The sequence below is a fragment of the Aythya marila genome (assembly GCF_965140915.1).
Source record: "Aythya marila genome assembly, chromosome: 11".
In the NCBI taxonomy this organism is placed as follows: domain Eukaryota; kingdom Metazoa; phylum Chordata; class Aves; order Anseriformes; family Anatidae; genus Aythya; species Aythya marila.
In genome coordinates this window covers 18,263,020-18,513,943 of record NC_139052.1, presented here as the reverse complement: position 1 = coordinate 18,513,943, position 250,924 = coordinate 18,263,020, and the positions used below count along the sequence as shown (strand labels likewise).

At 43.4% G+C, this 250,924-nt stretch overlaps 2 protein-coding genes across 2 annotated transcripts; both read left to right on the top strand.

Annotated features, from left to right (window-relative positions):
- Window positions 1-12,598: 12,598 nt before the first annotated feature.
- Window positions 12,599-46,826, top strand: CERS3 (ceramide synthase 3). Its single transcript, XM_082768659.1, has 10 exons — window positions 12,599-12,786; window positions 14,656-14,773; window positions 16,887-17,005; window positions 20,809-20,866; window positions 21,765-21,815; window positions 23,083-23,175; window positions 23,441-23,569; window positions 25,228-25,334; window positions 26,742-26,898; window positions 45,540-46,826. Exons 1-10 carry the CDS (start codon window positions 12,605-12,607, stop codon window positions 45,669-45,671), a joined length of 1,146 nt encoding a protein of 381 aa, XP_082624785.1. The 5' UTR covers window positions 12,599-12,604; the 3' UTR covers window positions 45,672-46,826.
- A 15,558-nt stretch (window positions 46,827-62,384) lies between these two features.
- ADAMTS17 (ADAM metallopeptidase with thrombospondin type 1 motif 17) lies at window positions 62,385-230,859 on the top strand. The gene is made up of 23 exons (XM_082769551.1): window positions 62,385-62,483; window positions 63,111-63,472; window positions 72,746-72,911; window positions 85,769-85,941; window positions 96,635-96,718; window positions 97,290-97,447; window positions 103,340-103,383; window positions 128,631-128,736; window positions 145,940-146,080; window positions 147,076-147,226; window positions 159,445-159,546; window positions 161,212-161,357; window positions 164,797-164,963; window positions 165,247-165,374; window positions 175,935-176,055; window positions 183,969-184,049; window positions 189,945-190,102; window positions 194,202-194,361; window positions 196,400-196,535; window positions 208,577-208,781; window positions 213,081-213,233; window positions 227,370-227,547; window positions 230,498-230,859. Exons 1-23 carry the CDS (start codon window positions 62,411-62,413, stop codon window positions 230,647-230,649), a joined length of 3,345 nt encoding a protein of 1,114 aa, XP_082625677.1. The 5' UTR covers window positions 62,385-62,410; the 3' UTR covers window positions 230,650-230,859.
- Window positions 230,860-250,924: the final 20,065 nt, after the last annotated feature.

The window sequence follows — 250,924 nt, the reverse complement described above, 5'->3', positions numbered from 1 at the left end:
TGGAGGGGAAAGTGTGAACTATAGAAGTCAAACCTTTACTAGAGTTCTTTTCATTAAGATTTTTAGTAGCAGACATAAGTTTTAACACACTGTTTACTAGAAATGTAAGCAACTGACGTTATATTTTTCTATTTTTTCAAATGTTTTAGAGCATACTTAGCGTAAGTACCTCATAGATATGTGGCTAGATAAGAATTTGCATTGTTTCTGGATATCAGAAGGGTGACTGACAAATAGGGGCAAAGTGATGTTAAATCACAGAGAAAGGAAAAAACAATCTCACCAAGGATTATTTGCAAGCAAAACAATCTAAGGTTTTACATAAGGGAAGTTGTCCAGACTGCAAGCAAATGCTTTGCTAAATCACAGCTCTGTCCCTCTGGATACGGGACGATTCTTAACTGTGCTCCTGGAGGCTTATCAGTATGCTGTGTGTTCAGCATCTAAATGAAATACCGCCCAGAAGTTGTAACAACTTGAGAGATGGAGCATAATTGTGGTATTTATATCCCTCAATTGTTAAATGTGTGAAAGAAATTGTTTAGAAAGCAGTATCCAGGTAATGCTGGTATCACTTCCTGGAGCCTCACTCTCCTTGTTAAGTCTCAGACTCTCAAACATTCTAATTCTTAATGAAGTTCATAGGAATCAAGCTCTGAAGCAACATATAAATATATCTTAAATTAAACATTTTGAGGATTTTGGCCAGTTTATTCAAAGATGTATGTTCCCGATTTAGTCCTGCAATGACAATTGTGTACCGTAAGTATTTATAACCTTGACACTTGCTCTATTTCCAGTCAGATATCTAGTCTTCAATTATGATAATATTATTAATTAATTAATCAGAAATGAACCTTTCCTAACTTGAAACTCTGTATGGATTATGACTCAGGTCATACCTTCCGGTAAGAGAGGTCTTAAGCAGAAAACATTTCAAGAGATCTTAAATGGATTACTTCATCTCTTTTCTGTAGGAGAAGATTGATACATTGGGAGACAGTATGAACCCGTGTGAAGAAGAGGAGCTTAGTTTTTAAGCTACTGATTGCAGGATTGAGTTATGATCCTTGGATGTGTTTCTGTGACTTGAAGTGATTTCCAGATATTTGTTGATTCTGACAAGCAGAAAGGATGAGAATATCAAGATCTTTACCTTCATCTTAAAAGTGTGCAAAACAACAAGCAGATGGGTTTCCATGGTCATGAAAAGAGAATTCAGAATCCAAATTATTATTAGATCAAATAGTTGTGAATTGTGTCAGTTTAAATCTAAGTCTCAGGTGAGAAACTCTTGGTAATCTTAAAACTAGCTTTGAATACCACGTGGCAGTATATAACTACTTTCCTACTTTTCCTTTGCATGTGTGTGAGGCTGAGATTTGATCAACCACACTGAGATGATCAGTTAACAAAAATGACTTGGTACTAATATATTTGGAACATTTATCTGTCAGTTCTGCAGATGATTTTTTACTTTTTCATAAAAGAAAATAAACCCTTGGATTTCCCCTTCCCACTCCCTGCCGGCAGTTGCATCATATACTACAGCTCTGATTCTAGAAGTTGAAGTTTTAATACCATCTCAAGGATTTGCTGAGATGGCTTTCTCTACTGAGAAAGTTAATGAATAATAGATTTTTTTTTTTTTTTATTTATGTAACTGCTTAGAAGCTCAGGTGAAAACTCACATGAATATATTAACTCACAATGAACCCAAAGAAGTGGATTTAGTATTTTTTTTCTCGTTTTATTTTTTTTCCACTGAAATCTTTACATAATTTACGTTTTCCACTGATACATGTAATACTTATTTGGGTCAAATATACGCTCCATCTAGTTAGTCAATCATATGACAATTAAATACAAGCCTTACACTTCAAGTAAGGAGTAGCTACTTATTTTTTTTCCCCTCAAGAATACAAACTAAGTTTTTGTTGTTGTTGTTATCTGGCTTTCTTTTGTTTTTGCAGCATTCAGATTAAAGATACCTGAATTAACAGTTCTGTGAAAGTGCAACAGTAATTGAAAGGTCAGTGGGCAGCTTTGATCCAGAAGGTATGGTTAGCCTGTTACTTACTGTGCAGTATCTTTAATCTTGCAGTAGTCCTATGTAGCTGCTGAGTGCTACCTAAAAAAAAAAAAAAAAAAGTTTCCTCAAAAAGTATGTAAAAATACTTTTTCTCATTGTATTATTTGGAGCAGCCCCAAATCTGCTCCAGTCAAACAAAATGTGTTTTTTTGTTTGTTTGTTTGTTTTTCAATTTAGTGCAACAGTGAAGAAATTATGGATTGAGGCATAAGAAAGAGGTGTTTGTGCCAATTACCTGTTATATTACTGGCATTAGCCAAGTGATATATGAATCAGCTTGCTGTAGGCTCTCCTAATTGGCAAAGTGTTCCTAAATGTTCTGCTTGATTCATACGAGTGGTTCAGATGTGGGAAAGTATGGAGATAATTTAAAGCAACAGCAAAGCCATAATACTACCTGCCTGAAATAATCTTTCATGTTTAATATTTCTCTGGTGCTTCAGTTTATTGAATACCACTCCCAGTTTTAGGGAAGGACTGAAGACTTGCAAAAGCTGCAAAATAAGAATACCTAAAAAACCTAAACACCTGCCATGTGAACAAAGCAAACAGTTCAGCCTGAATTGCTTTGAGGGAAAGCAAATGAACTGGATCCAAATATTGCCTGGATCACCTCCGCTGCTGTCTTATGATGAAAGTTCCCATGTACTCAAAAGGACTAGTGGAAATTAAGGGCAGGGATGGGAGTGCAGGAGGTAGGAATGCTCCATCTCTGTGTGCATAGACACCACCTGTGGTTTAGGAGTCTGAGCCCTAAACTACTGAAGGCTGGAGGCAGCATCAGTTACCATTTTGTTTATCCTGGTCTTGTACTCTCCTGTAACCATCAGCTTCCTTCAGAGACAGTACGCTGGGTGAGGTGGAACTTGGATCCAGCTTCTACCTGTCTGCTCTTACTGTGTGGGTTGCTGTTTGCTGGCTGCAAGCAGAAAGAGAGGGCTAAAAGAGGTTCTCTGCACATTCGAAATGTAGATGCTCTTGGCTTGTCAGTGATACTCTTTCCTTCCTTTCCGACAACGTTAAGATGTCCTACCCATCAGAATATCATGTCATGCCAACACAGCACTGTTAATTTTATTATTTGAAACTGGGGTGACCTGTTGAGGAATGATTTTCAGCTTTATTCCTCGGTCATGGAATTAAATTAATTAAAAGCAAGCCCCCCCCCCCCCCCAAAAAAAAAAAAAAAAAAAAAAAAAGAAGGAAAAGGGTTAAATACAATGAATGTTTGTATGGTATCTCTAACCAAGCATATATTGAGCTAAGTTCCCTCTGCTTTAGGTATTTTGAGAATTCCATTTTCTATCTTCTGAGGAACTGAAACGCTTCCTGTAAAGCATTTAATTGACTGAGGCTGGGAGTATTCCTGAGGCTGGCCAGTAGAAAATGAAACCTTTCTCTGACTTTATTTTAAAACCCTGACTTTATCTAATAATGCATCTAAAAACCTTGGTGTGAAGTGACTAGTTTGAGACTTCCTTTCCTGCACAATCGGCAGGCACGGCATCTTCCTGTGCACGTCTAGAGCCACATAAGTTGAGACAAATTCTCATCGTGCAGCAGAATGCCATGTGATTCAGAACGTTTCTTCACCTGCTGTGTTGAAACAAGCACAAGGGAAGGCGCTCGGCATTACTACTACCGAGTTTCACTGAGTTGGACGTATGACATCAGGATTGCCTTCAGTCAGAAATCTTGAAGCGCAGCTTTGCTGGGTGGGTCTCTGAAGAATTTGAAAGAGTTGTGCAGATAGGGCGTGTTTACCTTTGTCAAAGTAGCGAGCGTAATGCCTCTTCCCAGCTAATGTGCTTATGTTCTCTGACTGCAACATCATAAAGGTAGGAATTTTTTACTTTTTTTTTTTTTTTTTTTTTTTCTGGTGTTGTTTGTGTGTTTTTCTTTTTTTCCTGCCTCCCTGCGTTAGGTTATGGTCCAAATTCTTGGCGTGTGCTGGTCTCTAATGCTGCCTGTTTTATAAAGGAAAATTAGAGCAACCCTTATAATCGTTTTAGGATGGAGAGGGGAATAGGTGTTGAGATCTTATAGGTTACTATCCTATGACAAAGTTTTTATAGGTATTCCAACCTATGACAACTACTTTTCTTTTTAGAGAAAAGAAGTACAAGTTATGGTTGTACTTCTGCATCTTTTATCATCATCCTATTAAGTGCTTTTAAGAGCACTTAATTCTGAACTGGAGGGGAGGAAGATTTATTAACAGGAAAAATGTGTTGGTGAATGATGTAAATGTACTTGCGGAGAAAACTTAAATTCAATTTGCTTGAAAAAGATAGTTCTAATTTTGTCCTTTAAACACCTAAGAAAAAGGTATTCTGTAAAAAAAAATTGGTTTAACAGAGGTTTAAATATGACTTACCTGTTGAAGATCTGAAGTATCTGGTGCTATGAATAACACATTCAAATATGCTGCCAGAAAGGGTTATTTCATAGTAAGGCTAAAAAAACACTCAAACAGAGGAACCCTGCGCATTTTTTCCTCTTACTTTTTGTAATGTATACCTATTTTTAGTTGGCTTCCTAGCTTGGATCAAACCTTCAGCTGGGGTGCCACTGTTGGCAAAGAGGCTGTGCAGGTAGACATTAGCTGATCGCTTGCATTTGTTATGACATGAAGATGCCAAACAGAGGCTGCAATAATGAAATACCAGTTATGTCCTGGCTCCTCCTCTAGTTGGCTTTGTGGGTGGAGAATGCATGGGCAGGTTAAACCACAAAGGAGGGGATAACCAACAGGAGAAATAAGAACAGGGGAGCACAGCAGGCTTAACTTCTGTTTCAGGGTGATGAAGAGATCAATGCACCAAGAGATCAAAGTCACTGTGCATACACAATACATGAAGACCTTGACTGTCTACTGGCCCCTGTTTCAGGAAGCTGTAAATAGGACAGCTGCACCAGCACTGTCCCTTTCCCTAATTACCAAGGGCTAATTTAAAATGTTGAGTCATCCATGGTGCAGGTGAAGAAACCTGCATCCTTTGCTTCTACACCCTCAGGTCCTCTCTCCGGTATCTCATTATTCTGTTACCTTCACATGTTTTGTGGCAGTGCTGTACTTATTACTGCTAATAACTTGCTTATTTTTGATCAAATGATTCTTAACCCTTACCTTAAATATGTGACCAAGAAGGCTCATGCCTCTGGTAAAATCTCCTTTAATCAGTTTGGCATTAAGTTAGACTTGAAGTTTTTATTTCAAATAAAATTCTGGTAAGTTGTAAAAAACAAAACAAAACCACTAATTTTCATGTTTCCCTAGTAATAATAATGTGAGGAAAAAGGTCATTTTTTTCTTTCATTCTGAAAAATTTTACTAAGAATTTCTTGAAGTAAACTCTGCCCCTCTTTGGTCTGCTCAAACTTATGAATTAAGCATCTAAGAACTTGTAGTTCTGACTGGGCTTTATTCATAGAACTGCAATTTCTTTTTGCCCCAAGATAATTGCAGAGATTTATTTTATAGTTCTTTATCCAACTCTATCGATATTAGGGGCTTTAAAGCTTTGAAGCAGGCATAGTTTGCACTGTTAGCTATACTTTGTGAGAACTACTTTTTACTTTCCTAAGCTGCCCAAAATCAAATGAAACAAATTTAGTTGCTCAGAAACATTTTACCTTTAAGTAGAGAGAGCATGGTAACTTTTACTCAAAAATTAATTATTTCAAACCGTTTTGGTTCTCTTCCCCCCAGAGAGCAGGGGAAAATGTAATAAAACTTGCTTGCCACCTTAATTGAGATTTACTCCGTGCTCTTTTGGCCTGCTACAAAATAGAAACCGAGTTACAAGGTAATGCGATAGAATAGTAAAAGAAGTGAAATATTCTAATTGCCATATAACTAGGCACATGTAACTGTTTACAGTTGAGATTTGTCCGTGTTAGGGAGTAAATTTGAAGTTAAAGGTCTCACAGCAGTCTTAATTCAGGTCTTTTATGTGTATAGAGTATTTCAGTGTTTCATCATAATAACCTGATGTTAAGGTCCAACCGCTCTTTTATTTTGTGCTGCCACTGGTTGTATGCGCTCAGGTTGTGTGAAATCTAACATTTGGACAAACGAGATGAGAGGAGTCAATATGCAGAGAGCCTGTAGCATCGACTCAATATCCTTCATCCAATTCTTGCCTCCACAAATGATAGTTCAAACTCTTACATTAGTAAGGCATGAAACAGTTCAGTCAACTGCAAAAAACGTTGCCAAGAAGCAGAAAGGAGCAATGCCTCCAACTGGCACATACCTACAAGTAACAACTGATGACTGAGTGAGTATTTTGTGTGGTCAAGTTTGCAGTTACTGCCCCAGGGACTAAAAATTTTTAGCATAAAACATCACCAGTGCAGAAAGTAATCTGGCATCATATCCAATGATCTCCCAAACTTGCAAGTTGCATTTATGTCCAGAAGATGTATAAAGCAGCTGTTGTACAGTTGAAAGGCTCTGTGGCACGGTATCAGCTGTCAACACTTGCATGAATACTAAGCCATTACAAGTTTGGCTTTGTACATGTGTGGGTTTTTGTTTTTCTTTTTAATTATTTTTTAAATGTTTTGATTTTTTAAATGGTATGTTTTTTTTTTTTTTAAAGGTATCTTTGAGGTGGTTCTGCTATCAGTAGGAAAAACATTGCATAGCTGTTAGAAACAAAGTGTAGGTGCTGTGTATTTTCACCAGTTTCTTGGTGGTGATCACAGCTGGGAATCCGTGGGTGATGTTCTGTCCAGTATTACGGACCGTAATACTGAAACTTGTGTGTTAACTCTCGTGTTTATTGCTTAGTCTGAAACAAAACAAAAAACAGGACCTGTGATACAGTGGATCTGATCTTTATTTACTCTTTTAAACCACTTTGGTTTAATGTTTAAGTTCAACAGCCAGGAACAGCTTTACTCTTTTTGATGTATGGGGCCCTTGATAATTTTTTTCCCCCACATTACTGTACCAACTTAAACAGTTCTTCCAAATGATGAGAGAAGTAGGAGGATTGTGTTATTCTTTTTGCTGATTTATTCTTTCCCTGTAACACCTCCAGAGTCATACTGAGTAGATAGGAAAGATGCCCAGAGAAATTACGCTCTTTTTTCACTTGCATGTTTGTGTTACCCATCTGTTGGGTTTTCTAATTTGTTCAATAAGTAAGGATGGGAAGTTCTCCCAATACATATTCCAAACCTGGATATCTCCTTCTCTTACTTCTTGTAAGTTTCTCTTAGTTTTTGTAAGCAGGAGCTTTTGCATGGAGAACAAAATCAAAGCTTTGCCTGTTTTTTATTTCCCAGGCTGTAGCAGCCAGAAATTGCACTTCAAAGCAGCTCCTGACTTTGCTTTTCAAAATCTAACCACATAGCTTTTGTCAAACCAAAATTTGCCCTTTTTGCTTAACATCATTAAAAATGCAAGTGTGGCTTTTTTTGTTGTTGTTGTTTTGTTTGTTGTTTGTAACTGAGTGTATCAAGGATCCAAGGAGCCCAGTTTGGAAAGAAACTTCACTTTGGTACTTCCCCACTGTGTAGGCTTTCCTTTAATTACAAAGGATGCAGTTCCTAAACTAAGCAGTCCTGATTTTCCTGTTTGGTGCCAGCCCATTAGGCTACAGAAGGGCTCCTTCTTTACCAAGGAGGCGATTAGTTTCTTTATTTGGAGTGTTTAATTTTCATGGTGCAGGCGAACTTTCCATTTTTTTCTAAACTATATTTTATTGTTAGCCCAATGGTAAAAATTCCAGTTTTGTCGATGAGATTAACACTGGCAGTGCTGATGCATGGATGTGAATCTGGGAAGCAGCAGGTTTTTCAGCCTAGGTAGAGCAGAAAATAGGTCACTCAGCTGTTGTCGTTTTCGCACCTGCCGTGCCTGGGTGCTTTCTTGGCACCGTTACAGACCGTAAGGAAAAAAAGTTCTGAGCTCAGCGCTCCTAGCAATGGGAGGCTTATGCTGGGCAGCCTTTCAAGTTTCTTGTTAGAGCTGGTCCCAGATCAGGACAGACTGGGCCTTTGCAGCTGCCACTGCTTCTTTGGAAGTGTGAGGGGAGGATAACCACTTGCAGCAATTCATGCAAACCGAGGAGATCAGCCTGCTGGGGAATCTGGTGGTTGCAGCCTGAGCCTGGTGCTGGAACTGGCTGCCACCACTTGGGCTGCACTGGAACACGTGGCTGTGTTGTCACGAGCTCCTGGCAAAAGTAAGTGTCCTGTAGTTCTTCTACACTGATTACTGAAAAAAACAAACCAGGGTCCTGGCAACTGCAGTTGTAGCATTTCTCAGAGGTGAAAACTTCTTGGCAGCACGAAAGGAGCCTATTGCAAAACGCTTCACTTGCCCAAGTACTGAGAAACTGGTTCTCCTGTTTTCCACCCAGGTGCCAGGCACTGCCTGAAGAGATGCCTGTCCACCTCGCTGCTCCTAGGCCCTGTGCCTGGGTGGCAGAAGGGACGGATGAAAGACTTCTGCCTGGTTATTTGTCCCTTCCACAAGAGGGCTGTGGTGGATGCTTTCTTTCCCACTCATGCTATGGGTGCTTGAATAGGTGTTCTCAGAGATTATATGGCCAAAGGGTTCCTGACCTGTCAACAAGCTGCTGAAAATCACTGGTTTTAAACCAAAAACCTGAACACTACAGACAGCATCCTTTAAATTATATCTAAGTGCTTGAGTCCTGTCTACCTGTAGTATGCCAGAACCATAGCCCTTGTTTTGGGGGTGCGGGTGGGGTGGGAACAGGACCAACAATAATGGGAAAATTTTCTTTCTTATGGCACTGGCAATGCGCCTTTAACTTGGTGTGGCCTGGAAGCAGAGTTTGCTCTCTGCCATTCCTGCTCTTGCCTGGTGAACTGCCAGATGTGGGAATAAGGGGCTCTGAGAAGTCCCTCTGCCACAATTGTCCCAGGAAGCTAACAATCAGGAGGAGACATCTGCATATGCAGATGTGTTTTTTTCTAACAGGCAAAGTTTGTTAGAGACAAATGGCCTGTGTGCCTTCATCACTTACTCTCCATCATCTGGCTTCTCATTTCACGTACCACGCAGCCATTGTTTAGGGTCAAAATGATTCAAAGTAAATAATTTAAATGGAAGCAGTCAAGTCGTAATGTGGAGAGGGCTGATAATGGGGATTAGTGTCTGGGACAGGGATTGCCGTAGGTATGGTGAGTAAGCCAGAGAGCTGAATCACTTCTGTCGGTGATATTGTGGGGACATTAAAATTGCTTCTTGAGCAGAGGGATGGGATAATAGATGGGTTAAGTTTTAAAAATTGTAACTGAGTTCCAATACTAATTTTGTCAAGGTTTCTAGGAAGTAGCAAGTACGTGGAGAAGATGATGATAGATAAAGCTAGCACTGAGCTATTCCCAAGTAATTTGCCTTGAGCGGTGCTTCCTGAGATGGAGGCTTCTGCTGGGCCTCCATTTCCTTTTAATACAGAAAAAATATACAAAACACACATGGGTTTCAGGAGATTTCAGCAAGTTGAAAGGATCATGGCTTGTTTATAATATAGAAGAGACCCTTGCTTGTATATGATGTACGCAACAGAAGAGTATTTATGGAGTCCCCATATGTTTTGTGACCTCCGTGATTTGAGGAAGAATAATCCACTGGCAGCCACTGAGAGCAAAGAGGGCACAAAAGGAAACTGAAATGCACTGGGTGTTGGTGCCTAGGTGTGTTTGGGAGGATTTGCTCACCTTCCAGGTGCTCCAGGAACGTCCTCTTGAGGACTGAGACTGAAGGGAGACAGGGAAACAGCCCAGGTGTTTAAAAGCTGCTATTAGGAAGATGGAAATCTCCAAGACTGCCCAGGGGGATGACCTGGTTTGCTGCAGTGAGAGCAGATTGGATGGAGGGTGAAAGTCCAGTTTATGGTTAATGAAGCATAAGAATAGGCTGCAAACAGGTGTGGAGCCTCATCAACAGCTTTATAGTCTTATAATAATCCCTTGGACGATGGACGACGTTCATCAGGGATGGTCTAATCGCCGGTGTGCCAGGCAAAAACCTGTAGGAAGCACAAGGGGACTGCAGGTGGGGGAGTTTAGAGAACCACCTTTCAGACTATACTTGGTGTCTGTGAGCAAGGATTTCTTCTGAAATCTGTGGACTCTGGATCAGACGCCCACATTCCAACATTCCCTTAGATATTGGGATTAAGCACGTGTAATTGGGAGCTTATTTTAATAGAGATGCATTAGGTAACTGAAGATCTGAAAAGACAGCCATACAGACATATATGTGTGGAAGGGAAACATGTGTTGTAGATCCCAAGAATCTGATTTTAAAATACACACTGCTGAATTTTTCTAGGATTTGAGTATTCTGGGTACATTCAGTCACAACTTATCTCGCTGTAGCCTGACTGGTGATGCTCTTTCCGCTGTGTTTTAATGCACTGGCCCATTATTACCATTGCAGTTGGTGATAACTTGCAATGCACAGTCTGGTTTAAAAATACAGATATATAACGGAGCACAACCGGGTAACGAGCATCTCCCCTGGTCTTCCAGAGCAGTGTGTCTGCAAGCCTTTCTGTCTGACCTAAAATGTCACGTTTCAAAGCCCTGTTTCATTATCATGGCGCCTGCTAGCTGCAGTAAAGGGTCTGTTAGCAGCCCCGTTATAAATCCCAACTTCCAGGAGTTTACAATTCAGCAGTAAAAAAGTGCTCTGGGCTGAAGTTTGGCTTATAAAGTCTCAGGGAAGGAACAATTGTGATTTCTCTGTCCTTTCTTTTTGCATTTGCTTGTGCACACACAATTCATTCAGTAGGTTTTACTATCCCCTTTCAGCACTTAAAAAGATTAAATGGTTATTAATATTTCAGTGCTGACTACTGTTCATGACCAGTCAATCGATTCACGGTGCCTGTTAACCCAGCCGTGTTTGATGGGTCCAAGTTGCTGTTTTACAAACCTGCTGCGAGGCTGCAGAAGGATGGAAACAGCCCTGCGTGGATTGCAGCAATCGCTCATTAGCGGTTGATTAAAGTGAGCTTTGGAGCGAGCCCTCTGAATCGGGGAAGCCCTGTGTGAGTGCACAGGGTGAGAGCCTCCAGTGGCTGCAGGCAACCCTGAGGTTGTGTGGCCCCTGCTCAATATTGGAGGATTAGGAAGGGCCTGAGCCGCTATGTCCTCAGCACGATTTAATTTTGCCACTTGATCCTATGCAAATGTGGCACTGTCACGTCTCCCAGGGGCAAGTCTAGCACTAGGAGGAGACTTCATGAGATTCTCCCAGCTCGACTGTTTCCTCGCTGAAACTATGGTTCCGTGAAATCAATTATTTCCTCATACTTTTTTCTGGTTTACAGGAAAATTTACTATGGAAAGAAGTTATTTCCATTTATTACTCATGGAAATTACAGAAAAACTGCTTATGTTAGCCTTATGGAAAATATAATAGTGAATTCTATTTTAATTCTATTTTAGAACATTTTTATCGGATTTATAACACATTTGTTCTGTAAAGTTCTTACAACTAAATGAGGGATAACAAATATGGTTCTAAATACATAACTAGAATGGAAAGGTTGAAAATGAGACTTTTAAAAGAATAAAGTATTTTGTTTTAAATGAAACATTTTTTTTCCTTTTAGAACAGATTTTTGGTATTTTCTTCTGATCCAGGGTTTGGTCACACTTAAATCACAGTATTTCTTGTAAATCCCCAAATAAACTTGCTGTGCACTGTAACTTTTATACTCGGTCCTGTGCATAGTGGTATTTGCAAAATCAGGACTGAGGGGTGTATTACAACCCACACATGAAGCAGCAGTAGCTCAGCAGCAAAATGTATTCACTAATACAGGACTAAGTCACCCCCTGGACTAAGTCACCCCCTGGACTCTCTCCACATTACTTTCCACTCTCTCACACCTTTATATTTAATTTAGAAAGGCAGTGTAGAGAAGATGAGTTCTCTTTAGTGTCTTTTGTGTATTTGTATGATAATTATAAATGATAATTGTAAAATATTTGACCAGATATTAAAAAATTTAGTTTGAATGACTGAAGTGAGACATCAGATTTTAAACCTACAGTTTGTTTTTTTTTTTTTTTTTTTTTTTTTTTTAATCTGCATTCATTTATGCCAGTTTAAGATTTAGCTCTTCTCTTAGATCTTCTCTTATTTTCTCTTCCACTGGATTATAACCCCACCTGCATGCTCTTAATGATGGGTTTTCAACTTCCAGCTGATTTATGGATTGATTTCTTTCCTCCTCTCTCTCCTGAGAAAACTGACAGAGTTGCAGACCTCACCGGCTAGGGCTGTTTTCTGTGAGAAATCAGTCAGGGAACACCTGAACATATCTCCAGTGCCTGCAGTAGCTCTCTTGAGTGCTTCTTTTGGACCTGCACTACAAGTGCAACCTGTGCAGACCAGGGGAGCGTGGGACCAAGGTCTCCTGTGTTATTTGCTTGTACCACGTTTCCTTTCAGGCATTTTCTTTTTAATATGACACGACTAATTTTTAATTATCATTTTATTTGCTTAGCATGGCGCACATATTAAAGACACTCAACAGCTGGTTCTGGTGGGAGAATATATGGATGCCTATCAACGTCACATGGGCACATTTCGTAGACCGTGAAGGCCTTGTCTTTCCAAAACCACATCAGCTGTATGCCACAATACCATATGCTTTTGTATTGCTGATTATCCGATTCCTCAGTGAAAGGTAAGAAACAGAAATTCCATGTAATACTCTCGTTAGTTGTTGTTAATGCTAAAAATAAAATTGGAAATTAAGATAATGTAAGAATGTTGATCTAAAGATTTCATAACAGAGGGTTAGTTGGGAGTCTGCTAAAAATATCTACTACAGATAATATTGAAGGTGAAATCCTGGGAAATATTTTTCACTATCAGGAACATGTGATTGTGGTCCAATCTAGATGGAAAGCGTTTCTCTACATTTCTCTCATTTCTAGAGCAGCATTTGGATAATTCTCATTATCTCCTTCCATTAGAGAAACAATTCTTTCAGAAACATTTTGGATTCCTTTTGCTTTTTCTCCTTTGGTGGAAGAGTAGAGTTATTTGTCCTCCAAACCAAACCTCTTCTCTTGTTAGATCCTTCCCCAGGACATTAGTGTGAGGCTGATAAATCAAAGGTGTCCAGTTGTAGCAAACCTACGCAGACTGGAGGGATCTCAAAGTTTCATGTGAACATTTTCTGTAGAGCTAGTAATGCTGATGCTTTTTTTCTCACTCTGCTTTAGTGATCATGGAATCATTAAAGTTGGAAAAACCCTCCAAGATCATCTGGTCCAGCCACCCCCCTACCACCACTATCACCCACTAAACCATGTCCTCAAGCACCACGTCCAACCTTTCCTTAAACACCTCAAGGGATGGTGACTCCAGCACCTCCCTGGGCAACCCATCCCAATGCCTGGCAACTCTTTCTGAGAATAAACTTCTAGTTTCCAGCTAAATTTCTCCTAATTTTCAGCCTAAATGGCTTACTTCTGCAACTGGAGTCTTATGAGATGGGCAAAGGCTGGCACCACAGAAGAAAGCTACAAATATATTAAGATTTTCAATGCATTTACTTAATTATTTGTTTCAATTTTATTGGTTTTATTTGATTTTTTTTTCTGCTCTAAAAACGTGATTAGTAGTTTTTGTAATTATTTCAGGATACAATGAGGAAATTTGGAATGTCATAAGTTGAACAGACTTAAGACAGGACCAGATAAGATCATTCATATCAGAGATCAAAAGTAATTTGGTTCATATGTTTATAACCATGCACAGTGTCTCCTGAGTAAATGCTTGCCCAGCTGTCTCACTGCACTGCTGTTGGAAGCTGCTCATGTGAATAATTAGCCCATACATCTGGTGTGCAGTGAATCGGCCCATGAATGAAGAAAACTGACCGCTGCTATGAGTAATAGGGAATCAGTCGCTGATATCAGCAGAGAGGAAGGGGCTTTTGTTGTTGTTGTTGTATTCTCCAGAAAAGCCTGCCCAAGTAGAAGAGCAAAACAGTTGGCTTTGCAGCTCCTAGTAGTGGAAAATGGAAGAGAAGGAGAAGCCTTCAGTTTCTGGGGGAGTTGCTGTGTGCCACTGGCTAGAGGCCACATGCAGAATCCTGTTTCCTGGGCCGTGGTAGCCCAGCGTGACAATGTGCTATGTGACTACCTGTCACCAGGAGAGATTATCCCAGTAGCAATCTTCCAGCATCTGTTCACATTTCATGTTCCCTTAACTATTGCTTAACTCAAATGTGTCTGTGAAAAAGACAAGGACAAAAAATCAGGATTTTTTCTGTAGTTTCAGAGCATTTCAGGACCAGAAAATCAAGTAGTTGTCTACTTTTTTATTTTATTTTATTTTATTTTATTTTTTCCCCTAATTGCTAATATGCTGTGATTCTCTTTTGGGATTAGTTACAGGGAGATTATTTGTTCTCATGGAGCAGTCATATACTATAGCAGATTACAATGCTTCAGATTTACTTTGTTCATATCCTGGTATGAGAATAGCTGAGGTCTTGTAACTGCGTTGTATTTATTAATCTTTTCATTCTGTGTCTTTTCAGATATATTGCTATACCTCTAGCAAAAGCCTTAGGTATAAAGAATGTAAGACGTGTGAAGCCACAGCCTAATCCTGTTTTAGAGAGTTATTTCCGGGAGTGCTCAAAACACCCATCCCAAGTAAGGATTCTCATTCTTTTAAAGTAGTTTTGGCTTTTGGAAAATCCCAAGTTTTACTGTTTCAATAAGCCGTTAGCAATGACATCATGGGATGAGTTCCAGCTGATTGACAGATGACTTAATTTATTTGGGTTTATGTTGCTTTTCTGCTGACAAGGGTATATAGCATCCAAAACAGAAAATACGTTTAAGATGTTTAATTTTCTGGCATGCTGTTCTAGGTTAGACTGTTAGTATTATTTCCAATGAAGATCAGTGCTCCATCTTTAACTCATTCTGCCTGGAGAAAATATCAACTGACATCTGTTGTTGGAAAGTGCTATCATATTTATTGCTAGCAGTAATATTGGAACACTGGTATGGAACCTGTTTGATCTGTTATATTGCTGCATACTTAATCTTGGTTTATGTAAGAAAGAAAAACAATCTTTATATTAACTTGCTGTTGATTTTTAAATTTGAACAAGAAGAAGATAAAAGCCAACACTTAGTATTTCAAAACATGAAGCAACCTGATTGCTGATGGGGAGCAGGAATCTGTCCTTGCTGCGAATGTCCTTGCTGCGAATGCAATCTCAGGAAGTTCACTTAACTACAAATACCAAACAATTGCAGTTTTCCTATGCTGTTTTTTAAAAGAAAGATGTGCCTCATTGACGATTATTGATATGTGGAATTTTGCATTCTATCCCTGACTCTGCTGCTCTCTTATTGTGGTTTTGGCCTGCTGTTGTCAGGAGTAGATGTACATGTATTCATGTTCACATGTGAGCTCTACTCTCTGGCCAAGTACCCTGATCTCGGTTTCATAACTTCCTTCTGCATGAGTGCAATTTGACAATTAATCTCTGAAGGGAAGCACAGAATTCACATTTATTACTTCTTGGTACACAGGAAAGATTCAGACTGCCTCTTCTATGTGTCTGGCCTAGGAACCAGCATGTCTGAGTGCACAGAGGCCTGGCTGGTGACTGAGGGCATCTAGGCTCCATCATCTGTCTAAACAAAGTCAGTATTCCCGTGTGGCAAGTAGGGAGCTCTTCAGCCAGCAGGATGGGCTGAACACAGAGCCTGTTGGCAGTCCTGCCCTCCCCAGCAGCTGAGGTGCCTTTGCTCACATACCAGAGCTTGCTTCCAAGAGAAGACTAACTGAACAGGACTTACCTTGGCCGAGGCAGTGCTGCTGCCACCCACTATTTGCATACCAGCCTCGGAGGGAAAGAACTTCCCCAGGGATGAGTTGAACACTGCCTCTGCTCCTGCAGCTGCCCCAGGGGAGGTCAGCCCACACGTTCTGCCTCTTAGGATGGAGGAGAGGGAGGAAGCCGACAAGCTGCAGGTGGGGCACCGAGCACCCAGAAATGCAAGAGGCACGTGGGTGAAGGAGGAGGCAGCTCATCGCCCCTAATCATTAGAGTAGGAGGTAGTACCTTGTGCTTGGTGCACGCTGGCATGGCTGCACAGCAGAGCCACTTCACCTTTGGAGTACAGATAAAGCACAGACAACGGGCAGCTGCACTTGAAAGGCTAGATGGATTCTTAGGTGACTGCTCTAGCACTAATTTATTTTTAGGTGTTGAAAGGAGGCAGTCTGGATTTTGCTCAGTAAGATTAAGTGACTTGCCCTGCTGCGTGGCAGAATGCTGAATTTGAGAACAGAGCCCAGCTTGCCTTAACGCTGTCTCACCAGAAATACTCATTTAAATACAGTCTAATGATGATGCAAGGTAAAATATTGGATGCAAGGTCTACGTGCATCTATACATGGCACTCCAAAAAGTTACCCACTGCCAAACCTCTTGTTTAGCAGAAAAAGCTGCATCTTTTAAGTTATCAGAAGCCATTAGAGTAGCAATAGCACCATTTGTAGACTCATACATTTCATGCCTGATTTATTAACGTAAGTTAGTGTCTTGAAACCCCAGTATTTCTGTGAATGTCATTCAAAAATTAAACCAGGAAGTCTCAAAGTTAAAACACCATGGACAGTTAATATAAGTAATATTTTTAAATGAAGGTCTTATAATTGTGGGAAGCTGATCTGTGAAGTACAAAATAAATAAAGATGACACTGGTGTAGATCTTGTTGCTAACACTCTTCCATTTTTTGCAGTCAGAGATTCAAGGCCTTGCCAAAAAGTGCAACTGTACCGTCCATTTGGTGGAAAAGTGGTTTAGGAGAAGGCGAAACCTTGAGATCCCAACTGTGCTTCGGAAATTCCAGGAAGCTTTGTAAGAAAAGTCTTTTCTTTATTACGGATTTTTGTTTTGGAAAGTGATTGAGATCCTCAGATGCCTTCTTGGTTGGGGGCTTATTTCCAGAAAGCTGGGTCTGTCTGACTAGGGTTTTGGTTTGTGCGTATGCAAAGAAATTGAAAGGGTCTAGTAGCATTTCTCCAAATCCTATGACTCAAAAATATTAGGCTTACGGATTTCTGGGGGGAGGGGAACACTCCAAAATATTTTAGGTTTCTTCAGTACGTAATAATGGATTTATTTATAGGCTCCTGTTATGTAACACTTGATGAAAACATGTAGAGAATAGGAAAACACTTGTCTGTCTGCCTGTAATCATAAGGCAACCAAAATGCTTATTCACTGTTTAAATATGTATCTATATTTTCATCTTGGGATAATATAATGTGTGTACAGAAGTGAGTTCAAGAGCAGGATTCCTGGCATCCTAATTAAGTGGTAGGTGTTACAGCTTGAGCACGGGGTACCATGTGGAACATGAGTTCAAATCTGCTAATGAGGGTGGGCCATTGAGTAATTCCGAGTGATAACAATGAATATGTAAAAAAGTTTCAAAACCTCCTCCTGCATATGATTGAAAACTGGAAAAGCATTCAAGAGTCTGATTTTCCACAAGCATGTGAGAACTTCCCCATACATAAACATTTTACTAATTAACTATTCCAGTGTTATCCAAAATCTCATACAAATTGGAAATCCCCAAGTAGGCAGCGTGGCTTTGCTTACATAGCTCAACCCTTTTTGCTACTGAAGCTAACTGTACCAGTGTAAAACTCTTTCCTAATGACCTGACTATTTGGGCTTTTGGCTAGCATGATTACCTTGGTAAAATTCACATGATGATATTATTTGACCTCTTTTAGTGTAGATTAGCTTAAAGAACGAGGGTTAAAAGCTCAAAGTTGAGTAGTTTATCAAGATTACTTTGTGTGAATCGATATGATAATAATTTGATCTCCTCTGGGCATAAATGCAGTTGATAGACAGAGGTGTGTTGCTGTGAAGCCTAACTGAGTTGAATAAACTGTCTTGGCAAACTGATGTTCTTTTTTTTTTTTTTTTTTTTTTTTTTTTCCTGCTGTTGTTTTGTGGATCAGTTAACTTTGTTTTGCAAGTGACACTAAGATTTCCTGCTATCGATACAAGAGCTGCCTGCCATGCATCCATGGCTCTAGTTATACACAGCCAAAGACTGAAATTAAAACTTGCTTGGCAGCCTGAGTGAGAATGAAGCAAACAGGTTTTTCTTGTGCAATTTTGTGAACCTTGCTCTGCTCTTTGTCAGTGAATTTAATTGGATATAATTTTCAAGGCAACAAATTGAACAGAGTTATTCCATGCTAGTAGTCAGTGTTACGAGCGTTATGACATTTTTGAAAGCCTGCAATCTACAGGATCATTTTTCTGAATCACAAGGAAAATCTGATGAGCCAGTTCTAAGCCATACTTAAGCTATTAGTGCTCCCTGTTAAGCAACACTGGGGTTTGGAAAGTCCTTTGCATGAAACCTTCCCTGCCTTAAAAGACTCGCCAGCCTTTAACTTCACCTATTAAATTCTCTTTTGTTAGACTCAGTTTTAGAGAAAAGTTTCAAGAGAAGATTCCTAAAGTTAAATCAGAAAGATCCTTTTATACAGTTGTTGTTCTGTGCTGTTCCTGGCGGCCAGAATCCAGAGTTTAAAAGGCACATGTGTAAAGTTTGGTGAATTTGGATGAATTTTACTTTGGGTTTTGTTAACCAAATTCATAAAGAAGCTTGGCTAAATGCAAAATGAGGTAGTGCTCTGGCAGTCTTGTACATACGATGAGTTCATCTGAAGCACTGAGTGCTTACTGCCAAGTGCATTCGTTCCACAGACTTGTAGGGCTGGGGACCAATGGTGCAGTCGTGTTAGGTGCTCTGTGCTTTGGGTCTGAGTCAGGAAGTCACTGAAGCACGCACTTTACCCTGAACACAGAATCAGTCCAGCTATGTCCACTGGACTCCTTACACCTCTGCCTGAAATACGAGGAGAGCTGATGGCAGAATCAGCCCCTGTGTGAAGTCTATCCTGTGCCACAGTGGTGCTTTCCCTAGATCTCTTGGTTAACTCTGAGCAAGGTATTACTTGTGAGTTCCCCTCTCTGCTTCCATTTGCTGTCCTGATTTCTGCCATTTGAATTTCTCTGTCTGTGCAGTGGGTGGTTTTTCATCATCTTAGGAAAGATGCTTCAAAGTAGAAATGTAGAACGATTGCTTATTACCAGTGTATCTGGTGGCAATTCTGTAATTGTTGTCTTGATTTCTTCTGTGGGCATGAGACATATCGTCTTGTCTAGCCTCCACCATCTCATGTCCTCATTTTTTCATTATTTCTTTCTCTTTTAAAATGCTGGCTCAGTCTTTGAACATCTCATTCTTTCACCTGGGATATCAGCCTCCAGGTAATGCAGGGCTCAGAAAGAAGGGGTTGCTCTTACCAGTCTCATCATTGTCTCTCAAATGACACTTCATTACTGTTTGCCAAAGACCACAACCATCATTTTTATAAATCTCTCAATTAGTGCTAGCATAAGCAGTGTTCTTGTCAAGGCTCTTTCTCCTTTTTAGCAAATCGCATTTCTGGGAGGCCGTTTGCTGTTCTCATCTGGGACACTTCTTGTTCCATGAGATGTTCTCACCAAGTCTGGGGCCGCATTTCCCTTTCTCTGTGATGATGACCTTTCTCAGCATGCGATGTCCTGCAGCATTTTCCTACTGATCTTGAAGAGTTGCTCTGGGAAAGGTCAGGCTTGTTCCAGCAGAGGAGAAAAGGGCAGAGGAAGAAGTTTTCCATCACCTGTAGAGGTGGGAGTGGGAACGCTCTGGCTGAGTCTCCAGCCACACCCAGTCCCAGGGACAATACCTCCCACGCAGGTTCCAGAGTCATCACAAGGCTGATTGCTGGCTCCAAATCACAGCATCCTGCTCTCCCATACATAAGCAACAACATAGTTTCGGTTCCCTAAGATACACAGGATTTTTTTTTTTCCCTTTGCTGACTTACCAGATCAGTGATGAAAATCTGTGAGTTTTATCTGCCTTGATGGATATGCATTTAAACCACAAAAAGCTTAGATCAGGCTTAGTTAAATGCTGCCAAACCTAGTCAAAGATTGAGGTTTATGGGTAATCCAGGCCTGAGCAGTAAGATAAAAGCTTACATGGTATCTGTTAAAGCGTCGTGGAGCTCCCCAGTTTTCAACAACTGGTGTTTAAAAAAACACAAAACAAAACAAAAAAATCAAAAGAAATTAGCTCAGTAATTGAAACAAGTCCCTGTTGGTGACAACATTCACAATGTTTAATCTGACTAGAAAGTATATACTATGTGGCTGAAAGGTTTTATGCTGATAGTGAGCTGTGAGATTGAATATTCATGTTGGACTAAACTAGAGGAATTGATACAGTGGGGAAGGTTGCTGTCATCAAATATTTAATTCTTAGGGAATTTATTACAATTTTCTGTAACTATTAGCTTGATCAGCTTGAGCCTGGCTGGAGAACTTCTCCAATAATCACAAGCAAGACATCTGTATTGTGATAATGTAAAATCATTTATTTTTTTTTAGCAATTAGGTAAGTATAAGTATTTGAGTAACAGTCATTTAGATATAGCCCACACATGGCAACCCTTAATATGGAATGTGAGGGCACATTTATGTGGAAATTGTCTGTGATGCATGATGACTTGCTGTAGGTCTGACTCAGGATAATATCAATGGGAAAATAATGTTATTTTTTCCTTTTAATCTTGCAGCTGGCGATTTTCATTCTATCTTACATCTTCCATTGCTGGATTTATATTTCTATATGATGTAAGTTAATTTCATTAAGTTTTGTTATATTTTTAACAGAACAAGGACTGATTTATAGATCTTCACGAAGCCCATCAAAGCCCATACACTCTGATTTCAGTGGCTGCTTGGGTTCAGATCTGTGATGTATGTAATCTGTGTGGTAGGCTGCAATATACACTGAAGTTTTGCGTGGATTTCTAAATTTTCTTCTCAAACTCCTGTAATTAAAAGAAAATAAAAATGTATGAGTTATCAGCCTTTTAAAGAAAGGTTTTAAGTCCCATAGATGGTTTTACAACGTGCCTTGTTAACACCTACAAATGCATCGCATGGCCACGTTTTTCTCAAAGGAAGCAGTAAAAGTTTTCTGGCAGTGCTTTTTGGGGTCACAACAGCAGTGTGTTTCATGGCTATTTATTGAGGTGTTACTCCCAACTTCTGACTCAGCAGCAAGAGAGAGAGTGCTGCTTGTAACTATGTGAGCACTGCCTGGGGTGTCATTAATGCTTCTCCTGAGCAACTGAACCATTTTCAGTGTGTCTACAGTCATTTGGCTCTTCTCCCCAAACGCTGTTTATCATCACAAACCAGTGTGTGTGGCTGGTAAACACAGCAAAATCTAATCATTGTGGCAACATATCTTGAGTAATTGCAGTAATAAAACACACGCCCACTGCTTTGGATGATGAAATGATGAACTGGAATGCTTCAGGTGTCCTGAAGAGAAGCCAAAATGCTGAGACTAATACAATAAATCTGAGATGTAAGATCTCTTCAGAAATTGGTGGAGAGCAGTTATCCAGATCATAGTTTCTCAGCTCGTTCCACACAGAGAATGTTTAAGTATTAAGGATTTTGGAGTTAACATGACTTATTGTGGTTCTGATGATCCATCTGAATCATCTGTCTTTCCCAGAAACCTTGGTTTTACGACATATGGCAGACGTGGGTTGGCTACCCGTTTCAGGTGAGCTTTTTGGCGTCGGTCCGTTGGCCTGAGGGCATTCCAGGTATTTCCCCATTGGAAGGGGTAATCCGCAGACATGCTTCTCCCTCCCAGCGGGCACCACCCGGAGAGGTGTGGCACCAGACTCCTCTTCTGCCTTTCCTTGGTACCTCCTGCTGACTGTTGCAGGACTTCGCAGCCATCTGCCTGTGCTGCAACACGGCCCTCCAGCCAGACCACTGCCATTCCCACCAGCTTACCAGCCGCCCACAGTACTCCTTTTGTGTTAGAGGCTTCAGTGAAGAACCCTGAGGCTTGCACCAGTCCTGGTGTTGCTTTGAGGCACTGCAGAACAGCGTTATATGGCTGTGCCGAGCAGCTCAAGTGCCGCGTGCTCCCTGCACCCTGTTGCTCAGTAGCACAGGCAGAGGGAGGGAGCACTGCAGTGGTTTGACTTGGCAGAATGCAATTCCCTGCTCTGGGAATCTCTGCTCAGGACTGATTTTTTTTTGTGTGTGTGCAGTTTTTTTTAACCTCCAAGGGTCTGGTTTCTTACTCAAATATCATACTAACAATCCCCTAACAGATGGCTCCAAGCAAACTTTCTTCTTGCCCACCTGTCAGAGGTTCTTGTGTGCTACCCCCTCCTTCATATTTCTGTAAATCTGTGGCCCATCATCCTTCTCCTTATTCACCTTCTACTCAAGGGTCAAAAATAAAAAGAATCCTGCCTCCCAGCTGGGTTTGCCAAGCTCCTCTTACTCATGGGACCTGATAACCAAGCTTATTCCCTGCCACCTGGGAAAAGTATTTAAGCAAATGAGCAGCCAAGCTGATGTAAACTCAGCATCCTAGCCCTCTTGTGCCCTAAGCAGAAGCATAGGATTTTAATGTAAGCAGATGACTTTTTGGTCATGAGATGTATGAGTATCTACAATGTTCGCCAAAAAGGAAAGCTTCGTTTATTTGCAGTTGTTTGTAATTAAATGCAGAAGCACTGTGTGTGTAGTTCTCTGACAAAAACATAGAAAAAAAGCATGCTAAAATTTGGGGGTGGGGGAAGAACAGCAGAAACAGAGTTCGGTCTGAGTAAAGGTTAAAATATTTGGCTCCCAGAACATCCTTCTTAATGAAGCCCAGAACATGGATTTAGTTTAGTTTAATTTTTTTAAGCAAGACGCATCAGAGAAGCAAAAGAAGTGAGGAAAGGAAAAAAGAAGTAATTTCACTTGGCATTCAACGTTTGGTATTCTCCAAGTTAACTGTTTTTTTTTTTCTTCATTTACAGACTTTGCTGCCATCCCAATACTGGTACTACATGGCTGAGATCAGTTTTTACTGGTCTCTCCTATTTACACTGGGGATCGATAACAAAAGGAAGGCAAGTGGTCAGGCTGGTTTGTAGCTAGAACCTCTGTTTCTACACGAAAAAAATAAAGGCTTATACAACTGTCCTGCTACGGGATTTGGTGCAGCCACATGAGGGCAGCATCAGGCTACACCTGGCACACATGCAGCCATCCACGTTCTCCTGGCTGCCAAGGGCACCTCTCTGTGACAAGCATTGCCTGTCACTTCACCTGCAAGGAGACCCTCAAGGGCTCTGTGCTTGCTTGGCTCTATCTTTTTTCTTCTCTTCCTCACAGGATTTTATGGCTCATGTCGTTCATCACTTGGCAGCCATTGGGCTAATGAGTGGCTCGTGGTGTGGCAATTATGTGCGTCTTGGAACTTTGGTGATATTTGTGCATGATACTGCAGATTTCTGGCTCGAGGTAACCCCGACTACTTTTTTAAAATATATACATTAATAATTATTATTTTTTATTGTCCAGCTCGTGTTCAATGATGTTTTAATCTCTTTGCCATCAGATTCATATGTTCCCTCCCTATCCTCACAGAGAGGCAGCTTCACACAGTCATAAATTGTAAGCTAAAAGAGAGCTTCCAGATAATTTACAGAATGTTACAGAATCCATTATGAGAAAAGAGTAAAAGAGAAGTTCAGCAGTACTGTACAGGGACTGGAAATACAGCTGCCTCCCTGGATTATTCTTGTTTCACTGTTAAAATTAGACCAAGTTGGCTAGCCTGCGAACAGCTTGTCATGATACCAATTCTCAAGCAAATTTAGCAACTAAAAGCTTGGCTACTTCTCTAAACTGTCTTAATTTTGTCAGCATTCACACCCCTGTGTTGACCCAAGGGGCACGTCTACATCATACAGTTCTGGCTGGAGATACTCAAACTGTCTCTGAACAAGATATCACAGGTACTGGCAGGAGAAAAACATCTCCCTTTTTCTCCATCTCTGGATGAAATATCAGTGTTCAGAAATGCCCTAGGATTAGGAAGTGTTTTTCTCTGCACACAGCTCTGTGGTGACAGAGACCTGCTGCTGGGTTTCTCAAAAGATGAATGCGCTCTGTGGTTCATTCAGTGGCATCATTCTGGTTTTATAGCCCCAGGATTCAGAGTGTAGTTTCATCACCTATTTTGCTGGCAGTACCCACGCAAGCAGATCTTGCAGGCTGTTGCCTCTCATTGGACATTTCTTCTCCAAATATGCTTTCAGTTCTGATGGAACAACTAATAGTGGGGTCATGCAGTTGGGGTTGGTCCAGATTAAAGGCAGTTTCTTTCGCTGGATTACTTTTAATCCTGAACTGTTTTGTGGTCCAACTCACTGTGTGGCCTTTACAAACAGTTGAACCAACAGCTGGTACAACAGCACTTAGATGCAAACTGAAGTTGGATACTGGCATAAATTAATTCAGCCCTGTCACTCAAAAAGAAGTTGATCAAAATGCTTGTTAGACCTAGGTTTGGCACCTGGAGCTTTGTTCACACTTGAGAACAGATGTTTTGTTCACCAGGGTGATTCCTAAATGAAGCATGGGGAGCTGTACTCTTCTGCTACGGGAGGAGCAGTAATAATGATCTTTACTAGTGGGATAGAGACTAAAGCTAGGACCTCCCGCCCTCAAAGAGGAAAAAAAGTTCCAAATTAGGCACAGAGAAGGGTAACATGCGTGCACCAGAATGCCTGTGTATAACGGGCTACTGCTCCTCTGGAGTGTGGAGATAGGGCCAGCGGCTTCTCTTTGATTCAGCCTGCTTTGAATCTGGTACAACGAGAGATGAACTTCTGTTTTCAAGAGCACTTTGTGTTTTCATGACACTTCTACTTTCATATCGGAGAGCTGTTCCTTAGGCCCCTGATACAGAGTTCTTGCCTTTGAGATAAAAGGAGAAATATAAACAAGGAATCTGTTTTGATGCTGCTTTATTAGGTATCAGTAAAATGATTGCTCTGTATGTCAGGCAGGGAGGAAACCTGCTTAGGTGGAAGATGAGTTCTTGTTTATGAAAATGCAGAAAGGAATTTATTTCAGAGAATATTTGTAATATGTTTGAATTTTATTCTATGTAGGCAGCCAAAATGTTTAATTACGCTCGCTGGGAGAAAACCTGCAATGTGCTGTTTATCATCTTTTCTATCGCATTCTTCATCACGAGGATCATCCTGTTTCCCTGCTGGTAAGCGATATTTAATGTCACAGCCTTTTATTTCATTCCCATTTCCATTGAAAGGTTAGTATTGGTTGTGATGGGAAAAGAAAAGAAATGGATTGTATCTTAAAGAGCAGAAGCTGGGCTTTTGTTATTGTTGACTTTAGTGGCCAGCTGGAAGAGTTGATAGAAACCTGTAATTTTCTTTAAAAATTTAAGTAAAAATAGTTTTAAAATGAACCTCCTGAAAATGTATTAACATAAATAAAAACTTTCACTTATTATTTAACTTGTTTTCATAAATTGTAGTTAAATATTATGAGCTCCTGTGTTTTTGAGTGGGTTGAGCTACTTAATTACAAGAAGTCATAGTCCCTTTCATTACATCCCTCCTGCTGTAAAGCAGAGTACAGTCTGTCCTATATGATTGCAGTTATTTATTTATTTTTTTGGAGTGCATACTTTTTGGTATGTAACTCTCAGGTAGCACCTCGCCTCACTTATCTACATGGGGGACAGTCAGAAAAATTAGGGTAAACCAATTAATTTATGAAGTCAATGCACATAAATCATAACTTTGCACTGCAAATTCATGTGAGCATTTACTATGATTTAATCTGCTTTGGAGTATCCACACGGGTGCTTAGTGTGCTTAATGCTTAACATGTTTAGCTTTTAAAAAGCGTTTAATGTGTTTCACATTCACGGTTTCATTGATTTGTTCTAGTTTGCTTTCATGCCCCTCCCTGCATGTGGACAAACCCTTAGAGACCCAAGCTGGTTAAATTAATAGTTCTGAACATTGATCAGCACAAGGTTTTAATTTCCTGTAGTATTCTTTTTCAGAAATGCTGATGTCTTTTACTTTCTTGTTATTTTTTGATTAACTGCACAAACGATCTCCAATCATTTTGCTTCACTGAGTTTCTTGTTCTTGAGCTTGGAAGCAAAACGTGATGAGATTAAAAGGACTCAAAAAGTCCAAAATAATATGGAAGAAGTGAAGTCTCAAGATGGACAAAACACATGTTAATTAACAAAGAGCCCTGTTGCAAAGCTTGCAGGATTTTCTCTGAATGTGGATTTCAGATTAGAGAGAATTTGCATGAAAAAATGGCACAGACAAGCTCTGTGTTGCATATTATCTAGACCACACAGAGCTCAAGATAAAAAAAAAAAAAAAATCTATCCTTTTTTAGCATACTTTCATGCAAGACTCAAATTTCTTATCTTCTGAAGTCTGTACTTCAGTAGAGATAATATAGTTAAGCCACAGCTTGTTAATTAATCTGTCATTTTTGCAGAGCTTTTTAAAATGTTGTGGAAATAGTTAATCAGTTTGGAATGTGAAATAAGAAATCATTATAAATTGGATGGAGAAGGAATCGTGCACCATAACAGTGACCTTTATTTTATTATTTTATTTTTTTTTAGGATTCTGCGTGCCACGTTGTATCAACCTACATACTACTCCACTACTCCTGTCATAGCATATTTCTTATTCAACGGGCAGCTATTGATCCTTCAAGGCTTGCATTTATATTGGGGTTACTTAATCTTCAAGATTTTGAGAAGGTTCATTTTCTTAAAGGTAAGCAGTTCTGTTTCTGTTGAGAGGTGTGTGAAATACCAGCCATATACTAACACTTCCAGTAGAGGTTACTTGGATTCTCTCATTGTTTTCATGAACTTTCATGTCAGCATTTTTTATAGGCACCTACTAAGTATAAACATGTTCCAATGTGCTTTCTACCCCTCGTTCATGTTTAAGGTCATAGATCAGAATATCAAAACTTCAGGTACAGCCTTTTTTTTTTTTTTTTCCCCTGTATTTGATGTTTTGCTCTGATAATAAATGAGAAGTGAACTGTTCCAAAAACTGGAGCCCAAAGATGGCATTGAACTCTTGAAATTCCTGTGTTCAAGGTGAAAGTAATCTTTTTCTCCCTGGAATTTGTAAAAACATTAAAAAAAAAAATAATCATAATGGGGAGAGATGAGTGTTGAGATCTTTTAAAAACTAGAAAAGAAATCTTGTTCTTCAGGTTCCTCTAAATCTGAGGTTGGCTATACTTGAACATTCTGTTTTTGGAGTAAGAAAACCATTCGAAGCTGATTCAGTATTATACTATGACATAATGAAATAGTCACATTCAACTGTGACATATAAATAGATCAGCAAGAAAGCTGAAGAAACAGCTCAAAGGCTTTTTCTTTTATTTTCAAAGAGGCTGTTTAAAAAGACTAGCTTTGCTGAGGATGTCTCAACATATTCACATGTTCAGTAGAGTAACAGTGCAAGTTTGGGGCTGTCATAATCTACTTTTAGCTTGTAGATGAAATTGATGTGGGGAAAAAGCTGTAAAATGTTTGCTGCAATCTAAGTCTTGATTGATTGTCTGAAGTAAATCTTTCACAAGGTCTTTTCTAGCAAAGTATGCCAGCAGCATTTAGAAAAGAACTTGGGAGAATGTCTCAATATTTGACACAACCATTGACAGGGATACTTTGCTAATTAAGGTGAAACTAGTGCTATTGAAAAATGGTATTCCTTGTGAGGATCAAGAGACAAAAATCTTGTGATACTGTCCTTTTATCTGAAGCAGTTAATGCTGTGAAGCATCTTAAGGAAATAGAAATGTTCCTTTCTACCCATATTAACCATCGTTCGACTGCTAACAGAAACCATTCTATAATTTACTTTCTGGAAATAATTAGCAATGAGCGCAGTGCAAATACAATTACACCCAAGTTTGTTGCCCAGGCATGGCCCCTATCACTGCAATAACATCCTGACCCGAGCCTCTTTGAAGTTGATGGAAAGAGTGCTTCAGATTATAATAGTACTGGATGAAACCAGCTGATTATTCTGGCTATCACCATGCAAATGAGAAAGAGACGGGTCAAATATCTTCATTCTCAGTCCAAGCTTGTTCTGTATTCCAAGTATTTTTCTACTCTTCATTTGTTTATTAATTTCAACCAGTATGATGAGACCCTATCAGCAAAGCTTGTCTTTTTAAACAGCTTTTTTAGTAGAAAAAGAAAAAGCCTTTAAATCAACAAGAAAGCTAAAGAAAAAGTTCATTTACATGCCATAACTGTGAACTGCAAACTTGTAGGTTGTGGTACTTTAGGCCCAGTCTTGCTTTGATGGAGAGGCTCAACTAAGAAATGAAATGCCATGATTGACTCAGTGTAGCTTGGCATTGTAATCCGTAATGATTGTTTCTAGTGGTTGGGATTTGCATTAACAGTGTGTAAAGTGGTATTTTTAATTCCTAAAATGATGGTTGCTGGGAGTGTTTGTGCTTCATTATTCCTTCCTTCCATCCCACTGAATTTTCCTGATGACTTTTGACAAGGGTCTGAATAAAAGGTTTCTTGATGAGGTACTTGGGAGGATGATTTTGTTGATATTTTTTGTTTTTGTTTTCTGCTTTATTTAAACCTGGCTTCTCAAGGAAGCTTGTGCAATCAAGCTATGTTTATCTGATCCCAGTGCCAATCTCAGCCTCATTGGATGGCATTCCTGGGTTCCTACAAGTCTTATGCAAATAGCTCGATATCATAGGGAAACCCAATGTCTTCCCTATAAGAAAACTGGTTACAAATTCAACCCTTGTTAGAGAGTAAACAGTTGAACATAAAGGAAAAATCTGTAGAAGAAATGGCTTGCTTTGTGCTGCTTTTAAAACATGTTTTTATGTTTCTTTAGAGACTGAAAGACTTGTGTTTCTTCCATGTAGCTTACCTCTGATTAATTACAGTCTTTCTGGCCAGGCTTACTGAGTGTTAGCGTTTTACTTCTTGTTTTCTTTTTTGATTGTGGCCTTGCCCCTGCACTGAGCTGGAGTTTGTCCTACATATTTCACTGTAATTTGACAGAATTTTTGACATAATTTTAGCACATTGTCAAAATATCTGTCAGGATGTTTCATCAAAATTAGCCAGATTGACTAACATCTCCTATCCATCTTTAACATCCAATCTTATAAAATGTCACTAAAGGCAAATTTTTGTTGAGAAATTGACATCTAATAGGGGAAGGTAATAACAATAAAAAATAATAAAAAAAAAAAAGAAAGAAAAATAAGGTACTTTAGCTATGAGGAATGAAGTTGTTTGACTGTAGTACAGAGATATTTGTGCTTTACGTGAGAGGTATGACCTGGAATTTAGCAACTGCACAACAAGTGCGTACAAGCCTATTGCAAAATCTGCTAATGAAATGAGCATGGCTGAAACAGTTCAGGAAGAGGCAGAAAACAAATTCCATGTGAATCACAAAACTGTAGATGTTTGTAAAGTTTTCTTACCACTCTTGAGAAGTCAAATGTAGAGGTAAGTGGACTGCTAACGTAAGTGAAAGGTAGAAGTGTGTGTTCCGTGTTCAGCAGCCACGTGTGCTTGCTGTATGCAGAGCTTGAAATGAAGGTGGCCCTCACACAACCCCGATGAGATCAAGAGAGAGCTCTCTGCTTGGCAGCTGAAGAGGAGCAGGGCTTTGGCATAGCTTTCCATCCACGCTGGTTGGGTGTTGTGTTTTTTTTTGAGAGTCCACTGGAAAAAAGGTCTTTAGATACAACGGTTAGGAGGAGGTTGCTAGGCCAGCTATATAAGGCCAGCCTGCCCTGCCTGCTTATATGCCTTTGTAGGGGCAGAAATGCTTTATTTTGAGATAAGAGCTTTTTTTTTGTGTTAGTCACTTCTAAAAAATGTAAAAGCACCAAGCCGGCATCTCTACCAGGGATTTTTGATTCCTTATACAGCTCTCGGAGAAGATGGTTTCCAAATAACATTTTTACAGTGGCAGCAGCAGCAGGCCTAGCCCTTTTCAGTCTGCATGACTTCAGCTGGCTTGCATGTGCAGCCTGTTTTCCATAGCGGTGGCAAACTTGGCTGTGAAAGCAGCCAGTGCCTCCAGAACTGCAAAGGCAACTCTGGGAAGAATGGTGTTTGCAAGGCAGCACTTCTCTACCACCAGGTTTGTTACAGACGTGCTCCTCACAAATTGCTGTTGCTATTCTAGTGAAATGCCAGTAAACCGTTGCACTTGCATGAGGAGGGTTTTGTTTCGCCGCCCAAGACTTCTAAGTTTTCATTCAGAAAACGGGCAATTTCTGATGTTTTTCTTGAAGCAAGTTAGCCACTTTAGGTGGAAAAATGAATGATGTAACTGGGGATAGGGATTGATGTGGTGTAAATATACAAGCCTGAAGGAAGCTTGGAGCATATCAAAGGTGTGAAGACTTTTTCTCAGCACCTTCTGTGCCTTGAGCCACCCGGTGTTGGCAGGGTCACCGGTGGAAACGGTGATAGTGCAGCAGGTAAGATCCTCTGTCATCCTTCGAAGGGCAGGTGTCTCCTCTGATCACATCCTTCTGGCTCACGCCATCTCACAGCCTGGCACCCAGGAGCCTTTAATGTATTTATTCTGAGTGGAAGGCGGTGGTGTCCCTTGTCAAAGCCCAGGCTAAGGAACCGGCTTGGGTCAGACATGAACCACGGGGTGTGGTGAGGGCCCGAATCTCCAGGTGGTCACATACCCAAATCCCCGTTGCTGTTTATTCAGAGGCTTGCACAGAGCTGTGCTGCAGCTTGCTAGAGCTGGGGGTGTAGCTTCAGTATCCTCACCATCAGGCTGCGACAGGAGGCTGTGTTAAAGGCAGGAATTAAAGCAAAAATGACATCAGGAGCCCAGCAGCCTTACCAGGTGGTAGCTTTCTTCGATGCTTTACCCTTCCCTCTCATGGAAGGGTGGGTGGCTTTTGTCTGCCACTGGGTGGACAGAAGCTCTTCATCTCAGCTCTCGCCTCCCCTCTGCACTAATTATCCTGTCTCTCTGGGATAATTGCTCGGCTGGCTTGCTTCAGCCAAAAAGAGCTTGGATTAGAAACCCTGCCATCTCCCTCCTCCCAAGTACTGCAGCCAGAGACGAATTAAAATGAGGAAAAAGGAAAGAGGGACGTAGACGATCTTGCTCTGTGCTCGTGTGTCCAATTTTCTCAGTTCTGGGAGTCTCTGGCACCTGAGCTGATGGCACAGAGTGCTGGTCTCGACACGTGTGGGCCTTGTGCTGCCTTTCCCCCAGCTCAGTCCTCCATGAGCATCCTAACAAGGGGGGAAGCGAGGCTATGCTCGGCCACTTGACATTAAGAAGCTGTTTATTTTCTATGGGGTTAAATTTGGAACAGGAATATAATTTTTTTCAAGTCAAAGATTGTTGTTATGCTGGAAAACGTTTATTAAAAAAATAAAAATCCAAACAACTGACCATGAACCCAAATGTCCTTTTCCATAGGACATTTTATGACCCTGTTTACGATTGAAGCACATCCATGTACGAGAAGCCCTTCAAGGTCAGACCTGTGGGCATTTATCTTAGGTCAGTTCTGCAGCGAGAGGACGAAGGACATTTTTCAGTGCAATTTCTTTTCAAGTTAGGTCAGGCAATTGCAATGTGAGCCGCTGGCTGCCATCTTGATGTCCAAGGCCTTTTGTTGCTAGGGAACTCGGTGTGTTTCTGTAATATTGAACAATTACATGGTTAAATTACCCGCTTGTATCAGGTTTCAAGCACCACTGAAACATGTCTAGTCATCATGTCTGCACATATGAGAATATTTTAGGAAAATTGAAAAAACATATAGAGAGGTATGTACACGTGCACTGATTTAAAATATCTCGCCAGGAAAATCCCATGGAGATTAAACATTTTATTTCCAAGGTCAGAAAAAGGGAGCGAATGACAGCAGCTTATAGCCACATTATTATGGCAAATTAAGATGTAAAATACATGTTAAAACCATTACACACAGAGTTAAGGTTTTGAGACTACGGTGTTTTAAATTTTGAAAAATATGTGTAAGTTGTAGGAAATGGGCACGGTGTCCACATGACTCAGATACTTCAGGGCTGATGCGAAGTCCATCAGTGGCAGAAGGTAAAGGCAGGTTTTTAATGGGCCGTAATGTTACCAGCAATATATTTTTTGCTTCTTTTTATTGCTTTGTTGCCATCAGACTGTCCTTGACTAAGGCAACGAGCTTCCTACTAATAGCTGGTGTTCTTTAGAAGTCATCAAGTACTGTTTGGATTCACCTTGGTTCTTTCTTCCTATTTTTTTAAACTACTTACTGAAACGAAAGCAGTACTCAAGTATTTCTTAAGCATTTTTGGTTGGACATACTCTTGTCCATGGTTTATTCATTCCTTACTCAGTCTAAATTCCCAAGAGAACAGTGAGAGTTAACTCTCAAAGAATGACTAATGGCAGTGTAAGATAGCTGAAAATGATAAGAAAATGCTATTTTGGGCTTGACATAAGAGCTGTGAAATACTTGTTATGACACTTGTGCTACGTCCAGCGCTCCTTCCTCTACTGAAGCATTTTGCTCTGCCGGAGGACTGCTCTCGTGCTAAGGTTCCCTCTGCCAGTTCAAGTTAAACTTTCTTCCCTTTTCTTATGTACTCATCCTGGGATGCCAGTACAGTCCTTGCTCTGAAAGTGGTTAGCCACATAAAGACTGCTTATATTGGTTATTTCCTTTTCTGCGTCAAAATAACACGTACTAGTAATGCTGCATCCCTAAAAGTTTAACTCAAATACTTCAGTGTTTGAACAGTAATGCACAGATGAGGCCTGAAAGCCCTTTGGGACACAGACGTAACCTGCTCTTGTAACACACGCCCTCACTGCTTGTACTGAGGAGTAATGCAGCTTTACACCTGCACAGGTGCTGACCTGTGCTCCTTTCTAGCTTTCTTGTTGTGAATTTACCTCTTTAGAGACCTGCTATAACCCTCTGTGGAAGCTTTTAAATTAGGTTATACAGTTCCCAGAGGCCATGCTACCTGCGTGCAGGCGGAGGCTGTTCAGAGGCACCTCTGCTTCTGCTGAGCTTTCTTTCCTTGGGCCCTGTGTGGAATTCTTTTGTTAGTTATTCCTCCTACCTTTTTTTTGTTTGGTGTCTTTGTATCAAGAGTAACTTATAAGATTCAAATGAATTACTAAAAATAAATGCTCTAACCACGTGGGACCTGGGAGTATGAAATTTCAATTGTGAATTTGGGTGAGAACTTGTTTGTTTATCATAGCCCCACAGCACATTCTTTAAAGAAATGTTTTTTCCAATTTTCCTGTTTGCAGGTAACATTTATCCATGAAAGTACAGACTTCCATATGACAAATTTAAGCCTCCCTGGCTCTTGCATTGTTTTCCTTGGTTACCTTTAGAACCAGGTCTCCATCCATCACACTCAGACCATGGAGCTGTAGTGGTTAAAGCCTTACTGACTTACCTTTGATGTGGGAGTCGCTCTTCAGCCTCTGTTCACCCGGGAGCACTGCGACTGCGAGCGCTTGGCTGCCCTTGCAGCTGGGGCAGCATTGCTGCCCTCGCTGAGCTGTGCAATAACCTGAGATATGTAACTCTAAATACAAATCGTAATTTTAAAGCTATGGGGGGAGGAAACCTTATGTAACACCTAAGTAGAAAGGCCTTTAGAGAAATTACATTTTAAATCTCTTCGGTGGCAAATAATGCTGGAAGCAGTGCTCACGCATTGGAGCTGTGCACTGTTCGGTGTGCACCAGGGACACCGAAGGTGAACTTGGCCTGGTTGCTGCCGGCTAATAAACGCTGACTTCTGGCTTCAGCTGCAAAGGGTCACGGTGTGACCCTGGTCATACGCAACAGCGCTGCGCTTCCACGCACCGTGCAATTACTGGGATGTGAAAAGGAACTCTCCAATGTATGTTGAGTTTTGGCATGCACAGCAGTTTACCTGGCTCCTAAAAAGTCATTTTTATTTTTTTTTTTTAGCAATGGAAAACTTTTTCAGGACATTTGTAATCAAAAAATGAAAATTGAAGAGAATTAACACGGGGAGAAGTTATTCATTTCAGCAAAGTGTCATTTGACAGGAGTTTAACAGGGAATGGGGTTTAGTTCCCTAAACCATAGGCACTGAAGTTTTTGTTCTGTTTTCTTTTTCTTACGTGCTTTGTTAAGCCTGTACTGTGCCGATGGCAGCCAGGGTGTTGATAAAGCAGAGTGCAGAGATTTGCTTGCTTTAGTTCCAAGTAGCCCTTATAAAAGGGGTAACAGATTATTGTTATCCTCTAAAATAGTAAATTACAATTTCATGCCAGCATAGGATTGGGAAATTGGTAAAAAGCTTTTAGTGGAGATTTTGTTTACTTTCTAGACTGGGAAGGGCTAGTACGTGTTAACGTCCTGCTTCGGAGTTCTCTGAATGGAGGTTTAGCACACACGTAAGTCAGACTGAACTTGATTAGGAGGGGTTGCCTCTCCTCCATTTTAAAGGAAAATGGGTTGCGGAGAAGTTGAATTTGTTGTTTCTCGATGGATAAATGTTTACAGCAGTTTTTCTCATGAGGATGGCTTATTAGGGGAATGAAGCAGGACAAATGGAAGTTTTCCCTCTTAGAGATGAAAACCAGTCTATCTGGGAGCCTTCCCAGTTGATTCAAATTATTGCCTTTGAGACATGGGTTTTTTAATAGCCTGGAGATGGGAGCTAGCCAGCCAGGTCAGCAGCATGAAGGCTCATGCCCTAGTAAAATGAAATTACTTCCTGTTATGACTTTCTTTCATCTGCATATTTCCCATTCTGTTACAGCAATCTAGTTAAGCCCAAAGCCTGGCTACATGTCGCACTTCGTGCTGCCAAATTCATCTGGGGAGGCGGGTTGAGAGGAAGGCAGAAGTGTAAAAGAGTAAGAGGTTTGCTGGCTGCCTTTACAACGGTAGGCAAAACGGAGAAGGCCACGGTTTGCGTGCCTGTGAGCTCCGGGCTCCTGCATTTGCTGGGGATTTGAGGTCAGGGCTGCCCTTGGTACCAGTAATGCATATTGTCAAAATCGGCAGCTGAACAATGGCTGGGGAACAATGACATTGTACTACTGAATTGTGCTCCTCACATTTCAGAACAGCAGCCATGTTCTTTGTTGGAATTTTGATTGATTGATTGATTCTTATTTTTTTTTTTTATAAACCCACTCTGTTCAGAATGCCCATAATCCCACACCACCTTTCCCTTGAGCATTATATAAAAATCAGGTGAAGGTTAGAAAATGTAAGTCAGGGACTGTTATTACCATTATGGAGGGATGAAGTAATGAGAAACTGCAGAAAATAATGTCCAAGCATTTGATTGGAATAGATGGGCTTGTGAACGTATGCTGGGGTGGACAGAGTCCCCTTCCACAGCCCTGTTATGCACACGCAAAGCTTTGCAAGAGCAGACTCGGTCCTCTGGCCATACTCCAACAAACTGGGTGTGTGGATGCTCCCTCTGCCTCTCGTCTATTAGCCGTGCCATAAACAGGGCTGTGCTGGTGTCCTGTGTGCCGTGTAAAAATCCTTCAGCTGCTTTATTGTTTCCAAATTGCCGTGCTTTACTTCAGTAGGAGCTGCAGATGACCACTGCCTCTAAGAATAGCAAATCAAAACTGTATGTAATTCTGAAAGCAAAGCTTCCTGCCCTGGCCAGTTCAGTAGAAGTCTGCAGCGTTGATTCGGGGCCAGGCTCTCAGCTGGTATAAATGAGCACGGCTCTACTTGAAGTCAAGGGGACTGCATTAGTTTTCAGCAGCAAAGGATCTGGCCAAACAACCGCCCCCTCCCCTCTCCCTGTATGTATGTGTCTGGCACAGGACAACTCTGCTTTTTGTAAATCTGTGATCTAAATGACTTTTTTTTTTTTTCATGTGAAAGTTCCTAATTCAGATAAATGACAGTCAAATTTTTGCTTTACGATTCCTTGATTTGCCCTGCTGTTCATCGAAAGGCATTTGCTGACAGTTTTTCTGGCGTCTCTTGTTAACTGCTCATATCTTTTAATTTTAGAGCAGAATATTTATGAAATGTTCCATTTGTTGCTAGTTTTTATATATGCTCCTATATAAAAACTATATATATATAATAGTGTGCATATGTATTTATTTTTTCAATTGCCAAAAATCAATTCACAGAGCAAGCCCTAGATCTTCTATGGAACTTTTGATCCCTTCATTTATTATTGTTAATATATGCTGCAGTGTTTTGAGTTGTGTCTTTCTTGTAAGTTGAGTCATTCTCAGACTTTCAGAGGGGTTTACAGTACTGCAGTCTGCTGAATCAATTTTTTAAAAACACTTCTGAAATAAAGCTAGCTAATGATAGATTAGTATCAATTGAGAAAGAAAATTTGTCCTATCTTGTACATGTATTTAAAGAAAACGTTTCCCTAGGTAGGTCTGGAAGTGCTCCATAATCCTTATTCCATGCAAAGAAGGCAGGAAATCTTAAAAGGAGCAGTCTGTGCTCTGCAACACAAGTCTAATAACTTCTGAGTAGGCACAGCATGTGGCGGAGTTCAGCTCATCAGAAAACAAACCAACAAACCCCATCAGTCGCTCAGTCCAGTCGCGTGGAGATGCAGATGGACCTGAAGCCTATAAGGGTAGGATGTGTCTCACCTCACTTTGGCCATATAAAAGCTGTTTATGGCTCAAGTTAAAGGTCCTGCTGCAGCCATGGAGGAGGAGAGGTGACTCCAGAGAGCAATTTGCTGTGTCCAGTGGGGTCACCTGCAGAGTGCTGGGGCAGCTCTCCCTCAGGGGAACCAGTTTCTCTTTTTTTTTTGGTTAGAGAGCAGTCCTAGATGACAAGTAGGTACCTGACTTTCAGAATGCTGAACTTCAGTGAAATAAATCTCCCTTCAGGTGAATTAATTCGTACAAGGCTCAGGGACTTCTACTGCTACTTAAGAAACTTTGTTCATTAGGTACTACTGGAAGAATTTTATATCCAGCCTTGATGTCAGGGTGTTTAGAAAGACTGCATTGAAATTATTTTAGGTATCCTGCATACTGCTATGAATGTGAAATGAAAAGACATTACGTGTTGGGTATGTGACTTGAAAATTGGTTCGGTAACTTTTAGTACTGGGGCAACATTCGGATACATCACACAAGGAACAGAACGCCTCCTAACAAAGAAAATAGAGAAGTGCACGCCTTCATGGGCACGTTAGATAGGAGAGAAGTGCCTGGTGTTTACAGAGTTACATTCTTTGCAGTTTCAGGTCATGTTCATAGTGCCGTAAGGCTTCTGTAAGAATACTCTTTAGCAGCTGTGTTGTTTCAAAGCATTCGCCTTAAGTGCAGTATCCTACCTCACTAAGTGAGAAAAGTACGAGTGTCTGATCATCTGTCCTTCAGCCAAAAACACACTTCTAAGGAATAAAAGTGCGTGTTCTGATAAAGGTTCAGAACACTGAACTCCTTGGCTTAATGCAAGTTCTGTGCTAGGGTAAAAAAAAGTTCACTATGCAGAACAGCATCAAATGCCTATTATATTGTTCTTTGTTTCGTTGCCAACTGTGGATTTAAAATTGGAATAATTCAAAAAGCAGTGGGACATTATGACTCACTCAGTACCTCCTGGGCTTTTGACATTATCGTAAAGCCACATACACTTGAGTGCAAGGTTTAGTTAGTGGATTTCAATAACACAGCAAGCAGACTTTATTGAAACCACAGAGTACCTGATTAACTGTAAACAATGATTTATTTCTTCTGAACAGTCACGGTATTATAGCTCCAGTTACAGGTGTGGTATGCTGAGTGTCAATGCAAGTGATATTTTTCAAGGTTAAATGTACTCCGTCAGTCAAAATCAGGGAGATATTTTAATAATAACGTTGAGCTGTATGCAGCTATTCTTTTCAGTATTTGTGGAATTAGTGTAACTTTTAGTTTTGTTTTTATTTTTTCACACATCTTTGAGTTCCTTCTGAAAACGTGCAGTGGAAAACTTGGGGAATGGGTATTTCATAGGAGAGGGATTCAGTAAGACAAGTTTTGGCCACAAGATGTCCAGTGTAATTCATCTAAAGGGTCTGTATCTTTTAAAAACTGTGGAGAGTGGAGCCCAACAGTGCATCTCCCACTGAAAATGAACATTATTTATGTTGCCTAGTGTGCATAAGCTGAAAAGGGAAATAAGTTTTCTAATAAAATCTTCCAGGCTGGAAGTTTAGAATACTTTGCATGAATCCACATGTATATTCCTTAGTCTCCGCAGGAAAGCAAAGTCATATTAAGTCATATGTCAGCTCAGTTGAATTACGGATGTTGAATTAAACATGTAGAACTTGGAGGTTCATCAACTTTGTAGTATTATTTATTAGAAAATTACCCCCCCTCTGTTTGGACTCACTTTTAATTCTCTCTCTTGTTTATTATCTTTTGTTTGAGTCAGTGGTTGCTGTGCTGACTAGTAGCTTTCATCTCTGTACTGTGAGCTGTTCCCATATGTGCAGGTGCTGTGGAATTTATTGTCTTTACATTGAAAAGTTGAGATCTAGTCAATACGGTTGTAGGTATTTAAATGAAAATATTCTTAAGGTAGAGTTAGGGTATAAGATGTAGGATATTCTGATTTTAATGAAATAAACATTTACAAATCATGCTGGAGGATGAAATTAAATATTTGAAAATCCAAAAATCTAAACTTCACCAAATCAGAAAACACAAAAATCCCAGAGTCAGCTGTGAATTGCTTTTTATGTGTCTGTATCTTGCAGAAGAAATCCATTTAATTGGGTGGAAGTAAGTTACTCCCAACCTAAAAGGCCCGAATGTATATCCTTGGACTTGTGTATCTTGGGACTTTAGTCCCTGCTTGTTATCTATTTGTAGGTATTTTAACGAACATTTCTGTCCAGGTACACAAACCTCGCAGGAGTTGTAATTTATACATTTTTACTCTGAGTTGGCTTTTATTTGGTGGCAGATCTCACTATGCACAGAACGATGTGGTTCAGAGTGTGTCAGCAGATACAACGGGCTTCTTCAGTTGTCACTCCTGCGTGACTTCAGCTATAGCCAGTGAGGGCTTAAAACAAAGCAGGTAAATAGCCAGCCATGTCTGAGACAGCAGGCTCTTGGGAAGAGTAAGGTATTTGCAGTGAGGGAGATCACACTACAGCTGTGCTGGCCCCATCAGTGCCGCGTAGTCACCGTCAGTGTCCTGGGGAGTCCGGCTTGCCCTGCTGCCACTGCAGGGGTCAGGGATGTTGGTCTGCTGCAGCAACAGGGAACAGGTAAGCTGCTTGGCAGCCTGCACTGCTGCTTTCCTACTGGCAGCGGGAGCAGAGAGCTTAGCTTCCAGGATTAATTAGTTTTAGTCTCGCTCAGGCAGCGGCAAAATTGAAATCCCCTTGTGCTGCTGAGAAGCCTGAAGTCAGCGTTGTACCTGGCCGAACTCAGCTGGTCTGATCATCTGCCACCCCCTGTACAGACAGCACCAAGGAGGAGCCTGAACTAATAGCAGCTGTTTTTGCTTACTTCTGCCTGTGGTAAGGCGCAGCAGGCGTGTATCATGCAATTGAAAAGTGACTGCAGTACTGGGAAGAACGGCATTAGAGCTGAATTTGAGTAGCCTCCTAACGCAAAGGAAAGGAAAACAGCTTTGTGATGAAATTTGCAGATGCTTACGTAGTTGAAGTTGAGAATATTAAGAGATCCAGAGGAAGATTCACAACGTCTGTAAACAATGCACGAAACAATCCAGTACATGTAATTTGTTTTGTTAACAAGAGATTTTAACCCTTGGAGATGTGAAGAAAAATGGGTTGAGGCAGGATTGCACGGGGCAGCCTTTCTGTCTGGCAAACCAAATGGCCTGGGGGAGCCAGCCCCAGAAAAGGGGCCCTCAGCCTCCCTAGCCCTCCTCCTTCTCCACGTGAGGGCATCTTCCAGGCTGCTCCCAGCACAGCCGCCTTTGGGCCGCTCGCGTTGGGCATCACAGAGGCTGGCTGGGGTCACAGTGGCCACCGCTGCCCTGCCTTTGCCCCGGGCCCTCTAAAAGCTGCCCCCCTGCTGCTGGCCCACCACTTGCTCAGCTACTTGGTCCTCTGAGAGCCTCTGAGGCAGGAAGAAGGCGAGAGAAGGAGCAAGGTGAGCGGCAGCCCCCCTTGGTGAGAGGACAGAGAAGTGGTCTGGGGAAACACCGAGCGGGATGGCAGCCATGGAGAGGAGGAGCCATGGAGCCACCAAACACCCAGCAATAAAAACTCTTGCCGATTCTCAGGGGTTGTGTGAGCGCTTCTTTCCCATCCCCTGGTGTGAGAGGTGGCAGCCCTTCTGCACAGAGCCTCGAGGAAGAGCACAAGAGAGGACCCAGCTCCCTTCGGGCTGCTGTATTGGGGTGACAGGAGGAGTCCCCAGGGGCCACCATGATGAATGTCTGAACCCACAGATGGAGGCTGGGGGATCAAAGTCCCACCCACTGTAAGTGAAGAGCACATTCGAGACCACCCGATGAATCTAAACAGGTACAGGTCTGTGGGACCTGATGACGTGAATCCCAGGGTCCTGAGGGAACTGGCTGATGGAGTTGCCAAGCCTCTCGCCATCGTAGCTGAAAAGTCCTGGCAGTCGGGCGATGTTTGTGGTGAGTGGAGAAATGGAAACGTCATGCCCCTACTCTACAACAATTAAAACAAAGAGTTGGACAAAGAGCACTACTCTGCAACAGTTAAAACAATTAGGACACATTCCTTCTTAGAAAGAGCGGTCAGGCATTGGGACAGGGTTGCCCAGGGAAGTGGTGGAGTCCCCGTCCCTGGGGGTGTTCAAGGAAGGGCTGGACGTGGTGCTTAGAGACATGGTGCTTAGGGACATGGTTTGGTGGTGACATTGGTGGTAGGGGAATGGTTGGACCAGATGATCTTGAAGGTCTCTTCCAACCTTAATTTTTCTATGATTCTGTGATCCTCTCTTCTGTTTAGCTGGAAGAGGAGATGCACAAACATCCCCCCACCACTGTACTCCCAAACTGACACCATGAATATGTAAAGCAGAGACTAGGCTACTGCCTTCGTAATGCCAAATGAAGTCACTGCATGTCTCAAAGTGTGTGCTTTTGTCAACGACAAGCTGGATTGGAAGCTGAATGATCAAACAAATGTAGCAATCAAGCTTCCCTGCAGAAACCTCTTCTGCTCAGGTCTGAATTTGCCTTGAAAGGGTGAAGGTCAGCCAGATGCTTTTTCTCCATGATGCCTCAGTGGGTATTTCTGGTTTGGAGCATGTCATTACAGTAACAGCTTATGTTTTGAGATCTCAGCTTGACAATCTGCACTCTAACAATATATTTCACTTGCAAGTGCCCTTCCCCTCCTGAGTATGTAGAAGGCATGTTGCTAAGGCTTCCTCAGTGTTTATAGGATCCATCTACATTGCTACAAGATATTTTTGCCTGTTTTTAATACTGTTTGGCACTGCTTTCCCTCTGCTCTTGTACTTTCCACTTTAACTACTGAGAAGAAGATAAAAAGCTACCGCAGCATCCCTCTGGATAACGGTGCCACGTGCCCCAGTGAAGCAGAGCAGGAGAGAAGGGCGGGTGGTGTCTGCCCAGTGCATTTCTCCACCAGTGAGTGTCAGGATGAGATGTTGCCACCAGCATGCAGGAACAGGAAGCTAGCACTTGTCTGCCTTCCAGCACAGCCATGTCTTTCTTCCAATGTTCTCATCAGCTGAAGTAGAAAGAGTGCAGCCCAAAGGCTTGTCAAGAGGGAAGTGATTTCCGAGTGCTTTATTGAGACAAACTTGCACAGTTAGGAGAAATGTGCAGTTAGTTTAGATGGATATTTGTCCAGTGTTTGTCTTCCTACAGAAGGCTGGGAAGTGGTCTCTGAAGTTTGCTTCTCTCATAATTTCAAGAAGTCTTTTTCCTTGGTGAAGTCTCTTGGAAGGTCTTTGTCTGTTCATGTAATAAGATGCAGTGCTAATGACTCGAATGATAAAAATTCAAACAGTAGTGAAATGCAAGAAGCCAAAGCTACCTTAACATATATGGTTCATTTAACTAAAAGAGGCAGACTGAGCAGCAGGTGGAAGGGTTAAACAAAAGGAAAAAAGATTATAAAAGTTTGCGGCTTTGGCTTCACTACAAATGGCTCTCTTGCAGACTTTATAGCATTAGTGTTGCTTCTCATAAACCTTGAAACCATTCATCCATTTAGAAAGATTAAATTGGTTAGTCATCCAGAACATAAAATCTCCATTTTGTCTGTTACCCCCAAACCGTCAAAAGTGTAATAAATTCAGCTGATGCCATTAAACCAAAGCGTTGAGTATTGATGATGGCCTCAGTTACATTTACAGTTTGCCAGTGCTTGTGTTTCTGATAGTATATTCATCTGTTGTTGCTCGGGGACAGTAAGCACAGAGTCTTTGAGTTGGAAAACACAACTATAACTTATGATGTGAGAATGTCAGAGAAAACATCTTGATATTGAAGCAGGAACAAATCCTAGAAATGTTATATATTTTGTCATTCTTGGAAAGTGAAAGTTATCAGAGGCACTAACTTCATTTTCTATTTCTTAATATGCCTGTAATGGTATATTAAACAGTTTGCAAAGGCAGGTTTATTTGGTTTTTCAGTTACAGATGAAACTGTAGCTATTCAAAGTTCTGTTGTAACTTCTGTTGCATTCCTGTTGCTTAAAAAAGCTAGAAAAAAAAAAAAAAAAAGGTCAGATTCTTCTAAAGCACAAATTTTTAGAGGCAAGTGGTCAGGAAGTAGGTTCATGATTAAACAGATAGTAAAAACTTAGATTTGATTTAGCAGCATTTCTTCTTGATCCGTATCAGGATTCAGAAGTAGCACTTTGTCCCAGATAAAAGAAAATTTGTTCTATAACGATTGTTTCAGCCTACAAAAAAAATGTAACTTCTGCTTCTTCAAAATACGTAAGATGTTACCTCAAATACAAGGATTTCCCGTGTGCTGGAGGGTAACACAAGTTTTTCAATTACTACTCATTGTACCTTTTACCAGACCATCCAATTTTGCGCCATTAAAACTGGGAAGCGAATCCTGTCTGAGCTTCCCGTTCTGTGCTGGAATTGCCAGCTCCTTCCCGGAGAAACCAGGAGCTGATATCGTTATCAGCATATTCAGAGTAACGCAGATTGCCAGCTGTTGTCAAGCATATGCTTGAGGACCATCAGTGTCTGAGGTCCATAAACAAGGGTCATGAAATATACACTCATGCATGTCACCGACTCCGAGGCTCGTTCCCAGTGAGCACAACAGCACTCCTCCCCCTTTGTTCCCCATATTTTCAGCCTCACTGCTCGAGGAGATGAGTACTTCCCGTGGGTGCAGCGGATCCTACATCACAGGCTGTGTTGTGGTTTGATTTGCACTTTTTTCGGAAACATTTCTGGTGGCAGAACTGTAACACCTACTCCTCTTCACCCTCCCCGCCCAAGCATTTGTCTTTAACTGCAAATACAAATTACAAAACCACCAGGAGCAATAGAGGTGATCTGAAAGAGGCAGAACCTCATAAATTGTGTGGGAAAGGCTGTCTTTCCTTTTCTCTAACTGATGGCATGCCAAGTTTATTTTACAGTATTTACAATAAGATTTGCTTGTTTTGATACCCTTTGTACATTGTTAGGGAAAAAGCAAAAGAAAAGCTCCAGGAGGTTTATATTTTCTGATGAGACAGAGTTTAATCCTTAATTTTCTTTCTAGTCCTATATGTTGTACCAGAAATGTAATATATAAAGGGATATGAGGTTGAAACTGGATGAGTTAGTACTGAGCTGTCCTTTAATTTATCTGTATGAATTTTGTGCTTAAGAAGGACCCCCAGACCAGCAGGCTAAGAGCTGTTGGTTCATTCAGAGAGCAGATACAGGACGAGCAGGAACAATGCTGGTTTCTCCTTTCTGCATCTCATCCCTGACCTTGTCATGTTGCTCCAGGCACCAGAAGAGCATGCTGTCTGTGCCTGTTTAGTTGAGGTCCAGGCAGATGACACGGAAAACAAATTTATCCATGGAAGAGTGGTCCCCAGTGTGGCTGTACAGGCAGCCTGCAGATTGTCTGCACAAGGGCTGACGTACCTGTCAGATCCAGCACACGGCTCTGGGGCAGCTTGCCCTGCTATGAAGAAAAGCCTCCTGTCCCTCTGCAGACAGCCCTGAAGGACAAACACCCTCGTGTTACAAAAAGACACCACGATGGCTGCAGTCCTCAATGTGTGAACGTTGTTGTTCTGTACCGTGCCAAACAGCACACAATTATCTCATCTCTCCCAAACCTTTGCTGTGCAATACCTGGGTAGACACAATGTCTTTTCTCTGTGTTGTGGAAACATTGATTAGAAAGAGACGTTTGATTTTCTGGGAAGGAAATACGATTGTCAAATGTTAGAAACTGTTCCTGTAGAGGTGGGAAGGATTTTCTCACAGGCAGACCATGTTTGGATCCCCATTTCATCTCTGCTAATGAAGCAACCATCCCCTCCTCAACTGGCAATTCCCTCAGCAGGATGATGTATCCTAGATGTGCACCATAGGTGTATAGAGATGTAGCCTTCTCTTTGCAAATGTTGATGTGATTTACACAACTTTGGACAAGAAATAGTATTTTGGAGTTGGTACATCTCTCTGAGTGATGTTAATGTGGGGACATGCTAGCAAAATCGGTCATTGTTTAGTTTATACCTGTCTCAGCTACTGTGTCTGAGTGCACGTATTCATCATATTTAGCTTTTATACAATATTCTTTTAAGTCTTCCCTGCACTTTGCAATTGTTAATTAATCCCACAGCACACAGGGATTACTAGTAACGCTTTCCAAGGGAAAGCAGAAACAAGCAAGAAGAGGTCAAATGACTGGGCCAAGGTTGTGCGTGCAATTTTGTCTAAAGAACATTAGGTTCTGCAAGATTAAAGTGGTGTTAACTGGCCTTTCCTTGGATGTCAGCCTCCATCTTCCTGGGAGGTGGCTTTGGGGGGCAGTTCTGACAGTCTCGTGTTCAGAGCTCCCCTTTCATTTGCTTCCTTTCTCACACTATTTCCTGAGGGAAACAGAGGACAGAGTTTTGTCTTCAGAGAACAATGGGGAATTTCCAAGGAGGCAGAATGTCTCATTATCTGAAACTTTTATGTACCATCTTTTCATCTTGCAGTTACAAGTGAAAGCATCTGACTAATTAACTGGCTGTTTCTTCAAAGTCATTGTAAAGATCCGGATACCCAGTTCATATTAAAAATAAATAACTTGCTCGTCTGGCAGCCATAGCCCAGAGAAGGTCTGCACTGCGCTGATAACAGCAATCTGGTAACTTACCTGACAGTAAGTGCTGCAAGTATAGAGTGTGCTCACGGTGCTTTCTTCTCCACAGGACTTGAAAGACGACCGGAGCGATGAAGAAGAAGAAGATTCAGTTACGGATAATGAAGAGGAGTCCACAAAGAATGGCAGTAAGAACGGCTGTGGGTCAAGCAAACATCTCCTAAACAGCAGTCACCAGTAGCCCCCTCCTGCCCCACCTCCTGCAGCGATTTCCACTCCGTTTTTAACCCAACCTACAGGATAGAACTTAAGTCAAAAGGCTTATGAGAGACTGTGATTGATTTATTGTTGGCTACTGGACCTGGAAAAAAGCCCAGCTTACAGGAGAGGCAAAAATTGCATAACATGACAAAATGTGTTAATGGCCCACTTTCTGAATAGTCGCTTAATGTTTGAAAAGGTGTTTGGACACACTGACTGTGCCACTTACAGTGCTTAACAAGGTGAAAGTGTCAGGTCGTTTAGTGTCCCGTTGATTCTAACATGGCTTTTCGATCAGATATAAGACATATTTCATCGAGCAGTTTCATTCATTGGTGTTTCATGGTAGGTAGTGTGAACTCCATTAGGAAACAAAACTACTCAAAATGGGAAAAATTGACAGTGGTGTACAATGACTAGCATTGTAGTCTCTACTCTTTGACTTAAAACCTCAACAAAATGGCTATTTTTTGCAAGTTAGATCTCGTGTTCTGGAGGCCGGTGGAAGCTAACATGAAGGAAATCGAGCTATTTGCTTCTGAAGAGCTTGCCTCACAGCAGAAGTATGGTTTTATCTGAAGTATGCTGTATGATAGTTCAAATACTGTGTTTGGAGATTTACCAGTCAAGAGATTTACCAGTTTTGAGATTTACCAGTCAAGAAAATCACAAAAATCTGCCCCAATTCTCCCCCTGAGCTCCAGGTTTCAAAAATGTCTTTCATCTCGGTCATTTTGGCTGTAGGCCCACTGTTAGAGCAGAAGGTGGAGTGCAGAGAGAAAATAGTGAATGAAAATTGGGTCCTCTCACATTCTTTTGTACTTCTTATTTGCCTTTAACACTGCTGAACCCCCTGGATCCTGACACTTCTACAGCCCAGAAGATTAAGAATGAAAGAGCAGAGATGGAAATACAGGTCCTGATATCAAATGAACGCACAGCACTTTTTGAAAACAGTGAATGACAGCAGCTAGAGCCAAATGTGGAGCATGGGGCTGAGACCACACAGTGTTGTTAGTGCCATAAGAAGTGGAAGAACCTCCTCTTACCAAATGTGCTTCATGAGCTGGCACTCTTGTTCTAATGCTAGTGCAGCAGCGTTTTTAGTCCTGGGGCTTTCTGAGGAGAGCCTGGATCTTTTAAACAGAGCAGCGCCCATCTCAATTCCAGATGCATTTATCTCTCAAGGTCCTAAATGATTTGTCCTAAGTTGTACAGGTTGGAAGCTCTCTGTGTGGTTCTGTGGTAGCTGAGACCATCTGGTGAACTAAATCCAGCAGCTTGATAAAGACCAGGGGGACCACTGCTCAAACATCCAAGTGCAGAGCTGTTGGTTCGGAAAGGCTCCTTTTCCCTTAAGGCTGCCCAGGCAGGAACTCGGTGACCTTCAGGAAGCACTATATGGCTGACTTGTTTTCTCAAGATTTCCTTGGCAAAGTGGGACGTAATTCAGTGACCGAAGCATTTGAAAGACTGGGAAGTGTTTGGAACCTCAGATATGAAGAAAAAAGTGTTTTCTGCACCATTACAAAAAGGTGTAGGAGTACTTTGTAAGGGAGGCTAGCGGCATTAAAATATCGGCGTCCGGTCTCTCCAGCTGTTGATCTAGGCTGTGTTTAATTTTTTACTTATATTTTGGACCGTAATAGCCCAGATCTTTGTGTTTGCCACAAAGACAATTACACCGAGAGGATTACGGTGTGCACTTCTGAGAAGGCTGGGAACTGTGCAGTGGCAGGAGGGGACTCGTGTGCCAGTGCTTGTAGTCAGTGGTGCTGCTTGTGCTGAGCAGGCAGAATTCCCTCAGTAGTTGTTGTGTGTGTTTCCATACTGCTGTAGAGGATACCTTAAGTACTGCAGTGGGGATTTATTGGAAGTGTAAGTACTTATTACATCATCTAAAGGAACTGGCAAGTTTGGCAGGGTCACAGCTGCTTATCGGGCCCTGTTTATTGCATACATGAAAAGAAGAACTGCCTTTCCCTGAGAAAATGGAGAACCATCGCGGAGGCTTTACGCTCCCTTTAAAAGCAGTGGAGACAACAACGCTTTCTACAAGGCCTAATGGGACTTTGGGAGATGGCCAGGGTATTATCATTTGATTTTGATGCCAGTAAGTTTTTCTGCTGTGAATAGGAAAGGAATTCATGAAAGGAAACACGAAGAATGACGCTGTCACAGGAGCAAGCCTCTGAACAACTACTGAGTTTTAAACTGGAATTTACAGTCTCATTGAGGCCAAATCCTGCCCTTCCTACTTGGACGAGTCTCCCGCTGAAGCCAATTATCTCTGCTGGAGTTTTGCCTAGGTAAAATTTTGGATTGCGGATATCCAACGTAATTACAAGACCCGTTGTTTTAAATCATTGTGAAAGTAGGGTCTTAAAGGAAGAGTAAAAGACAGATAAACACCTTCAAACATAAAATGGTGAGGCATGTATTGGGTTAGTACAGAAGAATATGGAAGAAAATGTCCTGAAGATGAAGATTATGAGTAAGTTCAGTAGACAAGTAACTACGTGATGTCACAGTTAGGGGGTACGGAAGGTAGGGAGGTCAGGGGAGGCCATTCCAGGGGGTTAAGCAAGTGGCCAAGCAAAGCTAAACCTAAAAATTCTTAACATAAACCACCAGGTACTGGGGATAAACACACACAGCACAGAAAGAAGTGGGAACAGATTGTCACAGCTGGACTGGACACGTGTCCTGTGTTAACATCACATTTGTCATTCCCAAAGTTCCGCGTTTCATTTTCCACTACAAACTTACAGAAACTCAGGAACAAGAAGCTGGGGTTGTAGGGAACACAGCTCATGCTAACGCAGCTAATGCCACAGTGCTCTGAGGTTTTCAGTCTATTCAGTGCCTTTAAGATTTTTAAAAAATCATTTAAAAAAAAACGATTAGTGTCTCAACGTGCAAGTGCAAAATGACTGGAGGTAACGTGCATGTGAGCACAAGGTGATAGACTAATGCATCATGTTGACTGCTTCACAAAATGGGTCCTGCTTTAATGCTTTGATGCTGTGTACTTGATTTTGCTGTCACTTCAACCATGCCAAAATATTTATGATAGAATTATAGACTGAAAATGAAGTTCTAGCCCATTAGAAACAGCAGAAACTCTTCTGTTCCATGTAATTCCTCTGAATTTTGTTCAGATATTCCTGTCGGTGTTTACTCTGCCGCCTCTGTGCCTGTTTACCACACAGATTTACCAATCTGCTCTGGATTTGATTTGCAGACCTCCTTTACTCCATGGAACTCATTTTGTCAATTTGTCTCATTCCGTATAGTTATCTTTTTTTTGTTCTTAATGCCACTGAATTCGTCCAGTCAGATATGCTACACACTATAAATAAAGTCTTTTTTTTTAAATAATGTCTGTGTAAGGATTTCCTTGGTTTCAGTGCTGGGCAGTGTTCTCCTCTCTGCTTTCCATTCCCTCCTAGCATTCCAGTGAGGGCCCGTTCAGGAATTCTCTTCCAAGTTTTTCCATAGCCTGGGAAAGGCTTTCTAGCCACTTTTCTGGAAGAGTTTGCTCCTGAGCTGATCCGGCTGACAACTGGACAATGCAGCCCCTTCTCAAAGGGTAACAGCGAGTGCTGGTAAATGGCCTTTCTGTCTTGGCAGGTTGGAGATTAAGAACAAGTTTGCAGGATGCACAGCAAGTCAAGCATCACCACCACAGAGCAAACAGTGTGTGTTAACTCTTATAGCACAGAAAGAGACATTTGCCAAATGATGTTTTAATTACAGGTAAATTTGATTATTAATTTTTTTTCTGGAAAATTCACGAATGGAGAGAAAGCAAATTTAATGGCTCTGTCATCCATCATTTGGATTATTCAAGATTTATGCTTTCACTGAAGCACTCAAAAGTGATCCTGTGAACATTAGGAGTTACTCTAAATTGCCAACACATTTTTGTATTCTCTCTCATTTGTTTTTGTTCTGCATAATAAGACTGATTTTGAAGTTGTGTATTTGCGAAGTACTAGAATAATATCCAAAGAAAGAGATAATCAGAGATGATTCCTTTTTTTCCCCAGGAGTGCTTATGGCCATGCATAGTGTGAGGTGCTACCACCTGGTTAGATTAGGCTGTGGGATTACAACCTAAATGCATGGTTGTAAGCACAATCAGATAGCTCAGACATAAAACTTAAGCTGATGAAGTAGGAAAGCTCTAGTGAAGGTGAGGGAGCTGTGATGATTTGTATCAGCTGAAAAGCTGTTCCGTATTTCTTACTCTTTCCACTTCTGTCCACCAGGTTGGGAAGAGCACAGAGATTCTGACTTCTCTTCCCAGGCCTCTGTTTCCAGACAAACGTGAGGGAAGGTGTTTAAACACAAATAATGGACTGCAGCAAAATACTTTGGTTTTATGATTATCTGAATTCATTTTTTAAGCTTGTGAGTAAGAAGAGAGTAGATAGAAAACAAATCGAACAGGGATCTGTGAGTTTTGGCTACAAGCAACTTGCAAACTGTGAAGAAAAATAATAAAAAAAAAAAATCTTGCTGATTTAGAAAGAAAAACACCATCTCCACAGGCACTTCCCCCAGCTGTGGGTTAGAAGAACAACAGATAATCAGCGGGCAAAAATGAAAGTCCATGCTGAGAATCAGAACACAGCCTGGTTGTAAAAAAGCCGAAGAGAGTTGGTGTGATGGCTTTGGCTGCCCAGGAGCTGGGAGCCTTCAATGTGGAGCAGCAAATGAGCCAAGAATGCAGCTCTGAGCTGACTCCATTGGTCATGCTCAAAATCACTGAAAGTGCCTGTGCTCATTTTCCAGTAAGTTTTATGGGCTCCCTCCTGCTCTATCTGTGCTCTGTGGAGCCAGGCTTTTGTTTCCTGCCCAGAGGGTTCCAGCTTCGGCTGCCCGAGGTGAGGACCCAGTGTTCAGAAAGATAAACACCTCTGACTTGCTGAAGGCCGCATGGGACATCTGTATTCCCACTGAGAACATCATTTCTGCTCACGAAAATTACAAAATCTACCTGATGTCCATGCTGTAGGGGACAGAGAGTAACTAATGTGTGTCAGACAGCAAAGTGGCACGCGAGTGACTGGCACCATAGCCAGAGCTGACCTTTCCTTCACAAATAAGGAGAAGAAAAGTCAGCAGAAGCTTTGGCCAGCTCATCGCATAGGCTTCTGCTGTGGTAGGTAGGAAAAAGTCATTTAAAGGCTTTCTCCAGCTCTTTGGGGGGAGCATTTTCTCTCTCTGTCTCCACATTTCTGCATGATGCTGCTTGTGGTTTACAGAAGTTAACATAAGCAGAACGTAAGCAGCAGGCAGAAGGTGAAATCCCTGATGTCAATCCCTTGTCAAAGAATGGGAGTCCCAGTCAAGGAAATGGAGGTGATCAAAGCAATGTAATGTTCACCATGGCTGAGTGCAGAGGCTCTGGGAGTTTATATAACTGAAGTAGCCTCTGTAGGATTATTTGAAGTTTCTAGCTTAACAGAAGACAAGGCTGAAGGCACAGGTCTAAGCTTCAACATATGATTCTGCAAATACAAAGTCATAACAATCCATGTAGGATAATGTTGTTGATGTTCCAATAGTCTGAAGATTTATGAAAATATCTTCTATTTACTCAGCTGGAAAGAGCCCTGTTCTTCTGGAGTTTTGTTACCCCATAAAGCATTCAGAGGAGACCCCATAATCATTTCAAAGTCAGAAACATTAAGTGGAATAACAAGTATAAACCCTATCCACAGTGACTTTGAAATGCACGAAGCATGCCACTGCAGCCATAGAATATTGCTGTGCTTTCAGCTGGGGTGGGAAGAAACAGCTCCCAGGCAGTTGTTTCAGGTGCTGGAAAGTCCATATTTTTCCTAACAGAAAAGAAACGGGTTTTAAAAAAAGTTAAAATTGCGCAGTGAAATAGATTATTAAATTCCCACCGAAGTTCACTGGAGCTTTTCCCACGATGCTGATGAGAACTGGGTCCAGACTTCAAGTGACTGGATGAAGGGATAACGGTGTGGCACTGCCATGCATTATACCTGCGTTCTCCAGCCATCAGGGGGCACAATCCCAGCGTTTCCTCCTTCTGTAGCCCAGGGCAAAATCCTCCCTGGGAGGTAAGATCTCCTGTCTGCACGTCACCCCCCTAACACAGCTCTGCCTTTGCCTCTGCCCATAGGGGGCACGTATCTCTGGGCTACACCAGTCAAAATCTCAGCAAAGGCTGCCACTGCAGGTAAACCTGTGATCCGAGGCCTGGTTTTCGAGGAAGAGGCAAATGAGTTGTGGTTATCACAATGTCTTAGTGTGCAAGCGAGAGATGGCTGCTGAGCCCGAAGAGAAAAGGGAGCAGAGACAGACAAGACAGAGAAACTGAAGCAAAAAGGCTGTGGCAACACAGAAGGAATTTAAACACAGAACTGATGTCACCGAGAATCACAAAGTGAAGCAGTAACAGGGAGAAAAAAGCCCCAAGAGAAGGAGGAACAAGGCAGTAGTTCAGTAATGCTGAAGACCAGCCCTTTCCAGGCAGCCCAGACCAGCTTTGCCTGGATGCTGTGATGAAGTTTCTGTAGCCAGGACAAATCCTTCTCCCTGAGCAGTGGTGGTTTCAGATTGAGCCCAGGCAAGGAGTTACCACACAGCAGCAAAGGCAGCACGATTTGGGAAACCTGGGCAGAAAGCCCGCCTGCTCTCACACTCCTTTAGAAAGTTCCTGAAGTGAGGGTCCACTGAGGGGTTCAGCTGTTAGGGTGCTTTTCCTGGCTGACCAGGACTCCCCTGGGGTCCTAGACGAACTCCCAGAAGAGTTCTGTGTTTGCTTTCTATAACGAAGAGCTGCTATAGGAGAAAGCTGCTAAAAGGCCTTTCTAGTGCTAACTTATCTGGGCAAGTCTCTTGGTTATGTCGCAGGCTACGTGTAATGCATGAAAAGTCCCAGTATTTTAGGAGAAGAATCCATGGGAAGCAGGAGTGAAATCTTATCAGGTTGTGCTAAATCTTATCAGGCTGTGCAAATCCTACCTAGTTCCTTTGTTATTTCAAAGGAGGAATTATTCAGCAACCAAAGAATGTTTCACACGTTTCCCCATTGCAGGAGGCAGTGAGGTCAGACAGCAGTTGTGTGTTTGGAGCTTTTTTTTTTTTCTTTTTTCCCTTCAAACTTTTTGTATCTCACAAGGATGGCACCTGAGCTGAGAAAGGGACAGTAAAGGTACAGTCCCTTCGCCTGAAGGACTACCCTATAACCCATACTATGTTCCAGGGCATGCATGGCCTTTACTGGATTTGGAAATCCTCCTCCCCCAGCCCCAACCACTTTTGTGCTGCAATTTCCCCTCCTGCACCGAGCTGTGATTCTGCTCTGGCACGAAATGGCAGTAAGAAGCTGAATGCTTACCTCTTCCCTGCCCTGCTGCTGCTGCTTGACGTGAGGGAAACCATAAAGCAGCAGCACTGAGTCTCTGTGCTGGGGATTGCAAATACGGCTGCTCTGTCTCTTGTGGGCAATGATTTTTTTATTATTATTATTTTTTAAATTTCTTTTAACATTTAGGGACCGATCCAAAGCAAATGTCAGAGCTCAGCTGTGCCTTGTGAGGTTAGCCCCATATCCTGAGAGCCGCAGAGTGCCAGCAGCCAGCGCGTGGCTGACTCCTTGTTCTGTGTCACGGGAGGGCCACGCTCCTTTCCCTGAATGTCAGCGAGGGAAGGACAAATTCCTGCTCCCTAACACAATGCAGAGCACAGGGAAACCTCCAAGTTTCTTCGGTTAACACATCAGAGCAGTTTTTGCTTCCTGTCATGGGAACGGATGCCTCTCCGTGCTGCTGCATGATAGAAGTGGAGATGGAAGTGCAAAACACAGCGAACAGCATAGTTGGGCGCCAGGGCATGGCAAACAGCACAGGGAACAGGAGAAAACGCCTCGTGTATGGGAAGTAAACACACCTCGGGCCTTCCTCCTGGTTCCCAGCTCCCTTTGAAAAGCCCCGAGCAGCACTGCTGGTGTGTGCACGCTGCAGGGGGGTCAAGGAAAGCTCCTGGGTGAGTGCTCATGCCACTAAAAACGCGTGCAGTGGGTTACCTGGTTATTGCTGCAAGGGCCCACGAGGTGGCAATAGCAGGACACTGCTCCCTGCTCCGACACGGCTCCCGTGGAACATTTTTGTCCATCTTTTTGCCCTTAGAACAGATAAAAGATATTGTCAAAGCTTGGGGTGTGAAAGCGGTTCTTGCAACCGGCAGTTTCCATGTGGGCAGCCTCACGCTGTGAAACAAGTGGCTGGAGCGGGTTGAAGGACTTTTAATCTTCTCTGGCTTTACTGCTTGTGCTATTTTTATTATTATTTTTTTTTTTTTACTTTTATTTTTATTGTTTATTTAAACCACGAATTTTTCAAGCCACAGAGTTTGCAGGTGCTAGTGATTGGAGCCCCAGTCTCACCTGGGTCTCTAACACCTGCAGTGCAAATAAGGATGATGAAGCTCTCAGGTGCTGAGGGTTACTCTGATGTCCCCCTTTTGGATTCGCTCTGCTCTGAGTATAAAGGTTGCACCTGAGAAAGGAGCTCCTTTGGGAGGTGTTTGGTGGTTTGTATCTCTACCAGCAATAAAACAAAGCTCTAAGGGAAGAGGGGTTTGGGTTTGGTTCAGCATGGACACGTATGAGGTGGGGATGGGTGGGATATCACCTCCCAAACACAGAAGGGGATGGAGGCTGAGGAGCTGTTATTGAATCCCTTAAATCCAAAAAGGCCGGAGCAATCCAAGGATTTGGGAATGCCAGGAAGCAGCCTTGTGTAAGAAAATCCACCCAACAACAATCTCTGTGAGGGCAGGAGGACAAATTACTTGGCTGCTGGCTGTGTGCTGGAGAAGATGAGGTATGTGGCAAGCTGCTGGGTGAATGGGGGCTGCGTTGTCCTGACAAGTGCGATGGGCAGGGACTGAGCTATGGGGTTTGTGCTCCAAGAACCGTGCCCTAAAACACTTCCAAAACCACTGCAGCGTGCTGGCAGGAGGAACCACTGAAAAGCGTTGCCTGTAGAAAGTTGTTCCCAGACTCAATGTAAATAAGCAGTGGTCACTGCCATGCCAGCTTGAAGCAGTCCCAAAGCAGTGCTAAATGCTGCACTGAAACTGGGCTCTTTATAAATACAGATCAGAGAGAAAAGATGAATCAGACCCAAATCGAGGTGTTTCACCCCAAGGACGGAGCACATCTTGGGGCTTGGTGGCAGCACGCTGCATCTCTTCCCCTACCACTGCTGTGGGGGTAGTTTTGCTCCACCACCAGGATGAAGTTTTGGGTTTGGGCTCTGTGAGAGGTGGGAACCCAGTGGCTCTGAGCTGCCCTAAGCCCTGGCTGAGCTGACCACCCAGCCGAGCAAACAGCCTGTGCGTGCCCACGCTCCCCTCGAGTGTCAGCAGAAAAATGGGGGCTGCTGGCACAAACAAGCTTCTTTAATCCCCTTCAACACAACCTTCGTGGCCAGGCTGTGCTCAGCCATAGCTGTGAGCTGATGTGCTTTGATGGAAACAGGGCATTTCCTGAAGCTCTCTCCATGCCGCGTTGTGCTCAAACACTGCAGGCCACAGACGGAGGCCTCCTGGGTTCCTATCTCCAGATTTCTCTGTCAGAGCCAGGAGGTGGCTGGGTTTGCCTTCGTCCCAGCAGGGGCAGGAGCTGGAGGTTGGCTGCCCGGTGCTGGCACGTTTTGCTCCATCCATAGCTCACAGATGGTGCTGGGACCCTTTGCTGCCAACAGGTTGCCCAACACGCATCTCCTCTCGTTCCTTGTGGGGGTCTGGCCCAGAACGCCAGGAAGGAGGCAGCTGTACTAGTCCTGGAGTGACGCTAATATTTTGCTTTTATGAACAAATACTTGCAACCGAGCCAAAGTCAATTGCCAGCTCTGCTGGGAGAGAGGATCTAGCATCAGAGAAGGATCTCGATTTTGTTCTTGGTTCGCTGTATGACCTTGCAAATAATGACAATATTGGCCCCAAATGGACCGAGATGAGGTATTGGTGGCTGTTGTTGATTAAAGAGCAGGATGTTTCGGTCTGCAGAGGGGTTGCTCCCTCCAGACCTCACACTGGCCCTCCATCTGCCTGGTTCTTCCCCAAGGGACTCCGAGCAGACTCTGCTGATGCGGGCAGCCGGGTTTCCTTGCTGGCTGTGGATGAAACGAGAGCTCTTGCTGGCACGGAAACGGACCCAGCACATCACCCCCACCCTGCTCCCTCAGCATAAAGATGCTTCTGCTGTGTCAGGTCAGCTCAGGGGCCCAAAATGTGGGACTTTTCCCAAGTAGGTAGGTGCTCCATGCGACCCCTAGGGTGGGCAGCTCTCAGATATATGACAATAGTTGACCAAATGTCCCAGTTTGTGTCTCCAGGCTGTGGAGCACATGCTAAAGGCTGTGGGATGGCACAGTGGAGGCTGTCTGGCCACAACTCCCTCCCTGTTGGCAGCGTTTGTGCTCCTGGGATGGTGCTGGGGAATCTGCGGATGCATTTGAGGGTGGTGGGGAGGGAGCACGAAGGCTGAGTGGTCTGGAGCGGGAAGCAGCAGAGGAGCCAAGGCTGGGGAGAGCGCTGGCAGAATCGTGTTGTTGGTTTTGATTTTTAAAGCTCGGCTCCAGGCAGCTGGAGGTTTCAGGCTGCGGACTCTGCGCTGCTTCTGAGAGTGGTGTTACGGTGATGCTTGTGCACCCCTCTGCACCCAAAAAGGGAGCAGCCAGGAAGGTTTGCACCACCTGGGGTGAAGGATTGCTCCAGCAGGGGAAGGGAATGCTGAGTGCTGGTGCGTTGCTGGTCCTCTCACTGCTCGTGGGTAAAAAGCAGAGGTTTTTTGATTGATTTTTGACTGAGAAGGGGTTTTCTACAAGTCCAGGGCAGGGGGTCAGTGGGGCTTGGCACGGGGCACGGTCCTTCCTCAGCTCGGTGCCACCGTGCAGTAGCACTTTGTGCCTGAAGGATGTCACCTTCTGCCTTGTCACCTTCAGCTCGTGGCCCTGCCAGTGCTCCTGCAGCCCTGGTGGGCTGCAAAGTGGGGGGAGAGTGCCTCACCAGCTGGAGGAGAGCAGGCTTCTGTGCTGTGACCCACCTCGGAGCCTCTGCCGCGGTGCTTGGCGAGGGGCCCTGACCCCTGGTAATCCCTGCTCCGTGGGGATATTGAGTTTTCTGTTTGCTTTGTGAGTGAAATTGGCCAAGACGCTGTGAAGGGAGGAGAGAGAGCTCTAGGGAGAGGTGTTAAAGAAATAGGAAAACATTATTAAGAGTGTTTTAGGCCGGCAGTTTCCCTTATTAGTGCTTTCATGATGGAAAGAAGCCACTTGAAGCCTGTGCAGTTGCATGAGGCCACCACGTACAGGCCCCTCGCATCGACGCAGATGGCTGCGCCCAGCCCCTGGCATCACCTTTCTCTTCCAAGCCGTGCCCTGCACGCGCTGCCTCCTTGCCTTACAGATCTCCTCCTCTGGCTGCTTGCCCCTGCTGCAAGGGATATGCAGGGAATAAGGAGCTGTATGTGAAATGTTCCTTTTGAGGGGCAATCCTTGTCCAAGGCAGGTGTTGGATAGAAAGAGAAGTCTTAGAAGGAGAAGGGGGACACCAGGTGAAGGACAGCACCAGGAAAAGAAAGGAGTTGGCATCTGCATGAAGGTCTCTGCTCTTGGCAGCCCCAGGCATTCAGTAAATCTCCCTCCACACCAAAAAAAAAGAAATCACTTTTTGAGAAAGGATTGCTTTAAACAGTCCTATGGTTGGGAATATCTTCCAGGCTTCTCGCAGCTCACATTTCCCAGCCTGTCATGGGGTCAGGCACGGAGTGGTGGAGTTAAATGAGAAATAAGAGTCTCACGACTGTGGGAGCCAAGGTTTGGAGAGGAACAACCCAAACAAACCATAAAACGGAACAAAAGAAAGTGCCAGCTATTCCCAGGTTCCTGATAACATCATCAGAGGTGGCAACACTGGACTTCATAAAAAGCCTCGCTGAACTTTAGGGTCAGGCTCAAACAACGACAGCTCTTTCCTTTGTCCATTTGTGCCTGCATGCCTGGGGAGTGACGTGTGGCTGATTGTTACTGCCTGGGTGATGGCTATCTGTGCGCCGATCTCAGATACCAAACAGACCCTGGACTGGCCTTGTCTGTGTAAAAATCCCAGTGTGGTCGGCGTGGAAGTGGTGGTGCTGTTGTGTTTTCAACCTCTGTGTTGGAGGGTGCAGATTTTCCAGCGTCCTGCAGCTGTGTTACACAACTGGAGCACGTTCTTTTGTTTTTCCTGGCTTTTCTCACCTGCAATGGCAGTGTGCTTGTCTGCTCCTCACAGCGTTGTACTGTGATTTAATGTCTGCACCAAGGCAGCGAGATGCCACAGGAAGGCTGCTTTCTGCAAGCAGTAGCGCATCGGTGTGGGAATGTATCTGGATCTCTGCTCTCACAGGGGCAGGTGTGAAGCAACCTGGGATTTTTGGAGTCTGTTCCTCCTGAAGTCATTCAGTCCCAATCCCACAGGGATATTTTTCTTCTGTTCTCCATAGCCTATAAAAACAGGATGCTTTCTCCCATTGCAGCTGAGTGAAAGTGACGCTCCTGGAGAGGGGTGACAGGAGGTGTTTGGGGGGAAGATCTCCAGGGAAGGAGCTCAGGACTGGGCTGTCCGTTTTCAGCCAGTCTGGACAGAAGAGTCCCAGAAGGAGTTTTTCTTGCACCAGTTCAGGAGAATTGATGCAGTTGGAAGGAGACACATCACAAGAGCCTCTGCAGAAGGCTACCCGAGTGGTATCACACACTGGAGAATCCACGTGAGGGAGCACGCCCTCAGACACACTCTGTCCAGGGAAGAAGCTTTAACCAAACCTCTGGCCGACTGAAAGACTGCTCCGTAGGAAACCCATTTTGACAGGAACCTACAGAACTGCTTGTATTTATTTGATTGATCACTTTAAGTGGCAAAAGAGCTTTCCTCAGCTATCATTAAACCCCCAGGTGTACCTGGGGGGTGTGTAGAAGGATAATGGCACTCGGGCAGGTGCAGCCTGCGGCAGGGAAGGGAATCACCTTTGCCCCTAAAGGAGCTGCAGGGGCAGCAGGATGTCATCGGAGGGTGCTGGGCAGGAAAGCCTTGCCCAGGCCCAGGACAGGAAGGGTTTGGAGAGGGGTGCCTGGAGGGAGGAGAGGAGGCTGAGCAGGGGCCAAGTTAACCCCTCACGTGCTGGCATTTTCCAGGCGGCGAGCCAAATGACTGCTCGGGCAGATGTATATAACACATGTCTGCAGTCTCCAAAGGGTTATTAACTGCGCAGTAATGGCCATGAAACTTGGCTTCCTCGACGTACATTTAAAATTGTAAAAAAAAAATAATAAATAAGTAAATATAAAACATTTAGCTTCAGAAGGGGAGAGGGCTTGTTCCCTAGAAACTGTGGGGCTAAATCCACTCTCTGATGGTGAGGACTCCCCCCTGCGAGGGCTGGGGAAAGAGGAGAAATGCAGTCACTGCAGCAGGACCACAGCCCCCTCCAGCCACGTGCGTTATCCTTATTGATAACAATTTCAAGACTTTTCTGAAAAGCCCACGGTGTTAAATTAATAAAGTCTGTGTCTCAGTGGAGCTCTGGGACTCGCTTTCAATAAAACCACTGCTGCTCCTAACACGGTTTCCTCTTTTTATTGCATGGGTACCTCCACAGGGCCTTCTCCTTGCCTGGCTCCAGCCTTTGCCAAGAGCAGGGCCTGCCTGTGACACTGCCCTTGATGCAGGGTGTTGCAGCTTCTCGGGCCACTGCCTTGAGGCTCTGCATCTCTGTGATGCTCAGAAAGTCCAGCCCTACCCCATCGTGCTCTGTGCCGGCCAGCCCAGCCACGGAGTGACTCCTTCCATGCAGAAAGTTACAGACTTCTCTTTATTAGCACCCCTTTTCCCCCACACTATTAAATTTAGTCTTTCTTTGTGCTGTTATTTTGGCAGAGGACTTCGGAAGGTGGGAGAAAGGCTCTACTAAATACTCACGTAAATCCACGACCCCCAGTCAAACCCTTTTGTTTGAGGGAAGAGCCGAGGCACCAGCTTTGGTCCCTCAGCAAATGAAGACGGCTGGTGGTCTGGGTTTAAACACGACTGTGTGGGGCTCAGGCCAGATCTGGCAGCTCACAAATCAGATTCCTCTTGGCTGTAGGAGTGGAGGAGGATTGCCATGGGTGGGAGAGCTGTGGGGAAGCTGCTGTGCCAGCCTGGGCTCTGGCCTCAGAGGGAGGTGCTGAAGGCACTGGCTCGCTGCAGGTCAGGTGAGAAATTGAGTTTCTGAGGTTTTGCTTTACCCTTACCCATGTTATGCCACAATTGACATAACGCAAGACAGTCCCAAATGGAGATTTTGTCTTATTTGCATGGGTTCTGAGCCAGTCCTTTGGCTTTGGTAACTTATTTCTTGTTAGAGCACAGACCAAGCCTTAAAAGGGACTGGAAAATGCAGAGCTTTTAAATCTCACCTGATCTCATGTTAAAAAAAGTGAATTTGCAACACGGGTCCTGGCTTTGCTCAGATTTTGTCTGCTGGGAACTGGTTGGATCCCCAGTTTCAATCTTGCTGCTGGTGGCTGGTAATGTCTTCCCAGTGCTGCCACGCTGGGGAGACAAGTTTCCTTGTGGTTCTTGGTGCTTTGGGCTGCCACAATGCCTGGAAGAGAGAAAATGGGGTTAACTTGCCCATCACAGCATGCAGCCAAGTATCTGGTAACGTGATTTATACGCTACAATCGCTGCTCATGCAAGGCAACACAAGAAATCCTGAACAGAACTGGAAAACAAAACCTCTTCCACAGAAATGGAAAAGGTAAAACTGACAAGCAAGGGGCTGTCAGTGTGGGCTGCAACAGCACTTCTTAGCCTGAAGTCTCCAGACCATCACCCTTTCTGAACAGGCAAAGGCATGCTCTTGAATGTCTGAGGTCCTACCTGGTGCTCTCTGTAGCAGATGGGGCACCAGCCATAAGGCTATGAGAGATCTGTGCGAGTTGGGAAAAGAGGCAGGTTTGGTTCAAGGAAGAGGGAGGCCAAACCCTCATGATGGCGTGTGCTTTGTTTCCTCTTTCTGTTTGTCTTGCTGCAGTCTGGTTCTACCCCAGTGAAAGGAGGGGACCACGCCGGGTGAAATTTCTTGAGTGGAAATCTTTGACGATACTGCTGAAATAATTCTAAATTGAAGTTTCTTTGTTCTTCCCTCCATTTTGTGTTAACCTGGTTGTCTGCAAAGCTTCTTGCCAGCCTTTTTCTTGGTTTCAAATGGCCCTTTTCTTAGCACTACCCCAGCTGCCTGCCTGCAGGGATGAGTATCCAAATCTGGTTCCCTTTGCTTGCATCTCAGAGCCATTACCCCTGTCAGTACAACTTTGGACAATCCTTGTGTAAGTGCTGTGCTGAGATCTGCCAGAGTCATTCGCACTCTTTTATGGGTCTTCCTTTGAATTCTTCAACGATTTCAGTAAAAAAAAAAAAAAAAGAGTTGCAGATTTCTGCACGAGTTTAAAATCCAAGACGCTGCTCTGCTTGGCCGCAGCAGTTTAAAGCTGCAAACGCGTTGGGTCCTTACTGCTGTCTATAACCCAGCCATGCCGGCAGCACAGGACCTGATCCAGAGCCCACCAAATGCAGTGGAAATCTTTTTTCCTGGTGGAAATCACCTCCTGCTTTCCACAGCCCCCGGGCCAGGCTGGCTTCTGATCTCCATGAAGCTGAGGACACGCAGGGCTTGGCCAAGCCATCAGGTAAGGAGGAGCTCTTGGGGCTGTAGGGTCTCGGTGAGGATGGAAGTGGTTGTGTGTGGTGAGGATGTGAGTGTGCAAGGATGTATGTGTGTGAGGACGTGTGTGTGAGGATGTGTGTGTCACACACCTGGAGCAGTGAGAGGAATGGGAGCTGGAGGCTGAATTCCTCATCTTCTCCCAAAGTGTCTTCTTGACCAGCACCAACAGCCTGTCCTGCCTGCTTTAAATCACTCTCTTCTTCATTACTTTAAAGACCAGTCTTTGGATCTCAAGAGATTTTTGCACTTGGTTTTTGCCTTTTTTTTTTTTTTTTTCCTTCTTCCAGCATAACAAATGTTTGTGGGAGCATACAAGATTGTCTAACATCTTCGTGCACCCAGATATTCCCAACCTCAGTTTTCCTGCTCTTTTGAGAAATAATGGAGGGGATCAAGCCTTGAGATGCTGCTGGTGGAGAAGGCTAAAGGGAATGATGGAACGGATGGATTTATCATGAGAACTCATCAAACTTCTCATCAAACATCTTTCAGCAGTAGCAAAAGGTGCTGTGGTGGAGCTCTGCGGCCAGCTGGGCCGTGCCAGAGGCTTTGTGCCCCTCAGCGAACACCCATCCCTGGCTCAGGGGCTGCTGAGGGCCCTAAGATGGCCCCGGGCCAGCCCTAAAACGGCCCCAAGATGGCGCCCCAGCCCCTGAGGGGCAGCGAAGGGCGCCCCCCGCCGGCCGCCCCCACCCACGTGCCACCTCCCCCCTCCGCGCCCGCCTCCTTCGCAGACAACCAATCAGCGAGCGGTGGGCGGGGAGAATCGGACTTCTCAACCAATGGCGGCGCGGGGCCGCGGGCGGGGGGCGTGGCCGGGCGCCCAGCACGCCGCGGCTGCCGGCGGCGCCGCGTACTGCTGCCGAGGGCGGGCAGCGCGCACACGGCTCCGCTCCGCGCCCCGCCGCTGCCGGAAAATGTTCGACGGCTGCCTCCTGCCCCTCGTCTTCCCCTGCCTGCTGCTGCTGGGCGGGACGGACGCCGCCACAGGTAGCGCTGCGCTCCCCCGGCGGTGGCGGCGGTGCCGGTGCGGACCGCAGGGCACGGCTCCGTGCGGCTCCGTGGTCCCCGTTCCGCTGTTTGCCCGCCCGCTGCCGCGGGGCTCCGTGCGGGGACGCTGCTGGCTGGGCTCGGCTGCGGCTCGCGCTGCTTTTCCCCCTTCTCCCTGCAGCTTTTTATTGGGGCTGGTGAAACGCGATGCTCGCGGCTCCGCTCTCTTTATTTATTTATTTATTTTTATTTCATATATATATTTTTTTTTATAACGAGTGGCTTCAGCCTGCGCTTCGCTCGTCTCCTCCCCGCGCGGCTTTGCCTCTCTCATCCGTGTGTGCACGGCGAGCGCAATAAATCCCCTTTTTCCCCCACCGCTGGCTCCATTGTCTCCGCTGCCTGCTCGCAGCTTCCAGCGCACGGAGCCGCCGAGCTGCAACCCGAGCTCGGGGCTGGCCCCGCGGGGAGGGACAGGGGGGGAAAACGGCACGGGACCGGCCCCGGCTGGGGGAAAGGCTGCGAGCCCCCGGTCCTCCCCGTCGTGCCCGTGGTGGTGGTGGTGGTTAGGGTTGGGGGGGTGGGGGGCTACGTGCTCCTGAGCCCCTCTCCCCTTCTCGCCTGCAGCTGGCGGCGCGGAGCTGGAAGTGGTGATCCCGGAGCGAGTGGCGCTGGAGAAGATCCACCTGCTGCCGCCCGCCGGCCGAGGGGATCGCGGCGGCGGCGGCCCCCGGCGCCGCCGGGCGCTGCGGAGGGCGGCGGAGGCTCTGCTGCTGCTTCGCCTGCCCGCCGGAGGCAGCGAGCTCTACCTGCAGCTCCGCCGCGACCTCCGCTTCCTCGCCCGGGACTTCGTGGTGGAGCAGCGGCGCGGGGAAGGGCGGCGGGCGGCCGGCCCTCGGCGGCCGTCGGAGGAGCGGCTCTGCTTCTACACGGGACACGTGCTGAACCGCAGCGACTCCTTCGCCTCCCTCAGCACCTGCGCCGGGCTGGTACTGGCAGCGCGCCCCGATGGGTGTCTCCCCCTCACCCCCGCGTCCCCTCGGGCTCACGGTGCTGTGGGGAGCTTCCCCGCTGTCCCCTGCCTCAGGGGGTGCCGCTCAGCTCCCGGCTCTGTGCTAGGGGAGATGCCCCACGGAGGCAAAAAGAGGCTATGGGGTTGTGCAGGCGCCTCAGCGCCTCCCCTCAGCATTTCACTTCAGCACCTCACCTCAGCGCCTCCCCTCAGCACCTTGCCTCAGTATTTCACCTCAGTACTTCCCCTCAGCACCTCGTCTCAGTGCCTCTCCTCAACATTTCCCCTCAGCACCTCCCCTCAGCCCCCTGTCCCACGCTGTGTCTCCAGTGTCCCCCCCATGAGGGCTTTCTGTCAGCCCCTGGGAGCTGCCCCTGTACCTCAATGTCTGAGGGGCCAAGGCTCGCCCCCACAGCGGGCACTCATCTGTAGGGCTTGGAGAGCGCCACTGGGGCTGGTGAGTGCTCCTGTGGTGGTGCTGCCCGCCATTTGGGTGGTTGGTGGGCTCTGCCTGCCCTGGTCCCCTTTCCAGCAGGTGTAGGGGACACCATGGTACAGCCTGGGACAGCGGCGCCTCAGCAGGGCACTGCTCCTTCAGCCTGCCCCTGCCACTTGGTGCTGGTGCGTGAGGGACTTGTGTGGGGACGCCTGTGGCACTGATGGGAGCCCAGGACCAGCCCTTTCAGGGTGTTTTTCCCAGCCAGGTGTCTGGGTTTCTCTATGTAGTGTTTTCAGGTGGCCCCACAGGGGCTGGGATCTGTGAGTATATTGGTGAGAAGAGGTGAGATTACATGGGACGGCCTGCGTGATTCTCAGTGGAGGTTTAGAAGGTCAAGACAAGGGAAAGCTTGTAATAATTGCTGAAAGTGCTTCAGAAAGTCACTGGGGCATTAAGCGTGACTCCCGGTTAGTAGTCCTGGGATGCGTGCCTAACTTCTTGGTGCAGGACTGTTGAGGGATATTTCACCTTAAACTCTTTGCCGTGTTAAACACTCCGTGTGCTCTGCACTTTGGGCTTCCAGCCCTCCTTCCTGAACCATATGAGGGCGCTGTGCCTCAGGTTTAAAAAAAAACACACCACAAAGTGGCTTCAAGATGCTGAGGATTTGAGTGGCACTGTAAACCGAGCTGTGTGCCACCGAGGGCTTGCTGAGTTTTAAGTCGATACCTGTTTCAAGCTTTCAGTCACTAACAGCTCTGTGCTTTTGTCACCAGGCACGTTTCGGTCTTCCCATTCATGAAGTGCTGGGCTTCCAATGCTACCAACTCCAGCAGAGCTAAAAAGCACACAAGACAGAGAAGGAATGTTTTAAAGAAAGAAGAATGTAGTTGTAGGCACGGTATTAACTGCTGGAGATCAGGGAATGGAGGAGGGGGAGAGAAAAAGATTGGCGATGCTCCCAGTAGAAAAGTTGGAAAAGAGACAAGACTAGTTAGCCTTTGTTCATTACTCTGCAAATATGAGCCGCAATATTGCAGGATCTGTTTATGTCATGAATTCTGAGCAATGACTAAATTGACATAACTGAGCTAGCTGGCATAATTTGGGATGAAAAAGTGACTTCTGTCAAAGCTGCTGGTTTGTGGCACTTTGGGGGACCAAAATCAATACTGCCACATGTGTCAGTGGCAGTGTTGGTAAAGCTCTGCTCAGTTTGCCTGTGAGTCTGGTCCTGGGAGTGCTGAGAGTGGTGTGGGCAGATGTGTTGAGAGAGATGAGTTTCTGCATGTTAGGAGACTTCTTTCCTTTTAGAGGAATCCATTCATTTACTTTTCATTCAGATAATCACCGGGAATGGGGAAAGGGCTCAAAGCAGAGGCATGGTACGTAAGAGTGAGTGAGGCTTATAACACCTTCATGAATGAAAAATAGAGAGCAGAAAGCTGAGTGTCTCTAGGCTGAACCCAAACTTCAGATAAGCCTCATTCTATCAAAATGGGTTCACTAAGTTGACCCACGTCACCATGTAGACTATATTCCGGCTAAATTGACCTTTTGGCTTCTTAAGCCTATTTGTAAACATGAAGCACAGCAGATTTTAGCCTCCTGTCACAGTGTTTACTCAGCCTTTTGCAGTGGCTGCACTAAATCCACATACCTGCGATGAAAGCTATATGATTTAGTGGGAAGATGCTTCCAGGGATCAGAGGAATGAAGAGTTCGCCTCGGATTATCTAGGAGTGCCTTGAATCTAGAGCAGAACTGAAGTCAGGTGACTTCAGAGCCCAAATTGTTTGTCTTCTGGTTGGCAATTACAATACCCAAACCATTGCTGCAGCACTCTTTGTGTTTTCCAGTTGCTTCCTTAGATGCTGTTGGCAGCAGAAAGCATAGAGCTTTGCCCTCAGCAGCAGCACAGCTTCACAGGTGGGAAAACAGTCAAGGTTTGCGTGCTGGGCTAAAAGGAGGAGCTTGGTTGTGGAAACCTTGCCGCCTGTGTATCCTGTTGGTCGTGTCTTGAGCAATGCTAGCGCTGCAGTGGGATGTTTCCTGAAAAATTCACTGTGGGAGTGCTAATGGGGCTGGAAACGGATGCTCGAGGCATCTCGTTGAGAAAAGCTGGTTGATCAGAGGTAACGATACTGGATCCTGATCTCCACCTGGCTCAGACTTTGTTGTAATTGTATTCCTCAACCATGCCATAAATCACACAGAAAGTGATGTACAATGACCGAGGCAGGTGGAGTTCTAAGGAAAACAAAATCCCTGATGCAGTGGCATGAAAACTGAGCCAACACCGGACTGAGCAATTGCTTCCTGGTGGTTTTATCAGGTTCCCAGCGTGACATCTGAAGGTTACGTTTTATTTTTTAAACTCTGCTTGCAGATGCTGCTGTTAACCGCTGTTGTCTGGTGTAGTTTCCTGCCGCAGCTTGCAATTGCATCGAGCAGGGTGGCTTGTAGCTGTACCAGGCCGTGATGCGTTTAGAGATGGTTTACCTAAGGTCCTGTCTACGTGGTTAAAAGTACCACTTGTGAGGACACTGCAGCTTTCCCATCCTCCTTGACAACGTGGGAATTGCCGTGTAGATTAGAGTTACCGAGTTCCCCAAAAGCGCTACTGCCTTCAACTTGGCAGCGCTGCGCCTTGTCTGGGGAATTCAGTTGTGTAAACACTTGGCTTCTGACCACACCGCAGGACTGAGCTGACCTTTCCTGGTGTTGCAGGGACACGGGCAGGAGCACAGTTCTGCAGCTCGTTTGACCGATGCTACAAGACAGTGTGCAGCACAGGAGATCGCCGCTTTTTTGGGAAGTTCCAGCTCTGTAAGGCCATGACGTGGGTTGTCTGGAGGTGAATTGTGTAGGGGATTAAGGCTTCTGCTTCCAGCCGTCTGAGGTCAGGTCGTAGATGAGGTATGGCTCTTCCCAGTGTGGAAATTCCAGTTTGCTTGAGACTTCGCAGAACTGCTTTCAGGTGAAATTTCAGTGATGTTTTGCCTGTTGCTGTCTGTGTGCTGCCCTTACCCTCTCTAGCAAAGTTCGGCGGGGCAGCGTTACGTTTTGCAGCACTTCTTTGACTGAAGTGCAGGGAGCAGAGCAGAGGAGGCCCTTTCAGCACGATCTACTTGTGCTGTGACTGCAGTGGTGCTTTCTTTGAGTCCTGCTGTGACTTGACTTGTCTTGTGGACCAAGAGAGAGGAAACAGGAAGGGTCATTTGGCCTCTGGGGAGGCTTCTTCCCCAGCTGCATGGTGCTGCTTCATGCTGCCTCCAAAATGTGGGATTCCCAAAGACTTTGATGTATTTCATTTTTTATTTTTTTTTATACTTCTTGCTAGAGTCATTTGGACATGCTGAAGTGCAGTCTGTTGGACTGCGGTGTCAGTGCATTGCAGCTGGTGTAGGTTATTCTTATACCTAAAGTTTTGAAAGTTAAAGTTTTCAGAGGGCGATGGGTACATCCAAATGAGCATTAGGTTTTGATTTAAACAGACTTCAGGTTCATCTCTAGGAGCCTTGTGTAGTCTTGTCTGATCAACACCGAGAAGAAAAGGAGTTCTTTACTTCCAAGCGTGTATGGTGACCTTTGGCAAACCTCATGCAGCTCCCAGTGGACAGATTTCCAACCTCTTGAGATATTTCTGAACAGTGACTCTTCATTTGCATCCCCTGCACCTCCCAGTTTGGCACCATCCGCAGACTTCCTGAGGGTGTAGCTGTTGGTAAGTTTGGGAAGTGTGGGCAAAGAGAGCTGACAGAGCGTCCCTCTGGACCTTGCTGCGTCAGCCAGCTGTTCCCTTTTTTCAGGAAGGTTGGGCAGAGATTCTGGAGGTGATGAGGCGAAATGATTATCATAGGGTCGTGATGGTCGTTTGGGTACTAAACAGGGTTAAATGCAAAACGTGCATTTGCCAGTTAGCTGGAAGAAGATGGGTGCTTCAAGTAAGTGCCTCCCTGATGCTTTGTCCTGTTTCTTAGCTAGCCTAGGTTGGTGAATTGTCCCTTTGGCTGTGTTTGCCTTTCTTCACTGACTGCTGGGGAGATGATGCCTGGTTTAAGGCAGATGTCTGAAGCTCAGTGAACCCAATCCCTGTCCAGTGGTAGCAGGTGCTTCGTGTGTGCAACAGGGCAGTGCTGCCCTTCAGGTGACTGCAAGAGCCTCTGCTGGGATGGAAAGCAAGGGCAGTGCAGGCATGCTAGGATTATAAGAAGATACGATTTCCCCTCAGGAAACCTTCAGCTCTGTCAAATCCTCTTGTCCAGGAGACGAGCTGCTTGGCATTCATCCATATCTGGTCCATAAGCCATGAAGTTAAACCTCTCAAAATTGCTGTGCTGGGTTTCTTTGTGCTGGGATTTTCTTTCTTCCTCCACAGTGAACAAAAGGGAGTTTCCTCACTCAGTAGTCTCAGAGGCAGGGGCAGGTCGAGGTGGAGGTGCAGGCAGATACTTGCGGGTATGTCCAGCTGAAATGATGCTGGAGCAAGGCCTGGCTTAAAGCTTTTGTTTTAAATTCGCTTGATTTGCACTTGTAAATAATAATTGACTTAAAGCTGAGGCATAGCTGAGAAGGACAGGTCTAAAAGCCACATGAAGTTTATTAAATCCAATCTGTGTAGGTTTTTTTCCTTCATTTTAGGTATTGACTTCATGTTAACTTTGAGGAAATGGTTAAATTAAGATTTACATGTAACACTTGAGAAATTGAGAAGGGGATGGGATTTTTCAGATGGTTATAACTGTTCTCTTTTCTGCGTGTTCATATGTTTGTAACTAATGAACACTTAGGAGAGAAAGAAAAATCTGTTAAAGATCCGGCATTGCACGGATCTTCAAAGATGTTGTGAAAATCAAAAGGGCTGGAAAAACAGTGTAACTGCTGGAGGCTGTTAACACGTGGGAAGGCACAGAGACCGCTGAAGACTTTGGGTTCCTGTCCTGAGTTCACCCTCAAGCTGCTGCATCTCCCCCGGCACTACTGGGGATGGGGTAGTGGAGCCAGGACGGTGTGGTTAAAAACACCGAGTGCCAGCCCTAGTGGTCCCTTTGCTGCTGTTGTGATTTTGGGGGGGACGGGGTGAGGACCTGCCTCCTTCCCTGCTGTCTTTTATTTAGGCTGGGAAAAGGCGCAGTGACCGGGGAGATGTGTAGAGGAAGGCTGAGCCAGGGGTAGCAGGAGAATAGGTTGGAGAGGATGCAGCCACTGTCAAGCACTGCGGTCCTTGGGGCTGTACTGGGCAGCATATCTTATCCTTTTAATTGACTTGCTGGTTTGGTTGCCTGCCTTCTGAGGCTGAAATTATTCCATCCTGTCCTATTAACTAAGCTGAGTGATTGTCAGCTATATGGTGCTGTCATGCTAGCTGTGATGTCCAGATTAGATTAATAATACAGATGATGATGAATTTAGAATCACAGAATCATTCAGGTTGGAAAAGAGCTTCAAGACCATCTGGTCCAACCACCCTGCTACCACCAATGTCACCACCAAACCATGTCCCCAAGCACCACATCCAACCTCTCCTTGAACACCCCCAGGGACGGTGACTCCACCACCTCCCTGGGCAACCCCTCCCAACGCCTGACTGCTCCTTCTGAGCAGAAATGTCTCCTCATTTCCAACCTGAACCTCCCCTGGCACAACTTGAGGCCGTTCCCTCTGGTTCTATCACAGTTATCTGTGAGAAGAGGCTGACCCCCAGCTCCCCACACCTTCCTTTCAGGGAGTTGCAGGAGCAATAAAGTAAGAGGGAGAATAAGGTCTCCCCTGAGAGAGTGAGCTGAACTTCTAAACCCCTCTGAATTTTTGTGTTCTGATGACTCCTGTGTCTCAGGTGCTCTGGGATGGCCGGGCTGGGCAACCGCTGCCTGTTTTCCAGGACGCTGAGCAGCACTAGCATCCAGTGCAGTGCCTGGTCCTGCTCCTATGTGCTCTCAGGACGAGAGGGAGTATGCCAGCTTTTGAGGTGCATCACCCCAGGCAGACACAGATTAGCAGCTCCAAAGCATTTCATTTAACTGGAATGATTTCCAGAGACATGGGAAAATAGCGCTGATAGTTACGTAGCTTTCTGTTGTTGTTCTTTATCTTCAAATCTGGCTCTTTGCAGTCCGTGAAGATCGCACAGACTAGAGAAGAACTCGGAGCATTTGCAGTGTTGATGGCCGGTATCTGCTGCTGAGCCTAGCACAGCGTGTGGTGCTTGGAGTAGTCTGGAGTTGACAGAGGCAATACGAGGAATGCATTTCATATGGAAAAAGCAAAATAATGACCAGAGGATTCGGGTTACTAGGTCAAAACTTCTCATCTGGGCCAGCAGGTTTGAGGACTCTCTAGAACCCAACTGGCAAGGTTGGGGAGAATTGTAACTCCCAAGGAACACTTTACAGGCCCAATCCTGCAAATCTTTCCTGCCTGAAACTCTAGTTGGCTTGTCAGATTGAACTTGAGATTGCTTCTTAACCTATTCCAGGGTGAAGACGCATGGCTCTTTCCCTCCGTAGGTTTCACAATTCCAAAGCAAATGTGAACCATAAGTCCTTTCCAATGGTTTAAATTATTTTCACACTTGATGCCAGAAAAGTTGGGATATTGTCGGGTGGTGATGAAACTGACTTCTTCTTACATATTTTTGGCACCAACAAAAATGGTTGGCAGGTTTTCAGGAGCTCTGGTGTGGCTTTTAGTACCATGGCACCAGATTTACAACCCTTCTTCTAAATAATTAAAACCTATATTAAATACGGGGGCTGGGGCTACCTCCCAGCTGGAAGATTGGAACGAGGAGGGGAAGTAGCGGAGAGCATCGTAAAGGAGGCTGGAGGAATAAGGCACAGGAGTTTTCGCTGTCTGTGCAACAAGTCTGACAAAGCCCAACCTGTAATGTAAGTGAAGAGGAATTCCCTTTGGAAACTCCAGGGCAGAGTGGGTCTTGTAAATCAGTGTGTATTCTGTAGGGGCAAGGAAAAAAAAGTCTGTTTTTCTTCGTAAATGGGAGCCCTTCTGGCACATTTTAGGTAATCGGACCTCAGAAGAGGTCTCTCTTGTCTCTTTTGAGACACAGGACTAATTGTTATCAGCGCGCTTTGCAGCCCTGGCAAACAGAAACAGTGATTTCTTCAAGTGCTCTTTGAAAAGGAGTGACCCTTTGCGAGAGATCCTGCTTTTCCCCTGAATGCTGTTCGGTTTGTACGGCTGTCAGAAGATGAGAGCTCTCATTTCTCTCAGCAGAAATTCCTCTTGCTGGAAATACTAGGCCAAAGGGATTTCCTGGGTGTACGTGAGGACTGAATTTGGCAGGGAGGTGTGGAAATGTACAATTTACAGTACGTATGTAATGTATATTATAAATCATATTAGTACAGTCAGCTGTTGAATATATAGAATTTGCATGTACGTGCAGAGCATTTCTTTGGACGGCTGCCTGGCTGGCACAGAGCTCGGTGACGGCTGGGGGGGAGTCTAGTCTGCCTTTCTGTGTTTGGGATGGGTGTTAGAGTCAGGCAACCTCCAGGAGCCCTCTGGAAGCCCCTTTACCCACCAGGTGTACCAGAGGCACAGTCGGATGCCTCCTGGCAGGCCACGTGAAGCCCTCCTTTGCTAGCAGAAGTTGGATCAGACCTAGAGAGTTCTTCCAAGGGACTGCGTTACAGAGAGCTGTATTTCAAGACTTTTCATTGCCATACAAATAACGTTGGATCAGTACAATGAAAAGGAAGTTTAAAAAAAAAATCACCCTCATTGTACATGTTCATTTTCTCCAGTGTGCTATAAGCTCGGCGTTGATTACTGAACCTAGAAGCTTTGTTAAGTTTTAAGGTGATATCTTTGCTTTCACTCTCTCCCTTCTATGCCAGAAAAGGACTGGGAAAGGCATAAAAGATCCTTAAAAACTATCGGTTAGAGGCAGAGGAGGGCTCTCCAGGGGCAGAAGCTGCCTTCCAAAGATGTTCTTGCCAGCCCTGGTGTAAGGTCTGGAGCTGGTGCAAGAAAGGCAGGGTTTAGTGCTCTGACCTGTGCAGTCTACTGTTATTTAGACAGGGCCTTTGTCTTCCTCGTGTTACTTATTCCAGGAACGGTGGAAAAACCTTGTCACTGGGAAGCTACAACAGTCCATGCCCAGCTTGACCCCCGAAACCCAACCTATGGCTTGCAGGGAGAGCAGCAATTGTATATGGCCCCTACTGCAATCAGCAAAAGCAGTTTGGTCCCCGTACCAAAAAATGCGGGTGGGTCTGCAAGTCATGCTTGTGACTTCACTTCAACGCTTGTTGTCTGCAGGAATGACGTGTGTAGCTGGTCTGCTGTTTGCAGGCAGCCTTGCTCTGCTGAGATACTAAATGCCATTTGATAGCAATGCAATTCTAGCTGTCAGAAAGGTGTTTACGAAAGCATTTCTTTAATAGGGTTTGTTCGTTCTCATGTGAGCTGAGCATCTTGTAAGGTGTACGTATCTATGGCTCCAGACCGCGGTGTTCTAGCTGCAGGGAGAGGAAGAACTCAAAGGCAAGGCGTTGACAAGAACCCCTCCTCCTTTATTTTTATTTTTTGGACGTGTATAACACCTTGCGTAATGATGTTTTTGAACAGTGCTCTGTAAAATAAAATATATATATATAAATGAGAAGCAGATGAAGATCTCTGTTCTGTACTATGCAGATTGAACATGACCATAATCACTCTTCCTCACACTGTAGATAATGATTGCAGGGAAATGGTCTAGCTTAAGACTGGGTTGATAAAATGGTAAGGATACCAAACTGTCTGATACCCTTTTTTTCCTTTTTTTTTTTCTTTTGTGGACAGGTTGGCTATATTCAAATTGGATCAGAGCAAATGTTAATACAACCAGTGAATACATCAGAGACCTCATTTAGTGGAAAAGAACACTTCATCAGACATAGGCGCTCCACAAAACCAAGCCATCCCATGAAGTCGCACATTCCTGATGAGCACTGCAAGGTTGTAGCAGGTGAGCTTGAAGTGGCTCAAGAGAACAGCCATGAGTATGCAGTTGTAATTGTGACTGTGGTCCTGCCAGATATGTCTGTGTTTTGTAATTCAAGTGTTTGGGCAGCTGGAGGTGGTGAAAAATGGCATGTGCTAATGAATTCTTCTGCTACTTCAGGCAGAAAGAGCCACATCACAAGGACAGAAATAGTTAGGACACGTGCTATAACCTTCAATTTGGGAGGAGATAAACTTTGACTTCTGCTTTAACCATGCAACGTGATTGCTGCTCAGGAAGGTATTCACACCATTTTTTAGCAAAGACCCAAGTTTTGAAACTGAGGTCAATTGCAAGAGGTGCTCCTGTCTCATTTGGAGCAAATGAGTTTTATCTTTTCTGGAAATCCATCTGAGTGGGTTGCATACAGGGGGTATTTATTAGGAACTCTGCCAAATCTCTTCTTCAGGTTTCAGGGTGCCTTTATATTCTTTTTTTTTTTTTTTTTTTTTTTTTATTTATTCCTCTGTTGCCCTATTGCCCCACCAATATTTCAGGTTCTGTCTTGTACTGGATGGGCTGGATACCATACAGAGGCAGCAGGTGAAGATGCCTATGCTATCCTTTACGTGGCTGTTAAAGGGACAAAATGGGAAGCAGAAATAGCAAGTGTAACGGGTACAGGACTGAGATTCACAAGTATGGGAACTGTACTTGGGAACAGAGTGATCAAGAACAACCCCTGTTTGTAGACCTACAGGGAAATGGCAGCACAAAAGGCTTCTTTCTTGGCAAAAGTGGTCAAAGTGGAGGTCTGAAGGAACTGGCTGGAATAGGCAGCCATGAGCAGAAGAAAGTTTGCGTGTATACTTTAAGTTTTTGTATTTAACCAAGCCTGTGTACCTCCAGAGATGACCTGTGCCTGCTCATTCACAAGGTTGCCTTCTAGCTGGTGTTGCTTGTCGGTAAGTCCTGTGGGCAGGGCCTTTATTTTCTCTTGTGTGGAGCTGAACTTTTGGTAGGTCAGCAGATATGTCGTGGACTGAGGAACTAAAACTCTCTTCTGGAAGCAAAGTGGTTGAATTTCATCATGTTTGTTGGGCTCAGAGCACATGTGCACATGCACGAACCTGCACACAGTACTGCTGTAGCTCAGCTCATGCCGAGGAGGTGGCAAGGTCCATGTAGTGAGTGTGGATCTGAGGCGGAGGGAAATTGATAGCCTGATGCAAAGCTTTCTTGAAGCTAAGGGTCTAGCTCTGTGACTGGATTTTTTCCTATTTGATGCTGATTGAGGGGCTAAACTAGGATGGAGTTGGGGACAGCATGTGCTTCTCTGGTTCTTGTGTGAGACCAAGATGGCTTTAGTCCTTCCCTCAGCAGTTAGGTGAGGAAAATCAGAAAATCTGGAACCGTGTGGTTTACAAACACGCACGCAGGAGTTTGCAAAAGAGCTGGGAACAGAGTTTGGCTGCCCTGGGTGCTGGTTCTTTGCCTTGCCCACGGGCTGGCTGTGCTAGAAGGGGAACAAAGCACCCGGCTGCAGCCCAGTGGGGAGTACTGCTTGCTTGTGCAAACAGCCACTGCTTCAAGTAGCTGTGTCATAAAATAATGAAATTGCTCATGGGCTTTGCCACTTAAAGGCAGACTTCTGAATGTTTTTCATTGTTGTGGGAAAGAAATGTAAGTCATGGCTGTTAATAGGCTTAGCACGTTAACGACCTAATTGACTCCTGTCTGGTTTGGATTAACTTTTGTGCACAAGGCATTTCGAAACAAAAAAAAAATTAATCCTTTCTGACACACAAAAGGTCTATTCCCAATGAAATTGTGTGGAAATGGTGGCCCAGGGGCTTACTTACAGAGTTTTTCCTGGAAAAAGGTGACTCTACTGTGGTACTCAGCAACATCAGCAGAGCGAAGGACTGATTAGATTTGTACTAGAGAACCCTTCTCTCACTGGCTTGTAATTTGGCTCACCCAGGCTCAAACTTGTCAGAAAAGAATGGAAGTTGGAAATACATAGGAAGTATTCATGTCCTAGACATTTTAGATGCACATCCTTTATTATTGAAGATCATAATGTCTGTGCAAATACAACAGAAAAAAAAAAGCCACAGAGTTGCCACATTCATTTTCCAGTCCTTAGGTGTTTTTCCTTGATTTTTCAAAACAGATGAGAATCACCTTGGAAGTTTTTCTTTTTGAAATTTTGCCATTCAGCAGTATGTGACATGATGCTGGCTTATTTGCGATTCAAACAAAATGCAAAGCATCAGAAGCTGCTCTTTAAATATGAGGTATTGATCGTGTCCCAGGAATTTAAATAGCTAGCGGAGTTCAGTGGCAAACTTAGTGTCAGCAGTGCCCTGTGATATCTGAGCTTAGTTGACTTAAAAAAAAAAAAAATAAAAAAAAATATTAAAGATGCCTGGTGTACAGTGACTTGTATGAGTATTTGTAGGGGCAGGGGGAGGAAAGCAGTTTAAGAAAGCAAAATGAGCTTAATCAGGTAGTGCCATGTGCCAGCACTGCTGGGTGGATGCAGAGCACAGCTTTCCAGCAGCATTCTCCTTGTGGTGCTTTCCTTGTAGATCCCAGCCCTGGGAGAGGGAAGCTGAACTGAACAGTTCTTTGGGGCCATGTAGTGCTAGCAGTCTGTTTTGATAAGTGGTTGTTAAAATCTCTAAAACAACTCCTTTAGCTTAAGTAGTTTAATGTCCTACAGCAGCAGAAATTTTTAGAGCTGCGGGAGAGCTTTGTGGGAGCCAAACGTCTCCTGGAATAATCTGTACGGGAGGATTAATCTGGCTGCAGGCAGGAGTGGGAAAGCACTTAAGGTTTTATGTGAGTGGATCTTTGAGATCTGAAGCTGAAAGTGCCTATGAAAGGGTTAAAACATCCCAGGTCTGTTGGTTCAGGACTGATATTTTAATTCCTTTGTTTAAATTCTGAAGTGCTCCAGCGGCAAAGGACGGATCTAGTCATCACGGGCCAGGTGCTATTGTTAGTCATATGATACGTGTATCTGTAGGATTTTTATCACCTGTCATCCAGCAGGAGAAAGAGTTCAAGTCACAATGCACGTTTCTGCTCAGGCACGAACATGAGCCCCTGTGAGGCAAACAGAAAACCCATTAAAAGGTTTCCAGGTGCATGTGCTGTGAGGGGGAAGGAAGGGAAGGTTGGGTTTCATTTGCTCTGAAGCACGGCGTCATTAAAAACATGGGAAATAGCTTCACACCAGCGATGTGAAACATCTCTTTGGTTCTCATCTCTAGAACGTGGGCCGAATCTGGGGTACAAATCTGTTGCCACACTGTTCTGATTTTAAAGAACAAGCTTGGCAACATTTTTGTCAAAGGTCTTGAGGTCTTGTAGTAGGGGGTCTTTCTGGAGAGAGGATGGAGTCACAGAGTTTTGTCTGTGGGTTTTAATACCTATAGATAAGGATTTCTCTACAGGTGAGCCAAGCGAGGAGAGAAGGAGGTCACTGTTTTAATGCATCGTACATGATTGTTGCCGTGCCCTCAGGCTCGGCCTGGACCTCCATGCGTAAAGTTCTCAACTTATTCCTGGGGCCCAGAAGTAGCTGCAGGGCATTTTTGTCTTTCAGCAGCATCTGCCCTTCCCCCTAAACTCGGATGTCGTAGAAAGAGTCCTTGGCAGTGAAGGAATCGGTAGACCAGGGAGAGGACTAGTGGGGAACTGTACAATCTCCTTTGTTAACCCCCCTAAAGCTTACAGTTGGGGCTGGGAAATACCTGAGATAGGGCTTTTTGCATTGCCGTGTCTCTCTGCAACCATACAGGATAAAAAATAAAGTTGTTTCCACGCAACGATATCCACCACCTCAGCTGCAATAAATGGATATGGCTGTGGTAACTGATGGAACAAGGGTAGTTTAACATCCGCTGTTATCTCAGGATCCCAGAATGGTTGAGGTTGGGAGGCACCTCTGGGTCCATCTGCTCCAAACCCCTGCCCAAGCCTGCACCGGAACAGGTTGCCCAGGACCCTGTCCAGGCAGCTTGTGAGGGAAACTCGCAACCTCTTCCAATCTGGTCGTATATTTTGCATGTTTCCTGTGCCATCAAAGTCTTAGGATGGGAAAAGTTTTCTGTTATTTTTTCCCTAACTTTTCTTGCTGAGAGAAAATACCAGCGTTAAAGACGGAGTCAAACCATGTTGTGAAAGCTTAGGATTCTCTGCTAACCATGTCATAAAATTTTCTGTTTCTTTGGGAAAAGTAAGTTCTGTTGTAACTTTTCCAGAGGTCTCCAGTGATGTATTAAAGTCCCCTTGCATAGAAGGGATTTGATATAAAATGCAGCCCACAAGCATGGGAGTGAGCAGCTTGTCTTTGGAGGGAAGGTTGTTATTTCATGTTTATGATGCAGGCCTCATAAATTACTCTTCAATGCAAGCTTGTTTTAAACCCCCCTTTGTCATCTTGAATGAAACAGTTTTCACTTAATGCAAATGTGCTGCATGGACAGAAGTAAGAGGGAAAAAAACACAAGAGGGTCAACATTTTAATTCACAAAATAGCAATGCATGGCTTCTTTGTCTAGTTAGTTTGCCACCTGTTTTAACAATTGATCAAAGCTGGTAATAATTTAAATAAGTGCTAGTATGCAGGTATCAAATGTAGGGAACGCTTTCCCTGAACAGGTATAAATCCCAAACACATGTTCTTGCTATGTTGCATTTCCCCATCTTTAATCATTGTCTCTTAGATGTGTTTTCTCTGCAGGTTTGACTTGGCCTGAAACAGCAGCTGTTATGGCCAAAAAGCATGTGCACTAAAAATAGAGAGATGTAATGCAACCTGTATTAGTCCATATTAGGAAGCATCTGTTGGAGAATTAAAGCAAGGATTTCAGCATGGGCTATGTAGAAGATGTAATGTGATTAAGTGTTTGCAAGTATGGAAGTATTCCCTGTATCAGAAATTAGGTCTTTCAGCACTTTACCCATGGGAGTATGTTTTGTGTGGATAAATCCTGTGGTTTCTCCAGGTCCCTGGTCTTCCAAACAGAGAGTCTGGATTTTCCCTGCAAGCGTGTGATTGTTTCCTTATGGCTGACAAACAGCAGCCCTTTGGAGCAGCCTGCCATTCTGAAGTGTCCTTTTCCATCACATGTGGCGAGCAAAGTTTTATTGCTGGTTTGTTCTGGATGAAGCCCTGAGCATGAGGGCAGCACGGGTAATACGGAGCAGGAGGGACTTCAGTGTCTTCTTTCTCTACTGCCAAGGTGCAAAAAAGACATCAAAAAAAAGAGACATGCAAATATTTGTAGTTTGTGGATTTCTTCCCATTCCAGAGCAGCTGCAGACAGTAGAACTGTACTGCTCCTTCACTTGGTTCTTGATAAAAGTTAATGCTCGTTTCCACTGGAACTTAATGAAATCTGAACTGACAGGTGCTAATGAGCTAGTGTCTGGTGTCCACCGTCCTTCTCTCGGGATGTTCATGGCTATTCCAGTGGTCATTCTGGCTAGGAAGGCGGACAGGTGGCTCCAGGCAGACTAAGATACATTACTTACCTTTTAGCTGTCTTCATTTTTTCCATATTGTCATAAATCATAGCTCAGGTTTAGAGCCGTGAGTTGGGAGTTGGGATTCTCCTGGCTTTGCTTCCTAGTGTTTGACTTGTGACCTTTAGCAGATCACTTGGGATCTTCAGTGTGAAAACTGCCACGTGTTGAGCACCTACGTGTTTGTATGGCCAAGATGGGAACACTTTTGGCAGGTTTTGTCCCTGTTCAAAAGCTCTAAGCTTCCTTGGGGTAGTTCATGAATCATCATCCATATACGTCCCACTCTGAGCATCCATGACTGAAGGCACTGAAAGTTTAAGGTTGCTGGGACCTCTAATTCTTAAACAGTTTCTTTATTTACAGATTAGGCCTAGTAACAGAGCTGGCAGTGGTACTGTAAGGCTTTGGCTCTGAGAAGTTGCTCCATAAACTGGTGGTTTCTTTCTGTGATCTGCTCCCTGTGTAGTTTGACATACATGTATACATAATGGATTAGAAATAACTACTGCACTTTTTTTACCTCAGTTTGACCCACGGAACCAACACAGTTATGGGAGATGAAGTGAATTCTTTACTGGATTTTGCAAATCACCAGAAACAAATTGCCTGGCTTCCAAGGAGGTCTGTGCTACCTCTCTGAAGGTGTAGGTGTAGTGGTGAGGCCAGACTGTAAGTGGGGAACTCCTGGTTTGGTAAAGTCTCCGTGGGTTCTTCCAACCTCAGCAGAAGTGGTTGGCATTGGCTGCCAGAGCTCAGGATGGGCTGGTATGGCTGGAAGTTGTGAAAACATTCTTTGCAAACCAAGCACGTTTGCTAAAGACTCATTAAAACAAAATAAACCTGGAGGCCAACGATGCCATTTTTCACAGCAAAGCTGCAGCCAAGTGTTTCGTAGTCTCTAAAGCCCTGGAATGGATTAGGATTGTGCGTTATGATTGGTCTCAGATCTGCTACGTTTAAGTGATCAGAACTGAGGACTCTGAGTTCAGTCCTACATACATCACTCCTTGTCACTTGGATCTTAATTGTATTTGTGTTACAGGATCTTCCCCATGGCCCCAGGCAAGTTGGGACCTTTGTGTCAGTCACAAGCAAAGGAAATCAGTTCTGCTTCAGAGAATTTACAACTAGTAACGCAACAGATCAAATAGGAAGAGAAACCAAGGCACAGAGGCTAAGAGGGAGTGACAGAGCAGGTATTTCCATTCCCACTTCAATGGTCCTAGGATGAGACAGTGCTCATTGTGCCTGCTTTGTGTAACAGTAAATTATCTTCTGTCTGACATGAGTGAGTCCTTGTGTCTAGTTGAGTGGAAAGCCTACAGTGAGGGTGTGCTTTTAAAAGGAGATGAGTGCATGTAGTTGAGGAGGTGGCAATCTCAGAAACCCTGCTGACAAATTGATCCAGTGAGCTGGTGGAGGTCATAGGGCTGTCCTGTGCTGTAGTACAGGGCTGTCAAGGAAGCAACTGTGTGGAGCTTGGCCCTTGCAGCTGAAGTGTGATTTCTTTTTTTTTTTTTTTTTTTTTTTCCTTCAGGAGATCAGTTTTGAAAAGAACCTCTCTGTTGTTGTATGGATGAAAACTGCAGCTGCAAGGTAACCAATGCACAGAGCCCCCAGGAGCCAGTGGAGGAATGTTTGTGGTGATGCTATGAGTTTTGAATTGACCCCTCATGGGCTGGGAAGCCCATGGTGATCTCACAGCTCTGAGCTGTCCTGTGATCTGAGGTTGCTCCTTTAGCGTAGGCTGGGTTAGCGCATATCTTTTGTTGGGCTGACTTCTGCAGCAAATGTTTTGCCATGCTGGAAGCCTCAGTGCTCTGATGCTCTTCAAATTTGTCTTACTTCTAACCATGAGCAGCTTGATCCCCAAGCTGAGCAAACCAGGGCATTGAGTGTTACAGCTTTTGGGCATCCCCTGTGGTGATGCTGTGCTGTTCGTCTTCTGAAGAAGCTGTTCAGTAAAGGGTTCAAAAGCAGCTCTGCTGTCAGATCCAAATGTGAGGAATAGATTCATTTTTTTAATCTTTAGCATGTTTCTGTTGGTGTGTCTTTAACTAATAAACATTCGTGTCTGTATTTCACCCCCCCATCCTGATCTTAATTCAAAGTAAGAAGGAAGCCTGCTTATATTTTCTTCAGATTTTGGTTTTGCTCTTCTCCTGGGATGTAAGTGCCACTGATAACTTCCACTTCTTGTTTCACTTGCTTCTTGTTCAATTTTATACATTTCGTTTTTGACTTTAAATGAAATCAAGTCGTTGTGATACATCTGAAAAGTTATTTGAAATCAGTGCAGTGTCTAGATTGAATAGCAGTGTCCAAGAGGTGTACGTGCAGTACGCTAATCTTTTAAACACAGAATTGATAGCCTTTTGAGAGGAGCTTGTATTTTACTAGTGGTCCCAGAGGAACTTTGTGGTGTCCTGTCCCTGTGATAATACAGCAAACTTGTTCTTCTTCAGACTGAGTTATGGTTAGTATATACCTTAGCAAGAACTTCCTGTAATTTCTAGCCTTGGTTTGTGTACAGTGACGCTCAGTCTCTCCTTTGCTCCAGACAGGTGATGATTTTTGTTTTTACATGAAAGTAATAAAACATGCCTGATGTGAGTACCAGAAGAGGATTCTCTAGAAGCTCCTGAGGCATAGGGACAGTCAATGTGGCCAGGTGGGACAAAGAGCTCTCTCCTTTTTATGTTACTGAAGTAACAGCATAGAGGAAAACAGAGCTAGCCCTCCAGGTGAGGACATAGAGATGTTACAAGGGTCATCAGTGGAGGGAGCTAGCAGAGGGCTGCCTGAGGAAGAGGTGGAGAGGATTTTTAAGGCAGCAATAGAAAAGGGCTTTTAGGGAGAAGTCTGGCCTTGTACAAAGAATTCTGCAGTTTGGCTTGTATTTGTGGCTGTCGTTGAACTGCATCCAGAAACTTTCTGTAGGTTTAACTAGAGTGAGGTAGCTAAAATTACAAAGGGGAAGATTAGGGAGAAATAAAGTTTGAGGGCTAGGAATGAAGGTCGGTCTTGAGATGAATCTGGGAAATACTGTTGGAAGGGAGGTAGGAGGAGCAGGAAGGGACTCTGCAGTTACAGCAGGAACATGCCAAGAACCAGACAGTGCTAGACAGGGCTTTCGGTGTGTAATAGGAAAAGGTCATTTGGGGCGGTTGCTTTGGAATTATACATCTGTTGGGTTGCCATAAAAAGCACTCGAACATAAGGAGTTTTCTACTGAGGCTTCAGAATAGCTCTGTTGTGCTATATATGTAATATTTTTTGCCATTCTGAGGGAGATTTTGAAGACTGTTGGACTGCAGAAGGTGATAGGATCATGTTGCTCTGCCTACAGCTAGCCATGGAAAGGTAAGAGCCTGTAACGAAAGCCAGCTATTGAGCTTCTGCAGCATTAGGTGCACTTTATGTTGAGGATCCAGTGCTGTACTGCTCTTCTGCCATCATGTAACAGCCCTGCATTTTGTGGGATTTTGGGCCAGATAGGCTGTGTAACACACTGTCAAAGTAACTGGCAAAAGAGTAATGTCCCTTGTGCCTAGTCACCCACAGCATATACGTGCTGTGCTGTAGATTGCCTGTTTCAGCTCATATTTCACATGTATTTCTGACCTCTTAAGCGGGGAACACCTGACTCCTAAAATAGTGTGCAATTTGGTTATGTATGCTCCCCGCTATGTAAACTCCTCTGACAGCCTCCTGCCCATGTTTTATGGCCTCTCATGCCTTCACACTAACACTTAACATCTGCACCACAAAATTTGTAACATCAGTTTGTTCAAATAAAGAATCCACCAAGCATTTAATCCTTGTTTTAATGGCTGATGTTTATTTTAGTTTGGGGTTTCATGTACTCATGGAGGGTTTCTCTGCCCATAGTCCATAAATCACATAGGGTAGGAATGAGACTTCTCTGTGCTGATTTGTTTCTGAAGTGAGGCTCTAGAGATTTTTATTTTTTATTTTTGGTACTTCCATAAAGCTGATTTAGCTCAGGTATGAGTTGCAGATGCATTTAGTGAGTTATTTTTAGTATTGGTTTCTGATCTTTGGCTCCTCTTCATGAATTGTCTCTGATACAGAATACGCGTATTTCTTTTGTTCTGTTTGTTGTTGTTCATCCATGCAAATGAGGAGTTTTGTGTTTTCTCCATGTGCCTGATTAGGCTGGAAAATTGTTTGCATATGTGGGAGGCAGGAAGATGCAAATAGGGACTGCTCTGAAAGCAGCCCTCTGCAAGTGCAGAAAGGACAAAAAGGCTAAAGAAAAGGTACCTAGAGAGGATCTGCAAACCTAAGAAGGGAAAGAAAAAAGAAAGGAAACAAAGAGGGGACTTCCATTCAAGCAGTTTGCTTTGCTTTGCCTTACCTCTTGAGCAGTGACCACCTGAGCTCTCTGTTGGCTCCCTTGGGACCATTACACATCACCTGTTTTAGGCACTTGGTAAGCTTGCAGTTGGAGATTGTTAGAAAGCAGATGAGGGCGAGAGCTCAGATTCTCAATGTTAGGTCACTTTGGCTGTGTTTCTAGGTGAGCCTGTGGGGTGGGAGTTTTCCACACATGGTTTCTAGTCCCTGCCACCCAGTGGAAAGCAGCCAATCCACAAATTCAAATAAAACTCACGGAGGGTTCGGTCCAGAGGCTTTGTGTGAAGCAAGACTACCCAGAAATTTGTCAGGGGTCCCTTTGCTGCTGCTCTCCAGAAATCACACCTTTTGGAGTTCTGTACAGCTGCCTGCTCCAAAGAGGTGCTGAGTGGAACGGGCAAGGCCTTGCCAATTCTTTCACCTGCCTCGCGAGGCAGGACCGTGCCAGGCAGTTGCATGGCAAATGCAAGCTACAGTCTGGCATAGTGGCTTCCTTCTTTGACAACAGTGGCTTCTTTTCCACCAAGAAGAGATTTTTGAAGTGGAATCCTAAGTGCTCTGAATTTACTTTCCTCCACTTAGGGATTTTTCACAGCTTTTTCAATGCCAGGCCCAGACTTACTTGAGTTGAGGCTTAGACCCCCTAAGAGGTTTATACCAGCTGAAAACCTTGAATTTATCAGGGAGTTACCAATGCAATAATTTGCTGGAGGATTGCTGCTGCTTCCGAGAAGGTTTGGTTGCCAGCAGCAAGACCCAAAAGATCAGTGTTCACACTGGAATAATCTTCTCTGACTTCTCTCCTGATATTTAAATGATAACCTTGATAGTCCTGCAGCTGAAGATGTGTGGCTTTGCAGAGTGAGTGGCTGAATGGAATGGAACAAAATGAACTGAGAAACAAACGTGAGAGCTATTTCACAGAAATTAGGTGAAATCATCTCCATTTCATAGTTGGCAAACCAAAGGTGTGCTCATCTGTCCTTTCTGCTATAGTTGCTCCATTTTATCTTCTTGCTTTTCTCTAGCACCTAGAAACATATGCATCCCCTATTCTGAGGCAGATTGTCACGATTACACCCTTTTCTGTAGCTGTCCTGAAGACCATGTGAAAAGAAGCCTTGAAACTTGGTAATTTTCTACTTTGCTTCTAGCATGTAGCTCCCATTATTTATGAGCACCCCAGGATTTTGTTTTTTTGCTTGTCAAGGGGCTCCCGTCTGTCTTGTCAGACCCAGGGGGATATTTCCAAACCCTTTTTGAAAAGATTCAAATCAAATTTCATGGTTGTTTTCTTAGTTTAAAATATATACCAAGTGTTGACAGTTGATGCCTTGGGCACAAAAGCATGTACAGAGCGATACTGGAATGACTGCTAGACAACTGAGAACAGGGATGGGATGGATGTGTGCAAATGTGCACATTGACAAGACAGAAAATGGGATAAGAAGAAGACAGAGCCCTTTTCAGTTGGGCTTTGGGGGGCTTACAACTGATGAAGTTGGTCACTGTGATTACAAAAAGTTGGGGAAACTGTGCACCTGGATGTTAGTGCCTTTACCAGCCTGGAACACAAGGGAATTTCAAGCTTGAAATATGTAAAGAGCTGATAAACAGAATGTGGGGATAAAAAAAAAAATCAAAAGGGATTGACTGCTTTGGGAAACTAGCAGCATGTGTAGTGGGACATGAAAGTTATCTGTCTGATCATCCAGCATGTTTTATCCCATGTCACTTTTCCGTTGACTGTTGTCTTTACACTCTACGCTGTTTAAGGACCTGTTGTGTGTTCTACTCCCTTCCTCACTAAAAGAAATTGGCACTGATATTGGTGTCAATACCTTATCCATAGGCTATTGCAGGCTGAGCAGTAAGCAGATATCTCAGTGAATCTTGGCAGTTCGTATCTTTCTGCAAAATACATTTGTCTTAATGACTTCATTTGCTTTTCTTTCATTTTACAATTGAAAACATGAATACATTTCTTGTGATTGAAATAAAGCAAGTAGATTCAGTTTCAGATCTGAACTTAATTTCTCCTTTGTTCATGCCTCAGCTGCTTTGCACATCTGCCTTTGAGCCGTGAAACACGTTTCACCTTCCAGTTTAGAAGGGGACAAATAGTAATGCATTAGCTTCTCGGTTTGGAGGAAGCAAAGTTTAACTTCCGTGCTTTAATTTTTGTGTTAGCAGTAGTTTACTACTTCTTTACTTTGCAGTCTGTAGCATGGGTCACTTTTACAGGTTCCAATAACTTACGACCATGAAGGATCAGCTGGTCTAGGGGTTCCCTGCTTTTGGTGTACATACCACAATAGAGAGGCGTGTGAGCGCTCTTCACGTAGGTGGCCAGTGACTGCAGCTGCTGGTGTGTGTGCTCATGCCAATAGCAATAAATGAGCAAAGAAAGCTTGAGAAGGTCTTATCTAGCCTGACCTTCTGCACTTCTGGGTTTTATCCAGAGACTTCTGCAGTTGGCCAGTAATGCATGTTCCAAAACAATCTGACTTAATTTAAAATTTTTAAGTGATTAAGACTCTATCTGTTTGGTATTTTGTGTTCTTTTAAATTGCTATAGTAATGCTTGGTAGCAAGTTAAAATGAAACTGATTGAAATACTGACTCCAGGAATATCTTACAACTTCCTTGGCTAACAAGAACCTACAGAGTCTAGTATGTGTTGCATCCCACAACACAGTCTCTTGTCCTAAAATTTTTCCCAATTTTTGTCCTGAATTGCAGCTTGTTCCATTGTAGTGGAATGTTGCTTTTCTCACAAGCAGGATTTCCATTCCATACTTGCAGTGGAACCTCTAAGTTGTTTCTTCATCAAAGAACATTTTAATGAGAAGTCGTTGCAGCCTGAATTTGCACAAGCATATGTGATAAAAAGAATATAAATGTTTTACTATGATCTGCCAGCTACAAGGTGCCCTAATAAATATTTTGACTTTTAGAAAAGAAGAGGCAAAAGAAGATGAAATCAACCAGTGACTGGAGGGAGAGAAGAAATGCTATTCGGCTTACCAACGAGTACACAGTAGAAACACTGGTGGTGGCAGATGCTGATATGGTCCAATACCATGGTGCAGAGGCTGCCCAAAGATTCATCCTCACAGTTATGAATATGGTGAGTATTTACTTCACTCTCAAAAGAAGCAGCAGGAGTAAGCAGTTCATAGCTAAGGGTAGATAAAAGCTGGCTGCCTTGACAGCTGAACTGGGTAACTGTTTTGGCCTTGAGGTATGAGGAAAGATTTTGTTTTTCTTGTGTAATGGGCCTCTTCTCCCCCATCTATGTGATTCACTGTATTTGCCTAACACAGTCACAATTAAAAAGAAAAAAAAACCACACAGCTATTTTGAAAGTAACATTGCAATTTTTCAGTTGGGTAGCATTTTGGAGTTGTTCGGGAGTAGCGTTTTCTACCGTGTTTTCTGTACTGCTGTGCTTTACCTTGGAAGAGAGGTTTCAAGAGTGGATAAGTGGTCTCATCTGACATAGTGTTTCTTGTTTTCATTTTTGTTTGTTTTTATTTTTTATTTTTATTTTTATTTGTTTTTTAAGAATACATTTCCCTGTGGGTCATTGTCATAGGAGGCAGTTAAATTGTTACAGCACAAAGCCTGGCTTTGTCAGTTAGGAACACTTCTTATTTCTGATTTGCATATAATGAAAATGTCTGCTTCCCTTGCTGTAGAAAGCCTGTCAAACTCATCACTGCCAGCTGATAGGAATTTCAGATGATGCTGTTCTCTACCCCTAGACCTCTTGTGCTGTGTGGAGTGGTGCTGCTCATACCTGTGAATAGCCAGGGGAGCTTTGGAAGCATTCTATAAATTCTGCAGGGAGTCTGCCAGGAGTGGGGAGAGCCTTGTGAAGCTGTGAGCTCATCTGAAGTGTGCTTGTTAATTTGTTAGCTGTCTAGTAGTATTCAGCCTCAGTTGATAAGGGAGCACAATGGGTGCTCACTCGGTTGTTGGCAGAGGAAATAAAAAGACAATGGCTCAACTGGATGTGGACACTGAAAACTCTGCTTGGAGTCAGCAGGGGTCCTTCCAGAGGCACTTGCTCAAGGAGGTCTTGAAGGAAGCTTGTGTTTCTGTGTAACTTCCAGGAACGGTTCATTCTCCTGAGGACAGCTCTGTTTTTGCTCATGAGCAGCAAATTGGATTGGGAAAAAAAAACAGTAATTAACAGTAATTGACTGGTCATGCTTCCCAGTGAAGACCTGAGTGGCAGATGTTCAGTGCATAACCCAGCAATGGGACAACGGAGCTTTATAAGAGGTCTTGTATTCCTTTACCAAGTGCTGGTGTGAAGGAGCCCTCCTGTAGTGAAGTATTTTGCTGATTAAGTAGGTATTTTAACTAGTCTTTTCCTTTAACGAGGTGCTTCCCTCTGTCCCTTCTTCTACCTTTTATTTTGCCATCTAGCATGCTGTGACAATAGTCCCTTAATAGGGCATCATTGTGTCTCTCTCTTTATTTGGATTGGTTTGTAGGAAATGTCTTCTTTCAACAAATCCATTCTTGTGACCATCCCTTCAGGCTCTACTGGCTTTCTTGCATTTAAGGATGTTTGCTGGGGTCTCAAGTGCCTTATTTTTCTCAGAGCCATGGTCCCCCCACCTTTAAATTCACGTACCATCTTTGCAGTGCAGCAGAACACAAGTTCGGCTCTGAACAACTCTGCTACTCAAGTCACTTTTTAATCCAACCTGATGCACATTTATGAATGTAACATGTGCCAGGGCTGAGTTTTGGCCATGTGTCAGATTCTTGGGACCTTGTGAGGGGCGATGGATACAGTTTGTTTGCACTGGCAAGCCAGGGCTTCTCCTGAAATCTGCTCTGAAATATTTTGTCAGTGTGATAGTAAAGCTCTACCACTGTGCCTGTCTGATTTGCAGGGGCTGGGACAGACCATTATTTATGGCTGTGAGATCTGTTAAAGCTTGTGTATAGTCACGTCTTGATGGTCTTCTTGCCAAACAGTCTCTTCTTTCACCGTAGACATCAGTACATCTCTATCTTGTGTAGCTTTATCAGACTGTTAAATATCATTTGGGTTGAATACACTAAACAAAAGCTGGCCATGAATGCTGTTGTTTGTCCAGGCTGAGAAGTCCTGCAGAAAATCTCAGCAACATCAGCTTGCTAGGTGTGTTTGTATGTGAGGAGGTGATGATGGATTGGGTCCTGCAAACCCATGTTCTAAACAGATATTGGAGCTTAATTTCGAATGGGTTTGCCTGATGGTCTTTTAAGCTCGATTTTGATGCTGTAGTATGAGCTCAGCCCTTTAGTAGACACTAGAGAGTGCACATGGAAGAGGAGTCTTGGCTGAGGAGCACATTTACTTGACATCTCCTAAGGTGTAAAATCCAGCTGAAATGCTTCCCACTGTTAAGTCATTGCTCCTGGGGACTCACCCATGTGGTTTTTCTGCTGTCTGATAGGGTTTGAATTTATGTTTTAGCTTTTCTGCCTTCAGAGGAGCACTGAGAGTGTCCCTCACCTTAGTCTGGCCACCTACTTTCCCATGCTTGTAGAAGCATAGTACCTTTCAGGCTTCTGCCTCCCTGAGGAAAGTGGTTGTGAAAGGCCAGCAAACTCAGAGGATACTGGGGAATAATAATAGGCAAACACATAGATCGCATTATTGCATAAATCTTTTAGTGATGAGGCTATAAAACGAGGTGAAATTCAAGAAAATCAAAGGGAATTTCAGCATTCCATTTGCCGTAACAAAAGCAGCTCCTCACCCTACCAAAAGAGGATGAAGAATAATTCAGAAAATATATTTCAGGAAAAGAGATGTGGTCAAGGTATGCCTTAGCTGAACCCTTCACCCAGCCACATTCCTTTGGTAGTGCCTGCACCAAACACGATGAATCCTTGTGTGTTAGTTTCTCATCTTTAAATTTGTGGTACGTGGAGCAGAACAACCATAACTCCTTCAGAAAATAACTGCGACACCTTCTTCTGGTGCAGGATCAGTTGTGCTCTGTATACCCATGCCATGAAGCAGCCTCCTGGCTGCTTGGGGTCTTTGTTTCCTGCCTGCCTCAGTGTGACTCCTGTCAGCCTTCTGTGGCTGTTTAGCTGGGGGACAGGATTTGCCCCATGATATTAGGCAGTGCTTATTCAGCTACGCTGCAGGATGGCGGGCTGCCTCTAAAAGAAACCAGAATGTTAATTTTGGCTTGGATACTTGCATTTAAGCAAATAGAACATTACTGGTCAGGGGTATATTAAGTTAACTCCTCTCTGTAAGCCATTACGTTTACTGTCAAACCACAAAACAAGCATTAAGAGGTCTTATTAATGCATTTTATATTTATAGACATTTTAAATAAAGTGATCTGCCTTCAAGTATTTAATATCTATTTATGTTACAAGAATTTCTGAAGGGGAAAAAAGTCAGCATTACAAAATACAGTTTTATTGCTCCCTTGGTAAATGAGAATCCTGGGAGGGGGAACTACTCTAGAATAACAGCTAAGAAATAAAGCAAAACCCTTTTGCAACCCAGAAATACCAGGTAGAGCTTCATGTAGGAAATGATGTGTTTTTAATAATATTCTGTGTTTCTGACCACCCCCCTGAACAGAAAGAAGATTCACATTAAGGTTCCCTGTTACTTCTGAATGTCACTGTAGAGATGCAAGCTCTTCCATTTAATAATCTAATACTTGAAGTTGTATGACACCTTTTTCCAAGATTACGGAATAATTTTCCTCTCAGGTACTCTGTAATGTATGAGTGGGAACAAGCATGGCTCCAAGGCTTTGAGTTAATTTTTTTTTTTAAATGTCACCACCTCTAAAATGAAATATTTTCTTGATTTCTCACATGGAGTTTGATTCAGAACAATTGCACCCATGGGAGATTTGTGATGGCTTTGTGACTGTTAAAAAAAAAAAAAAAAAAGCTGACGAAGTTGTCAAATGCCACCATGTACATCTGCAGCCTTAGCAAGGCAACAAATTTATGGGCATGCTGGATGCAAGGGCATGGATGTGGAGAGATGTCAGCAGAATTACATAAATGCAAAACCAGCTGCTTAAGTAGATGTGCTAATCTTTTTGTAAGTTAAACTCCCTTGGAATTGATCTTTTGTACAATGTGATGCAGTGTTAACATTTTACTTTGTCATCTCTGTACATCCTTTGGCATGAGGGCATCTCCAGTTTCCTGCCTTCGTTCCTGCTCTCCTTCAGTAACCACCAGCATTTAGAACTGCATTTAAACCCCAAAGCAAAGTGTCTTTATGGTAAAACATACTTATTTTGCTCACCCATTCTGTTGGTCTGCTTCTGGCAGCTGTAATTTCTTACTTCATTTCATCCATTTGGAGGCTATTTGGATGGATATTCTATTTCCTGTGAGGTCCTGTGTTGCTCCTGCAAGGTAGGCTTCATCTAAACTCAACTTCAGGCTTCTCTGCCTGAAACTAGGAGAGCAGCACATTGGTCTCTCCTTTCCTTTCCCCAGTGTTTCTTTCAATATGCTCACAGTAGCTGCTGTTTTGGGATCAGTTCAGGAGCAGGTTTTGAAGGATGGGACATACACTGCGTTCTGCAGTTTTATGCTTTTGTTTTTCCTTGTTTAATTTTCAGCAGTTACACAGAAAGGAGATTATCTGTCCTCAGAGGCAGATAAGCTGGCCTCTGGTGCACCTGGTCTTCACAACTCCAGCCTTCAGCTTCCTGGACAAAAGTCTGTGATTCAAGTCATTGGTCATATCAGTGTTCCTAATGATGAGGAATAACTAGCTTCAGCTAGTACCTGAACAACAAATTGTGAATGTTGGCTCCTTACAATTATGCAGAGCTTTCTTTGCAAGTGAAATCCTGTTGAGACAGACGCTCTGCACATTTAGGGACAAAGATTTCTGAATTGCCAGGACCACAACACAGGAATTTAAAAGCTGCTTTCTATGTGTTTAAAAACTTTAAGTAAATAAAAGTGCATTTTTGGAGCTTTGGAATAAGTGAAATTTGTAGCTTGGTTTTGAGCTTGACTTTTTCTGAAAGAATACAGCAAGCACACAGGGACGCAGGGGTAAGTTTCTGTAGTGTGTGTTAGTTCTGCAGCTGTTCCTAAGCCATGTGATTAGTGTGAAAGCCCTATGCAATAGCAAGCAGTAACTTGAAGTTAGTGATCTTTTGGATATCATTAAGAGGGAAAAATTTTATGTTGTTCTTTAGGAATAATACTGCTTTACTCTCTGAAGCCTTTTTTAACACTCTGCAGATCATTTTTCATTTTGGATTTCCCCTCTGAGAGCTTTCTCTGCGTTGAAGTAGCAGATAAAATCACTTTTATCATGCACGTATTGATGGATTTACATCTCTGTTCTCTTGGGTGCTGGCACATAAAGTCTCCAGAGCTGTTGCTGATAATCAGCTCCCTTGCCCTGATCTGGAATTTTCATGATGGGAATGTAAGGGAATAGGATATAAATATTTGATCACGGTCTACAGAGTTCTTTCCAGCAGTCCCAAGAGAAAGAGTTATGTCAACTGTATCGTATAAAGAACATTAATATGTTCTTTTTCATAATGTTTAAAGGGGAAATCTGAAAGCTTGGCTTCAGGTGGGTGTTAGAAATCCTATAGCACTTTTCAAAACAAGTAAAAGACAACCTCAGTAACCTGACTAATGCTTCTGCTGCCCAAACATCTTCCAGCAGCCAAAGCCATGGGGAGGCTGTAGCTTGAATGCTAAGCTGGGAGGGTGGGGAGGGGGGTGAGAAGGAAGGGGGAAAAAAAAAGCCATTCACCCTCAGGGTTGCTGTGCTGAACTCCAGAACATCTGAAACACACACGTCTCCCTCCCACCATCCACCTGCAGAGGAAGCTCTTGAGAATTTAAAAAAAAATAAACAAACTGATGTACTTTAGTTCTTCTCTTATCCCAATTCCTCATGTCTGGGTTGTACTTTATGCATGCTGGGGCAGGCTTGGACAGCTTATGCCAAAACTGCATTTATTCTGTCCCTTCCATGTCAATGGTATGAGGAGAAAGAAGGGCAGGAGGAATGCAAACGGGAGGAGGAGAAAGATGGTTCAGGCTTCACACTTCTGTCATTTCTTGAGGGCATTCTGAGCAGTAAGGCTCTGTCAGGAAAATGTGTACAAGGGAAGGAGATGTCAGAGAAATTGACTTTATTTTTTTCATTTTTCTCCTGCAACTTCTCTTCCATTATTCTGTCTTGTTTTGTGAGGCTTATTATTATACCTCTTTCTGTTCCCAAAGCACTCTTTGTGCTTTTGATGACTCCTCATAGGATGGAAGTTAAGATAACATAGTTCACGTTCAGCAGGGTTACCAGTGCCTATGACTGCGTTTCAGACACATTGACAATTTTTCACACCCCTTCCCTTCAGTCCAGTGATCGAGAACGTCCCTCGCTCTTCCAGCCAAGCTGCTTTCTGGAGCTGTGGTGACACCCTAAAACAGCAGCCTTTGCATTTTGTTCCATGGCAGAGCTTAGCAAAGCATTAGTAGGTTTCATGCAGCTGGCTCTTCTGTTCCCAGCTGCTTCACTTTATTAAAAAGTTCTAAAATACCCCAAATATTCTTTCTTTCCTCATGTTAGGAGGCCACAGCAACCTCAAGGGTCTGATGCAATTGCAGGCTTGAGGGAGGGTGGCCCACAGCATGGCGAGTGGGAGGGGAGGTGTCTGTGAGTCAGTCTGCCTAAAAATGCACGCTGTCCATGCAGCAGTAAATCTTGAGAACATCTGCACTGGGAAATCCCAATCCTCCTCCCGTGGTACCAATTATCTCAGCCATTTTACAGGGTACTGTTAGCTCATGCGCTGATGATAACCTGTTGGGCACAGCGAACAGCTTTTGACACGCAAAGTGGATGACGTTTCCCTGTAGGCTAGGGGAGAAGGGCAGAAGGTGGTCACGGCCACAGTGGAGCCTGACTTTAAGCAGGAATAACTTACTGTTTTGAATTCTTTTTATTTTAAATAGACACCTGGGCTCCGTGATAATACTCACTTTGGGCACAACCTGCCTTGTACAATCTAGTTTAATTCTGGCCATGTGCTGCCAAAATGGCTCTGAACGGCCTGTGTGGAATTCAGTCTCTTGTTTCCTTGTCAGGTCATTTAAGGGCTGGTTGTCTTACTGAGGCTCTTTCTAGCCTTAAACACTGTTATTTGAGACAGTTTGGGTGTTCATTTAAAAGGCTGTGTACTGGGTGTTAGCATCGAGGCTTTGGCAGGAGCGGCTCCTGTGAGGAGACCGAGGGCTGCCCTGCACCACACGCAGCCGGTTCCAGTCAGCTCCACAGCGGTGCCACCACAGGGCGCTAGCTGGTGGCACCTCTGTAAAGATGGGTTTTAAGAAAGCACAAAACTCCACTCAGGCAGTGAGAAGTGAGGAAAAAAGTGTGAGAAACAGCCTGGAGCAGGCTGGGATTCCCTGGAAGAAGTGGGGCTGGGATGAGGAGGCCGCGCTGGAGCCGGCCTTCCTGACAGGAATTGGCCTCCATCGAGAAGGACCCACGCTGGAGCAGGGAAATCGGTGAGGAAGGAGCCCTGAGGGGAATTGTTACAGGCTGTTATTGGTCTGATTTGTGGTTAATTGAGGTGGTCCTGTCAGTACAGGGATAATAGTATCCATCCTGTACTTACTTCATTAATGAGTGAGAGCTGTTTGGAAGATGGTGTTTGCTTGTGCAAACCAACGTGCAGGCAAACTTTTAGGTCAGTTTTCTTGCTAATTTACCTGTAGATTTTAATCATTTTGAATGACAGGGTTTTTTGCAGGTGGAGCTGTACAGATCCTTGCTGAATCTTTGTAGAACTTTCTGTATAAAATTTTATTGCGGGGTTTGCTAAGAAGAAATAGAGGAATCGGTGAAGGCAAATGAAGCTGGAGTGTCCTCTCCTGCTTGGTTCATGAAAGAAGATTGGAAATTGTAAACATATTTTGACATTGTTCTGCAGTTCTGCTGCAGGACCATCTTAAATCATAGTGCTGCTGTCTTCTTCACCTGAGCTTATGATCACACTTCAAATCCTGAGAAGCAGTGCAGAGTTGTGAGAAAAATACAACAGAAAATATTGGATTACCGTTTTCTGGCAACGGGCTGTCCCTCTCTGAGGAAAAATTCTTGAAACTTCAATAAGAAATGATTTACCCCAACATGTAGGTATTGTGAGCTATTGCACTTTCCTGCCTTTTGCCAGGAATACATCATCTACTTAAAGATTGGTCCTTCTAGTTAACTGATAGGCATGGCCCGAATATGCACTGCCACTTTTGGTTGCACCACATCTTCAAAATTCAGCTGTCTGTCCTAAAGCATCAGGAAAAACTCTTCTTGCTAATATAATACACTGGAATTTATTCCCCCATGATTCTGAGCAGTCTGCCGTAATCAGTTTGTTAGCTCAGCGCTGTGGTGTTAGGCAATTTACAGTATGTTTATCTGTACACACATTAAAGTGCTGGTTATGAGTGCATAGGAGCCAGTCTGACAGAACAGAAACAAATGTCTCCCTCTTAATCCAGTCAGAGCTCATGGACTGAAAGGTCTGGTTCAGCCTCAGAGGCATTTGGAGTAAGGGGCAGAAGCAGAACTAGCTGGGAGATGGCTGATAAGAGGGGGTCTGTCTCTTCTCTAGGTGGCATTGTGTTTGAACGCTTTAGTTGTACTGAAGTAGAACAGCCACTTGCACCGGTCAAACTTATTTAGTAGAGGGAAAGAGGTTATTGTTCTTACTAGACAGCAGAAATCACCACAAGCCTGGGGTTTCTTTGGGCTCCATTTAAGAAAGTAAACAAACAAAGGTTGAATAAACATGCAAAGTAAAGCCTTTTTTGCATACAGGGTGTCTTTTTGGCTTAGTATCCAATTGTTGCTACTGCCTACAAGGTCCAGCACTTCTCTGATTGCTGATGGATGCAGATACAAATAGAATCAAATTATCCTTTGGATGGAGGAAGCACAAGAGAAGAGAAAATGAAGAGGGTCTGACAGCTTTGAAAAGGAGAAGCTAAACTTTCCAGTAACTGGCTTGTGTTCTGCAGATTTTGTCACTGAAAACTGCCTTTTGAAGTCGGTGGTGTTTGGATCTGTTGTTGCAGTATCTAGACAGGCAGCTTTTCTGCTCAGATGGAAAGATCATCATACATGAGGCCTAATGATAAGAACTTACTTGCCGTTCTGCCATTTTTATGAGTAGAAGCTTTACAGGACGCTAGCAGTGGTCTAGGCAAATCAAAGGCATCCTTCACGGGATCATGGCAAATATTCATTAGCCTGTCCAGCGGTGCATGAGAGACTGACTTGATCAGTGTGGTGCTCCCATTGACCCTTTCAACTGAATGTCCAGGTCTCCGTTTACAGATAGGTGAACTGTCAGAGCCCTTGTCTGCAAGTTTTGAGCTTACACCCCCCTACCCAGCCCCCTCCCAGGCTCTGTAGCAAGGGGCCTTAGCTGCTCTACCAACATACCCCCGAGGTAAGTAAATAGTACCAGCACTTGTGTGCATTTGTATGCCAACCGCAGGGCAGATAAATGGCTCATTGTGCTCATACTGAAGGTCAGTGGGTCAAATACTGAGCAGTGTCTGTCTTGCAGTCTGTGCCTAAATTATAGGAAACATTTAAATGTATGATTAAATCCAACCCCAAACACTAGCGTGCTTAAGAAAGCTCTTACACTGAGCACATTCCTGAGTATTTGCACAAATAGGAAAAATACCAAGTGTTGAAAACAATATCCGAAATATGTTCATGTCTTGAGTTTCTTGTAGGAAGTTAGCTGAGCCTGTGTGATATTTCTAGCCAAGTGAGACATGGATAAGGAATATAGCTTACTCAGGACCAAGTCCTGCAGCCACTAGTCAAGTGTCTCTCTTCAGTGGTCTTGTTTTTTTCTGTTGTTTTGACTGAACAGAGAATGCAGTATTGATCCAGAAGTTATTATGGGGGCATTTTAAACCCTTTTCAAATGACCCCCTGCCTCACCTTTTTCTTTATACATTCTAGTTAAATGATTTGTACACAGAGAAATGGTGGAGTAAAATTCTGCCATCAATTAAGATCTTATATTCTAATCTATAAGAATGACGTGAAGTATCTGAGCTGGAATGCAAAATCTGGAGAAACTAGTAAGGTAGTTTCCGGTGCTATTTTTGTATTTCCTGAGGCTTGTGTCATTATGTGCTGCCTTATTACTATTCTCTTATATAAGATATGAAAATAACAGAGGGAAATTGCTTTTCCATTCTATTTCCTGAAGTCTAAAACACACCATTATTTCATCTTGCATTCAGATATCTCTGATATTTAAATGCTGAAGATCCATATTAGTTGGATGCTTCGTAATGTATGTCCTTGTTCCTAAGGCTTTGGAGTTCCTTTGGAATATTGCTTTTCTTTCCTTCATTGCTCAGCAACCTTTTCTCTCATTTATTCCACTTAAAAGTATTTTTCTTTCTGTAGCTAGATTATGGTTTTGTCTGTTTTTTATTGTTTCTGTCCCCAAATGCTGGATCTTACTCAAATTGGTCAGTTGGTGAAGCCAAATGCTATATAGTAGGAGCAAATGTATTGTATTTTTGTGTCTTAGCTATGCTGTAGTATATGGAACTGTTAGAGTGGTAATACAATAGCTCATAAGATTGTTTATTTTGACCAGAGTAGCACAGCCCATTTGGTTTTGGTTTGGGTCTGTTTTCTGAAGGAGAAATGTCTAACTTTAGTCACAGTTAGTTCCTTCAACCTTACTATGTCTTGGCATTCTTACTGATGGACTGTGGATGTTTTCTGTGCATTTTAACAGGTGTACAACATGTTTCAACATCAAAGTCTTGGAATTAAAGTCAGCATTCGAGTGACAAAACTGGTCCTGCTTCGCAATCGACCTGTAAGTTCTAACTCATTTTTGCCCTTCTGCTGTAATGGTGCCACTGTATTCTCACAGGCAGAGCAGGATCCCTGTGCTGCGTGGGTGGGAAACGTGGGCTGTCTGGCCATAGGATCAGAAAATGTAACTGGTGCCTGCCTGCCACACTACGCTGGGTAGTGTTACAGGTGAGAAGTACAAGGGGCCACAGGAGTGAAAGGAGCTACAGTCCTTTTATTTAGCCTGTCTGGTAAATCTCTGCCTGCTTATAGTTGTGAACCAGACTTGGGAATTAACTGTTAGAAAAAAGAAAAATTATATGGCTTTGGTATCAAAAATACAACTTCCAGATTTAGGAGACTTTTGAAGCTTGTGACTGCTGCCAGCTGATGGATTTTGTTCTGTAGATCAAATGGCAGAGAGCAGTGTGGGTTCCAAAGTCCCTGCTTCACCCACTCAGATGAAGCTGGTTTTGCACTTTTCTTTCCCTCATAGCTGTACCTTGGACCCTCTGTTTTTTGTCAGAGATACAATGTGTTGTGTAAATGCTGTGACTGATATTTCTTATTTTGTGTCCTTTTCTATCCAAAAGGCAAAGTTGTCTATCGGGCATCATGGAGAGAGGTCTCTGGAGAGCTTTTGTCACTGGCAAAATGAAGAATATGGTGGAGCGAAGTACCTTGGTAACAACCAGGTTCCTGGTGCAAGGGATGACACCCCCCCTGTGGATGCTGCTGTTTTTGTAACCAGGTATAGTGAGGTCAGCTTTATCAGTTTACTTAACCAGTACTGGCCGGTGGTCAATTATGAGGTTATCTGGTCCAGCAGTAATAGAAGAAAAAGATCCATTGATGATGCATTTGCTGCCTGGGTGCTGTTTGGAGGGCTCAAATTTGCCTTGTTTTTTTTTGGTGTATGTTTAATGATGTTGTGCAAAAGCATTGTCAGTCACCATAGCATGTCATAGTCAGGATACAGGCAAGATACTTTTTTCTCGGACCAGCCAGTTTAAGTGGAAAAGAAATGGGTGAGGTTTTGGAGGACAAGACCTTCATCATAGAAGAAAGCTGCTGCCAAGTTGAGAACACGGGTAAGAACAAGTGCTCCGAGTGTAATTAGGTAGATATGCATATTGAACAGTCTGAGAGGAGAGATAGTTGGTACCTGTGGAGCATACTGGGTGTCAGTAGGAGGGAGGTGGTGAGGGAGTTCTCTCTTAAGAAAGTGAGAGATGAATACCAGAAACTAAATTAATTTTCTTGCTCTTTGCCTCAGGAGATAACCACTTCAACATCCCTCCTCTATCATAGCTCAGATCAGTAGTTCTTAATTTGTATGTTTGAAACCTACTGCATTTATTTCAGACGTGAAATAATCTGTGTATGCATATTACAGCAAATTTCCTTGCACCCTGCAGCCCTGCCTATTGATACATGTATATCAAACACATCAGGGTATGGCCCAGATACAGTAAATGAAAGGAATGTTTTCTATGTTAACCTGCAATCTTTTTCCTGCAACTTCGCTACTTGAGCTCAACCTCAGAATAGAATTCAAGTCCTGTGTTCCTCATAGTCACTGTAAATTTTGAGTATCAAATCTGTGGTCTTCTAAGTTGATTGCATACTTTAAGGTTTACACTAAGAATGCTTTGTTACAGAAAGGATCACTGAATAATTAAAGTGAGCACAAAAATATGGTGTAAAATGGGTGCTGTGTGTGCTACAAAGACACTGCTTCCTACTGCTGTCTTTCCTAGTTAGAGACAGGAAATGTCTGTACTGTACTGCAGCTTAATATTATTCACCTCTGCTACCTTTTTTCCTTGCCAACAATGCAACTAGAAATGCATGGTTTTGCTTAAACTGCTATTCTGATTGCAATTGTCTCTTGTGTTAACCATCGCATTGCGAATTCTCCGTGGGATTTTGGTGAGTGTTCAGTAAAATAGCTGGTGAGCGGGGCATGGAGCCAGCAAAGTTCCTAAGAGTGCACCTTCACAGACATGTGCAGTTCCCCCAAATCCTTCTTTCTCTCCTGTATTCAGTGTAGTCCAACCAAGCACTTAAGCGGATACTTAACATTTTAGACAGGGTGAATAGTTCCTTTGAAGTCAATGGGCTGAACATCCTGGTTATAGTTGAGCATGTGCTTTATTGGATCAGGGCCTAAATAAATAACCAACATTTTTGTTAAACTCATCTGGACATCCAGTTGTCCTGCATGACAAGTGAGGCAGACAGAATCTTTTCTGATGTGCTCTAAGCACAGGGTGGAAGGAATGAGCAGTGCATTTCGTCTGTGCATTCTCTCTGCAGCTTATAAAATTGAGTGCGTAATGTCAGGCTAAATGAGTTGGACTCAGGCATTTGAGAAAGAATTGTGGAGATGTTCGCAGGGCTCAGTAAATTCACAGGCTTTTGTGATCAGAATATTTGGAGAAGTATAGGTTCAATTGGGTTAGAAACTAGGTTCACGTTTTGTGAGAAAGTTCAGGCCAGTGAGCCTGCAGCTGTGTAAAAGCATCATTTTTTCTGTTTCATAGGCCAACAGTGTTTACTTATATCCTTCCTTATTGCTGCGCCTTGTTATTGAACCCATGCTGCCTCTGCTGTGTAGAGGATGCCATGTTGCTTGGAAGACTTCTGGCCCAGCAGCCTGATTCCTTTGTCAGGGAAATAAGGTTTTCCACTCTAGGCTTTGGAAGTGTGTGTGTTTCTGTCCATCCCTTGACCACCCTCCTCAGGACTGTGCAGAAGGACCAGCAGCAGGGGATATGGGAGCAACAACATGTCCAGTACAAGCAATAGTGCCAGAAGAAGCAGAAGCTGAATTTTTCAGCAACTACTTTAGCAGTAGGAAAAGATTATTTGGGGTCAACCTCTAAAGAAATCCCCCTGGTTCCAATCTGGCTGTGTTCGTTTGAAATAACAAGGCACACTTGCCTTTTGGAACTTCACCTGAAAATGGTATTCCCCATATACTCAGTTGGATGTAAACGTGGGTGATCTAGGTGGCAGGTATATCCCTCCTGTGGGATAGTAGTAGTATGTCTACCTAATTGACTTTCAGGTAAGAGGTATACTATGTCTGTGAAATAAGATGTACCACTGCCCAGTTCAGTAAATAAAGGAGCAGTGGTAAAAAAAATCTCGTACAGTCCTGAAGGTTTGAGTATAGTGCAGTGGTTTGTATAATCTTCACACTTTTCCTTGCCCAAATTCTGCTTTTGAACTCATAGAAATTCAGATCTTTGGCACCTACCAGTAATACGTTTCATATTTTGGTGAGCAGCTGACCAGAATAGCTTCCTTCTGCAGAGTCTGCATCTTAGACATTTGTCCAGCCCTCCACCTTCCCATTAAGTGGGCAAGTGAAGCAATTCCTTATGCATTCAGAAAGCTGGGCTCACAGGGCTACTAAATGTATACATGGATGGACCAAGCTTTCTTTGGCAAGCTTATACCTGTACATGTTTTCCTCTGTCCTTTAGCTTTGTGACCCTGAAAGGTTAAACTGGTCAAAAGATGTCATTTGAAGGATGCTAGTAAGTAGTCACTAAACAGAGTATTTCTTGTTCATGTTGCACAGTTCAACAACTGTCTTTTCTTACAGGAAGGACTTGAATTGCAGAATTCAGCTTAGCACAGTTAGGTATTTTTTTCCAGTTCGTGTGAGCCAGATGGAAGAGTGACTTTAGGAGGAGTTCTGAGCTCTTCTTTTCTGGCTCTTTTTATTGAACAAAACAACTGACTTATTGTCATTTTTTCAGAAGAATTGTTGAATTCTGCTAATGAAAACAGTCCACAATACAACAAGTGATAATGACTGAGAATTTCACAGATCTCTAAAAGATCACAACACATGTGCTGCTTGATTCAGCCAGTGACTAAAAGTGAAGAGGAAATTTGCTTCACTGCTATAGTGTGAGATTTCAATACATTATCCAAAACTTGGTGTGATAAGGTCAGGTCTGGCCTTAGATTTGAATTGTAGGTCTCAGAGTAACAGTTTTATTCCAATATATCTCTGTAAAACATCCCACTAACAAAGCTGTAGTCTGTGATAAGAGATCTCAACGCATGCAGTGAATATGAAGGTATCTTTTTTATATCCTTAGAGTATCATTATGGAATTATTCATGTCAGGCTCTTATTTCAAAAACGTAGATGCAGTAAAGCTCAAAAATGCTCCAGAGAGACCTGTGATTGAAACCTTTTTAAAAGCAGATCAGTTCCTGTACCATGATGGGGCCATTTTACCTCACTGGTGTGACTTATCCACAGGTGAGACAGATCTTTCTTAATGCCTTTGTGATCTTTGGTCTCTCTGATGATTTTGCAACAACAGACTGTAGGAGTTTCAGTGTATAGGTTTTTGTTTAGGCAGCTTGCATTTGGAAGGGGCAGGAGACTCACTGAGCTCATTTGTGACTGTAGGTTTGGATGTGCTTTTCTGCTTTTTCTACAGAGTTTTGGAGTAAAACTTATACAGTAGGTCTGGAGAATTTAAATCCTAGCATTTTGATACAAGGTCTTTGAATAGAAGCATGGTATCACTTAGGCTTGTGTTTTTGACACTCTTAAAGGATGGGCTGGGGAAGTTTCATATTTGCAACCCCACAGGCAGTGAATCGGGCAGCTGTGTTCAGCTCTTCTTGCTGACCTGTCTTGAGTCCTATCCTGACCAGACGGCATCGCAGCACTCTTTACAGACAAAGATGGTTACACATCTGTAGGAGAGTCTGCAAGTTGTGCTGGATTGCTTACAGGACCCTTCTTTTTATGGCATGGTGGGTAATTTCTGCAGGGAGCTACCTGAAAGTGCCAGACACCTTTCAGTGTGCAACACAGAGCGCAAGGAGCAAAACTTGCTGTGCTTTATTTGCAGAGCTGGCCAGCCCCTGAGGAGAGAGATGCTTTTCTAGCAATGGCCTTTTGCCATCTACTAATAGTTGAACTATCTGTTGTCACAAGAAAAGCATCTGTTTGATTTACCAGTTTATATAACGTAATAAGTCCTTAAATAAACCTCTGTCAAGTTGGCTCTGGGAATTCAAGCAGGCGTGCTTGTGCCAGCTCTGTCAGGAGACTGTCATTAGTCTTCTTTGGAAAGGCTGGAATGCCAAGGTGTCGAGACACAGTAAGGCTGTGGTGAAAAATGAAAGCTGGGGCTGGTGTGTGGTCGTAGCTTCCATTTTTGTTTTGTTCCTAACTGATTTTTTTACACTTTGCTTGTTATGTTTTTTTCTGCATTGAAGCATGGTGAGATTTCAGTATCTGCTTAGCAAGAGCTGGTGATAACTTTTGTTTCCCTCCTTCCAAGTCCTTGGCCACCTGATTTGTGATTTCCAAAGAGTGAAGGGTTTGCATTTGTAAGCCACAGACCTCGGCCTTAAGTCCCTTTTCTTACAAATCCTAATTTCATTATTTCTTTTCTTCAGGAAAGAAGTATTTTTAATCTCTTTATTCTTCCTCCTGCCAAACTCTTAAAATTCCGCACAGGACTCAGGCATTTCAGACAACACACAAAATGTTATCATGTAATTCTCTCAGGGTAAGGACACATGACAGAGATTATGGTTTCTCAGCTTCCCTTTAGCCATGCAATGCTTTTCTCCAGCTCTTCTTCGTAGCAGGTGGTACTGCAAAGCAGGACTGAAGATAGCTCCTAAATGCTTAGGCCTAAGTGCTTATTGAAGTATATTCAAACTATTAATTTAATTAAAAAATACTTCTCACACTTCTCTGTCATGAGGAAAGTCGTTTACAAAATCTTCTCACGTGCAGTGGTATTACCTGGACGCTGAGCTTTCAAGGCTTTTCTTCCTGTTTCTGTTTAACACAGCTCCATGGATCCCTGGCAGGATCCGTGGATGCCAGTGGCATATGTAGTATCTTTTCCTGCCTTGATGAAATTTAGGGAGACTGGATGAGATGTGGAGGGATAACAGAGACCAAATGAAGTCTATTAAATGTGTGTGTATTGGCTTCGAATCACAAAATGAGAAACTTGACTATAACATGTTTAGCTGAAGCCAACTCACCTAGCTGTTTCCTGGCAAATTCTGAAATTCTCGTATTTGTTTTTGTGCAAACATCTGTCTTTCTCTGTTTAGTTCTGCTTGTTTCTTTTCCTTTTCTATTCCAGTGGAAGGAGAAAAAACCTGAAGAACTGAGACTTTCTGAGTAGACATGATCAGTTGTGTGTCTCCAGGCAGTGTCCCCACATGTCCCTTTCTCCCACTTTTGATAGTGCTATTGCATCACAGGGTGTGTGTTCCTTTCTGTTACAATTCTCCTCTCAAAATAAGAGATTCATTTTTAATCCAATTGCTGATGAAGTCTGACATCCTAGAGTGAGACAGTTCTCTTACATGATGTGGCAGTACTCTTCTGCATACAAAATCTGAAGTATTAAATTGGACAGTAATATGGAGCTGATTCACATAATTGCTTGTAATCTTGCAGTAGCAATCAACGTTGCTATCTGTGTTGTCATCATGTAGACTCCACAGCAGTTAAATAAATAAAAAAAATCCCTCAACACCCATGATATGTGAGTCATGCACCACTGCTTTTTCCTAGCCTGAAGTCTGGAGGCACAGGATACATTTGACTTCTGTTCTGTTTTGCTTTCTAGGACAGATTTCTGCGTACACAAAGACGAGCCTTGTGACACTGTGGGTAAGTCAAAGAAGTAGGGGCGAGTATTTTGATAGCCACCTCTGTGCTGAGAGGAGCTTTCTGGGCAATCTTTCATTCTTTGGTTTACTGTAACGCTGCTTTTGCTGTTCTGAATACCTCTGTGATGCAAATATGGATTAGTTGAGCAGGGTATGAACTATAAATAATCCATTAAATTCTAACCCCTCCTAAGCATTGGAGGTCTCTGAGTTCAGGAAGTAATCTTAAATGATTCAACTTCTTTGGAACAGATGTAGAATTTAGATAATTGGAGATTAAGAAATTGTCTTTTGGTTTGTCTGTGTAATGTACCTTTCAGTGCTTCCTCACCTAAAACAACTTGCTAACTAAAGAATGTATTGCAGTTGTACGGATCTGTGTAACACTCCCAGTTCAAACTGGCACTCAGAGAAGAATACCTCATTGTGGGAATGCCAAGTTAAATCTTCTTTTCCGCCTCCGACTTCCGAACTGCCTTTAATCTTACCCAACCCCTGGATACACAGGGTCCTTACATCCTACTCTATTTCTCTCTTTCTTTCTTTCTTTCTTTATTTTACTTAGGTAGCAGTAACCTTCACTGTATCTGTTCTGGTGGTTTTTATTTAGTCATCACAGTAGCAGCAGTGTTTGGAGGCATAACTCAACGTCCTCTCTGTGATGATTGTATGATTTTTTTAGACTTGTCTCAAAGTCAAGATGCCCCTTATCCTACATTCTGTGTAAACTTGGAGTGGGTCCTGAATTTCAGCTGATCTTAAACTTCAGTGCTTGCGGAGACACTTGGAGACTAGGGCTTGCTCTGCTGACAGTAGTGGGTGACAAGGAGCATGGGGGAAAGTCTTCAGCAGAAGCTCTGAGGCTGCCTGTAGAAGTCTTATCTCAGATTGCGGATCCTTCCCCCTCTGTGCTGTGGAGACTGATCAGGTGAAAGAAGTAAATACAGAGCTGAAAAATGAATACATTTTCTTTTCAAACACAATCAAGGCCTGGCCTTTATGTCCAAGTTTACCAGAGGGAATCCCTCACAATACATTTATTCTTTGTCCAGTGGGAAGCATACTTCCACTGAGCAAGGTTTTTGTCCTGTGTACCTGCATGTGGAGATGACTGTGGTAAGATACAATAAAGAAGTAAAGAAAAAGAAGAGAAGCTGACGGGAGACACGTGCTGACTAAGGTCAGAGCTTTTCCCATTTTTAAAGACAGTATAGCTTAAGATCTCTATTCAGGGAATGATATTACCATAGACAACATGACTAAGGAAATGTTTTTATGACTTATTTTCTGTTCTTAAAATACCCAAATACTTTCTGTGCTGTGACTTGCTGCAGACTCCGGGCTCCCATGGTGAAACTGGAAGATCAGAGCGATAAAGATTAAACTCATTTGTTACTATTTCCAGCATAGTTTTTCTAAGATACTGAGAAGTTGAATGTTCCTGTGAGAAAACCAGTCTGGCCTCTTCCTGAGCCTACTTCTCTTTCCTTCTCTCCTGACAGTTTCACTGTGTACACTAGCATCTTCACTTGCACATTTTCTATGCCATACTTTTCCGCTGTTTGAATGCAGAGGCAGTGTGGCATATCCCTGAGTACAAGGAAACCCTCTATCGTATGGTACCATCTTACTTGTCTTAAATCCTGTTGAAATAAGTAAATATTTTGATAACATCAATTTTCAAGCATTATTGCCTGTGTCCTAATTGTTGAGTTACTACAGTTGTGTCAGATCATCTACAAATTTAGGCCGTTATCTCTGTGTTGCGTGTATTGGCAGCGTATTTTGAAAGGTTTCTTCAAAACCTGAAAACCAGGAGTTACTCTGGAGGAGCTGCAGTCTGAATGAAGTCCAGCCAGGTTACACTGCTCATGGATACTTATTCGTCCCTACCTTGAGAAATGGTGCTTGGGCTTAGTGGCTGAATGTAGATCCTGAAAGAAGAAAACCAATGGTCATATATACTGTTGGAAGTTAGCTTATATGTAATTTTTTCATATTACAGATGTTAGACTAGAAGGGAATTCAGCCTTGTAGTGTTTGGATGTGTCACAGCAAAGGAAGAATAAATTAAGGAATATATTCTGTGGCATGCCATCAGTTTGAGAAAGGGGCTACTGTTGGTAATAATGAATTTTAACTGTGTGAAAGATTTTCCAGTTTTCCTCTGTGGTCAAAGTAGGGAAAAATAGTTGTCAGTCACAGAGAAACAGGCTTTAATAGCCACTGTTCTGTGCACTGTATATATATAGGTTATATTAGTGGCAACGTAGCATGGCATGGAGTTTTGTACAAATGCAGTGATCAAAGGAGGCTGATACCTGTTGGTACGACATACTGGCTTTTGAAGAATTGTGTTGATGCTTCAGCTATCTCTGTTGTTCCTCACTCCAGCTTCTGTAGACAGTCCCCTCCAAATCAGTAAGAGTACCTGTGAGAGCAAGAAGCGAGTCCAGAGAGTGACACTGCATTTGGTCTTGAAGGTGATGCTAAGGCTGTAGCGCTACCCAAAGTTCTCTAGAACAGCAACTTGCTTTGATTCTTGCCTTATGCTTCACTTTTCTATATGAAGAACTGATCTCACCAGATGCATATGTGTTTTTATACCCTCTGAAGGTGGCCATTGCAGTGTGGTACACTGCCATCCTGTAAAGGAAGAATCATCTTCTTGGTGAGCAGGCAGTCTCCTAAACAAGGAAACTGAGGCTGCTGCTCTATATAAGGCACAGAATCTGGACTCTAGACTCCTGATTCCTATTCCCAGCTTTGGCACTGAATCATTGTGTGACATTTGGCAAGTCACTTATGTTTGGAATACTTCTGTCTACCTCTATGAAATGGGGATTTTGAGTGCAAAGCTACAGGAGATTGTATGGCTTAAATAATTCACATACAAAGCGGTGCAGTGTCCTTGAGCATATGATGCAAATATAAGTCCAGAATCTAATGTTGCTTAGTCATGTTTAAGAGCATATACAGACTCCGTTAGATTATGTGCACTAAAATTAGGGGATTTAGAGCACTGCAAGTAAAGTTGTTATTTTTTTTGGTGTCGTTTCCTTGATTTTCTTTACAGTATGAAAAATACGCAAGCAAAACTTTCTTTGGTGGAAATGCTGAGGCTTAGCTGTTGTTCGGAAGTGGGATTATGAAGTTTAAATGGTTTATAAGAGGTGTTCATTTGTGCTCAAAAAGATCCATATTGAAAAACCTGTCTGGAATCTTTGCCTGCCATGCAGACACAGAGAGAAAACAGCAGCAGGAGGTTTGTATTTGTATTCTGGCAGGGGCCCCTCACTGAAACCAGTTGCTCTGGGGACTTCGTTCAAATTTTCTTGGCCCCGCTGCCAAGGTAGTGTGGAAGGTTACATAATGGCTGAAACAAGCTCAAAAATGGTGAAAATATGTAGGTATGTCTTTGTGGGGTGATACCCCACTGGCTGTGTCAAGAAACAGAACCACGTTTGTTTAAGAAATAGTTTGGTAATGCTCATCCCCCCCCATGGCTGTGTAAGCAAGCCCTAGGAATGAACGAATTCAAAAAGGAGAGGGAGAGAAGGAAAAAAAATATGCCTGCGTGCAACGCGTTTGCAGCAGTTGTGTTTCAGTTGTCTCAGTTGCTGGGACCTCTGCTCAGCTCTGCTGTTTGAGCAGGGAGGGTTTGCTTTGTGCAACATAGCCTCGACACGCAGCAGTCAAAAGGTTTGCAGTCTGCTTCTGCTTCAGACTCATCTCTCGTGATGTGACTCTAACCAGGTCTGCCGTTTCCTGCAGCAAAATCTTTGTTCCAATTGAGCCGCCTCTAAGCCAGCCAAATTGAGAGTTTAATGTCTAGCTATTAATATCAGGCTGCAGTTTGGAGCCTTGCGCCTTGTGAGGATCCAACCTTTCTGTGACATAAGCAGATTGAGAATGCCCCTTTCGTTCAATATTTCCACTGCTAGTGCCAAATAAGCAGCTTTACGGTTAGTTAGGAATGATCCTGCATATTTCAAGGCAAAGCTTGGCCCTGATTCCTCAGTGTACATGTTACCCCAGATCCAAGCTGAAGCTTCCCTGTATTCAGCTAATAATAAAAGTGGGGGCAGTGTGGAATTGGGAAATGGAAAATGAGAATGTGTCTTAAATATCCTTAAATTGCCCTGGTTAAAAATGTCTTTACCTCTGCTGCAGTCACATGTGCTTTTCTGTGGCTTGATGTCGGGGAAAAGAAAGCAGAATACAGTGTATATGCTGCAGATGGGCAGGTTTAGTTGGAGAAATAGCTGCCTGGAGAAAACCGAGCATCAGAGCAGAGGTGACTGAGAAACAGTTTTCCAGACTGTTTCCACAAGTGAATCAATGTTTTGCGAAAAACAGTCCCATCTCCTGGCTGGCTTTAATTAAAGGGCTCAAAGATAACTTACAAAGAGGGTCCTGAAGGTTATAAATCCTTCTATAATTTGTGACTTTTTTTTTTTCCTGAGTCTTCCGAACACAGACCGATACGTGGCTGGGGGAAGGCAGGGCTCTGGTTTTGATTTTGCCACTGTGCCGCTTGGGGACTGTGCAGACGACATCCTTTGGTGCCAGTGTGTTTGTACCATCGTCCCTCCCTCCTTTCATCAGGGTGTAAAGTGCCATCCCAGAGAGCTGCATCTTACAGGGCTGTTAATTAGTTTTCTCTCCCCTGATAGTTGCATCCTGGTTTCTCCTGGTGAGTTTATTGTAGCAAAGGGTTTTGAAATATGCCCAGCTTTTCCAAGTGTGACATTGGGTCTGTGCCTCCACATAGATTTGATCCTTCTGTATTCCACGTAAAACACCTGAATGATGGACTATGCATTTTTACCTTTTCCTTGCTGATTTGCTTGTGCAGTCAGGTGGCTTCCAGTCCACAGCAAGTGACAGCTCTTACCAGTCCTGCCTGCGCCATGTACTGTTCATTTAAATCTTCCTCCCTATGTAATATCGATTCCAGTCCCCTAACAGTGTCACAGCTGAGAATTAATCCCTAAGGAAAGGGAAAAGACTAGCTGGTTTGCTGCGAGTGGAAAAGAAAAGGAATTCTCACATTAAAAACATTTTCCATAGTGGTTCGTGTTGAATGTTTCTGTATATTCCAGGGCGGGTTTTTATTTGATGCCAGAATAAATAGAAATACCTGCTGCTTAAAACAATTCATTAGAGAAGCAGTGCCTGGCTTTAGCAAAAGCTTTGCTGGGACTGTCCTCCAGACCAAAATCAAACCCACTTCAGTGCCTTAAAATAAGCAACGCCACAGGTTAAAATGTCCCTTAAAGGGACACCCTTCAGTTGATTTGCTGTTTGTGAAAGAAAGGGACCCCACAGCGCTGCGAATTTTTCTGTCAGCTGTGGCTGTGCAGGGCGATGGAGAGTCAGGCTGCCGGCTTTATGAAGCCAAAGGGAGCCATGGTGCAGTGCAGTGGAAGACTTTTTCTCTTGCCTTCTGGTTGCTAGGGAATAAATACTCGGCTGCACAACCCAGACAGTGCAGAACTGTGCTATTGGGCATATTCATCACTACCATCTCTCATGCCCCACCCTACCCACAGCGGCCTTCCAATTTCTTTTCACCAGCTAGCAATCTCTCCTCCTCTGAATTCTCACTAAGAATTCTTGTGCCAAGAAAGTGTAATATAAGATTGCATAAATTTTAATAGAAGCACTGGGATGAACACAGCCACTCAAGTAATCATGAATTCCTGCTGCCGTAACCCTTGCTCTTCCTCACTTAAGTGTCCTGCGTGTGTTTTTCCTTCTTGCTTGTTTCAGAGACGTGGTTTCAGCCAGGTTGCTTCATATGTGCACAGCTGTTCACAGGCTCCCAGCTAAAGACTGGAGGAAAATCCTGCTTCCATCAGGCTCAGTGAGAGTTTTGTTACAGATTTCAGCGGGGTCAGGGTCCCAGGCCTGCTCTTTGGCCTCCTATGGGCCTCTGTCAAAAAAACTGGATTGAGTTTTTCCTAGAGAGGTTAGTGGTTGAGGGTACCTCAGACATCTTTTGGAAAGCCTCATATCCTGAGGCTGATGCTTTTTACTTTCTGAAAATCAGTTGTCATCTCAGTTGAGCTGTCTCTATTTGAGCACTCAGAAGCACTGAAAGCTTTAAAATGTTGCAAAGAAACAATAGTCTGTGAGAGACAAAAAACAAAACCTGGTAAAAATGAGTTAAGCTGACCAGTCTGCTTTTGGAAAGGCAAGTGAAATGGAAAATACAAACAAAGGCTGTATATAAGCAGTCTATTTCCTGCCATCCAGTCTCTAAAAAAAATACATATTAAAAGTTGGGCATGCCAGTTTAAAGAGATTACATATTTATTGTCACATACATCAGCTTTCTCATTGATTAATATGAAAACTTACAATGTGTGCAGCGCAGTTGGTTGAGTGAAGTGCTGATACTGTTTTATAGAGACTTATTTTCTCTTTCATTGTTATGGAGCATTTGAATTTCATTTGCCTTTGGGTTTGTTTTGCAGCTCAGTAGTCTTGTTTAGGTTTGTCTTTATTCGTTCCATGTACTAACAGCAAGGGTGGATTTTTGGTCTCCTTAGATGAAAAATGACTGTCTTTCTGGCAGAGATGCAGTAGCCAAGCACTAGATGCTGTGCTTAGTTCGGAACTTATGCGGTCCCATTACATGTAGAAAATAGATGATTGATCAGTCATTCTTCAAATTAATTAATCTGAGTGCTGTTGGCTGAGTTTCTGGCTATCTCAACGGTTTTCTTCATCTTCTCTCCGTTGTTTCATGTCTTGCGAGGGGAACAATTAACTTGTGTAATTAAAATAAATGAAAGCTTTAATGGAGGGAGGGTTAGTGACAGATTTTCTGTTGTTGTTTTTTTGTCATTGTTCCCCTTTCTGTGTGTCCCTAGCTCTGAGATATCACAGACCCTCAGTTGCTCTCATGGTTAACCCCTTTCCCTTGCCGTTTTGCCAAAGGTCTGTTTTGCTTTGGTGGTGGCTCAGAGCTCTTAGAAGCTCTTGGTCAATTTTGTTCCTTCATCTTCTCCTTTGTTCAGCCGGGGCTGGACACCAAGAAGCTGCTCTCCCCGGGGAGGCCTGGATGGTCTGTCTTCCATCACGCTAACCGCACGGCTTGCCCACTGAGGTCATGGAATTTCCCTATGTTTACTACACTTTGTTCTTCATAAACCTCCAGCAGTTCCTTATTAGTTCTCCTCCATACATCATTCTCCTTTTGTAGCCCCAAAATGTGTTTCGAGCACTTTATTTTCCAATTATTTATCTGTCTGTCTGTCTGCCTGGTAAGCACCCATCCCACAAGATAAAACAATAGGCCTCACGCTGGTGGTGTATGTTTGAAATTAGCTTGTTCTCGGTAATTTGGAACTAAACACTGTCAGTGGGGAGGAATAACACACTTCCTGCTCTGTACCTGGCCTTTCATTTCTTCCACCATCACACTGCTATTGGTAATTAATGCTTGGAGATATCTAAGCTGTCCGACTTGCTGAGGTACATGCAGCCTTTGCCATCTGTAAGGCAGCACGGTGAAAGTCTTCTCATCAGCTTACCGCCCCGCTTTTGTTTCTTAGCACATCTTTGCTAATCCGAAAGTTTGCTTTTCTTGTTGCTCACGCAAATCCTCAACGCAGGCTTTATACCAGAGCTTTTGTCTTCCTTATTGTGACACCCCCGAAGTTCATACAGGACACTTCAGCTTATCTTAGCTTGAAAACTTTCCCTTCTCCCATGGTGTTATTAATGGTTCATGGCAATGTGTTTTGATAAATGCGAGACAGCTGTCCAAAATGCTGTGGAAAGGAATCTTATTATTCCTTTACCAGGCAACATATTTATGAGTAAAAATCCTTCAGGCCATCCACATCTCATTGTTGTGCAAGGTGAATGCTGATTACCCTTCTAATATCTTCAGAAAACTGACTAGCTACAGGAATTGTGTTAAGGTACTTTCCCATCAGGAATCCAGGACTCCAAATCCTAGCCTAATGCCAAATTGCTGTGTAACTAAGCTCCTTTATGTTGCCTTTATTAAAAGGAGCATGTCATGAAGGAAAATATTTGCTATGACTTTGTTGATATTTATTCTGACTTTATCCTTTCATTTCAGCTCCATGTCATAACTCACTTTCTGTGCTAAATCATTGTGCAGTTCCCTGGTACGGGTACAAACATGCACTGCATTCCACTCTAGGGCCATTTATGTCTGTGTGAAATTATATAGACATGTACACAAAGCACCTGGGAATTTGAGTCTCCTAGCTGAAAGGGTAGATATTGCTGTAAGATGTTCCCTTACCCCCTTCCTACACTGGGGGCTTTGGCATGCAGTCACTGTGGGAAAAAGCACCCTTGTTATTACTGTTGTAATTAACAGTTCCCAAGGAATATACGTGACAGTGTCCCTCAGAAGCAGTATAGTCGATTTTCCTGCTAGCATGGAGTAAAAAATAACCCCAAACTTACTGTTTTTTCTATTGTTTCTTTTGTGCAACAGGCAGTTTTTATGTTTTGGGTTCATGGGAATATACTACGCTCGAACTTCTGAATTATTTTTTATCTCCTACACGGTCTTCTGCCTTAATTATTTTATAAATCAGAGATGATTTCAAGGACACTGCCTAAGAACCACAGCTTTACTTATGACTGAATTCCTTTTAATGGTGATTTAAAGAAATCTCTGCTGTTTATCTCTGAAGGCAGTCATTGTGTTTGCAAACAGGCCGAAGGCAGAAGTCTAATTGATGTCCAGCTAAGCACACACTGCCAAACAAATGTCAAGACAAGCTCTGGAACTGCTCCTTGCTACTGTGTGTGAAGCTGAGAAGTCTTTGAGGCAGACGTGAGCAGAACAACCTCAGTATATTAGGTCTGAGACAGACGACTTCTGTCTTTTGGGGTTTATAGTATTCCTGATGTCATCTGTCACCTCTTCCATGGAAATGGAGATTTGCATATTGCAAGCTTTACGTGCTCTCTGCACCGCTTCACACCCCAGCTCTATCACTGCCATTGCTGAGGATTTGTTCCTTTGGGGAATTCTTGCAAGAATGAACATTAAGCAAATAAAATATCTCTTCTGCTTTCCTAGCTCATCCTGCTTTCTTCTTTCTCTTTTATAATAGAAGGCTGTGGAATGAAAAATAATGTTCGTTTTCTACAGTGCCAAACCTGCTGTTCAGTACTTTATCAATAACCCATCACTTGCTATTGTTACCTGTACTGGAAATGCCAACACAGGCTTCTCTGTAGCAGATAAAGGGGTTTTCTGCCATGACAACCTTCCAGAGTAGGTGGCAGAGAGAACGTGGGAGTCATGAGAGTGTTACCCCGTTGGTGCTTAGTCAAGGGCCGGGAACAAACAGATCGTGCACATTGTGACTTTCAACCCAGTGCCTTACCTGTTAATTCATGGTGCCTCCCTGGTACACCTGTGATATTAAACATACCCAGTCGTTGTTGATGGTGGTTTTTGTTTGTTTTTTAAAAACTTAAAAGCTCCTTAGTAAAGAGATCAGAACTGCTGTCCCCATTGCACAGAGGAAGTGAAGCCTGCAGATGCGAAGGCTCATTCTGAAGGACAGAGCTGGCTGGAGGTAACCCACAGCTTGAGTCTCAGTCGAGGCCCCTCAGCTGGAGGCAATGCTAGCTCTTCTCAGGCTTTCCCAGTGGAAGCTCAGGTTCCTTGGGCAGCACCCAGTTCTTGAGGTCAGTAAAATAATGATTCAGCCCTTCTACAGGCCAGAGGTTTGTGTGTCTTCGTTCCACTGCCTTTGTCTGTTTTTACCTCTGTTCACACATTCCAGCCTGGTCATTCAGCTGCAGACTGTGGCCGCATATTGTTTAAGAAAGCTGGTGCATTTATAATTGGAAAACCTCTGAGGTTTTTCTTCTCCTCCTGTCAGACAGAGATGGCTTTTATCCAACTGACTGCTTTTCAGTGCCTTTATCCTTTGCTGGCTTGAAAACATTTCAGATAGTTTCTATTGTTTTATAGACCCTGTAGCTAGAAAACCAAGCTGTGTAAAAACATCTGCACATAGCTGTGCAGTAGGCTACAGACACGTAGGGTAATAAGGCATGATTACATTCATTGTAGCATTTGCTCCACTGGATAATCAAATAGAAGCATTCCAGTTGCACACAGGATATGTAAGAGTAGAGGAAGGAAATGAAGGACAGTTGCCTACTGTACTTTTACATTTCTTTTGTTTTGCAGCTGCCAAGACTAAATGCAATTTTGAGAGCAGATTTTAAGTAATGCGGAGATGAGATTTTACTAGTGATAACCAAGAATGCAGCACTGGGAAGTTTGCATAAAACACAAGCAAAATTTAGCAATATAATATAAAATAACCTCTCCCACAGAAGGAAGCTTGACCTACACTGATTTTCATTTGTTTTTTTCAAAACAGACCTGGTATAGTACAGTATCACACCCAGCCTGTTTTGTGGGTTGTCCGATCATGTATGATCATCTGATTTTGCTACTGTGAGAGAACTCCGTAGGTTGAAAGTCTGTTTTAAGTCCTTGAATCTTTTATTTATTTATTTATTTATTATTCTCCTGGGCCTTTCTAATGCCCCAGCACAAGCTCCAAGTCTTTCAGTTGTGATTGTGCTACACCTAATGCATAATGCAAATAGGAATTGGTCATGTAACAGGACTTTGCACCACGGAAAACCTTTTGTCTTGACCAGCATTGTGAAAATGTAGTAGGAACTGTGCTCCAGCTATGCTCCGGTACAAGCTCACTAAATGTTTTCTGAATATTAATGGCAGGTGCTCTGGGAGAGGTGATTAAATTTGGAGCTGACCCAAGGATTCATAGGCAATGTTTTGCCAGTGTGTGTTAGAAAATAGCAACTCTGCTGACAAAATCAGTATTTTACAGGGGCATCACACCTCAAGTTAGATTTGTGCTGCATTCACGGCTCAGCAAAACTGAGGGGCTGAAGAAAATGACTGCTTCATGATCTGTGATCACAGCTGTATTTAATCACCTAAAAATAGTCTTATTTTAGAGGTTCTCCTCCACACTTTGAGTAATGGTTACAGTGCAGCAAAGTGTAAGCAATATAATTGTATTTAGTAGTTTCCTGACCCCATGCTGATAAGCTGTGAATGGTTTGTGCTAAATAAAATTCCAATGATTTAAAGGACAGATTGTATATACATGAATATATTTATTTGGACACAAAGGTTCTCCTTTACATATGTACACTTTAAAATTTTACATTCAGTGTCCTACAGCCAATAAGGTGTTTGAATTAGTGACAAGTTTTTTTTTCTTTACCTTTTCAATCAGTTGATAGAAATGATTAAACCTTTAAAATAAATTAAAATAAAAAATATCAAATATCTTTCCATCAAATATCTTTCTCCTCCTGTATTCTTTCAGCATGATTTGTAGAATGCTAAGGATTTCTGTGTTTGCTTAGCTTGAAATTAGCTTTGTATTTCTACCTTAATTAGTGGTCATGAGCAGTCAGCAGGTTAAAGATATTTGTTGGCTTTGTGTAGTTGTGTCATACATTTTTGTGTAGCCATTTTGACTGATCTGTTTGCATTAAGGCTCTGTCTGGCCATAATTAGACTGCTGGGTACACACTTATGTTCTGCTGAGCGTTTGCTTGTTGGTTTTACTAATGTCATCCATCAAGCTCTAGCATGTGCAGCAATATTTGTTCTGTAGTAGACAAACAGAGTAAACACTGCAGCTATTTATAAGTAAACAGTAGCGAGTAAGTGAGGAAATTCTGAATGGATGTTTTTATTTATTGGAAGGTTAAACTGTTGCTCTAAAATGAGGCCATCAGTCTAACCAGACTTAATCATTCTTAAAATGATGCGAAAGTAGAAGACTGAAATTAGATTTCTATTTATAACTTATATTTTTTATCTCTGTTTAGGAAACTTCCAGACGGAATTCACATTTTCTATCTTGTCTAAGTTGCCTAAATTTGTCTGCTTTTCTAGCAATGCCAGAGGGAGAAGGTCAGAGGGAGGTACTGTCTCTGCATTGCTCTTGCAGGGTTCCAAGTAAGGATGAAAATTCCTGACCGTGCCTGTCTTGCCCTGTGGCTCGACTCCTGATCAGTTCTGTGGAAACACTGTTGACTTGGATTTCAACAAAGCAGCACTGGTGACTGTTTTTACCAACTGAATTGCTGTGAACCAAACTGAATGCTTGCCTTAAATATAAGAAATTAGTTATTTTTTACTTTCACGTAGGTCAGACACTTAAGAAAGTTGCATCAGCTAGCATGCTGTGGGAAATCAGGATTTTAATATCTTTCCTGTGCATTTGTCTTTACTAAGAAATGCTATCTACCAACCAGAAGCGTGTAATAGTGCTTGGGGTGCCTCGTGTCTTTGGAGCCGCCATTCAATACAGTAGGTTTTAGAAATGATGACCTTTGACTGAATACCTCAGAATAACTCATCTTTTCTATTTTTATCTTTTCTGCTTGTTGCATTTTTAACTCTGGGAAAGCTGTAGTCCATATTTGTTCAGTGAACGGGTATGTTTACAGAGATGCAGAATGCTCAGTCATGCACTGGTGTCTTTGAGCCATAACGTGGTCGAAACAATGAAGTAAAAAGGCTTTCTGGCTTTACGCTGAAGTAAAAGAAGACAAAGACCAGCCTTCTGCAGATGGGAATTAAGTAAAGGAAGCCAAAAAGTGGCTTAATGCTCCCTCTCCACAACCAGGGGTAATAGTCCTGTTGGTTTCAGTAGGATTTTGATCAGGTCCGTGGTGGTTACGATAGCTGGTACGATTCCATCGGAAGTAATACATATTCAGCGTGTTATTTTGTGCATGCCATGAAGCTGTTTACGCTGTCATTAATCTGGTGGCTTTGTTGGGAAATTAATCTCATTACATGGCAGCTGACAGAGGCCGCTGCCACTGGGCACCAACGCAGGCTTGTACAACAATGCAGGATCTGCTTGGCTGCAAAGCACAGCTGTTACCACACAAATTCTCCCCACAAGCTACTCACCGAATGAAGCTTGACAGCTGAGAACCCCCCTGCGAGCCACGGTTTCAGCACATAGTTTCCAAACAGGAGCACACCAATTTGATTCCGGAGTGGAAACATTACCCACGTAGTGTAGAAGAATACGGGAGCTTCTGCACTTCCCAAGGGTGTTTTATTTAGAAGCACGTGAGGCTAGAAGAGGCGGTTCTCCCTTTGTCATTCCTGATAGTTTAGCACAGACACCGAGAGTAATAACCCAAGCACGCAGGTGCAGTCTCCCTCTGAGCCCCATGTATCTGAATTCAGACTGTGAAGGCCTCAGGACTGTGCCTGTGCCTTGACTCGTGTCTGGGAGGCACCAGGGACCCTCCTGGCTGCTGTCAGTCATTGCAAGTTGCTCAGCAGAATTCGTCCAGATTTGTGTTTTCTTTCACAAGGAGTTTGAGTTTGAACAAGAGAGATCTTTTGTTAAGTGTGAGAAAAGCCCATGCTGGTCTTTTTCTTGGTGAAAATTTCTCTCTAGCTTGTGTTACTGAGTTTGTAAAAGGTGACATTTTATTTTTGAGTAATTCAGAGAAAGAGGCACTAAAGAAACTAGATGAAGGATATGCTATAAATACCCCCAGCTACATTACCTCTGAAGTTAGCTGCTGCTTCCCCTCTGTCAGGAGGGCACTGTGGTGTGTTTGCAGCTGCCTGAAGCACCTGTGGGTGCTTCTTCTGTGGAGTGGAAGTCACAACAGACAGCTCTGGGAATCTAGAGGAGGGCGCTTCAGGTTGAATCACTGTAATAGATTTGGTGAGTTGCATGCAGCCTGTGCACTTGGTGCTGCGTCTGCCTGTCCCCCTGACAGTCTCTCCCCAATAGCTTTTTGATCCATTGGCCAGTTTGAGCTGGATTTGAAGATCTGCATCTCAGAAATATTAGGATTTTTGAAGATTTCTGAGAGGAAGCTGAGTAGAGGAGAAAGCCCCCTCCCTTCACTGCTACTGAAGGAAAGACTGCGTCATCTAACACATACATCAGAATCCCCAAGTGCAAATGTGTGGGAAATTGTCATTAATTTTGCAGCGAGGGTTTGTTTTTGTCACCTCCCCTTGCTCTTCCAGAATAAATACGCTGACCGTGGTACTGCGTGGGGAGAGAAGCAGAGCCGGAGCGCTCATTTAGTCTCTTCCTGTCCACTGGTGTGAAGGGATCGTGTTCTCTCCCTCGTCCTGGCAGCAGAACAAATAGCCAGTGCTGGGATATTACAGACAGGCTTCGTTCTCCTGTGTGGGACAAGCTTTTCAGCCCAAGTTCTGACTTCAGCAAAGTAACTCAACCCTATTACCATTATCAGGCGCAAACCATGGATTTGTCAGTTTTCGCAGGTCAAGCAGGCTGTGAGGTTCAATCAGCACTCAGCAAAGAATTAAAACAGAAGGGCTGAACCATGAACCGAGAACTGCTAAATAAGTTTATCAATGCTTGTGTTGGCTGGCAGCTTGACAAAGCGAAGCCAGGAGCTTAGACAACTCTGTAAGTCAGGATGTAGGAGCTGTAATTGAGAAGTATCACAGAAGCAATTTGGAAAAGCATCTGTTCAAAGTTTGATTACTGTGAATCATCCCATTCTGCTGGCCAGCTCTGCTAGTTGCCTGAGCTGCTCTTATTTTGCCAAGAGAACAGCTTGACACGCATACAGTGCCTAAAAATAAAATGCACTTTAAATATTAACATGTTTCAAAGTATAGATTCATTCACTTTTTGGGAGTAACAATTGCTTAGTCATTCTTTAAGAACATGGAAAGAATTTAATTGAGCGCCGTGGAAGAATGCCATTCATCAGCAGCACAGGTGTTCAGCCATCCCCAGAACTGCCCGGTTCAGCAGGCTGTGCTGAAGCTCTCCAGACACGGAAAGATTGCTCGTCGTGCATTGCTGAGTGTTGCTTAATGTGACTGCAGGACCCGTCCTTGCTCACGAGCCTGTCCCCTCACCAACATGACGGCAAGCTGAGGCGGCTGCATGGACAGTAGAGCTTTTGAAACTGCTAAAAGCTGTCTTTTGATTTATTTGCATAGCTTCACGAGTTTCTTGGTGTTTGCAATTACAAGAAAGAACAACTGGAACCGAACGCTGGACCCTGACTGTTAGCTCTTAAAGCAGATGCTGTTTGGTACAGAGACTCCAAATATTTTTTCTGACTTAGTGCCAAGTCTGACCTTGTCTCTTCATTCTGGAAGGGAGATACTGAGGAATTTGAAGGCTCCAGGATCCCTGCTGCTGAATTCCATGTTCTTTGTTAAGCAGTCTCATTACAAACTCTGATTTGGTCTTCGTTTCCCTTCGTTCTGTCTGAATTCAGGCCCTGCGTTGAAGCAGATGGCTCAGATGAGTTACAGGAACAAACTGACAGATTTAAAACTGGAGGTTGCAGAAATAAAAATAGTCTGAAAGCTGGGTTTGGAACCCTACACAATTTGCAAAGCTGCAGCTATTGCAGCCAATGCCAGGGTTGGTGTTTTTTGTGTGTTTTTTTGTTTGTTTTTTTTTGATTTCCTGGAAGAATCTAACCTTCAGATGGGACGTTATTTGAGAAACGGGATGGATGTTGATGAAGTAACACTGATAACACATGTGGCGGTGTGGTGAGCATGTGCTGTGGTAACCCTGGAGCACTTTCCCTTCTGCTGGGGAAGTTGTGTTGTTGTTGTTTTTTTTTCTTGCAGTGAGTTATTTATTTCCTGAAAGATGCAGCTTTGGGGAGAATGAAGAATTCTTGAATTCAGGCTTATTCCACCAAATAGGAAAGGTCAAACTGAAAATACCGAAATGCTGAAAATATTCTGGGTTTTAATAACATCTAGGAAAGTGAAGGGTGAGATCTGTAACGGCTGGTGAGAAGATGAGCAGGTGCAGCTTTTTCGTTTTGTCAAGCAATCCAGCAGGTGGGAGACATGGCTCAGTTCTCTGCACAAATCCTGAACCCAGTCCTGAGTCCTCCTGTTGCTTTGACAGGTTGCCTGTCTTTCATATATTGGATTTGGGAAGGGAAGATCCTGCTGTATTCTGTCCACAACAGGTTGTAGAAAAGACCTGCAGGCTCAGCTCTGCACTGCAGCCTACATCCTTTTAACAAAATAAGGCCAACAGAAGACAATCAAATCCAAATCCCTGTGAGCCCCAGGCAGGGCTGAATTTCAAGGGCCAGAATCCAAATCCTGATTTAGAGTTTGGTTTCACAATTGTTGGGAAGCTTTTTTTTTTTTTTTTTTTTTTTTTTTTAAGGGGTCACAGTCAGTTGCCCCCATAGTTTTTCAAAAACATCAGTTCTCTTCTGAATTCTGGATCTCATTCTTTTTTAGTGCAAGAAAACCCTTGTACCATCCTGTCCCTGTCTTTCAATAGCTTATATCCCATAGATTTCCATTACTTATTTCCTTACCAGTTCTAACAAATGTCCTTTTGTAATTCTAAATGCCATTTTTTTGGCCACAGTAAGGCAAAGGCCTCCTTCCTTGGATTCTTCCATGTCTTCATCAGGCTTTGTTGCAGTCTGGCTCCTGCCTTTCCTCAAGGGAACCCCACGATGCCAGAAATGTAGGGCCAGGGCTGCAGATTCATTTCTCTCCAGCATTAACTATCCACAGAAGTCCTCAGAGAGCTTATCTTCCCTTCTGATCTTATCTCCTGCCCTCCTTGACCCCCAAGCCTTCCACAGAAGTGACTCACGGCTGTTAATGAGATCAGAATCATGTTTCTTGAAGACTTCTGGAAAGCCCTTATTACCTCCATTTGGTACATTTCTGTTGTCTCCTTTCATCCCCTGATCTCTTTCCATCTATCTTTTCCCCTTGCTCACCTAACATGAATCACGCCAAGCTCTGCATACTTGCCCGCACTCCTTGTTGACTCATTCAGCTGACCAGTTCCCCCCCCAAGCAGGGTCCTTTCAGACCCACCTAGCCAGCTCTTCTCCTGCCTTTCCTCTTATTCACAGGAGCACAGCTGCTGTAATATATCTTACTTGAGGTAATTAAGCCCCTGTATTTCTGTGTGTGCACGAGCATGCAGACTTTCAGCACGGGGGAATGTCTATGAACAGATGGCGAATTAGCTGCCTGCGTTTGGAATCTCCTTTTGGGAACGGTGGCTTGATTTGGGCTAAATATCCCCAACCTTTTATTAAACTGTAGAAACAGGAATGTGGAAAGAAACTGTTTTTGCCTGTTTGAGATTTGCATTCAGCTGCAGCCTGGGCTCCTGTTGCTGGAGAGCGTGTGGGAGAAGCTCTTAGGAATGTGGCTGTTAGCATATCAAAGTAGAGTAAACATGTAGATGATACCCTGCTTCCGCTGCTCCAGTTAATTAAGCAGCTCCTCGTGTCACGTTGGATGGAGAGGATTTATTAATGTGCTGTCATCGAGGGAAGCAATGGTTTGCTGAACGGGAGGAGCAATGTTAATGTGATCGGAGATGTCACGCTGAACAAAGAGCAGATGGCGAATAAACAGGGCGTTTCTTTTTATCTCTGTTGCTGAAGTCTTAGATCCCAGTGCGTATTGTAAGAGCACAGAAAACCAGGACTAGAAGGAGCTTCAGGTGGTCATTCCATGCATTCCTTCGTCCCAGGGCAGGATCAGCGCTACCTTTGTCACGTATGATGGATATCTGGTCTGTGAGGCTAACCATGATGCTTGTTCCCAGCTTTCCTGGAGTTCCTGTGAGCACTGTACCTCTTTCCAGCTATGGTCCGTGTGGTAAATGTGCTCGTGGTCACAAAGCCTTGTTGAATGGCATTGGAAAGGAGTGCGGCTTCCAGAGATGCCCACGTCAAACTTCTCGGGGTTTCTGAACATGATCTGCTCTTTGCTGGCATAACACAGCGTGAGCAGTCTGCCTGGCATGTTTTTGTAGGCATAAGTTAGGGCCTCTTCTAGGCCAGAGAGGTGTTAGAACATGTCAGCTCTCTTCAGTTCACTTGGTGTCTGAAGCGACCTGTCACCAGTGGCGTGAGAGGTTAGACCTTTCTGCCATGCTCCCAGAGGATTCTTGCCTCCCAGCGTTTTTTATTCTGCGAGTCTGTGAGAAAAGGTGTGTGCTGTGTAATGCTGGAGTGGTTGAGAGGTCAGAGAAAAGACCTGGAAGAAAACAGGGACAGGCTTAGTGAGCTTATTTTGGGATTGTTGTGGTACCTGGCACTGACCAACGCTCAGCCAGGAAGAAATTGAATTCTAGGCCAGCTGAAACCAGGACATAGGTGTAAGCTATATGCCTGGGCAGGTAAGAGCGATTTCCTGAGTTCCAAATACAGTTTCAAGTCTCCTGCTGTAGACCTGGGGCAGGACAGTTACCCCTAAAGGCACGAGAGGTGTCGATTCTAGGGCTTTGCAACTGCCCGGGCAGCTGCTTCGCTGGGAGAAAGTCTGCTGAAATCAGCAAATTAGCAGAGTGTGAATTCAATGCCTGTAGCATTAGAATGAGGCTCTTGACATCATGGGGAAAGTCTGTGTGTGGGCTAATCAGTAAAGGAGCAGATAAATGACTCATCCATTAAACTTTGAAAACTACAGGAGGGTTCCTGGGAAACATAGAAGCCCTGCAGAAACACTGGAAGCTAAAGCTGGAAGTTGGCCGTGCTGGGGATGGGATTTCACATATTCCATTGACTGCTGTCCTGCGGGGTTATTAAACAAGGAGAAAAGGATAATAGCCAAAGAGTTCCCTTAAGCTCTGAGGATTTACAAGATTTGCCTTCTTCGGAGGTTTACAGACATGAAGAGCTGGAGCCGCTTTGTTATCAGAAAGGTGTAGCACGGTACAAGGCAAAGAATGAGCACGTGGACAAACCCCAGCTAGACGTGAGCTCATCTGCTTGAGAACAGGTGGAGCACATTCCTGCACAGCGCTCGGTGGGGCACCTGAGCAGCTCCCTGCAGCTTCAGCGGTGCCGCGGCTCAGGTTTGGGTTTATCTGCCTGCAGTCATCACACACAGCCTGAGGCACGTGTCTACATCTGGCTCTTACAGTTAGAGTCCAGGTTGTTCAAAATGAAACCCAGGGCCAGCTGGCAGCCCCCTGGGTGCCATAGCAGTAGTTCAGAAGGTGTTCCCAGCACTCACGCTGTAAAAGCTGCTGTGTGTTTCGTTCCTTGTGCTGCCAGGACGTGGTGGTCTGAGGAGCATTACGCAATCAGCTGTAGCAGCACCTGCGTTATACCTGCAGCTTGCAGTGTGAACATCAAGGGGAGATGTTATTTGTTAAGTCTTCCAGGGTACGTGGACTGAAAATCGAGAGATTTAGAAAGTCAGCACGCTTTGTGGTTCAGCTCTTTATTTTCCTTGCTGGACTTTTGGGATTCTGACAGCAGTTGTGTATACTGGAAGTGACAGTGTTTTCAGAGTTACAAGGAAGAAGAGATTTTATTGGGCACTACATGACATCAGTCAGTCCCAGAGGGAAGGTGTCTAGCCACAGAGTACTTCGTGTTCTGGGAAAGCATCTCAGCAGATCCTGCTGGTTTGGAGGCAAGGAGCGGAGTTTTATAGAGGTCACGCTGAAATTGAGGGTAAGGTAGATTGCCCGAAGAAAGAAGGGGATTCTGTGATGAGGGGCATGTTTGTGACAGGTTGCCAAGATATGGGAAGTCAAGGCCTGATGTGTGTTCTCAGAAGTAGTGCTGAATTTGGGTGTGGTATTAACAGTTACTTGAATACTGTATCTGAGCTCGCCTTTCTGTCAGTTTGGTGCAGTACTTGCCAGTTTCTGAGCGAGGCTGGGAGGAGTATTAATGGGGACTTGGATACCAGTTTGAAATCCTTGAATGGAAACGGCCTGCGGTGTAGGAAAACGAATGTGTGCCATGTAGTGTCAGAGGAGCAAGAGTCACGTGGCTTCAGCTGGAGGCTTCTTCTGGTGGATTTCTCTGGAATCCAGATTATCTTCTCCCTGCAGAAATGGCATGGCTTTACTGGTGCGCAAAAAATCAGTGCTGGGAGCTACTTCCTCCAGCCCCTTTTCTTCCACCAGTTAAAAGAAGGGGAGTTGTATACACCTGTATCACCCTCTACACCTGTATTCCAGCTCTCATTCTGCTGAATTACATGTTCCTTCTGAGGATTTTTACCTGGACTCGTCCCTTGTTATCTGAGGCTTTCCCCGTTCCTCTGGGGAGGGTTGTGTTGGTATCAGTCCCATGTTGCCCTGTGTCCTCCGTTCAGCTCAGCCACCTCCTGCCCTGGAGGGAATTGAAATAGGTTATAACTGATTTCTAGCAGTGCCTAACAATCGGTTCTGTTGGATGGTCCATGGCATCAGAACCTCTTCTCCTAAAAATGCTTGAATAATTCATCACGTTGATTGTTAACTTGTTTTCCTACCTGCTTGCAGCAGTCTCCTGTGCTCTGTGTGGCTGTACTGCAGTTCCTGTACTGGTGATTGGCAATGACTGCCTTGTTTCCAGCGTGGTTTTCATTAAATACAGTGACAATGAAAATTATTGCTAAGGAAAACAGTTTCCATACATGAACGTTAAACTCTAATGGAAACCATGTTGTTAGTGCAAGATTAACAGAAATTGGCATCTGAATGACTATCCGGTACTAAGCCAAATTAATCCGTGCCACTAAAATTGCATGTCTGGCCTTGAACTAGCACATTCTCATAAAATGAAGGAACAGCTCAGCCTCTTAGCTTCTTCTGGATGATCCCTGCAAACCAAACTTGGAGCTGGAGGCTCAGTAGGACGGTGATGGTAATAACCTTACCCCCCGTGCTGTGCATGCCGGAGAGGGCTCTGCTATGGATGCTGTTGTTTTTTTACCTGGGTGCTGCTGACGTCTTGGGAGCTCTGTTTATTCAGCTGTGCAACAGGGATTGTTTCGGAGGCAGTGTAATTGTTGCTTCTTCTTTAATGTTTTTTAAATTTGGGGACTTTTCATGTGTAAGTGTTACAGAAAGGAAAAGTATTTTTCATTTCTAACTATTGCAAGCACTGAAAGTTTCCCTTGGTGACTGACTTGATGTGTAAATGTAGGCAGGGCGCCTCTGTCAAACATATTATCGCGGTAGAACAAAAAGGCAGAGTGTGAATTTCTTCTAGGACTTCCGGATTTCCCTTTGTAGGATGTTGAAGGCTACAGGGGTGTAATTGATGGCAGTGTGTGAGCTGCACAAAGAGAAGAGTCGTGGGAGGATGAGGAAAACATCAGCTCAATACCAAACTGGTAACGGTGGGGAATGGGAGGTTTGCTCCGTGCATGTAGATATACACGGGTCTCCGTCTGTGCCAAGCAGACTTCAGGACTTCGAGTTTGGCTCTCTTCCCAACAGCAAATACATTGAGAAGAGGGAAGCTAGCCAAGTTTTAATCAAGTAAAAGTTCTGTATCCAGAGGTGGCTGGCAAAAGAAGAGATTAAAGTATTAGGAGTGCAATGAAAACAAGACATTAGAGAGTTGAAAGCTGGAGTACCTGGACAAACCACTTGCTGAGTGAATATTCCACAGTTGTCAGAAGGAAGCCTCGAGTGTTTTGAGTAGGATGAAACGTGAACCCATGCACCAGAACTTGTCTTCTTCCAGCTTTGGCTATTGCTGTGGCAAGTATGTAATATCCTAATGCCGAGCTGAGCTGGTAGGATAAATGTAATCATTCCCCTTGGAGATACTGCTAGCAGAGGACTCATTAGCTGGCAGAAGGGCCAACAGCTGCAAACTGTTTATGTATGACAACTTTTTGGATAAATCTGAGTTTACACAGTTGCCTGTGTCCTAAGGTTTGCTGTGGAAGTAAAGATAGCTTTGCGTATTCAAACCAAAGCACAGAAGTTATGGACTGTAATTATGCAATTCCTCGTGGGAGAAAGGAAAAAACCCTCACACTTAGTAAAAATAGTAATTGGCTTCCCTTTCCCTCTACCACTGATGCTCCTGCCTGACCTTTTTTAATATTAAAAATAGATTTGTGGCCACTGCGGGCAGCTAGTGTATCTGGAAAGATAAGGACTTTGTGTCCCCAAAGAGAGCCCCTCTCTATATTTGCACGAGCACAATATATATTAAAAAAAAAAAAAAAGGCAGTTCAACTTTCTTCCCATTTTTTTCATTTTCACACACCTGTTTCCCAGACAGAGCCAGAAGCAAAATTACCAAGTGAAGAGAAGTTCCTCTTATGTTATTCCCAGCCTGGTAGAACCACCGCATGCCAAGATTTTCATGAGCATGTCTGAATTCACGAAGTTTCAATTTCAGTTTTGCAAACTTGCAAGGCTCAGATAAAAATTGAATTTTTAGAGGCAAAATCACTTTCCATTCACCCCAATAAAGAAAAAAAAATTGTATTAACGCAGCTACCAAGGTGTTGGACTACTATCCTTGTCATGTAAAGGTGTGTTCTTCTCTGCATATCGGTTACATGCATCACTGCACTGCGTTACAGAACTGTTGCGTTGATGTTGGTGGTTTGGATGGGACCTTTAGGTTTGCAGGTCAGTAGTGTATTTGCTATTTCGTATTTGTATTTATAGTAAAATGTATTCATTCAAATAAAAAGTTCTAATCTTAGGAAATACTTCGATACAAATTATGCAGTTCAGAAACATTTATGAGGCAAGCATAATGTCATAACAATCTGTTACAACCAGTTTGTTCCAGAATGACTTTTACTGATAAGCACTCAGTTCCTAGGCTGGACTTTTTACTGAGTTCAACTTCGGCAAAGTTTTCTGCCATCTGCTTTTCCACCATTATGTTTCTTAGCCCAGTTCATTTCTGCTTCTGTATTGTCCGATCCCTGGGCTCTCCTGCACCAAATGTCTTTAATAATTGTAATAATAAGCTAAATTTAAATGTCTAGATTTTGAACGTGGTCATTGCAGATATTATAAAATGGCCACACAGGATTCACATTAACCATAGAAAACAACTAATGAAAGTGAGGTGATGAAGAGTCTATAACTGAGCCACGGTTGCTTCTTTTTCATCCACTGATGAATGTACCAGCCCTTCATCATCCGTTTTCCACCATTGAGCAATGAGGCTTTTAGCACAGAGCAGCGTTATTGCCAGTCAGCTTCAGTGGGGATTAGAACCGCTAAACAGAGACTTTAGAAGAATTACTGCTTGAGGCCTTCGTGATGTATTTGACATTTTAATTGATGTTTAACCTCTTAATATATTGCCAGATCTCTGGGTTGTTTTCCTACACCACATCTCTGAAACATGGAAATACTGCCCCCTTCCATTTCCAAGTGCCAGCAAACATCGAATCGTTCTCATTAAGTTTATCAGAAGGAAATTAGCACGAATCACTTCAAGCTAAATTGGCTTGCCGGATTGGCCACTGAACTGCAGATGCAATACGGTTTTGTTGCCTCTCAGTTATATCCTCCTCTGTCAAATACAGCAGAGAGATAAATTGGCAGTGGTTAAATTGAAGATAAAGGCGGAATGATCAGGATTAGTGGTAGGAACAAAACACTTTGTCAGAATCCTGCTCTGGTCATGGCTGTTGGCTCTACCTAAAACTGCTGAAAGGTAACCAAAGGATCCCTCTCTATTCATCAGAAGTGCATTTTGGCAGAGCTGGCTCAGTATTACACAGCTGCGTTTGCTGTGTTCATCCCCAGGAGGCAGAGGGATCTGCAGGGGAGACTTTGGAGTAGCTGCTAATTGTGCCACAGGCTGATAGCACACCGCTTTGGGAAGAGCCTGGGATGTGTAAGCTAAGGAGGAGGGCAAACACAGCAGCCCTCACTACTTCTCTTCTCACACAGCTAGGGAGCAGGATTAGCAGCAGGGAGCAGGATGGCCAGCAGCTGGTGGGCCATCGCTGTCCCTTTGGCGACGCAGTGTGCTCCAGTGGTGAGGCAGCCATGGGGAGGATTATCAGTTTGGCACCAAGAGTCGTTCTTTCCAAGCACCCCATTTCTGTACGCATTCTGGGAGAGGATTTAAGAACTCAAAAATACACAAGGGCACAAAGCTAAGGGAACAGAGGGTTGACTGAGTCACCAAACCATTCCTTTCCATCTTTAGCTTCTGTGACTCAAATACCAATTTTTTGTTCCCCTTTAACCAAAATCTGGCAGTTGTTCTTAATCTCAGACCCTCTGCTATTGGTTTTACAATAAACTAACATTTTCCCAAACTGTTTTTTTTTTTTTCTTCTGCCAGAATTATTCCCAGAAATTGCTGCTCCCAAGTTGGTTTGGAAGCAAAAAGCTGTAATTGGTGCGGATATTATTATTTATAAGTTACCATAAGAGTGCATATGAGGAGATATAAATCAGGAGAAATATCTGCTTCCCTTTCAGAATCAACCAGGAATGTTTTGTGATCTTTAAAAGAAACAGAAGGCATATTCATAGCTCAAGACGCACTGCAGGCATCAACAGTTGAGATTCTGTTCTCTGACCAGTTCATTAGGCTAGCATGTGGAGTGAGCTTGCAATCTCTTTCTCAAAGTAACATGTTACTTCCAGAGTGTTTCCTTGACGTCCTCGTGACTATCGTGAGAGCAAAAAGGCAGTCAGTCTAAGAGGAGTGATGAAACTCAGACTTCTATGGTCATTGATTTAAAAAGATTAAATCCTGATTTTATGTTTTGCATCTGGTATGAATCCGGCCTTCCACAGTCAGCACTTTTAAAGTAAGCAAATGTTAGTGTCTGATTTCTGTGCTGCCTTCGCTTCTTTGCTGCTAATGCTGAACTAAGAGGCTATTGCCCACCCCTGCATTCCATCCAGAATTCCCCTGGTAATGGATATTCACGTCCATATTGTTGGCCTTCTTCTGCCACCTATGTTGGCCTTCTGACTTACCACCAGGAGTGATGGTAAGACTCTTGCCTTCTGTAGGTATGAAAATAAGGGGAAATGGAAGAGCTTTTCAGAGAATATCAGCTTTTATTATTTTTATTCCTTCTCATCAACATTATTCTGAAAATCCGGGCAACTCCATTAAAGTAGTTGTTAAGGCTACTTCACTGTATCTTCTAATACTGTAGTAGGGGGCATAGACAAGCTTCAGTGAATTTTTGAGTTTGTATGGACAGTGAAATATGTTTTCTAGTGAAAAGTGTCTGTGCTTAACTTGATTTTTTTTCTTGTCTGCTAAAACCCTGGACTGATTTATCAAAAATATGAAGAAGAAAATACTCAGATGAAAACTACTCCATGCTAGGAGCATCTTTTGTCCTTTTGGTTGGGTTACTGTTGTACATCTTGAGTGCATGAGTTGCTTCACCAACTCTGATGGGACACGTTCTCTGTGTTTCTGTTGCAGGAATTGCTTACCTGGGAGGTGTGTGCAGTGCCAAGAGAAAATGTGTACTTGCTGAAGATAACGGTCTCAATCTGGCATTTACAATTGCACACGAACTTGGGCACAAGTAAGACCTTTTCTTTCCATTTATTTACTGATGTCACTGCAGGATACTTCTATTTAAAGCCATACAAATGAAATTACTGGTGCACCATGTTTGTTATGATTTCCTAAATCTGTCAAATTTGCGTAAATAATTGGTTCAGCACACACAAAAGTTTCTGTTTGATCCTCCTCTCTTTGCCACTCTGCAGTTTGATTTTGAATAGCATGAAAAGGCCTCGTTCCCTTGAATGGTTAGTGTTAATAGCTAGAGACAAATTGTGCAAATTATGCTTTAGAATAGGCCCAGGAAGACAACATCAGCTTCAAAATCTTTGAACTTGCTAAATCTTTCCTTAAGTTTAAGTGTCTCTGTCAAGGGTTTCAATAGTTCAGTACTTAAGTAATAGCTTTACACCTGCAAGTGCAATAAGTCACAGCGACTGAACTGTAAATATCAGCATTTTGCGAATGCCTTTAAACATCATTACTTGATCAACAGATATTGTATGACTTGATTTGTAAGCTCAGCCACAGCTGACCAACACACATTGACTGGGAAAAAATAGCAAAGGATGTGATAATTCATAGTCACACTGAAATTTACAGAATGAGCTTCCCAGGTACTTTCTGCAGGTGACTTTGAAGACTGTTAAGCTGCCTGTAAATCTTCCATGGGCAGAACAAAACAAAATTGACTGGAAGAGTCATTTGCTACGTAGTCTTAGTGCAGTTAATGAGTTAACCCAAAGGTCAGCATCCACGTTCACTGCTTTCCAGGCTAAGTGTAATGTGCACTTACTCATAATACTTACGAGGTTTTTTCCCTTTCCATTGACATCACTCTTAGTTAGAGTGATGTCACAGTTAGGCTGTGTAATATATAGAATTAGACCAGGAACAAGATTATACAGGGGCAAGGGCTATGCCTGTGGGGTTTTCAAGTGCTCCTCCTTTTAGCCTCTGGATGAGAGGTGGGAAATCCCACCATTGTTTCTTTAGTAAGAAGCTGCACAGAAATTTTGTCTGCACCCTTCTGGACTCTTACGGTTTATGTGTCTATTGTATCCTTCTTCCCTACAGTAACAAATATTTGACAGCTAAGTCAGAGCCAATGTATCGTGTTCAGATTCTGGCCACTCTCATTGCATGACAAATAATTATTTTATAGCAATGTATTTCAGAGTTGCATGGAGGATATTTAGGTTACTACCAGAAATGACAAGATGAAAACGAATCTCCTGTTCACCCTCCAGTGACACCAAAGGCAGCCGAGCCAAACCGAGGGTGGTTTCAGCAGAAATGAAGGACATTTGGTTTTGGTTTTATTTAAACTGCATGCCAAGATGTTAAACTGAGCCTAAGCTTAATAACAAATTAACCTGTGGGTAATGTTAAGGGAAATTCAGCACTCATCTTTGGATGGGCCAAGAGCAGGAGGGAAAAATACTTGGGCTGCAGAAAATCCAGCTGTGTAAAAGAGTGAGACTGGTCTGCCACGGCGTTTGCCAAGTTTCCCAGCAGAGCTGTCAAACTTCCTTCTAATAATGCCTTGCAAAAAATCCACAACACAAATCGGGGATGTAATGCTTTCAGATGCAGCTCTCCATCTGTGCAGAAAAGAGCAAATCATTTTCTTCCCTCAGAGCAATTTTGATGGTAAGAGCACAGTGCCCTTTCTCTGCTGGTTTTCTTTCTTTGTGTCCATCTTGGAAAGCTATTTTCAAGAGATGTCTAAAGAGGCCGGCAGAGGATGGCTTGGGCTGGACATGGAGTGCACTACTGTGCAGAGAAGCTTTGGCTTCAGGAGAGTCTTAGGTCCCGTTGTGGGGGGAGATGGAGAGCTTAAATAAAGATTGCAGGTGAAGAGGGACAGGTGGTAAAGGAGGTTGTGTTTTGTAACAGAACTGCCTTATGAACCACTTCCCTCAGAGAAAAGAGGCTGGAACAGGCTCACGAAAGAGAGATTAGGAAGTTTGCTTGGGTATGGAGGGACTTGGAGGGTCTCTAAGAGCCAGTCTAGAGACCTGGGGTCTCTAGGTCAGGGGAGTGTGTCTCTGAGATGCACCTGAGCCAGGAAGGCTCCAGCTGAAGGAGCCAGATGGTTAGGTTAGAGAAGCTGCTGTCAGGATTCTGCTACCACCTCTTCCAGGTTAGCCTATTCCACACTGCGTTGCACTTCTTTCACAAACTGGAGTGAGGCCTCTAGCCCTTCTGCCCACTCTTCCCTCACTTAACATGCATGCTTAATCAAACCCCAGTGTGCAGAAGGAAGAGAGGAAAAAATGCCGTCTTTCTGTCACCACTCTCCTTGAGCATCAAAATCATCCCTCTATCGTGTCACCCACCAGTGGCCTAGTTAGTTAGTTCCTTCTGGTCAGTTTATTGATGCTTGGAGGTCTTGGAGTCAGCAGGAATCTTCCCACCAACCTTATCAGGAGAATAAGGAGAGGCCTGACACCTGTTTTTGAACCTCAACAGGATGCTGCGAGCAGACCTGTTGCAGCATGTCTTGTGCACGTAGAAGGACTGCGTGCAGGCTTCCCCTACAGACTGGTAGAAGTTTTTAAAATGAGTGTGAGCTGAGCAGAGACAAAGACAATGAAGCTGAGAAGAGCTTCAAGTTTAAAAAGGGAAAACAAGGAGAACTAAAGGCAATTTTCTTAAACTTTATTAAAAAAAAAAATCAAACCCAAACTTACACCCATATGGGCAAAATTATAAATTTTGGAGAACTGTAATTTTGAGCTTTATTGAGGGCTGATTTCTGTAGTGTTGAAAAGCTGAGATTTATTACTTCTTGCCCTAAGACTAACAAATGTCCTTGGAGATTACAAGCTCAATTTGGTGTTCACAGATTGTTTCTGATGTAGACTTTGGAAAAAGTGAATAGATTACTAATTGATGTGTCAAGTTCCTAATTTGCAGCTAATGTCACTTGGACTCTCTGCAAAATCACTATTACGGACAGCTGCACTGAAAACATGGAGACATCATTAAATAGGTCCACTAGGATGATGCTTATAGATCCTATAAAAATTCATCTGCAGGGTGGTTGTTGCTCGATTGTGAGGTGAGTGGTGTAACTTCTGTCTGTTGTATTTACATCCTTAAATCTGAAGAGAGAGTTTTGGTCCGTGGACACAAACGGAGCATCCATTGGAATTCAGATGCACTTTTTCCTGAAAATTTGCTGCTGCAAGAAAGTAACAGGCAGGGTAGAGACCACTGAACGTATGTTGAGGCTACAAATCTTAAACTTTTTACCATGTAAAACAGGATCCTTAGCAAGCATTGCTCCTTTGTTCAACGTGGTCAGTAGTGGCTGTCTTTTAAAGTAACACAATTTACTGTAACCACGGTTAATTGGTTTTTATCCAGAGACTGCTGGGTGGAGTACTGTGTTCTGACCTACCCAGAAGACACGGTGATCACAGTGCTCCCTGAAGTCTTAAAAACCCTAAGTCCAAGGTTTTCAAATTATAAACTGTTAACTCTGTTGAAAACTTTCTTACTCTCATCTTTCCTCAGACTGGTGGAATAAGAGTTTAAAAATGCCCAACTGTTGTCAACAGGATCCTGAATAGCGCTTCTCTTCTCCCCCATGAACTGCACCAGCGTGAACTTGATCTGAGAGTCATACCCCAAAGACCACCCTGAACAACTGTGACTTTTAGAAAAATAGTGCCATTTCCCCCTCTCCTCGGTCTCTTTCTGCCTACAGCACTGACATTGTTACCATTTCCAAGACGTTCTGTAAAGAAAAAGGCAAATGATTTTTTTTTTCAACAAAAGCTGGGATTCATCCTTGAATCCGTTACCCCTAAATGAAGCGGGTGGGCTGTAGTCAGTGGTTTTTCAGACCAACAATGCCAGCTTTGTTGCCATTCCTGTTTCTTTCAACAGCCTCGGCTTTCCTCTTGTGGGCTGGGGGGAGGCTTGGGTGGGGAGGGAGGATTCCCATTCATGAGCTAGCGGAACCTGGCACTGCCTATATGGTGAGAGAACAGCCTGAGGTGGTGTGGCTGGAAGCCACGCTGTGTCAGATGCCCTTAAGAAAGTGGATCAAAATCAACTAACAATAAGGAAGATGCAGTCCGATGCCAGCAGTCTGAAACCGCATGGCCTCAAACTTGAAGCTGAAACAGATGAGGACAAAAATGAGTCCAAAGGTAAAAAGCCTATAATGCACAAACCAAAGAGCTCTGGATTTGGAATCAGCTAAGAGAAGTGTTTAGGACCAGCAGGTTTCTGTCCAGTATGATTATTTGCTTGACATCTAAGTATTGATAGACATTGCTTGGTTACAATGACTTCAGGGTGCATAATTATTTGCTGTGTAAGTAAGTACGACCTTTGCAGTGTGTCTCGAGCAATGATGGCATGGCAGGTAAAGGAAAAATGCTCTCTGGGTGTTCCCTTTCTTGGCATGATATTGATGCCGAAAGACTTGTGAAAAAAACCTGCTGCCCTGGTCTGTCTAGTGCAGCACCCAGCAGATATTCCTTCATGGAAATAGTTCGAAGGCAGGATTTAAAAGTCTTGCAGGCTGAAGGAGGAAGCATCTTGAGCAGGTGCAGAATTCATACAGCAAAACGTCCGATGACAGCTTGCACCGGCAAATCCGGGTCAGTGCAGTGCAGGTGTATGAGCGCACTTCCTAGGAACCAGACAGGAAATTAACATCCTCCTTCCCCTCCAGTGTGTAGAAATGCGTTTGAGAATCTCAGTTTCCTAGGGAAGCTGAGGACCACCAGAGTGAATCGGACACGGATCTCAGGAGTCAGGTAACACAGCAGAGTGCGCTGATACAAAACCATTTCTGTTCCTGTTCTGTGATTCCAGGCAGCACAGTGCCAGTGGCAATGGAGCCAGCCAAATCACGGTAACAGTGCAGGGGAAGAGTTCTGGAAATGACATAAAAATGGAGGGACCTTTGCTACAAATCCTTACTTTATCCTGGGATTATAACATTTAGCTGCAGCTTGTTGGAGCTAGGAAGCTGTTTTAAAAGAAAGAACTCCCAGCCCTCTCTTTTTTAGAGCAGCTCACTGTATTCTAGCCTTGAATGCATGACTGTACTGTTGTAGGCAGCCTGTTTTGTCGTGAAAGCTCCCATCTGGACTTCTTTTTCTCACTCTTTTGAACATCTGCATTATCATGATGGCAAATGCAAGAATTTTTTAAAAGCATCTGTAAACAGCTGGTTTTTAGAAGCCCGAGCAAAGTGACCAGTAAGGTCCTGGAGTGTTACCGTGCTGACAAAGAGATCAGACCTTGCAGGTGCTGTTTGAAGTGTGGTGGGGGCTTGAGTTAGGCTCACATTTATCAGGCAGGTAAATCTGAATTTCTGTGGAATATTTTTCTTTAATTGGTATAGCAAAAGTATACTGATTAATTACCAGGAAGCAGTCTGTCCCCATATTACTACTTACCTCCCAACAGGAATTAAAACCATTGTTACTGAAGTTGCAGAGTAAAATTTGGAAGCACAAAAATCTCGGTTTCAGGGTTATCTGGATAACTTCACTTCTACCTCTAGTCTGTGCTGTGAATGAGGCAGAACTTGAATGCACGAGGCAGTGTTTCAGCGCTGCCAACAGGCTTCTTACTCCAGTTCCCCAATGTTTTACCAGAGACCTTGCGAAGAGGTGCCCGTCCATGGGCCTGGAGGTTGGTATCTGTTTACACAGTGGCTCAGGGATGCAGCCTGTGGCTGTCTGACAGGACATCTGCTTGTGGCTGTGCATACCTCTCTGACAGCGCTGCTGGCGGTTTGGATGTAGATTCTGTCTCGTGGGGAGCTGCGGTGCAATTCCCTCTGTGCCTTCGTAAAAGCTTGTGTGGCTGCTTTGGCCACGCTGGAGATGACGATGTGCTGGAACTCACATGGCTGCATTTGGAGGGACTGAAAATCAAGGTCAGTCGGATCCCAGGGGTTCTCCTCCGTTGGAGGCTGAGGCGATCCCATTCAAGCTTTACTCTGGCAAGCTCAGGTACCAGAAACCACGTTGCTGCACCGAGACGGCCTGAGTCACTGAGCAGTTTGTTTCAGACGTACCCCAGCTAAATTCTTCTAGTGCCAGCGCTCCCCTTTTTAAATCTCACAGGAGAATGTCGCTGTTCCAGCACGCTGCAGTCCCAGGATTGATTCCTGGGAGTGACTGACTGCCGTGTAGACATACCCTGGGGCTGGCCAAAAATGCTGGCAGCAGTCCGTACCCACCCTGGAGTTGCTAATTTTATTTTCTGCCATTTGTGTTGTAAATCTGTTGTGGAATGTCTTTCTCTGTTCCCAGGCTCCCTTGTTCCCCTCCTCCCAGGTTTTCATTCTTCTTCCACAGATAATTGCAAGCACATTTTCACAGTTAAGTTACCCTTCTCTGTACAGCACCAAGCAGACATAATGAAATACTGTCTATTTCATCACGTATCTTTGTACAGGTCAAAACAATTATTTAATAACACACTCTGGTTTTGAGAGAGAGCTACGTACAGCCTGACATTTCAGGAGGTGCTTCTTCCAACTTCAGTAACACACCGAGAGGTCTGGGTCAGACCAAAAAAATATATTGTGAACCTAACTAGCTTAATATTTGCAACTTGATGCTAGGAAGCAGAGATCAAAGATAGATACAGATCTAAACATAAATAAAACCAGCGGAAGCTTCTGCAAGCATGGATGGTTTGACTTGATATGTTGAGGAAGAGGTAGTGGTGGGGCATCCCTAAACAGAACATGTGTTTGCCCGTATGATTAACTTGCTCAGGTATCTTGTATTATATTGAATTCCAGAAGTAGAATAATGATGTTGTATTTAACTTGGCTGGGCAAGTTGTTTTAGTAAGGACAGAACCACGCATGGATATTCATGCACCGTCAGTTTTAGTGTGAGATTAAAGACGTGAAGCTGTTTGGTAGAAGTGGAGTAGAATTTGGAGAAGGCAGAAATTTGGGGGAAATCAAGTGGAGAAAAAGATGGCTGTGAAGGAGAAATTGAGAAGTTTGAGTAACGCCATGTGCCATATGGATGATGTGATTGGTTCTACTTCATCTGTATGTAAGACTGCAAGACATTTACAGGTACAGTAACTAAACCTGCTCATAGTAGTGTAGTGGTGGGGTCCCTCCCCTCTGTCGTGTATCTTTTGCCACCCAAATTATCTTCCTAGCCTGGTAGTTTATTTACAGTACTGGAGTGCAGCCACGTTGGAGCTGGGTATGGGAATGTCTGCCTCCCCTTGCTTTGAGGACTGCTGTGGCCAGCACTTGCATGATTCTGGGCAAGGGTTTCTATGGTTTTACTCGGCGCTTTGTGGAAGATGCCTGTGCAAGCCCGAGTGAAGCAATGTTCTGTCGCAGACCCACTCATTCCTTTGGTTTTGAGCATCTCGTGCAGCTTTGCTTAACGTAAGTGCACCAAACAGGCAACCAACAGTTCCTTAGAAACTCCCAGACAGCACAATTCTGTTTAATCACCAGCTTTGTGGCTTTGCCAGCTATCTTTCTTTTTGAAGGCGTATTCTGCTGAGTAGGCCAAGGCCGTGTTTAATAGCTGGGCTGTAATGATTTGGGAAATCTTTCATATGTTTCCTGCTACTGGGGTTCTGGTTTCATACTTCATTGGCTTTGCTGGCAACAGCCTTGTGGACCCAGTGACCCAAAGCACAGGAACAGTACAAGCCCCCATTGTGCGACCTCTCCAGTACCCCCCAACACACGAATTACTAGGTTTGCAAGTGCCACTTAGCAAATAATCGTTTGTTTTTATACAAGGGCAGCAATCTAGCTGAAGTATTTACTTTTCCACTAGCAGTTGGGTTCCAATCGCTTGTAACCCAGGCTGTCTGCCTGGCCTGCTGAGTTCAACAGGTTCCAGGTGAAAATGACTGCAGAGCTGGGGAAAGTGATAAATCCCAGACTGTCATGGGCAAAGCCTTTTGTAGTAACTCAGCAGCAGCAGCAGTGCCAGTAGAAATGATGTTGCCTCTAAAAACGTGGTTCCCTTTGCCATTATGTCAGAGCAAGGCAGCGCTGCAGTGGAATGAGATTGGCAGCCTCTTGGCCAATGGTTGTGTTGAGGAATAAAATTCAGCAAGAGGAAGTTACTAGACAAACAAAACAATCAGGACGACTTTGTTCTCGGTGTTCTCAGCTCACATCTAATCATTTTCCATCCTCTCCATTGGGTATAAATTTTGATGTCTTACTACATTGCTTTGCTGTTGTTGACACCCTTTCAGTACTAATCCAGATATGGTACTGAGGCTGCTCTCCAAGTAAAAAAAACAAACTTGTTTTGTTTAGAAAAAAAATATCATATTTTCCTTTTATATCCTAAGTGCTACAGTGCGCACCTGGAGCTCACTCTGAAAAAATTGATGGTGTTTGTAATCTTACTGGATTTGTAGAATACATTATTGCATGCATCACCTCTGAATGTGATGGGCAGACTCCCATGAGGGAAAACTCATTTGCTGTTTCCAGAAAGCTGTCATCAGTTAAATGATGTGCATGCTACACATCGTACCAGCTGAAGACCTTCTAAAGAGGTATCTTCCTATGAAGATAACAGACTTTTATTTCTCTGAAATTTGTCTTCATATTAATACGTTCAAACCAAGGTCGTTCAAAGCAATACTGTCTCTTCTCAAACTGCTTTTTACTTTTTTTCTTGTGGCATTCTTTGACACTGAGAGCAACCTTGGCTGCATTCACCTTGTGGGTTGTAGGCAACCAGGCATCCTTGCTCTCCAAAGGTTTCCATTTCAGTATTGCTCTGGACATAGCACTTCCAAAGTGCTCTTCTTACCAAGCCATGATTTGCAGTGCTCCTGCCTGATATCAAGACTCTCCCTGCTGATTACGAGTGAGAGACTTAAGTAACAGCGTACTGAACATCTACGGTCACTTCTCAATAACCAAGGCCAGATGATTGCGTGATAATATTTTTTTTTCCCAGCTGCACCATCATGAAAAATCCCAAGAGCTTAGAGAGCGAGAAGGCTACTACTGAAAATGCTGTATCCTTCCAGCACGTCTTAAGCTGAAAGGGCTTGGCTACTGTAGACTGATTCATTATTGGAGAGATTGTTTTTTTTTTTCGTTCTTAGGATCAAAAGAAGGCACACAGGTTTGTTACTGTCCACTAGTGCACCTGTCATGTAGGTGACTCAGTGAAGAAGGTCACACGGGATGGATTTTTGCAGAGTCTGCAGCCCCACAAAGATCATCAACCTAGACCAAAAAGGAAGAATAAACAAAAGAGGCTGAGCAATATTTCTTTCTGTGAACAAGACTTCTGCTGATCTGGGAACCATAAAGCATGGATACAGTGGCTTCTCTGGGGACTTCAGAAGACGGGATGCTGGTAGAATTACATACATTACAGTTACATCTGTGCCTCTGTCTTTTGATGTTGGCCATCTCCTCTCTCCCACCTCCACGAGTGCAGAATTGATTTCCACGTGTGGGAAGGCAGCCAGCAGTCAGCATTCCCGACTCCTCCAGCGCGTTCCCCAGGCTGCCTTGTCTTCCCCAGTGCATGGCAGTGGGTGCCTTCCTGGTGGGGCGGCGTGTGGGACATCTGTGCTTGCTTGTGGTGCACAGATTAGGCAAATATGCTCTCTGTCTCTCCCTCCCCTGTAGAGATTCTTTTAATATCTTCTCGTGTTGCATCTCTTTGTTCAGGTTTTATCCTCGGTAATTAATGTGATTGACTAGAGGCTTTCGCTGGTTTTGCAGAAGTTTTAGCACGGCACATTCAGGTGTTCGCATGCAAGAGCTTCCCCTCAGGTTGGCAACACCTTGAGTGACAGACCTGTCACCCCTTCTTACTGAGCCTTTCTCTTTGTTCCCTAGTGGGTGGGCTCTCCCACCCAGCTATCCCAGGGTTTTTGTCTTTTTTTTCCCACCCTATAATTTAAATTTGCTTTTCATCTTCTAAGGAAATGCATGTCACATTTTCTGGGGCCTTGTTCTCACCCACTTTCTGGCAGTGCTGAAAGCAAGCAGCTTGTTTTCCATCAGCATGTTAGTCCTGCAATGTACCAGGGTGCTTTCTGCTTACAAGGAGCTGCAGATGGGACACAGCAGCTTCTGCTCACCAGGAAAGAAAAGCAGCAGAGTCTTTCTCTGCCCACTGCTGTGCTCTGTTTCATTCACTGTGCTCCTTGTGCAACACTTCCCTGCTTTTTGAGACCAACCTAAAGCAAGTGAAAAAGCATTTTTCACATCCAGGAAGTGGACTGAAGTGAATTAAATCTTGCGGAGGTCAAGGGAACAGCTCAGTGCATACATTTTCATGAGGACATTACCCTTTGACCCTCGGATAACTTTATTCCTGATTTAGGAGTAATGAGTAGCTGGTGTCTCTTCACTGATAGCCGGAGAGAAATTTCATTGCTCTTTTCAGTCAGGAGTCACTCGTGAGTTGGGCATGTGATGTTACTGCTGGAGAGGAGATCATGAGATGACTCACCTTGTTCCTCATGGCCCTGGTGTAACTTCCATCAGACCAGCTAAGAGGACTGCCGCTGTGTCAGCGGGGTCTGGGCAGCTCTGGTACAGGTATCTGGGACCCCGTGGGCACCAAACTTGGAGACGAAACGCTTGGGTGAGTGCAGTGCTGCAGTGCCTGTGCCTGCCATCTTAGTCTCTAGTGTGTGCTGTATGTCCCTTGCCACACAAGCTTATACTTGCTGCCTTCCAGATTCCGTGGCAAAAGAAATAATTCTTTTTAAATGAAAACCATATAATAAAGGGCTGGATCTGTCACGCAGCTGAATAAACCACAGCTTTCCACACTGCAATTCACCAAAGGCGTTGGAGTGTTCTCACTCGCTGTTATTGACTTCTTGGCTGCTTGATGAGCAGATAACCATATAAAATGTCTGGTTACTTCACTATTAGAGTGACATAAACTTGGTTATGAAAACAAGAGTCCATTAGTCATGGCTCCCTTTAAATGTTGTCTCTCCTGATAAATGAAACAAAAGCTGGGCACCCATCCTGAACACCCCTGTCCTAGATAACAGTATGTACACAACGACCATCTTCGATTATTACAAATGCTCTAAGTAAGGTCATCTTCCCCTCTGCATCTCAGCTCCCCCAAGTACCTCCTGACAGCCTCTGAAACAGTCAGATTATATTTAGAAGGCTGCGTTCACATGTTCGAGAAGCACAAGGTGAAAAAGCCTGTTTTCCATTAAGCCACCAGACCCAGTGACCGTTGTTTTTGTAAGAAGGTTATGCAAGCTATTTCACTCCTCCTTCCTTGCTCAGCTCACCCCAGCGTGTTTCCCCAGCATCTGTTAGTTTGCCCTCTGTCCAAGCCTCGCTTGGACTCCCTTCTGACCCCTCTGGCTGTCTCTGCCTCTCTTTGGTTACTTACAGACACATCACCTTCCTAGGTCACTCTGCATTTGAACTTACTGTCCTCGTTTTGCACTGCAGCTCCAATTATAATTCCAGCTGTAACGAGCAACCCCGTTTCACTTCTGACTTTGTTATGCCTTTATTCTCAACTGGTTGGAAGCCTCATAACTCGCAAGATATCAGCGTTTTCTATTGAAATGTTAAACATGTTGAACCAGTTCAGAAGCAGGCATCTTTCCAGTGACACAGCTTCGATTTCAAACGTTAATAAAAAATTCCTAACATTGAACTCGATTTGGGACTGGACGACTCACAGGCTTGATTATGTGATATACCGTCTCCCACTTCTAAGTTGCTGGTGCAGATCCAGCCCAAGTCAGTAGCTGCTGAGGACTGTTGATGTACGTTCTCTGCTTCGTGACCTGTGCTGGTTGGAGCTTCATGACCCCGCGTGATGTCCTCAGCTGCAGCCAGGCACCGTGTGTAACCTGCCAGAGCAGCATCTTCCTTGGCTGCTGAGATCGGGTGGACTCTGGAGACAGAACTCCCTTCTCAGCCATTTGTGGAGACCTGATACGAAGTGGGAAGGGGAAGGAATTTGTCCTTCAGGTATGCCCTTTGTATGCATAAACATGGCATTTGTGCCCACAGCGTGTCTAAGCAGCAGGCTTTCCACAGGGCACTGTCATCCTGCCCACGCTGAAATGCCAGAGCAGGGAAGTTACAGCTCTCCTTTCCCGTTTCCTCTCACACTAAACGAGGATGTTGTCCTGTCCTGTCCCTCCTTCTGCGTTTATATTGTTATGGTGGGGTTCAGACAGAAATTTGTGCTTCGTCCTGGCTCAGTGGTTAATGCCACATTCCCTCTGGGTGAGTCGTGGCGAGCTGAGTCACAGGGAATGATTTTTCTCTATGCTCTTTTTTAGAAAAGGTCAGCAGTGACCTGCCCTGCTGTAGTGTGCAACTGGGGGTTCTGCACGTAGCTCTTAGGGAGCGCTGATGCTTTGCAGAAGCGGAGCCCGTCTAAAGAACATCTGCAGCTAAGAGCCTCCCGTTATAAACACAGGTAGAGAAAACGTGCTTTCCAGTAAAGACCTGCCAAGAATGCAGAAACCTTTGTGGTCTCATTGAGCTTTGCTGACCTTCACTTTTGCAGCAGTTTGAGTAGGTCCTTCGGGTATAGAAAGACTCTCCCTTGGATTTTTCCCTCTGCAGGGCAGGACAGAGCACTGTCCTCACGTCCTTGTGGGTAGCTGGACATCGTCTTTCACTGTCCTTGGAGAAACGAGGACTTTGACATTAGTGCCAGTCGCGTGGGGAGCACTTGTGTCACTCAGAAGTTTAGTGAGTACCTAGGGTGACAGCCAGGTCACCTTGGGAAGCCTTGCTTGTCCTGATTGCCGTTCATTTCTGAAGCGAACCAGCATCAGATTCACCCTGAATTATGTGCAGACAAATGGAAAGGTTTGGCTTTCTCAGGGAGGTTATGGAGAAGCTCTTATTAACAGCCAGCCCAAGTGCTTACATGAAACAGGGGGATTGTAGAAGTTCATGGTGTTTCCACTTCTGGGTATGGTTTGTTGTGTTTTTTTTTTAAGTTTCCCCTCATCATGCCTCCTTATGTCACTTGCTACTCTCTTTCTGCCTGGAGAAAAGCACTTGTTTTATGGCTGATCATATTTTCTATTACATTTGATTCTTGCCCCTACTTTATAACCTCTCTCCACCAGACAGGGAGCTCATGATAATAAACCTGGGGCTTTCTCAACTGGTCTGTTACCAGCCATAAAGTTGCAGCTGTTGAAAAAATTTAAAGCATCTCCTAAATCAGTTTCCCCCAGCCTTTGGAACTGTCCTCAAACTCAGATTTGGGGCTTTTAATAGGAAACCTATTGAGAGTCGTAGTGGTTCTGATGAATATTTGTATACATGACCTCAAGAACTTGGAGGTGCAGTGCACAGTGCACTGAAGGCAGCCTTTGGTGGGCTCTGGCTCAAGCTTTTAAAGAATAACAGGAAACATTGGAAAATGCACCAAGGGTAAACAGAGCCGTTTAGTTACATTAACTGTCTAGAGGAGAAGCTCCACTAATGACCAAAACAAACAAAGCAAGTGCATTTATTTAGTATTGCTGTGGGAAAACAAACGGCTTAATTGCATTTTGCTAAAAAGGGTTAGACAAGAAGTTGGCCGGCCTGGGCCCAGAGTGTCGTTCTGGCGTCCTGACCCAGTTCTGATTGCTGCATGGATCCCGACAGAGAGTGGTGTCCTGGAAAGGAGCACGCACTTCAGAGGGGCCAGGGCTCTGAGAAGATTGCATACTATTTTTTATTCCTTGCAATGTTATGTTAAAGTGTCATTCTACACAAAACAGCTTCAAAGAGATCTGTTTTTGCTGCCTCCTGGTGACTTGGGATAAAACTCGCCTTGTTATGGTTATGTGAATGGTCAGAACTCAAACTGGCCGGTCAGCTTGTTTCTGGACTCACTTATGATGAGCAACAGTAAATGTGCTGCAGGACTCCGTCAGCGATGCCCTAGTGGCTTTAGCTGATAACCAGTGTGTTATTTATATTAGAAGAGAAGCTGGGGTGTGAAAGCAGACTCCCATTGTGCTAATCTGAATAAACATGCAATGAAAGGACCGTGCGGAAGAGCTGACAGTCTGAGCTGTTCTTGCTTGCCTGTGTGGAATCTCTTTGTCTTCAGGAGGAGAACGTGGTGAACCGAAGGCAGAAAGCTAACTCGGTGCATAGAATGGGGTCAGTGACTGTGACAGTGACAGCACAGAGTGAAATCGAGTCCTGCCCATCTGTAATGGTGTGGTGTAAAGGATAACATGCAGCATGTGGTTGCTGCTCCCGATAAAAAGGATGGTTATACCTCGAACAGCACAGAGGGCAGTGGGTCAGTAGGGTAATCTGGTGCCATTTTAACCTTTTTACTCCTAATCCAAGAGCCGTTCTTATCGGCTCTATTTTCAAGATCTGTTCATGTAAGAATAGAGCTCCTTCCCATGGCAGAGTATTTCAGGGGGCTGATTATGTGCACCTAATTCCATGTGAACTTCTGAATAGCAGGTAAGATTAGATGACCACAAAGAAAATGCAAAGCACTGAATCAGTGCTTGCACTGCTGTACAAACACACAGTGCTCTGTCCGACTTAGTTCTGTTAAAGGGGGGGAGACTATTAGTGAAAAGAATCAGCATGGCATTACATTTACTACGTGTTTAGGAAAAAACTTCTTCCTTTGATGTAGTTGGAGACCCTTGAACTTCAGAAAAGAATGTGTTAGCATGCTAGGGTATGCCTCAGTCCTGCAGGTCATTTAATCCTTTCCTCAAGTGAGTCATTGTAAGGTAAAGTAGATGCTGGGAAAAGTTGTGCGCTGCCAATTAAAACAGACTCCAAAGGTGTTGCTGGTTTCATTCTAACAGAAACTCATCACAGGGAGGCCAGTAGAGGTTGCTTATGTACCTTGAGGCCAGATCCCAAGCTAATATAAACTGGCATGGTTCTTTTGAATGTGCAGAGCTATTTCGCTTCATACCGATAGGTCAGACTCAATTCCTTTACACTTAGAGCTTTTTAAAGAATTTCTATTAAGAAATCAGGAATAATTCAGAAAAGTAGTGATTTCCACACATGTACAAAATGAAAGAATTTCACAAGAAGGCTGTCAATAACTCTGAGAGGTGAGTTCTGGCTCAGTCTATAAAGATTGTTCTATCTGCCTCAAACACCCTTACAAAATCAAAGCCAAGTAATGAATGGTAGCCTCAGCGTTTCTCCTGGGCAGATACCTTTCATGAGGTCAGGTTTAAAATAAAATTGAGGACAGGAATGTATTAATTAGTAACTGTTGCCCATGTTTGCCTACAAAAAAAATCCGGCTTCTTGCAAATTTAGCAACGACTAAAGTTAATCAGAAAGCTGAGGCATTCATTAATTAAGGAACTCTGAGCCAAACACTAGCCTTTTGTGGAACAGATAGAATCAGGGAGCCTAAAGCAGTTTGGAAAGTCAGGAAGATGTTTTGTTTTCACTTTTTTCAAGTGGAACAACAGAGTTGGTGACCAGGGGGCTGATCAGCAAGCTGCCAGGATGGGAACCTGCACTGCTGAGTCCCATCCCATAGAAGCCCTGACGGAGGAGAAACCTGAAGGACCCAAGTTCAAGTCTCAGCACTGTGGCAGTCACAAGGCAGGCAAGCTGACAGAAACCTTGGAAACCTGCCTTGTTTCCATTAGAAAAGCTAACACAATTGCTACGTGCCTACAAGCCTTCTGAACTGGCATTTTTGGACAGGCAAACTTCCCTCTGGAAGACTGCCAGCAAGCTTACCTGACCTGCTTCATGGCATTTAGCTCGTCCTTCCCTGATTTTTAGGAATACAGACTTCAGATGGGCTTATTTGCATTGGAGGAATACTGCTGGAACTTTCCTCCTAGCATGTGAAGTTTTCTCTGTGTGTAGAAACAACATGAGTGAAATATTTGGAGTGAAACCCAGGCTCCATTGAAGTCAGTGGCAAAACTCCCATTCACTTCAGTGGAGCAGGAATTTCACTCTTTACTGTTTTGAAGTTAGAGTTACTAATAGACTGTTAAATTATTCCTGCATGCATCAAACAAAACAGGCTTGATGTTCGTGTTTCTGCTGTGTTCAAAACCCACAAAGGTTTAAAAACAAGAATAACGGTGAACTTCTGAGTCTAACAATTGTTAAATGTAGTTTTGCTAGCAATAATAATGTCCCTGGAGATAAATCTAAAAAAAATAGACCCCACCATGTAATCTTCACTTTAAGCTAAAAATAGCATAAATGGCAGTTTAATCTAAGCCATAATTATCAAGCTGCTGAAGCCGGTTTTGGTTCATTGCAACTAGAAATGTATGTTGTGTTTAGGCTTTGAACAGTTGAGTCCCAAAAATGGAGAGAAGCAAAGCCAAGAGCATAGTCAGAAAGCAAACGGGAGCCTCTGAGAAATAGCATGCATTAAAGAGTCCAACACCATTTTTAAAGGGACTGCTCCTGGCTTGCTCAGTCCTTCAAGCTGGAAACCTGGAGAGTTCCCGTCAATCCCTGTTTTCAGCCCAACATCCGTGAGTGCTGCTTTGTTAGCAAGTGACACTGGCCATACAAGGTACCTTTTGTCTGAAACCTATGTTCCAATTCGTGCTGGAATCAAAGGAAGGATGTTAACTTTTCAGAGTGATGCTATTCTGTACCATTTAAAAAATGGTTTTAACAATCATTTCAAAGTAGGATGGAAAATCCTTAACTTCCTTTTGCTGCCAGGCAGCCTGGTATGATAGGCTGAGCGTGGGACTGCCATGCAGGGCTTCTGACATTTCACCGATGGAGCAGGTGGACTTGGGTACATCATTTATCCCTTCTTTGCTGCCGTGGGGGCTGGTCCCAAAGGCTGACCTCCAGCAGAGGAGTCCCACCTGCCTGTAGCAGCACTAGAGAGAGGCTTTTTCCAACAGCGATTTACTGCAGCAGCCCAAAAGCAGAGACTGCACTAATGGTGGAAGAGTCCTGAGTGGCAAGGTGGAGGCAGGTTAAGGTAATACTTTCCTATTTCAGGATGCTTTTTGAAATCCTCACTGAACGTGTTTGAATCCCTCCGTGTAAATTCAAGGAACCTGTATTTTATGCATGAAACAGGTGCCCAGAGAATTATCTGAATGTTTCTGTATTATTTGTGTAGCATATTGCCAACTTTGTTAGTTGTGAGATGTGACAATGTCATTACTAAGTCCACTGGTAAATGAGGCATCCACATGATAACTTGATAGGTGTTGTTTTTTTTGTGTCCTGTTTTGTTTTAATTAAACAGCATGGGAATGAGCCATGATGACGATCATCTGCCCTGTGCAGGGAGGTCCCATATTATGTCTGGAGAATGGGTCAAGGGCAGGAACCCCAGTGACCTTTCCTGGTCTTCATGCAGCCGCGATGACCTTGAAAACTTCCTCAAGTAAGGATTGCACTGATGATCAAATATCCTATCAGGCACAAATCCAATGTTCTATCTGAAAGTGAGAGCCTAGACAAATTTCCATTAAAAAAAAAAAAGTGCATGTGTCATTAGGGTGTGGAAGTTTGACTCTATCAATTACTATAGGCCCTTTGAAACTGAGCTTTACAGAGAGGCAGAGGAATTATATTTTGTTGCCATTGTACTGCTAACATCTTAAAAAACAATCCCAGTTTACCTGCATTTCACAAACAAATGCCTTTCATATTTGCAGTGTCAGAAATATGTGTGTAGGTACCCTGATAAAATCTTCCATTACATCCATATTTCAGTTTACCGTGTTCAGCAGTTCACTAAGGACTAATCCCCCAACCCTGGGGATTAGAGGTGTGAGAGAAAGGAAAAAAAAAATGAAAGAAAATGGGACATCTAGTGTTACACTAAAGCATGGATTTGAAAAAAAAGGTTGCACTCACTCTGGTCTGTGACAGACGGGAGATGACAAACTGATATTCCAATTTGTCAACAATTGTTTTGAAGACAAAGGCATTTTTGTTTCCTTTATGCCTGTGATAAATAAGAAGCCCAGGGCATAAAATTGAGCTCGGGGGATCCAGGTGAGACACGACGTAAGACTTTCTAGCTATCACTGTAAGGCTTGCGAAGCTGTTGGGTTTGGTAGCCTCAGGGCAAAATTGAGCCTCCCTCAGATTTTTAGGAATAATTTAGACACATACTTATGCCGAATGATGTAAATATAGTAGATTCGGCCTTGAGGCCTGGGGCAGGGGATGAGTTCTAAAGGACCTTTTTGTCCATAGCTTTAATGATTTAGAAACCTTCCAGAAAGATACTGAGAAAATCACCACTGTTTCACACAAGGTCATTAGATTCCCTGTTTAAGACAGGACAACAGCTGCTCTACAGCAGTGATCTAACACTCGAGTTCAAAGGTACTTCCCCTCACAGGCATGTTTAATTATCGCACTCTGCAGGTCCAAGGTCAGCACCTGTTTGCTGGTAACAGACCCCCGAAGCCAGTACGCGGTGCGGCTCCCCCACAAGCTGCCTGGAATGCACTACAGTGCCGATGAGCAGTGCCAGATCCTCTTTGGGACCAATGCTACGTTCTGTAAAAACATGGAGGTAAGAGCTCGTGGGGTGTACCTGGAAATGAGGTGGGGTGTGGCAATATAGTTGTTGAACGTTGGAGGAGTGGAGGAGTCTGGACCTTCCTCAGAGTTACCGTGGGATTTTCAGCATGTTCAGCACTACTGCCACAACATCAGTAGTCAGACTCCTGTTGACCTTTGTGTCAACAGCATGTACTCCTGCAGTCCTCCACCCTTCCCCACGTTGGTCTTAATGTCCTACAGCAGACCCATAAGAACTTTTGTGTGTTTTCAGTCTTCATGTAGCAACAGTTCCCTTTTGACGTGGTTTTGCTGCAATACTCCATAGATACTGTTTTCCTGGTAGTTCATCTGAGAGGAAAATCTTTTCTCACAGGAGTGCTGCCTGCCTTCACAGACTCAGCTTAGACGTCTGTCTGACCTTTCAGTAGGCCTCACCCTTGGACCATTACAGTGTTCTTATGAACTCACTCTAACTCTTTTCCAAGGAAATATCAATGACTGTTTGCCTGATGGGGCCGTTTAGAGATCTGTACAGAATTAGGCCCCTTCACGTGTGTTTTCTAAGCAGAATGATGTTCAGTCAGGCCTTGGGTGTAACATGGCTCTTACCATGTGGTTGGGCAGCAAAATGGAAACGGTGATTGTTGGTGTTTCTAGAATCAGGTCGTGTTTGAGATGAGGCTGTCTGACTTGTCCTCTGGATTTTAGGTATCTAAACTCTTTCTAAAGTCTTGCACATAATTAGGTGTCTTGTATTCTGAGACGAGCTTGTACACATCCTCCTTTAAATGGGGACTGAAGAAAGGCTTACTTATACCCAGAAGAAAGTCTTGAAGCTCCATGTCCTGTCACCAGCACCAGCTGGCAGCATTCTGTCCTAGACAGGCAGGAGTAGGATAGTCCAGTGTTGTGCTGTCATTAACCAGCCACTTAGAGTTTGAGCTTGTCCCTTAGAACCATTCTGAACAGTCATGAGATCTTAAATCAGTTCTAACAAAGAAAATAACAATGAATGATAACTGGGACTTATAAGTGCCAAATGACTAAAACCGTTGAACACATGCAAGTCTTGGGAACATAGTCTTAGTTTCACGTTTGTTGTTTTATTTGTTTTGGATTTGGAAGCTAGCTAATATAAAACATTAAAACAATAAGTAAAGAATCATGGTAGATCGTGTTTTCCAGCTCCATCAAGAAAATGCAGACCACCAAGACTACTGTACTGGAAGCTAAGTGTTAGAATATGGGTCTGTATAGAAAATCCCAGATCTACAGTGGATGGTTCAAGTTTTTCCACTTTTCCACTTGTGTGGGTGTCACAAGCCTTGACTAGTGTTGGAACAGATACTTGCTATTTTCCTTGTTGCGATAAAAAACATTCTGTTTCTGGATAGTCCAGTGCCTAATGAGAATGTCAGCCTACTAGTAGGTGGTCAGCATTTCTCAGGCAGAAATTGCATGTCCACTAGTAGAGTCTGGCATTATTTCAGGAGCAAGTTACTTTCCAGAAGAACAAAACAAGAGGCACTGCTGCAAGATACTTCTCTGCAACATGCAGACTGCAGGTATTTGTCCCTCCCACGATTTTTTCACCAGTCTTATTACTTGACATCTTTAGAACACAGCAAAAGCTGTTTTCTTTCCCTCCATCACTCCCACAATATCTCCCAAAGAAAGGTAATTCCTAGGTCATTAGGAGTTTCTAAAGAAAAGTCTTGTAAAACTTCTGCTAATTAAAAAAAATTTGCAAATGCTTACTTAGAAATATTTTTCTGTATCAGATGTGCGATAGAGTTAACATTCACACTCTGAAGATTTGGATCGATTATGGCACATGCCATTAATTTAAGTAAATATTTGCATCCTGTTATGCTCCTTTGAATTGGAGTTTGAAGGCAAGGAAATCAGTTTTTAGAGGAAATGATCAGCTTTAATTTTTAAACCTTCAAAGATTTTGTTCTTTTCACCTTAGTGTTTCTCATGCCTCATCTGCAGAATGCTTGTGTTGTAAGTCTCAAAGCTGTCTACAAAAATATGAACCAAGAAAAAAATTGGCACCAGTCATTGGCATTAGCTGTAGAAATTATTGGCAAACATAGCTGTCTCCTCTTTTAGCCAATGGTAATGTGGTATTTTTAATTCAATAAAGTATTAAAAAAATCCAAATGTAAAAGTAATAAACATTTGACAGTAAATATTTGTTACAAAAAGGAAATAAACTTCAGGAAATTAGCCTGCTCAGTCTTTTTATGCTTACATGTGTCTACTGTCTATTTTCTTACTTAATAAAAGAGCTACACTATACCATTTCGTTGGAGATTGCTGAGCTACATAATCGCGTCAGGCAAAGCAGAGGACCTATATTAAAAAATGTCCTAAAATCTGATTGTAGAGCAAAATTCAGAGATAAGATGAATCCCAAATTTCCCCATTTTTGAGAAACTGCAGACACTTTTTGTACAGTAAGTTCTGTCCCTTTATGGCATCAGGAAAGAAATTTTTAAAGGGGTGTAATATCCTTTGCTTTCACAGAGAGCCAGGTGCCTAAATGCTTGGCAGCGTTTGGAGCTCAGACGCTGGTCCAACCAGATAGTTAATCCATGAATATTCAACCTTATCTGGATATTTCATACTGTATCTCCAAAATTCCTCTTCCATGTTTGTTTTTAGTGGTAACTCAGATGCTGTAATACAAAATAGGGGCCTTCAGAATTTTAACAGTTTCCCAGACCAGCAAAAAGTAGCTCCTTGCTATCTTATTCCAAATCTGCAGAACAGAAATGAAAACCTATGAGGTCGGCTCAGCTGTACATTAACTTTGCCTCTTGGCATTCCTTTTAAATTTGTTTAGATCCTGTGTCTATATTTCAATATACCAATGATCAGTGGGAATGCGTATACAGAAGGAAATACAACTGTGCTCCTACCATAACAGACACACTGCCCGTTTCCAGGGGGGAGGTTGTACAGTCATGCCCTCTGGCAGTGCTAGAAGAGCTTTTGTCCCACCTAAGAGATTGCACAGTCCTTTATATTTTGAAGGAGATAACTTGTTTTTACCAGAAATTAAACAGATAACTCCGCTATTCTCAAGTTCTGAGCAAACTCATGACGTGGCTTGCAGAAGAAGCTGAACAGCAATGCACCTTTGATACTGCATGGTGCATTATCGGCGTACCCCAAACACAGACCTCTGGGGACTTGGCTGTTGAATGTCAGTGGGAGCCGGGGCCAACATGCAAATTGCTGGAATTGAACCTGTCTGACCTCTGTTCTTCAGATCTGCACAATGAATTAAGTCTTGTGAATTCATGTGACCCCCGTGCAAGAGGAAGCAAAAGGCTTCTGTCCCACTCAAGCTATGAAGACCTCTGCAGACTGGAGACTTAACTCTTTGCTCTCCCTTTTTTTTAGCTGTGTTATCAGTGAGAGGAAAAGCATAAACGGTTAATGCCTGCATCTCAGAGCAGAGGTGGTGTTTCTCCACCAGAAACATGTAAAAATGCATTGTTCATAACCTCTTATGAAAATATCATGTGTTTAGTCAGAAACCGGTGTTTATTTTTCAGACTGGCATGCCTACTAATAGAGGCTTTTGCACTGAAATTATATTTATGGAAAAAATGTGATTTCTATCTCTTGCATCCAGTGTTTGGCTTTTTGTTTTATACGCCTTTTGGCTTATTTATTATTAACACATTTTTGCGGGTTTTTACATAACCATTATCTTTCAGGATTGTTTTGAGTCAAAACCGTGCTTAGGCTAAAATGGCATGTGGAAGGAGATAATCATTGCTACAAAGGGATTTTTTGCTGAAAAAGGGACACTGTCAGCTTGGATGCAACTGGCTTTATGAATTTTGACATGACACTTTTTAGAAAACTCAAGGCAGCTAAAAATGACTCTACCATTTTCTTTGAGTTCAAGTTATTTTTTAACAAATCTACGTACCTCCCAATATCTAAAAGCCACAAGGCAGCAGCACAAACAAGGGGGCAAAATTGACTGTAAGCCAAATGAGACGGACTGGACTTCTGGGCTAAAATGGAAAAGGAACAGAACCAAGAAAATGTAAAGAAAGAGGAACTGTAATAATCAAGGAAGATCAACAGCTGTAATAATCGAGTGGATTGTATGTATCCCTTCCGTTTTCATATTTGATGGCACAATGCTGAATATAATTAAGCAATTGTGGGTGTCTGTCATCTGGATCTCAATCACAGAGAGGCTGCCAGAGTGGACTTTTGGACTCCATGCCTGGGAATCAATGGGCCTTTGTTTTTTCTTTGCAGAGTCATTTGCAAGATCCAGACAATGATAGTAAGCCCTATTATTTAGTAATGTATAGAATATTTACAAGAACATGGAATTTAGATTTTGAGCTGATTTATCCTGAAAATAATAGGCTGCATTGTCGTTTTCTGTACAGCCGGAAACTTTGCCTACAGAATTTTCTATCAGACACACACACTTTAACTTCTGTGTAAATATAATAATGATACATCTGGAGAAGGATGGGTTTGGTTTTGTTGAGGCTTGCAGGATAGGAGCCTGGCAATTCTAAAAATAAAATTAGAAGATTTTTTTTTTTTAGAAGTAAAGGCAACAACTTCCTTCATTGCCACACTATCTTTTATAGTTTTCCTAATGTAGGTTGTTAAAATTCAGACTATTTTCACGTTGACTGTTTCATATGAAACTGAAGTGTCCTATTTCACTGCTTCTGTATGTTGCAAAAAGACCTTTTTCTCTTTATTTTCAGTGGAAATACTTTTTGTTTAATAGAGAGAAAGAGAGAGAGAAGCAGAGTTCCTGCCTGGGCAGCACAGCCCAGTTTACAATTATTGGAATGCTTCAGAAATTTTTGTATGTGTTTCAGTTTGGAAGATGGTCAAAACACATTCTGGTGCAGTGGTTTAAAGAAAAATAAAAAGAGAGAGGGGAACCAAAATAAAATTATAAAAATACAATGTGGAAATTTAAGAATATAAAAATAACAAACTCTTAAAAATAATACGGATTGCCTATTAAGAATCGAGCACTTGAGCTTGGAAATCCTGTATTTTCTTACTGAGACACAAAGAGAGGGAGAAAGGGTTAGTGTAGCCTTGTGATGTGGCATCTACAGCTGAAGCATGAACTTAACAAAATTAGCCAAAACGCAATTGAGTATCAGCCTGCAAATAGCGTGTAACAAGTTAGAAGGGCAGTCAGCCCTCGCCATTGGCATTCTGGGAACTTCCCCTCTCTGAAGCTCTTGGAGAGAAAACTCCCATAATCTTCACAACCACATCTAAACACTGTATGTACATATCTGTATTTATTTTTGCTAGCCCTCTATTCTTCCCCAGGGCCAAGAAATGCATTCTCTCATTCCCAGTGTGTTTTTTTTTTTTTTTTTTTTTTTTTTTTTTTAATGCCAAGCAGTACCTGTTATTAAAAAATCGGTACTTTTCTTATCTTGAAATCAGGTGTTAGGGTCTGAGGAGTTGGCTGCAAGTTGCTAGGTGAACATTACCCTCACTGAGGACAAGGAGAGATGGATGATGCAAGGTGCAAGGTCAGAATTTTAGGTTCTAAGCTGCAAGCATAGTATGCCATGGGAGTGATTAGGCTGTTATGAAACATCCCTGCAGCTCTTTGCCCTATCTTCACCATGAGTAGGTATCTTCTCCTGAGACAGCACGTAACCCAGGCACTACGCTTAAGTTTTGGCTGACCCAGCCTTCAGTGAGTCTGTGAGCTCAGACTTTTGGTGGCTGCATGTAGTATTAACCTTAGAAACAGCACTTAACACGACATCTTCAACACCGTGCTAGTACAGCCTCTGTGGCTGTGACATAGCTGATTACCTGTACTTCTTCTAAGGCCTACGGAGGTAGAAGTTTGCAATAAGTCAAAGTAGAACATTTCTGATGTTTAATTTAAGGGACTATCATGTCTCTACTTCTCTGAGGTTTGGTCCCATAACGATACTTACATGACTTCTTCAGCTGATGTAACATGTACTGTTGTATTCTTTCATTTAAAGTGCTGAAAATTGGGCTCAGCAAATTTGAAGAGCTCATACATCAAAAAAGCATTCTCTGTCGGTAGAAAGATGAAAAAAAAATTACCTTTTTTCTGTTTGTTTTTCTGAGTGTCTGTGAATCAGAGAGACACAGGATGTAGTTTCATGAAAGCACCAAAGACACTAAAAAAATTAATATTTAGCGTATGCTTTGTTGTCATAAAATCAGTTTGTGGTCTTATTAATATTTTCTTTCCAATCTCTTTCTTTGGACTATTCCATTAATTGCAGGTATGTGAAAAAATAAAACAGAACTGGTACTTTTTGTTTCCCATTAAAATACGAAGAGGAAACATTGTTCTGTTTTAGTAGTAGATCAGAAGTTGTCTTGGTATCATTGCACATGTATGTGAGGAGTCAGGTACATTTTGTATGGGTTCCATTTCTTCATAGCTGGAGTAATGCAGATCAGGCCATCTAGCTCAGAGAGCCAAACCCAGCGTGCTGCCCTTCATGTTTGCTGGATTCGGTTTGTTGTGTTTTCTCTGACACAGAACATTAACAAATCTCGGAAATGCCTATCGTGAGGTTTTTCTGCTTTTCAACAGGGAAAAGGGTAGCACCGGAAAGCAGTTGACTCTGAAGGGCCATTTCCTCAAGAGTTCTTTAACTCTCCAAGACCACTTCCTCAAAAGTTAAAACAAACTCTCCGATTGTGTGCACTTTGGTGTCGGTCACTTTCCACTCACACAAGTACTGATGAGGAGTCCGTTCACTGAGTTAATGGAGTTGCATTGATGTAAAAACTACTACCTAAAGGGGAATCATCTCAAATTTGTTGGCTCCAAGAAGGCAGGTTATTAGCCCTGCTCATCGAAAAAGCATTACTGTGCACATTTCTCTGTGTTCTGAGGGAAAATATAATCATTAGGTAGTGAAAACAGGGAGGTGTTTCCAAGAATCCTTCTGTAGCTGCATCTAGAAAGGTAACACATTTATTTTTTTTATAATTTGGACTGAGATGCTTTCTGTCTAGCAGTAAAGAGATCCATTCTTCTTTGTCATTAATGAATAAAATAATGTATTGTGAATTTGTTGGCTTGTCACCCAGATACTTACTGTTGCCTGAATATTCTAGTCCCTTGTGATTCTTTCCAGAGTGTTTCCATGGCTTCTGGATCAGATCCATCACTTGGGCACACAGACATAGGCTTCCAGTATTGGACCTGCCACTTGTTCCTTGGACTGTCAGCTGTACGGGAAGGTCTGCAGCAGACCCCTGATAAATGCCCACGAGCGTCCCAGTTATCTTGTTTGTGCAGCACGTGGCTCCTTTTCAGGAGTGCCTTCCAATTTTATGGGATTCTGGTTTTCAAGACTGCTCTTCCAGCTTTCAACACCAAGAAAGTGCACTTAACAGCAGTGGCAAGCACCAGTGCTCACCTCCCTGCAATCCATTGTGGATTGTCAGTTGTTTATACACCCAGAACGACAGGCATTGGAAGGGTAGAAAATGTGAGCACTGTTTTTATCACTTTGTTGTGTAAGGAGTTCATCCTCAGAAGCACGCTGTGAGGCTTTGAACAGGAAAGTGTGCATGAGTTGTGTGTTTATTGTACTTAATAGGTGTTAATTAGGAATCTGTTTATCAGCATGTTTTATCTCACAGTCAGCTATATGCCAAGCCAAAACCTTGGCAAAATTAGAGATCTGATAGTTCATTGAAAGCCAGTTTATTTATAAATGGGCCTTTGTGTTATGCGGTCTCCTGCTTGTCTTCCTTAAAGATATTTGTTCTTTCTAAGTCCTTCTTCATAATCCCCTCATTTTGACAGCAAAATTGTTTTTGTGGTGGTTTAATTCTGCTCCTCGAAATAAGAGGTTCCTCTTCCCAGTGGGCAATAGGCAGCAGGGGAGCTAAATGTCTCTTTTTTTTGTCTGAGTCCAAGATGAGGGAGTGGATGTGTAGGGAAGGAACTAGCGTGTGGAGCTGTTACCTGGTGGAGCGACATCTTTATTCACTGGATTCTCTTTGTGCTAAGGAGATTTGGAAACTTCCTTTTGTAGGTAATAATCTTTGGCTTTGAGACAGAGGAGTATTGCGAGCTCTCTCTCCTCACTGAGATCATCTGAGGTCGCTGGGCAGAATCGCAGTGCTTTCAGTGGCTGTGGTGATGCAATAGCTAACCCAGGACCTAGCAGGCTCTACACTCATTGCCTGTGGGCAAAGAGCTGGCTGAATTAATGCTGGCTTCTCCTCGCTTCCAGCTGCAGCACTGAGTTAAAGAGCCTTAAAATAGATTACTTCCCTGGAGCCACATGCGAGTGGTCCTAGTGCTTCACACGCCGCAAGCCTCTGCTGGCACATGGCCGGGGCAGAGCTGCATGTAAGGTAAACACCATCTTCAGTCACAGTACGTGTTGTGAAAAAGTAGGAAAAGCTGTGAAAGGTGGGACGGCCCCCAGCCAGACATGTTCCTGGGAGCATCCCAGGAGTTGTTGCTAGTTCTGCCCTGACGTTTCGCCAGCAGGCAGTGGGAGTGCGGCTGTGACACTGCACAGAGGGCTGCGGCGCTCGGAGCCCTGGTTTTGCTTGCGTCCCAGCAGACTTTCAGTAGGACATTTAATCCCTTTCTGTTCCTCTCTTCCCACATATGTAGGAAAGAGAAAAAGCTTCCTTTATCTCCACACTCCCAGGAGTCTGTTTAGATTACAAGTTCTTTGAGGAAGAGAAAACACCTGGCACAGTAAGGCCCCTTTCTCAAATAGGTGCCATTATAGTAGCTGTAATCGGAGGCGTCCTACACCTGCCAAGCAGATACCTCCTACATTGGGAGCTTCCGGACTGCGACCTCTCACTGCTGGCTTCCAATAACTATGCAGGCAAGTTTTGCTATCTTGCAGGAGTTTTTGAGAGTTCCAAATTTGTCCATTTAATTTTTTTTTTCTGTATAAATTCTTTAATGTTTCAGTTGAACAAAGCATTTCAATTTTTAAAAAGGAAACCTGATATTTTATTGAAATACTACATTTCAACAACCATCTCACTTTTTTTTTTTTCTCCCCTCTTGGAAATAATTCAAGCCGGGAGTTGATCCAAAGATGACCTTTCCCCACAGACAGTTTCAACAAATCAATATTTTTCCAGAGAAGAGTATCTCTCATTGGAAAATCCTATCTGGCATTTCGTGGATGCTGTAGGGAGGACTTTGCAGGCAGAGACCTGCCTTCTAAAAGCTGGTTGCTGAATGTACAATTAGCAATAATACCGCTCTTTTGATGGCTTCTTCTATATCAATGAAAGCTCTGCACTGACATTCATATACAAGCAGCTTTCTTTCAAGTCGTGCCATTTCTTACTTTGATATTTCCCCACAAAGCTGGCTATTTAATTATTAAAACGTCAGTCACTGCAACTGGTTAGCTAGAGGACTGTTTAATGGGGATTTTTGTTTGGGTTTGTATTGTAGCTGAAGAGGATATATGATCTCTTTTGAAACGAGCTATTAACATGATAAAACATCTTGGGAATATACAATACCAAGGCTGATGGTTTAATCTTCGCTGGGGTATCTGAAAGCTGTATTAAATACAGGGGACTGCACTAACGAGCACTCGAGCTTTGTAGTGGTATGGCACTAGAACACAGAGCTGAATCGCAGTTACCAGATTTTTCTGTAACTGTTTCCTGAAATATGCTTTGCATTTAGGATCCGGAATCAAACACAGGGATACTATAAAAATCCTGCGTTTTTCATACCTCAAAGATGGGAATTTTCAGAAAGGTTGGTATCAGTCAGAGAGCATTTTCTTATATTTTTATGTGTATGTATACACAAACATACATACATATATACGCACACACCCGTACAAGTGAATGTTTGCCCCAGCTGCGTTTACAGGCTGCTCTCAGCTCTGTCCTTGTGGTACAGACACACCTGTTTGAGGTTAGCTGTGCCCGTTGCTTCCCCCAGGCAAGGGCCCATACCTGGGCATGTTAGCTGAGTTTAGCACCTTCCACATTCTTGTGGACTGAGGAAGAATTCTGTTTGGCAACCAGAGTTGTACAGAAAGCCACTTTATTTTTATGACTTTCTGTTTCCACCACCCCTCTTCCTCCTCCCTTTTTTGTATCAAAGAGGAGAATTTAACCCTAATTTACATGCAGCTTAAGATCCAGGGACTCGAGGCTGAAGATTAGCAGATGCTGGCCTTGCATAAGGCACAGATAGCTGACAGTGGTGCTCATATGTGTCTAGAACAACTTCCTAGGCATGTGGGGACTTTCACTACATCTTCAGCCAGCAAGTCCTCCTGACAGAAAACAGAAGCAGCAAGTTTCCTTCCGTTACAACAGACGCAAGTGTGTTGTAGCTTTGCATCTAGGAAAACAAGCATCCTCTCCGAGCTGGAAGTTTGGCATTTTGGGAAAAAGCTTTCTCAGTTTAAAGAGTTTACTGCTGAGATCGGTCATGTTTCTGTAACGCTTGACAGTAAATAGATGTCCTTCTTGGTTTTAATGCTCTCCAGGGGAGGAGAGGTTTTGAGAACCTGGGAGCTGTGGTGTGGATCAACTGATTTCTCACTTTGTTCTGAAATCTCTGGCTTGTCAAGTCTTCTGCCTCAGCATACCTAGCTGTAAAACAGCATGTGATGTCCTCGTGGCTAATGGGTGCTTAAGTGCTTTCAGAGCTGTGGGTAAACCGCTAATTAGTCACAGTCATTTAGTCAGAGTGACGTCTGATATTTTCTCATGTGCTATATTAGCTTGGGAAAAATGTCTTGAAAATTCATTGATTTAGGTTTCCCTGGTGTATTTGCTGTTGTTTGTTTGCTTGATGATAGCTCTCTGTGTTGTGGTTGGTACAGATGTTTCTGAATTGTGCTGTCTGCTTCTAGTTGTTGTGAACGTTCTTTTGGTTTAAATAGTGCAAAAGCCTCTTTCCAGAAAAACATAGAACTAAAACAGGGTGCAGATAACTGCTGTGAGAACTATTTTGTTTAGCATGTTCTACATCATCACTCTTGGTGTTGGGATTTCTCTCATCTGCACCCTCTGCCGTACAGATCCCTTTTATGCAGACACACCAACACGCGTGTACACGAAGCACACATGCACCCACAGTCTCAAACATTACGTTGTGAAAGAGCCGTAAGGTTGAGGCGTGTTGACTCAACTGTTTAATGAGGTGCAATAAATCTTGACAAGACCAGCTGGCACTAGAGTCAGGCTTCTCATCTTTTTACCATTACATTGAAACGTGAACAATAGTGGAAAGAAATGTAACTCGTCTTTTTCTGTTTTTGGTACTCAGATCTGTAGCACTGTATTGAAATCATCCACTCCCATGGAATGCTAAGCATGGTGGGTGCTATGGAAAATGTTAACAACGTAAAGGCCCTTTCTCCTGGTTCTTTTTCTCAAATTCTGAAAACGTTATTGCCCTGACAGATCACGCAAATGTGGTCAGCATTAATATCCTGCTAACACACATGGGCTGAGCAGAGCAGCAGTGTTGAGTAATGGTAGGATGAACACATTTCAGGTCTGGTAGCAAGACATGCGGAACCTCGTGCTGCTCTTGCCCTCGCCTCTGACTTTTCACCTTCTCTAGCACATCGGATTCTAGCAGCTACTTCTCACCACCAAACCCTTCCTGACTTTCTCCCTGTCTGCTTATAGCTTATCACCAAGCTCCTCTGCTGCATGGTACACCACGAAATCCTTTCTTCTTTCTCCTTCCTCCTTCAGATCTTCTTTGCCCAGGGGTCAGTGCTGGCTGATTATAGCAACCACCAGGACAAACAGGGCTGACTGGGCTTTACCATGCTTAGTTGCTTGAGTACCTCTAAAAAAGAATACAAGTAATTAAGAAGCTCAGACACCCAGACATGTGGCATGGCTCCAAAGCTCTCATTGTGTCCTCCCAGCTTCCTTTTTAATGGACCAGATTTATTCTAGTGAAAAAGAAATCTCTTTAAATAATGTACTTCTCGTTTAGGGTGGTTTTTGTTTCTGACAATGGCATCCGTCAACCTCTTTTATGTTCCCAGCCCCAACACTTCATGACAATTTATCCTTAAAAATAATTGCTCCCAAACTAACTAGAGGCCTCTGGATTCACATGAGAGAGACGGCCTAAGCTTTGCAGTGTATCCCATAATGATAACTGACATCCAGAAGTAATAATTGCACCTCATTGCTTTGTGATTGCAGCATTTGATGTGTGCTGGGCTTTGGTGCCTGGTGGAAGGAGATACATCCTGTAAAACAAAGTTGGATCCCCCCCTGGATGGCACTGAATGTGGCGCAGACAAGGTAATCAAAAGACTCAGCAGCAGTGAGTTTGTTTTTCTCCAGCATTGTCACTGGAATAATGTTTCCAAGATGTTCGCTATTTACCATGAACCCATATTTTATACAAATTCTGTTACAGAAACTGCTCAATTAACAGCTGGATTGGGTTAGGGCGTTCTGATTTTCTGTTAGGTGTATTCCAGTAGCCTCCAGAAACCTCAGCAGTGAAGCTCTTGTGGTCAGGGCCCTACATAAACACTTCAGGAAAACCCCATGCCTCACCCTGCTAACTGCACTGAGCACCCTGTGAGCCACACGAGGTGGTAGCCCACTCCTGGCAGCTCTGCTCATTGCTGCAGGTGGTGTTTCAAGAGTGAGGTGTGTTTTTTTTCAGTACAAGCTAAGGTAGTAGTGTTCTTGGCTGTATTTGAGATAGGAAGTATGGAGAGCATTTAGGTTGGCATTTGGGGAGTGGAGGCAAATGGGGAAAGAACAAGAGGCTACTTAAAAACTTCACAGTTTCTAAAAGGAGCTCAAAATATGTTGAGCTCACATTCTGTGATGTTCAGTTATTTTGAAGTATTATTTGCTGTACTGTGTGTATGCCTAGATGACTAAGGCATATACGGACTCCTGGTCAATGGAGAAAACGGGTACAAAAACCACAAAATAAGCTCTCAGGTTAGCTGATCTCCCTCCAGTGAACTTCATCGTTCAGTTAGCTAACTTCAGTGCTGTAAGGGTCTGTGTTGCTGAGACTCAACTGCTACCTCCCAGCTGTGCTAACAGAAGTTGGCTTAAGTGATCATGTTTAACCTCTGCGATGGGCTGTGCTAGGTGGTACGTGGTTCGTAAATGTGCGTGGTTCCTTTTCCCACCATGGCTGATAACCCCTTAAGCTACAAAGGGACTCGACTGGTTTGATAACCGCCAGTCTCCCTGCTAGTTTGGGATTCTGGTATTTATTGTGTGGTACAGTGTTGGGGGAGGTAAGAAAGAGAAAACCTTAAAAGCTTGTTGCTAAAATCAAAGATCAGAGACCTTTTCTTTGCTTGCAAATGGAAGATAAACAGTGAGAAGAAAAGCTATGTTCTGGAAAGCATGACAAGGAAATTGAGACAAAATGTTTTTACATATATGTTTTTCTAACCACAGGAGTCCAGTGATTTGTTCGTCAGAATGCTTTGCAGTTGCTTACTGTATCATATCCTGGACAGAGCAAGAGAATGGGCTGAGTTTGCTGCTTGGTCAGGAGCCAGTGCAGCCTATTAGAATCAAAGTTTTTTTGGGGCCTTAGCCAAGCTAGGGTCAAAATACCTCAATGATTTTGTAGATAGCAGGAATGTTGCTGATGAAGACATTGCTTTGGGGTATGAGCTCTTGAACTCAGGTTCTGTGAAGAGTGTAACTCTAAGTCTTAGAATTTAGATAATTACCTGCATTACAAACGAAGGGGCTCATTTCTGTGATTTATTTTTTAATGACAGAGTTCCCTTCAGGGTTTGATTGAGGGTGACATTTAATTTCTCTGTTTCTCCTCCTCCATCTCACAGAAGCCTTGAACTTCCAGAAACTTCAACATGGGTCTTTGTAGTCTCTAAGACATCCTTTTAAGTCTACCAGTACAGGATTGTTTTGCTAGATCAGGGCTTCCTTCCAGCCTGTGCTAACGCAATTGCATTTCAGTGGTGCCGAGCTGGGGAGTGTGTCAGTAAAACTCCCATCCCTGAGCACGTTGATGGAGACTGGAGCATGTGGAGTCAGTGGAGCATGTGCAGCCGGACGTGTGGCACAGGAGTGCGATTCAGACAGCGGAAATGCGACAACCCCCCGTAAGTCTTCACATCATGCTGATTTCTTTTTGCATGTAGCATTTAGGCAAGCCTTGCTGCAAGAGTTCAGTGAAGAAATGAGCAGCAGAGCTGCCTGGGGGACACGAGACCTGGTGTTACCAGCAAGGACCAGGTCAGAATCCAGGAGTGACTTCGGAGCCAAGCATGTGCTGTGGCAGTGGCTTGAAGGGTTCCTATTGGAAGTGGCCCATTGCAATGATTCAGATATAGATACAGTTGAATTAAAGACCTGGGAGTTGGCAGAGGAATGATGCTGTGTTTTCTCTTCTGCACTGCAGTGGATGAGAAAGGGTAACCTGGATCTGCAAAGCAAACTGCCAATACATCTTAGGGATCAGTTTTGCAGGCAGTGCTGGCTTCATCTATGTCTGACAGTGGTCATAGTGACCTGTAGTTGTGTTGGTAAAGCACCCTGAGATATTCTGTACACCAGGATGTGCTGCATATGAAAAGTGTTCTCTACACAGAGTGGACCCTGCCTGGCTCCTGCTTGGGCTTGGCTTTTTTCAGATTCAAGAAGAAATGTACGTGATGTTATCTCCCATGTGCCATCCTTCCTCCACCTAGTTGGTTGTGGCATGCCTGGAAGTCTTCTTAGGAGAGGCCTGAGCAGGTCACCTCTGTGACCATTTAAACAGCCACCTCTGAGTGTGTTATAGCTTCTGAGATGAATGAGAGCACTCACAATCTTGAACAACCCTCCAAGTTGTGCATCTCCAAATTTATTTATATTTTAAGGTTTTCTTCACAGATGAAGCACAGGAAACATCTTTTACATAGGGTTGAGATTCTGGCTAGCACCACAGTCACTTTGAAGACATGCCCAGGTGATGGGTAGGCACCCACTGGCTGCTGCTGAACTATATTCACATAGAAGGGATACTTTTGTTTATTCCTATCCTGAAGGCTGAACTGCAACTGTATGTCTGCAGTGTCCAGGCTTAATTTTTGCCAAATTTTACAATTGAAAATTTGAACAAGGGGCTGAGCTGCTTTCTTTGCTGTCAGCTACAAAAAGTCTCTTTAACCACAGCACTGACCGAACCTAAATCCATTCATCATCGTTCCTTAAATTACAGGAAATGCTCCGTCCAAGATTGCACACTGATTTTAAAATTCTCTTGCTCATATACATTCTTGGCTGGGGATACACACGTGATCTTCTTTTGCTTCATATTCCTGGCGTCAGGCCACTTCTTCTGCAGCTGGTTTATTCACTGTCCAAAAGTATTGGCTAAGGGATTTATCTTTTCGTTTATGTGTATTTGGTCTTGGGATTTTTTTCTCTTCTGGAATCTGTACTCCTGCCAGCTGACTTTTGAGCCTGTGGGACTATCAGTATTTTTAAACCAGTTGCTTCACTGTTTGATTTGGTTTTTCCTCTCTGTAATTTCTATGAGTACTTGCATGCCTTGCCTCCAACTGGTTGTAAGGCAGTGTGTCGTTGGCCGCTTTGCACGTGCAGACTTCCGAGCTGTGCTGCCTTGTGTTCTGGTCTAGGCTATGGGCTATTGTCATGCAGTGGGATCGAAGGAAAAAACAACCATTTACACAGAACATGAGAATGAGATCCTCACCCCTTCCCCCATCCTCTCTTGTCACGTAAAAGCCAACGTGCAATAAAGGCGCTTTGATTTCTTCAGTCCCTTTAGTGGGTGGAATCTCTTAGCAGAAATAGGGTGGAATGCTAGAAGATGGCTGTGAAGGTGCCTACCAGGAAATCTCGCAGTCTCTCTTCCAGGGGTGTATCAGGATGGGTTTGAATTACACTGTTTGTGGGAAACCCCAGGCAGTGCTACAGCCTGTACTACACAGATCTAGAGGCCTTTATTTTTACTGATGACCATTGCCAATAATACGAGCTGCTGGCTTCCAGTCTGCGTTGGCAAACTCATAGAAAGTCCTTCACGAGTTAATGACATCTGAAGATGATCTGATCTCATTAAAATCAGAACAACTGCTGATGAAAGCACAGTGAGCAGTAGTCCTGCTGTGTCTTCTGCTTCACAGTATCAGGTTGATACTGTGCTCTCCAGAGAGCACTCTGTTACTCTTTGGGTATCCTCCAAGATTTTTGCACATCTGCTGCCTTGCATGCCTCTGTGGCAGAGGAGAGGTGTTAGCAGTGCAACCGGGTGTTTGTGCAGGCTGCTCCTTTGGTGACTCTCTGTGGTGTTATGACATCATGTAGGGTTATTCTGGTTTAGCTTTAGTTTTGTTTATGAAGAAACAAAATAGAGGCATTTGTTAAGAGTTTGAGTTTTCCTCCTTAATGCTGATGCAGAATCCGTGGCCTTGCCTGCATGCTTGGAAACCAGTATGTGAAATGGCATGGTTGTCATGGATGGAGGTTATCTGCTGCACAGATTTGTTTCTGGACATCCTCCTGGTGGAACAGCTCATAGCTACGTCTGGGTTATTTCGGTTTCAAGGTGCTGAAAACAGAACTTTAGAGGACGTGCTGAAGAGACGTTTGCTGTGTTGCCATTGTTATGGGTGTTTGAGGCAGGGAGCAAAGCAAATGGTGGGAAGAAAAAGGAGAAATATTCCAAGTTGCCTGCCTCTGCCTTGTGTGTTTAGTGTGATCCTGGGCACAGTAACGTAACCGTGGTGCCTCTAGGTTCCCCATTAAGAATATAAATACTTTACTTTGGCATTTGTGTTGGAATCACAAATTATCTTCTGAACTGTCTCATTGTACAAATATAATGATTACTTAGACTTTACATGTCATGTTCAGTGTACCTTCCAAAGCCTGACTGTCACAAATCACCATCGCTTAAGAAACCTGTTCCGAGTCACCATGAAAAAGTTAGAAATCGGACCTCATATTGTGACAGTCCTCACAGTTTGAGAGTGTCTTGCTCGAAGTCCTGTTCTGAAACTGCTGGTGAATACAAACACACATATACTTACACCCATTTTCTCTGCTTTTTCTCAGCCATTTGCCTGCTCCATCAGAAAATGGGTTAGGACAGGAATGGACTGCTGCTGAAGTTGAAATTTAGGTCAGCAGTGTAACATCAGTCACATCCTTTTTTTTGTGACCAGAACACAGTTAAATATTCTGTATCTGTCAAGAAGGCTGCTTAGTGGATGGATTACCTCTTAGCAGAAGTGTACAATGTGCAGTCAGCCACCTATTTATTGATCTGTGTGTGGGACACTACAAAAGAACATGCTTCTGAAACACTCCAGAGCATCTGCTCTAATAAGCCAATTATAGATCCAGCATGGAATTCGGATAAGTTTTTGTCAGAGTCAGTGAGAGCAAGATTTGCCCTCCAGCAAGGAATGTCTGAGAGGAAGGATCCTTCCTGCTATTTCAGTACTGCCTTGGACAGGAACAATTAAGTGAAGGGGTGCCTGTGAGTAGCTACGCTGTTCTGCTGACCTTGGTTTGTCTTTTGTGTGATAGCCCGGGGCCAGGCGGGAAGAACTGCCGTGGAGCCAGCGTGGAGCACACCGTGTGTGAGAACTTGCCCTGCCCCAAAGGTGTGCCGAGCTTCAGGGACCAGCAGTGCCAGGCCCACGACAGATACACCAACAAGAAGAAAAGCCTCCTGACAGCTGTCATCATTGATGGTAATTTTTTTTTTCAGCTACCTCTGTAATTCCTTGCTGTTTTTTTTCTCTGCAGCTTTTTAACCCATCATAATTTCATCCACAAGATCCCTGGTTGTCTGTGGGAACACTGCAGAATGTTTCCATTAGCTGCATCTGAAAGATGGATTACAGTAACGTGTTCTTATTGCTTCCATGCTGCTCCTCCAGCCTTCTTAACAGAATTACATTGCTTGATCACCTTTGCCTCAAAAACTTGTTTGTGCTGCTCCTAAGGTCAGTTGCTTTGTATTTCTTTCTCCAGATAAGCCATGTGAGCTCTTCTGTTCTCCACTGGGGAAGGATTCTCCTGTGCTGGTGGCAGACAGAGTCCTTGATGGTACTCCGTGTGGGCCTTACGAGACCGACCTCTGTGTACATGGCAAGTGCCAGGTGGAGTAACTTTCTCTTGTTTTACTCCTAGTGTTATGTCTGACCCGGGGTAGCTATGTATGTCCTAGAAGACGAGGCATCGGTGTGGGTGGCTGGGCAGCTGTCTCTGAGGTGAGAGGGTGACCCTGTTTTATAGGATCCATTGCAAGTGCTCCACAGCCCCGTGTCTTGGTCTGAGAATTATGAGAAATGCCCAAGGAAGGAAATGGTTTCTGAACAGCTGGGAATGTCCAGCGATCACATTTGCTTGTGTGTAGTCATCAAAAGGCTTGGGTGGGAAGGGACTTCGGTGAGGGAGGCAGATGGGAGTGGAAATCTGCTTACCCGCTCCATTTTGGCTACTAGAAGAGTCACTGAAAAAATGTTGATGCTGCAAACTGAAATATGAATTATTAGCCTGCTATATGTGTTTTCAGCTCTATCTGGGGCCTATCTAGAAATACTGAGGAAGCTTTTTGACGCCATTTGCTTGGCTCTTGGAGCTGCATAAACCTGTATCTTCCCTGTGCACCGTCCATTCGTGTGATTTTGAACTATATTACTAGATAATGCGAGGGGGAGTTTCTAACCTTTGGGCCCACCAAAACTGTTTGAAAGGCCCATTTTCCTGCAGTAAGAAAAAGGTTCCCTTCTTCCTACAAAACAGCTTATAAAGCTTCAAGCAGCAGACAGTACAGGCTTAGAGGAAGGTATCCAGCAACCCAGAGCACAACCCAAGACAGTTTTCTTTTGCCTTGTCTGCATTGTCTTGTGCTCAGGTCGCAGGGAGAGCAAATGACAAAAGGACATGGGATAGGCTTCCTTCTGCTCTCCTTCAGGAGCCGTTTGTCCCTTGCCAAACCCGGCGGATGCTCATTTCCTTCTGTCTCTGGTCAGACAAGTTGGGAGTGGAAACAAAGAGGACTCTGTCCAAAAGTCTTCAGATGTTCTTTCCTTTTCCTGGAGTGAAGGAGTGATGACCTATAACCATTGCACTGGTGGTTATTAATCTTTAGCCAGTTTATGTATGGAACTACGATGAGGTGTGGGCAATCTTTGCATACAGCTCTTCATGGTTTGCTGGGCAGAGAGGCAGTTCATGCTGCAGCGTGTTGAACGATTGGGAAGGCCATCTCTTAGAGCTGCTTTTAGATGCCTTGAAAATGTAGTGGAAATGCATAGACCCATACTAACGGGAGGTGGAGGGTTCGGGGGAGGGATGGAAGAGCTGGTGGTGTTTATTTAAAGCTCAAAAATGGCAAGCAGTCATTCAGATCGGATGCTTCTACCAATGAGTAGCAGCTGGATTCCAGTCACTTGTTGCGGACCCTATGGCAGGGCAGTTTCTCCTCTCTCCTAATCATGTAACATGTTCAGAGTTTGCTGCACACACAGTAGGGATGTGAAAGACAGTTCACCAGTCTAGTACAGCCTTGCCAGTGCTGGATTCTTCATGCCAGTTCTTCCTCCCAAGTGTTATCCTTGTCTAGATTTTTATCCCGTGCTAGGAGTTTGCCTTTACACCATTAACCAGCCCGCTGACCCAGCAGAACAGCTTTCCAGCACTGCCCTTTCCTTCCACTAACTCCACTGGAGATACGCTGGGTTGCCCTGGGGGCACAAGGCACACCAAATGTGGCGTTACTTCTGCTTTCTGTGAGCAGTGAGTAAGAACTAGCAGTCTTTTTTTTTGCTTTGAGCCTTCCCAGCAGGAAGATGGATGATCACTGTATTAACACGGGTATAAGGGAGGCTTTGGGGACATAATGCAGTTTTACTAATTGTAACGTGACAGGATAAGTGTAAAAGCTTTATCTGGATTGAATTTTGCACTGCTGCAAGAGACTTCCCGCTGCTTCCTGCCAAATAGCTGCTGAAGAGGCATGTTTAATTCAGCCCTTCTGATTTATTCAGATGAAGAATCTGAACAGCAAGTTGCAGGGGAGCCAGCACGGGTCTGATTCTTTATGTGCTCTTTAATAAAACGTGCCTTGCACGGAGCCAGGTTCATGGTGCATCCCGAGTTACTTAATTTTTTCCCAGTTTTCAGCTGTATCTAAAAAAAAAAACGAAAAACCCATTAATAACCTTTTATAGTAAGGCCAGCTGTGCACCTCCAGCTGTGTGCCATTGACCATTACGCTGGGCTGGCCAGCTTTCCTGCTCCAAACATTCAGATCAGCCACAAATGGTAAATCAGACATCATGGCAATGCACATTTTCTTCTTCCAGTGAGCAGCAGTAGCCAGCTCCCCTCCAAATGAAAACCTTTATGAGCCCAGAGCTTTGGAGGTACACCATGAAAAGCAAATTGTGCTCTAACTTGGGGGCAACTGCCTTTAACTGTGCAGAGAGGTGATGACAGCTGCAGAACATTCAGTCCATTTGCATCTGGCTGGGAGAAAAGGCAAAATGATCAATTCAAGCCGAGCAGATTTGAAAGCCTTCTGAAGTCATTTATAACGCTCTTCTGCCTCTTATGCGATCTGGTGCTGAGAATCCCTGTGTGTGACTGCGCACCCCATTTGCCATAGATGCTTGTCAAACTAGCTGTGTGTTAAATGAATTTAATTGACATACTTATTTAATTACTCTTCTTCTCGTTTCTTTACCCAGTGTAGACAAAGCCTTGCAACAAGCATTGCAGGGGGGCTGGAGAAGAGAATAAGTGCTGAAATCACAGGGTGGTATTACTGTTATTTATTTTCTTGTGTAATCCTTTCAGTTAAAGGCTCTCAAAGGCAGGAATGACACACTGCCAGTGTGACAGATGTATTAGCAGTATCCATTGCCTGCGAACATCTAGTCCAGGAAATGTAATAGCTCTTTTCCCTTCAGCAGCATATGCTCCTAAATGAAACTCATGCCTTGTTGTTGGAAAAATGAATGTAGATGAACACGGCAAAGACAAACTGTTCTTGCAAGGAGAGGAGGGTTTTGAGAAGGGAGGCAGGAACAAATTCTTTGCAGCCTCAACATACCCTAACAGCAGTTGGGCACTGAAGAGTCTTTTTTTCATTGCATGTTGTGAACTTTTTACGGTTTCCCTTTAAAGCCATGAGCTGAAATCCATTCTAACAACTGTGAATGAAGCTTTTCGGTGTCAGCCTCACTATCCTTGAAGTAAAATCATCATTAGCAACAGAGTCTCTGTGTTGACCACTTACACCTGAAGGTAGCTGGATGGTGTAAATTTGGTTAATGCTGTGGTCACACAAGGAAGCACCAGAAGAGAGCAAAGTGAGCCCTGTAGTTAGCCAGGAGTTCCTAAGTCACCTGTATTTTTATAATTTTACTTCTTGCCTTTGAGATAAATCATACTTTATTCAGTTTTATCCTGTCCTTGTTTATTAGAGTTGGTTTTGAGGATGAGCATTTCGTTCTTGGTAGTATTAGAAGTTTGCCAGAATTAGGACAAAATAAAAGCTATGTGAGAGCTATGAGTTAATCTGAAAAATTAAGGACAGTGTTACAAAGTTATATCTTTAAAAGACATGAGGTAGAGAAGTAACAAACGCACTTATCCTGTCCATCTTCTGAGTAAACGAGATGCCCTGTTCCGTATGTGTACCCATTGTTCATCTCTTCTTGAAATGCACGTTGTTTTCTAGCAAGGAGAATTTGTTGTTTTGGTTTTTTTGGTTTTTTTTTTTTTCCTGGAGTTTTTCAGAGACAGAAAATCTGTAACAGGCCAGAGAACAGCAGCAGTCTGATGAGGCTGAGGAGAGGAGAGTGAGTGCACGGGCGGGCTTGCAGCCCAGTCCCTCTTGCCTGCTTTCACGGTTTGCTTTCTTTAGCATGGACATTACAGTCTTGATGAGGACGGGGTAATGCAGTGCAAACTCCCCCTCAGATTGCATTTATCCTCTCCTGTTCCTCTCCAGGTGGCTTTCAGAGAGGATTTCCTGAAGTTTTTCTTTTCCCTCGAGTACTCAGTGCACATTTCATGAGTCAGCGTTCGTGGAAGCAGCGTGCTTTCTAACCTCTTACACTTCTTCGTTCTGTTCAAGCTGCTCATGTTAGAAGCAAACTGCTGGCAGAAGCAGAGCTAAAAAAGGTGTCAGATGTCACACAGCCGTGGTGTGGGGAGAAGACAAGCTGCTCAGCTGACTGTTGTGATGCAACATTACTTTGTGCTGGCTTTTTTCAAAGGAGGATTAGTCAGAGACTCATGATAGGAGAACTTTGCAGTGGGGACTACATATTGTGCTTCAGGGTGTAACCTAAAGTCTCTTCGAAAAGAGAGACCTTGTGTACAGAAGAACCTGGTTAGAGATCAAGGGCAGTCTTTGCTGGGATTTAGCAGTTTAAGAGGTGGAGATTTTTTGGCTTTATCTAGAGATTTCTCCATGTATGTTTTGTCACGTTATAGCTATTTTAACTTGCTGGTGAATCTGTAGCACCTTCAATGATGACAAGACACATGTTAGGCTGTCCTGGCACAGCAAAAATATTGTAGAACTACTTTCTTCCAAAAGCGATTGTCATATGGTATGAAAGGTGAACACAGACATAAAAATGGCCACATTTTCAAAAATAGTTTTTACAGATTGGGTGGACAGTGTCAGAAAACGGCCACAAGTGACAGAGGATGAAATTCAGTTGTCTTCTGGGCCTGTTGTTGGCAAACACTTCTCTGATGTGTGCAGTACCCACTTTTTGCCTACGATTGATGCATACAGCTCTGGCTTTGCCTCCTCACTTTATGATTTTCCATGTATTATTCATATTCCTGCATTACAAACTGTGGTACAAGATGTTCCAGACTGGGTAGCTTGTCTCCATACAACCACTTGGCTCTGTGCTCTACTTTGATAAATTATTTGGTATTGCTCACAAAGTTCAGAAGGGTTATTTGAACTACAGAAACCTACTGTATAATTTCTTTTTGTTTGTTTTGTTTTGTTTTTCTCAATTCCTGTGTCTGTACGAGTGTAATTTGAGCCCTAAAAAGAGGTTTGGGGGCTTTTGGTGAGTAGGACTTAGCAACAAAGCACAAGATGTTGTTGGTAACTTACTGTGTTGTTTTTTTTTTTCCCTGTACTTCACAGTGGGATATGAAAAAAGTGATGCTGTTTTCCAACTATTTTCCTTCTGTGTTAACCCACAAAGACCATATAATAGCCAATTCATTGTTACCTACCTTGGAGGCTTAAGTTTGTTCTTGTGGCTTTAGCAGCCAAGAATTGGCCAGAAGGAGGCTACGTATATCATACACTGATAAATATATATTATTTTCTCATCCAGAAGTGACATGATAGGTGCTTGTTTTGAAGAAAGTAAAATCCAATGGTATTTGCAGCCTGGTGGTATTTGCACAAAGCAGGTCAGAGGCAGGGTGGAATCAGGCCTCGGGTGTCAATTCAGATGAACCTGGTTTAGAAGGATCAGAAAGGGGTAGTTACAGAAAGTGGTCAAAAAAAACCAAAACAAAACAGAAGGAGTTCCTGGGATGGGAAAAGTCTCTGGGAAGGAAAGTGCTTTGTATTATTTTCATGCTTCCTAATGTACCCTGCTCTGCTGCCAAAACATGGGGGTTTCAACACAAAAAGCTTCTATATGGAAAACTGGTTATCAAGAATAATTGTGTATAGCATTCCCATGAACTTGTAAGGGATTTAAACATAAACTCAGCGGGCAGGTGTAATTGCGTGTCTAAAGTGAATAAGGTAGCACTAATACAAAATAGGCAGCACACAACTCCTGTTCCAGCTGCGCTGCTCCAATTCAGATAAAATCTGAAGGCTCGGGAAATGACAGGAAGGTGTTTGCTGAACTAACTTTCATGTGGACTCCAACCCAGAAAACAAAGTTTGTTGTGGAACAGAAAGAGAGGTAACTTAGAGATGAACTGCTTGATTTGAGATCTGGGCTCGCCCTCCCGTGCACATCCTGACAGACACCCACGATTCTCCACAGGGGCAGTTGTGTTTAAAGCAAAGCAATCGGAGTTCTCTTACCTTTAGATCTGAATGTCGGCTGCTCACATGTGCACATTCCTGTTTCATGTGGCCCATCCCTGGAGGTAGCAGTGGACACTGGATATTATGGACAAAAAGTTGGCAGTGCAAATGAATCTGTCATAAGCAGCATGCTCTGTACATGATTAATTTGTAAAATGGCACATGTTGCATCAATATTTATATTTGATCCATTGAGACAGCTAGTTAACTCAGCATATGGGAAGCATTACAGTGTTGTGAGTCTACAATGTCGTTTCTTACACAGGGTGGGTGTATGTAACAAAAATAATTGTGTTTATGTAGCAAAACATATTCACACAGGCTGTATCAATTGAGCTCTTGCACAGCCATTCAAAATACAAATAAAAATATCATTTAAAACATCCAAGCAATACAGCGCATAGTTCACACAGAAGAATCCAAATGATGTGCATTCAAGAGGAGGAGTTTTCCTATGCTGGAGCCAGCAATGACTGAAGCTGGAAATACCACCCAACAAGCAGTATTTTCAGATGTTTAATTACAAAAATGCGAAGAAGGGGGAGGGAGCAAAGGAAGGGTGGGCTGAGGTATCAGCTGAGTGAATTGCAGGCCTTTGGCTCAGCACACAGGCAGTTACCTGCCAATTTAAAGGTCAGAAGTTATGAAACACAGCATCAGAGCAGGAGACTGTGGTCGAAGATCACTAAGAAATCGGTGGATATAGTTGAGACCCTCCATGCTGAGGAGTTCAAGCCCTCAAAGACTGTCTTGAGGTTTCCTGCCAGCACTCCCATGTTTCAACATGGGCAAGGGACTGGTTTTGGTTTAAAATCTGCTTCCTCGTTGTCTGATTAATTATGCTGTTAACTAGCAGTCCTACAGCACTGCAGGCTGTCAGCAGCTAGCACAGGCAGGGACTGCAACTCCCGGGTGATGCCAACATCGGTCCCTTTGCCAGAGCTGTGGATGTCACTGTCCAAGTCTCTGTTGGACAGTCCAGGGAAGATCCAGAAGGCTGAGAACACGGCTCGTGGTGGTAGATGCACACACAGACTCCTACTAGTAAGCACGTGGTGGCTCTACCAGGCAAGATCTTCATTTTCTATTCTTTCTTGTGATTATGGTAGAGCTCCAAGTACACTGCTCATTCCTGAAGGGATCATCTTGGTAAGAAAACAGAACTGCTTCCCTCTTTACCAGTCCATTCAAGGCTGCTGGAACTGAAAGTATCCAGCCAGTACTGGGGGTACTGGTCCATGGATTCAGTCTGCTACCCTGCAGGATAACTCTTGGGTCAGAGAGCACACAGGATATTATTGCAAGGTGTCTTTTCTCAGCATGTAAAGCTTCCCCTTTGTGCCCTTCTGCTGCTTATTGGAAAAAAAATCACCTTCCCTTTTTCAGTACGCTGTACAGGAAGCAGTGCAGGATGAGTTAGAGATGATAAAGATCGGGTAACTCCCATGAACTATACTTGGGATTCAAGGGATAGTTTCTGCGCTATGAAAACTTGAGTTGTGAGCAGCATAACTTGGGATTTGCCCTGTGCATACTGTTTATTAAGCCCTCATGTTTTTGAAAGCCTTCTGCAGATAAAGGAAGTCTGTATCTATTTTAACGATGCATCATATAGTACATAAACCAGAGAGCAGAGTGTCAGGTGGAAGCTGATAATGCACAGGCCTGATACGTCTTCCCCCAGGGCTGCTGGGGCTCGGGCTTAAGCCTCTGGCCCCTGGAGCTGGGATGTCAGCAGCTTCCTCGCCTAGGGGAAGGCTGGAGACCTCTCAATTAATGGTCCAAGGACCGCTGACAGATAGTTTCCTCCCAGGAGGGGTGCTGGTGACTGAAGTGGTCACTGTAATGCGTTTCTAAGGGACTTTGGAGCTCATGGAAATGCATTGTCAAGTGTTAGCAAAAGCTGTTTCATTATGTACTGCTACCAAATGTGCTTGTGCTTTGGAACTGATTGGAAGGCTTTGGGAGGGGAAAATGGGCTCTAATGTTTATGTAGACCGGAGTAAAGTGCTTACAAAGTATTTTTACCTCATAGAGTAACAAGAATGCACCAATTTTTCGTCTTGAAGCCAGGAAAGCAAACTCGTTCTCAAAGTTTTCCTTTGCAAGAAGCCGTTTCCTGGCCCCAGTTTGACAGAAGCCTTGATCATTAAGTCCCAAACTGACGGGCAAACTCTGCCCTGTGGAGCAGAGGGGAGATGCCACCAAAGGGAATGCTGCAAGGGTCATTCCCACCTCTTCCACTCTCAGGCAGCTGGGCAGAAGATGAAAGGCAAAAAACAGCAAAGGTTTTAGAGGGTGGATTTGTGGATTCAGTGGGTGCTCCTTCCCTGTCCTCAGAAGAGGTCTATGAAGTCCAAGTGTGTCAGTTACCAAGAAAATGTGGGAGGAAATGGCTTGTCTTGAACCCCAGTGTCCAAAGAAGGGGGATTTACTCTTTCAGAGGCTTTGTTTGCTTGCAGTGGCTTCCATTAACTGGGAAGCTGCGGCGTAAATGCAAACCATGTGATGGCTCACCCCCTGTTCCCTGCCTGCCTCCGTTATAGTCCTACAGACTCCTCATGGAGCGCTGGGAATAAGTGTGGTTCAGCACTCATTATATTCCCTTTATTCATTTGTATGCTCACATAGTGCTAATAACAATGCAGCGCAATAAAAGATAGCACAAGAGCCTTAAATTAAACGCAGCCTTTCCAGTATCTCAGCAGGGTGGCAGGCAGGCATGGATTTCCAGCTGTCTTTCAGCAAGCCCATTAATAAATCACATTTATTTTCCTGGAAGGAGAACTGCTGGGACATCCTTCTGTTCTGGGGGCAGAATCAGATTCAATATCCCCACATTATTTGTTGGACATGGGTGTGAAGTTTAGCCCTGAGAATTGGAACTGCCAAAAATTCCGTGGTCCTCTTCAACTTTATTTAATTCCCATTTATGCAGTTGTGTTTTTTTTTTTCTGTAGTCCTTGCCTACCAACTTAGATACTGCTCTAGTTAATGAGCAGCATCTCACTTGTGTGCGTTTACGTATGTAAGGAAAAAAATGCTCATTTTTTTTCAGCATTTATCTGTCTCTACTGATTTATGCAGACAAACACTGCATCAGAACAAATCTGAATGCTGGCAGTCTTTGATCCCTGTAATACATCTGGATTTAAGCAGTGGCCAGTGTCTTCTGAAGCAAGGGGAATGCTTGAGTTCAGGTCCAAATTACATTACTTAACACGCAGGCAGCCTCAGATAAACAGCCCAAGTTCTCTTCATCTTTCCCTGCTTAACCCGTTTTTCAAAATTCTCATTGTTTTAATTGTTCCAGTGTTCCTCTGGCTTTATTATAAGAAGGCAAGGAAGGGAGAGACGCAACAGCCTTGTTCCAATAACCGTTACTGGTGACATCCTGCTAACTCATTTGCCAAGGAATTGTTTATCTACAGAGAGGGAATCTGCAACTTACAGCTGAATCCCTGCTAATAACTTGCATAATCAGAACTCTTATTTCAGCCAAAGTTTGTCTATTAAGACTGAATTGCTGATAATTTGGAGTCTTACAAGGACAGAGAACAATTCACACAGACTAATTAGAATAATACCATGATGTTCAATCACATTGTAATTTAATCTTACTGACCTCGAGATCCAAAAGTCTTGTGGTCAGTGGTCACCACCAGAACCTGGCAATGGTTTGTGAATAGGGAAGGTCACCGTGACAGCCTCTGTAGCTGCAGGGAGAATGCTGTGACTGCTCTAGTTCTGCAGCCCTCACAGACAGCTATATTGTTATTGGAAACAGTTTTACTAGGTATTGAAAACTCTGAAAATACCATTTTAAATGAAGCTTTAGATGAAATAATGATTATTTTTTAATTATTTTTTTACAAATGAATGTCAGTTCTTAGTTCTTAGCAAATATCTGTGAATTTTCATAAAATCATATGGTACATATTGGCCACGTCTGAACCTGACCTGATTCCATCGAAGTATTTTTGCACTGCAGGTATCTTGAGTCATTTTATTGGTGAGCTCTTTTTTCAGGTGTTGCCAAAGCACAGTCACTCCCTGGTAAGATCCCAATCCAGAGCAGGGTTTGTTCAGCGAGCCCCACTCTGAAACTTACAACAGCACCCTGACTTTTGGTGAGGTGAAGGACTGAGACCAGGGTTGTGGTTACTTGGGTTAATTGCCATTTAAGCAAGTCACATTTTTCTCTTCTCTAAACTAAGTGTCACAGTACTGGTCCATTTCTGTGGGATGTCTTTGAGTTCCTTAGGTGGAAATTGCTGTACAAACATGAAATATTGTTTTAATCTTTTGTTGTTGTTGTTTGAAGCAAGTTAGAGTGGGTTAGTGTGAAATCCGTGATGATACCTGGAATAACTAGTGGTTTTGAAACTCTCTCCAGTAATGTCTTCCGATTCAAAGTTCGTGCTCTTAGTGTTAGGGAAGGGGGTTGCTAAATAACCAGCTCAACACTGTTCCAGATGAATGCTCCACTGATTCACAGCGTTCAGTTCCTCCTGTTCAGGTTTTCAGTCAGGTGTCTATCGTAGTCTTGACATCAATGTTTAGAGATACTTTAACCTTGCAAACAAAATAATTGGGGACCTCTGGTTGTTGTCATTAGAAAATTGGCTGCGATGGAATCATTGGTTCAGCTGCCAAAGAGGATCGCTGTGGAATCTGCAGTGGTGATGGCAAAACCTGTAAAGTGGTGAAAGGCGACTTCAACCACACGAAGGGGATGGGTGAGTAACCCTCAGCAGCATTTCAGCAGAGCGGAGGTTCTCTTAACTGCTTGAGGAGAGTTAAAGAGAGGCAGTATAGCTCTTCTTGGATAGCATTTGACTCACCTGTGCTGATGAACGCATTAGAGGGCAGCTGTTCTCTGAATTTGCATGAATTTCTGATGTATATTATCATAAAAACTTCCAACTGTTCATGACATCCTACTTTTGCAGACGATGGGTAGGGGTCTGACACCACTGGCTTCACTGGTTTTCTCCCTTTCCAGCCAGTGGTGCTGCCAGGAAAGGTTCTGTAGAAGTGTGTGACAAGGAATCAATGAAAAAATAGGCAAGAATGAAAATACTGACTCCTCCCTTTTCTTGCCTTTGAGTAACTCTCCAAAGACAGATACTCAGCATTCAGTCTTACCACTTACTGAGCCTCTTGTTAGGTGGTGAGTTGGGAGTGCTGAGAACTTCTCAGGATCACGCCTGATGGAGCTGTGCAGTATCCAAAACTGTTTCTTATTTAAAACAACAGAATCTGTCTAGGAACACAAAGCAAAATTCAGCTGTGATATTCTGCCTGCTTCTTATTCAGTTGCCCATATAGCAGCCGTTTCCTCTCTCTGAAATTCAGAATGAAGTTTCTCATTTTGAAAGCTGCCGGTGCTGTTGATGTTAAATAACAGATAAAATCGTAGGATCTTCTCCAGTGGGAGGGAAGTCTGATTTCAGCACCATCCTTGAGCTCTTTGGGAGCTCTGAATGATGCACACTGTATGTTCCAGATGATTCAAGCTATAATCAGTATATCTCAGCTAAATAAAAAAGCCCTCCCCTGTGAATATTATTACTGAATCCCTGCCAGCAATAGCATCCAGTATAGCATAAAAGAGCTTCTGGTCAGACTTAAGACTTTCCCCTCTGTTGTTAAACATTAATGTATGTGCAGCTTGGTGTTTGAATTAGTCTTTGTTCCAGAGTTTCTGTTTTGTGCTTCTGAGAAACCTTGCTACCATTCATCCTAACCTGGCAAAGGGAGGGAAAGCCAGATTCAGGACTCGCAAGCTGCTCCAGGAAGAAGCAGTTGTCCAGCAAAAGTGATTTCACATTCAGGAATAGAGCGCTGCCGTTTCTGTGTGCATAAATACATCAAAAGCATGCTACTCCAGGACTGAGTTCAGTAAAGCACCCAGAGATTTTGTTTAAGCACACGCTCCAGTTGTGGTTAGTTACTGAAGCAGCACAAGTGCTTTGTGGCTTCCTTGAATCAAGGTCTCAGCACTAAAGTGATTTTGTTCATTGGCCTCTTCCTCTGCATCCTCCTCCTTCTTATCTGTGGGGCCAGCTGTGACCTGTCACCTCCTGTGAGGTGCAGGTGGGATTTCCCACCTCCACCACGGCTTTCTGGAGCACATTCATGCTGTGGCATTGCTAGGCCAACCTGCTGAATAATTTCCTGCTTTATTGCCTTTGACTCTTTTGTCCTGGTTATTTTCCACCTATTTGTGTCAAGGCGTTCGCACTTGACAGAAATGGTGTAAAAAGTTCCTCTTTTCAGTTGAAAAAAAAATATTCTCTCTTTCTGTAGCAGATTTTACAGCTGTTCCTGAACTTCCCGGTGGCTCCTGAAGAGAACTATCTTTTATCTTTTCCAATTAGACTACAAAACATCTCGGGTAGATAATAAGAAATGGCTGGGTCACTGCCAGGAAGTTGCACTAATTCCCAGCTAGACAAACTGCCTGAGGGTGGTAACTTTACAAGGCTGTAGGAACAGAACAGACTCGACCTTAACGGGTTGTGCAGCTGCCAGGACGCTGCAGGAGGGATTCACCCCCAGCGCCGTGTTGCCTAGCGGGAAGAAATGGCTGACGGGATCATGGTTTGCATTAGGCTCTTCAGGCATTTACTGATTCTTCTTCTCCGCTGATCATCTTAGAAGTGCAAACTGGTCACGAGGTTGCGTTGTCGATGCCACCACAGAGCCCTTTTAAGTGCTTCCACCTTTACCCATCTCACGGAACTCACAGGAAATTAGTTTTAAAATGGTGATCTCATAGAGATTTGTTAGAAGCTTTGATTTATTATTTTTTAAAGGGAATTTTATTTTGGGGAGTAACGATTTTAAAAACGATCATCCATGATATGATAAGTAGTCTTCTAGGTTGAAAATCATCCTTGCTTTTTTTTTTTTTTTTTTTTTAATTATGCTCTTTTAATGAACATCCTAGCCTACTAGCAACGAAAGAATATTTACGCTTTTAATTATTCCCTGTTCCTGTTTTCCTGCTTTTGGGTTTCTTCTATGTTACATACTGAATATAGACTTGTTCTTTTCACTTAGGATTTCTGGCCCCAATTCTGCAAAGATTTTATGCATCCGTTTATATCAATTGATATTCATATACTGGTGTTTTGCAGTCAGGTCCTTGGATTAACTTACCAAATCTAGTGCAGTAGGCAAAGCTCCGGTGTTCGATCTGAGGTATCACAAGTGAGCATTTGGTTACTCAAGAAGAAAAAAGTCCTCTTTTTCTTTAAATAAGTCCTTAAGCAAACGTACAGAAATCTGACAGAATTCTGGTCAAATGTGAATATGAAATACAAACTGAGGCTTTGGATATGCAAGTGATTGCACAGGTCAGTTGCAAATGCTCACAAAGTTGCTGCAATCCAAGTCGAGGCCAGCATCCTGCATTAAGTATGCCGGTGGGTTATCTCAGTAGAGAATAGCTTTCAAATATCGAGCTGTTGATTGTTTTGGTGCGGTGTCTGCTTTGGGAATTGCAGCTGCTTCTTTGGGTGAGATCTTCAGCTGCTCTACAGGTGGGACTCCACCGACCGCGGGTTGGCTCCCTCTGTGTCCTGTGACTGCAAATGGTGTTGTGGAGCCCTATTTATGGAACTAAACCCATACCAACTCCTTTCTGTTTCTTAGTCACCAATAGTCATTGTAAGAAGGTTTCCACATGTGTGATGACAAAGGCAAAGGCTGTTCCCAAGTGTTTCTCGTGTAAGATACTTGAATGCTGTTTGCAGTGTTCGTGGGTGCTGGTGACGTCCTTTGGTGTTGGTTCTTCGTCTTCTTTTGGTTGGATGAGATGGGGAGATGGGTATCAAAAGCCATGGATAAACTTCAAGACCTTTTACTAGTTAGTTTGTTTTTTCACAGATACCAAGAACAGATCCTTTCCTTTTAGAAGATGTGAAAGAGAGACAAATTTTCATTAACCAAATAAAAAATACTGGGCCTGTTTCTTGTTGTGATGCTAAATGTCACATACACTTCTGTGCAGCTGGCTGTCTTCAGTAGGCCAGCCGAATGTGCTGTTTAGACTGAGATTTTACTTCTGACTTGCACCATGCCTTGTACCTAGTGCTATGAAACAATTTAAAAAATAAAAATAAACACGGGCTTGTTCTGAAGTCCATCTCAGCCTCCCTGTCACTGTACAAGGGACCTAGAACTAGAGGACAGTTGGGTAGCTGATCTGTATTACTCACTAGGGTATCTGTCCAGACTCCAAGTCTGGGCCTGTAGTGCTCAGACCTGCATCAAGAATGAGCCATTTTCCTTTGCATCTGTCACTGTTGATTTTTCTCATCCATATCAACATTTTCATTGCAGCTTTTTGCTTGTGATCCTAAAGAACCCTGGTTATTTGGAGTTTTTTAATTGCAGAGCACAATACGGTGATATGTGCCAGTTCTGACTGTTGTTTTGGGAGATGACTAGTGCATCTTTGCTAGCAATTTCTATTTCTAAGCTGATGAAAACACAGGCCTTTTATTTCATACTTTATTTTTCCAGCACATATTTAAAACAAATAAAGGAAATTTGGACAGTGGTGCTGTAGTGCTGGCTAGGAGCATCTTTACACAATGCAAGAAACTCATTTCTTGTCAATAGGGCGTACAACTAAATGATGACAAAATAGTGCCCCAGGGATAGCTCCTGGGGTGTCTTACAAGGGTTTAAGCAGAACATGTAAGAGAGATGCTCACAACCAACATTGCAATAATAGTAAGAGGCTTTGAAATCTATCCATGGCTCTCCGGTGATAGGATTTTCTTCCAAATGAGCTATCCCATGGCTGGAAGCGGACAGGTGCTGATGAGGAAATTACTCTCAGGATAATAGCAAGAGAGAATCAGCGCAGCTGCTGCAGAGATGGTTATGTACTTACTGCTGGATGTTTTTGCACTCCACTGCAGAAACCAGCACTCGGTAAAAGGTGCAGGATGGGAAGGGTCATGGGAACTGATACGCCTAGGTGGACAGGGCAGCCTGGTTTCCTTGGCTTCCACCCTGAGATCTTTGTTCTGATGGGGAAGCCTGATAACGGGGTGAGCACTGCTGACATCTCACATTTATTGTCATGTGTGTACAGGGATGGGACACGAAGGCACACTGCCTAGAGATCAGGGCTTTCAGCCATGGGATAATTTTCCGTTTACCTCGGAATCTGTCTTTTACTGGGATGTGAGCTGGGAAAGTGGTTTTGTAGTACATCAGTGACGTTGTGAAGTTCATACTAAACTTTCTCTTCATTCTGAGAATAACAACAGCTAACAGTGGATTTCCCTGTGTGAAATGCTTTCCTCTTGCAAATCTCTCCAGCATTTAAATGAAGATACAGTAGCCACTGTTCACATATTCATCTCCTTGATGACAAAGCCGCATCTTTGTTCTGGTGTCTCTCCTAATACGAGTTACACCATATAATTTGTATCTAGGATTTGCTTCAATCATGGTCTTACATTCCTGAGACACTGATGTAATGCAGATTGTCCAGAAAGATTGGTGCATGCCAAAGTAACTGTTCCCAAGGTGGAGCATACTGCATACAGCACTATAAATTATCAAATAATGAAGCTCTCCTGTTGTACTTTCAAAGCTTCATCTTAACAGGCTGATTTATGGGTGAAATTACTCGAAATACTGCCTGATAGTTGCCAAATCTCATCAGTCTTTAACCAATGCCTCATTTAAAGCAGAACTTGAAGCCCAAACTTGCAGACCCCTGCATTGCGGACAATTATCCTAAGACCTAACAGATCTTTGAGACTCCTTGACGCCGGGCCAACTCTTGAGACTTTTTTTGGTCTTCCTAGCTGACACTTGATAATCTTTCTGGCAATCTGCAGTGACAGTTCGCTTAATAAAACGTGCCTCGAAAACAGTGAAGATGTTTTCTGGTGCAGTTATCTCAAAGATCAGGATTATTTTGGGACCAGCAGCATCGCATTAGCGCTAAGGACCAGACTGGAGCGGTGGTAGCTGTCCGAGTTTGTTCCTGTGGCAAATTTGCATGGATGGTGTACAGTATGTTTGCAGTAGGATTTGACCACTAACTCGCACAATATTGCTAGAGATAATGACCAAGGGTGTAAAGATGCTGGTTTTGGTACATGCCCAAGAACTCTGCTTCCTCTCTGAAAGGACAGGTCAGGTCCGTACAACTGCAGAGTGGTTCACAGCTCACTGAAGAAGCAGTAAAGGCCAGCAGTCAGCTTTGTGCTGCATGATCTTGGTGAGTTAGCTCGGTGTGTTTCTTCTTACTCAGGAGCTGTGAATACAGCCCCCCAAAGCCATCAATCAGGATTAGAAATTACATGAGGAGAAAAATCTGGTATAAGACCAAACCAAACAGTCTCCGCAACTAATACCATATTAATAGCTTGCACTCCACTATTTACCATTGTAAAAAGGAACAGAAAAGTCAGCTTTTCCACGTGGTATTCCTCTCATGACACAGTGATGAAATAAGTGTATTTATGGCACTAGCTGGACCTCAAGTGTGGCTCCCCAGCTCACCCAGCTCCAAAGCACTGTGACGCTCCCGGCTGCTCTCGGTCAGGGGACAGATCCAAAGCGCAGTGAAGCCAGTGACTGGCTTGCCACTAAATTCAGCCCAAATTTGCATTCAACCCTTGCATGAGTTAGTTCTGGGCATTCATATCTGGCAAACAATTTTAATTTTAAGGAATAGTACCCGAATAGGTATGTTAAATTACCTGAAACTTGGGCATGTTCCAAAGTGGCTTCCTAACAGGGTGTTGAGGTGTGTAACAGGGCTGGTTTCCCCGGGATGGGCTGGTGTTAATCACACCTCTGCTGTGTGCTCATGGCTGGTGGCAGCTGTTGGTCGGGGTTGTATGCAGGTGCATGGGGTGCGGTGAGGTTGTTTGATTTCTGGAACACTCTGTATTTACTGTCATGTGGTATCTCAGCTGATGAAAAAGACAACTCCTGGCAGCATCTAGAGTAAAATCCAACATCTGTTTGATTTGATTTGATAACAGATTTTTGTATTGCATTTAAGAGTACCCAGACATGGTTTGCAGTTCTGCTGTCCCTCTTTCTGTTTTACCTGCAAGGCTAAGTGACTATTTCTGAGATACACCGAGTAAGAGAGAAGTAAGGAAGAAAACATGCAGAAATAAATGAAATGAACTGAAAGGTCAAACAGTAAGTGTGATTCAGATGCAGTGATCAGGGAAAGAGGGACTGTGTCTAGCCCAAATCAGCTGTCCACCCAGTGACCCTCATAAAACCCAAGCAATCAGGCCTCATTGATATGACACCAAAGAGGCTGGACACTGCTTGTTCAGACAGCCTGAAACAAACCCACAGTCTGAGACCCAAAATCCTCATCTGACTCACTCCATGTCATGGTGGCAAGAGAGTCACTTAGTCCTGAGATGCATTGGGTTGTCAGCATCCTTCTTTAAGGCTTTTCTTATCAGTGTAGCAGAAGCATGGCCATTCAGCTGCACTTGTCCCTAAAACAGTTCCCGAAATCTTGCTGAATGCTAGAGGAGCCACTGCTCCTTGCTCTAGCAGTTCTCCAAGCTCTTGCTGTAGCTTGCCCTTGATTTCCATAAAGGCAGAGTTTACACAGAAGAGCTTCACACAGCCCTTTATGAAGACAAAAAGGAGGGAAGAGAAGGGGAATGAGGGAACATACAGAATAAGCTACTTAACATGTAAAAGAAACGGGAGAGCAATAATCCATAAGATGTGCCAAGTAACACACCGCAAAGTAAACTGGGTGGCCAATTAGAAAGAATCAAATCATGGTTGTGATGAGATTAGTGTCATTTACAGGGGGCTGATTCAGAGTCCAATGAAGCCAGTGGAAAAACTTTCCCTGACTCCCAGGCCTTTGTAACGGGCCCTAATGCTCCTCAGCTTTTTAGTTTAAAGGCAGCAGTTTCACCCCATGGAACAAGTACGTAACTCCACATGGCTCTGTGGTGGGGGAAAACACGCTACGTTTCCTTGTAGCTCCTTATTATTCTTACTGTTATTCTGTTAGTGAATAGTAGGGTAATTACATCATATTGCTGGTTGTCGAAGGAAGCATGAAGAGGCCAACAGAGTTTCAGAAAAATAAAGACCAAGAGAATTCCATAAAAATCTGATGGGGTGCTGTAAAAACTTCCCTACTTTGTCAGATGCTCGGATGGTCTCATTTGGCATGTCTTGTTTCTGCTGGCAGCACTTGGAGATGGTCAGTCTCTGACAAAGTTTCAGCTCTGTTGTTACATTAAATCTGAGCTGTGGAATTTGGTTTAGCAGCCCAATGCAAAGAGGCTGTTAACTATTATATCCTCCAGAACATTTATATAAAGTTAATGTGCAAGTGAAAACAAAGTTATTTTTCCCACATGTCCCACTAATTCCTCCTGTTCTGCTTAGGCATCATCCAAATGTTCTGTGGAGGTGAGTCCTTTCACACAGAGATCGCAGCCAGGAGCAGGGATCTTTTTAAGAGGAGATGACAGGAGTATCTATCAGAAACTGGATTTCACATCACAGATATCTGGGCAGGAGTTGATTTTTTCATGGTGAGATACTGAATGATTGATGCCTCTGGCTGCCCGTGGGTTGTTCTCATCCATCTGCCCTTCTGTTGCCACAGGTTACATCGAAGCAGCTGTGATCCCTGCAGGTGCCCGACGGATCAGAGTGGTTGAGGACAAACCTGCTCACAGTTTTCTGGGTAAAAAGACAGAACAAAAAATCTTTTCATTCAAAACTCAGCTCTGTTCTCTGTTAAAGTGATGCTTCTCTAAATGTCTTGTAAGTGATGGGTTTGTTCTTTTCACAAAGTGGCTTTGATTTTGTTATTGTTTCGATCTCTCTACTTTTGTGGCTTGATTTCATGATACTTGCTTGACGTGATAGTACATGACACTTACAAGGCCCTTGTGCAACTGGAAAGGACCAAAGAACACGTTTATGTAGACAGAAGGATTTCTGAACAACATTTGGCGCTGGGTTGAACGTAGCTGCCCACACTTAGGAAGGGAGTGGAAAAGAGAGCCGTGCATTTAAAGGAAGGATTGGCAGAGATACCAACAGGAAGGCTCCAAGCTCAGACTGGAACAAAGGCAGCACAAGGGAGCTGATGTCCCTTAAGGACCTGACCATGATGTTGCCTGCCCCACTGCCCGCAGCAGCAGGTTTTCACTTGGTGCTGTTCTCAAGACCTGATCCTGCATTCTGAGGTGCAGGATGTATCACAGTGTTTCAGCCCTTCCACAGCCTGACGTTCTCATAGCAGTGGTCGGAACAGATACATGTTCCAGCTGATGCTTAGCCTGGAAAGTATTAGGTACTGTTTTCACTTGTGTATGTTCTGGTTCTCTCAAAGTGAGCTTCTCAGAGTGGAGACACTGTGAGGTTTCAGGGTAGAAAAGCACTGGAAGATGGGATTGCGTCCAGGGATATATCAGGCCTGTGGTAGAAACTCTGAGAGGATCACAAAGCTTGCTGCCCTCCCATTGTGCAGAAGGGGAAGCTGAGGTGTCAAAACGTGTTCATGGCTATGCATGGAGGCAGTAGCAAAGCTTGGGCTGGGATCCTTGGCAAAAACGTTGCCAGTTGTACCGCTTCTTGGTAAGAAGCACGTGTCCCTGCTGGTACTATTTCTGCTAGTGCTGCAGCCAGCTTGCTGGGAGAGGATTACGCCTACACGTAAGATGTTTGACATAGCAAAGCACCAGTGGAACAATGAGAGCCAGTGTTTCCTTGGGCTTTGCAAATACTCTGTCTGCTGGGAGCCAACCTTTTTGTTTGTCTTGGTGGGATTTCCACAGGTTATTTGTCAGGGGTTTGGGCTTTGGCAGATAGCTGCAGCAGTGAGATTCCTATGTGGAGCTAGCCCTTTGTTGTGACCACTTAACCTTGACTTAAGCAGGTATTTCTCCATTAGGTGGTGAACATTGGAACTTACGGACATTTGAGAGCAGGACTTGGCCCTTGTATGTGTCCCATAAAGACAGATAAAAATTCTACAGATTTTAGATCAAAAAGTTCTTTCCAGGAGCACTGGGCATAAGGAAAAGATGCCCAGTGTCTTGCTAACCTCAGTTATCGAGTAGCAGCAGGAGTGTTCCAACTGGATAAAAAAGATGACCAAGGAAACTAAACTCTGGTCACTCCGTTAGGCTTCATAATGCATTGTAAATCCAGATCTGAGTGTGGAAGGATTTTCTTTTTCAGTTACACCATCAAAGCGGAGCCCAATCAGGTCCTATTTCCACTCAGAACCAGGTACAGTGTTTTGGATTTGAGCCCAGCATAATTTGGAATCATTATTTCATGTGCTGGGAGCAGTGCCTGAAGAATTTCCCTCCACCTACAGGCAACCCACGCTGGCTGGCTTGCCTGGCTGCAATGCTTAAAAACCACCTTGAACAGGAAATGCCTCGGCAGTTTGTGTCCACAGGCTGGGAAGCAAGCTAGAGGGACCCAAGGTGGAAATAAAGATCTGACAAGGTGCCAGGTTTAGAAACAGATTGGTCAGTTCCTGTCTTCGAGCCAACAAGAAAAGGAGTTACGGGTTGTTGCTAGGGTTCCTTTTCCTTAATGTTCTTCTACTGTACAGCTTCGAGCCAGGAATCAGCTCAGAGATGTAAGAGTGTGGATGCTTGCTACTGCCTAAATGCACCCACAGTGGGGAGAAGGGAAAGAGCTGTGCTTTGCTGCCCTGGTTGAGGCGTAGGGACCCAGGAGAGCTGCAGCCAGCTTGGGGCACTTGCACCGAGTGAAGAGAAGCTGTGGTGAAAGCACTTTGGCTCAGATCCTCTGCTGAATCTCCAGTGGAACTCCTGCAATCCTCAGTGAGCCCCTGTGGGGCTGTTTCCAGACTCTCCTGCTCTGTTACTTAGGGAACAGTGCCTGCAGCAATCAAAATCAAACCTTTCCCAGAAGAGAGATCCACAAAGATTAAACATTTTATTTTTTACCAGCAAGCCATCGTCCTTTGATGATGAGCTGGATCCAAAGCATAGTTTTAGTCATTCAAGCTCTCAAACGCTCTTGTGAGCATGGGCCGTGAGATTTTTGCTAGTCAGCAGTGCTGCTGTGGAGATAGTTTTATCTCATTCCCAGCTTTGATTAGTCATGTTCGTGGCTCCTCAAGCCTTTGAGCAGCCTGGAAGCCACTCAGCCTTGGCAGAGGAAAACAATCCTGCTTCGGAATTGTCTGAAGTTTGCACAGGGCACTTCGTAAAATTTTCAGTCTTTAAATTAAATGAGCCCCAAAACATAGCTGGGCACTGAGGCCAGTTGTCAACACCCAGGCAGGGGGCTGCCCGGGTGCTGCTTGTTGGGAAGGGACCTCACAATGGCCTGACCCATCCTAGGCGTTGATCAGGAGAATGCAGGTTGACCTGGCAATAAAGTATGACAGGGATTATTTTAACAGCATAGATAATGGTGTTGAGGTGCCTCAGAACATGTTTGTCCCCTGTATGTGGAGTGGCAGAAGGAAGGTGAGATGGTGCCCTGCTCTGAAATCACTTCAGGAGTCGTCTGTTGCCTTTAGTAACCTCTGTAGGATACGGAGGCTCAACTTGTCCTGTTGAGCCAAATAAAAGCTTGTTCAGGAAATCCCCTAAAGGGAAAACTAACAGGGATTTCCATCCTCTGAAATGTCATTTGAGGAAGGGGTGAGCTGACCCTTCAGGTCTTGAGGGGGCCTTCACCGTGGTAGCTATTTAAATGGTGCTAGACAAGGCCAGCCAGAATAAAAAGAAGGTCCACGTAGAGTAGTCCAGTATTACAATAAACAATCCTCCTAGGAAATCAGACCAAACAGAAAAGTCAGGTGTGTTGTGCAGTTGACAAGTCCAGCTCCTGGTCTCCTAAGCATTTTAGGGAATTACGTGTAGCCTACACACAGCTGGAAGGATTTGCTGGCTTTGGGGACTTGATCCAAAGGGATGACAATGGGAGCTTTTCCTATTGACTTGAAAAGGCCTTAAATCATCTCCTCTTACCTTCTTGCAACACACTCAGTAAAGTGCAAGCCAGGGTTGTATTTTTTATTGGAAGAGAATAGGCTTGAAATGCTGGAGGTTGAGAAAACATCGTGTTGAAGGCTTAGCCAAGAGACACAGTTAACCTTGAACTAAGGGAGCCCAGTAACTGCAAAACAGCCTCTGCTGTCTGATGTCACGGCAGACTCGACCATAGGACGTGGATCTCCACAGCGGGGCCTGGGACTTTCACTCTCTTAAAACAGGATCTGCCAATTTTCTCTTCAATGCATCACCCAGACGTCTGAATAACTGTGTTTCCATCGTACTGTAGAAAACACAGAAATCCTGAGATGACCTTGCACTAAGTCACAGAAATCAGGTGCCCTTAGAGTTGCTTTTCAGTATTTGAAGAACAGCAGTGTTGCTGATGCAGTAAGTTCTCCTGGAAGAAAGGACGCAATTCTCCAAGTATCTTTCCCTGTCAATAATCATCTTACAGGGATTCCTTCTGTAATATGGCTTTCTTTTTGCCCTTACTGATGCACAGAGGATGTGCATCAGACGGGACGGATGTGGTCTTGCAGCAGCTGACATGATGCATGCGGCTCCAGCTCACGAACTCTGAAAGCAAAGTGCCTGTGTCAGGCTCTGCGTTGCCTGCTGATATTTTTTCTTTGTGTCCTGCTTTCCATCACACGCAGGCACAGACAGTATATCACTTGTTTCTGCGTTCTGTTTTGAGAGCAAAGAAGGCATCAGGCAATATCCTGACTATCAGCTTGTTTTATTTCTGATGCTGGAGCTTTGTAATGACTCTCCAGCTTTTTAACTGAAAAAAAAAAGTCTCTGGAGTAATTAAGAGCAACGTAAGCGGCGCATTAAATTACGCTTTTAGGCAGTTGTTGCAGGTTGGAATATTCTGCCTTCCAGGCTTGAGCAAAGGGGTTATTACACTGATCTGCCAAGTTCACTGACCAGTCTGCCTTGTAACTTGACTTGCCTTTGTAACTGTTCAGTGTTTGCGTTATGGAGGACACACAAACTCAGCAGAAGTTAGATTTTGCACTTAAAGATATGCACTTAAAAATAGGTGTATCAACATAAAGATTTCATGGATTTTTTTTTTTTTTCTCAAGGCAAGTTTAGGAAAATAAAATTTCAGAAATTCATTCTGCTTGGAAAGTAAAAAAAAAAAAAAAAGCAGAGTTGTCTTGCTCCATTTGGAAGGAGAGTTTAGAGAGAAATGATCTATGAGTTTTTTGCTAATGCTTGAATATTTGAATAGGTTTCATTATGTACTGTCTGAATGGGAATCATCAAACTCAGCTGCTGCCAGACTTCAGTCATATAGACACTTTACATTAAAATAGACAGATCATGCCTTGCAAACCAGGCTTCTGTTTACAGCCACTGGTTCTCTCATCTTGTTTCGCCCCAGGTACTGGTTTTAATGGCTTTAAGAGTGTAACAGTGTCTATGTAAGTGTTTTACCAGAATTCGCTTCAGGTTGTCCTCTAGCAGCTACTCTGTGTTGTTAGATCCTTATATCATGTCTACCAATTTGGTGTATGTGTCCATGTTTATGGTACCATCTGTTTTTCTAAGATTAACATCTAAATAGTTAGATTTGAGAAGAATCCTAGAAGTGATTTAAGTGGTAATTTTTGATATACCAGACATGTTCCTTTTACAAAAACCTGTGTAAGTTTACTCCGTAAACCTTTGACTAATAATAATTGGGCTATTCCAGGAAGAATTATGGCTCTAACTAATTGTTTTCTAATTGTGCTTTGTGTTCCCAATCTGTATTCCACTTAGCTTGGATAAGCAAAATGGGCTAATAGGGTTCGCACTTCTCCTAGTCAGTCACTGCTTTATGGTTTTTGCTTGTCAGCACAGTGCTGTAGTATTTTAGTCTTACCTTAAACACAGATCAAATCTTTCTTCACTGAAAATCAAAGAAAAGCATTTTACTTGCACAAACTTCCCTTTGCAAAGAACTGTATGTATGGAACTGAATTCAACAACATGCCATAAATCCACGTGTTTTTCAGGCATGCTCCTGAAATAGATCAAACTCTGGAAGATTTCTACCATTTAGTCCTGAATTAGTAGTCCTTTTTTTCCAAGGACAGTGGGTAGTTACCTTTCCTTCCTTTTCATTTGTAAACTGCTGCTGCACGCTTTTTTTTCCCCCTCCCTTTAAATTCTCTGGCAGAGGAATGACACAGAGAACGTTCAAAGTTTTGAAGCCGGAGAACTTTGCTTCTTTGAAAAGCGGAACCTAATAATTTTAGGTAGTAAAACCTTAGCAATACCAGTTTATACAATATTATTTTTACTTAATGGTAATGGTAATGTAATTAGAAATTCCTTCAGCAACTGAAATATAGGATATGCACAAGTTAGTAACCTCTAGATAAGTCAGCTAAAATTATACTTAATTTATCTTCTAAACTTGTGTCTGTTACAAGCCTGCTGCATCTTGCACTTCAAGTGGGCTGAGAAAGAAGTTCAGTCTTCAGTCAGTGTAGTCAGTAGCCTAATCTTCAGTCAGTGTAGTCAGTAGCCTATTTGTAATTACATATTTGCTTTCATTTCATTCCACGATATTTGATTCTTTCCAGCTTTAAAAGATTCCAGTAAGAGATCCATTAACAGCGACTGGAAAATTGAGCTTCCTGGTGAGTTTCAGATCGCAGGCACTACTGTCCGGTACGTGCGAAGGGGTCTGTGGGAGAAAATCTCTGCCAAAGGACCAACTAAAATACCACTGCACTTGATGGTAACTTTATATCCTTTGTTTGTGTTTCTTAAGTGATGCAACCTAAAGGGTTTATATTCTAGATGAAAGTTAAATTTTGATTGCTTCCTCACTAGAGTTTCTTACAGGTATGCAGTGTTGCTTCTCCTTGAATTCTTTTGCAGCATTGGAAGGGCTGGAGATAACCACCTCACTACTTAAAAATAACTTGGGGAACATGCAGTGTCCCAGTAAAACCATTTCCATTACAGGACATTCCTGTAATGTGCCACAGATAATATGACAGGTTCGTGCTAGAGTCCATAGGTCTCCAGGAGCCTTCTTTCCTTCATGGACATACCTGCTCACATACATGAATAGAAATTTTGCCAAAATTCCTTCTTAGCTTATGCCAAAACATACTCTGTATTTAAACACGTTGTTGCTCTAATAGAAAAAAAATGAACATTTTGCATGTAGAGATGATACATGTGAATTTGACTCTCTGTAGTGGCTTCATTGCATACAGAAATGTTCCTTGTTTTCTTTTTCTTTTTCTTTTTCTTTTTTTTTTTAAGTTTTATGTGTTTTAAGCTGTTCTTGAAGGTTTTGCTAATGTTCAGCATAGTCCTTCTGTTAATTTGGGTGATGGGGTGATGGGCCAGTCCCTTAATGTCAGTGGTAACCTGAATGTTTCTACCTATAAGATAATCTATTAATGGCTGTCTCACAAATGTGTTAACTAGTTGAAACTTTGTGTAAAGCTTCAAGATTTCTATAGAGAGATTTGCATACAAACATAGAGTATTTTAACATTTGCATTGTTTACTATGACTTTTTTATTCAATTACATTTTTCTGCGTGCAGTTTCTTTTCCATGTGACTTTTTGTTGTGTTTGTTCAATGAAGACTAACTTAAAGCACTGCTAAGTATTAGAAATCTCTCCCTTTCTTCATCTTATTTTTTTTTCTCATTGACATTCACTGTAAAACATCTGACAGCTCAGTCTGAAAAGCTCAGAAGTTGCTTGAACTTTTCACACTCACAAAACAAACAAAAAACAAAACAAAAAAATCCACTTTGTTAGTGCCTTTCCTGTGTCAAAATGCAAGGAAGATGAGGTGTTTTGTCTTATCAGACAGATGGGTGAGTGTACCAGGCTCATATACAGACCAGGGTAATGCTGGGTTCAGTTTACTTCTGAAACAGTCAGTGAGTTGGGTTTGGACACATCAGCCTTCTCCTGACCACGTAATGCAGGGTCTGCCCTGTATAAAGGAGCTATGCTCATCATCAAGAAAAATCAACATCTCCTTGAGTTTGGCCTTAATGCAAATCTTCGCTTCTGACACCAGGACATTGACAAAATATCTTGTACTTGCAAGATCTTCCTAACCTTGTGAAGATGCTGTGCAGGATTCCTTTGCCAGCTCTAGGAACTTCCCAGAGCATTGCTGGGTTGAGGCTTATTGCAGTGAAATCTGGTACCAGCATTTTGCAAACTTCAGCATGAGTAGAACTCTGATTTTAAAGAAATGCTGTTTCTCCTTCACTAAGAAGTAAGAAAATAACACAGGAAACACAGTTAATAACAAGTAAATAACATAGTGATTACAAGGTTCCCCACGAGCATCAGATTCAGGTACAGACTTTTTCAGCAGATAAGAGCAAAATCTTCCTGAAATGATTAAAAAAGAGGAAAGTAAAAGTTACCAGTCCATTAAAAAAAAAAACACGTGGCTGAAAATCATTGCCAGTCATAAACAAAGCACGCGTGAAGTCTTTTCTCCAGATCAGATATTAATCTTTTTCCTTGATAAAGGGTAGTGGGTTTCATTCTTTCAGTGCAAGAATGGCAGGATGGTTACCAGTTACCTCTAAATAGAAAACTGTTGTTCAAACAGTGGTGGAATACACTGGACTGACAAAGAGCCAGAAGCTTCAGTCAATCCATTGTGACCTGCATTTGAAACCAATTATACACACATACACACACACACCAATTATATGTGGCTACGAAATTGCATGAAATTGGTTTCATATGGGCCTTTAGATTCACTAGTCTTGCTCCCATATTGAGATAATAAGGATTTCTTTTTAGGGGCTGGTTTTTAATACTTGGGGCATTTCTCCAAGTGCGTTGCTGTAAGTATATTTCTTGGAGAAATTAATGTTTGTGTAACTAGGCCTGTGCTAGACCTCCTTTTGGCAACAGAGGACAACCAGACACTCCCAAAGCATAAAGATGCTTTAGACAAGACTGATTGATCGATTCTGTAGAACAAGCTGCCTGTATCCTGTGCACTTAAACTGCCAGAGCAGTACTTGAGCTCTCTGCTGCTGAATGCCTGGTATTTCTAATTGTGAAGAAAAGTATATAGATCCATCTTTGTAACGATGGCTAACTAGTTGCAACTGTGGCATTCAGTTCTGGTAGGAAGGCTCCCTCTGTAGCTGAAGCAAAATCATACCTTTGTTTCCAACATCTTCTGAAAGATGTTTTTCTGCCTGAAATCTGCGCCATGGAGAGCAACTCCCAGGTGCTGAGTTTGTGTTGCCCCATAGACCTCCAGGACGTCGGTGGCTACAAGCTGGACACTTTATTTTAGCACATATGCTGGGGGATTTTTGGTTAAACGAGCATACGACAGCTTTAGTGAAACCATTGGTAAAGTAGGAGTGATTTCTGCCAATCTTAATGGGAAGCAATGATTGTTGAGATAAAATAGCATTTGTAAGTTTGCTTTTTTTTTGATTGTGCAGCTGCTTGCTTCATTTTGACAGCCCCAACTTAAAATATCTTAGCTAGGGTGCTGCTCCTGTTCCAGTAGGTGCCAAGAGCCAGCAGAATTCACCAGTCTAATGCTACTGAGATTATGGGATAATAAGTATAACACCACTGCATCAGCATTACAGTAGTAATTCTTTGATTTTTGTATTAGAGTGATAATCCATGGGCCTGATACTGTATTGGGTGTCTTCTAGTCACTTCTGTCTTAAGCCAGTAGAATTGAGAGCCAAATGAAACCCGACATGGAAATGAGAACAGGACCAGAACTGTCATTTGCCTGTGGTGAACAGTTAAGCATTTTTCTCTGTTCCTCAGCGTTTTTTAGTGGTCAGTAAATTCCAGAATAATAACACTAAAGACGTCACATGTAACTCCATGGGAAGCAATCAGTTTGCTGTCGAAAGCAGATTTCACCTCCTTCCAGCAATGTGCAGGGCTATGGAAATACACATGCTGCCAGCAGCTGGATGATACAGCTCCACCTTGCCATCCTCAGGCTTCTGAGATGACAAAATCCTGCTCCTACAGCTTTCAGCAGGAATAGTCACCCTCACTTTGAGTGCCACATTTTCCAGGAAGCATGTGAATTTTTTGCTTTCATTGCTTTGTTTTGCTTTGAGAAGGGTCACATTGTGCCTTCAGATGCATTAATAAATGCTTCTGCCTTCAAACTGGACTGCTGCAGCTCAACTCAAATGCAACAGTAAATGCTGCAGCTCACAGAATCAGTCAGAACTGTTGAAGGCTGGAAGAGATAATCTGGAGGTTATTTTCTTCACCTGCCCTTCTCAAGCAGGGTAGCATAGAGCAGGCTGCCCAGGACCATGATCTGTAGATTTCCCCATTCTCTACTAAGTTCCCCATCCAGAAGCCTGGGTCTGTGTATGAGACTTGGAAACACCCTGCTTTCTGGAAAACAAAAGTAGGACAGGTATGATGAGGGATGTTATTTTTAACTGTAGACACTCGTTAAAATAGTTGTTATTTGAAAACTGGTGATTTAATGCTTCCTGTTGTGTTACTATTTCTCTTTAGATACTGGCTTGCTGATCACATTTGAGACTTACACAACAGTAATAGTCATGTACCAGATTCCAGGCTTAGATATCTCCTTGATTATTTCAAATACTCACAAATCATGAGCTGTGAGTGCTCTCACAGAGGCCCTGGATTGCCAACACTACTGTAATTTCAGGTTCCTAGATAAAGATTTGGTTGCCTGTCATGAAGTACTTATATTTTGGAAATATGGACCTGAAACAGCATTTCTAGCATTACTGTCTCTGCATTCTGTTAGCTTTCCCAGTTCACAGTATGTCTTAACAGTCTTTCTTTTCCTGCTCAACCAGGTGCTGTTATTTCATGACCAGAATTATGGAATTCATTATGAATACACCATTCCTGTAAACTATACTGCTGAAAACAGAAGCGAGCCAGAAAAGCAACAGGATTCTTTGTACATCTGGACGCACAGCGGATGGGAAGGGTGCAGCGTGCAGTGTGGAGGAGGTGAGGCCTTTTGGAAGCTTGGTGGGACTTGTCCAGCGCCTGCAGACACCAGCCGTTAGAGGTGCCTGCAGAAGGCGGTGTCGCCAGAACATGAAGGAAGCTGGCCCTGGTGATGTATGTTGCCATAATGAACTCAGACGAGAGCTCGTTCTCACCAGCTCTCCCAGCTATCATCTGCATCCCCACAGTTAATTTTCACCCAGCATTTTGGCAGGGACACTGCTTTGTCGGCTTGTTACTCTAGGCTGGGACTGCACCTGGCTTAGTGCTCCGCGGATGGCTCAAGGCGCTGCGTGCAGCCTCATATCTCAAACCTCCGTCACATTCTTGGAGTAGAGTTTCCACAGGTGTTCAGACATGTTCGCTGAAAGACATTTCCTTCCCCGGGGATGAAATGGGAGCAGTGCTGCTGTGACAACTCCTGGAGGATTGCATCAGACCCTCTTAATGTGGGGTGGACTTTCTGGGAGTACATTAGCACATTGCAAATCACACTTTTCAGATGATCCCTGAAACAGATTTGTTGAAACCCTCGGGGGGATTTGATGCCTTTGAAGCCAGAGGCCGGTTTGTCAGCCACTGTCGGTTGAATTTTCAGTGCTGGAAGAAGTAGGGTTTTCCTTGAGGAACATGGATCATTTCCATGCCTTCTGGCCAGTTTTTCTTCACAAGTTTACCTGGTTATTTATCATATTTTATAACACAGGAAAAGAGTGCTCATCTTCTTGTTTGAAGGTTCACTGCCCTCAGTATACTGAAATCATGGATTTTTTTCTGTAAAAAAAAATCTTAAAATGGACACTTTTACTCACCTTTTAAAACAATTTGTTAGAGCCATTAAGCCTTCACCTGAAAGAGTAGTAAATTTGTTTGTGGCTTTTCTGAACTGTGTAACAAGCCTGCCACATCCCTGAATTCTGTCAGTACCTGGCAACAGGACTTCCACCAGCAGTAGCTTGAATGGCAATTGATCTCATATGCTTTGGTTGTCAGATGCTTTTACTACTTATCCAACCTGGGAAGGGCCTCTTCCCTTTGTGCGGTTTGATCCTGAACTGCATCAATCAATTTAGCCATCAATAACCTCCATACAGACTTGTACAAATCCTGTATTAACAGAATTTGAGTTATTTTGAATTATCTGCTGTAAATCAGGAACAGAGTCAATCTGTTGCGAGCTGAGGGTTACAAGAAGAGGAGCAGAGAAAACAAAACAATTACCAGCATGGCAAAGTCATATGGTGCAGGAATGGCATTTTCTTTGTCACATCTGGTTACTGTCGTGCTGCCTCATGACACCGCTTTTCTTCTGGCACACAGAGGAGAGCTGATTCCGGAGGGCCACAGTTCTGCTGTCTCAAGGAAATATCTGATACACAAGAATTAGTTTGTTCAGGAAAAGTTGACTACTCCTGAGATGTCTCTTACTAGCAAGGTTTTTTAAGCAGCATAAATGGAGGGAGAGGAAGATCAGAAATATTTTATTTTGGTGACTTAATTTCACCACTTTGTGAAATACAGACAAACCCAGTTTATCACCATTGAAGCCTCGTTACTCCTTTTCAACCTGACTCCTCCTGTACTGGGAGCAGCAAGAGGCAGCTGTCCTGTCATTATCAGTCACCGAGGGGCGGGTGGTTGTGTCTCCAGTTTACATAGCTGGAGCATCTGTCCTGGGTGATTACAGGGCACTGTAACATGTGAAGGAGGAACCAGAAATGAAAGCAAATTGTTTTCAAGATCGTTTTCCCATTAAGTGCTAGAAGGAGAAAGCCCAATGTGTTGTTCTTGTGGAGCAGTCAATTTTACAGTTACTGGGGAGAGATTTGTAGCTTTTCTGAAGAAGAAAAGAAAAGCACAAAAACAGAACAGTACAAAGGTAAGACAAGTGGAAATAAGATTGCTTACAGTGTTTGTAGGGCTGTGTAAATTGCATCTTGTAAAGATAGTAGGGAGACCTAGTTAATAAGTTTACAAATTTTTGTTCTTAGCAAATAGTTTCCTGTTTTTCAGCATAGTTTTTTTACTTTTCTTACAGGCGAACGGAAAACAATTGTGTCCTGTACTCGAATTATTAACAAGACCATGACACTGGTGAATGACAGTGACTGCCAGCGAGTGAATCGCCCCGAGCCCCAGGTCAGGAAATGTAACACACACCCCTGCCAGTCACGGTAAGGAGTTAAAATATAAAAACCAATATCCTCTTCCTTCACAAATCACCCATTTCCAAAGTCTCCATCTGGTGAACATGGTGAAAATGTCTAAAAGCATCGGGATGCATTGTTAGCCACAGTAACCAGCTGTAATATTCATTTCCTTTTGTTGAGCAGATCAGATTTTCATTACCTCAGAGTCCATTTAATCTGTGACCAGTAAGTCCAGATTCCATGTGAGCTGCCTGCATGCATTGTCTGAGGATGTTTTTTTCTTTTCCTTTTGGCTGCCTCCTGGGAGACAGAGCAACTCAAAGTATAAAGCTAGACAAGATTGCAGTGAATGCTTATCCAACCTTTTTTTTTTTTTTTTAAACCATCACAGAGTAGGGTCTGATTAATTTTTGTAGCACACAGTGCTACAAATAACCTCCTGAACAGCCCACAGCCTTTAAGCTTCTATAGCTTGTCTGCTGTGTTGCATGCCTGATCTGTACGAGCAGAGTAGTTTAGAGTGGGAGTCTGCAGGCAAGGAGTGTCTTTTGTTTGTGTGAAGTTTGTTCAGCATCTACCAACACCTTCATAGTTTTGGAAACATACCTGAATCTTGCTAAAGTCAAGAAATGACAATGAAACACATTTTAGATGCTTTCCTCAGTAAGAATGGTTTTCTGCATCAGTAGGAGTAATTAAAGCTTTAATAGTTGTAAGTTCTAAAAATAATAAAAAGCTTTTCTTTTGGCAAGCACTTTTAGCTGACTTAATTTTGTCCTGCGTTGTATAAAAAATAGAGTTTCTGTCCAAAGTGACAAAACACAGAAAAGCAAATTAATGTGTTCTGTTTGTTTGCTAGCAAAAATGTTCACTCGTGGTCTGAAGCAATTTTTAGTACGCTTTTGATAGCAGTTAGAAAACAAGTTTAGGATAAAGCTCAGGAATATCTACAAAAGCCAGTTCAAAGCAACTTGATAGCTGTCACATCTTGTACAGTCATAGAAGCCAGGGAGAAGTACCTACAAAACTCATCCTGCTGGCAGAAACAGTAGGGGAAATGAGAAGCAGCACATTTCCTTCTAATTGGACTTGTGCTCTGATTAAAGTGCCCTGAAGCAGGGAAGTGTAGTGTCAGGTAATCCATCAATAAGGATAGTTTTTTTTCAGATTTCGTTTTGTGTCTGCGGTGTCTATTACAGCTGTACGATGTTGTGGCCATGCTGCTTTCAGCAGTTCTGAAAGGTGTAATGAGATAGCCTGTGTGCTTCTAGGTCTGTAAGGAAAGCCGAAGTCTCAATGGCTTCAAGGAAACAATGTCATTTGCAAGAGGAAGTTTCCTAAATGAGGATTCAGTGATGCTGGCATTTCTGTCATGTCATTTTCTCTGAAAGGCAGAAACAAGGAGCATCTGCTTGTGTTTCTGCCCTAGCATCAAGTATTTCTTTTAGACCTTTTGTAAAGACCTTGGGAAGAGACTGGAGTGAGTCAAGGTGATATGGAGGGGTTCAGGTGGCAGAGCTGAAGAAAAGCAGCTTACAAAGCTTGGGAGGAAGTGAGAGGCTTTTGTCTCTATCAGCTGAATACGACATAGAGAGGCCTTGCACATCAAAGTCTTGTAGAGCCTTAAGACCCACAGTGCTGTTTCTCAATGGGATCTCTGTGATTCTGAGCTCTTGGTGAACTCCTCCTTGTTGCACATTTTTCTCATGGTATTGCTGCCTCTCCAGGGCAGCGACAGTGGGTTAGGTTGAATCACACAAAATCTCCTGAGAAAGAGCCAGTCTGTTCCCATGTGCAGATTGTGTTCTTTTGTGGATTCAGATTCAGCCCTTAATGTTGTTCCAATGTTGTACTCCCTTCTTCTGTATGGAATTATCGGGCAATTTATAGCCACAGTTCAGCCCACTTCTCCTCAGGAGCAATTAGCACCAGCACAGTGACACTCTCATTGGTACATTTTTTGTTGGAGCAATGACAGCAGACACCAAATGTGCTTAATGCCCAGAAAGGCCACAAAATCCTTGCTGATGATCTGACAGACCACACTCCCTCACTCCCTCCGTGTAGACCACACTTTCACACTTAACATGCTTTTGACTGGAAACATTTTTCAGAAGCACATTCTCCGTGCCTCTGTAGAATTTAAATTTCCACTTGCGTTTGCCCACCCAGATATTAGAAATGCATGCTTAGCATATTCTCTGACCAAGAACATCTTAAAGAAACCATTCTCTTCCACCATGTCAATGCTTTTTTTATAAGCCCTGAATTTGTTTTAGGGTTTCAAGTAAAATTACGGTAGCATCTTGTTACAATAAGGTCTTTTCTTGCTTCCACTCGGACCCAGCCCTTTACCTGAGCAGAAGAAAGAATAATGCTTTCCCTTCTGTAGTAGGTCTGCTCTGTTTTGTGTATTATTATCTAGATTTACACTTCTACTCAAAATGTAAGGGAATCATCTTACACAGAATTTGTCTCCAGGGAAAGGTCTAATGTCCAGAGCACAAGACTTGGTCATAGGACACTCATTCTCTGTTGCTCTTTTGGCTGCGCGGTGTGACTTACATTCATTATCCTACACTGTCCATTTGCTTCCTGTCTCGATCTGTGTGTACTGTGGATTGCAAACTCTTTGGGATGGAGTGAGATCATGTTGTATAAGTGGAGGAGGAGGTTATTGCTGTTGAGATTGTAATAAAAATGAAAAACAATAACCTACATTACATATAAAGTGATCTGGGGAGAAAAAAAGGTACGATATTAATAACAGTGTCTTTCTTCCAGCATGATTCCAAAGTGCTTTGCAAATTACACATCCCTTTGAACTTCTGCCACCTCTTGGGAGAGCCAAATAATGTGGGGCAGGGGACAGTAGTTTCATGAGGCCAAGGAGAAGATTAGAGCTCTGCAACTGCGTCCCAGCATCCGAAAAAAACAAAGCAGGATTGGAAAAAAGGATTGGATACACTGACATGTTTTAAAATTAAACGTCAGACTACAGAATTTTCTTAAGGGTTTTGTTGAAACTGGCAAAAATGAAAGAATCTTTCATTCTTTATTATTGTTACTCTTTCACCTTTTAAAAAAATGCCTCTTTTTCTTCCTATTTTATTTTTTATGTTCCTTGACCCTCTTTTTCCATTAAATTCTTTACAGCTTCCTTTCCTGTCCCAACTGCACCCTATTAGCACCTCTTTATTCTAATCCTTTGCCTAGCTCTTTAGATATTTTTTACAAAACCCTGCTGTAACCAGATGGAATCTGGATTCTTGCATGCGGTGCGTATGGGTTGTTTCCAGCACACTGAACACCAACCCAAATATATAGGCAAACCCAGCGCTCATGTTGGCACCAGACTCAGAAATCACAGATCACATCAGCTGTTATTACTGAAAATATAGGTCGGCCAGTGGCCACACACTTCAACATGCATGGTTGGGTCTATGAATATGAAACTGCTCCCCTCTAATGCAGGAAGAGAACCAAAAACACATGAAATTTCCCAACTGTTAGACTTGTTGTGGCCTGCATGCAAACACTGTTAGTTTTCCTCCTCTTTGTTGTAATAGATTTTAATAGAGTTTAAGTTCTTTCAGGGACCTGTTGAATATGTGCTGTTCCTACGCAGATGCTTAACAACAGCATGAACAGCCAGAAATCCCTGCCATCGTCTGCAGAAAACCACAGGAGACCTGAGCCCTTATTTTCACTGCTCAGGACTTGAAAGCACCTCTGAGTCAGACGGTTAGTTTTCTGCTACTACCATGTCATACGCTAGTTTCCATAAGTCAATTTTGCTCCACAGTTTATTTCCCTCACAGGAAGGCTTTTCTGTGACCTTGCTGTTCATGTGGGTCAGGATCTTTTGTTTGTGGTCTTAATTATTTGCTGTTGTTTTTCATCTACTTGTTCTTGCATCAGCACTGTTTATTTGCTTATGCAGTTTTCTCCCACCCTAGCTTTTTTTCTGTATGCTTAGTGCCGTACAATAAAACAAACCAATTTATCTCCTTCTGTCATTTTGCTGGGGTAAATCCATTACTTTTAACTGCTTCCTGGATGAGAAACTGTCCGTGGATTCTCACTTCCCTTCTGTGCTAGTGCTCTAATTTAAATCATTTGAATGCATCATTTCAGGGCATAGGTGGCCAGAATTGTGTCGGAAAATCTTATCCTCCGTTTCATCTAGCCCTTACACAGTTGCATTAGTACTTTCCTGCCTTCGTTGGCAGCAACTCTCCTGATGCATTCTTTGCTTTTTTCATGGCTGTATCACATTTGTGGCTTAGAGTCATTCTGGATGTTTTCCTCTTCATTTGTTTCAACATATGAATCTTACTTTAACACGGACATGCTTGTTATTAGTCCCTAAGCACACAACCTTGCACTGTGTACTATTAATTTTCAACATAGCTTTTCTATTACAGTACTCAAGGTTGGTCGGTTCTTCTTGTTATGGTATCCTAATGCTCTTTTGCATTGACAATGCTTCCAGACGTTGTACTGTCAGCAGTTACACCAGTTTTTCAACAGTTTTCTTCTTTTTGGGCCAAGGTCATCAGAAGCAAGACAGATCTTTCAAGAAGTCCCCTGGTAACTAATCTAAATTTCCTTCATACCTGATACTACCTTTAAAGCACTACACTGTGGCCAGCTCTCACCTTCCATGCACATCGATATCCTTGTTTTCCAGCATATGACCAGTTTCTCCAACTTATATAAGCATTTCTAATACAACAAAAGGAGTTTTTCACTGGTAACTAAGTAGATTAAATCTACCACATTTCCGCTTTCTGGAAAAGCAGTTATTTTAATCAAAGAAATATACTCAATTAGTTTTGCCTGGTCTGCCTGGAGGAAGCCTATGTTGCATTTTTCCTATTTTCCATTTACCACTATGTCATTGATTATTGCATCCCGCTAAATCCATTCTAAAAACTGGCATGCTACTGAGATGAGGCCTGTGGTTACATGGATCACTTCTTTCTTTCCTTCTTTCCTTCTTCTTTCCTTCTTTCCCTCTTTCCTTCTTTCCTGCTATTCCCCTTTCACTTTTCCATCTGTGGGCAGGAATCCAACACTGCTTTCCAAGGGCTCACACACTGCAGTGATGCCTGCTGGGGAGAAAACGAAGCCAGTTGCAAGGGTCAGCCAAGACCCCAGCTGGCTCGGCACCTTGTAGGCTTGCCCAAAAGGCTAGTGACTGCTCGGAGCATGGGTGCCTTCATGTGCAATGCTCGATGGTGCCTGCCTCTTGGTCCCCAGTCTGGTTTAAGCTCATGGTGCTTGTCTGTAAGATTCTTACTGTCTGAGAGCCTGCCTCTGCCTTCAGGCTCCATCATAAACCCGTGATTATATGCAAGAAGGCAGCCCTACAGAGTGAACACTGTTCTCATGGATGATGATGGTCAGTAACCCAGTGAAAATCGTTTTGTGTGCTATGACCTGGGCTGTGTTCAGATCAGCCTGCCTGCCTGCTATGTTTGATCAAGTCTCCTTGAGTCCAGGCTGTTTGCACCACATTGATTTGTGTTATCAGCACACATAGATGAGGAGCAGAAAAGTTTTGATTTTATTTTATGGGGTCTTGCAAAAAACAGAATTTGGGGGATCTGTCTGATGGGAAACTCCTGAAGAAAGCTGACATATTACTTGCAGGATTGTATGGAAATTGTACTAAACTGGAGGGACTTCTGGGGAGTACCTGTTAAGAGAAGGGACTAAGCTGGACACTCTGTATTTAATTATTACAAATTCATATGTTCTTTCATTAATGTCTTCAGACTCTTTTGGAACCAGTACAAATTTTTTATCATCCACAAGGTCCAGTGGCAAGGAATTCAAAACCTTACCTGCACCTTGAGCTAAGCCACATCTCCTTTTGTGTGTTCTGAATTTGGTTACATGAAAAAAAAAAAAAAAAAAAAGAACAGCTATGGGGATGGTTTCAAATCATTTTAGCCTGGAAATCTGGCATAAATAGTAATGTTAGCACCCTCTGATCCAAGGAGGCACCACGTAAGAGCTCATTTTGAAGCACTTCCCAAAACTGGAGTTGGGATCTCCAGAATCAGTTTGAGCTTAATGAATTTGCCAGGACTGCGCTGGACACGGTGCGAGACACGGTGGCTGCCGGCGGCTGAGCGAGCGGGCAATGCTGCGCCCTGGTGGCTGCTCTTCGGGGAAACCCGCCTGGGCTGGAAACCTGCAGGTCTCCGGCAGGTCTTGCAGAAGAAGCCAAATGCTGTAGACCAGAAAGCCTCAAACGAATGGAGCACCCTTGTGAGTAGCTGCTGTGGGTGTCTGCTGTCCTACCGTGGGCACGTCTGGCTGTCAACCATCCACTAGAAGGAGACAAAATCACACACGTTCCCAGTTGTAGGCAGCTCATCGAGTACAGCAAGGCAGTCAGGAGTTAATTAGCTACTGAAAGGCAAAAAGATGTTTCCAAGCACATCCAGCAACCCAACTCAATGAGGCAATTCTGGAAAAGAAGTAAGAGAAAAGGCTTGGGAACAAGCAAAGGATAAAATTAGGAGGGCTTGTTGGCTACTGGTAAATGCATTTACATCAAATAATTTAAGATGACTGGCTGGAGCAGAAGTTCGTTTGGCATTGGCTTTCACATGGAGTCATGAGACAGGTTTCTTAGCTTTGGTGTAAACACCCAGGCTGGCTTACATCACAGTTTTTCCCGTTACAATGTTTGACTCAACAGCCTGATGTTTGAACATCGCATTGTTTTAAAATGTTAAACGATCTGTGCTTCTTTGGTTTGAGGCTCTTGAGGCCAAGCATAGTCTTTACCCACAAAGAAGGATTAGCAGGATAATCTAGCAAAATATTTAATTATGGGTGAAATTCACCCCTCCTGCTGCCTGCGGTAACGCTCTGCATGCTGCTTATATCCTGCAGTGCGAGCTGAGGAAAACACACTGCCTTCCTCAAGTGGCAGAGAACGGAGCTGGCCATCAGCTGCCCCATCAAAGGTACACCAAGCATGGAGAAGGACAGTGGTAACTCACTGCAAAAGGGCTCAGCAGGTGTTAATACTCTATACCTTAGTGTAGCAAGGCAGTTGCAAGCAAGAAGGACACCTACTCGCACCAGTGCCACGCTGAGTCCTTGTAACCAGAGTGATCTGCTCAGTGTGAGGGATGAGGGAGGAAGAATACAAAGTCTTTGGCGTAAAAAAATACTTCCCAAGGTGCAGGTAAATTATAAAACAGTGTCCATGGTCCTATGATCGTATAATTGGTGGGAAATTAAAAAAAAATAAAGCTGTCAAAATGATAATCACCAAAGAAAAAAAAAAGAAATCTGTGTGAGTGAAAGTTGGCAAGTCTGCTAGCAGAATGACTACTGTACTGGAAAATTACTGAGCACTGTTTATAAAGGCAGTCAGACAGGAATGTTAGTCTTGGAGTCCTACTTTCAACATCAGCAGCTGTATTATTCTACTAGATTCCTTGTACTTTTTTCCAAAAAAAAAAAAAAAAAAGAACAACAACCAACCTTCTAGTGACTGGGTGTGGCACAACCTGTTCCCAAAAATCCAGATTCACCTGGTTATTTTGACCCCAGAATAGCAGAGATGTAGCAGAGAGCTTCAGAAGTGCATCGGGAGAGAAGGATACAATAGCACAGTGTGCGTGTTTCATCGAAATCATAAGTCCACTTGTAAACAGTGTTTTCTTGCCTCTACATACTCAAGCATGAACTTAGTTTGATAGCTGTAAGGAAAAAATATCTGGCTATCAGTTCCATGTGACTAATTCTCAGAAATCTTTTCCAGTTCTGCTCGCTACAATTATCCAATGTGAAATCCTGGCACCAGTGAAGTTAGTTGGAGTTTGCATAACTTCAGTGGAGCCACAGTTTCACCAAGGTGCCTTAGAAAACCGAGAGCAACTTCAACATGATCTTGCATCACAAACTGGTGCTAAAGATGACCAGCTCTAACTCAAGATGGAGTTATCCTCACCTAGACAGTAATTCAGTGGTGTGTGTTAAACCAAAAGGTGCACAATAAAATCTGCTACAATGCTGGAAGTGTACTGCTTTAGATTAGTTTCTCACAAGTGCTTTTTCAGATTAGCATCAGTGTTTAGTATCACATTTCCTCTGATATTTTATTGAGCAGTAGTGCAAGCTCTTAACTAGTTAGAGCAATCAAAAAGCAGGGTTATTAAATACAGAAAAATGAGTGTTATTGCAACTATATCTTTGGTCACATCGAATCTCTTACTACAAAAACAGGGAAATGAATTTCAGTGTAGCATTAGAGAGGGAACAGAAGTAACAGAAGCCCTGTAGAGAGCTCCGACATTGGTCTTCTGCACAGCTCAAGACAGAAATAACTAAGAGAAATTTAATGGGCTGCGATATTTATCCTACAACATGCAATGTCTTTATGTTATAAGAGGATAGAAATCTCTGAAAAGTGACCTCATGTCTTTTGGTTTCACTCCTCCACCCCATCCTTCAGCCTTGACGCATTTTATCTTCATAGTATGTTTTCCCAAATCTCTAGCTACAATTTCATTTCTAGCTACAGTTCATTTGCAGACATTCATCTCCCCTAGGTTCGTGTACGCAGTGCAATAGATGCTAGTTGTTGTTTTTTTTTTCATAGAAAATGGGGGAGTCTTCAGCAAGCAGGTAGAGTGAATAATTCAAGGTTAATGACTAATCCAGAGCACAGAAAGATCAAATGATGAACTGAACCTCCAAGAGATATTTCAAGTTTGCTCCAGGGGGCTGCCAGATGATTGTTGCCAAAGCAGATTAGAAGAACTCCAATTCCTGAACAGAGATACTGAGAGGTCAGAGGTTGAGAAAGACTCAGAAGATAAAGATTTAAAACAGCCCTCTCAGATTGCATGTCCTGCCCATCCCAGCCTTTTGAGGCTATGGATAAACACCCTTCTGGGCATTTTTTAGCTAGAAAGACAGACACAGGCTGGGTTAAAAAAAAATGTGCTTAAAAGCTCATCACTTTCTTAACCTAAATCTAACCACCAGCGGGAATCATCTAGCTCTTGAATCTTCTATAGAGGTAAGATTACAAAAAATAATGCTGTAGATGAAGCCATCTCTAGGATTGTGAGAAAGATGAATGTGTTTGTCACATAAATCACTCCTTGTTGGAAAGAGGACAGGCTCTCCAGTACTCCATGTAGAGCAATCACATGGTCCAACAGAGTATGGTTATATCTGGGGAGGGAAAAACCAAATGGAAAAGAACTGTGGTGTCAAGCAACTCCTAAGATCATTTTACTGGCTTAAAGCATAGCTGGAAGCCAAATGGTCTATATGATACACACCTGGCTTAGTGTGCAAGAGTTAATTGCCTTAGTTAACAACACAGAGCTGGCTTTGTGTTGTATGTTAGAATAGTGGAATTATTTTTGACATTGTCATAAGAAAAATACTTCAGCTTCTTTAAAAATGAAAAATAAATCTCATTCTTAAACTCATCCAGGTGTGTTCAGAAGGTGTAATGACAGTGTAGAGAGGAAAATGTCCGTAGTGTAATTTAATAGTAACCATAACGTGGTACTATTTGTGCATCACATTTTTCTTGCCAGTTAATACATTACCTGTGGACAGTAATTTTGCTCATAGCTTGCTGAGCATTCTTTTACCAAATGTGAAACAGGCAGGAATTTCCATATTTAATCACTTCATCCATAAATCCTTTGTCTTTCCATTGATAGTGAACCATGATGTTGAAATACAGTCATAGTGATTTTCTCTCTTTCAGGCATTAAAATAATATTTTCAGCTGACTGTGAAGGGGACTTTGGGAGAACTGTGGGGGAAGATCAGGGCACTGCTAGGACTGCACATAGGATTCACGTTTCCTTGTTTGCCAGATGAACTATTGAACCAAGCAGAGATTTCACTGAGATGATGAAGTTCGATGGTAAAGTGATCATCCCCTTGATACTTTTGAAGATATCCTACTTCAATTTAATCTGGCTTTTGTCTCTCAGACCTGAAACTAACCCCCCACACCAAAATACCCTTTCTTTTCAAAGCGTTTGGATTCCTGGTTAGCAGCAGCTGTCCCAGGTAGGTCAGGGTGGTCCATGAGGTTTCAGAGATCCCTTACAGTGCAACCCCACCTTCTTTTCAACCACTGGTGGACTAAGGCTTGGCTCAGGGGGGGATGTAGGGGATCTGTAGCTGAGGCTGGCCATAGGGATGCTACTCTGACAAAAATGCTGAAGATGATTTCATCTTCACAGCAGACTAGATCTGAAATGACCTGAGCCAGAGCTTTCAGTTGATTATCTGGGTTTTGGCTCATGCTCTGTGCAGTCATTCTTCTCATGATGATATTCAGGCTTTCTGTACCAGTTATCTAGTCACACTCCATCCTATCGGTGCTCAAGCAGCACTACCTAGAGATGACTGACCAGGGTAAAAGAAAAAAAAAAAAGAATTTTCTTTCCTGAAAGCAAAGTCATAACCCGACTTCTCAGGGCATCTTGGAAATAGCTGGCACACAGTGTGCTGCCCATCCTAAATGGAATTACACAGACAGCCTCTGCCAAGAATGTATTTTTATCTTTCTTCTTTGCTTTCAGTCCCTTTCCCTTTTTCTTCTGCCAGTAGCCGTAGATCACAGTGAGAGTGTGGTGCTGAAGTGAATATTAGTTCAGCGGAGCCTGTACAGAAACCCTTCCTGGCCTGGTGACTCACATTCAGCTCATAAAGCAAAGTCACTTTTTCCCCCTTCATGCCCCTGTTGAGCGGTTCCTTCACCCGGGTAGATAGCTGCTTCCACATTTGCTCTGACAGGGCACGGCCCAGCTATTAATTTTCCTGAACACTGATTTCTGCACTTGAAGGCTATTTTTGTCAGTCTCTCAGTCCCAGCATTTGATTACCCAGCTGGCATTTTCCCATACCATAAGCAAAATACCAAACACTCAGCCACAGAGATGCGCCAAAACTACTGTCTAGAGAAACATGTTTGGGGTCTTGCCAGCTGTTTTAGCCAACAGAAATTCACAGATGTGTCAACTGCTTCAATGCAAAGAAACATTTGAGTGTGGCCCTTTTCCACAAAACGCAGGTGGCCAGCCTGCGCGATCCTGTTCAGCCCAAACCAACCGGCTTCTGCCAACGCAGTCCTCGGTGCTGTCACACCAGTCAGCAGTCAAAGCAGTTGGCAAATGGATTCCTGATAATTGCGCCAAATGAGGATGTTGCTACAAATTGTGGTGAACTGATTTGTCTGCATGCGGGAGTGGCAAAATGAGAAATGGTTGTCTGATTTTTGTACGAGAAGTTAGCAGCAACTTCCAAGGAAGTGTGGCTGTACAGTTGGCGTGTGTGAGGTTCTGCCTGGAGTAGTGGAACCTACAGCAAAACAAAATCATATTTCTAAGCAAACTTCTGGTTTTGAGAAGTCTTCTTTAGGTCACTTAACATAGCAAGCAACCCAGAATTGGGTGACAAGTAAGAGATTCATGGTATAAGGGTACTAATCTAGGTGACAGCCCTAAATAACAGTCCAGAAGGTCAATTACCTGGTGATGATAGCCTTCCGGAGCACAGTGCCTACACAGTTATTGTTCCAGTCGTTCACATCAGCCAGGAATGCCTATAATTACAGAGAACATGTTCCTCACTGACAGATTACAGGAAGCGTGAAGATGGATGCTGCTTGTCTTAAGGAACTAATCGTCCCTCCCTACATACTTCCTAACACAGATTCTTTTTTAATATTGTATCCACTGCCACGTAGGCCCGCTTTAACCACAGCGGTAGTTCCAGTGCTTACTGGGTTCATTATGGAGCCTTTCAGTGAGCCTTACACTGAGCTGGACAACAACAGAGAGAAATTGCCTCATTTTCCTTGCGTGGCCAGAGCAGCATCAAGTTCCAACAGATAAGATTCCAATGAAACATCCTGGAAAGCCCAAAACAATGAAAAGGGAAATATCACCACAAATCTAGGAAGAGTTGCCTATTTCTTGCTGTTTTTAAGTGAAGCATAATGTTTGATCCCTCTTTTTTTTTTTAACATTCTTTCTCTGTCTCCTTCCCAGGTGGGTGACTGGCCACTGGAGTCCCTGCTCTGCCACTTGTGAGAAAGGTATCCAGCGCCGGGAGGTGACTTGTGTCTACCAGTTGCAGAATGGCACCTATGTTAACACGAGGGACCTCTACTGCCTGGGCAACAAACCAGCAACAGTACAGAGCTGTGAAGGACGGGACTGCCTCTCTATCTGGGAAGCATCAGAGTGGTCAAAGGTAGGAGGAACTCGATTCAAGAACGGATCCAGACGGCACACAGCTCTGGATACACTGGCCCTAACCTAGCTAAAAGTTAAACGTGTTCTCCCAGTCAGTGCCTGTCAGTACTGGGGCACTTGGTATGACTGTGTTTTGTTGCCATGATCAGATGGGAGCTGCGGTTTGTATCCCATACCAGATGAGCTATTAAGGCAGGTTTTCAATAGCATACTGTGGTAACTATATCTTTCCATCTGAAAACTCTGACCATCAAGGAAAAACATTTCACTGACCTGAGGCCAAAAGTGTAGTGACCCACCAGGTCTTCTGGCTCAGCTGAAGTGCAGTTTCAAACAAATACCAGATTTATCAAATATCTGCATGTTACAGAGAATGTACGGTCTTTGGGCCCTGTCCAACCCTCTTTTATGCAATTCCTGGAACATGAAAAAGCTGGTTGTAGTTTGTTTAAAGGTGCATCTCCACGTAGTTGCAGAGAGTTACAAAATTATTCTGAGATACTATAAACGCATTTCAGAGATGAATAAGGTGTCCAGACAGCCTGCATTTTGTTTAGCAACAGAATAAACCGGGAGTGTGCCTACAGTTCATGTCCAGGACTCAACTAATGTAGTGTAACTTTTTTGTACCTTGTGAGTAACAATCCTAATAGAATTTCCATGTTAGTTTTGATACTGTATCTGCTAGGCTCGTCTGAATGACAAAAAGATAATTTCAGTCTTGGTGCAGTGCTTACAGCTCTGCCAGTCTCATTCTAGACTGGCTGTGTTACAGGGCTGTCCAGCAACAGCCATTTCTGTGGGAAGGGTATTTCCTTGTTTTTCGTCTCTGTTTTGAAACAGTGAGCTCCTGTTTAAAGCATTGTCAAAGAGCTTTCGCAAAATATTATTGTTAGAAAAGTGCTTAAAAGTCAGAGAAGCACAGGATACTAGGGATCTGGCACTGAGGAACAGTGTCTCTTAACAAAAACACAGTGTGATTTCATTGTCCACCTTCTGAACAGAAAATCTTTATTTGGCAAGTGAGATAGTTAACTGAGAGCAGTGTTTCCTTTCATTGGGGCACTGTACCTCTTCACTAATGCATGAGATGCTTTTACTTTCTGAGTCCTTTCATTTCAAAAGATGTGGAAAAATGCACCAAAGTGGTAATAATTTCTCTGATAGGTTTTTTTATGCGTTACAGAAATTACCCTTTCAGATTATGCCCACTTTATTCCTCACAGCTAAACCAGCTGAGCTCCAGCAATATTTGTAACTGAGCCTGGTCTTCTCATGGTGCAGCTCCTACCTGTCTTACGTGGTGAATTTTGTTATCAGGAGTGTTAGTGGTCTTTTAACAATCACAGTTGCTTCTGTGTTCTTTTTATTAATTGGAGTAAGTCAAGGTACAGAATAATTTTTCCAGCGTGGAAATACTCCATATCTGTGACTATTGAACTAATTTGCAAATACATGGTATTCTTAGATTAAAAAACAAAACAAAACAAAACCACACCACTTATTTACTTTTCCTTTGATACTGTTGATGGGACAGTAATTGGTCACTTTTTTTGTGATTTTACATCTTCTGCAGGCACATTTGTGCTATTATGTAGCACAGCTGAGTCTAGGACAGGTTTGATGTTCTGCCAGTTTGAACACACCTCATACCTAGAACTTTCTTCAGTGGAAATCACTTTAATCCTTAACATTTTAGTCTGCTGTTGTGAGTAAATATCACAGCAGTGATATCATTTTATAAATAAGTTTTCTTATATACGTTATTGAATTTTGGTTATACAACAAAAAACAGTTGAGCACATTAATGTCTGGTCCCCAATCAAAAAAGTGTGTTCTCAAAGCAAATTCCAATACAATCCTCAGTGTGGAAAAAATTAAATTCCGTTTTTATTGCCAAACACTTGAGATTGTTTTGGACAAAGTACCACACAGTCCATTTTTAATGACAGAAATAGAGATCGTCACAAAAAGGTAAATGTTTCTATTGTTAGTGGAAAAAAAATAATGGATTTCCTTAAAATAAAGGATCTGCAAAGCTGTGATGCCCCTTTACAAAACTTTGTGGGATTTGACTAAGTCATTTGTTAATAAAGCCCTAATGATCTAAGCTGGACACTCAGGGACTGCATGTATTATTTAGTAGACCATTCTGGTTTTAAATCTGTGTAAAATCTATACACTAAAAATCTTTTCATGACAACAGGACTTCAGGAAAGGAAAAAAAAAACTTCAAGGGGGTGATTTATATGTGACAACAGAAGATCTGCTGGAAACCTTTTGCAAATGCTGTTTTGTCTAGGAAAGTATATGCAATACTAATCTGTGAGTGACTTAAAAGCTTGTGGGAAGAACAAACAGTTGGTGTTTTTCCCAGACTCAGTTGTAAAACCCACCTAGAGATTTCTCATACTGTGAAAAACACTCCTACTTCAGCTTGATTTACTTCAAGTAAGTTGACCCATTTGAAAGATTTCACATATTGTGCTTTGTAGTTTGGGATGAACGAGTGCAACCCGGAGGAGGACTGAGGAAAACGATCTGTAATTTTGGAAAGTCTGTACAACTTGGGGCAAATTCGTGGCTTTAAGGTACCATTTAGGGAGCTCCAGTGTCGGATCTTTGGCAAGTCTTGCACTTTGAAGAGTCCAGCAAAGTAGTTTCTGGAATTCTGCAAAGCCTGGAAGAATTCACCCCGGTATCTAGCACAGCCGTACAACTGTGCTTGTTACAAAGATGTTACATCCGTAAGGCGGTCATGCCATGAGCGGCACATAGTAAATTAAGTGGAAGGTTTCCCAGATTTTCAAGAAGTCACTTTGTAGTGCTCTGAAGTATTTAAAGGCATGTCTGTTTGCTTGCCAGCTCATAAACGCTTGTCATTCATGTCCTTAACAAGGCCAGCAGGTCAGAGCTGCCTGGATTGTATTTTTAAGACGATTAGACAGGCATGCTGAGATTTGTCCATTTGATGTAATTTATATCAAGCTGACGCTTGTTTCCAGCATAGACCCCCTGGATGGAGAAGCTTCTTGGATTATGTTCAAAAGACCTCACAGAATATCTCATATCTTCACTATTTATTCGGTGTCAAATCAACTGTCTTTTCCATGCTGATCCCCTAAAGGGGAGAACTCGACATGCTAGAGAAGGTTAGTTTTTATCTCAGTTGTACATAGATCATTTTTCCACCCACCTGTCCCCAGTGGCTTTTCAAGAAAATTTCTCACTCTTAACCACTGCAGTGGCATGAAAATGAAGAGCAGAGATGCTGGCTGTGCTGCTGTATGGATGGCTCTGACAGCATCAGCAAATCTGTCACCCTGTTACTGAACGGGTTATTTAAAACAGGAATTTCAGTTCATAGCAGTGTCCTTTCCCCACCAGGCAATGAAGTCAAGACAAATTCTCTGGTGAAACAGAATTTCCTGACAACGGTTGGCAGAAAAAACAAATGGGTGACCAGATATCCCCCCCCTTTTAGAAGCTACCTCGGTAGTGCCTGAGCACAAAAATATTTGCAGGCATTTTTTTGTTCACTTGCATGAATATTGGTTACAGTGCCCAAATGCTTGAGTCAAGTCTTCCTCCAGCAACTGCTGCTAGCAGCTCTAGTAGCCTGCTGCTTTCTCAGAGGACTTCAAGCAGTCCCTGCCTATGCTTTTGAGAAGCCCATTTTCCACCTCTGCTGATGCCTGTGGCTAACTTACTGATCAGGTGTGGAAGCTGATCCCAACATTGTGGCTCACTGAATAATGTCTCTGCTGAGCTATCCACTGTGTGCACTTGAAGTTCTTTGAAATTAGCATCATGATGAGGAGATGGCAAAACAGAGTGAAGGTCACGTATGTGTTCACATGAGAACACGTGAGAAGTGTGACTTCACCACCGTGCATACAAACAGCCTACAAAGCTGTTTTTGTAACACTGATCGCATTCTACTGTGAGCTAAAAATGCAATTTTCACCATCATTCTAGTCCTGTGATAAAGGAATATTGCAGTTCTGTTATGAATGCTGAGCTCTTAAACACAAGATGTAGTGATTTTTCCTCTGTAACACCAATTCTAGCACGATGCTAACTGATATTAAAGAAGGTTGATTTTCAGAATTGGCATTTTTAAAAAGTAAAGTATTTCCCCAGCAGATACCATACTTTTCAAATGACTCATATGTTTGAAAGGGGTTTAATTACTGGGGAAAAGTCTTACAGGTAATCAGTTTTTCTTCGTGTGCCCCAAAAAAGTTGTTATTTCTAGGCATTGTGTGACAGAAAACAAATAGCTATTGTTTTGCAGTGTTCAGCAGACTGTGGCAAAGGGATCCAGAAAAGAACAGTGACGTGCACAAATTCTCAAGGAAAGTGTGATGCAGCCACCAGGCCAAGAGACGAGGAGGAGTGTGAGGATCACACAGGCTGTTACGAATGGAAAACAGGCGATTGGTCTAAGGTAACAGTGAACACGACGTGGTATTTTCTCTCTAAATGCAACGTGCTGTGCTTCTGTGTGCAGTCTGTTCTGCAATTCAAGTATTCGAAAGGGAAGGGTTTTACTCATTTTGATCAGAGTTTTTTTTCTGGGCTTTAAACTTTCCCTTTCTGCCATTTGTGACCCAAACACTGCAATGCGTGCTTGTGGAAATTACCCAGCAAGTTGTAGCTAAGTGTATTACAAACAGCATAGAAATCAGTATTAATTGACAGTTTAACCATCCCAAGGCTAAACCCACACAGCCTGCCCATAAAAAAGGAAGATAGTCACCACAGGCCAAAACTCATCCATCAACTGAGTTCTTAGTGTTGAAAGGCTCCTTTACAAGCAATGCTGAAACCACTTTCCGTATTTCAAAAAACAAACTCTGAAGCGAGCTGGCTAACAGGTTGAGTGCTACGAGAAGGAGTTCATTAGCAGTATCTTCCAGGACTGCAGGGAGCAAAGGAGGTATCCCGTGCTCAGCTTGGGCAAGCTAAAAACAAAATAGCAGAAGTTTGAGTTCCTTCAGTATATATGTGTGTTAAGTATTTGCACTTTGAATGAGAAACCTAGTCCCTGAGAAAAGGAGAAATCTCAGGAGAGGTTGTGGTGAGAATGTTGTCTCCCTCAAAGCATCAATACACAGCTGAGAAGAGTTGAGCCTTAGTTTTCTTACCCCACAGGTGATAAATCTGAGGGTCTGGGTCTGGGAGAACTGTTGTTAAACTGAATACTACTGGGGGGAAGTGTGAGGAAGCCTCAGCAGACTCGCAGAGACAAAGGCTGATAGAGAGCACTCACAGCTGAAGTCTGTTTGCCCTCCTTGTGCCGGTCCTGCATGCAGAGTCTGATGGTATATACCATTTTATTACCACAGATGCAAAACCAGACCTGTGCAGCTGAATCTTGTGCTATTCTGAGACCTACACAGCACAGGCCAGGCCCAGACTTATTCCAACTGCCTGAAATGAAAGTAGGCCATCGATTTGAAGGCAGAGCCAAAACCATCAGTCCCTTCCTCGGGGCTGGATTTCACCTTCACTTAGGCCTGTCTGAACTTAGTTTCGCCAGTGACATCAGTGGAATTAATTCCTGCATGCAGTGGATTAAAGCAGAGCAGAGTCTGCTCTGTATTTGCATTCTAATCTTAAAGTAACAGGTAGTTTTACTTGGACAGGAGCAGTGTAAGAAACTCACCCTCTGCCAGCGTTGTTCATAAAGCATCCTTTACATTACTGACTCATGTCTGCATAAAGAAATGAAAGTTCCCAGGAATATTATATTCCAGCTTGGTTTTATCTTATCTTTGTAACTGTACTGTTCTTTAAACAGAAAGCCTACTTTGTGTTTTGGAATGTACGGCATGCACAGAAACCACTGGGATACAGTAGTTGCATTTTGCAGTCCAAAAACCCAAGCACCAGCAAGCAAAATCCAGTGAAGCAGAGGCCCATGATGGGCAAATTGGCTTATCTGCAATTGCATTTTTTTTGCATTAAGATAGGGAGTTTTGAATATTTGTAGATACAGCATGTCATAGACGCACGAATTGAATGGTATCAGTGCTGGAGAATGCATTAAGAACCTGCCACATACGAAAGATCTGCATTTATGCTGAGCCAGGAATTTGTATCACAGAATGTTTGGAGTATTGAACATTATTTTATTTATAACCTGGCATGCAGAATCCACGCAAGTGAGCCAAGACAAACAGTTCCTGTATGTTAACAGGTGAAATAACATTATTTATTTATTTGTGGAATTTTAAAAGTTTTTGGCAGGAAAATTGACCCGGATTCTCTTTATAGGGAGGAATATGAAATAACTGTGTGTTCACTGATTACATGGGTTGAAAGTTCGGTATTGTGCGAGTGGTTCCCATCTGATAAAGAAGTTGGCTCACTGCTGGAAAGGCTGCAATCATACATTGGTCACAGTAAATAGTGGTGATGATGGATTTTATGTCTGCATACGAGCAGTGCAGGATCAGTGCAAAATCACTTGTTATTTGCAGTTCTTAACTCAGGATCAGGATCTTCTCTGTGCAGAAGGGCAAAAAAAGCTTCTGCACTGTTTATGTGGCCTGTTTCCACCCGCAGCTCGTGCCAACTCTCTTCTTTGCAGGAATTTCACCTTGTGGAAGTCCAGTAGATGTTTTTGGACTTAGATTTGGTTTATAACGAACATTACAAATTCTAGACATCCTGGTTAATTTTGACTGAAGACGTTCACACAATTAGTTTCTTACTCTGAATAAAGAGGTAAAGAAAAAACATCTTAAGACTGGTAGAAAAGGGTGTGGGTAGATACAGTGCTTCTAAAAATGTTTATTGCCCCAGAAACCTAGATAGCTGAAATATTTGATGTGGAGCACCAGGTAGGATTTTCATTATCCGGATCCAGAAGCTTTAATGCAGGGCTAAGGCCTAGGGGGACAACCTTTACAGCTATTAGCAATTCCTTCTTGGGGTTGTCTGGCTTAAACACTTCATCCATTAAGGAGAAATAAAACAGTCTCTGGCAGTTAGATTACAGTGAATTCTTTAAAATTCTCAGAACAAGCAGCTACTTTTTGCAATTAGTGCATTGTGCATTTGCTCCTTATTGTTAAGAAACATCAGGGAAGCAAGATTTAATGATCGGTAGTAATTATCACAGATTAAAATAAGGCTTCGATGCGTTTTGTGCTAACAGTTTGCATGGTGACTTGGCCTCCAGTCCTTAACTTCACCAAACCAAGATCATTTGAAGACATCAGAAAATCATATAAGAAGGAGGCAAAACCTCATTAAAAATTCAAGTCCAGATACAGCTTATCAGTAGAACGGGCTCTCTGTTAGTAATGGCTCTCTGTTAGTAATGACTCTGTAGCCATTGCCTGTCCACACTCTGAAGATGAGAATTTTTGTTCTATTTGTCTCAAGATTGTCTGTGAATGGTCCTTACTGTGTTCTGTAACTGTGGAAAGGATTTGGAGCAGAGCAGATTTAGCAAGCAGTCTGGGTTGTGATATATGTGTATTCCCAATGCATTTGCAGCTTATTTCAAGTGTGCCACGAGGAGCCAATATATTTAGTTCCCTTTGCAAACACATAGGGCCAGGTAGATAAAATTATTTTAAATGTCCTTGAAGTTACCTTTGTTAGTTCAAAACCTGAGATTTACAAATTGCCCACTCTAATTCAGAAGACAGAATATTGGTCTGTTACTAGTGACCGTGATAACCTGTTACCAGCTAGTGCTGTTAAACTTTCTATTTCTTTGCACTACTGCAACTTCTCTCTTAAATCTCTTATCTTAAAAGGATATACTTAATGTTATTAGCATTTAGCACAAATGCAGCATTAGGATGACAACATAACTAAAATGTTCCTGGTCTGGGAGTCTTCACGCCTAGTAGAAAGGCAGATTGCACAGTGGGAGACCCACTGAAGGTATTAACCTGAAATTATTTTTTTACTGTTGCTTGGGTTCTTCAGAATTGCCGTTCATTATATCATCCTTTATATATGATGCAATATACAAAGGGGAGTCCAAGGCATCTCCCGTTCAGTCTTTTCTTCCAAAAGGAAATTCCACATCCAGTTTGTATTCAGTTAAAGAAATAAACACCGCATACACTTTCTGCTTTGCAATAGTTCTTCCGTGTTTGAAATCCGAGCTGTTAAATGTTCTAGCACTGGAAACATTTTTACATTTTTGCTGTAATTGTGCTAGTCCAAAGAACAAACATAGGTTGCTCACTTTCTCAACACTTGCTTCAGAGTCCCAGGCTGCTGAAGATACGCCTCTTGATGCGTTAGCAAGACAGTAGGTCATTCCTTCACAAGGAATTGATTTTGCTGACAAACTTTGTGTTGAGTATTCCATTCCTGTACAGAATGCAGGCAGCTAGTGAGCAGAACATGTCTGCGTGCATGTGGCTCGCCGGAAAGCTTAGCAGGATGCACAGTCTGAGTCTGAACTGCTCGCGTGCTGTAGGCTACACCTGAAGGGATCAGGACTGACTGCACTGAAGTCTGCCGTGCCTCCTGGAGCTGAAAACACGTGTCCCAAATGATGTGGGAGCACATTACTGGCTTGCTGCAGGGAGCTGCCTGCTAGATGTACTGGCTAGCTGTGGTAGTGACAGGGAACAATTGTGCTTGAGGATGAGCAGCACTGGGGACTGCTTTGTAGCTACCCGGGCTTCCCCGTTCTGTCCTTAATGCTCTCCCCTTCTGCTCTAGTTATAGTGAAGCAGGGAAATCACTCAGCTGCACTCATACAGGCCAAGGCTGTACTTCTTCAGTTCCTTTTCTCCAGTTGGCTTATGGACTCTGCTAGGATATAACCAAAGAGGCAACATTATGTATCAGGAGCAATTCTCCAGAAGACTTTTACGGATTTTTCTTCATTTCCAGTTTTACTTCGTTGTTTCATTCAACACGCTCTACTTCTGTCTTGTGACTGAAGTATTGTATTTCACACCAAGGGCACAAAATGCTTCAGGGTTTCCCATGTCACTTTTGGCTGTTCTCTTTTTAAGTGGCGTTATATCAAGGAAGGAAAAATTACAAGCAAGATGCTCTGACTCCATCATTAGTGCTGATTTTTACAAGGGTGCTTTTCCAGTTTTGTGGATAGAAGTTTAAACATGCAAATTCTGTCCCTCAGGCAACAATTTGGCCCATTAACCTATTGTATTACATAGCCCAATGAAAAGGTTTTTAGAAGACGAAAGACACATAGAAACCTTGTCATATATTGGCTCTACCATATTTTTTCTTCACTGTTGGAGTAGATGCTCTGTAACTACTAAAGCCTATGTTGATCTCGGAGAACCCAACATGAGTCCAGTGTAACCGTCCTTCATTCTTCCCTCCAGTCCATTGTCCACAAGCCAAAGGTCTCACTCAGCAACATGGGTCAGATGTCATTCTGCCCTACGTTAGTATAAATGCAGATTCATTCAGCCACCTGAGTTACTGCAGGTTTTTGCCAGTGCTGTTCGGACCAGAATCTGGCCTGCTGGACTGGGCAAGATCCTTGGGTCTTGTGTAGGAACCATCACAGATTCATGTTTTTTGGTGAAAACAGAAATAAATATATGATGTCTCAAACTGAGCTTCCTTGAGCAAAGGAAAGAAGCGGAGGACAAAGCTTTTTCTACCACTTCACATTTTTTATAACCACCTGGTACAACTTTTCACTGAATTCAGAGATTGTACACTCCAGAATCTGCAAAGCTTTAGGAATGATCAGCTTGGCAAAGTGTGATGTTAAACAATATTCTTGTTGCCAAATCATGTCAATAATGATAAAACACACCTGAAAAATTCCTTATAGCCACCTGCCCTCCCTGCACATCAGTAGTTGCCAATTTCTTTACGGTGTTTTGTTGAGCCTGTGAAATACTGGCTGGGGGTTCTCATCCCAGGAGAATATTAACAATAGGGATAAAAAAAAAAAAAAGTAATTTCCTATAAGAAAAATACTGGTTTTGTGCCAGACATTGAGGTGTTTCATACTGAGGATCAGCAGTCATTCATCACGGTGGGTGGTAACAAGGCTTTTGTAATTGCAAATTAATTGTTTTGGCAGGAAGGCAGGAGGTTGCGCTCTCAGAGAGATAAAACCCCAAACCTTACAGCACACAGAGAAGCCTGCTTTTTTCAAAATACTCTACAATCTTCCAGTGCCAGGAAGGCATGTTTTCCAAGCTCCAAATGTTTGGGAACATCAACAAAAATCCTCTATATGCCTCACTTTTAACGTTTAACTCACATTACATGATAAGAAGAGCAAATCAAGGACAGCTGTGGTTGGAGAGGTGTATTCAAAACTGTTGCAAACATAGCAGCAAACTGTCCTTTGTTCTAACACTCATTACAAATTCATGGCTTGACCCGCCATCTGTTTATGATAAACCATGGACAACTTGTTAATTCTTCATAAAGGTCATCTCCTTTCACCTTGGAGAAAATAACTTTTCTTGTTGCATTGAGAGAAAACTCTGCAGGAGGGATGGTGGCTTCAAACTGCAGTCGCACGCTGCAGCTTACAGACCTTTTCCTGCCTCTTCCTTGCGTTGGCTTAGCAAACAGCTTTCTGATTTATGGCTGCTGATGTGCATTCAGCACCACAGCTAGAAACTGATGTTGGAAAATTATCCACAGGTCCAACTGGTGCAAATCAGTTTTCTCCAGGGAGTGACACAGATGATATGAGAGGAGAGGACCCAGCAGGCTTCTGTATTTTAACTTTCCACATCTGTGGTCATAGGCATGGCCAGGAGCCAGATCATCAGTGTGTCCTCAACCTACCTACTGCCCCAGTGGACAGCTCTACGTTGCACTGCTCGTTCTTGTCCCCTGAGTTGTTTTTTTCCTCTGGCCAGCAATCACTGATGTGCAAATCACAGCCTCTTTTACCACCTGTACTGCTTTATTGTGGACAAACTAAGAAATAGTTTTCATACCTGCAGTGCAAATACACACTGGAGGAAAGAAACGACAGCTAAAACAAGTTCAGCTTACCTGCAGGCCTCTGGATGGCCATGGGACCATCGCTTAATGCATTTACACCTCTAAGTCCTAGTCCATATCAGCACTAAAACAAGTTTGAAGCTCTCTCTAAACCTTGTGGTAACTGTCAGCCCTGGTTAATGCCTGGTTAATACAGACACAAGCCTAGGCATGGAAAGTGAAGGGAGAACCAAGCCTTGATCGTGCCTTTGAGGCCACGGCTGTTTCTTGTTTGCACAACAGTTGGCACAGCTCATCTCTGCTGGAGTTTCTGGGAACATCCATTGCAGAAATCATTTTGATGGTTCCTTAGGAAAGGGGAGCGCTGCAAAAAGGCCGTATTCATCAGTGTTTTGTTTGAAGTGGAGCACATTCTGTTACACTGTTATTGTCTCATGTTCCAATACAGCCTCCAGTGATCCTATTAATTGGAAGAATAACTTTCCCTTTTTGATATTTTTTATTTAAAAGCCTCATTCATTAAGTGCATTTTTTTGATGGAGAATTAAAGCCTCCCACCAAGATCAGTGGATTTGAAATGGAATGCCATCGCGACTATTTCACTCCTTTTCATGTGAAAAAGAAGAAAGCACGCAGGACAAGCCTGTTCAAATATTGGCATTCATTTTCTCTGAATTACTCTGAGATGTTACAGTGTTTAGGATGACGTCTTTAAAAAGATGAAAAGTGGGTAATTCACTATTTAATGTTTGTACTACTCAACTGGAGAGGCTTTTGTCCTTTGAATCCTTACAACCACAGTATGTATCACTAGTAGGGACCGCTGCAATTTTGCAGCCTTTCCAAAAGCCTGGTGAGATTTATAATGACCACTGAGGCATTAAGGTGACAACTTGCAAAAATATCTTTAAAGAGCAATTATTACCAACCTGCTGGTGATCCCTGGGTTGACTTTGCAAAGTGATGAAACGCAGCATTCATCGTCTGTTTCAGAGCTGAGTAGCTCCCTGTCCAGAGAACACTCAGGCAGAACTGATATGATGGAGATGAACAGCCTCTTGCTGAAATAAAATAATCCCAATGGGGTCTTTAATTACTTTTTTTTTAAATAAATTTCATTCAGGTACCATTGATCATTAAGTGATGAGTAACTAAAATGTGTTCAGTGGAGCCCCAGTTCCCAAGACACTCTTTCAGAATTCCATCTGTGACAGCAGTCAGTGTGGGACTGTAGGTCATGCAGCCCATAAAAACATGGTTCAGCATTGGCGTGAGTACATACGTTGTAGAAGTAGTGTAAATCCTTCAGCAGTCAGCCTGAGTTGAATTCTGTGATTCCACGGTTACATAGTTATAGTTTTCCATTACTATCTAGCTTGAAGTTAGCTTAATTATTTTTTTTTACATAAGTTGTTTATCAGCATCATTTTCACAAAGTTTTATGGATGGAGTAAGCTACGGAGGATTTCTGCTCGTACCTGCCATGGATCAAAACACTGCACACAAGCTACAATTTGGCACCCTGTAGGCAATACTCTATCATTTCATATCTCTGCTGTTATTACTCGCACTCATTCTTGAAATCCAGTTTTTAGGTAGTCCTTTGTGGAGCCAGGAGTTGGCCGCAATGATCCTTGTGGGTCCCTTCCAACTCTGGATAAACTGTGATTCTGTGACGTGAATTCTGTCCGATTGCTGTGATGGATTAAATGCCATTTCCTCATTAGCATCCACCTGGGCTGCGTTGCACAAGTACTTAGGGGCACTGTCAATACCCAGAATATTCATGCATTCAGCTCTTAATCTCTGAACTCTCTGTGCACAATGGAACTTTTCAGAATAGCAAAGTCAAGCTTAATTAAGCAGTGAGACATGCTGGTCAGGTCTTGTTCCTTAGGGTCATGCAGTTTGAAAGCACAGCTGTAGGCAGTTTGCAAAGATTGCTTCTCTCTTCTCCTTCTAAGATACTGTCACATCAGCCATGAGCATTTTCTGCTATAATTTATTGTTTCTTCCCATTCTGAGTCAGAAGGGTATGCATTTTTTCTTGGTTAAGTTAAACAAATCAGTCATTTCACAAAAGTTTCCAAATGAAAGATTGTTGTAAGCAAGACCAGATATGTTCTCTTTACAGATCTGGGGTTTAAAAAGAAGAAAAAAAAAAAAAAAAAGGAAAGGAAAGAAAAGAATAGGGAAGCTTGAAAAACAGTTTACAGTTTGCTTTGGGCTAATTAGATGTTATCAGCAAAAAGACAGAAATCTTTTTCTTTAGCGTGATGCCATAGTGAAAGCTGAACTGGTGTTTATGAAAGTGTATTGCATGCTGCTTTTCGGCTAAAACTCCAGAGTTTAAATTAGTGATACTCATAAAAAGCCTGATGGTAAGGTGTGTAGAGCACTGACTCTCAGAGCGCACACATGTATGCCATTAAAGTCTCAGGAACAGAGAAATTCCAGGACGTTTGTCATTCATCTCAGATGCTGGGTTAGAATGTTATTAATAGGAACTTGTCTTGCTTTCTTTCTGACTTTCATAGAGGCAAGAAATAAAGACCCCCAGGGGAAAAACTCTGCCCTATCCTAACGCCTTGAAATACTTGAACTCTGAAGTCAGTAAAGCATGACTGTATCTCCAAATATTGAAGCTTTAGCCATAGTGTTATCCTTGGCTTCAGCAACCTTCAGCAAATTGGGGACAAACTAGTATCTGTAAACTTCAGATGCCTGCAGACTGATGAATAGAGAAAAAAAATCTTGCCTTCAGCTCAGTTATGACTGTTATCTTGAGCTATCTCTCCCCACAACAGATCAGCCTTATATTGTAGTGCATTCAGGATTGGCTGAAGGGATGCTCTGACCTTCTGCTGGAAGAAGCAAGTCGCTTACAGAAGAGAAACATCTCTTAGAGGTTACAGACGTGAGAGTTCTAAAGGTGACGTGTGGCCTGAGTGCATCCCTGTCAGGTCAGCAGCCCTCAGCTAAGGCACAAGCAATGCTTCGTTATTCCATTCAGTCCCAAACACATCACAGCCTGTCCTCTGCCATGGTAAATCTACTTTTTTCTGTCCCCATTGAGCTTCAACACGGGGATTGTTTGGACTGTTCCCTCTTACACATTCCTGCAGCTGCCCAAAGGCAGGCCTGCCCTGGCTTAATTCATTCTTACTCCTCTCTCTGTCTCCAGGTATCTTTTGTACATCAGGAGTTGATGAACTCCCTGACAGATCTCAGCACTTACTGTAAATTCATTCTGTTTTAATACCTATTATTCTCCTGAGGCATTTGCTTTCAAAGCAATTAGACATCTGTCCTCACCTTTGGTAGATTTCGGGTTTTCATACCAGTATCCTAAGGTGGAAATAGCATTCCAGCTGAAAAATCATAGCTTGGTCTTAAGGTTGGAGTTTTTCTGTGAATAAATCTTCTTTAAGCTGATGAATGCAGCTGCTGCCTTGATAATTTGTGAGTTTATTTCCTTCTGGATATCCCCACTGGCTTGCATGTTACTGCCAAGGAATGTGAATGGAGGCATTTTTGTATTCCTTTTGCCTTCTCAAGTAGTGCTTAAACTGGGAGTTAAAAGGGCTCATTAGGTTCATTTTTCGTAACTGGTCATTAACCCCCTCTTTCTTACAGCGTTGAACAAGCCTTTGATTTTTGCTTGTGGGTCGATTTCTCGTTTACAGTGGCTCTATTGTCAGCTCAGTGTGTTGTGGCTAAACTATGTGAATTTTGCATATGCATTTTTCTGATAGCGATATTGCTGGCAATGCCTGGTGGATGGGAAGAAAACGCTTCTTTGTTTGACACCAGTGTCGCTGTTCAACCATTTCCTCGAGTCCCTGGTTTTCCAGGGCAGGCAAGATGCTTGCAGATTTTCTCTCAGCGCTTGCCCAGCAGCCCAGGAGGCAGGCAGAGACCCACGCCACGCTGCACGTGGTTCCAGACCTGATCACAGATCACCTCCCTCCATTGCGGCATCAAAACGTGTGCGTATTTTGTGAGCGACATCAATGCTTATAAAAGCTTTTCTGATTTTCAGAACATTTTTGTTAATAGCAGTATAACAACCCAAGTCAGTGTCCACCAACAGCATTTTAAACACGACTGGGGCAGTTTCACCGTGAAGCACTGGAGCCTCCCAGCCTCCTGCAGAGTGGAACTGAACCGGCTGAGGATGGATGAGGTGCTGAGCTGCAGGGGTGCTTTCAGTACCAGCCCACATTCTCCCACAAGTGATGTGCTCTTGCTGGCAGCTGCTGACCGCCTCAAAGTTACCCTGTTTGCAGAAAGGCTGCAGCAGCTTTCCCGACTCAAGCTCCTTATGCCAGTGTCCAAGCTTGAGGGTCCTGTGTCAGAGGGCACAGAGTGAATCCAACCCTGAAAATTTTTCCATGGATGTACTTAATTGTTCCATAAATATTTGGGAAAAGAGAGACCGAAGGGATGCATTTAGCTGTCCAGAGTAGGAGGAAAGGTATTTATGGGAATTTGCTGTTCAGTTGGAGTTTGATTTTTATGCCTCTTTTAATGATGTCCTCTCTTCATCGTGCAGCATGAGTAACAATTCCCCCTTTGTATGTATTTTGTATCTATTCCTATTTCCTATTGAAATTCCTAGGAAAGAGACTATCCAAGTACAGAGTTGAAAATTTCATCTTAAAATAAGCCAGATGTCCAACCTTCCTTTAGCTGCCAAGCCCAAAAGAGTTCAAGAAAGATGTTAAAATCCGTCTTCCTGGCTGTGAAAAACTAATTGCATAGCATAGGTGATGATCCCAGTCTCCCAGGAGAAGGAATAAAACTGCTTCGGGCAAAAACTCTGCTGTTATTTGTCTAAGGATTGGAGTTGGCAGTGTCTGTGGAAAAAGTTTCAGTGCTTGCCCTCCTTGCTGGTTAACAAATGCAGAGACAGGAACACAGTCAAAGGTAGGTGAGCATTTGTATATCAGTATCTGAAAACTTTATTCACCTTATGAGAAAAATGTTTCTTTCTCTCCCTTTTTTTCTTTTTTTTTTTTTCTTTGGTGGGGGGTTAGAGCATTTTTAAACACAGGGAGCACCTAAAAGCCAGAGACAAGGTCTCAGACTCGCTAAATTACTGTGAGGGAGCCCCATGGTTATTTTATGCCTATGTGATAAGAGCTATTCTGTATGTAAAATGGATGTGCAATTCACTCCCCTTGCAGAAAGTTTTGTGAGAAGACCAGTAAAGCACTCTGGAGACTACAAGTGCCGTTGTAATCCTGAGGATAAGAGGTGGAGTTTGACCAGTGAGGTGGAAGGGACTAATAGTTGCATTTAATCAGGATAAAAATTATTAATTTTAAACCTAAAAGTAGTGGCTGTGACTGTCTTCCAGACTGGTAGAAATCACTGAGGATGCACAGTGCTGGGGAACAGCACCCCACGACTAATGCAATGCCTCTATCTCGTCCCAGAAGCACACGTTATGAAGGGGGTTACATACGGGACTTCAATGACTGCAGTTTGGAATATCTCACAGTAGGGCATACAAGGGAAGGGCTCATTCCTCATCGTCCTAAACACCGTAACAATTGCTGAGGTATGAGTAGGCAGTCACCAAATTGTCGTGTAAATTCAACATCTGAACATATAAGCCCAAAAAAATCTGCTGTAAACTCATGTGTTGACACTAAACTTCAAATAAGAAGTATGTGAAGGGAAAAAAAAAAAAGCAACAACCATTTATTAAATAAAAAAAGAAGTTTGAAAACACATATAAACTTTTAATTTAGCATGACTGCTACCTTCAGAATACAATAGTAAGGTCTTGGAGGGGAAGGATAGCTGGAAACGGAGGTAAGTTGTGCACCAGAGTGGCGTAGTGGCAAAGTCCAGAAGGGATCTGAGCCAGAGTTTGTTCAGAATGGAGACGTTCAGTCCTGGAGAAATGGCATTTGGGGACAGAACAGGAACAAAGAGCAGGTGGACACATTTTCTCTCGAGAAAAGCAAATAAAAATTTGGTGAGTAAAGCAAATACAGGAAAACTGTTTAATAAATGGTCATCAATGTGAGTGATCAAAGATGAAAATTAGGTGGAGTCTGTCTTACTTTTGTCAATGGACTTCACTGATCCTACAGTACCTCCTACCCAGAAATTAATCATATCAATGTATTTCTGCACTGAGCTGTCTGAAGCAGGACTCCACTGGCTCTATTTTGCCATTCTGTTCATCTGAGCCCGTTTTGCGTCAGGCCTTGCAGTGGTGCACGCAGGAAGGAGAAGCTCCCTGTGCTCCAGCCCAGAACAAAGCCATGCCTCTTGTATCAGATGGTCTTTGAGAAGCAGCAGGGATTTCTTGTGATACTTGTAGAAGAAAGGGATAGGTGGGAGAGGTGCAGGACTACAGGCATCCATGTGTTCTTCTGTCCCTGGGTGTTAGTCTTAAAATCATCCACACTGCGTACGCATCGTTCATACTTGAACTTCAGTCCAGCCCCGATGTTGCTTTTCTTTTGAACCTCTTAGATATCCACCATGTCATTTTTAAAAAACACTGCTCAGAGGTGATGGCATTTACTGCACTGACCTTGTTCAGAAACAGCAGAGGACAGAAAACATGATCATTCTGACACCATCCTAATTAGATTTCCTGACTTTTCCCCTACCTCCTCTTCCCCATCATTTGCTTGTGTGTGGCTCTAGCAGAAATAGGAATCTTACCAAAGTCCTGCAACCCATTGTTTCTTTATTTTAAATACAAGGTTCTTTTATTAACTCCAGCTGGTGCACCTCACTGTGTTCACTGCGTTTGTTTTATTAAAATTGAACTGCGTGCAAGTAGGACATTGTAAATCACAAGTGACTGGGCCAGAGGAAGAGGGAGGGAGAGGTAGGGACTCCAATTGTATGACAACAAAGAGAGCATATAAACAGCCTGGGCCTCTTGACTAATAGAAGCCAAAACTCATGGAGTACAAGTTGCAATTGCTCCCAGGAGGACAGGCAAGTGCCAGACGGTTAGCGGGGATGGATGAGTGAGTACTTGAATACCTGATGTGTTCTCCTGTGTACTGGAACGGAGCTTCTCTAGAGGGCTGGGCATGCTGTAGGAGCTGCCTGCCTCTGCTGTAATCCTTGGTTTTATCCCATATCAGTACCTGGCAGTGGTCGTCTTGTCTGGGGAAGAAGCCTTGTTAAACTGTCCAAGTCTTGGGGAAGGTTTTAAAACCAAGGCAACCAGCTCCGCTGGGTCCCTCGTGGAGAGGGAGGTGAAAGCTGCTTGTGCAGTATTAGGCAGGAGACATTTTCCAGCTCTGTGTCTTTGTGGCTAGTAGAGGGAATTGCTTTTCTGCCTTCTTGAGCCTCATGTATCCGGAGGGACAGTCAGTGTCAGTGGACTCATGGTGAAATGAGTCCAGACAGAAAGACAACAGCTCCCTTAGCTGTTCTTCTGCACGCAGCACTCCTGGAGCTGCAAAATCATCCTGGACAAATGCAGCAGCTGTATGAAGAGTCCCTGGCAGACAGGTTCACTCTGTGTTGAGTCCTCAGCACCGTACTTAGCTGCCAGCCCGCTGCACACTCCAGTTCTGGCACTTATTTTTATGGTGTACATGTATATGTGATTTTGAAGCTACTCTGCTTCGGCCGTGTCTCAGTCCCTTCTCTCCTCCAGTGCTCCTCCACCTGTGGGAAGGGCCTCCAGTCGCGTGTGGTGCAGTGCATGCACAAAGTCACCGGGCGCCACGGCAGCGAGTGTCCCGTCCTGTCCAAGCCAGCGGCCTACAGGCAGTGCCACCAGGAGGTCTGCAATGAGAAGATCAATGTCAACACAATTACCTCGCCCAGACTCGGTGAGTGAGGGGTGTTGGGGTGAAGGACCAGACAAAAAGCTCAGGGTCCCACCATGCCTGGTGTTAAAAATAGTAATAAAAAGGAAAAATGGGGCTTCAGAGGATTACCTGGGGCCAGAATTTTGGAGAGGGCCACCCAGACAGACCCTCGACTAGTGTGGCTAGGTCCCCTCTTACCCATTAATTAATTAATGCCTCTCTCAGGCTTTGCCCAAGCTGCAGAGCTCAGCAGTGGCTAGACCCGAGGGACCAGCAGGAGCAGACAAGCAGGGGCATTGATCGATCAGAGAGCTGAGGGAGGTGGCAGCCTTACCTTTCTCAGTCCCAGACTGCTCTCCCCCTGCTTGCTCTGGGGTGGATGTGAAGTGTGGTGCGTTACTCAGCTGTGCCCCAAGGAAAGTACGTGACCTGGACCAGCAGAGCATGGCTGGCTTTGTTGTTTTTTTTCCCCTTTTCATTTGTTGCCACAAGAATGTGGCTTGATGAATTAATTTACCCTGGGAGGCATGAAAGCATCCAGCCTCCTTCTGTGAACTCCGATTTTCTGCCACTGTTCTTCCCCTCAGCCTGCCCACATCCCCTGTGTACCTGGCCGAGCTGAGTGTGCGGTGACAGGCCCTCTGTTCCCAGGAACACCTCAACTCTGTGTTTAAGGAACAGCTCCAGTTAAGAATGCTTCTGTTAATACAGAATAGGGGGAATCCATAATTTCCCATGTCATACTTGTGTAGTTTATAAGGGGATATTTTTTTTCCTCAGATTTCAGCCGTTCAGCCACAGCTCCAAGAACCGATTTGATTTCTTTACATTTCACACATCATCACCAGTAAAATGAAGCTAAACTAAGCCATCAGTTTCTCTGACACAGCCTCATCCACGCTTCCCTTTGCTTTCAGGACAAGAAGCTGGGTTGTAAACAACACTGCTAAGGTCTCACCAGGCAGAGCAGCTTCCACTCCACAGCCTCTTGTGGCCTGAGACGCCTCTAGCACACATGACAAGGCAAAGTTGCAAAGTAATAGAGAACCATTTCTAATCACACTTTCTGAGGTTAAATAATACTTAAACTAGGACTGGACTTGAGGCATCTGAACTGAAATTTGTTTTCCAACAGTTTAACATCTGTTTTTTTAGAGAGTATGGGAAATTTTATTCTTGCAAATGCAGTCATACTGAGGCGCTTTTAAGCTCTTCTGTTTAAAAACATCTGAGAGTACTTCCCAGATATTTTAGCACTGTGAGCATAGTGGAGGGAAAACATTGCATTTGAGAAATAAGCCACTGATGAGACAAGAAATCCATCCTAATTCACATTTTAGGACAAAGCAATAAAAAGCTCACGTGTTTAGAAGACTGAGGAGGCTCAAGTCCCTGCTGAAAGTAATCTGCAAGTAGTTTGGGATGCTTTTGTTTCTAAACCAGGCTTGGAATCACCAGGGCCAGAAACAATGATATTTGATATTAGCAGAAAGATATATCATTGAACGTTTTACTCTTCCTATATACAAGCAGGTTCCATTGCATTATTTTTAATTTCTGGGTTTTGCCATAGAAACCTCACAGAAAAAATTATCTAGAAAAAATGCAGTAGACTACAAAACTTAGGCTGCCTTGTCCCCACTCCAGAATGTTTTTCATCCCGGGTAACATTGTCAGAAATATCTAAGACTGGAGTTCACCTCGCCTGGCTTTCATTTCTCGTGTCCAGTGTCCCTCAGTGAAGACACATTTAGAGGGGATTTATTCTGCCCCCATGGCACCTGAACCATGTTGCTTCTAAGGCATGCTTCTGTCTTCAAAACCTATAAGGGATCTTGGACCTCTAACATATTGGAGTCCTACCTTATTTGTGGCTCAGTGCCCTTCTATTATGTAAAGATTCTTACAGTGTATCTCAGACATTCTTGCGAGATGTCTTAGTCAGCTACATCATGTTCCTGAAAACTGCCTGGCTGGAACCATAGCTAACTGAGGGGAAGGATCTAATGCCCTCAAAGATCCCCTTCGCTGCTGGCAGACTTAGAAGTAGCCCTATCCTCTCTGCATTTAAGAGAGTCCATTTTTTTTCTCACAATTTTAAAAAAATTGTTTGCATGTTTCTTTTTTCTCAGAAGTACAACTTCATTACGTCAGATCCTATTGAACTTTTAGTACTTGTCCAGTTAAAAGACACTTCAGTGATACGCATTCCTACCAGATCTACTGTCGTGGGTTTCTGGTGCTTGGCACTGAGACTCACAGCTAAATGCAGGATAATAATGGCCTTTCCTGGTTTCATCTGGCAGAGATGAGGAATGGGGGACTTGAGATGCTGCAGGGTCAGCACCTTCGGATGTTCTCTAATTAGTCCCTTTTTCCCAACCTCAAAGGCAACAAGATTTATTTAGAAGATTTTCCAATTATCACTGCATTCATAAGACTGCTACATGCAGTTTATAAATCAAGTAGTATTAACTTGACTGCATTCACTGTATTTATGCACTTTTATCACATGCAGTTTTTACTCTTGTCGCTTACTTATAAAACCACTTGTGACACTTTAATGATAGTGACAACAGATTCAGCAATGGTGTCTTCAGACTACTTTCCCCCTGCACAAACATTCTGTCAATCTGAGTGGGTTTCTGACATCCAGCCTCCCTCCCAGTAGCTAATTGTTGGCCGTCTGTATTTTATTACACTAAGAATTACTATTTTTCCCTCCTATCAGTTTATCTTTATATCCATCAAACGAGGTTTGCTTTTGCTCCTCTGCAAAAACTTCAATGTTGCAACAAGCACTTCTGAGAGCTCTCTATCCATTGCCTGCGATCTCAGTAGAAAGAACATTATCCAGTCTCCAGTGTTGACAGATTGAGATTTCTTCTTTCGTATGCAGGGATTTTGATCACCCCTGCAATGCTGCTGTCTAGCTAATCTGCTAGTTTTGCCTTTCTTTTCTTGTCCAAAGCTGCTCTCACGTACAAGTGCACAGGCGACCAGTGGACAGTGTACTGCAGGGTGATCCGGGAGAAGAACCTGTGCCAAGACATGCGGTGGTATCAACGCTGTTGCCAGACTTGCAGAGACTTTTATGCAAACAAGATGCAGCAGAAGAGTTAATGAACCTGTGCTACTTCTTAGGGTATTACAGCTATTTGTATGTAAGTCACGGACTAGTAGGTCTGAGTACTGGAACTTCATGAGTTTGCTACAATGTGGTGGATTCCAAAGCATACCTAATAAGACTTGAAACTAATTCTACAGACTGGATACCAAAGTAATCCACTCATCCACCTTAAAAAAATTAAAAATAAACATAAAAAGCACACACAAAAGCAAAACAAACCAAACCAAACCAAAAGCAGAAAAGAGTCATCTCAAGGAGCCAATCATTTTATCATATCTTGACATCTTTACCTTTTTCATTAATGCTTTTTACTTTAATATATTAAATCACCAGCCACTGGATGGCTTGCTACCATTAAAGAAAAGGACAAGAGTTGCAAGGTTGACTAAGGTTATGGGTGCCTCCATGGAGGAAGGCCTCTGGCAAAACAAATCAGCAAAGTTAGAGACATTACTTACTCTTTTAATCTTGGCTTTCAACTGATGTTTTTAATTCCCAACAGTTATCCCACTGTGGAGGGGACTTGGAGGGACACACATAAATGAAATGCTTAATTTAAAGAGGGGATTTGCTGTAAAAAGCTTGTGAAAACTGATAGCAGAAGATGGACATCTCTGAAATTCCCACAGAAAGCTCAGTACAATTATATCCAACATTCCAAGTCATATTTTTTAGAGCAACTAAGGACTGCTCTTCTTTCCAATTCTAAAAAACAATCCTCCCTCTTTTCCCCAAAGTAATGTAGTTTCTTTTTTGAAGCCTAATTTATGAGCTTAATGAAATGGAAGCTTATTAACAGCAGTAGGTAGTACTTTTTACACAAGAACCATACACAGCAAGGTGGAAAAAGCCAGAAATCGTTTCATCCAGCAGAGCTTAGTGGGGGATCGCTTGGTCTAATCTCTCTCCAGTTTTTAGAAAGCAATCAGATAATGAGACAATTTTTTTTGTTGTTTGATTGATTGTTTTGTGTTGATGTTGTTGTTGTTTTTTTTGTTGTTTGTTTGTTTGTTTTAAGAGGACCGTGAAACTGGATAGCATTGATACAGAAACAGGCCTTGGAACAACCTTTGAAGGATGGACTGGAGAGCAGAACAGGTGTTTCCTGTCTCTTAGCTCTTTTATACAGCTGAGATTACATAGCATTTTGAGTCAAAAGTGCTATAAGCGATATAAGACATTCAAGATGAAACCTTGAGCTTGTTGAAGCCCTAAGGCCAAGACTTCTATTGCCTTCAGTAAGGGTTAGGATTTTGCTCACTGTATTTTAATGCTTTCTGCCTTAATTTTGTGGTGCTGTCAGGTTTGGTGCTATTGGATTGGTGCTATCAGAGCACTTAGAAAGTGCTGCATATATGATATTCTCTTCCATGTGTCTGCACTTTAAACCAAACTCCTCTCTGGTATGCGAGACTTGAAACGGGAGCTCTACCCAGGGCAGAGTTTGTCCCCTCTGCTAGTCCTCCAGATCGATGTCTCTCTATCACATCTCACTCCAGCACGTATCATTTCCCTTGCCAGGCTCTAAGGCCAGTTGTGCAGTGGTTAAGTTACAGCTCGCTCTTCACAATACAAACAGAGCCCTTTGGATGAATTGCAGCTTTGTACTCGCTCTAGAACTGCGTGTTACTGTTTTATTCCTCGGAGATGAGTGCAGAACTAAGCCCAGCTATTACCCCAGCCCCTGGGCCGCTCGGAATTGCAGCTCACACCTGTCCTCAAGTTGTCTTTGTTGCTGTTGTCTCCTTTCAATGCAAGGAGGGATAAAGACTCTTAGTACCTAACGTATCTTTCGAGCAACTTTTTCTTCCTTATTTCAATATGCAGAATCTCACTGGAATAACTCGTTAGCATTTTATCAACAGCTAAATTTTTCGAGCACGGGGAACTAATATTCATCAACAGACTAATCCTGCGTGGGCTTCACATTTGCATCTGTGCTTCTGAGTGCAATTGAGCATGTGTGCAAACAAGGGTTTGCCTGTATGCACAAAGCCACGTTTGCACACAATTTTCTCCCAAGTGCCTGTCACAAACAGATCTGCTTTCCTGTTCCCCAGATGATTTTCTCTATTAGGGAAATGATTCTAACTTGTTTTTGTTAATACTGGACGTTCTTTTGGCATCTGATTGTCAGGATCAGACCTCCTTCTGTTCTTCCCACCTTGTAGCCCAAGTGCAGAGGTTGTGTAACTACTTAGCAAGCAAGCAATGGAAAATGTTGTGAGAGGGGCGACATACAAGGTTTTTGCAATACCACAATGGTGTCAGGTTAGGCAAATGAATAGGTAGAGGTACTGGTAATGAGAAAATTCCAAGAGAGCAGACAAAGCCCAGAAAACTTAATTTATATTGATATTTTATAGCAGTAGCTTCCCCTCTTGCCTGCTGTCATATGCTGCGGTAACACAGGGGTGGTGACTGTCCTTCGTGCCTCCCCGTCACCACAGGCACCTCGCAGCATCGTGGCTGAGCTGGCTCTCCCTACAGCCTTCATTTGCTTTGGAGTTTTTCCTTTAATAGGCAACATTTGCCTGTGAATTGGCCTGACCTGTTGAAATGCCACCCCCTCGCTGATCTTTTTTTGGCATTGCTAACATTTACGTTGGCCTGTTGAAGGATTTGCCACCGGGCTTCTCTGTTTTCTTGGAAAAATAGTTTGTGCATTTGTTATTAATGGGAATCAAAGTTGTTTGAATCGGTTTTTAAATATCAGGGGTTATTTTTCCTTCTGGTGCTGATCTGTCACCCTGTCTAGGCAGTGGGTGAGCTCCTAGAAAGGTGCACAGATGAGGAAGGATTTTAATTAATTTTTTCTGCAAATAATTCATGGTGGCTACTTAGACTGGAGGCCTGTCCCGGTACACTTGGTCCTGGACTTCGAAGGACATTTGGTCCCGAGTTCTGGGTCCTACCTAAGGAAACATGAATTTAGAAGGAATTCTTCTGAATATCTGAGCACTGAAAACCACCTCACTTGCTCTCACAGTCCACAGGTTAGTGTGCATCAACCTTTTTTTAATAATAAGAAACCAACTTTGATTACAAACTGATGGCACAACACAGCTCCATTTTATTACATTCTCTTGCTTTATCTGGTGACAACCCTCCCATTTTATAATAACCAGAAGAACAAAGAAAAAAAGTGTTCAATTCTGTTGGATACTCATGCCCTTCTGTTTTGTATCATTTTATAGGAGCTTTACTATGAATTTACAGCTATGCTCTGCCCTCAGTTACTCCATCCTGGTGAAAGGAAAGCTGTTTGTTTCGGTGTATCTATGCCAATACATTCATTTTTAGTTGTTGTTCGTAAAAGATTGACACTCTTTAGATTACAGCGGTGGTATTTCCATATTGTAAACAATACTCTGTACTGTTACTAAAGTACTGTACATTTCTAGTTGCACAATTGTGTTATTGAGTGTAGATTCTCACTATCTCATGTATGGTGCTAATTTTGTTGGTGGAGAAGAATCTTAGCAGTCGATTATTGCTTGATATTTTATTATAATACAGGGATATATCCTCCATGGCAATAATATCATTTAAGTTTTTCATTACAGAGTGAAATGTATATATTTTTCCATTAGTTAATTTGCATATGTACTGTATCCATGGTAATTTTCTTCTTGGTGCTGGTTATAAATAGAAAAGATAAAAACAGTCAAACTGAATGGAACCAGTTGTAAATGAAAACCTAAAAAAAAAAAAGAAAAGAAAAAGAAAAGAGGATCATTCCATTTTGAAAAAGAGAAATGAGTATGTTGAATAATAAATTTATTTTTTCCATAACAACTTTAATAAGGTTTCCGAACTTAAAAAAAAAAAAAAAAAAAAGCAAATCAAACAGCTAACGTGAAAATTAAGAGCAGGGAGTGAAGCTGTAAGCAGTACATCATGCATCTGTCTAATACTGGACTGAGACTGGGAAAATTGGTTAAGTCTAGGCCAACTGTTTGGTAGCTGCGGTAGGGGTAAAAAGTCATTTGTCAGCAAAAGTCAGGCATCCTCTTGTTCCTGGTGTGCTAACAAAGCAAGAAATTACGGGTCTTGTCCCGACTGGGTTGCAAAATAAAGCACGGGGAATGTTAATACCTGCTTACTGTCTAGCAAGGTCTGTGGTCAGTGACACAACAGCAGAAAATGCCTGGAAAAAATGAGCCAGGCTCCGTTCGGGGTATCGCTGGGTATGGCTGAGCAGGCTGCGGGGAGCCTGAAGCTTACACGCGGAGGGAGAGACGTTTTGCAAGTGCTTTTGGGAGAGGTTGCTTTCAATAGGTGTTGGAGCTGAGGCGAGGTGGCAGCTAGCTGTGTGTTTAATGGTAGCTGCTCCACGGGCGCAACCTGATAACGAAGGCTGCTGAGCATGTGGAAATTTATATTGGAGCTAAACTATTCCATTCCTTGGAACGGTATCTGCATAACCTAGCTGCACACTGCTCTGGTGTGAAATAAACAGAATTACTTCAGTGCCAAGTGTTTTGGATGTGTTTGTTGTAGGCACCAGCCAGAATCTTTGTACTACTTCATTCCTCCATCACCCCGGTGAAGATGTTTGTTGTTTTTTTCCAATAACTGCACACAGTTACGCCTGTACGATCCCTTCCCGTCCTGCCTTATAAAGATGCTATCATCCATATCCCATTCCAGCTCAACTCTTATTAAAAGGACACTTTTGGAGATGGGAGCAGCACCTTTCTAAAGCAACCTTAAAAACGAGCCCTAGCTTCTGCAGCTGGTGTGAGAGTCCTCCTCCCAAAATGATTTCCAGAAATGGTGTTTATACTTACATTAAAAATAGAGTTCATTTGCTGATCTCACGCTGGCTTCTTGGTAATAGCACAGCACTGATAGGGCTCCTGGTTCTCCAAGGTAGCCCTAGGAGATGCCAGTCCAGCTGCCATCATACACATGGCTCTTAACAGCAGCAAAATTTTAGGAACTCCATCCAAGTGTTGCTGTACATTAACACATCATCGTGTTTGTGTATTGCCTGGAGTCAACATATGATTGCAATTGTTGACCTGTTTAAACAATAAAACATAGCTATAAGCCTTTGGAAGCCAAAAGGCATTACATTAAGCTGTGGGATATGGCAAAGGGTGGGGGGGTGTAAGGAATGCTGTCATACATTTGGCTTGAAATTTTCCTGGTACGTGCCAACATGTCGTCTATAAATCCGGTAGGCTTATGTACTTAGTTTGCCTATTCTGCATGTAGCAGTTTGCTGTTTTTCCCTTATCCCTAAACCCCATCTTCCAAGCAAGAAACCAGCTGGGTTGGAGCCATTCTCCTTGCCCATCATCTCAGTTGTCTTGTTAAGACACCTCAGGCAGGTGGGGTCAGATGGCTCCGGTCCTCTGGCACAAAAGGACCACGAGGAAAGCATAATCTCCGCTCAGCTGCTTGGAACTCACTTGTGCCTCCACAAGCTCCACCTGCTTCTTTCACTCTCCTCCAAGCCCTGGTGCACACAGCAGCCTTCGCCGTCTCTTGAGCTCTCGCAGCAAGCTGGCGGGACCCTGCTTTCTCTGGAAGGAAATTTCTGTCGAAAAAAGCTTAAAAATGGAGCACCAGCATCATCTGTGCATCACCCAGAGCATTACTATCAGAGGACCTTCTGCTGCTGGTAGAGGAAAACTGCGTGTTACTTTGTGCTTTCCCCTACACCACATGGCCCATTGGAAAAGATGTTTTTTTCGTACTGGAGAGTGGGCACAAACACAGCGTGCTGGGGGGTGCAGGCAGAGAAGAACCGAGCCAGATGCCAGGTCAATGCACTCCCGCTTTCCTCATGGTGTAACAAAAGAAGCCCTGGTAACCTGCTTGTGGACGAGTTTCTTGTACCCCTGGTTGGTCACCTTGCTGTGTGAGCGCACCCAGGAACAGGCAGGCTGTGGGAACAGCTCAGCAACATTTCTTTGAGTGCTTGGACCTGTGCTGAAGGTGCCAGGTAATGCTTCTCCATACAACTTGCCCTTCAGCAACCTCGTGTTTACCTGGATTTGGAGGCAGGTCAGCAGGAAGACGAGTTCCTCAAATGCTACTAATGCACAAGGCCAGTTCTCTTTTCTAAGAGAGCATTTTTATTTGTCCTCCTTGTCAGCTTCTCTTCACCCTCTTTAGAAATGGGCCTGTCTGCCTGGAGAGAGACTTCCCAACAGCATAACCACCTTGGGCAAAGAGGACTGGAGCATCTTCACTTCGGCTGGGAACAGCTGGCTGCTTACAGGGAGAGTTGAAATGAGTGTGTGTAAGCAGAGAAGGGCCACAAACAGCCCCTAGCAGCAAACGGGGAGTCTCCAGCGCTGACCTCCGTGTGTCTCACATGGCCTCGTCTCCTTTCATGTCCCTTTCATGTGACAGACCCCACGATGAACGTCTGGAGGCTGCACTGTACCACAGTTATTATTTTGTCAGAGCTGCTGGCTCTGCCAGATGCTCAGACAGACTTTCCCAGTGAGCAGAGTGCTGCAGCTGATGCCTGGGGCTCTCATGTGTGCACCCCGTGCTTTACCACAGCCGAGACGCCGGCTGGGTCCACGTAGCCCGGGGTAGGTCTCGGCCTCAGCTGGAAAGAAGCAGCTGGGCTTTGGAAAGCTGTGGTTTCCCTCAGCTCCTCTCGCTGGGCTGTGAAAGGCTCCCGTTGGGGCGGTTAATCCTTTCATCCCTCTGCAGCCTGGGTAGAGCTGGAGCCTCCAGCTGGGTCTGGTCACACCACAGGCCCCGGTGTCCCCTCAGCCCCAGGAGGGAGCAGCTCCGCACACATGGCAGATCCCACAGGGCATCCAGGTGTGGGGCCAGCTCCTGGCACGACTCAGGATCCAGGTGAGCCCTCGCGTCCTCAGTGTCTCCAGCCCCTCCTGAGCCTTGGGCTTATGATGGTCTCAGTGTAACTGAGATGCCTGTCTTGTCCTTCCTCTGTTCCCCGTGGACCCACTTCATGGCCTTGCCCTTCCTGCACAATCTCTGTCCCTTTCCCTTCTGGCTCAGCTTTGTGTCCCACAAGCTTTGCACCCACCAGAAACTGCACTACTTTTGCTGCTGATACAGAGCAGTCCTTCACCAGCACAAGTGCATTTAATCTCCTCCCTCAGCACTCTGAAGAAAAATATTCCTGTAGTAACCTTGTGTCTCTCCTCTTTGCTTTCTGGCTGGTATTCATTTCTGAGGTCTTTTCTAACGTTTCAGTCTTCTTTTGGCAGTGGCACTTCCATAGATGCTGCAACCAGATGGGGATGCTGGAGGGCCATGTGCAAAGAAATGGCCCTTCTCTGAGGAGTTTACAGCCTGCAGGCGGTCATGGGGAAAAAGAAGATTCCCAAAGCAGCTCCTTGGGGTTATTGGCAGCAGCAAGGCATGGAGATGAACATCGGTTTCTTCTGAATGAAGTGAGTGAGCCTACACTGCCATTACCTTGCTAGCAGAGAAGGGAAAGGGATATTCCCCTCTGGTTTTCTCTCCTCAGACACGTTTTTTGTTACTGGAAGTAGCGAAGGGTAAAGTGCACATCACTTCGGAGATGCCTCTCGCAGCAACTGAGAGGCAAGATCCAGCCACGAGCTTGGCTCCTGCTCAAAACTTGGGCTGGCAGAGGGAGGGAAAGATTCATTTGTTCAGCAGGAGAGCGCTGGTGGCGTGCCAATCCGTACGGCTGCCTCCGCTACCCCAAAAAGCATTGGCTGTCAAAAGATCACCAGCAGTTTTCTCTGAGGTCGCTGCACGCAGCATCCTTCTGCAGCTGTTGTGGAGCCAGGTAGGGAAACTGCTCGGAGTGTGAAAAAGGGCAATCCTCTAACAGGACCTTTAGGCTGCACGAAGATGAGAGCATCCAGGGCCTGGCCAGCAAAGCCAGACAAGCCATTCTTGTTTTAGTTTTGGTGTTGGTTTTTTTTCATTTTCTTGGAAAAGGCATTATTTGAATATTTTGCAGCTTCCATTTCTTTTCCCCAGCTTTGCCTTTATTCCCCTTGATTTTGTCTCTGATGGCAAAAAGGCCTGACCAGACTGCAGCTTTGTTTGGCACCAAACTTGCCTCCTGAGATGCTCGCACAAGAAGTCTTTTATCACTTCGGCGGCCGGGAGCCAGAGCTGCTTGTGGTGGAAGTCGCCGGGACTGTAACCCCGGGCTGTCGTGGGATGAGAGTCAAGCTCGGCCTGTCAGCAAGGCGAGCTGCAGCAGTCTGAGCCCTTGCCAGGACACGTCAGTACTTCTAAGCGTGCTTCCCCCGGTGCTGTTCTCATTAAGAAAAAGGTATGAAATCCACATCTAGATTGAATTAGTCTTTAAAAAAAAAATAAGTGTTGTCTAAAATATAAATACTGGCCAGAATCATGGTATAATTCCTTAGGAAATCACTATAAAATTGAGCCTCCCCTGCTCTCTGCTGCCTAATAACATCTCCTTTTTCTCACAGAGCTGGTTTGCCTTCTGTGACACTTGCACTGCGTTGGCTTCAGCACTGCCACCTCTGATTATGCTCAGGTTTGTGATGAGGTGGTGGGGTCCTGGGTTAGCCAGGTCCCCAGAGCCGCCAGTTCCATCGCTCTCAAGCTTCCCCAGATCATTTCACAGTGCTGACTGTGACCACACCTTGAGGAGGGGACGCTGAGTAAGCCCGACATGCTGCCATCAGTCACGTTTCCCAGAGGGTGAGGAAGATTCTAGCTGTTTCCTTTTCCCAGTCGTGTTTTGCTGAAGAAATTATTTTAAAGGAGAAAAAGAAAAAAAGAAAAAAAAAAAAAACAGCTTTCTGTGGGTTCTCAGGTATTTCTGTGCCATTCTCTCTGCACCATTATTAGCAACAACACTGCCTGTGGCTGGCGGGATGGTCAGGAGGGACAGTTTTGCAACAGCTGTGTGCACACCACCTTCCTTTGCAAGCAGTGCCTTTTCCCTGTCTGTCCCCATGGCTCAATTTATTTGTATGCAAGGCAACTGCGGTGTTTATTGAGGCTTTCCATCAGCTGTATGAACTCACAGCAGAATCAGCTGTGTGGATGTCCCTTACGGTAAGAGTTGAAGCTGTTGGGTAATAGGCTCCTGGGCAGCTCCTGTGAGAGATTTGGTCTTTCTTAAGTGTCTCTCTAGACAAATTGCTGCCTGTGCTTATCCATATATAATAAAAAAGAAAAAAAGCATGTTTTTTTGTTTTCCAGCCTCCCTGTAGAATGGGTCTAAAAACAGAACTATCCTTCACTATGGAAAAAAAATGACAAAAATATCCTCATATTTGTAAAAACTTTCTAGTCGTTTTTCAGGGTATCTCTAAGACTTGCCAGGCTCCTCCCCCTTCCTTCCCTGCCTCACCCCAAATACTTCCATTTTTGGCTAAAAAATCTTAAGTTTGGGATTGTTTTTAACCAACAATGTCAGCCAAAACCTAAGTCCTTTCTCCTAATTTTTCCGCTTAATTTTTAAAGTATCTTTTGGCAAAACAAAAATATTGTTTTGATGGAAAATCTTCAACCAGCCCTGCTCATTAGTTTCTGCCAACAGTCAGACAGGCAAAAACAGAGCATCTTCCAAGAGAGGAGACTGTCCGAAAGGGCTGAACACGAGGCAGGAGATGACTAACGCTTCTCTCCCCAGCTCTCTGCCCTAGCCAACACCGTGCTCTGTTGCAGGCTGCAGACCTTAATGAGACTCGTCTTTCTCGAGATATTTCCAGTCTAAATTCCTCTTGGTGGAGCACCTCAATAATTCAGGTATTTTGCCAGGTTGATGGAAGATGGGGGTGGCACAGAAGGACCACCAAGGGATCGCAAGACTTGGAAGAGCTACGGTCTGCACCTCATATCCATGTTGACTAATATTTGGGCTTCTCCAGGTGAGTACCCACTGGCAGGGATGGATGGGGAGGTGGGGCCTGGTCCAGCTCACTATCAAAGCGAATTTTGGTACGCTGTTATTGAATGAAGCTGTTTAGATATGCCAGCAGCTGAGCCATGCACAGCCGTTAGCAGTCTCCATGTAACAGTCACATCAGTGCTGTGTATCTCTCACCCATCTGTCTGCGGGGAAGGTTTTTCTCACACAGAATCTGGAGCGTGAATTCAAGGGGAGCTCTGTTCCTCTTGTTCTCTGGACTCCTGTGATGAACTGGGAGACAATGAAGGAAGATATTCCTTCAAAGAGGGGCCTAAATTTCAGTGTTTGGCTTCAGGAGCCAAATAAGCTTCTGCACACTGGGTACATGGGCAGCATCCTCAGAGGACAGCCAGCCCTCAGCAGTCCCCAATATTTGCCAAATGCTCTGAGATCTTTCAAGGAAAAGCCTTTTAGATTTGGAAAAGTTTATAGCCCTTCTTTGACCATTGGTGATTTTAGAGGGTTAAGTTAGGAACAGGAAATACAGTGACTAAAGGAAAGCCATTAATATTAAATTCCAGCCTTTGCCAGATAGTCTTGTGTTATCTTTGCTCTTTCATGAAATATTTTCCAGTTTTCCTTGCAGGGCATTTGTTACAGGGGTAGCAACTGAGGAACTGTAACTTGGCACATCTCCACCTGCTTTTCTGTAGCAGTGCGCATTTGTGCCATGGGATTTGAAGAATTTCCGTTGCCTCTAGGATTGATATGCAAACAGTCAGCTGTACAGATATCAGTCTGTCCAGTAGACATGCTGTGTGACCTAAGAAATAATACAGCTGATCAGCACCATGCTGGTGACTCCAGGATTTCTGGAGAAAACAGACTCATTTTACTACATCTAGAAGATGGGAGGTCCTGTATACACCCTCCAGCAATAGAATCTGCTGCGCCTGACTGATCACCAAACACCCACCAGGATTTCCCTAACAAAACTCCTGATTATTGCCAAGGAAAGCAAAGGTTTGTAAGGAATGTGAGCCCTGACCTTGCCAGCTTAGGGATCTCGAGGTGCTCATTTCAACAGCCAGGCATGCATCCCTCCTGTGCTATACCAAGTCTGCCAGCCTGAGACGAACCAGAACCTCCCATCTCCAGCCTGCACAGTGAGCTAAGTAACCCTTTGTGCCAGAGCAAACACAGAGCCCTGTGCAGTCAGCACACAGTTCTGCCAGCACCCCTTTCTTTACCCCCTCCAATAGTCACTGACAGTTGTGATAAAAGCAGCAGGGATACAGTTTCTGTGAGACAGGTTGCCTTAGTCTCCCCCAGCCTGTTTGCTGTCAGTCACACTATTTGTATTTGTACTGCCACATGATCAGGTATGGAGTGAGGGATGTTAAGACCAGGAGAGATGAGTTTCCAGCTGCATAACCCTGCTCATGCCATCTCTCCACCTTGTGATTTCATCACAGCTAAAAGCTGCGTGATTGAGCTGTTGTGCACCTTGTAGGCCGACACTAAAACCTAAAGGAAACATTTCAGCCCAGAGAGCCCCCTATCTCGAAGCAGGTTGTTCTTTTGGGGCAATCACCGTTTCTGTTAAAAAAGAAGTCTTTTATTTCCCATTGATAGTTGTTAGGTTGCAAGGAGAACCATTCTCCTGCTCCAGAAGGCCCTAGCTGCAGACACAGCCTTGGAAGGAAAGCTTGCTCTCATGGCTACAGCGAAGGAATGGGAAGCACGAGATCTGGCATGAAGTCCTCCTCCCATTGAAGCCAGTGGGATGTTTGCCATTGGCTTCAGGGAAGGCCAAGATTTCAGTCTGCAGCCAGATCTGCTGGTGTGTTGAGCTGTGCTGCGAGCAGGATCCGAATGGGTTCTTGGTTTCCTGATAAAGCTGCCTCAGCTGCTCTGCTGCAGGCAGCTGGTCTCTCACCTCACATTGCTCCCTGCTTGCCTTCCTGGTTTGAAATCTTATTCTTAGGCTAGAAACTCTCCAAGGAAGAGACTGGTTTACATGGTTTGTGCTTGCTTGTGTTGTCACACAACTGGGGTTTCTGGACATGTCCACCACCAGAAACACCCCCTCCACTGTGGATTATGGATGGTGCAAGAGGATGGCATAAAGCAATAGCACAGGGCTGGGATAAAGGCCTTGAATTAATTAAAACATATGGGATTTGCTCCAGGTAAAGAACTTCAGTCAGCTCTAGAATTAGCTCTCTGTGGTTCAAGAGAATCGAAGAGATTGTAAAGGTGGTGCAGGGATGGGCTTCCCTGCTTCACACTGTCACAACATGAGATTTTGGAAGTCTTGATTTTAAAAACACCTCTTTTTCTCTTGTCTCCTTTCTTTCAAGATCAGATGGAATCCTGATTGTGTTAGCAATGGTATAGGAAATCATGAGCCTGAAAGAAAAAACCTTGGTGCTGTAGGTTCGGCTGTGTCATGTAGTGCATTATGTAGTGCTCCTCTGATGCATCAGAAGGCCTCGTGCCAACTGATGCAGCCCATACAGCCTCTGTATTTGAAACACTGGCAGGGTTACTGCCCTCCTCTGTAAAGCAGATAAGGAAGCGACCTCAGAGTGACTTGAAATGACTGTGTTACACCAGGCAGCCCCATTTCGGCCTGTACTGGCCCTGCTGTTTTTATTTGAATAGACGCATGGTGGAGCATTTCTATGCCAAGGAAAAAGCCATTGCAAACAATTCTCACTATTTAGATTTCTCCCTGATGAGGACGTCTCTTTCTGTTCATCCTGTGGGTTTGGTCTCTACTGCCCCTTTCTGGAAACAACTGTAAATGCATCTTGTCTATTAAAAAAGGTGTGAAGGTTTATCTCCTGGACCAAAAAGCTGCCCTGGCTCTCCTTCAGGTGCTGTGTTTGAGAGCATCCTCCTGTCCAACTGTACCTTGTTTCTCTGGCCATGTGGGACTTGGTCCTATTCCCTTGACATGTCCACAAAGAGTATCTGGTGCAAGCAATTTTCTGGTGAGTTGAAAGCAATACGATACATTTCCCTCCCTACCAAACAAAAAGTTTATTAGTGCAGGTTCTTAAAGTCGAGGTAATGTTGGTCATGTTGAGATCCACAGGTAACAGTTCTACTCTGATTTTCCCAAACAACTTGAAGCAAAACAAAAGTAGTCCAGTACAGTAGCACAGCCCAGTGTCACCTCTTTAGGCACAGATTTGTGCAGGTAAAGATGGTCTTTCCCCTAGTAATAAGTGGGGAAGAATAGGGAGGAAAGCAAAGCAAAAAGACAAACTATGCAGTATTCTCTCCTATTCACTTTGTTCCAAACACAGCTCTGCAGCACCATTTCCCATCTCTCTCACATCATTCTGAGTCTGTTCCCCAAGAGTGTCTTATCAATAGATCCTTTCTCAACATAGTGATTGCCTCTGAGCCAACTTTATTTTATGGTTTGGTGACTGGCACAACGTTTGCATGAATTTTACGCTATCAGCTTGTTGCTCTTCTGTTTTCTTTGATCGTGTGATCCCCACCAGCTCTCATGTTTCCTAGGGCATGCACAATCAAACAAGATGAATCCAAATAAACAGAATTAGTTCTCATTCTTTCTTAACAACATGCTTGTGATGTGTTTTTTTTTCCATTAGTAAACTCAGTCCAGTTACTTTTCCTGGTGTTAATTCACTGTAGCTGCTTACACAGGCTTTGGGTTGCACATAACAATGAGATAAGGGGACAGCAAGTCACTTTCAGCAAGACTGCAGGATGTTTGTGTTTTGAATTTTAATGAATGAGGCAAGTGGGGTGTTTACCTGACCCACTGCTGCCTCGTTCTGTGTGGTATTCATTTTATTGCTGTTGTCACTTTAATTCTTACAGTAGTTCTCTTTCCACTCCTTTTCTCACTCCCCTTATTCTTGTTCTGATTTCAGCACTCCAGGAGGGACAATATCAAAAGAGAAGGGCACAGGGTCCCGGCAGATTTGATGGTCAAGCACTGTCACCATCATGAACCTGCTCACTCACACATGATGTTGATAATCTCATGAGCATGACCCAGAAACCAACTCCTCTCTGACTTTTGTGGAGGAGACCACGGTGAAACTCCCTGCCTGCATCTGGGCCCCAGACCTAGAAAGTCTTCAGTGCAAGGTTGGTGTCTACACAGTGAGCCCCATCTGTAAACATAGCCTGGTCCTCACCTCTGCTGCTCCCTACACTGCCAACCCACCACCTGTGTGGGCATGCAAAATGCAAGGGGCTGCAGCTGCAGGGGGCCAGCTCTGTCCCTGAGGCCTTCAGCCAGCCCTCTGCCTGCCTGGGCACTGCTCCGGGGCTGGAGGTTGGCTGTGGGGCAGCGCGCAGCCTGCAGCTCTGCACAGAGGGCTGCTGGCTGGTGCACAGAAAGGTTATGGGTGAGCTGGGAGCTTACAGGTGAGATAGGAGCTGTACCTGCAGCTGGCAACTGCCTTGTCTTTGACCTGTTCCCTGGGATTGCTCCTTGAAAAGAAAGATCAGCATTTGGCTTTAAGGAGACTTTCCTAGCACTTGCCTCAAAACAAGTGGAGACACCTCCCTCCCCCTTTGGACCCGAACCGTATACCAGAACAAGAGCTATGGTATTTTAGTGGCTTTTGTTGTTGTTGTTTATTTTTTCTTTTTCCTTCCCATCTGTGAAGCTTTTGCAGTGGCATTTTCTTCTATTGCTTGAGAAGGTAGGTCCCTGGCACTCACAATAAAAGTCCTCCACTGCCCACTGAGGTCATTCTCCTCATGGGCAATGTGGCCCAGAGGAGAGGGGAAGGTTTTCCCGTAAGAAAATATCCATTCCTTGGCTCCAATTAGAGAAGATTTATTGCTAACGATGTTCTTCCTTGCATTTGGCTCAGCTGGGAGCCCGATTAGTTACTTCCCAATGGCCTTGAAGCCCAAAGCCCATGTTTCTTTAATTTTGTCCGATCTGTCAGATACTTAGGGAAGCAGCTGGGAATATTGTAGAGCAGCTTCTGGCAGTGAAGAGTCCCAGGGAAGGATTGCACTGACTCCTGGTAATTATTCTCAGCCTGTCCATCTAAGCCCTGCCTGTGCAAAGACCCAGAGAGCTGCAGCGTTAACCAGCAGAGACACAGCCCACGGCAAAAGGCATCGTTCAGCTCTTCCTCCTTTCCTCTACAAGAAGCTGACCTGGCTTCTTGTGCTTTGTTTGGTACCTGGTGGTCATGCTGGTAGTGTTTGTGTTCCTTTGCTACTGTTCACAGTTTGAAATCGCAGCATTACCAGATCGTTACAGACAGGCGGACACATCTTTCATTGCTTAATGCTTGCCTACCCCCAATTCCCAGAGCTGGGATTCAGGCTGTGCTGACGTGCCAACACGTTGTGCGGCCCTGGGTGAATCAGTTTGCTTCCCTGTAACTGGGGGAATAGCAGGGGTACCATTACGGCATTGCGTGGCTTCAGCTTTATTAGGCACTTCGAGCTCTTGGGCAAAACAAGAATTCCCTGAATTATGGTTCAAAGTGAACAGAAGATAACAGCCAACAGAGCAGCTCTTTGGATGTCTTTAATGGTGCTTTGTATACAGTTTCTGGCATCTTCAGGGGCTTCTTCACTACCCCGTTAATGAAAGGGCAGAGCCAGCTTGGGGCTGGGACCCTTTTGTTCTGTGTGCAGGACTCAGGAGTTGGATCAGCCAGGGCCATGCTTAGCCCTAGCTTTTGCCGTGTAACAGTTACAAGTGATAAAATCTTAGTTTTCACTATTTTCCTCCCACAAGTTGGTTTAAAGGGAATGAAGGCAGATCCTGCTATAGCTCAGTGCATTACTAGCCAGCTCAAATGACTCCCCACTGTCTTTTCTTCTACACAAGACTCTTAATGCCCGAAGTCTTTGCATGTCCTGGCACAAAGCCCAATTGAAGCATGAGCTCCAACAGAAGTTTTAAATTTAAAGCTGTTCTTTTGGCTTCAGATATTCACAGATTGAAGCTGAGAGATGCAATTTGGCTGTTTACTTGCAGATCTGCAACAGCCCTGCTGTGCTATTGCACTTGCCTCCATCAGGCAGTTGTGTTAACAGCACTTTCCAATTAAAGTAACAGCCTCGGTTACAGAAAATGCTTTTCCTATCTGGGCACTTATCTGATTTTATCTTTTTTTTTTTTTTTTTTTTTTTAATTACTCATGTGGAACAGGGCTGTTTTGTTTCCCATCCCTCATTCTAATCCATCCATCATTTTTGGTGTCTGGGCTGGCTTTTGCTGGTTTGCTTTTTTTTTTTTTTTAATTTCTTGCCATTTCCAGCATTAACTTGGGCCCATACCACTCAGACACCACAATGGGCAGTGCTGATGTGAAGGACCAGGCAAATCCTTTGCACAAGCAGCTCCTGAAATTCTGCTCACATAAAGCAGTGAAGAAGACATCCTGCTCTTGAAATATTCCTGTCTGAAAAATCCCAGAGCCTTGCTTTGTGATTTAGGGCTACTTCCCTGACCTCAATGCTCCTACTTTGAAAACAAAGCTTTTAACACCTCTGCCAAGATCAAGCCTTTTTGCCATTATCTGAACATTTCAAATAAATGGTATCAGATGAACCCTACATCTTTCTTCCTGGTGCAGTCAAGTAAGAGCATTTATTTTCATGTCACCTCACTGAAAGTCATAAGCTAGAGTCCATCCTGCCTGCATTTCCACAAGCTCAGCAAGGCTGGTACAGTGGTGAGCAGTAGGGTCTGAACTAAGCCCTGGCATTTTCGTTCTGGCCGTATTTGCCATTGCAGACAATGTTCTCATGGTCTGCCAGTTGTGTGTTCTTTGTAACACAAGCACAAACTGCTTGGGCAGGGACTGCAGGAACTGGAGAAAGACCAGGCACGGTGACAAAAGCACAGGTTTCAGTGCTGAAGACCTGTCCTTTGAGGCCACAAAGATCCTCTCTCCTAGGACATGCTTTTCCCATAGCACCATCAGCTGTAGCGGTCACTTTGGGCTTGTGCCCAGCGCAGTGACCCTCAAATCTTGGGACACCTCAGTACCACAAGACCTTGAAAGGCACCAAAACCACAAGTTCCTATGAGTTTGACAAGAAAGCAAGGCCTGCTGCTGCCCCCCCCCCCCCCCCATGTCACTTGCTTACTGTTGTTGCAATGCACCAGTAAAGAGGTGGGAACCCTACTGGGGAACATGGAGAGCCAAGCTAAGCACAGCACAGCCACTCATGTACTGAGGTCAAAGATCATGCACTGAAAGACCTTTCTGTGTTCTGTGTTCCTCCTGCAAGCTCAGGGCCTTCCCTGGGGCACCTTACATTCAAGAAACTGCAGAGTGGAACTGGACATGTTTGGAAGTGAGACAAGCTGGAGATAGGAAGGATGCACGTGACTTGCAGAAAAGCACAGAAAAGTCATCAGCCCATTCTGCAAGGATGTGTGCGATGATTGGAGACTGCCATGCAATGCTGAGCAATATCAGGTATCAGCACAGTGTGTTCAGGCTTGTTGGCTCGGACCATGAGGAGCACAGAGCGAGAGACAGCTCTTGGCAAGCTCAGCTCACATGATAAGGTCATTGGAAAGACAAGTGATGCTTTCATCAACCTGCCTTTCCCCACTATCAGCACCAGCTTGAGCAAGGGCTCACTTTGTGCTCCTGTAATGTACTGCACGCTGCGTGGTGCCAAGGACAAAAGTTTCCTCACAAATATGCCAAAGCAGTGTTTTTCCAACCAGTGTCTCGGTCCCCAGCTCCCATCCTCCTTGGCCACATCACGTTCCCGTTTTGAATCACTGAGTGGAAGATTTAAATCCCCTCTAGATCAGTGGCAGCTCTCGGGCAGAAGGGAGAACAGGATGTATCTACTGGCTAGCTGTCGCTTCCCAACAGTTATAATTTACCTTTTGGCCATTCGTTATGTTTTTAATTATTTTTTTTTCTTTCTGTGCTGGGCAGTACTTTGTTGGGGCTCTGCATTCTAATTACACCAGAGTTTATTAGCCCTGGAAGCTGCCTGAAGCCTGGGGTGATAGGTTGGTGCCAGCAGCCAAACTGACTGGCCCAAATGGAGCCGGTTTGTGGCTCAGGGTCATGCAGACCGATGGCTCTGACCATCACTAACGCAGGGTCCTGGAGAAGTGCTGCTGCCTGTTTGCTGTACCTTCACTGAGAACCTTTTTGGCCTTGACACTATTAACAGCTTGGGCAAAGGGAGCAATGCCTGCGCAAAATGTTGTCCACAGGGTGCCCTAGACACTGCTTAGAGCTCTCTGAGAACATCTGAAGGGAAAACATACGCTGGCAGGGCTTACGTGCTCCAGCAGTTGGGGATTGCAAACACATGCTTCAGCTATGCAAGAAATCTTTGACTTGTTCTGAATGCGATTCAGCCTGGGTTTCTTCCCAGAAACATTCCTGTTCTTCACAATTTACCAGTTGCAGGAAGGGGGGCGAGGGGGAGGGATTTTACTAGTACTCAGGATTTTAAGAGTAAAGGAGAGGAAAGGGAACAAATCTTACAGTGCTTCCCCTAGCCAAATTCCTCCAGAAGGACAGGGTGTGGAGTATGGGCTCCAGGATTTGGCACAATCCCAAGAAAATATGAACTGCAAAATTAAAACCACTTTTAATTTGTCATTTGTTTTTAAATAAAGAGTAAGTCTCTGTTTTTCTTAAGTAATTCAGTCTCTGCTATCACATAAACCAGGCAGCCCCTGCCAAATGGTGCTGCTTGACAGAAGCCAAGCCCAGAACTAGATCTGTGAGCAAAGACACATTATCTCCTTCAGGAGACGGCAGTGCTGTTCAGATCTGCAGTGTGGTTCCCAAGATGAAAGCCTCAATCCTCAGTCCCAGTGTATGTGAGAGAGTTGCAAATGTAGTCCTTGTAGGTGAGAGTCATTTGTTGTCTGAGCTGGAGATGAGTCGATGAATCTGGGTCCTTAATATAATTTCTGTTATGTTACAGAGGGGAGACACGGACTTTGTGCTTCTTTCCAGATGCCACCACCTAACCCGTCAGCTCGTTCCTGAGGCTGCCAAGTTTCAGCCCAATACTTTTCAAGGTCAGACAACAGCAGGAATAGTGCTCGTGCATGGAGTTGCCCGTGGCTGAGTTTGGAACCTGCTGAGCTAGACAAGAGCTTCCAACAGGAGACACCATGGAAAGAGGCAAGGTGTAACAGTGCCAAACATGCACTCAGAGTAACCTCCATAGCTCAATTAACTATATTAAGTATACACCTATAATGAATTTAATTTCACTGAGGTTTTCTTCCTGGCGTTGTGTGCCTAGTGTACCTAGTTTTTAAACTTGTTGCTGTGTTTATAATTCAATCATGTGTACATAGTTCCCACATAAGCTTAGTCACGCCAGACACCAGGGAGAGTATCATTTCGTTGTATTTGGCTCGTGCTTCTGCCTTTAACACAGGGGGTATCTTCATTGAAATCAGTTGTGCTACGTAAGTCCAAAACCAGAGCAAAGCCTAACATTTGTAAATTATTTGCAATAGAGGCTTCATAATTTTTATAATGTGATGTCCTGAATATGGATGCAGTTAGCTACAGCTGCGTTCCCAGTTTCCCAATAGGAAACATCAAAATAAAGATAGAAAGGAATACTTATTGTTATATATATACACACATATATAATTCAGTGGTATCACAAATATCAGTAGATTCCTCTTGCCTCACAGTGCTGTATTACAGTCTTCCCCTATAGATGCTAAACTAAACGGGAATAACTGGTTGAAATTAAGAAGTGGATGCTAAAGTATTTCTTCAGCTTGTGCTGTACGTGGCGTCAGGGCTGTAGTTGAGTATTTGTGAGGGTTCTTCCTCCATCTTTTATTGACTGCTCTTCATTCTACATTTTTCTTGTTAATAGCCCATGTGGCAGAGGAAATTGGTGAATGATTTAACTCTGTCTTGCTTTTATTAATCCTAAATCATGGGTCAGGTCACAATTAATGGTGGCTCTGGTGATTTATGAATTGCAATTTTCACTCCTACTAGTGCTGGGCTGTTGGAAACCGTCAGATGCCAACCTGAGCAGCTGTAGCCCAAACATCAGGTAGCACCAATGTGCAAAGTGTGCATGGATGTGTGAAACAGCCCAATCTGTGGACGAGTGAATTAATTGAATAGCAATACAAAAAACTGGGGCTGCTTTCTCCAAGTTGTATGTTAAGTTACTAGTTTTCCCAAGTGCAGAACTCAGACTATCACTGAGTGACCTGGAATCCAAATAATAGATTTGATTGCAAAGCACAGAAGGCTGCCTAAAGAGAAACAAAGAAATACACAAGGAATATGTGTGAAATGAAAACACTTCTGAAGGGAGCCTGCAAAAAAACAAAGCAGAAGTGAGGAAGAGAACAGCAACTCTGGGTCTGAGCAAAAAGAGCTTGAAGGAGTCACAGGGACAAGAAAAGAGAGAACCCTATTCCAGTTCATGCTCTTCTGGAAAAGCCA

Bases quoted from the DNA above. Each gene is read 5' to 3' on its own strand.
- CERS3 (XM_082768659.1), top strand. From the start codon at position 12,605: ATGGCGCACATATTAAAGACACTCAACAGCTGGTTCTGGTGGGAGAAT. The intron at 14,774-16,886 runs GTAAGGATTCTC...CATTTTTTGCAG, and splicing joins GCTCAAAACACCCATCCCAA to TCAGAGATTCAAGGCCTTGC. The intron at 23,570-25,227 runs GTAACCCCGACT...TATTCTATGTAG, and splicing joins CTGCAGATTTCTGGCTCGAG to GCAGCCAAAATGTTTAATTA.
- ADAMTS17 (XM_082769551.1), top strand. From the start codon at position 62,411: ATGTTCGACGGCTGCCTCCTGCCCCTCGTCTTCCCCTGCCTGCTGCTG. The intron at 128,737-145,939 runs GTAAGACCTTTT...TTAATTAAACAG, and splicing joins GCACACGAACTTGGGCACAA to CATGGGAATGAGCCATGATG. The intron at 190,103-194,201 runs GTAACTTTATAT...CTGCTCAACCAG, and splicing joins AAATACCACTGCACTTGATG to GTGCTGTTATTTCATGACCA.